This window comes from Somniosus microcephalus, chromosome 12 (genome assembly GCF_052327205.1).
Source record: "Somniosus microcephalus isolate GS21.2 chromosome 12, FLI_Smic_1.0, whole genome shotgun sequence".
Lineage (NCBI taxonomy): Eukaryota > Metazoa > Chordata > Chondrichthyes > Squaliformes > Somniosidae > Somniosus > Somniosus microcephalus.
In genome coordinates, this window is record NC_140998.1 from 115,105,953 (window position 1) to 115,394,310 (window position 288,358).

General features: G+C 45.4%; 3 protein-coding genes and 4 long non-coding RNA genes across 8 annotated transcripts; 2 read left to right on the top strand and 5 right to left on the bottom strand.

The window, feature by feature from the left end:
* Window positions 1-22,170: 22,170 nt before the first annotated feature.
* LOC147109472 (actin, alpha cardiac muscle 1) lies at window positions 22,171-26,182 on the bottom strand. The gene is made up of 7 exons (XM_086003439.1): window positions 26,075-26,182; window positions 24,935-25,076; window positions 24,261-24,585; window positions 23,691-23,852; window positions 23,407-23,598; window positions 22,829-23,010; window positions 22,171-22,512 (listed from the first exon to the last, which is right to left on the bottom strand). Exons 2-7 carry the CDS (start codon window positions 25,061-25,063, stop codon window positions 22,369-22,371), a joined length of 1,134 nt encoding a protein of 377 aa, XP_085859565.1. The 5' UTR covers window positions 25,064-25,076; window positions 26,075-26,182; the 3' UTR covers window positions 22,171-22,368.
* A 1,017-nt stretch (window positions 26,183-27,199) lies between these two features.
* LOC147109473 (uncharacterized) lies at window positions 27,200-83,562 on the top strand. Its single transcript, XR_015080285.1, has 4 exons — window positions 27,200-27,425; window positions 67,084-67,173; window positions 82,591-82,699; window positions 82,792-83,562. It is a non-coding gene; the product is annotated as an uncharacterized LOC147109473 (long non-coding RNA).
* LOC147109474 (uncharacterized) lies at window positions 57,413-61,194 on the bottom strand. Its single transcript, XR_015080286.1, has 2 exons — window positions 60,914-61,194; window positions 57,413-57,943 (listed from the first exon to the last, which is right to left on the bottom strand). It is a non-coding gene; the product is annotated as an uncharacterized LOC147109474 (long non-coding RNA).
* On the bottom strand, window positions 63,230-67,057 carry LOC147109475 (uncharacterized). The gene is made up of 2 exons (XR_015080287.1): window positions 66,757-67,057; window positions 63,230-63,620 (listed from the first exon to the last, which is right to left on the bottom strand). It is a non-coding gene; the product is annotated as an uncharacterized LOC147109475 (long non-coding RNA).
* On the bottom strand, window positions 73,811-75,468 carry LOC147109476 (uncharacterized). Its single transcript, XR_015080284.1, has 2 exons — window positions 74,903-75,468; window positions 73,811-74,428 (listed from the first exon to the last, which is right to left on the bottom strand). It is a non-coding gene; the product is annotated as an uncharacterized LOC147109476 (long non-coding RNA).
* Window positions 83,563-87,456: 3,894 nt separating the features above from the next.
* On the bottom strand, window positions 87,457-213,650 carry aqr (aquarius intron-binding spliceosomal factor). Of its 2 annotated transcripts, none has more exons than XM_086003441.1 (36): window positions 213,540-213,650; window positions 206,818-206,928; window positions 205,423-205,479; window positions 204,952-204,992; window positions 203,954-203,989; window positions 203,706-203,826; window positions 201,073-201,213; window positions 193,859-193,927; window positions 193,503-193,603; window positions 193,146-193,222; window positions 190,501-190,565; window positions 190,141-190,257; window positions 178,240-178,353; window positions 171,826-171,929; window positions 171,286-171,388; window positions 171,062-171,182; window positions 170,800-170,941; window positions 161,266-161,444; window positions 160,314-160,481; window positions 155,132-155,301; window positions 152,398-152,639; window positions 151,604-151,747; window positions 148,600-148,669; window positions 148,373-148,483; window positions 144,409-144,518; window positions 131,820-131,955; window positions 120,113-120,322; window positions 115,871-116,008; window positions 113,764-113,835; window positions 112,968-113,155; window positions 112,312-112,483; window positions 111,938-112,108; window positions 111,045-111,130; window positions 89,554-89,728; window positions 89,334-89,447; window positions 87,457-87,898 (listed from the first exon to the last, which is right to left on the bottom strand). In XM_086003441.1, the coding sequence occupies exons 2-36, from the start codon at window positions 206,890-206,892 to the stop codon at window positions 87,695-87,697; spliced, it is 4,344 nt and encodes a 1,447-aa protein (XP_085859567.1). In that variant the 5' UTR covers window positions 206,893-206,928; window positions 213,540-213,650; the 3' UTR covers window positions 87,457-87,694. The 2 variants fall into 2 exon arrangements, with proteins under 2 accessions (XP_085859567.1, XP_085859568.1); XM_086003442.1 differs by lacking the exon at window positions 213,540-213,650 and adding an exon at window positions 213,264-213,456.
* Window positions 98,117-99,220, top strand: LOC147109478 (uncharacterized). The gene has a single exon (XM_086003443.1). The coding sequence runs from the start codon at window positions 98,117-98,119 to the stop codon at window positions 99,203-99,205; it is 1,089 nt and encodes a 362-aa protein (XP_085859569.1). The 3' UTR covers window positions 99,206-99,220.
* Window positions 213,651-288,358: the final 74,708 nt, after the last annotated feature.

Sequence of the window (288,358 nt, forward strand, 5' to 3'; positions counted from 1 at the left end):
TCAAGAAACAGCTCAACGCACTGGATACAGCAAAGGCTATGGGCCCTGACAACATCCCGGCTATCATGCTGAAGACTTGTGCTCCAGAACTAGCCACGCCTCTATCTCCAACAAGCGAGAGTCTAACCACCTCCCCTTGACATTCAATGGTATTACCATCGCCGAATCCCCCACCATCAACATCCTGGGGGGTCACCATTGACCAGAAACTGGACCAGCCACATAAATACTGTGGCAACAAGAGCAGGTCAGAGGCTAGGTATTCTGCGGCGAGTGTCTCATCTCCTGACTCCCCAAAGCCTTTCCACCATCTACAAGGCACAAGTAAGGAATGTGATGGAATACTCTCCACTTGCCTGGACCAGTGCAGCTCCAACAACACTCAAGAAGCTCAACACCATCCAGGACAAAACAGCCCGCTTGATTGGTACCCCATCCACCACCTTAAACATTCTTCTTCTTCTTAGGCAGTCCCTTGGAACCGAGGATGACTTGCTTCCACATTAAAAATGAGTTCCCAGGTGACTGATGAGTCCAATGCGGGACCTACAGTCTCTGTCACAGGTGGGGCAGATGGTGGTTGAAGGGGCGGGTGGGTGGGGTGCTTGGGTTGATGTGCACTCCTTGTGCTGCCTGCGCTTGGCTTCCGCTTGCTCCCAGCGAGGAGACTCGAGGTGTTCGGCGCCTTCCCGGATGCTTCTCTTCCACTTTATGCGGTCTTGGGCCAGGGATTCCCAGGTGTCGGTGGGGATGTTACACTTTTTCAGGAGGCTTTGAGGGTGTCCTTGAAGCGTTTCCTCTGCCCACCTGGGGCTCTCTTGCCATGCCGGGGCTCCGAGTAGGTTTTGGGAGTCTCGTATCGGGCATGCGGACAATGTGACCCGCCCATCGGAGTTGATCAAGCGTGGTCAAAGCTTCAATGCTGGGGATGTTGGCCTGAGCAAGAACACTGATGTTGGTGTGCCTATCCTGCCAATGGATTTGCAGGATCTTGCGGAGGCAGCATTGGCAGTACCTCTCCAGTGCTTTGAGGTGCCTGCTGTACATAGTCCATGTCTCTGAGGCATACAGCAGGGCGGGTATCACTGCTGCTCTGTAGACCATGAGCTTAGTGCCGGGTTTGAGGTCCTGGTCTTCAAACACTCTCTTCCTCAGGCGACCGAAGGCTGCACTGGCACACTGAAGGTGGTGTTGGACTTCGTCGTCGACATCTGCCCTTGTTGACAGTAGGCTCCCGAGGTATGGAAAGAGGTCCACGTTGCCCAAGGCCTTGTCATGGATTTTGATAATCGGGGGGGCAGTACTGTGTGGCGGGGGCAGGTTGGTAGAGGACCTTTGTCTTACGGATGTTTAGTTAAAGGCCCATGCTCTCGTACGCTTCGGTGAAGGTGTTGACGCTGGTTTGGAGTTCGACCTCCGAGTGAGCGCAGATGCAAACGTCATCTGCATACTGTAATTCGACGACAGAGGATTGGACGACCTTGAAGCTCAAGAAGGACACTCAAGAAGCTCAACACCATCCAGGACAAAACAGCCCACTTGATTGGCACCCCATCCACCACCTTAAACATTCATTCCCTCCACCACTGGCATACTGTGGCTGCAGTGTGTACCATCTACAAGATGCACTGCAGCAACTCACCAAGGCTTCTTCAGCAGCACCTCCCAAACCCACAACCTCTACTACCTAGAAGGACAAGGGCAGCAGGCGCATAGGAAAACCACCACCTCCAAATTCCCCTCCAAGTCACACACCATCCTCACTTAGAAGTATATTGCCGATCCTTCATTGTCGCTGGGTCAAAATCCTGGAACTCCCTCCCTAACAGCACTGTGGGAGTACCTTCACCATGCGGACTGCAGCGGTTCACCACCACCTTCTCAAGGGCAACTAGGGGTGGGCAATAAATGCTGGTCTTGCCAGCAATGCCCACATCCCATAAACACATTTTTTTTTTAATGGCTCATCATGGCTGTGCTAGCTCCTTGAAAGAGCTATCCAATAAGTCACTCTCCTCTGCTCTTTCCCCATAGCCCTGAAAATGTTTTCTTTTCAAGTACCTATCCAATTAGGGCTCATGGGGTTGGGGGTAATATAGTAGCATGGATAGAGGATTGGTTAATGGACAGAAAACAGAGAGTAGGGATAAATGGATCTTTTTCAGGTTGGCAGGCTGTAACTAGTGGGGTGCCGCAAGGATCAGTGTTGGGGCCTCAACTATTTACAATCTATATTAATGACCTAGATGAAGGGACCGAGTGTAATGGATCCAAGTTTGCTGATGATACAAAGCTAGGTGGGACAGTAAGCTGTGAGGAGAACACAAAGAGTCTGCAAAGGGATATAGGTAGACTAAGTGAGTGGGCAATAAGGTGGCAGATGGAGTATAATGTAGGGAAATGTGAGGTTATTCACTTTGGTAGGAAGAATAGAAAAACAGAATAATTTTTAAAGCGTGAGAAACTTTCAAATGTTGGTGTTCAGAGAGATTTGGGTGTTCTCATGCAAGAAACACAGAAAGCTAACATGCAGGTACAGCAAGCAATAAGGAATGCAAATGGCATGTTGGCCTTTATTGCAAGGGGGTTGGAGTATAAGAGTAAGAAAGTGTTGCTACAATTGTACAGGGCCTTGGTGAGATCACACCTGGAGTACTGTGCAGAGTTCTGGTCTCCTTATCTAAGGAAGGATATACTTGCCTTGGAGGCAGTGCAACAAAGGTTCACGAGATTGATTCCTGGGATGAGAGGGCTGTCCTATGATGAGAGATTTTGTAGAATGGGCCTATACTCTCTGGAGTTTAGAAGAATGAGAGGTGATTTCATTGAAACATACAAGATTCTGAAGGGTAGATGCTGAGAGGTTGTTTCCCCTGTCTGGAACTAGGGGGCATAGTCTCAGGATAAGGGGTAGGCCATTTAAGACTGAGATGAGGAGGAATTTCTTCACTCAGAGGGTTGTGAATCTTTGGAATTCTCTGCCCCAGAGGGCTGTGATTGCTGAGTCTTTGAGTATATTCAAGGCTGAGATAGATAGACTTTAGACTCTAGGGGAATCAAGGGATATGGAGATTGGGCAGGAAGCAGAGATGAGGTCGACGATCAGCCATGATCTTATTGAATGGTGGAGCAGGCTTGAGGGGCCGTATGGCCTACTCCTGCTCTTACTTCTTATGTCCTTATGTTCTTATATCCAATTCCATTTTGAAAGTTATCATTGAATTTGCTTCCACCACCCTTTCAGACAGTGCATTCCAGATCCAAACAGCTCTCTGCGTTAAAAGCTCTCCTCAAGATATGAGCCATCTCTAGCAGACAGTCTCACACTAATATAGTATTATTACAGTCTGGTACAAGTGACATTGTTAAAGTGCCCAGCAAGTCCATTGGACCTTGTGAGCACTTTTTCAACTTAGCAAGAAATGTTTTTAATGCTATCGAGAAGGGATATAGATACTTCTTCCTCTCTATCATAACATTAAAATTGAGTGGATGTGGAGTTCTGAACAAATTGTTAAACATGTATGGGCAGAGCCCACTTCTCTAAGATCAGCCACTGCAAGGTGCACCTAGAATTTAACTCGGGCCTGCCCACTGCACATCACATTATACAGGATCTATTTCTACTGCTACTTCGGCTGCAATGGGAATGTTGCTGTATAAGTCCAGAATTAACCTGAATCTGACTCCAGAGAGGAGTTGTGAGATATCCTCTGGAGCAGGTCGCCTCAGGCCATTTGGATTTGACACTAGATGGAGTGTAATTACAATGAGCGATGCTCTTGAAAGAGATTGGTTCAAATATAGTTGTGCAACAGGAAAAGAAAGCTTTTGCTATTGCCTCTTGTTATACCTTCCAGACACTTTATAAATATACCTGGAGTTGAGTTAAATGTTTAGAATGAGGTACCCTAACCCCCCACCCCCCAGAGTATTTAACTTTAAGCAGCTGGGACAGGAGCTCTGTGCACTTGTGGAATCACACATAACCAGAGTTCTCCTATGCAGCAGAATTGCAATTCCAACCAGACAGTTTAAAGGGGATATTACCTTCTAAGACTGGCATCTGCAGTATAAATTCAGCAATGGATACAGTATCTGTCACAGGCTTTAAACCAATAAAACCTGATTATCTCCCTATCCCCATGAAAAAAAAGTGAAACTGGTGCTTTAAATTAAATATGCTTCTCATGTCAGGTTCATTGCTCAGCGTTCTTTAAAGTGACAGAGAAAATTACTGTACTGGACCAATATGTGACACTAATGGCTCCTAGTGTGTGTGACTACATTTCAAAAGCACTTCATTGGCTGTGAAGCATTTTGGGATGTGCTGAGATCGTGAAAGATGTTAAATAAAATTTTGTATCACTTTTACCATTGAAAGTTATCAATCAGTTTGATCCCTCTGCACCAGAAACCAAAAATAATTTCAATATTACTTAGATCCTAATAGGTTGTTATATTGCCTGTCCACTGTTAGAATTTGGGACAATGAGTGATGCTCTTGAAAGAGATTGGTTCAAATATAGTTGTGCAACAGGAAAAAAAACTTTTGTTATTGCCTCTTGACTGATTAGAAATGGTTATGGGATGAAAAATAGGCCAATCCTCCATCAGTGTTATGTCACAGAAATCACTGACTGTATTAAAATATTGACTGCGCCTTCTGTGTAATTGGATTATACCAAATATAAGAATATAGATAAACTGTTTGTCTCATCCATCAATTTAGATAGCAGCTTTAAGAGTTTGTCAAAACCCAAGCCTTTCCTTGGTGTATTATACTGTACTTTGTCTCCCTTCCATACAACCTGCACCTGTGCTATATAACATTTCACAACAATGTCAGCAGGAATATTATAATAACAATGTATGATTATATAAAGTTCTGAGTGCATTACAGATGGACCTACAATTGGTGATTCTTACAATTTTAGGGTCTGCCTTAGATATTCTCTCAGGTGCAGCGGTGCTGGTCATTCCAAAAAGTGTTCTGAGCATCTTACGTTTAAGAATGTGTCCACACTGTCCAATATATAACTATGTGCTACAGCGTAACTTAGCGGTGTAACAATAGGACCCCCTTGTAATCTGAATTGGATATTCCTGTCTTTCACGTGTCCTCACGTATGCTTCTCCAATCATTTCGATGGTAAACTGATAAACACTTCATGAAATGAGGCCAGATATGAATTATTAAGCTACTTTATTTCACAGACAAGTGAAGACACAGATTAACAGTCAAAACAAATTCCAGCAACTCAATCTCATTTCTCTCCCAAATGTTTTAAAACAAACTGCACAGCTTAACCCTTTTGTGGATTGTTTTCTTTTGGCATCACTTTTCTTTCTAGGCAACATTTACCTGCAAGAAGCATTGACGTCCTGTATTTTTGCTTCCAGTTGTGAGCCTCAGGCATACACCTTGAAGTCTCTTTTTTTTAAGCATATGAACATTTGAAACCAGTAAAAGATCAGCTGGTCCATCTAGCCTCTCCCATAATGTTGTGATGCCTTATGCATTAAGTCAAGAGACTCCTTACCTATTAGAGGAAAAAATCTGGTAAACTCTGCTCCAATCCCTTTAGGCGATTGAAACTAGTCCAGGAGACCACGTTGACCATGGCTTATATTATTTGGTACCTACCTCTTGTAGATGCAATCTCCTCCCCATCCAGCTCTTTCTTGAAGGCATACAGTGAATCTGCACTCATCGCACAACCGGCAACTTATTCCATAGATCAAAAGCTCACTGCCTTGCAATGTTCCCCATAATTTTTTTTGGGGTGCGCGACCCATTTAAGGGGCTGTGCGGCCCATTCACAGTTTTGCGCATGTGCGAACTTTAACATTGCAAAAGCCAATCCCCAGCTGTGTGGGACCGGCGGAGAGCTGCGCGGCCAGGCAAGTTAAAGGGAATGTTGCTGCCTAGTAGGGTTGCCAACTTTGGTTGGACATATTCGGGGAGATATCATCACACGACCTCCCGCCTTCAAACACCCCACGCTGTCGCCATTGGTCACCTGACACCTTCAGCTTCATGTCGCACCTCCTTCCCACATCAATTGGAAAGCGAGCAGGCTCTTTGTTACTCAATTGGATGATTCTTGACTGCCAGTCACACAGCATTTAACCCATCTTCAATCTTTTTATATTAGTAAACAAAAGGGTTCAAAGGAAATGAAAAAAACTCACATTGTTTTTTAATACCATATAATTTTTCTCCCGGGTTGCTTGTAGCAGTGTCTTGGCGATTAATCTTTAATTCATGGAGACTCTAGGACAATACTGGAGGGTTGACAACCCTACTGCCGAGATGCCCCTTTTGTCCCTCTATGTCCCCAGCCAGGTGGAAGGGCTAAGCTGGTGACTTCCACCACATAGTGATTCATCAATAAAACTAGCAGCCTCTGCCAGTCCCTTTGGGTGTGAGCTTAAAGAGGACATCACTTGCTGTTCTCAAGATGAATGGGGGCCATCCTAGCTAACAGACCTGGGATGAGACAATTTACTCCCATTTTATCAGTTGTGAATTCCACAAACCTGGTCCGTTTAGCTTCAGTTCACATATTCAATTCTCGTAGCCTGTGGTCTTTCCTTTTGAATCTGTGTAAATTGATTTTGTTTTAAAACAAAATCCTTAGACATAACTCAATCCCAAAATCCTTTCCACGAAGTAAAGAATAATCTAAAACACAACAGTTTAGTTATATGATTTGTCCTCAATGCTAACAGACTAAATGGGTTAATAACCAATTTTATTACTTAAATGCATTTACTTTGGATATAATTCCAGTCCACAACATTGAGCTTGAACTTACTTTTAGACTGTAATTTCCATGAGTTCCTGCTTTATAATCCTTCACTACTGTCTGTGTTTTCTCCAATCTATCGAGCCTGAAATTGTAATTGTGTATCCTGGTTTCAATGCTTTTACATGTAAACTTAACTCTAACATAACTGGAAGATTAAAAATAAAGAGAAAATAAAACTGAGAGAAAAGTTCATTCTGAATGCTTTGCGAAGGTGCAATGGTCACTTGGTATGGCTGAAAGTGCACTCAGTTTGAATTCCATGGCACACTTTTTGTCATCACTGAAATGTGTCCCCCCCCCCCCCTTCTAGATCCTGGTGTAGCCTGATATCTATTGTAACACTTTCCAAATGCACTTTCCTGAAAAGGCAGCTGTACATTTACTGTCTGTTTTCTGCAGCTTAAAAGACTACTAGGGAATGCAGCATATACTGGAGAGATCATTCCTGTGAAAAGCCATGTATTATCAATGAAAATCAGTAGCCCAGGATCAGGATGTATTATGTGATGAAACAAGGTTTCAGCTTCCATTTCTGCTCACCTATCTAAGAGACAGCTGCTTTTTCCACTGACCTGATGCCATACTAATGGTCAAGTAAGGCTGTGTCATCGCACCAACGCTCTTCTTGATCTTCCTTGCTGCAATGCTCCAGCTCACCCTCAGTAAGCTCCCCACTGGAGTGGAGCTAATCTACAGAACAAATGCGCTCACTTGGAGGTCAAACTCCAAACCATCACCTTCACCGAAGCGTACGAGCGCATGGGCCTTACACTAAACATCCGTAAGACAAAGGTCCTCTACCAACCTGCCCCCGCCACACAGTACTGCCCCCCGATTATCAAAATCCACAACAAGGCCTTGGACAATGTGGACCACTTTCCATACCTTGGGAGCCTACTGTCAACAAGGGCAAACATCGATGACGAAGTCCAACACCACCTTCAGTGTGCCAGTGCAGCCTTCAGTTGCCTGAGGAAGAGAGTGTTTGAGGACCAGGAGCTCAAACCCGGCACTAAGCTCATGGTCTACAGAGCAGCAGTGATACCCGCCCCTGCTGTATGCCTCAGAGACATGGACCATGTACAGCAGGCACCTCAAAGCACTGGAGAGGTACCACCAACGCTGCCTCCGCAAGATCCTGCAAATTCATTGGCAGGATAGGCGCACCAATGTCAGTGTTCTTGCTTAGGCCAACATCCCCAGCATCGAAGCTTTGACCACGCTTGATCAGCTCCGATGGACGGGTCACATCGTCTGCATGCCCGATATGAGATTCCCAAAACAAGCGCTCTACTCGGAGCTCCGGCACGGCAAGAGAGCCCCAGGTGGGCAGAGGAAACTCATCAAGGACACCCTCAAAGCCTCCTTGAAAAAGTGCAACATCCCCACCGACACCTGGGAATCCCTGGCCCAAGACCGCACAAAGTGGAGGAGAAGCATCCGAGAAGGCGCTGAACACCTCGAGTCTCTTCGCCGGGAGCAAGCGCAAGCCAAGCGCAAGCAGCGCAAGGAGCGCACATCAACCCAAGCACCCCACCCACCCGCCCCTTCAACCACCATCTGCCCCACCTGTGACAGAGACTGCAGGTCCCGCATTGGACTCATCAGTCACCTGAGAACTCATTTTTAATGTGGTAGCAAGTCATCCTCGGTTCCGAGGGACTGCCTAAGAAGAAGGAGAAGAATGGTACTGATACTGCTTTTATCTAAGGCTGTTATAAATTTAAGAAGTTGTTTCATGAATCTAAAATATATCTTGTTCAACAGGCATTAAAGAATGATTGAAATTATTGGAAAAGTTGCTAGCCCCATCACAAGTTTCACAATTTCTAAAGTTGTTCATTCTATTGTGAATCAGTGGGAAACTTATCTAAAGTCAAGTTTAACTCGCACTGAAAGACAATGGCAGCTTTAATTTTTGGCTTCCTTTTATTTGTTTGGTGATCCCATATTTACTTTGTACAGGAGATAGTTGGTGAATTTCTACTAGTTCAATTTAATTTGGCCCCAGTACTTGATTTCCAACTTATACGCAATATTGACCTCCATGTTAACCTTCAGGAGGAACAACATTTCATATTCCTTACATATATGTAATATTTCTTCAGTACTTTCTTGCTTTTGTTCAATGGCTTCAAATGATCACAATATGTATTGCGGCTCTATGCGCAATATATCACTGTCCATTTGTAAAGGATATACGTGTTGTAAGATTCGCAATTTTCAGCAAAAATCACGCAAGAAAACTGGATAAAATAAGACTGTTTATTGACCAAAGTAAGCTTGCACAGAAAAACCTTTGATAAAAGGGCATACAAAATGGCCGCCAGGCCCCGTGATCAGTTTATGAACCATTTTATTTCTGTTACTGCAAGCCAGACAGGCTTGTGGATTGAAGACAGTGAGCCCACGAAAGCCAGTCTCTGGGAACCGAAACTCAGAGCAACAGCATACATATTCAATGGATTATAAGTACAGGATGGGGCCCATCAAGATATGGGCGGACAATGTAAAAACACTTATACCCATTTATCGTACAAAGGAAAAACCGTTTAGCAGCCATCAAGGAAAATGTCCGGACCGATCAATATGCGAACCGAGCCACGGTGACAATGCAAAAGACATTGAAAGACATTATCGGCCAGGAAGGCCAGTTTAAGTTATCACCGGCTCCGTTACAAGACAAAGCGCCCCTGCAGAGATTTCTGCCCGCCAAAATTAATACAAAGACAGGACTATGATTTGGCGGGAGATAAGACTGTCCCAAAAGAGTATAACTATGGATTGAAAGTCCATCTAAGTTACTTCGGACTTCGGGTTACTTGAACAACTTCTTCTTCACTGCCACGGCTTCTTGTTGGGCGACTTCAGGCTTCCATTTCTTCAAGAACTTTCTTCTACGAGGAACGAATGAAGGGCGGACGGTGCCCGGATCGGCGCCTCTTCCACTTCGGCAGATCGATGAAAACGTTTTCGTCTTTTTAAAGACGGACGGTTTCGGTAAAAGGACAACGTGGTCGGTGTTCAGCCAAACAAGGCTCGGCCACGACGAGAAGACGACGAGGGTGGCCCGGGTACTTGGGTCGGGAGATCATCGACGACCCAGGCCGACGGAGAAGAAACCCTCTGGAGGACTGGCGATCTAGGCCACAAGATTCTCCCAAGTGCATAGCCTGCATCTGGGTCTGCTCCATGAATCCAAATCGACTTAGTGGATCTCAACCTTAACGAGCGCTCATCGAGGCTGGGTCTACCCCACCGCCTCGAGGGAGGAGAGAATATCGACTGCGCCAGAAGTTTCCAAATCCACGTGACGACGGAAAGCGGTGCCAAAAAGGCTGCGAACCCCCTTTCTCGCGATTTCGAGAGTGGTGAGCATGATCCCAAGTTCCCCAGGTCGAAACTTAGTTTAGGTATAGGGGAGGGAGTTAAGGGAAATCGTAATGTGTTTCCCCTTTTTCGATGTGCCGTGTGTTCCCCATTTCCATAGAGTCAAGTTCATAAATTTGTGCATGATTGTAGTAACTTTAATCTGTGCCTATGACATGTATTTTGTAATGCTTCAAACTGTTTAAAAATAAAAGCATCCATTTCGTGCTATTCAACCTGGTCTATTGAGTTCTTTCTCTGCACTACTGTTCTCTGCACCTAAGTCCAAGGTCTAGAACCGTAGGGGGAGTGGGTCGAACCACTCAAGGGTAATTATTGCACGAAGCCTGGCAGGAGACCAGAAAGAGCAAGAGAAACCCCCTACAGAAATGGCGACCGCGGCAGGACCTTGGCAGCAGGAAAGTAGTGTGTTAGATCAAGATCTGAATAAACGAAATGTGATGGATGAAAGAATAGCAGATTATGTTTTCGGAAAAGTCAACCTCACAAAACAATGGATATCTGATCTACTAAGGGATAGGCGCCCGCTAGACGCAGCCATCAAGTGGACAGCGGGTAGAGAGCATAAGAAATCTGTAGAAAAGGCGGTCTGGCTGATGTGCTACAAGAAGCAAGTCCAGCTTTTGGACCAGGTAGTTGCAGCGCAGACAGTCCAGATCAACGGCTTGCTTAAAGGCGTGGAGGAAAAGGTTGCGGGAGGTCAAAAACTGATTGAATCGCTTGACGCGCTGAACCAGGAACGCCGCTCTGTAATTCGCTGCCACGAAACCCGGGTAGAATATTTAAAATGTCAGGTCGTTGAGGCCAAGGCCAGTGAAGGTAGAATGAGAGAGAGGTGTTCCCGTCTAGCCAAACAAGTAGATGCCCAAGCGGAAAAGCTCCTGGGAGCCAGGGCAGCATATAAGATGGCCATGGAGGATAGATCTGAGAACACCGACCACAGCACTTGCCGCCGGGAGCTAGAGGACCTGAGAAAGGCCCTAGCGAAGGCAAACGGGTTGGTGTGTCTCATAAATCCACCAGCGAGTCAGCTGTTGCTAGCCAAGGAATCCAAAAGACCGATTCCACAAGAGGCAGTTGGGGTACCAACCCCCGAACCTTCTGCGCCTCCTGCCTATGAGGAGTCTTGGACTCCGGGACAGGAGACGGAGACGGTAGAGGAAGAGAGCCCTGAGGTAGAGCAACCCCAGACAGTAGAGTCGGGGTCGGCGCCAATGTGTCCAACGAGACACCGGAGGATCGGTCCAAATGAAGAAAATGGCGATGACGGACCCCTTGAGAGTCAGATCATAATGCCTCATAGCGCACGACAGCTAAGAGAGATGATAAGTCACATCCCAAAACTCTCCGAGTCAGGAGATCCCTCCGTGCATTTCAGGGACGTGGAGCAGACCGCAGCAGTCAATGACTGCGACGGGGTTGAACAGTCTAAAATGCTGCTGTTCTCCCTGGACAGTTCGCTCCTCCAGTGTCTCCCTGACGAGAGCAAGAGAGGGCACAGGGACTATGAGTTGCTACGGGATGAGATTCTGGAGATCATGGGAGAGGGGGACGGAACTCCGTTCCTCCATTTAGAAAAGACAGTGCAGCTAGAGGGAGAACCCCCACGGGTTTTCGCCGACAGGTTGTGGCCAGTGTATCGGCGCAGCTGCCCGGGCGGGCCGGCCCGGGCCGGGCTGGATGGCGAACAAAGGGCTCACTGGCTTCGGTGCCTGGTAGCAGGTTGCCTGCCAGTAGTGAAGGAACAGGCCAAAGCATGGTTTGACCCCACTAACGCCCGCTCCACGGAGGAAGTAGTACTAGATCAGCTCACGATCAGTTATAGAAACAACAAGGGCAAGAAAACGCCTGTTGTGAAAGGAAAGGTGCATGAGGTGAGACCCGCAGCCTCTGCTAAAAAGAAATGGCGTCAGGAGGGAAATCGCCATCCCCAAGCAAATAGCAGTTGTTACGGGTGTGGGAAGGAGGGTCATTGGCGCAAGGACTGTAGGAATCCTTGGAAGGATAAGAGGGAGAGAGCGTTCGCCGCAGCCCAAGATCAAGCCCAAGCCCGAGTCGCCAACGGCCCGAGAGTTTACCCAACACCAGCACAACCACAAGTGCAGGCCGCTGCCCCAACACCAGTCCAGAACCCAACCGTAGCCTCTGCCCCGAATAAAGGGGGTGGTGCGGTTGTGGACCCCGCTGCGATCGAGTCAGTCTTGGAGACTATGCGGTCTCTGATGACCTGGCAGGGGAAGGTAGCGGTTGCTAACAGCCCTATCGCCCCCGAGACCCCAGCCGAAACACCTAAATGACTGACGCCCGCGCAGCCCATCTACTTGTGTCCGCTCCGCTATGACGCTTGGAGAAGACCTGTGGTGGAGATGGAGGTGGAGAAACAAAGGGGTAGTTACCTGTTGGATACGGGAGCTTCGTGTACCGTGATCCACACGGACAAACCTTTTGCCTCACCTCTGTCCGCCCAGGCTCCATATTTAGTAGCGGGTTTCACAGGTAGAGCACAGGCTGGCGCGCACTCCCTCCCGCTCTCCATTCAGTTGGGAGCGCTCCACACCACATGGACGTGCATCCTATTGAAGTGGAAAGAGGGGGGGGGAAAGGCATCCTCGGGGCTGATTTCTTGGTGGAACACGGGATCCTCGTGGACCTGAGAAATCACTGTCTCTGGGGAGCCGAGGGCGGTTTAGGTAAGGTAGTCGTAATCCCGGGGAAGGAAGAAAAGGGGGCCCTGTGCACTATGAAGCCATCAGGAGGTTACGATCTCGAGCTCATGATAACAAACGTCCCAACGGACTTGCAGGCGCGTGTGTCAGAAAATCTGACCGCGTTCGCCACCCACAAGCACGACTGCGGGAGAGTCACTGGGTTCGAAGTCAGCGTAGACGGGGACCCCATGATCCGACCCCAAAAGCAGTATAATTTCCCCAAGGAGGCAGAACCCGACATGGAGACAGCAATATCTTCATTGGTACAGCAGGGCGTATTGAGGACGATAGCCACCCACGTGAACTCCCCATTATGGCCGGTAAAGAAACCGGACAATTCGTGGAGAGCCACGGTGGACTATAGAGTCCTCAATAGTAATATCCCAGCCTGCGCGCCCACGGTAGCAGCAGTTGCAGACTTAATAGGGAGTATTCCAGCATCGGCGACCACATTCACGGTGCTGGACATCTCGAACGGTTTTTGGTCCATTCCGCTGCGGCGGGAGGACCAGTACAAGTTTGCCTTTACTTTCAAAGGGCAACAGTACACCTGGAACTGCTTACCACAGGGTTTTCACAACAGCCCCAGCATTTTCCATCAGTGCATGGCGGGGAGTTTGAAAGAGTTCAGCCAGCCCAACCAGATAGTGCAGTATGTGGACGACTTACTCCTGTTCACAGATACAAGGGAGCAGCACGGCCCACTGTTAGCCGAATTGTTGGAACTGTTAGAAAGGAAGGGTTTCAAAGTAAACCCAAAGAAAGCCCAGATCGGCCAGCAGGAAGTTAAATTCCTGGGTCTGGCCATCCGCGCTGGGGAAAGAGCCATAGATAAGGCCAGACGGGAATCTATACAAGATCTGCCGATTCCCAACACAGTAACGGGTGTAAGGTCCTTTTTGGGATTGACCGGGTACTGCAGAGATTTCATCGAGGACTATGCTGCCACAGCGGCCCCGCTACTTCGACTCTTACACAAGGGAGTCGAGTGGTCTTGGGACGAGGGGTGCCAGGCAGCATTCGAGAAGTTGAAAAGAGATCTGCAGACCGCGCCAGCCCTAGGGGCCATAGATGGGGGAGAGGAGTTCTTTCTGGAGGTAGCCGCTAGTGGGGACAGCCTGAGCGCAGTGCTGCTCCAAGAGCGGCACGGCAAGCTAAGACCAGTAGTTTATTCCTCCAGGGTGCTCACGGATGTGGAGAGGAGTTTCTCCAATTGCGAACGGCATCTCCTGGCCACGCATTGGGCTGTGAACAGATCAGTGATCTTCACAGGGACCTCTCCCATTACGCTCCTCACCCATCACACCCCCACGAAGATGCTTCTGGACGGGAGGATTAAGGATGGGACCGTAAGCAGCGCTCGGATTGCGCGCTGGACCCTCCTCCTTTCCCAGATGGATCTCAAAGTTAAAGGCCTCTGCGCGCCAAAGCTCGCAGCCAATATGGCATATCCCGGGACAGCCCATCAATGTTCCGTAGAAGGGGTATGGGAAGTTAACATAGGTTTACGGGCCGGGATACATCCCACGGGCCGCGAGATCTACGTAGACGGTTCTAGCACTGTAGCTGACGGCAAGCGACTCACAGGGTGTGGAGTTTATGACCCTGCGGCAAACATTGCCCTGGCAATTAAGCTCCCCAGCACTATGAGCGCGCAGCAGGCTGAACTGTCCGCGGTGGCGTACGTGGTTACCCACCCCGAGATTTTCCCAACCCCATACACGATTTGCTCAGACAGCATGTTCACGTGCAATTCGTGTACAGAGTACCTCGCCATCTGGTCCTGACGCGGGTACACCTCCGCGGACTGGCGGCCTTTAACAGTTAAGCCCTTGCTGGAGAAGATCCTAGCAGCTGTGGGGGAGAAAGGAGAGGTGTTCATCCATAAGGTGAAGGCTCACTCCATTACAGAACCCCGCAGTCAGGGCAACCAGCAGGCGGATGCGCTAGCCAGGGAGGGTGCCCGCAACGGCATTCTCTGGGACCCATACGAACCCGGACCCGTGGCGGCGATCCAAGGCAGGGAGGGAATTCCCGGGAACACAGGGGTGACACCGCCCCCAGACCTAAAGACCGTCCAAACCCTGGATCCCGCCCTAAAAGCAGTCCTAAAAGCCATCACAGAGGGCAAACAGGTAGAAGGTCCGTACAGTACGGCAGCCCTCACAGTCAAAGAAGGTATGCTGTTCCGAAAGGAGCAGTGGGTTGTGCCGCAGCAGCACCGAAGGGAATTCCTGCAATTGGCCCACGAGGGTCCAGGAGCGGGACACCCCGGACCTGAGGTCACCTGGCAACGGGTGGAGCAGGCGGGATGGTGGCCGGGACTTCGGGACGATGTCCGCGAGTTCTGCGCAAGCTGTCTTGTGTGTGCTGCTAACAACCCAGACCCCCACAAAAGGAAGGTGCCCATGGGGCACATCAGGAGGGTAGAGGGACCATGGCAGTCGATTCAGGTCGACTACATAGGGCCCCTGCCCGCCGCCGAGGGAGGCTATAAGTACTGCCTTGTCCTGGTAGATGTGTTCACCAAATGGGTAGAAGCCTTCCCGTGCAGAACAGCTACGGCACTGGGTACTGCTAAGATCTTGATTCGGGAAGTGTTCTCACGGTGGGGACTCCCCCGTTTTGTAGAGTCCGACCAAGGGAGTCAGTTCACCGGTCAAGTAATGCAGAACGCCCTCAGGCTCTTGGGCATTGAGGGAAAGTGGCACGTAGCATACAATCCCCAGTCATCCGGGATTGTTGAGCGTATGAATCGGACCCTCAAGGAAAAGCTGAGGAAAGAGACAATGGGCTCGCCCCAGAAATGGGCGGAGGTCCTGCCTTTAGTCCTCATGGGGATCCGAGCCAGCCAGTCCAAAAGCACGGGGTATTCCCCGCACGAGTTAATGACTGGAAGGATCATGCGAACACCCACCCATGTGCTAGCCCCGGTGCTCACTGAGGGCCAGCTCCGAGAGGTGAAACGGGACAAATTCGCCCAAACCCTCTTGGAGCGCCTGAGACAGATTTATGGGCAGGCGGCTGGGAACATGGGAAGACAGCACCAGGGAAATAAACTGTTGTTGGAACCTCGGAAACAACAAGAGTGGGTAGTCGGGGACCAGGTCATGGTCCAAAACTACGCCAGGGTAGGGAGTTTTGAACCACTGTACATGGGGCCATACAGCATTGTAGACAAAGCCAGCCCCATGGTTTATGCAGTGAAGACGCCCCGACGTACCAAATGGTTTCACATCAACCAGTGTAAACTGTTTAAACCCAGTACACAAGGGCCACCAAAGGGGACCAGGTCTGAGAACAAAGATCCTCAGCCTGTAACAGAGTCACAGACCACACAGGCTGGAGCAGTAGCCTGCGTGAAGGGAGAGGCCATCCCATTGGAGTGGGAGGTCTCATCTTTTGAATGGGATTTAGGCAGGGGAGAGCCCGAACAGCTCAACCTCGCTTTAGACCCAATCACGGAGGAGGAAGAGTCAGAGGACGGCAGTCCCACCCTCGACTCAAGCTTGGGGGAGGTAGGGAGTGGGGGTGGAGACTCGTTACCTGTAGGGACAGGTGAGGTGGAGTCGGAAGCCACAGATCCCGACCCCGGGGGGGCGGAGCCTGAGGGAGGGGAGCTGGAGCCGGCAGCTGTGGAGGAACCACAGGCTGTAACGGTAACAGTCACGACCCCAGGTCCATCGGCCCCGGGAGCCCAACCCAAAGCAGCCCCTCGTAGGTCGGCTCGAGCGCCCCAGCCCAGAAAATTTTGGCCAGATTCTCCCCATCCTCCCCAACCACGGTTTAAAGCAGCCCCAGGAAGACATGATCCCCGTTCAGCAGCGACAGGCTGCGGGGGATCAAGGCCAAAGATCAATGCAGCCCCACCGCAGGGTGTGGCACACGACAGACCTCACAGGGATTCGGAAAGCCGCCCCACGGAGGGCGGCGCTGTACATAAGTTAAGATAGGTAATTATGGTCATAGTTTAAGGAATGTAAAGTATATGGTGTTAAGAGTACAATTTTGAAGTCTGCCCGGTATGTGTGTTTGTTAGGGAGCGGGGTCCAGGAACCCGCGCGTCTAATTAATTTAGGCCAGCACCTATCGGGAGCCCGGCTACATCATTTTGTTGGTTACAGAAACCTGGGATACGATGGAAAGGATTGTCGTCGCGTTCATGGCGATCGGGTGCGGGTGGGCCTACCGAGGCCGCACCAAGGACGTCATCATTTTCGGGTGCTCCGGGGACACGGCCCCCATCGCAACGGATGGGACGGGGGAGCGAGAGGTAGAGGAAACCGCCACCTACTTCCACCAAGGGAGATGGCCAGCTTGGCTGGGAACGAATTCTACGGAATATTCCAGCAATTTCGGTTTTGCCTACCAAGAGACTTCATTAACGTGCCCTCGAGTGAGGATCCTAGCGCCCAGAGTCAGCGTCACCGTGGGAAAGAGGATTTGTCTGGTGTGCAATGGGAACGTACCACCAAGGCGATGGTGGTGGCTACGAAAGCTGGGAAAGGACATGAGAAACTCTACGGTCGAGTGGGAGCGACTGGGTAATAATACCCATCGGACTATTACGGGAACTCACGGACAATTACGTGTGTGTTGGGACAAATGGTGGGAACCGGATGAGGGAATATATGTCTGTATGTGGGGTTCGAGACGCGTCTGCCCCAAGGGCGTGTCCATCTTCTTCCAGAGGCAGTGGCAGGATGAAGGGAAGGGGATGAGATGGGATGTTAGCACTCAAGCGTGCAGAGCCCCATACTCCCCTATTCCGGTGAACGCCACTGAACTCATCACCCGCCCACGCAAGCCCCTGCCCACGCTTCCGGTAGCACTAGCCCAGAAAGGAGGGTGCCCAACCACCACCAAGGGACCCGGGAACGGTTTAGTATTGGTACCCACCGGTCAGGTGCTGTACCAAGGGGTACACTACGCGGTGGCCTCAGTGATTTTAAATCTCACTGAGGTAAGATTGCCGGAGTGGTGTCCCAAAGAAACGGAACAATTATACCAGGTCCTGTTAACCAGTATGTTTAGACAATTTTACGAATTTGACTTTGCCGACATCGACAGAGACAAATTATACACCACACCGCCAGAAGTTTTGGATCGAGTCGGGAGGCAAAGAAGGGGTACTGTAAATGACATATTCACTGCTTTTAATACCGGGACATCTGTTGTCAACGCTCTAGATAACGTGGAGCTGCAGACACAGATCAACAGTTTAAAAGCCCAGTTAAGGAACATATTGACAGACGAAAACAAGGTCGTGGGTTCTGAGTTGCATGAGGACCAGGCCATGACACTACACTTTAAGGACATAATTGCTGAGCTGGAGAAACACGCGAGAACGGTAAATGCACTCATTAAGGAGGATCGGAATGCGTCCGATCAAGCTGCGCAAAACGAGGCCTGTGTGCTGTACGGGGCGTGGTTATTGGGCGAGGGCCGCAGTAATCTTGAGGATTTAAAACAGGGTTTGGTCCCGTCCTGGATCAGCAACAAGCACTTGCAAGCGCTCCACCCTTTTGAGAATGCATTAAGCCCGTGCCAGCTCAGACTAGCCGCAGAAGCATACCCAGTTCCAGTGGACTGCGGACATTCGAATCACACTATTATGGGAATAGTAGTAAGAATGCCGGTGTTGGGTCCCGCAGCAAAGCCCGCCCCGGTATACAGAGTAGAGAACATTGGAGTCATTCAGGGGGGCGCACACATTCGTTACGCAGTGGTCCCACCTTACGTCATCAGATGGGAGCGTACGATGACAGGCACCGACCTCTCGGGATGTCGGAGCCGGGGAGCACACATCATCCTGTGTCCCCAGCACTTGAATGCCTTTTTGAAACCACAGTGCGGGTTCAGAACCGCTAGCGCGAAGCCGGTGAATTGCACCATGGAGGCAATGGCAGAGGACCATGTGCCCCCACAGGTAGCATATATCGGGGGTGGGACATACTGCGTCACCACTGCAGCGCCTCAGTACCGATATGGACAACACGAGTGGTGTTCGGTCGGTGATAGCAGTTTCTGTTTCAAACCCAGGGCCGAGGTTCAAGTGGCACAACAACGAATTGTTCCCATTCCTGCGCCCTCCACCGTACACATCACTATCAAAGAGAATTTCACAGACTTACAACGATTTGTCGCGCATTTTGGTTATGTCATTCCCCCTCTTCCCGAACACCTCACCAAGATTTTAAAAGCCGTTATAATTTCGCAGAAACATTTCTACACACTGGAGCAGAAGACTTTAGAGATAGGAAAAGACATATTGGACATAACCATCCCACCATGGTGGGACTTGTTCACCAACATAGAGGTCCCCGCCTGGATTAGAATAGCATCCCATATCCTAGTAGTATGTCAGGTTTTGATTGTGATATATTTGCTCTTCGTGCATTGCAAAAGAGGCAAACGCCTCCAGAGGCACGAGAACACAGGAGAATGGAGAGAACGCTATGTGCGGATGGGGGAAGCAGATACCCCACTCTAAGCTGCTAGTATAAGATTAAGCGTCCCTCCATTTAAAATGTTTTTTTTTTGTTGATTGTTTTGGGTTATAAGGAAATAAGTATTGTTATGTTATTAGTTGTTCTTAAGTTTTTTTGGATTAATAAAAGATGCATGCAGATGGCGCAAAAGGGTATCAACCCCTGCCCATCTGACAGGTGAAGGTGTTATAGTTTAAGATTTGCTGTCTATGATTCCAAATGTGCATGAGGTAATTTTCATTTTCTCCGGAAATGGGAACTGCATGTGTTGTGAGGGGCATAGATAGTTAAGTGCCAGGAATGTTTGGATGTGGGGAATCAGGGAAAATTTGCTCATCAAGGATTATTGATACTTTAAGCAAGCTATCAGTATCACAGGGGGGCCTGTAAGATTCGCAATTTTCAGCAAAAATCACGCAAGAAAACTGGATAAAATAAGACTGTTTATTGACCAAAGTAAGCTTGCACAGAAAAACCTTTGATAAAAGGGCATACAAAATGGCCGCCAGGCCCCGTGATCAGTTTATGAACCATTTTATTTCTGTTACTGCAAGCCAGACAGGCTTGTGGATTGAAGACAGTGAGCCCACGAAAGCCAGTCTCTGGGAACCGAAACTCAGAGCAACAGCATACATATTCAATGGATTATAAGTACAGGATGGGGCCCATCAAGATATGGGCGGACAATGTAAAAACACTTATACCCATTTATCGTACAAAGGAAAAACCGTTTAGCAGCCATCAAGGAAAATGTCCGGACCGATCAATATGCGAACCGAGCCACGGTGACAATGCAAAAGACATTGAAAGACATTATCGGCCAGGAAGGCCAGTTTAAGTTATCACCGGCTCCGTTACAAGACAAAGCGCCCCTGCAGAGATTTCTGCCCGCCAAAATTAATACAAAGACAGGACTATGATTTGGCGGGAGATAAGACTGTCCCAAAAGAGTATAACTATGGATTGAAAGTCCATCTAAGTTACTTCGGACTTCGGGTTACTTGAACAACTTCTTCTTCACTGCCACGGCTTCTTGTTGGGCGACTTCAGGCTTCCATTTCTTCAAGAACTTTCTTCTACGAGGAACGAACGAAGGGCGGACGGTGCCCGGATCGGCGCCTCTTCCACTTCGGCAGATCGATGAAAACGTTTTCGTCTTTTTAAAGACGGACGGTTTCGGTAAAAGGACAACGTGGTCGGTGTTCAGCCAAACAAGGCTCGGCCACGACGAGAAGACGACGAGGGTGGCCCGGGTACTGGGGTCGGGAGATCATCGACGACCCAGGCCGACGGAGAAGAAACCCTCTGGAGGACTGGCGATCTAGGCCACAAGATTCTCCCAAGTGCATAGCCTGCATCTGGGTCTGCTCCATGAACCCAAATTGACTTAGTGGATCTCAACCTTAACGAGCGCTCATCGAGGCTGGGTCTACCCCACCGCCTCGAGGGAGGAGAGAATATCGACTGCGCCAGAAGTTTCCAAATCCACGTGACGACGGAAAGCGGTGCCAAAAAGGCTGCGAACCCCCTTTCTCGCGATTTCGAGAGTGGTGAGCATGATCCCAAGTTCCCCAGGTCGAAACTTAGTTTAGGTATAGGGGAGGGAGTTAAGGGAAATCGTAATGTGTTTCCCCTTTTTCGATGTGCCGTGTGTTCCCCATTTCCATAGAGTCAAGTTCATAAATTTGTGCATGATTGTAGTAACTTTAATCTGTGCCTATGACATGTATTTTGTAATGCTTCAAACTGTTTAAAAATAAAAGCATCCATTTCGTGCTATTCAACCTGGTCTATTGAGTTCTTTCTCTGCACTACTGTTCTCTGCACCTAAGTCCAAGGTCTAGAACCGTAGCGGGGAGTGGGTCGAACCACTCAAGGGTAATTATTGCACGAAGCCTGGCAGGAGACCAGAAAGAGCAAGAGAAACCCCCTACAGTGTTTACAAGAGTCCATTTATATTTCAGTGTTGGATTCACACCTAAGTTGTCTATTGAATTGCTCATTTAGTAGTGTTAGGCAATATTAGAGGTGCATTTCCAGCCAGGCAGAATGGGGTTTACATTGCCTGGCTGCAACTGGAACAGTTTTGTCTTGGAGGGGCCTTTATGTATGGCTGGATATATGGGTGAGCAGAACTCCCTACTACAACAGTTCAAAATCCAAATGTTTTAAAAGTAGGGGGGCGGGGGAGAATTCCTGCACTGTAAACATTTAAATTGGCCCCCTGAGCACTTTGTAAACCAGGTTTAACGTCACTAGATTTCAACCCTACCTAATGTCAAAGTAATTGGTGTAAGACTACCACCTCCTAGGCATGCCACTCCACTGAGCTGTGGAGTCTGTACAGGCCCTTACTCTGGATTTGCAGAACCGGATTAGTGTTGGTACCAAGCCAAAATTGCTTCATGTGGATTAAACCTGCAGTGCAAGGGTGGAATTATACAACTGTAGTTGTGGTGCAAAGTGGTTTTCATTCACACGGACACTACAATAATAGAGTGAATGCAGCCTGATTCAAGGCCTGACCTGTCCTTAGAGCCAGGTGGGCGAGACTCCCTGGAGTCATTTGGAGATTTCCAACCAATTTATGTGCTACTTTAAATTCAACATTTGGTGGTGACACTAAATTTGGAAGTGTAAATAGACTCCAGGAAATATTTCTCATGCTGTGGCCTCCGCGTCCATCTCACCACCCGCGCCCTCCCCACCACCCCGACACTCTGCACCCCTGCCCCCACAAACCCACCCCAATTCAGACACTATTCATAAGTTGCAAGTCCCGGTCTTGTTTTATTCATAGATCAATAAATATTATTGTCACAAATAAATTGCACATGTGTAAACAAACTGTACAATGAAAATAGTTTTGAAACTATTTTGTGTTTCCCAATGGCCTGTTGATTCAAAGTAACCAGAGGCACAATCTTGTCAACCTGAGTTCAAAGTAAGTTACAATCATGACGTTTAGAAGCATTTGCGGTGGACGATGGATGGGCCAGCTTCATCGTACTCCTGTTTGCTGATCCACATCTGCTGGAAGGTGGATAGAGAAGCCAGAATGGAGCCTCCGATCCAGACGGAGTATTTACGCTCAGGTGGGGCAATGATCTGAAGTATTAAAAAATGGTCATTAGTACTGGTATATACTAAAGCAAATCTACCTGAAATCTATCTTCATATATTACAGTGCAGGAACATTTTCAAGATCTTAAATTGTGCAGTAATATTATTTTATAAAATAATGAAACATGTTATCAAAGTCAGATGGTTAAGGAATAAAAGCTTTTAAATTAATATCTGTTGTAAGAATTCTCTTACAATTATTAATAGTACTGACATAATGTACAAGTTTTGCCTATAACATATTTTGAGTTGCTCCAAGATTTAACTCCATTTATATTTATTACAGTTTTGAATTTGTTACCTTGATCTTCATAGTGCTGGGGGCCAGGGCAGTGATTTCCTTCTGCATACGGTCAGCAATACCTGGGTACATGGTGGTACCACCAGACAGGACATTGTTGGCATACAGATCCTTACGTATGTCAATGTCACACTTCATGATGCTGTTATATGTAGTTTCATGAATACCAGCGGACTCCATTCCTGTAAGAATAGAGCGAGTCTTACAATTATTATGAATAAAAAACTTTCAAGCGGATAACATGAAAATGATGCCATACGATTTGGAGAGAAAACAACACCACACACCTGTTCAGATTTAGTACATATCAAAACAGAATGAGACATCTGTTGACAGATGGCCACCCAACCTACATATCAACAGAACAATGGTTGCCTGATCTCCAATGCATGCCTTTTTAGCACATATTCAACCAGTAGGTTGTTATTACAGCTTTACATGTATTAGCTCCAGGTTTTAATTCAATTGAGAGATTTGACTGGAATGATTCAACATTTCTGAGGCAATGAGTATAGGTCAACTTTATATTTCAAAATGTCCAACAAAGTAATTCAGTGTGGATAAATCTGAATACCTACCAATGAAAGATGGCTGGAAGAGGGTCTCGGGGCAACGGAAGCGCTCATTACCAATGGTGATGACCTGACCATCAGGCAATTCATAGCTCTTCTCTAGGGAAGATGAAGAAGCTGCAGTGGCCATTTCATTCTCAAAGTCCAGGGCAACATAGCACAGCTTCTCCTTGATGTCGCGGACAATCTCACGCTCAGCTGTAGACAGACAAGTTAATCATTGAGATGGCCCTTGTTGAATTTCAGAATGCAATTAATGCAGTGTGCTAAGTAAACTGGTAGCCACATACCGGTTGTCACAAAGGAGTAGCCACGTTCAGTAAGGATCTTCATGAGGTAGTCAGTCAGATCCCTACCAGCCAGGTCCAGACGCATGATGGCATGAGGCAGAGCATAACCCTCATAGATTGGGACATTGTGAGTGACACCATCACCAGAGTCCAGGACAATACCTAGAGTAAAAGAATGTAAATTTAAAAAGGGACTTCATGAACCACTGCTCTCTAGTCACATTTCCAAAAGTTACATTGATGACCCCACCCTCCGCACAGATTTATCATTTCTGAGGTAATAAGTATAGGTCAATTTTATATTTTGAAATGTCCAATGAAGTAACACAAAATTTAAAAATGGTACATTCAGTGTGGATAAATTACTGATAAGGCTTTTCAATGTTATTAAATAAAATTAATATACAGCAATACTTTGGATGAAATTTTAAACACAATGTGACATCAATATTCTTTAAATTCTACTGTTTCTTCGATTTTAAGTTGCAAAGTAAGTGCAGTAATTTTAGAGGATTGCCTGAAGCGTCTGCTGTGTCAGTAAGCATCATCGCCTGTGACTTTTGTGCTTACCTGTGGTACGACCAGAGGCATACAGGGATAGGACAGCCTGGATAGCGACGTACATGGCTGGGACATTGAAGGTCTCAAACATGATTTGGGTCATTTTCTCACGGTTAGCCTTGGGGTTCAGAGGAGCCTCAGTAAGAAGTGTGGGGTGCTCTTCCGGTGCCACACGGAGCTCGTTGTAGAAGGTGTGGTGCCAGATCTTCTCCATATCGTCCCAGTTGGTGATGATACCGTGCTCGATGGGATACTTCAGGGTCAAGATACCTCTTTTGCTCTGGGCCTCATCACCTACATAGGAATCCTTCTGACCCATACCCACCATGACACCCTATGATGTATAGAAGAATACATTAACAGCTTGAACATTAAAGAGTAGACTATCTTCATATTGTTCAGTCTATATTTTAAGATGATAATAAATAAATTATCGTTACAGACCAAAAACGTAAGTATTTTGTTAAGAATTTGAAGAGCAAATTTTGTAGCGTGATCAAAAAAACTCAGAGTACCGCTTCGGAGACCCTTGTAAAGGGAAAGTTTGTGTGTGCCAAGTTGGGGAAAGCTTATAAAACGTGCAAAGCAGAAATAATCCTGGCGAATTTTACACTTCACGGGGAAGACGAGACTACTCCTAATGCCATGTGGTGTAAAGTGAAAGACCATCATGTGTTGGGTACCTGGTGGCGTGGGCGGCCGACGATTGAGGGAAAGACGGCTCGGGGAGCATCATCTCCGGCGAATCCAGCCTTCACCAGACCAGAGCCATTGTCGCACACTAAGGCGGTGGTTTCCTCGTCGTCGCACATGGTGATTTGGGATCTACAAAGAGAACGTGGTGTGATGAAACAGCCATCAGAGACATTGGCAACGGACTGTATTACAACACACTTGAACCGCGTATGGACTCAAAAACAACAGTGCTACAATCAGCGAGATATAAAATAGCTTTTCATATGGATAATTTCTAATTTATTGATATTTAGCTATTCAACTGGTTTAACTGCAAAGCTATTTTCATAGCACCAGGTGCCGACTGCCGTAAAGCTATAGTTGACACTTGGATTATATAATTATATTTAAACTCCTTTCATAAAGGCTTGTTTGGGTTGCATCTGTTTGGCGTGGCATTCCTCCCTACAATACCAGATGTCATTTATCGCAGTCTGCAAAGAAAGCAATATCATGCAGAGAAAATATGAAGCTCGGGTTAAGTTGTCCTTCAAGACTTCAATTGGGTGAACTTCTTTACAGGTTAATTATGTTGTTTTAAAACTTGTAAATTCCTCTAATAAAATATTGACCCTAGGTTCAACACAGTCTAAATTCCCATTGCTCCGGTCTAGTGATTTAACCAAAGATTTTTTTAGTCCAGCAAAACTTTCTTCTGTTACTCTCGACCCGCATTTAGTTTCTTGAGAAGGCATCTATTTAAATCTTTAAAGTTCCACTGATGACACCTGATCAAACAATGGCAACGTGTGGAAAGATTGATATAAGACAACCAAGACCGAGATTTATAGAGATTTTTCCCCAAACTGTTTAAATTATATTTAGTGAGAACAATTTGAAAACTTTTACTTTCCCTTTTTTATGGAATAATAAACCTCATCTTTTGCTACAGTGAGTCCAAGAACTGTTCACTCCTTTCGATTTTTTAAGCTGCGAGGAAAGTAAACGCTCATTTCTTTAGTCTTAAATTCCACTTAAGCAAGTCTGTGTTTAAAATGACATAATTGTCTAAGTTTGAAAAGTTTCCATTGTGAGGACTCCACTCTGTCGCCCCACCCCAGTGACTTGGGTAGGTTTGGAGAACTTACCAGATCAGCACCTTCAGTCTGACAGGCTCTTCTGCAATGCTGGGTCGAGATTAAGTGAGAGGGAGACAGGATTTATATTCCCCGATGTGTTGGTGAAACAGAAAGCCCCCCTGAGGGAGAGCCCGGGACCTTGTCCATATTTGGTAGCCTTCACGCCACTGAGCCTCAGTGAAGCCATTAATGGAGACAGCGGCTGCCGAGGGAAAACGGGCAGAGTCTGTACACAGTCCTGGCAGCTCCAAGCTTAGCCCATGTAAGGAGAGTGTCTTCGGCAGCCTGCAGCGGCCTACGCAGAAACATCAAAGGGATGGCCAAATAGGGAATTGCAACTGAAAACATTCGTGACTGGCGAAAGGTGGGAATGCAAGAGTCTCGCCTGCAAAGTCAATCACTCATGGACTAGCAATCGCGCCACAGAGGATCAAATGCATATGTCTCCCGAGAGAGATTTGATTTACATTCTATTTTATAATCGGATGTTGATCTGTTGTGAATTGGTTTACAATCACAGTAGGATGTGAATGGCACAAATGCAAACATTTCTGAGGACATTGCTCGGTTCAGAATCTTTGGATTACTCGGTGATTCTAGCACCCTTCTAGCACCAATCATAATCGATAAATCGCACCAGTCACTCTAGCGCAACACACACACACATATAGAGTATAATAATATATTGTGTATATATAGTGTATATAGACACATATATAGTGTATATAAGTATATATATATGTGTGTGTATATCTATATATAATACATCACTCATTTAACTTCAAGTCATGTAGTAGTAATCCCCATTTAAACCACACTGCATTGATAAAATGCCATGTGGCGTTGAACACATATGTGCACAGTAGGATGAAACTGTTGACAATATCACAGATCAACTGTGGTCCCACCTCTGAAACAATGTTGTCTCATACATAATGGCAAGCAATGCTGTCAGATCATCGCTTCAATAAGATAGGAAATCGGCTTTTTTATGGCACTGAGCTGTATATTACCACTCGGAAGATTTGTGGCATTTCTTTCTGTTGAATGCATTCACTTATTAGCGGGTGGGGGTGGGGAAGGAGGTATATTCTGAAACGCCTTAAAGCTGCAGACGTGTTGAGTGAACTGATTTAGTTTAGTAACTAAAAATAGAAAAGTATAAGAGGAATTTCCTGGGTTACTGTGGCCCGCCACACCGAGGAAAGGCTCCGAGCGGTTCCAGAGGAAGATCCCGGCTTGGTTCTATCGACGCAACTTTGAATTTCCTTGCAGGAATTACTAGTGATCTATGGAATTATTGATATCAGCTGATTCCGGGTTTGCCTCTAACAAAGCACATTAAGTGGGAACAATTTACGTAATTATATTTACATTTATATTTAATTATTGCAGATTGAGAAATATCAAGCTATATTCTGTAACAGGGAAACTGTACGTTTCACGGATGTATTGGTGCAAGGTCTGTTTTGATTCTGGGCCGAGTTAGGCAGATTCCTTCATAGATTTTTTTCTTATTTTCGCTTAAAAATGACTCCGGGTGAACAAAGGCTAGGATTGTATATGACTATAATTGTGAATGGGATTGGTACATACAGCGGCACCCGGACATTTCAGTTGTTTGGGAGATAAATTGGTTTCCAGAGGGCACCAAAAGGCGTGGAGTGCCCGAGTCAGTCTATTAATGTGAAGTCGTAACAGCCCAAGTGCACGGTCTACCAGGACAGACACAGGACGGGAACCATTGAGGTCCTTTAAAGAGTTTTATGAATTCTGTGTCATTTTAAAAAAGAAACGAAGTTGTTATCTTTTCCAAAAAAATCATCAAAAAAAATAACAAATGTAAAAGCTTCCCGTATTTTAATGACAGACCTTCATCTAGGTTTTAATAGGCAGGATGTAACACTATCTGCTACGGACGCGAGCTATTTGGGTGGATGACAGTTCAACTGAAGCATTGAATTAGGTCCAATGTGTTGTCTCAGCTGTCGCACAGACAGCCTGTACGGCAAGGTTGCTATTTGTATGATAGTCTCTCGTTGGAATGCAGCAGATATTTGGACTCCATGCCCCGCCTCTGGAGTTTACTGAAAAAGGTTAACAAGAAACAGCGTTACACGGTGCAGTTAGGGATTTTGCTCTCGGAGCCGTTTATTACAGTTACACTTGCCCATAGACTTTCTGTGGAGTTTTGCACTGGAACTTACTGTATTTTTAAAAATTCATTCACTGGATGTGGGCATCACTGGCAAGGCCAGCATTTATTCCCCATCCCTTAACTAGCCTTGAGAAGGTGGTGGTGCACCACCTTCTTGAACCACTGCAGTCCTTGTGGTGAAGGTACTCCCACAGTGCTATTAGGGAGGGAGTTCCAGGATTTTGACCCAGCGACGACGAAGGAACGGCAATATATTTCCAAGTCAGGATGGTGTGTGACTTGGAGGGGAACTTGGAGGTGTTCCCATGCGCCTGCTGCCCTTGTCCTTCTCGGTGGTAGAGGTTGCGGGTTTGGGAGGTGCTGTCGAAGAAATATTGGCAAATTGCTTCAGTGCATCTTGTAGATGGTACACACTGCAGCCACGATGCGCCGGTGGTGGAGGGAGTGACTGTTTAAGGTGGTGGATGGGGTGCCAATCAAGCGGAGGGCTTTGTCCTGGATGGTGTCAAGCTTCTTGAGTGTTATTGGAGCTGCACTCATCCAGGCAAGTGGAGAGTATTCCATCACACTCCTGACTTGTGCCTTATAGATATTGAAAAATCTTTGGGGAGTCAGGAAGTGAATCACTCACCGCAGAATACCAAGCTTCTGATCTGCTCTTGTAGCCACAGTACTTATGTGGCTGGTCCAGTTAAGTTTCTGGTCAATGGTGACCCCCGGGATTCCCCAGGGGGATTCGATGATGGTAATGCCATTGAATGTCAATGAGAGATGGTTAGATTTTCTCTTGTTGGAGATGGTCATTGCATGGCACTTGTATGGAGTGAATGTTACTTGCCACTTATCAGCCAAGCATAATGTTGTCCAGGTCTTGCTGCATGCCAGAAGTTCAGTGCCCTCTACAGGGCACCTGGAACTGTGTGAACCGGTCTTTCTCCTTACCCAATCAGATTGAAGGATTGTTACTAAGCAGTACAGAGTTTGAACCAGGAAGTGTCAGTTAGAATAATTAATTCAATGTCAAATCAGGTACAGAAAGCAAAACAATGAGAGGGAAAGAAAGATTGGATTAAGAGTCAGAGAGATAAAAGAGATAGAAAGAAAAGGGAAAACTATTTAAATGCTTTTATTTTTTTAAATCTCAAGCCATAATTAAAATCTGAAGGAATGAGACTCCACACTTGTAAAAGTTATTTTTCAGCATCAGAGAAGTTTTTTGGCAGTAATTAAGGCTTACCATGCCGTTAAAATGGTATTTACGCTGGAATGGACAAGCCCTAACTTTTTCTGGTGAGTTTAGTTTTTATCTATGAGGTAAGTACAGCAACTTCACGCCGTTCAATTTATTTGATGGCGAGATGCCATTTTTGGGAAGCTTTTGGAGGAGGGTTGCATCTGACAGCAACTTCATGATTTCCACATTTAACTGCACATGTGCGGTCGCCAGAAGTTGCTGTCCAATTTCCACGTTAATAATAGTGAGCGCTGTTAGCCTCACCATTATTTCTACAGCAAAATCCAGCCCAACAGGATCTTAACTGGGAGTGTAAACCAGCTGTGTCAGGTACTAAAATCCTTTTCTCACAGAAAACTAAACAAAATGATTTATCGCCTCAGAACCTTAATTGGCACTGCATTGTTGAATAGATTTTACTATAGTAGGTACCCCATCCACTGGCTTAAATATTCACTTACTCCACTGCCTCCTGACTACCCAAAGCCTTTCCATCATCTACAAGGCACAAGTCAGGAGTGTGATGGAATACTCTCCACTTGCCTGGATGAGTGCAGCTCCAATAACACTCAAGAAGCTTGACACCATCCAGGACAAAGCAGTCCATCCACCACCTCAAGCATTCACTTCTGCCACCACCAGTGCACCATGGCTGCAGTGTCTACTATTGCCCACTTACCAAGGCTTCTTCCGCACCACCACACAAACTTGCCACCTTCACTACCTAAGGACAAGGGGAGCAGATGCATGGGAGTATTATCACCTCCAAGTTCCCCTCCATGTCAGACACCAACCTGACTTGGACATATATCGCCGTTCCTTCATCATCGCTGGGTCAATATCCTGGAACTCCCTCTCTAACAGCACTATGGGAGTACCTTCAATGGTTCAAGAAGGCGGCTCACCTTTTCAAGGGCAACTAGGGAGGAGCAATAATTGCTGGCCTTGCCAGCGACAGCCACATCCCCAGAATGAATTTAAAAAAGGTACCTGCAGCCTTTGCAACCGGTAAGGCCTGCAACATTCTCTATTATTAGACTTCCACACAGCAGAACAGAGTTAATTGTTTGAAGGGGTCACTATAAATATAGTCATGTTTTATTTATTTTATTCAGGATGTCATCAAATTCCCTAATATTCAAGAGAATGCCTTTAGAGACAATCTTCAAAATGATCAGATTTTTTTCAGAAATGAACATAAAGTAGCAGTTTCCAAACTTGTTAATAAAATAAAAACCCACTAAGATCACATTGCGGCCTGATCCAATCTGGGATTTTTGTGGTTCTAACAGCAGAGTTCTGCTTTATCCAGCCCTGATGTTTTCACACTGAAAATATTGATTCTCAGTTTATAGTAAAGGATCTCCCATCTATCGTAGGTGCAAAGGTTGTCAATTTCAAAAAAAATAGCTCTGATCCTCTCCAATCATGCAGTAAGATCTGGACAACATCCAGGCTTAGGCTGATAAGTGGCAAGTAACATTCACGCCACACAAGTGTCAGGCAATGATCATCTTCCTTTGACATTCAAAGTCATTATCATCCCAGGTCCTTGACCATCAACATCTGGTCACCATTGACCAGGAACTGAACTGGACCAGCCGCATTAATACTGTGGTTATTAGAACAGGTCAGAGGCTGGGAATTCTGCGGTGAGTGGCTCAACTCCTGACTCTCCAAAGCCTCTCAACCACCTACAAGACACAAATTAGAAATGTGATGGAATACTCTCCACTTGCCTGGATGGGTGCAGCTCCAACAACTCAAGAAGCTCAACTATCCAGGACAAAGCAATCTGCAAGATCTGCACCTCATCCACCACCTCAAACATTCACTCCCTCTACCACCGGCATACCGTGCCTGCAGTATATAGTATCTATAGGATGCATTGCTTCAACTTGTCAAGGTTTCTTCAGCAGCACCTCCCAAACCCACGACCTCCATCACCTAGAATGACAAGGGCAGCAGGTGCATGGGAACACCATCACCTCTAAGTTCCCCTACAAGTCACACACCATCCTGACATGAACATAGATCACCATTCCTTCATTGTCGTAGGGTCAAAATCCTGGAACTCTCTACCTAACAGCATTGTGGGAGCACCGTCACCGCATGGACTGCAGCGGTTCAAGAAGAAGGCTCACCGCCACCTTCTCATGGGCAACAGAGATGGGCAATAAATGCTGGCCTTGCCAGGGAGATCCACATCCCGAGAATGATTTTTTTTTTTAAATCACTACGATGGTATTTGTCATTTTTAAAGATGTTATTCTAGTTTAGATCACCATGTTACAAATTACTTCCAGCTAACAGTACAAATAATTGGTGATGCAAATTCAATCCTTGAAACAGCATCGTCATCATGTGAGGCCCAAATCTCTTGCCAGCCATCATCTTCCAACACACGCCAGCTGTCCTGACCACCTGTTATTGCCCAGCACAGTAGCCAGTGAGACACAGGCAATTCAGTCAGCAAAACATTTGGTGCAGTTGTTGAACAATTAATCCAAAATTTGTTGCAAGCCATATTTTTTCAGCTGGAGAAAAACCTTCATCCTAATACAGAAGTAGGACAGCTCTCATAGTGGGGATCGTGTTTGAAAATTCAAAGATATTTTTATTGCAGCGTTTCAAATCTACATTTCAGAGAATTACTTGCAACATATTGCTATCAGATTTCTAACCCTGGAATTAGCCTATCATTTAAGCAGGACCTGTACCCTCTGGGTAATCCAAGAAAAATGACGTTTTTCATTATGGGTTTTTCCACAAGAATCCATAAGTCTCTGACTGTCAACTTGAGACCTGGTGTAACCATATGCCATTCTTCAGCACAAATATAACTGTATATCTGTTCATGTTTTCATCTTTCTCCACAGTGTTGCTAAAAGTATGATTGTGACTGTGATCAATAATGTTAGAATTCCCAGCATAATGGCTTTGCCCAAAATAGCAGCTGGCTGTCATTCTTAAAATCCAAGAGCAAAATTCTATACTAGAGGTCTGTTGGCTAAATTAGCCTTTGAAAGAAAATTGAAGTGAATGACTTCATTACACTACAGAGTTACATGTTTGATTTCCTCCTGTTCAATGCCAGCTGGAATGTATTACCTTTTGCTCTTTGGCTTAACATAGTGAATAACATAATGGCCTGGATTTTGTGGTCAGCGGCGAACGAACGGCACCCACTGTTCATTATGCTTACAGCTGCCCACAGATGTTTTGTGGGCTTTTGAATGGCAACTTACGGTCATCGGATGTCTGATCAAGCACGGTGCCCTTTACAGGGGATCTGTGTGAACAGGGCAAGCAACAGCGTGCTTCTTCAACCAATCAGATTGAAGAATCCTTACAGAGACACGCAGGGCTCGAATTTCCAAGCCCCGTGGAGGTGGGTTTGGAGGCGGGAGTGGTGGGAAAATTGCAGAATCAGGGTGCAGGAACCCATCCCGCCCCCAACCCGCCTCCGTGCCAATGTCCCAGGAGGCAGGTATCCGACCTGTGCTGGGAGCCGCCTCCCCGAGGCAGGAAGGGGATTAGTGCCAATTAACTGCCTGTTAACAGGTGGTTAACAGGCAGTTTTTTGCCTAATCCCTATTTTTAGCCCTGAAGTATGTGCTTCCTGACGGCTCTGAACCACGCCAAGTTAGCGAGGCGGACCATCGGTCTGAAGGGGTTGGAGGGGTTGAGATGTCCGTTGTGCAGGTGAGTGATGGGTGCACGTGTGCAGAGGTAAGTGTGTGAGGTAAGTGTAAAGTGTTTTAATAAGTTTTATTTACCTTTACTTTCTCCTGCAGGCTTCCTTCCTTCAGTTCTCGGGCGTCCCTCAGTTCACCGGCACAGAGAGCAGAATGGCCGCTGAACTGTCAAAAGCTGCAGCCTCTGCTTTCTGGTCTGGAGAGCTCTCTAACTGAGTCTGAATAGAAGGACTCGAGTTAGAAGACAGATTGTCAGTGTTTGACCGCTTCACAGAGCTGTCAAACGCTGATTTTTCATTTGTCAAAAGCACCTGTAACCGGGTGTCCCTTAATTGGCCTGCTGAGCCCGCTGGGCAGGCTTAACAAGGTCAATCAAGGGAAAATAGCGTGGGTTGGCCACAAGTCGATGGAGGCAGGACTACAACCCAAAAAGTGGGTGTCCCGCCTCCATCACATCCCCATTGACAAAATCCAGCCCGCAGAGTCTGAACCAGGAAGTGTAAGTTAGAATACTTAGTTCAATGTAAAATAATGTACAGAAAGAAAAATAAAGAGAGGGAAAGAAAGATGGGATTAAGAGAGAGAGAAATAAAAGTAAGAAAGACAGAAAAAGTAAAAATAATTTCTTTAATTTAAATATTAAATTTTAAAAATTCTCCAACAATAATTAAAATCTGAAGGAATGAGACGCTACACTTGTAAAAGTAAATTTGCCGTGCCAGAGAGGTTGCTTGCCAGTAATTAAGACTTATCACTCCATTAAAAATTCACTTACACTTGAATGGACAAGCCCTAACAATTTCTGGTGTGTTTAGTGGGTATCTCATGGGTAAGTACTGCAACTTCATGCCATTCATGTGTTTCAGAAGCTTGTGAAGGAGCAGGGCAACTCAGACAGCAACTTCCTGATTTCAGCGCTTAACTACGTGTGGACGCTGGAAATTGCTGTCTGATTTTCTCCTGAATAACGGTGAGCGCTGATATCCGCACCGTTATTCCGACCGCAAAATATAGGCCATTATTGCCACTGGGCTGGGGCTACTTCAAGACACCAACATATTCCGAATGATTCCAGATCTGTCTGGACTACATCAAGCGCTATCAGGCCTCATTCTCCTCTGCCAAAACCGCTCAGTACACCGAGATTATCATGAAGAGCAAAGATAACCCACGGCTTCTCCTCTCCAACATCCTTAAACTCCTTTCCCCTGCCCCCTCCCCCTCAGCTCCAACAACAAGTGCGAGAAGCAGTGACAGTTGGTGGCCTTTCAGACAGGTGAGGCATATGCTATGCATGCCTAATCAAGCCAGCTTGTTCCCATGGGCCCTTTGCACATGTACCACAGTCCAGGACACAAGCTGATAATCTGCCTGCCATTTTTGGGTAATTTTCACGATGAAATGGCAAAATAAAATGCTGAATCATCAGCCGCTCCGAGCCCGAGACACTATAAATTCTGCACTGGAAGTCTCGGCATGCCTCACCTGATGAGCCGGGAGAAGTTCATGAACTTCTCTAAGATTGAGACCATCTATTCAGCAACGTTCCTGTTTAGGTGCGCGGCCACACAGCGATCTGCAGGTACCGCACAGCCGGTTCCATGACACTCTAATGTCAAAAAACGTGCTTGCACGGTAATTTGAATGGGCCACGCAGCCCCTTAAAGGGGCAGCGCACCCAGAAATAAATTACAGGAAACATTGGTGTTCAGCTGCCTTGGCTGCTTCCCCCCTTCCCCTTGTCCACCAAGTGAAACCTCCACCAAGCCTTCCCCCTGCCCTCAGCTTGAACCCATGTTGTTGTTGTTGATTATTGAAGATGATTATAAGTGGTTTTGTAGTGATGGACAGTTATATAGAAGGTGGCTTTATCTAAACATACCTAATAATGCAATTAGATTTGTTTGGAACCTTTTTATAGTCAACTCCTTTTTTACATTACATTATTTTTTTTCCACTATGACAAAAATTACTTAGCATGGGTTTGGATACAGTTTGGGCCTGATAATCATTATTGTTACCAGACTCCAGCAGTTTTCAGTATATGAGAACCAACAGATGACTTTGAGGGAAATTCTGAACAAATTAGTACTAACATTTCCATTCTGCTTTATGAAATAAATTTATTAGCAGAAGCATTAGCATTTACCCAAAACCATTAACAACACTGGAGTACTTTTTCCAAACAGCCTCACTGTAGAAATTTAAAGGACCATAAATTCCTAACACCATCTTTGGCAACAAGCACTAAGCACCAGGCATCAAAGCCCAATGGGCATTGTCCAATTAAAATATCTATACAATAAACACGCTTGTGTCATATTTGCACATGGTGTCTATCATGAATTTTATAATGGTGGAGGGTACCTGTCAATTTTCATCACTGCTCAAAGTGTTTAGGAATCTGTATTTTACTTCTTTCTCATTGATTATTTCCTACTTTTGTTATGTTTTGATTATTCACCATTTATATTATGCAACAATTTTCTCAATTTCAATGTTCTCCTCAATCCCATTTCACCAAATATTTGTACATAATCATATTCTACCAAACATTCTACATAATTGCATCTACTAAGAAAAATTGAACACAATCACATTCTCCTAAAATATTCTACGCAATCGCACTCTCCTGCAAAATTCCACACCAGTGCATTCCACTAAAATCTGGCCACAGTTGCATTCGATAAAAAAATTCTGCATAATCACATTCCACTATTAAAATTCCAAATAATCATATTCTACATTATTACATTCTACAAAATATTGGGCCAGAAATTAGGATCGGGTGCTTGCCGCGCGTGCAAGCCCCCGATGTGCACTCACCCGGCGCGCCGACATCTGTAGCCTGGGCCTGCTTGGAATTCCTGTCACTGGCCCGGTTCAGATGTCAGCGCGATGTGCTTGCCTGATCCAGCGGCGTAGTTAGTGCGATGTGCCGGCTGGGATCAGGTGAGCACTGTGCAGCCAATCAGGGGAGGGGAAACTTCATTCACGAGTTTGATAGTAAGGACTGTCAAACTCATGAAAAGTACGGGCGCCCAAAAGACTAGTTTAACTTTAAATAAAATTTAAAAAAACATCCCAATAGTTAAATAAACTATAAATAACTTTAAAAAACTATTTTAAATAATTAATAAAATTTTTGAAAAAAATAATTTTTTAAGAAATCGGGTCTAAAAATAAACTTACCTTACTGTAAAGTCCTTAAAAACAATGACGCTGTGGAAAAAATGTAATAATTTTAAATAATAGACCACTTACCTTCAAGAATTCAGTCCTTACGCCTCCTTTTTATATGTGTAAAAAGTTCAGGCCTTTGCACACGGGCAAACCTGTCAAAAAGAAGGAAGTTCAACGCGTGCGCGCAGCGTTGGACCTCTGAAACCCTTGGAGGAAATGCCGGTTTCCCGCGCATGCGCTGTGCATGCTGAAATCCGGCACTTCCAACGGGCCCACGCGTGAGCACCCCGTCCGTACTCACGCGTTGGGACCGGAATTACTGGCCCATTCTGTACAGTCCCATTGTCCCAATAAATTCTGTGCAATTCCATTCTACCCAAAAATTACACAGTGCAATTCCACCAAAAGACCTACACAATTAAATCCTAATAAAAAAATTAACATTTTCACAATGTACCAAAATAAATATACTCAGACACATTTCAGCAAGAAAAAATCTTAGATTTGACTGCCGTGTCAGTTCCTCAGCCACCTCACTAACTATATACCCCAATTGTATCATACAAAAAGCATTTTAAAAAATCACCAAAAATCTTACTCATGAACCTGGCACCAATATTCACCCCAGTCCTCTGCTTCCCACTACCAAAACCAGCAGTACATATCCCACCAGGCCTCCTGGGCCCCAGATAAAATCTTTCCTCCCAGTGCTTTGTGCATTGAGTGCTGCTGGAGTTTTGGTAAGTGGGAGAGTTCGGGCAAGTGGGAGGTGAGGGTGTGTTTTTTGCTCTGTTTTTCCCCCCACTCCCAGGCTTAGACAGCACTGCGGAGGCGGAGCAGCGAGACGAGTCAACCAAACAGGCCCCACAGACAGTATTCAAGGAGGAGGTTGGTGATCAGCTGGTTGGTTGGTTTTCTTCCTTCTCTTCTCTTTTATACCTTTAAGTTGGTAAGTCCTATTGAATAGTGGTGTGATATTATCATCTATATCTGGGCAGGGTCTTCATAACTAATAATAAGAAATGTAATTAATTATATAGAATGGAGCAGGTGATGTGTTACTGTTGCAAGATGTGGGAGCCGGTGGACCCCATTGAGGCTCACGGTGATTACATCTGCGACAAGTGTTTGCTGCTAGAGGAACTCAAGTTCCATGTTATGGAGCTTGAGACCGAGCTTCAGACACTGCGACACATCAGGGAGGGGGAGAAGTTCCTGGACTCTATGTTTCAGGAGATGGTCACACCTATGAAGTTAATTACTGCAGATGTAGTCCGTGGTCAGGGACAGGATGGTGTGACTACGAGTGAGGAAGGTACAGGGATCCAGGATGTAGTGTTGAAGGAGACGCAGCCCTTGCTCTTGTCCAGCAGGATCGAGGTTCTTACTCCCTGTGAGGGCGGGAGCGGGGACTGCAGGGAGGATGAGCAACCTGGCCACAGCACCGTGGTACAGGGGGCCATTCAAGTGGAGGGAGTAAAAAGAAATGTTGTCATGGTAGGGGATAGTATCATTAGGGGGATAGATAGGGTTCTCTGCAGTCAAGAATGGGAGTCCCAAAGGCTGTGTTGCCTGCCCGGTGCCAGGGTTAAGGACATCTCTTCTGGGCTGGAAAGAAACTTGGAGTGGGAGGGGGAGGATCCAGTTGTCATGGTCCATGTTGGTACAAACGACGTAGATAGGACAAGGAAGATGGTTCTGTTAAAGGAGTATGAGCAGCTAGGGGTCAAATTAAAAAACAGAACCTCAAGGGTAATAATCTCTGGGTTATTACCTGAGCCACGAGCGAATTTGGCTAGGATAAATAAAATTAAAGAGTTAAATGCGTGGCTCAAAGACTGGTGTGGGAGAAATGGGTTTTGCTTCTTGGGACACTGGCACCAGTACTGGGACAGGAGGGAGCTGTTCCGTTGGGACGGACTCCACTTGGCCAGTGCTGGGACTAGAGTCCTGGCGAATCATATAACTAGGGCTGTAGAGAGGGCTTTAAACTAATTAGTGGGGGGGAGGTTTCTAGAGAGCAAATAATAGAAATGACAACAGAGAAGGTCATAGACTTAGGTAGCAGTGGGGGAATTAAAAAACAGAACGTGTCAGGAAGGGACAGAAGGTATGGAGTAAAAAGTAAAGTACTAAAAAGGGAAAAAAACAGGAACTAAGTGTTACAAAACATATTTGAAAGTTCTTTATCTGAATGCACGTAGCATTCGTAACAAAATGAATGAGTTAACGGCACAAATAACGACATATGGGTATGATCTTGTGGCCATTACAGAAACATGGCTGCAGGGTGACCATGACTGGGAATTAAACATACCAGGTTATTTAACAATCAGGAAGGACAGGCAGGAAGGGAGAGGAGGTGGGGTGGCTATGTTAATAAAGGGAGGAATCACTATAATACAGAGAAATGATATTGGATCAAAGGAGCAGGATAGTGAAACAGTTTGGGTGGAGATAAGGAATAATAAGGGGAAAAAAACACTATTGGGTGTAGTCTATAGGCCTCCGAACAGTTGCAACTCTGTTGGACGGAGTATCAATCAGGAAATAGTTGAGGCTTGTAATAAGGGAACAGCTATAATTATGGGGGATTTTAATTATCATATTAACTGGACAAATCAAATTGGGCAGAGCAGCCTTGAGGATGAGTTCATTGAGTGTATTAGGGATGGGTTTCTTGAGCAGTATGTAACTGAACCGACCAGGGGGCAAGCAACCTTAGATTTGGTCCTGTGTAATGAGACAGGATTAATTAAAAATGTCCTAGTAAAGGATCCCCTTGGAATGAGTGACCATAACATGGTTGAATTCCATATTCAATTAGAGGGTGAGAAGGTTGGATCTCAAACAAGCGTGCTGAGCTTGAATAAAGGAGACTATGAAGGTATGATAGTGGAATTGATTAGAGTGGACTGGGAAAATAGATTAAAGGGTAAGATGGTACATGATCAGTGGTGTACATTTAAGGAGTTATTTTACAACTTCCAAAAAATATATATTCCACTGAGGAAAAAAGGGTGTAAAAGAAAAGATAGCCATCCGTGGCTAAGTAAAGTAATTAAGGATAGTATCCGACTAAACACAAGGGCATATAAGGTAGCCAAATCTAGTGGGAGGATGGAAGATTGGGAAGTCTTTAAAAGACAGCAAAAAATAACTAAAAGATTGATTAAGAAAGGGAAGATAGATTATGAAAGTAAATTAGCTTAAAATATAAAAACAGACAGCAAAAGTTTCTATAGTTATATAAAAAGAAAAAGGGTGGCTAAAGTAAATGTTTGTCCCTTAGAGGATGAGACCGGGAAATTAATGGTGGGAAACATGGAGATGGCAAAAACACTGAACAATTATTTTGTATCAGTCTTTACAGTAGAGGACACTAAGAATATCCCAACACTGGACAAACAGGGGGCTCTAGGGGGGGAGGAACTAAATACAATTAAAATCACTAAGGAAGTGGTACTTGGTAAAATAATGGGACTCAAGGTGAATAAATCCCCTGGACCTGATGGCTTGCATCCTAGGGTCTTGAGGGAAGTGGCGGTAGGGATTGTGGATGCATTGGTAATAATTTTCCAAAACTCACTGGACTCAGCAAAGGTCCCAGCAGATTGGAAAACTGCTAATGTAACACCCTTATTTAAAAAGGGTAGTAGGCAGAAGGCTGGAAACTATAGACCTGTTAGCCTAACATCTGTGGTTGGTAAAATGTTAGAGTCCATTATTAAAGAGACAGTAATGGGACATTTGGATAAACATAATTTAATAGGACAAACTCAGCATGGTGTCATGAAGGGGAAGTCATGTTTGACAAATTTGCTTGAGTTTTTTGAGGATGTAACATACAGGGTGGATAAAGGGGAACCAGTGGACGTAGTGTATTTAGACTTCCAAAAGGCATTTGACAAGGTGCCACACAAAAGATTATTGCTCAAGATAAAAAATCATGGGATTGGGGGTAATATTCTGGCGTGGGTGGAGGATTGGCTCTCTAACAGAAAGCAGAGAGTTGGGATAAATGGTTCGTTCTCAGATTGGCAACCAGTAACTAGTGGTGTTCCGCAGGGGTCAGTGCTGGGTCCCCAACTCTTTACAATCTATATTAACGATTTGGAGGAGGGGACCGAGTGTAACATATCAAAGTTTGCAGATGATACAAAGATGGGATGGAAAGTAGTGAGTGAGGAGGACATGAAAAACCTGCAAAGGGACATAGACAGGCTAAGTAAGTGGGCAGAGATTTGGCAGATGGAATACAATACTGGAAAGTGTGAGGTTATGCACTTTGGCAGGAAAAATCATAGAGCAAGTTATTATCTTAATGGCAAGAAACTGGAAAGTATTGTAGTACAAAGGGACCTGGGGGTCCTGGTGCACGAAACTCAAAAAGTTAGTATGCAGGTGCAGCAAGTGACCAAGAAGGCCAATGGAATGTTGGCTTTTATTGCTAGGGGGATGGAATATAAAAACAGGGAGGTATTGCTGCAGTTGTACAAGGTATTGGTGAGACCGCACCTGGAATACTGCATACAGTTTTGGCGTCCATACTTAAGAAAAGACATACTTGCTCTCGAGTCAGTACAAAAAAGGTTCACTCGGTTAATCCCGGGGATGATGGGGTGGTCATATGAGGAGAGGTTGAGTAGATTGGGACTCTACTCATTGGAGTTCAGAAGAATGAGAGGCGATCTTATTGAAACATATAAGATTGTGAAGGGACTTGATCAGGTGGATGCGGTGAGGATGTTCCCAATGAAGGGTGAAACTAGAACTAGGGGGCATAATCTTAGAATAAGGGGCTGCTCTTTCAAAACTGAGATGAGGAGAAACTTCTTCACTCAGAGGGTGGTAGGTTTGTGGAATTTGCTGCCCCAGAAAGCTGTGGAAGCTACATCATTAAATAAATTTAAAACAGAAATAGATAGTTTCCTAGAAGTAAAGGGAATTAAGGGTTATGGGGAGCGGGCAGGAAATTGGACGTGAGTCGGTTCGGAATGGTCATGGCCCTGTGGGTAGTGGAGTGGGCCCAGGGGCCGTGTAGCCTGGTTCTGCTCCTACTGTGTTCTAATTCTGTGTTAGATTTCAGGAGATGGTTTTATTCCTATTCCTGGCTGGGGTGGAGATTGCCTTTACAGAAGGTAAGTACTGTAGAAAATATAGGGACAGAGTGATCTCCTGGAAGAATTTCGATCGCCTAGATGGGTCGGAGAGGAATTTCCCAGATTTTTTTCTCCCAAATTGGCCATTGGGTCTTTATCTGGTTTTTCGCCTCTCCCGGGAGATCACATGGGTTCAGGTGGATGCAGAGTGATAGAAGATTTGAGGTTAGGATCAGATCAGCCATGATCTTATTGAATGGTGGAGCAGGCTCGAGGGGCCGATTGGCCTACTCCTGCTCCTATTTCTTATGTTCTTATTTCACGTTTCCCCACCTGGCCATCTGACTCCCCCCCCCATCCTGAAGTCCAATATAACAGCCCTGTGTAAGCAAACAGAACATGCACAGGAGTTCATCTATTATGTAAAAAGCTACAATTTGCAAGAGCCACTGTGTGGTCAGGGTTCACTAGTGTAGGAAGGTATATGCAATGTACAAAATCACACACAAATCTATTTTTCAGACTAAAGAAAAAAACATTAAAAAATCACTGTGAACTTTTGCATTCTAGCAACCAATAAGTCTCAACACCACTAAAAATAGATTAGCTGATCACTCATTTTAGTGTTGTTTATGGGATCTTACTGTGCAAAAATAGCTATTGTGTTTACTTACATAACAAGAGTGATTTCACTTAAAATATATGTGAAGCACTTTGGTACATTTCTAAGAGATGCATTTTTTAAATGTAAGTTCTTTCTTTAGCTACTGTGTCAAACATACAAGATGGCCAAAACATGTAGACAGATTCGTCAGTACAAATAAAGGCAGTGTTATGGAAAAGCCTTTTGATGTCCAGTTTGCCTGGGAAACTGTAAGATCTAAGGTTTACTCTACCTAACACCATCATTGGAGCTAGTCAGCTTCTTTGACAAAATATAACTATTCTGTTAGCTTCCTCAACAAACAGTAGCCATAACCATTCTGTTCCCTCCTAAATACTCTGGCTCTCACCAATTAACACTCATAGTTTTAGAGCTCTGTCAGGTTCTTCTCTCAGAACCAGGAAAATTAGTGCTCAGATTTAGCAAACAAATCTTCTGTTAGTTCTACGCAAACTAATAAGCTTCCACTCTTCAGTCCCTCCATTTTCTGCTGGTTTCTTCACAGACTGAGCTCTCATATCAAGGCCTTGATTTTAACCCCTCGACTTGCGAGGATGGTGCATGGGAGGGGTTAAGATTAGGCTGAGTCGACTCCATTCCCGCCCTGGCGCCATTTGATCTTTGCCGACTTTCAATTCAGCCGAGGCTCCCACTACAAGCAGGCCTGGGCCAACTTTAAATTCTAAAGTCACAGCCCGATGACATCATCAGTGCCGTGACATAATTTTAATGTTGTCGGGGGGGGGGGTGGTCCCGCACTGCGTGTAACCTAACATCCGAACCATGATGGGTGGTGCCGACTGGCCAGAAGAGGCCAAGGTAAGTTTTTAAAAATTACTTATGTGAGAACTCATTTTGGACCAGGAGCAGCAGGAGTGCTCTCCCCAGCCCCGGCCTTCCCCCGATCATGGTGCAACCCTCCGATCCACAATCATGACTGCAACACCCCTGATCCCCAATCGCGGATGCTAGACCCTCCCGAACACCTCCAGACCCCTCCCCCCACTGACCTCCAGTGACTGTTCCCACACGTTCCCGGCAGCGACCTCCTGCCGCCCAATTCCTGCTTCCGCCCACCGGCCAAGTAGAGGATGTGGCTGGGACTCTGAGAACATTTTATGCAAATGAGGCCTGGCTGTTACTATCAGCTGGGCCTCCATGTCCCCAGGCTCTCCCGGTGTGCTGCCTGCTTCAGGGCTTGCGCACACTGTGCCCCCCTCCCATTTAAAATTGGGGCCCAAATCTCTCAGCCTTTGTGGTTCTCCAATCAGGCAGATGTGGTGTGGGTATGGCCTAAAATATTTCTAAAACATCTGGGCAGATCCAGCATGGGTGTGGCTTAGGACTGGTACTGGGCGGCAGATTTGAAAGGGAATTTCTGTCCTTTGATTTTAATCTAATGGGCCTGTTCTTTTTTTAAATGTATTTCTGGGGTGTGGCTAAGACTGACAAAGCTGTATTTTACTGCGCATCCTTACTTTCCCCGAGAAGGAGGTGGCGGGCCTTCTCCTTGAATCGCTGAAGTCCTTATGGTAATATTGCTCTAGTGATTGTTATAGGTAGAGTGCATCTTTGATCTTAAAGTTTTCCTGGAAACCTGGATATCAAAGGCTTTACCTTAACACTGCCTCTATTTGTACTGAAGAATCTGGATACATGTTTTGACCATCTTTTATGCTTGACACGATAGCCAACTTTGAGCTAAGCCCTTATGCTTTTTGCTTCCTTTCAAAGTTGCCTTAACACATTTGTCAGAACCTTCAGTGATTGTTGCCATACAGTCTGCACCTCAACTGGGGCTACAATATTACAAAATCCTGCTGAATCCAGAAGTGTGCTTATTGTGTATTTGTTGTGTTTTGAGGCATCTTACGTGGTGGAGGGATTTTCAAAAGCACCAGGGCTGGAAACTCAAGGTTATTCCCAGATTGGAAGCCGTATTTGGGATGCATAAAACAGCTTGGTTCAAAGCATCCGACGTTCGGGAATCAGAGGCCAGAGTCAGGGGCGGAATTAATTAAACAATGGCTTCTTGTGCAGTGAGGGTTTTCCAAAGTAGTGGGGTTGGAGGCTTAACGATGTTTCTGAATTGGGGGCCAAAGTTAAACCAGGAAAAACCTTCTGGGGCTGGAAGTGCCAGGATGTTTGGGGATCAGAGGCCAGAGTCAAGAGATCAAATTAATTCAACTGGACCTGCTTACCTCCTTGTCCCAGTAGTCTCAGACCTTTTACCTGGAGCTGGAACTTAAATGAATTGTAGGAATAAATTAAGTATAAACTCAGAGTTCTTGGCTGGAGTGGAACATGAGGGCTGACCTACTGGAGGTGAGACAGAGAAATCCTAGCTGCTTACAAAGGTAAAATTAATTAGATAAAACGTAAATTAAAAAATGGATCATATATATATACACTTAATGGATGAAGTGCAGAGCTGGCAAAATATGAAACTATATTCAAGAAGCCTGGCAGAGTGTCAGCAGCCTATCTTTTAAAAGTAAGCTGGGGATTGGTATTAGAGCATGACTTACTGGCATCACACGGAAATGTAGCAGGTAAGGATGGACATCTGAACATGGGGTATATTAAAGTGAATAAACAATTCTTGACTTGGCTTATTTAATGCATTCCCTTGGCCTATGCCACTTTATGACTTATTTTTCATAATTTACCACCCCAGTTCATATCCACTACACAAAGCTAAGTTTTATGTGGGACTAGAACGTATGAAATTCCTGCAGAATCCGTTCACCAGTTCACATAAATAGTAACAAATTGAGCTATTTATATAAATTGAGATCTTTAAAAATAATGAAACAGTTGTAAGAAATTTATGAAGGTGGCCACTATTAATGGTATAAAGTCAATTTATTTATCTTTGTTTGGAAAGGCATACAATTTCATTAATGAATGTGGTTAAATAATCAACAGCCACCCGCAGAATTCAGAAAGATGAAGAAGTTCTGTCAGTACATTTTAAAATTCATAGATCTGCAGTAATCTTTGTGGTTCCAGCTGCTATTAATTAGTTGAAATGGTAGCAGTAGTCCTTTTAGCAGGGATTTTTACTTTCCAGCATATTTTTAGCACAGAGTTTTCCCAGGTTTGCACCTTGTAGAAGGACATCAGTTAGTTCATTGAGTCCGAGGCAGGCAGTCAGAGGAGAGAGAAAACCATAGAACCCACCTAGAAAAATACTAAGTGGCCAGGCAAGACAAAGCAGCACAAGTAACCAGAAAAAGGACCTAAGAAGATCTTTATCTTTAGCCATGTTTCTCAGTAGGTTGGAAAAGTTGATGAACTGGATCTGAGTCAATTCCAAATGCTGGAGTGAAAAAAATGGATAAAATTAAAAAGAATGCTGCAGTCATCATGAAAATCATGTGCAGATAAGATATGAATATAATTTTCACACTATAACAATTACACAGGAGTACACCATACCCAGTATTTTAGCAAGCAGCCTTGCACGTTTGCCATCCCACAATGCTTTTATGTGATCTATTTTGTACTTGTCTCTGTTTACATTGCCTTCAGACAGAGCCTCGATAAGAGACTCTCCTTCTCCATGTTCTCACATGGCTGCAGTTAGTGTTGCCCAGGGATTAGGGGAAGTTGAAAAGGTAGGTTCAATTTATTTTATTTCAGGAGCCTAACCTAGGTGGAAAAGGTTCCAGGACAGGAGGCGGCAGTGAAAATACAACACCAGAAAACAGGTAGGTGACTGGTTGGTGAGTACTTTCACAAACTTATTCTAAGTAGAATTCAATAATTAAGCTAAATCGTAGTAAATAAAAAGGTATTGTAAGGGTTAAGTCATGGAAGGGCAGCTCAGACCCGTGTCATGCTCCTCCTGTGCCATGTGGGAAATCAGGGACACTGTCCCTGACAACTATGTGTGCAGGAAGTGTGTCCAGCTGCAGCTCCTAGCGGACCGCATGGCGGCGCTGGAGCTGCGAATGGACTCACTCTGGAGCATACGCGATGCTGAGGATGTTGTGGATAGCACATTCAGTGAGTTGGTCACACCGCAGGTAAAGGCTAGCTCAGACAGTAAATGGGTGACCAAAAGGCAGGGTAAAGGCAGGAAGGTAGTGCAGGAGTCACCTGCGGTCATCTCCCTCCAAAACAGGTTTACCGTTTTGGGTACTGTTGGGGGAGATGACTTATCAGGGGAAGGCACCAGCAGCCAGGTTCAGGGCACCATGACTGGCTCTGCTGCACAGAAGGGTGGGAAAAAGAGGGATAGGGCTATAGTGATAGGGGATTCAATTGTAAGGGGGATAGATAGGAGTTTCTGTGGCCGAGACCGAGACTCCAAGATGGTATGTTGCCTCCCTGGTGCAAGGGTCAAGGATGTCTCGGAGCGGGTGCAGAGCATTCTGAAGGGGGAGGGGGATCAGCCAGTTGTCGTGGTACATGTAGGTACCAACGATGTAGGTAAAAAGAGGGAGGAGGTCCTACAAGCTGAATTTAGGGAGTTAGGAGCTAAATTGAAAAGTAGGACCTCAAAGGTAGTAATCTCTGGATTGCTACCAGTGCCACGAGCTAATAAGTTTAGAGAGAGTAAGATAGATAAGCTAAATACGTGGCTTGAGCAGTGGTGCAAGGGAGAGGGATTTAAATTCTTGAGGCATTGGAACCAGTTCTTGGGGAGGAGTGACCTGTACCAAGGGGACAGTCTACACCTGAACTGTGAGGGAGCCGATGTCCTCGGGGTAATATTTTCTAGGGCGGTTCGGGAGGATTTAAACTAATTTGGCAGGGGGATGGGAACCTAGGTAGTGGAAAAGAGGGAAGTCATATGAAGTCAGAAATAGATGGTAGAAAGGTGAGAAGCAATAAGCAAAGGAGAGAAACACAAAGGGCCAAACTAATTCATAATGAGAGTGTGAAAAAAGCAAGCCTGAAGGCTTTGTATCTTAATGCTAGAAGCATTAGGAACAAGGTGGATGAATTAGTTGTGGAAATAGAGGTAAACAAGTATGATTTGATTGGGATTACAGAAACGTGGCTGCAGGGTGGGCAAGGCTGGGAACTTAACATCCAGGGATATACAATATTTAGGAAGGATCGGCAAAAAGGTAGGGGAGGTGGGGTAGCATTGCTGGTAAAGGAGGGGATTAATGCAATGGAAAGGAAGGATATTAACTCGGATGAAACGGAATCTGTATGGGTAGAAATGAGAAATAGCAAGGGGAGGAAAACGTTAGTGGGTGTGATATATAGGCCTCCAAATAGTAATATGGAGGTGAGGGAAGGCATAAAAAGGGAAATTAGAGAAGCGTGCGATAAGAGCACAGCTGTCATCATGGGTGACTTTAATTTACATATTGATTGGACTACCCAAATTAGTAAAAATTCTGAGGAGGAGGAATTCCTGGAATGTTTTCGGGACGGTTATCTGGACCAATATGTCGAGGAGCCGACTCGAGATCAGGCCATTTTAGACTGGGTATTGTGCAATGAGAAGGGACTTATCAGCAATCTTCTTGTACGAGGCCCCTTGGGTCAGAGCGATCATAATATGATCGAGCTCTCAGTCGAGATGGAGAGTGAGGAAATTGAATCAGAGACTAAGGTCCAGAACTTAAATAAAGGGAATTACGAGGGTATGAGACGGGAATTGGGTAAGATTGATTGGGTGGTGTTTCTGGGGGGATTGACAGTGGAGAGACAATGGCAAGCATTCAAAGATAGAATGGAAGAATTCCAGAACATGTTTATACCGGTTTGGCATAAAAATAAACCTAAAAAGGTGACTCAATTGTGGATAACGAGGGAAATTAGGGACAGCATAAAATCAAAAAAAAGGGCATATCAACTGGCAAAAAAAAGCACCAGACCGGAAGATTGGGGGCAGTACAGGATACAGCAAAAGAGGACAAAGGGATTAATCAGGAAGGGGAAAATAGAATACGAAAGTAAACTTGCAGCAAACATAAAGACAGACTGCAAAAGCTTTTATCGGTATATCAGGAGGAAAAGACTGGTAAAATCCCAAGTCGGTCCCTTGCAGTCCGATTCGGGAGAATATATAATGGAGAATAAGGAAATGGCAGACCAATTAAACTCATACTTTGGTTCTGTATTCACAAAGGAGGACACAAATAACCTCCCAGGAATATCGGCAAACATAGGGACTAATGAGAGGGAGGAGCTGACAGAAATTAGTATCTCTAGGGATATGGTGTTGGGTAAGTTGAGGGGACTGAAGGCCGACAAATCCCCGGGGCCTGATAAACTACATCCTAGGGTACTTAAGGAGGTGGCCCTGGAGATAGCAGATGCTCTAAGGATCATCTTCCGGAACTCCATTGACTCGGGAACAGTACCCGTGGATTGGAGGGTAGCTAATGTTACCCCAATATTTAAAAAGGGGGGTAGAGAGAAAGCAGGGAATTATAGACCAGTAAGCCTTACATCGGTTGTGGGCAAAATGCTAGAGTCCATTATTAAGGATAAAATAGCGGAGCACTTGACAAATGGGGAAAGGATCGGACAGAGTCAACATGGATTTACAAAGGGTAAATCGTGTTTGACTAATCTGCTGGAATTTTTTGAGGAAGTAACTGGTAAAATAGATGGGGGAGAGCCAGTGGATGTGGTGTACCTTGACTTCCAGAAAGCCTTCGATAAGGTTCCACACAAAAGATTATCATGCAAAATTAAGGCTCATGGGATTGGGGGCAAAGTATTAACGTGGATAGAGAACTGGCTGGCGGATAGAAAACAGAGAGTTGGAATAAACGGCTCGTTTTCGGAGTGGCAGGCAGTGACCAGCGGGGTGCCGCAAGGATCTGTCCTGGGACCCCAGCTGTTCACAATATATATAAATGATCTGGATCAGGGAATTGGATGCAATATTTCCAAATTCGCTGACGACACTAAACTAGGAGGAGGGGTGGGCTCTGATGAGGATGTCAGGAGGCTACAGTGCGATTTGGACAGGTTGGGGGAATGGGCGGATACGTGGCAGATGCACTATAATGTGGATAAATGCGAGGTTATCCACTTTGGGGGTAAAAACAGGAGGGTAGATTATTATCTAAATGGCAATAGATTGGGAGATGGGGAAGTGCAGAGGGACCTGGGTGTTCTTGTGCACCAGTCACTGAAGGAGAGCATGCAGGTGCAACAGGCGATCAAGAAGGCAAATGGTATGTTGGCCTTCATATCAAGGGGGTTCGAGTATAGGAATAGGGATACCTTACTACAGCTGTACAAGGTGCTGGTGAGACCGCATCTGGAGTATTGTGTACAGTTTTGGTCGCCCCATCTGCGGAAGGATGTTCTTGCCATGGAAAGAGTGCAACGGCGATTCACCAGGCTGATACCTGGAATGGCGGGAATGACCTACGAAGAGAGATTAAATAGTTTGGGCTTGTACTCACTGGAGTTTAGAAGATTGAGAGGGGATCTCATCGAAACATATAAAATTATGGCAGGCCTGGACAGGCTGAATTCAGAGAGAATGTTTCCAATGGCCGGGGAGCACAGAACCAGGGGCCACAGTCTAAAAATAGCGGGCAAATCATTTAAAACAGAGATGAGGAAGAATTTCTTCACTCAAAGAGTGGTGAGCCTGTGGAATTCCCTGCCACAGAGGGCTGTGAAGGCTAATTCAATAAATATTTTCAAGAGAGAATTGGATATATTTCTGAAGGCTAAGGGGATTAAGGGTTACGGAGAAAAGGCGGGGACGGGGTACTGAACTGGTAAGATCAGCTATGATCTCAGACGAAGATCAGCCATGATCTCATTGAATGGCGGAGCAGGCTCGAAGGGCCGAATGGCCTACTCCTGTTCCTATCTCTATGTTTCTATGTTTCTATGATTGCGCAAAATCTCAGTCCAGGTCCCAGGGCAGGTTTTCAGAATAAGATGAGGTTGGATCCATGGCCTGGGCACTGGAAGCAGCCTGGTTATCAATAGTTCTCGTTTCTGGCGGCATCATGGAACCCGCTCTTGGGTAGTGAATGGCAACACAGCTGGATCTGAGTTGGAGTTGAGGCTGGTGGAAGTGGGAATTCTTGGGGCCGAGGCTAGCACTGAGAGTGCAGAGCCAATCTGGATCTTAGACTTGAGGTGGAAAATGAAGGGCAACGGCAAAACTTTACACCAGGAGGTGCAGGGGTTTGGTTATGCTCCTGAATTTATGATTTACTGTTTATGTTGAGAATACATAATAAGTAACTATTGGATGAAAAATACAGGACTGAGTAACCTCAGAAATACACTCAATCTAGTGGTTGCTGTGTGGAGTGATCACACTATTCTGCAATATTGATATCATCTTCAAAAGAAGCTAAAACATTTGATCACCGCTGAATGTTTTTTTCCCACAAAATGCAAATAAATAAAAAAGATTTTAAATTATTTAAAGATATATATATTTCACAAAACATTCAGCTCTTACACGATACAAGTGGACTGCAGAACATAACAAGAATCAACCACTGATGGCAGGGTGGCGCGAATGGATCAATTCAAGACTTTGGAGGTACCCTTCCTAGTCGCCTGTATATCAAAAAATCATGAACTGCTCAGACCTTTTCCCTTTCATGCTTCAGGTTGCTGGATTACTTGATTAAAGCAACAAATTGCCCTCTGTAAAGACAGCTTTGCTCCACTCCATCCACTACCATTTTCTAATGGGACCTTTGAATGAAATTTCAGTCTGGTCTAGTACTATTTGGTTTCTTTTAGGGAGCCAGTCACAGAGCATTGCCCTATCTTGACTCAAACTAGTGTGCTGTTTAGGGGGCCAACATCTTCCCTGTGGTAAAGCAGCTGTTCTCCGTTCTGTGCCTGCCTGGTTAGCACGGCTTAAATTAGGATCCTGCAGTGTACATGACGGTACTGATAACACTAATATGCCAGTATGCTCCTGGAAGTACCATATGACAAAACTGTACAGTAACTTTGCAAGATATATGAATGGATTCCTTTTTTCCCCAGTCAGTCAAGCTATTTGTGGTGAGAACTGATCAGTCGGTCCCAATCCTGAAAATGCTGGCATTTGATGTATAGCTTAGCAACAAACCCTAGCTTTCAATCATACCTAAAGCATGAGCTTATCAGGATGCAAAGGTTTTGTTATCTTCTTCACATGACACTCCTGTTCTTTCTCTTTTGGCTCACTAGAAATGGTGACCATCTACGGATGACCACAATGATCAGCTATCAGTGATTTTCTTTGCAATAATGGATATTCAGGTGCTTGAATTTTCTGATTAGTTCCACCCTTTTGTTAAGCACAGATTGGGTGGACCTGATTGGAAAATTGGGCAGAGTTCTGTTACACTGGTTCTCTGCTCACCGTGGCATGCGTGATACCCGATGGCAGGGAATACCAGTAGTGGAAGTTCCAGCCTCAAACAGGCAGGAGCTTAAATTAAGCATTAATTTGGGGCAAGGAGGTTCTGCACGTAATTTCCTGACTTTCTGGCATGTAGGACATGGTCTCCAAATGAGAAACAGGCATACTGGGTTGCTGAGAATCACTTGTGAATAGTTACCCTAAAGGGCATAATAGAATTGGGCAGGTTTAAAGCCATATCTTGATTGCTTTTCTTCATTATTTTTCTGCTGGCATTTAGATTTTCATGAGCCCATGAGCCAATCATCCTAATTTTCCTTTTTGTCCCCCAGCACCATTAACCCTACCAGTGAGAATCCCCCATCTGACATGTTTGGACCAGGCAGGTAAGAGGTGCTCGCTGTCCAGCCACCAGCACCTGCGGAGACATTTGGCTGATGAATTGTGCAAGCAGTGGCTCCTATTCTGAAAGGAAGTCGGGAAAGAAATCCCAAGGGCACCACTAAGATATGGGAATGTTTGACTAACTGAACAAGTCATATATCAGAATAGAAGGATAGGGAAGAATAGTATTTCCTGTCTTCTATTTAATTGTCCTGGCAATAGATCCTCCTAATACGATAGCAAAATACTGCGGATGCTGGAAATCCGAAATAACAACAGAAAACGCTGGAAAAACTCAGCAGGCCAGGCAACATCTGCGGAGAGAGAAACAGAGTTAACGTTTCAGGTCGATGACCCTTCGTCAGAACTAGAAAAAAGCAGGAAAGGGAATAGATTTTAAAGCAAGTTGGGGGCTGGGAAAAGATGAAAGAACAAAAGGGAAGATCAGTGATAGGATAGAAAACAGGAGAGATAAAGAGACATTAAGAGATATTGAACGCCAGAGGAGGTGGTGATGGGACAGGTAAAGGAACAAAGGATGGCTCAAGATGAAGTGTGAATGGCGCTGGAAGAATGATGGACAGCTGCCACGTGGGAGGGAAGAAAAAAGGCCAGACGAAAGTGAATTATATAATATATATATATGTGATAGGGGCCGAGGTTATGATCTGAAATTGTTGAACTCTATGTTGAGTCCAGAGGGTTGTAGAGTGCCTAATCGAAAGATGAGGTGCTGTTCCGCGAGCTTACGCTGAGCTTCCATGGAACAATGCAAGAAGCCGAGGACGGTGGGGTCTGAGTGGGAGTGAAGCGGAGAATTAAAGTGACAGGCCACCGGGAGCTTGGGGTCCCCCTTATGGACTGAATGGAGGTGTTCCGCAAAGCAGTCACCCAATCTGCGTTTGGTCTCCCCAATGTAGCAGAGACCACATCATGAGCAGCGAATACAGTATACTAAATTGCAGGAAGTACAAGTAAATCGCTGTTTCACCTGGAATGAGTGTTTGGGGCCCTGGACAGTGGGAAGGGGGGAGGTATAAGGGCAGGTGTTACATCTCCTGCGCTTGCACGGGAAGGTGCTGGGCGAAGGGGAAGGGGTGCTGGGGGTGGTAAAGGAGTGGACTAGGGTGACACAGAGGGAGCGGTCCCTACGGAATGCTGAAAGGGGAGGTGGGGGGAAGATGCGTTTGGTGGTGGGATCACGCTGGAGGTGGCGGAAGATGATCCGTTGAATGTGGAGGCTGGTGGGGTGAAAGGTGAGGACAAGGGGAGCTCTATCGTGGTTCCAGTAGGGAGGGGCAGGGGTGAGGGCAGAAGTGCGGGAGATAGAATGGACACAGTCGAGGGCCGTGTCAACCACAGTAGAGGGGAATCCTCGGTTGAGGAAAAAGGAAGACATGTCGGAAGCACTGGATCCTAACATTTGCGGCATTGGTAATGGCCTTTCACTAATTCATGCACTATAGCACTATAATACCCAGGTCCTTCTCTCACTCAACAACCTTGAGCATGGTGTACATTGCCTATATCCAAATGCATAAATGTACCTTTGTCTATATTAAATGACAGATACGGATCCATTCCCCCATTGCATCTAGATCTTCCTACAATCTATTTTTCTCATACAAGGTCCTGACACTCATACATATCTGAGTAACATCTGTGAACTTGCAGTCAATTCCCCTAACACCTTCATCCAGATCAATGATAAAGATGGTGAAGAGCAACTCAGACCCCTGTGAGACTTCATTAGTGACCAGTCCCATGCAGAGCCACTAACATTAATGTCTATTAGAATGTAACCAGTTCTTTATCCAACCCAAAATCCGCACACTAACCCCATAGGACTGAACCTCTAGTAGACTTTTGTGCGGCACCTTTTTAAGGACTTTTTGAAAATCAAGATGCACAATGTTGACCGGGCTTCTGACATCCACCAGCCTAGTAACTTTTTCAAAAAATTCAACCAGGTTGATGAGCCAGGACCTTCTCTTCCAAAAGCCATATTGAAACATTCTAATAACCCTATCTCTGTCAAGGTGGTCATAGAGTTTATCTCGAATGACCCCTTCTAGCAATTTCCCTATAACCGAAGTCCAGTTCATGGGCCTGTAATTTCCTGGTTCTGACATTTCCCTTTTTAAATATAGGCACCATGTAGGCCTTTCTCCAGTCCGAGGGAACAATTTCAGACTCCAGTGAGCTATTAAATATACGAGCAAGAGGCATGCTGAGCACAGCCTCCATCTCTTTGAGTAGCCTTGAGTGAGTGCCTTCAGGGCAAGCAGCCTAATCTGTTTTGAGATCCCTTATTCGCGCCAAGACTATATCTACTTTGTCGTTTTCAATTTTAGCAACAACCCTAACAATATATTATTGATAACTCAGGATTATCTTCTGTAGTGAATACTGCCACAAAATAGTCATTTAAAACCTTGTCAATATCCTGAGAGTCATCATGAATCTGCCCTGAGGAATCCTTCAATGGCTCTATACAGTCCTTAATGCCCCTCTAACTCATAACATAGCTGAAAAAGACCTTGCTTTTGCTATCACAGCTATCCACTAGGCTCTTCTCCACAGTCCTTTTGGCTAGCACTGATAGCAGCTTTAATTCTCCTGAAAGTTCTTTTCTTTAAGCCTGTAAAAATATTTCTGCTTCTGTCTAATTTGCCTTTGGCCATGACCCATTAGCCAATTCAGCTTTGTTTTACCATATGCCCTAACCCTAAGGACTTACATAGCTTTTGCATAAGGATGGTTTTGAAGAAATTCAATTTTTCTTCAGTGTCGCCATATCCCCACCGAGGACTACCCAATCAATCCAGTTCAAGTCATTACAATCTTTGAAAATGTAGCTCTCTTAAAATCTGGTATTTCCATTAAATTTTTAGCTGCCGTGATTTGGCTGATTAAGTTAAATCTAATAATATTATGGTCACTGTTGCTCAGGTATTTCCCTATATGAAGGTCTGATATCAGATCAGCATTACTGCTCAAAACTAGGTCCAGTACCTGATTTTCCCTAGATTCCTCACTAACATGTTGTGTAAGCAAACAATTATTTATATTTACAAACCTTTCAGCTATCCTGCCTCTCAATAACAAATGGATTGTGATTGCACCATTGAATACCTGGAAAATTTAAATCTCCCATTACACAAACTCTTCCCAATTCATTGTAACTTATGCCTAGAATACTGCATCAGAATGGTCTCCTTGGAAGGCTACAACAGGTGCCAATGATCAATCTTGGGCTCATAGCTCGATCCACCTTCAGCTGTACCTTGTGAAACAAAATTCTCTCTCACTGCCTTTCACAAATAAAGCCACGCTTCCTCTGTTTTGTACTACTCCTGTCCTTTCGGAATCCCTTATAATCACTTGAACTAACCCTGTCTCAGAAATACCAATGATGTCTAAGCTCTCCATAGCTGCATAACACTTTTGGACAAGTTGTAACCTCTTGGGGTAGATTTTTGACTTGCTGCTCAAGCGTAAAGCTGGTGTTGCAGATGGACTGCACATTATAGAAACTGTCCCATTTTTACTTAAATCATTGCAAATAAATTAGGAGGTTTATATAATGGGCAGCCAATCCGCAACGCCAGTTGTACACCCAGGTGGCAAGTTCAAAATCTACCCCCATATTTCTGATACTTTGGCATTTATATAAGAAAACACTATATGTAGCCCATGAGGCTCCACAGTATGTACCCATGCAACCCATTTGAAAGGCTTGAACATCCATAGTATAAAACACACTCTATGCAATTGTTTCCTAACTCTCCCTTCTGCACCGGTGTATTTTTTTCCATTATCAAAACCAGCAAATGTTATGACCTCTCTAAGTGAAAGTGCATTTCAGTCTACATTTGTGCAGTTTTATGCTGAGGATTTATAATTACTAGGAAATGGATTGAGACTGTCTAAACTCACTTCATGTAGGACCCATACATTTAACAGGCACAAGGAGACTTCTCATCCCATCCGTCTGGGTAGAGCTGGCCTGGAAGCCCATTCCAAAGGTAAAAGGGTAGTGAAAGGATTCGCAAATTTCATGTCTCCCCCGAGGATTTACTTTTGGTTTATTAAAGAAGCCCTGATTGGACTGAATTTGGAATCCAGGGCTCAACAAGATGGCTGCAGTCAGCCTCATGGCCAAAGCCTGTAAGTTTCAGTTTGGACTGACAAGCTTGTATTCTGATGATTGTGAGAAGGAACTTTCCAGAACTTGAATGCAGACAGACCTTCTGCATTTATGCATGAGAAACAAACCCAGTGGCATTCGGGCCTCTGATTAAGAGCCATCAAGGTTGTTTGCACAAACAATCACGAGCAGACAAGGCCTATTCAAAATGTAGTGGGACAAGCTCAGCTGCATTCAGGCCTTCATTTAGAGGACATCAACATTGTTTACCCAAGTGCTTCAAAACGATCAACGGGGCATTCAGACTGGACTGGCCCCATCACGAAACCAGTTGGACAAAGGGGAACACTGATGAGGCATTTAAAACCGATTACCAGCCATCCAGGTCGATGGGCCCAGATCGGTACCTTTTGCATGAGTTTCAATACGTCCAGATTAGACAAAAGAAATGAGCTGATCTGGCGGGAGATAAGGGCTCCTGGGAAGGGTATAACTAGTCCCTCGGGAGGCCATTTCTCTCTCTCTCCTGCCTCGCCTCTGGTGCCCTGCCTTACCATCAAGCCAGCAAAAAGAACCGTCGACGAAGAGCCCGTCCAGGGAAGTAGAATACCCGCAGTTACGTTTAAATTACTGGGGTATCTCTGCTTTGGGGCAGTGAAAACCTAAGACCTCGGCAGGCAACAGGGCACGGAGCAGGCGTTTCAACATCCTAGACTGGTGAGCATCAATTTTCTGGCCAATCACAAGATAACCTAGATAGGTGTAAAGGGTGGGAGTTAAGGGGAATTGCTAAAGTGTCATTCTAGTCATTTTCCCTCGATGTGTCCGTTTCTCCTCCCCCGTTAAGTGTAATTGTGCTGCATCCATAGTGATTTTCTCTGTATAGTAATTGTTCTCTATAATTAATAAACATTGGTTTTCTTTGCACCAAACCACTGGTCTCGTTTGTCTATATCGTTACTTGTAAATAAGTCTGGTGGTCAGAACCAAAGGGGAAGCGATTCGAACCGCACGGGGCTGGGGCAGCTCAGGCACACTATTGACTGACCAGACACAAACCCCAAACCAAAACCCCCTACAGTAGTGTGCTGACTTACGACATTGCATTGTTCCTTTTAATAAATATATTAAGCCACAATCTCTGCCTAAAGGAAGGAAAATGCTGATAACAACTTGTTTTTATATTTAAAATATGCCCACTTAGATAAATATAACATGTACAATAAACAGATTACGTTAGAAAGTCATGTATTACAGTAAGTAAAGTGCCCCTGATATGGTTTATTTCATGCTCTTCTTGGCAGGCATTACTCGATGGTAAATTTTCCAATAATCCACCACCTCAGTGCATAGCCGCTGCACAAAGTTGATAGTTTGAGTGTTCTGTGGACCAAGAGCGCATGAAAATTTCCCAGATTCTAATCACAGGTTCATGTAAACAGCAGTTGAGATATATGAGAGGATGGCCATTTATTGCAGCATGTTAATTACAAATAATTTAAATGTATTTGTTTTCATTCAAAAAGCTATTATTCTGCTAAAAAACGTCATAAAAGGAGTAAAACAAATCTGCAGCCACTCGTTGAGGTCAGAAGTGAAAAGTAAAGTTCTGTGACGAAGTGTTTTAAATGGACTGATCCACAGCAATCTAAGTGGCGAAGCGGACGGCTCACAGTTGTAGTAAAGTTTCTTTGTCGCTGAAAGGGTAGCAGCCATCCTTTTTTAGCAGAGAGCTTTGCTTGATCTCATATTCTCAGCACAGGTTCTGCCCAGGTTTGCACCTTGTAGAAGGACATCGGTGACCTGATCCAGTCCAATACAAGTCGTCAGAGGTGAGAAAAACCCATAGATGCCCCCAAAGAATATACTGAGTGGCCAACCCAAAAAGAACAGCATAATAAGCCAGAATAATGACCACATGAGCTCCCCGCAGCTAGGCATGTTGCTCGGAAGGTTGATACACTGGATCTAGGTGAATTCCAAATACTGGAGTGAGGGAAACAGAAATTATTTAAAGAGTACACTACAGTCACCAAGAAATGCATGTGGCATGAAACACTGACATGAATATCATTTCTTATATAATTGCTTTATAATTTACGGTGCATACTAAATGCTTATGGTGGATGGAAAACACATGCTTGAGTGACTCTACGGGCTGGATTTTGCGGGGGGTCAGCGAGCGTGATTGGTGATGGGTCGGGTGGGAAAGTGTTTTTTTTCCCCAGCGGGTTCGGACCCCGCTATGAACCTGCCGCCACGCGCCTTTCCCTGATGACGGGTCTGTCAGTGCTGAGCAGACCTGACACACAGCGGTGGGTTCACAGCAGGGGACCCAATTCAGGTCATTGGTGGCTTGTTTAGAACCACTTAAGAATGAATTTCAGCTCACCTTCTGTATTGACAACTCACCCATGGGGTCCATGAAGCTCGGGGACCACATCTTTTAAGCTGAGGCGGGAGTTCAGTGGCCATTGAATCAGTTGTTCAGTTGACAGCTTCAAATGTAAAAGCTCCCACCTTACAGAGATATCTTCCCTCAGCCACAAACTCTTCCTCACTGCATTTCCACAACAGATTCACCATGCTGCAAGTCTTTACACAAGTCTCCATCCAGTCTGACCTCATTACCTCTCTCACCATTGACAGATCGCTTCTGTCATCTCTACTTCACCTGCCATCTATTCCATCAGCATAGGTGCCCTTTATACTCTCTCACCTTGGTCCTCAGAATCCCATCATGATCAGCCCCAACACCAGCATAACCAGGCACACTAGCAGCACCAACAACCACACCAACCTTCTCCACAATCACCTGATGCTGCACAGGACATCAGCACCCAACTACAATGCTGCCCAGGATGCCAGGGATGGCCACACCATGGCCAGATTTACTTCACTTGACGCTGTACATCCTGGCTGCCACCTGATGTACCAGGTTGGCACCACCCCACACCAACACCATTAAGCATCCCTACAATGCCCAAGCCATTCCTTTCACACTCATCACCATTGCGAGGGGTACCGTTAAGTCTCACCATTCATTGCAACTCACTAAGCCACTTCCAATGGTGCACACAAATCTGTCCACAAACGCAGAGTGTTAAATGTTTCAATGTTTGACACCACATTAACAGAAACTTTGCATGAACATTGCATTAAACACCCAAGTGCCTATCCTTGTGTGTTGTTAGTTGGTATGCTTGCATTAGGATGAGGGTGAGTGTGAGGGGTGGCTAGTGAGATGGGGATGTGATAATGTACATAGAGAGGGATGGGTGGAGGTGCAAGGTAAGTTGGTGAGTGTAAGGATCTGCAGGAGTAGGGTAGGGAAGGCAGAGTGATGGGGATGTGATGAGAGGCACAGCAGGATGAGGCTGAGTGTGGCTTTGTACTATCGTTTCATGATCTACTGAGATTGTTGAAACTTTTGAGGCACTGCAGCCTAGCCTGGTCCTCCTGACCACATCCCTGCTTGTGCCCTCCTCTGCAATGTGCAACCAGGCTGTGTTGATCTCCTGGGGAGGCCTCTTCCATCCATGGGAAGGGAAGAGTACCTCCCTGCGTGCTGTGACTCCCTCCATAATCATATGGAGGGAATCATGGGAGAGCCTGTGTGCAACCCTGCACCTCTGTGCAGTGCTTGTCAGTGTTTGCAGCACATCAATGCTGTAGAACACTGACAGCACAAATGTCTAAATAAAGTTGGCCATGGCCCCTTTAAGGAAACCGGCTGATGATGCTTCATCAAATGACATCACCAGACCCGCTTCCTCTAATTGCCGAGAAACGCACTTAACAAACCCAATTTAGGGAAATTCATTTTAGAAGCTGGGATGGAGCCAGCAGTAGGGTTGGGACCCGCCACCAACATTGCCCGCCATGGACCCGCCGAGGTTAGTAAAATCGCGGCCAGAATCCCACAAACACACACTGCCAGTGTGCACTGAATGAATTCACTACTCTGCATTATGCCATCACATTGCATAACATCAAAAGAATATTTGAAGTGGTAATTCACTGATGATACCATATTTGTATATACTCCTTATGACTAGTTAGCGAAGATCTACGGGAAAATCACCTTGTCATTATCATTGGTATATTTTCAATACACCATCAGCTACTTAGTATGCATTTTATATATATATATATATGCAAATAAAAATAAAATTAAGTTTGAAAACTTCTATAAAGACAAGTTCTATGATGTCACATGACATCATAATGAAAGATAATGAAGTCACTCCTCACACAGACCACTACATGACGTCTATGTGTTCATTTTTAAAACTTGCCTTAAAATTACAATTTAAATGGAAACCATTTTTTTTTTGCTGGTCCCACGCACATGTCTCAAGTGATGCTGTGTCACACATAGTTGTGCATTTTGCTGTTTAAATGCAGCTGTGATTAAAGAGAGTTTTGTTTAAAACACAGTAAAATAAGAATATGGGGAAGGTTCTGCTAACCAGTGCTTGTTTTAAACGTGTTTTCTACTGGAGCCTTCGCTCCTGTCCAGTTACTCTGCTGAGCCCTTGCAGTTACACTAACAAAGGGGAGAATTTTTTTTTTTAATTAATGGAAAATGTTTAGAATTTTTTAAATAAATTTGTTGCTGCATCCCCTCTCCTCCAATTTTTGCTAAATTATTTTACTGCCCTATTCTCATATCAGCAATATTTAAGTCACCAATGTTGGCTCACTCACTGACATGGCATCTACTGAGCACATTGCTGTGATTTTGGACCTCTGCTACCACCCGAACCTTTTCAAACAATAAGCTATAAGCTTTAATACACAATTCAACTAAACTAAGTGTAAACTATTTTTTTAAAACCCAAATACAATATTATCCTGCATAATTGACACTGAAACGTCCACCGGTATTGACACTTCTTATTGTAAGGTTTCCAATTTAATATCGATCTATCTGTAACGTTCAAAGAATGTTACCTTTGATGGACTAAATAATGTCTTAAAGGTTCCGAAGGCTACGACACCTGCAGTGTTCCTTTGCTGAAACTTTGAGGTCACTTCCTTCCCAGTGATTTAACGGTACACAAAGCTAGACACTGTCGTGAAAAGTGATCAATTAAAAGCAGATGAGCTCCTAAACTAAATGTGCAACTTCCAATAAAAAAGCACCAAAAGAGCAGGTTAATTTACTGCTAACCCTCATGTGGCAATTTACAAGTGGCACAAGAAATACTTTCTCCACAGATGGGATGTCACAGTGACAAAGTGACATCACAAAGTGACATTGCAAAGTGACATCACAAAGCGATTTATTTTGCAATGTAGAAACATACTCAACATCTCGACAAATGAACAAGTGTTATAAATGTAGTACAATTTGTATATTAAATAATGTATGTTATTGCACCTTTTTGGCAACTTTTAAACCATTTGGATAAACGCAGAGCAATTGCTTTCAGCAAAAGGGCTCTGCAGAGGATCTCCTTTCAAAATATTCTAGCTACATCGTTTTTCTCCTGGATGGGGCTGAGTGATTGATAATATTTTAAAATCACTGTATTACAACAACAATAACTTGCATTTCTACAGAGCCTTGAACATCGAAAAGATGTCCCAAGGTGCTTCATAGAAGCATAATCAGATAAAAGTGGACACCAAACCAAAGGAGATATTAGGAGGGGTGACTAAAACCTCGATCAAAGAGGTGGTTTTTAAGGAGGGTCATAAATGGAGGAGAAGGAAGTGGAGAGGCAGCAAGGTTTAGGGAAAGAATTTCAGAGCGTAATGCATTATGTCATGCAATAAACACCTCCACTCTTAAGGCAACCACAACTCATTTGTGATTTTATCACTCGAGGCCTATCCAGTTGGTTTCGTTGGTGGGGATATTCATCACGTCACATGAGTGGCCATGGCATTGCTTCATTTAGTTTTGGGAAATGAGGAAGGACAAGTAACTGATGTGAGAGTAGGAGAGCAATTGAGAAATAGTGATTACAACACAGTTTCGTTCAATGTGAAAATAGGAAAGTAGAATAAAGAATGAAAGATAAGGGTGCAAGACTGGAAAAAGGCAAAGTTCCTTGAGGTAAGGTAGGATCTGGCCCAAATTAACTGGACAGAAGAGTTAAGAAATGAAAATGACAAATCAGCAGTGGGGAACTCTTCAAATATGAGAGGTTAAAAACAAAAGATATATTTCTATGAGACAAAAAGGATAAATTTCCAGGTATAAATAGAGATTAAAACTGAGACTTGAGAGAGGCAATCAGTAGTAATCACGACAACTATAGAATGTGTAACGTGAGGTGAAAAGGGTGGTTGGAACGGCTAAAGAGGATATGACAAGAGGCCAGCAGATAATCTAAAAAGAAATAGTAAGGGTTTTTATAAGAATATTAAAGTAAAAGAATCATTAAAGAGAGGTAGGATCTCTCAGGGATGAAGAAGGAATTCAGTTGTGGAGAATGAAGGTATGGAAGAGTTACTAAATAAATATTTTGTAACAGTTTTTACAAATAAAGGGGGAAGTGAGAATATAGGTGTATTAGAGAAGGATGTGGAAAAATTGTTAGAGGTAACTGTTGAAACGGAGTTGCTTCTGAAAAAAGTAGCAGAGCTCAAAATAGATGTCCCTGGGTCCTGATGTCATGTATTTGAGGTTGTTGAAGTCAGAGGTGAGATACCAGAGGTGCTGGCCACAACTTTTCAATCCTTCTTAGATATGCAAAGTATGCCCTGGGATTGGAGGGTAGTCAATGTAATACGTACCTCTATTCAAGAACGATAAGTCGGGTAACAATACATCAGTCAGTCTATTGTCAGTTGTAGACTAACTTTTAGAAACTACAATTCACAATCAAATTAGTTAGCATTTAGCAATGCATGGGATTGTCCAGGTCAGTCAGTTTGTATTCAATGAAGGCAAATCATTTTTGATAGTTTTAAGTTTTTTTGAAGAAGTGATCGATAAAGATACAGATAAAAGGATGTAGCATATATGAATTGTCAGAAGGCATTCCATACCTGTTGCTCACAAGATTTGTTACAAAAATTAAAGCATTTGGTATAAGAAAAAATGTAACAGAATGGATAGAAATAGAATGGATTGAGTGATGGACAGAAAACAAAGGGTCAGGGTAAATGAGTGTTGCTTGGATTGAAGAAGGGTGTGCCCCAGGCGTCTGTGCTGGGCCCACATTTGTTCACTCTGATGTAAGCCCCCAAAGTGCGGACCAAGTGATATACAAGGTCGACGTCACTGGCTTGTTGAAAGAAAGACAGACCCAATAATTGAAGTCAAAACGGTTTATTCAGGCCTGGGGAGAAAATTTCTTGTGTCCCTACACAAGACTCAAACTCCAACGAACCTCTCGAAGTCCACACAGTTATACAAAAATTAAGGCCCTGCCCCGAGGGGCGGGGATAAGCTTATCAGCATATACAGAGTTATAGCTAAATTGTAATTATAAAACCGTGACAGTTCATCTTCTTGCCGACCCCAATTCCCACATTTAGTTATCAGTTGGTCCAGTCACCTCTTGTGACCATGGGCCTCATAATTACTTTACAACCATCCATTTGCCCGTAGTCCGATGGTTTGGCTTGTTAAGTGTTTTCTTAAGATATCAGTCCTTGTTAAAGCGGGCAAACCACAGACTTTCTGTCTCGCTTTGGGTCATCTCTGCAAAGCAAATACACTTTAGTTAGCTCTACTATATTTTGAAGAATGGAACCCTGTTGTGAATTACAATAAACAGACTCTTAGGTGCATATGTGTCTCCCCACTTGACCGAACACACACATCTTCCTAAATCTTTCCATGAGTTGTTCTTGCAGTTTAATCTCTCAGCATTTGAAGTCATTTAATCATGTTTAAAACTTAGCTGGGTTCATACAATATACAGACCTCTATTGTTCCACTCAGAGCATGAATTAACCCATTCCCTCCACCGTGTATATTGGTGTTACAATTGAATTCTGGTTGTCTTGCCCTGTTATACCCAATTTTTAATATCTTACTTCAACTCTCTCTCATATGTGACTGGGACTTAGGCATAGCGAACATTGTGTCAAATTTTGCTGATGACATAAATGTAGGGGGTTTGGCAAACAGTGAGGAGGTCTGTAAAAGACTCTAGGTTAGCAGAATGGGCAGACAGATGGCAGATGTAATTTAAAGAGGAGAATTTTGAAGTAATGCAATTTAGGAGGAAAAATAAGGAATGGGAGTATAAACGCAATAAAAAATGTCGAAGAGTCTGAATGAACAACGAGACCTAGGGGTTCAACTACAAAGGAGTACATTTTAATTTTCACTGCATGGGCAATAATCTGGCAGGGCGGAGCGGATCGCCCATCCATTATAGAAATCTTCTGATGTCCATTACATTGAAATCATTGAAATGAAAATCAGGCAGATTCTACTGATTCTACAGGCTGGCGATCCACTCTGCCAGATTACTGGTCAACCAGGGAAAACAAAAAAATACTCCATAGTTCCTTGAAAGTGTGAATGCAGAATAATAAAACCATAAAAATACTAATGGCATTTTAGGCTTTATAATAAGGGCGTAGAGTACAAGGGCAAGAAGTAAGGATAAATTTGTACAAGGCATTGTTTAAGCTACAATTAGAATAGTGTGTGTAATTTTGGGCTTCTCTATTGTAGCAAGCCATATAGAGTGTACAGCTATATAGATTCATCAGGATGAGGAGAGACTAGGGATACTTGAACTATTTCCACTGGAGCAGAGAAGGCCAAAAGAAGGTTTAATTGAGGTTTTTAAAATTATAAAGGGTTTTAATGGGATGAATAGTGAAAGGTTATTACGTCTGGTTGGGAAAGCAATGATAATGGGGCATCAATTTAAAATTAATGCTTAAGAGAATGAGAGAAATGCATTAAAGCAGAGTTGTTAGAATATGGAAAGCTTGGCCACAGGGATTAGTGGAGATGCAGACCATTGCACCTTTCAAAGGAAGGAAAGAAGGGGCTCTCCCTCAGTATTGAAAAATTAATATTTGAAGTAGAGGAAAATACAGGGCTATGGGGAGAAAGCAGGGCAGCGTGATTTGTTTTGGGTTGCTCACAAAGAGTCAGGACAGACACAAAGGGCTCAATGGACTCTTTCTGTGCTGTGGCTCAATAACACAGCCTCAATTAAAGAATTAAAAGTTCGTTATCAATATTTGTGGATCTGTAACTGTTGGAATAAAACTACTTCCACTGCAATGACATCAGAATGGCAGTGACATCAGAAATGGGAGGAAATAAATTCATTGAAATCCTACAGCTCATTGCATGAGAAACGTGTGGATTAGTTAATCTGCAGAAGAAAAACAATTTAACAATTTGAAGGCAAATTAAAAACCTTATTTAACACAGAAATTCCAACATAATTATAGTTCCAACAGTATATTTGTATCTAGATGTAATGGCAAAATAAATGTTGGAAACATTGTCAGGAGCTGGAGTATTCAGGTGTACAAATAGATTGCTAGAGTATGGCCTAGGTTTTCTGTGCTCCCTTGACTGGGGAATATCTCTAGCAGGGCAGGACTTCAGCCTGCCCCAAGTTCGGCTAAAGAGGAAAGAACACAGGAAGCCTAGGCCTGTGTGTCCGAGGAGATCATATCAACAGTCCACAAAACATGTGTGAATATTGTTTGAATGGTTAAAGCAGGTCAGAAATGTTTTGTAAATTATTAAGCAATGGTGGTTTTTTAGATACCATTCTGAAACATTATGGTCCAAATGAGAATTGTACCTAGTTTTTGGTTACCATAGTTACACAAAGACATAGAGGAATTATAATAAATTCAAATGGCAAAATGGATGCAAAAGGCCTAAGCACCACCCCATGGATGAGTTCTCTTAGTCTATCTCACAGCTTGATAATTTATGGCCTAGAATCATCCTTTCTTGGCCTTTGATGTGAATTTCTTTGTGAAAATCATGTGCAAAGAAAATTGTGAATGAAATATAAGTGTACCATTTGTTATATCTGTAAACCTCAGAATGCTGTGAAATAGTTTGGGCTTATAAAATGCCAAGACACCATAATAATTTATTACAAAAAATATTAAAATACCTTTTGAAGAAAAAATCTGCCTTATAGTTCATTATCTTGAGTTGGACGAATTTCTTGCTAGCAAAGTACACCCCTTCAAGTATTCTAAACTATATTACAACACAATACCTAACATTTTTGTAATATATTTCACAAGTATTTAAAAGTTTTCCTATGTCAGATTACATATATCTAAGAAAGAGACACATTGGCTTTCTTTTCTTGTTCACCATCAATGTCCTCACTATCATTCTCCCTGCCAACATATTCAAGTATTTCTTTGTGTACCTCTTCAATATCTCTTCATTGTTACTCTCCGCAGTGAACTTTTGCATCTTACCATTTCTCACATCATTGCTTGTGAGTTGTGGTAAGTAATGGAAAGCTGGCTCCATTTTCAAAATTCAAATTGGACATGGAAAATGAATATAAAGTGTTAACACAACATCTGATTAAGATTGGAAATGCTGGAAATACTCAGCAGGTCAGGCAGCATCTGCGGAGAGAGAAACAGAGTTAACTGGGGGAATTTTCCAGGGGGTCAGCGGGCGCAATTGGTGGCGGGTCGGGTGGGAAAGTGTTTTTTTTTGACAGCGGGACAGGACCCCGCTGTTAACCCACCGCTATGTGCTTTTACTAAATACCGGGCCTGTCAGCACTGAGCAGACCCAACACACAGCGGCGGGGGAGGCAATTCAGGTCATTATGACCTTGTTAACAGAGGATTAACAACAATTATGAGCTCACCTTTAGAATTTACCAGCTCACCAATGGGGTCCACACTGCTCGAGGATCACATCTGTTAAGCTGGGCAGGAGTTGAATGGCCATGGAATAAAAGCTTCCATCTCACAGCTGTTCACTTTCCAAGCTCAGAAGCTGTTGCTTACTACATTTGGAAGACAGATTGAGCGTTATGCAGGTTGCAAGTGTTTGGAGCAAACTTTCTATCCAGTGTCACCTCATTGGAACAACTTCCCTCACCATTGACAGATCGCTTCTGTCATCTCAACTTCACCTGCCATCCATTCCATCAGCATGGGTACAGTTTATACTCTCTTACCTTGGTCCTCAGAATCTGACCACGATCAGCCACAACACCAGCATCACCAGGCACACCAGCAGCACCAACAACAACTCCAACCTTCTCTGCAACTTATTTGAAGTAAGTTTAATTTTGTAAGGGTTTTTTAAACTCTTGGGCAGTTTAAGCAGGAAGTAGAATCCGGGTATAAAAGAGGAGGGGCTAGTGCAGTGCACGGAGTGCTTTGTGCATTGAGTGCTGTTGGAGTTTTGCTAAGTGGGAGAGTTCGGATAAGTGGGAGGTGAGGGTGTGTTTTTTGCTCTGTTTTATTCCCCACTCCCAGGCTTAGACAGCACTGTGGAGGCGGAGCAGCGAGACGAGTCAACCAAACAGGCTCCACAGACAGTATTCAAGGAGGAGGTTGATGATCAGCTTGTTGGTTGGTTTTCTTCCTTCTCTTCTCTTTCATACCTTTAAGTTGGTAAGTCCTATTGAATAGTGGTGTGATATTATCATATATATCCGGGCAGGGTCTTCATAACTAATAATAAGAAATTAAATTAATTATATAGAATGGAGCAGGTGATGTGTTACTGTTGCGAGATGTGGGAGCCGGTGAACCCCATTGAGGCTAACGGTGATTACATCTGCGACAAGTGTTTGCTGCTAGAGGAACTCAAGTTCCATGTTATGGAGCTTGAGACCGAGCTTCGGACACTGTGACACATCAGGGAGGGGGAGAAGTTCCTGGACTCTATGTTTCAGGAGATGGTCACACCTATGAAGTTAATTACTGCAGATGTAGTCCGTGGTCAGGGACAGGACGGTGTGACTACGAGTGAGGAAGGTACAAGGGTCCAGGATGTAGTGTTGAAGGAGACGCAGCCCTTGTTCTTGTCCAGCAGGATCGAGGTTCTTACTCCCTGTGAGGGCGGGAGCGGGGACTGCAGGGAGGATGAGCAACCTGGCCACAGCACCGTGGTACAGGGGGCCATTCAAGTGGAGGGAGTAAAAAGAAATGTTGTAGTGGTAGGGGATAGTATCATTAGGGGGATAGATAGGGTTCTCTGCAGTCAAGAGCGGGAGTCCCGAAGGCTGTGTTGCCTGCCTGGTGCCAGGGTTAAGGACATCTCTTCTGGGCTGGAAAGAAACTTGCAGTGGGAGGGGGAGGATCCAGTTGTCGTGGTCCATGTTGGTACAAACGACGTAGATAGGACAAGGAAGACGGTTCTGTTAAAGGAGTATGAGCAGCTAGGGGTCAAATTAAAAAACAGAACCTCAAGGGTAATAATCTCTGGGTTATTACCTGAGCCACGAGCGAATTTGGCTAGGATAAATAAAATTAAAGAGTTAAATGCGTGGCTCAAAGACTGGTGTGGGAGAAATGGGTTTTGCTTCTTGGGACACTGGCACCAGTACTGGGACAGGAGGGAGCTGTTCTGTTGGGACGGACTCCACTTGGCCAGTGCTGGGACTAGAGTCCTGGCGAATCATATAACTAGGGCTGTAGAGAGGGCTTTAAACTAATTAGTGGGGGGGAGGTTTCTAGAGAACAAATAATAGAAATGACAACAGAGAAGGTCATAGACTTAGGTAGCAGTGGGGGAATTAAAAAACAGAATGTGTCAGGAAGGGACAGAAGGTATGGAGTAAAAAGTAAAGTACTAAAAAGGGAAAAAACAGGAACTAAGTGTTACAAAACATATTTGAAAGTTCTTTATCTGAATGCACGTAGCATTCGTAACAAAATGAATGAGTTAATGGCACAAATAATGACATATGGGTATGATCTTGTGGCCATTACAGAAACATGGCTGCAGGGTGACCATGACTGGGAATTAAACATACCAGGTTATTTAACAATCAGGAAGGACAGGCAGGAAGGGAGAGGAGGTGGGGTGGCTATGTTAATAAAGGAAGGAATCACTATAATACAGAGAAATGATATTGGGTCAAAGGAGCAGGATAGTGAAACAGTTTGGGTGGAGGTAAGGAATAATAAGGGGAAAAAAACACTAGTGGGTGTAGTCTATAGGCCTCCGAACAGTTGCAATCAGGAAATAGTTGAGGCTTGTAATAAGGGAACAGCTATAATTATGGGGGATTTTAATTATCATATTAACTGGACAAATCAAATTGGGCAGAGCAGCCTTGAGGAAGAGTTCATTGAGTGTATTAGGGATGGGTTTCTTGAGCAGTATGTAACTGAACCGACCAGGGGGCAAGCAACCTTAGATTTGGTCCTGTGTAATGAGACAGGATTAATTAAAAATGTCCTAGTAAAGGATCCCCTTGGAATGAGTGACCATAACATGGTTGAGTTCCATATTCAATTAGAGGGTGAGAAGGTTGGATCTCAAACAAGCGTGCTGAGCTTGAATAAAGGAGACTATGAAGGTATGAGAGCGGAATTGATTAGAGTGGACTGGGAAAATAGATTAAAGGGTAAGACGGTACATGACCAGTGGTGTACATTTAAGGAGTTATTTTACAACTTCCAAAAAAAATATATTCCACTGAGGAAAAAAGGGTGTAAAAGAAAAGATAGCCATCCATGGCTAAGTAAAGTAATTAAGGATAGTATCCGACTAAAAACAAGGGCATATAAGGTAGCCAAATCTAGTGGGAGGATGGAAGATTGGGAAGTCTTTAAAAGACAGCAAAAAATAACACAAAGATTGATTAAGAAAGGGAAGATAGATTATGAAAGTAAATTAGCAAAAAATATAAAAACAGACAGTAAAAGTTTCTATAGTTATATAAAACGAAAAAGGGTGGCTAAAGTAAATGTTGGTCCCTTAGAGGATGAGACTGGGAAATTAATGGTGGGAAACATGGAGATGGCAAAAACACTGAACAATTATTTTGTATCAGTCTTTACAGTAGAGGACACTAAGAATATCCCAACACTGGACAAACAGGGGGCTCTAGGGGGGGAGGAACTAAATACAATTAAAATCACTAAGGAAGTGGTACTTGGTAAAATAATGGGACTCAAGGCGGATAAATCCCCTGGACCTGATGGCTTGCATCCCAGGGTCTTGAGGGAAGTAGCGGTAGGGATTGTGGATGCATTGGTAATAATTTTCCAAAACTCACTGGACTCAGCAAAGGTCCCGGCAGATTGGAAAACTGCTAATGTAACACCCTTATTTAAAAAGGGTAGTAGGGAGAAGGCTGGAAACTATAGACCTGTTAGCCTAACATCTGTGGTTGGTAAAATGTTAGAGTCCATTATTAAGGAGACAGTAACGGGATATTTGGATAAACATAATTTAATAGGGCAAACTCAGCATGGTTTCATGAAGGGGAAGTCATGTTTAACAAATTTGCTTGAGTTCTTTGAGGAAGTAACATACAGGGTGGATAAAGTGGAACCAGTGGACGTAGTGTATTTAGACTTCCAAAAGGCATTTGACAAGGTGCCACACAAGATTATTGCTCAAGATAAAAAATCACGGGATTGGGGGTAATATTCTGGCGTGGGTGGAGGATTGGCTCTCTAACAGAAAGCAGAGAGTTGGGATAAATGGTTCGTTCTCAGATTGGCAACCAGTAACTAGTGGTGTTCCGCAGGGGTCAGTGCTGGGTCCCCAACTGTTTACAATCTATATTAACGATTTGGAGGAGGGGACCGAGTGTAACATATCAAAGTTTGCAGATGATACAAAGATGGGACGGAAAGTAGTGAGTGAGGAGGACATAAAAAACCTGCAAAGGGACATAGACAGGCTAAGTAAGTGGGCAGAGATTTGGCAGATGGAATACAATACTGGAAAGTGTGAGGTTATGCACTTTGGCAGGAAAAATCATAGAGCAAGTTATTATCTTAATGGCAAGAAACTGGAAAGTACTGTAGTACAAAGGGATCTGGGGGTCCTGGTGCACGAAACTCAAAAAGTTAGTATGCAGGTGCAGCAAATGATTAAGAAGGCCAATGGAATGTTGGCTTTTATTGCTAGGGGGTTGGAATATAAAAACAGGGAGGTATTGCTGCAGTTGTACAAGGTATTGGTGAGGCCGCACCTGGAATACTGCATACAGTTTTGGTGTCCATACTTAAGAAAAGACATACTTGCCCTCGAGTCAGTACAAAGAAGGTTCACTCGGTTAATCCCGGGGATGAGGGGGTGGTCATATGAGGAGAGGTTGAGTAGATTGGGACTCTACTCATTGGAGTTCAGAAGAATGAGAGGCGATCTTATTGAAACATATAAGATTGTGAAGGGGCTTGATCGGGTGGATGCGGTGAGGATGTTCCCAATGATGGGTGAAACTAGAACTAGGGGGCATAATCTTAAAATAAGGGGCTGCTCATTCAAAACTGAGATGAGGAGAAACTTCTTCACTCAGAGGGTGGTAGGTTTGTGGAATTTACTGCCCCAGAAAGCTGTGGAAGCTACATCATTAAATAAATTTAAAACAGAAATAGATAGTTTCCTAGAAGTAAAGGGAATTAAGGGTTACGGGGAGCGGGCAGGAAATTGGACATGAGTCTGGGTTCGGAATGGTCATGGCCCTGTGGGTAGTGGAGTGGGCCCAGGGGCCGTGTAGCCTTGTTCTGCTCCTACTGTGTTCTAATTCTGTTAGATTTCAGGAGATGGTTTTATTCCTGTTCCTGGCTGGGGTGGAGATCGCCTTTACAGAAGGTAAGTACTGTAGGAAATATAGGGACAGAGTGATCTCCTGGAAGAATTTCGATCGCCTAGATGGGTCGGAGAGGAATTTCCCAGATTTTTTTCTCCCAAATTGGCCATTGGGTCTTTATCTGGTTTTTCGCCTCTCCCGGGAGATCACATGGGTTCGGGTGGATGCAGAGTGATAGAAGATTTGAGGTTAGGATCAGATCAGCCATGATCTTATTGAATGGTGGAGCAGGCTCGAGGGGCCGATTGGCCTACTCCTGCTCCTATTTCTTATGTTCTTATGCAATCAACTGATGCTGCACAGGACAGAGGGCATCAGCACCCGACAACATTGCTGCCAGGGGGGACAGGGATGGCCTCACCATGGCCAGATTTACTTCACTTGAGGCTGTACACTCTGGCTGCCACATGATGTGCCAGGTTGGCACCACCAACAACATAAAGCATCCCTACAATGCCTAAACCATTCCTTTCACACTCATCACCATTGCGGAGGGTACCGTTATGTCTCACCATTCACTGCAACTCACGAAGCCACTTCCAAAGGTGCACACAAATCTGTCCAAGAATGCAAAGTATTGAAAATAAATATTTCAATGTTTCACAGCACATTAACAGAAACTTCACATGAACCTTGGCTAAAACACAAGTTCCTACCCTTGTGTGTCGTTAGTTGATGTGATTGAACTAGGATGAAGGTGAGTGTGAGGGGTGGCTAGTGAGATGGGGAAGTGATAATGTAGATAGAGAGGGATGGGTGGAGGTGCAAGGTAAGTTGGTGTGAGGATGTGCAGGAGCAGGGTAGGGAAGGCAGAGTGATGGGAATGTGATGAGAGGCACAGCAGGATGAGGTTGAGTGTGGCTTTGCAGTAAAGTTTTGTGATCTATTGAGTTAATTGAAAGGTTTGTGCCACTGTTGATACAAACATAGTTGATGGTACAAGGACTAGGGGACACAGATTTAAGGTTTTGGGCAAGAGATACAGGGGGGATGTGAGGAAAAACTTTTTTATGCAGCGCATGGTGATGACCTGGAACTCGCTGCTGACGGAAGTGGTGGAAGCGGAGACACTCAATGTTTTCAAGGGGAGACTGGATAGGCACTTGAGGGAAATAAACTTGCAGGGCTACGGGGATAGTGTGGGGGAAAGGGACTGACTGGATTGCCCTACAGAGCCGGCACGGGCTCGATAGGCCGAATAGCCTCCTTCTGTGCGTTATGACTCTGACTCTAGTAGAGCATAAAAAGTGGAAGTTCACGTCAATTCAGTGATTGCTAATTGATTTCTATCAGCAAAGACTGCAACAGCGCACCCTGTGGAGGAGCAAAGTATCACAGACAGCAACCTCTGGATTTCCGCGTTTAACTGCGCATGTGCGGATGCCACAAGTTGCTGTCAGTTTTACACAATCATGGTGGCAGTTTCACCGTTGCAACCGCAAATTCCGGGCCAACATCTCCTACTAGCCCGATAATTTAAAAAACAAACGAGTTTTGAACGTTTTGCTTCCTGTTGGTCTATTGTTTGAAAATATAATCTAGTAATTATAATCTAGTAACTGTACATCAAGATTTTCCATGACTTATACAGCGTATTACTGTGTAACGTTGGACGTTCATTCAAAGTATTACAGTTGAATAATGTTGAAGAATAAAGTTTAACACCCGGCTGCTTTGGCCCTTGCTAAAACGTAAAGATACAAACACTCTTTACCAACATGTACAGAGTGAGCTCTGCATGGATTCGATTTGCCCTCATCGGCATATTCGATATGCACATGTACTGCTGGGTAAAATATTGCTGCAAATACAGATTTCCGACTAACAATAAACAAGCCTGCTGCAGGATGACCACATTTCCTCATTGACCTGCCGATTTTTTTTCTCCAAATAACACTCCATCTTCTATTAGTAGGAATGTGTGCCGATTGCAACAAGTTGCAACTTTATCGTTAGCTGCCACTCGCTTTTTTCCGCGTCAATCAAGGAATGGATCAAATGAAAAACTATTTGCAACTGCCCATTTAGTACCTTGCAACCGTTCTAAAAAACATAAATGAATTACCCACCCATTGTCGAGCTCACTTAAATGGGCAATAACATTATAAAGTTTATTAATATTAAACAAGTCATTTATAATATGGAGTTATTTATTATCGATACAAATCACAGAAGTACAAATTTACTATTTCCAATTTTTTTTTAAAAAGACAGTTGTACAAAAGTTCGGAGATTGTAGAATCAAGTTGTCCCTGACAATAGCCCCCAAGACAATTCGGAGCAGGTTGAAGTCAAGAGAACACAGGTTTTTTGTGTGGTGAAGCGGAAATTACTTGAAGAGGAATATGCAGGGCGAGCAGGGCTGTGGGGTTAGACCAGGAATCCATGTGAAGAGAACGGCCTCTTTCTGTGTTGTAACATTGGTCGCAATACAGCGGAGTTTTCTTTAAAGTTGAATCGTTGAAAAGCCAAGCTTTTTTTTAACACAGTGATTTACTCGATTTCATGTTCTCAGCGCAGGTGCGGCCCAGGCTTGCGCCTTTCAGAAGGAATTCAGTGACCATATCGAGTCCCACACAGGTAGTCAGGGGAGAGACAAACCCGTAGAGGAACCCCAAGAACATACTGATCGGCCAGGCCAGGAAAATGAGCACCAAGAACCAGAAAATAGCCCAGAGGACATCCTTTGCACTGACCATGTCGATTTCAGTTGGAAAGTGACACGATGGCTCTGGGTCAATTCCAAGGGCTGGAGGAGTGAGGAAAGGGAAAATATTTAAAGTCGCCACCAACAAGAAGCCGTACATAAAACATCGTTGCATTTAAAGTAAGCACAATAGTCCCCATAAACAAGCCGTACATCACATGTCATACTCGGTACAGTGCTAAGGTGGTGGCCACATTTCGCAGTCAAACGGTGAAAGGAAGGATCTGATCGTAAACTTCGTGTGCTTTGTACCAGAACACCGGTACAAGTGGGAACCTGGCCCCTTCCGAGTTAAGTAGCGCCGTGGGTCGGCCACTTCCAGCCGATTGACCGAGCGGGGTCAAGAGAGAACTTCCCTTCTGTCACCACTAGAAAGTTGTTTCTCTATAAATGAAACAGGCGAGCAGCATTGACCCTGCGAAATAATTAATTTTAGTGAAACAAAGTCTCACCTGTCCTCTCTCATTCGGGCACGTCTCCCAATCCCGGAGAAGGTGGCGTTAAACCCCAACTCACCTGATTTAATTGAAGGCAACTTTACGGCAACGTGTTGTTGTCAAGACACAAAAATGATCCAGGCTAAATTAAGTAACTTTTAAATAATGCTATTTTGTTGAACTTGGTAAAGTATCAGACCGTTACAACCGTCCACAAAGCTCTATGTGAAATGTTCGTTCACCAGTTTCTGTTTGCCCCAGACTTTCTGCGAAATTTGCATATGGAAATTGAGGATGTGGCTGTAAAAAATGCACGCAAGCTGTTTCTAAAAGTATTGGTTATTAGCAGGGAGATTCACACTCAATGCCACGCACTGCCACATGAACGCTCTCGACCTCTCTCTTCGGCAGCACCAACTCACTCTATCCCAAAGCGGTCCTGGTCCGCAGTTCCATTTCATCCTTCGCCTCATCCGGTGCTTTAACAAAAAACTTTTTTCTTCTTTTCAAGTGTCAAGGATCGCAAGCTCCTACAACTCTTGGACACCAACGTCCCTCCGGAACCTTCTTTCCCTTCACTTTCCTCTAACCTCATCCCTTCTTCCAATCTCACCCCCTGCCATGTTTTCACTATCCCCTCTGACCTTCCCCTCTCTGACCCCGAACAATCAGTCCTCAGCAAAGGCCTCAGCTTTGTCCCCTTATGCCCCCACCTCAATGAATTTCGAGCTCGACACAATGCTGAGCTCTTTTTCTGTCGCCTTTGTCTCCGTGCCCACTTCTTTGGCCAGCAGTCTTGCCCCCGCACGGCGGACTCTATCTCCCGTTTTCAGAATTCTCCCTCTGGCCTCTTACACTCTCTAGATCTTTTCATTGCAAACTGCCACCGTGACATCGGCCATCTCCATTTCTCTGCTCCCCTCACTCACTCCAACCTACCTCCCTCTGAACTTGCAGCATTCCATTCTCTCAGATCCAACCCCAACATTGTTACTAAACCTGCTGACAAGGGTGGCACTTTTGTTATTTGGCGAACTGATCTCTATCTTGCAGAGGCTGAATGCCACCTCTCTGACACCTCCTCCTACCTCCCCCTGGACTAAAGTAGTGGACAGGGGAATGTCTATGGATGTTATTTATATGGACTTCCAGAAGGCATTTGATAAAGTCTCACATAAGAGACTTAATTAAGGTAGAAGCCCATGGAATTGAGGGCAAATTATTGACCTGGTTAGGAAATTGGCTGAGCGGCAGGAGACAGGCAGTAGCGATAATGGGTAGGTACTCTAATTGGCAGGTGGTGACTTGTGGTGGCAGGTATCTGTGTTGGGGCCTCAACTATTCACAATATTTATTAACAACTTAGATGATGGCATAGAAAGTCATATATCCAAATTTGCCGATGACACAAAGCTAGGCAGCATTTTAGGCAGTGTAGATTAAAGCATAATATTGACAGGTTAAATGAATAGGCAAAACTGTGGCAAATGGATTTCAATGTAGGCAAATGTGAGATCATCCACTTTGCACCTGAAAAGGATAGAACAGGGTGTTATAAATCTCATCATTCAAGAAACTACTCGTGAAATAACGCTGGACGGCCAGCTGGTGGCGCCGTCCAAGGCGTATAAATACTCGGGTGTCAGCCCCAGCTTTTCAGGGACATTTTGTAAGACAAGGAACTAGTGAAGTACAACTAGACCTCCATGTTCTGAAACAAGTTGATTAAAGCCTTGCTTTATGCTCAAACCAAGTGCGTAGTGAGTTTTATTACGTCACAGGGTACTTTCTAAATGGTGAAAGGCTAAAAACAGTGGAGGTCCAAAGAGACTTGGGGGTCCAGGCACATAGATCATTAAAATGTCATGAACAGGTACAGAAAATAATCAAAAAGGTTAATGGGATGCTGGACTTTATATCTAGAAGACTAGAATACAAGAAGGTATGCAGCAGCTATACAAAACCCTGGTTAGACCACACCTGGAGTACTGTGAGCAGTTCTGGGCACCACACCTTAGGAAGGATATGTTGGCCTTGGAGGGAGTGCAGCGTAGGTTTACCAGAATGATACCCGGCCTTCAAGGGTTAAATTACGAGGAGAGATTACACAAATTAGGGTTGCATTCCCTGGAATTTAGAAGTTTTCAAGATATTAAGGGGAACAGGTAGGGTAGAGAGAGAGAAACTATTTCCACTGGTTGGGGATTCTAGGACTAGGGGGCATAGTCTAAAAATTAGAGCCAAACCTTTCAGGAGTGAAATTAAGAAACACTTCTACACACAAAGGGTGGTAGAAGTTTGGAACTCTCTTCCACAAGTGGCAATTGATGCTGGATCAATTGTTAATTTTAAATTGGAGATTGATAGCTTTCTGTTAACCAAAGGCATTAAGGGATATGGGCCAAAGGCAGGTATATGGAGTTAGGTCACAGATCAGCCATGATCTCATTGAATGGCGGAGCAAGCTCGAGGGACTGAATGGCCTACTCCTGTTCCTATGCTCCTATAGACCATGACCCCACTACTGAACATCAAGCCACCATCTCCAAGACTGTCACTGACCTCATCTCCTCTGGAGAACATCCCTCCACGGCCGCCAACCTGATTGTCCCCCAACCCTGCACACCCCGCTTCTACCTCCATCCCCAAGAACCACAAACAGGACTGCCCTGGTAGACCCATCGTTTCAGCCTGTTCTTGCCCCACGGAGCTTATCTCTTCCTATCTCGACTCTATTTTTCTCCCCTTGTCCAGTCTCTTCCCACCTACATCCGGGACTCTTCCGACACCCTCCACCACTTTAACAGTTTCCAGTTTCTTGGCCCCAACCGTCTCTTTTTCACCATGGATGTCCAATCCCTTCTTCCTTGAACAGAGGCCCAACCAATCTCCATCCACCACCACCCTCCTCCACTTTGCTGAACTTGTTCTCACATTGAACAACTTCTCCTTTAATTTCACTCACTTCCTCAAAATAAAAGATGTTACTATGGGAACCTGCATAGGTCCTAGCCAATGCCCGCCTCTTCGTGGGATATGTGGAACACTCTTTGTTCTAGTCCTACTCAGGTCTCCTCCCTCACCTCTTTTTCCAGTACATTGATGACTGTGTCGGTGCCGGTTCCTGCTCTCGCCCTGAACTAGAAAATTTCATTCACTTTGCTTCCAATTTCCACCCTTCCCTCACCTTCACAAGGTCCATCTCCAACTCGTCCCTTCCTCGACTTCTCTGTCTCCATTTCTGGGAATAGGCTATCAACAAATATCCACTATAAGCCCACTGACTCCCACAGCTACCTGGACTACATTTCCTCCCACCCTGCTTCCTGTAAGGACTCTATCCCATTCTCCCAGTTTCTCCATCTTCGTCACATCTGTTCTGATGATGCCACCTTCTATATTAGTGCTTCCAATATGTCTTCCTTTTTCCTCAACCGAGGATTCCCCTCTACCATGATCGTTCCATTTCCCGCATTTCTGCTCTCACCCCTTCCCCTCCCTCCCTGGTAAAATAGATGGGGGAGAGCCAGTGGATGTGGTGTACCTTGACTTCCAGAAAGCCTTCGATAAGGTTCCACACAAAAGATTATCATGCAAAATTAAGGCTCATGGGATTGGGGGCAAAGTATTAACGTGGATAGAGAACTGGCTGGCGGATAGAAAACAGAGAGTTGGAATAAACGGCTCGTTTTCGGAGTGGCAGGCAGTGACCAGCGGGGTGCCGCAAGGATCTGTCCTGGGACCCCAGCTGTTCACAATATATATAAATGATCTGGATCAGGGAATTGGATGCAATATTTCCAAATTCGCTGACGACACTAAACTAGGAGGAGGGGTGGGCTCTGATGAGGATGTCAGGAGGCTACAGTGCGATTTGGACAGGTTGGGGGAATGGGCGGATACGTGGCAGATGCACTATAATGTGGATAAATGCGAGGTTATCCACTTTGGGGGTAAAAACAGGAGGGTAGATTATTATCTAAATGGCAATAGATTGGGAGATGGGGAAGTGCAGAGGGACCTGGGTGTTCTTGTGCACCAGTCACTGAAGGAGAGCATGCAGGTGCAACAGGCGATCAAGAAGGCAAATGGTATGTTGGCCTTCATATCAAGGGGGTTCGAGTATAGGAATAGGGATACCTTACTACAGCTGTACAAGGTGCTGGTGAGACCGCATCTGGAGTATTGTGTACAGTTTTGGTCGCCCCATCTGCGGAAGGATGTTCTTGCCATGGAAAGAGTGCAACGGCGATTCACCAGGCTGATACCTGGAATGGCGGGAATGACCTACGAAGAGAGATTAAATAGTTTGGGCTTGTACTCACTGGAGTTTAGAAGATTGAGAGGGGATCTCATCGAAACATATAAAATTATGGCAGGCCTGGACAGGCTGAATTCAGAGAGAATGTTTCCAATGGCCGGGGAGCACAGAACCAGGGGCCACAGTCTAAAAATAGCGGGCAAATCATTTAAAACAGAGATGAGGAAAAATTTCTTCACTCAAAGAGTGGTGAGCCTGTGGAATTCCCTGCCACAGAGGGCTGTGAAGGCTAATTCAATAAATATTTTCAAGAGAGAATTGGATATATTTCTGAAGGCTAAGGGGATTAAGGGTTACGGAGAAAAGGCGGGGACGGGGTACTGAACTGGTAAGATCAGCTATGATCTCAGACGAAGATCAGCCATGATCTCATTGAATGGCGGAGCAGGCTCGAAGGGCCGAATGGCCTACTCCTGTTCCTATCTCTATGTTTCTATGTTTCTCCCAGAACTATGATAGGGTTCCCCTTGCCTTCACCTTTCACCCCACCAACCTTCACATTCAACGGATCATCCTCCACCATTTCCGCCACCTCCAGCGTGATACCACCACCAAACGCATCTTCCCCTCCCCTCCCAGCATTTCAAAGGGACCGTTCCCTCCGTGACATCTTGGTCCACTCCTTAATAACTCCCAACACCCCCTCACCTTCCCACAGCACCTTACCGTGCAAGCGCAGGAGATACAACACCTGCCCTTTTACCTTCCATCCAGGTTCCCAAACACTCCTTCCAGGTGAAACAAAGATTTACTTGTACTTTTTGCAATTTAGTATGCTGTATTCGCTGCTCACGATGTGGTCTCCTCTACATTGGGGAGACCAAAAGCAGATTGGGTGACCGCTTTGTGGAACACCACCATTCAGTCCACAAGCGTGACCCCGAGCTTCCGGTTGCCTGTCACATTAATTCTCTGCTCCACTCCCACTCTGACCTCAGCCTCTTACACTGTTCCAACGAAGCTCAATGTAAGCTCAAGGAACAGCACCTCATCTTTCGATTAGGCACTTTACAGCCTTCTGGACTCAACATCGAGTTCAACAATTTCAGACCATAACCTCGGCCCCCATTTTTTCAGATGGCAGCTGTTGATAATTCTACTATTCACATTTTCACCTCTTCTAGACCCATCTTTTGTTTCTTTACTTGTCCCATTACCATCTCCTTTTGCCTTGCACCATCATACCTTTTGTCATTAATCTCTCCTGCTTTTTACCCTATCACAGACCTTCCCTTTTGTTCTTTCCTCTCCTCCCTCCTTTCCCTGCCCCTGCACTTGCTTGAAATCTGTTACATCTCTAACTTTTTCCAGTTCTGATGAAAGGTCATTGACCTGAAACGTTAACTCTGTTTCTCTCTCCACAGATGTTGCCTGACCTACTGAGTATTCCCAGCATTTTCTGTTTTTATATGTTTGGTGAAACTCACCTGAAATTGCTGGGAAGTTGTTCCATAATAACATCATTCGTAAAAAATCCAGCAATTTGTGGAGCATCTGAGATATGCCATGAATTCCGATCCTCTACAATTTAAGAACACAGGAACAAGAGTAAGCCATCCAGCTCCTCGAGCCTGTTCCACCATTCAATTACATCCTGGCTGATCTCTATCTTAGCTCCATTTATTGGAGTATTTGGACTGCTCCGCCAATAGGCTCACCATGGCCATTAACATTTAATTCACGTAGCTCAGGCCCCCGTTCAAAGTCAAGGGGGATTGCGGATTTGCTGGATTTATGCCATTATTCCACATTATTGGCACCACAGCAACTTATGCTTGAGATTAATGGCGTGGGTGACCTGTCAGTGATGTGATTTATGGTCCTCACATGGCTCTTAACCTGGAAGGCCAACAAAGGGACAATTACAGCCATGGAATCTCACTCGAGCAGAAATTGTTCTTGAGATTTAAAAAAAAAAAAATTCTAATCTGTTTTGGCTGTCTTTTCTGCTAGTGTTGGAAGACAGTACTTCTCAGGAGCCGTAGCTCTTTCTATATTCAGAAGAGGGCAAAGACATTGCAATGACCTATCCACTGGATATTCCACTGTTTTTGATTATAATGGAGGAGCTGGAAGAGGAGCAGAGGGAGCAGGCGCATCAAGTGAAGCAACATGGCTGGAGACTGAGCAGATCCTGCTATTACCTCCCTTCCCAGAGATAGTATAGGGAAGGAATGTCTTTTCAGGCAATGTCGGTGGTTTGCATGTGCAGACTGCGCTTCAGCAAGGAAGCAATCGGCCACCTTTAAAAAAATTTGTTCACGGGATGTGGGCATCGCTGGCAAGGTCAGCATTTATTGCTCTTCCCTTATTGCCCTTGAGACGGTGGTGGTGAGCCGCCTTCTTGAACCGCTGCAGTCCGTGTGTTGAAGGTACTCCCAGTGCTGTTAGAGAGGGAGTTCCAGGATTTTGATCCAGCGACGATGAAGGAACGGCAATATACTTCCATGTCAGGATGGCGTGTGACTTGGAGGGGAACTTGGTGGTGTTCCTATGCACTTGTTGCCCTTGTCCTTCGAGGCAGTAGAGGTCATGGGTTTGGGAAGTGCTGCCGAAGAAGCCTTGGTGAGTTGCTGCAGTGCATCTTGTAGATGGTACACACTGCAGCCACAGTGCGCTGGTAGTGGAGGGTGTGAATGTTTAAAGTGGTGGATGGGGTGCCATTCAAATGGCTGCTTTGTCCTGGATGGTGTCGAGCTTCTTGAGTGTTGTTGGAGCTGCACTCATCCAGGCAAGTGGAGAGTATTCCATCACACTCCTGACTTGTGCCTTGTCGATGGTAGAAAGGCTTTGGGGAGTCAGGAGGTGAGACACTCGCTGCAGAATTGTTGTTGATACCCTTATAACTTCAGGGCCCTGTCCTCATGCGAGGTCAGCTACTTACGGTCAGTGGGCCCACTCCCACGCATTATGTGCCAACTTGCCCTGCGCGGAGCAAAGAGAGAACACATTATGTGGGTTGCTTGGTTTGAGGCTTCTTTTCAGGCATTGGAATCTTTTCTTTAGCAGAAAAAGGCCGTCAAATTCACCAACGTCATGCTCAGGGTTTCCACCACCTCCTTCCATGCTACCTGACTTATTTTTTTTGAGGAGCTCTTGGACACTCATTCTCCGGCAGCCAATCTCGCCTCCTCTCCACTTCTTCCAAGAGGGCATGGAGGTCCTCATTTCCGAAGTGTCTTTATAGATAATACTTGGTCCATGTGATCTGTTGGACTGGTTATGATCGCCTGAGGGGGACGGAGAGAAATTTTCCAGTGTATTTTTTTCCCGTGGCTTATTTTTTCTTTTTTTTTGCCTCTCGGGAGATTACATGACTATGGGGTTGGATGGAAGGCAGGGGGGAAGAAGTGTTTAGCCATGATGGTCCAGCCATCATGGTGTGGGGCAGACTTGGTGGACCAGCTGGTCTTTTCCTGCCTGACAATTTTGTATGTTCGAATCAGGGACTTTGTGGATGGCGTGCCCAATGACTTATCTCGCAGAACAACCTCACGGCATTATAAAAAGCTGAAACTGGATGGCCGAACTCCGATTCAGGCGTGGCACTGGAGGGTGAGTGACCTGCAAGTTCTAAAAAGACCTTAAATCAACTTTAAAAAGTTACGAACATTTCAAAACAACTTTGCATATACACTTTTCCACAGAAATGTCATGGAGCTGGGGGTGGGCAGAACAGAGAACTTCGGAAATGAAGACCTCCATGCCCTCTTGGAAGAAGTGGAGAGGAGGCGACATTCCAGCAATTTGCAGCGCAAATATAGTGAGCGCCATGTTAATAGTGAGTGCAAGATTCCAATTAACAGTGCTTGCCTCCAAACCCGCCATAGCTGAAACTTCAGGCCCATTAATATACTGTAATTTTAGGATGGCTGCAAATCTATTTACAGAAATACGTATCAAAAAGAAGCAAGAACTGTTGAGTGTGTATACATTTAGCAAAACAGAATGGTGAAAGCATACACCACAAAAGTAGGATCCAGAGGACAGAAGTGAAAATGAGGGCAAACTATTTTTAGGACAAATATCAGTTAAAAATGGCTTTCCTCGTAGGAAGAAACAGGTTTGGAGTAATCTACCAAGAAGATAAAGGCAAAAACATTTTGTTTATTCAAGATTGAAATGATCAAATTGAAGTAAATGGGAGTTAAGTATCAAAGGAAACACCATGTAATACTGCATGAGAAAAAGGCTTCAGTTATTTTTGCTAGTATCTATTAAACATTTCCATTTATGTCCTCTGGGTCCTACTCTTGTGGTGTAAAAATCTGGGTTTACCTTATTTGTATCTTGTACTTTTTGTCCTATCTTTTAATGTGAAATAATGGAATATGCTGCATTTCCATTTGTTTGGAAATTTATTTCATTTTGTTTTGTTCAAAATGCAATTAGATGCTGAGATGGGAGGATGAACTTCACTGGGTCGTTTTGCTTTTTCTTATGATCTTGCTCTCACTTAAGGTTCAACTATACAAATGTGAGCTCCAGGTAGAACCTCATCCCTCTCATTCTCAACTATGGGTGTGCTCCTGGTTAATGGATGGAAAATTGTGGGGAATGCACCTGCAATTTCCTGCTATGTGCTGCCGACGGGCAAAGCTCCACCCTCCACCCCCAGTGCGCATTCATAAAATCTGCACTTGTATACCCTCACGCAGTCATTGTTCAGCAAAGGTCACAGGAGCAAGAACCCAGGCTGATTTTTCCCCTCCCTAGCTCAGGAGCACCAAGCCAATTTTAGCACCTCAGTTGCTGGCCTGGTTGATATCGGCTAACTCAGCACAGACCAGGAATCGGTTAAACTGGGGACCCTTCTCGTTTGTATGGCATTGTCCTACAGTAGGTAGTGCCTTTATCTCCTAGCCCATCAGGGAAGCTCTGGAAATTACTTTCATGTAATAATTTTCTGGCAGCACTATTTGAATTGGAATGAAGTTAGGGCATGTTTACACTGAAATTTCAACATCACGGTGAAAAGGACTTGAAAATTGCAGTACAATTCTCGACTCCAGAGGGGAACAGTGCAAGACCCCTTTCTGGGCACTTTTTAAATTCACCTGGAATGGATTTAAATGTATTGAGAGTGTGAATGCTCCTACCTATGTTCATGAGACATAAAATTTAACGTTTGGAGATACACAGGTGGTCAGTCAGCAATAAAGAGAAAAGATACGTTATTAACATCAATTTAGAATTTGGAATTGTGGAGTTGAACCCACTCCAGATTGCATGCATGTCTCTTGCATACATAGCTTTGCCAATATGATAATCCTGCAGTTTATGAAATTTGGTATGCAGGTCCGAAAAATGTAATGGCCCATAATTTCCGATAGGAGGCTTTCTGCGTGCAGATGCCTCCTATCGGAAAACAAGCTACAAACTTACCCGAGGGCTCCCAGGGTCTGGACATTTCCGTTCCTGGGCCTCTCCAAACTCAAAATGCGCAGGGCCCACGTATCCCAGCGGCGCATGCGGTTCGCAAGCGTACCTGGGATCACGTGGGCCATGGGGAGCCAACAGGAGCAGGGAATCTCCCTTCATACTTTTGACAGATAGACCTGTCAAATATATGAATGGAGATCACCCCAAAAACACAGTAAAATATTAAATAAATTTTTAAAAACCATCGCTTTTTAAAAGGAGTTAAAATTACAATAAATTAAATATTTTAAACAAAAATTTAATTTTTTGGAAAAAATAATTAAAGTTTTTTACAGGGCTAAGAGTAAACGTAACTTTTTTTGGAGGGTGAGTGACCTGCAAGTTCTAAAAAGACCTTAAATCAACTTTAAAAAGTTACGAACATTTCAAAACAACTTTGCATATACACTTTTCCACAGAAATGTCATGGAGCTGGGGGTGGGCAGAACAGAGAACTTCGGAAATGAAGACCTCCATGCCCTCTTGGAAGAAGTGGAGAGGAGGCGACATTCCAGCAATTTGCAGCGCAAATATAGTGAGCGCCATGTTAATAGTGAGTGCAAGATTCCAATTAACAGTGCTTGCCTCCAAACCCGCCATAGCTGAAACTTCAGGCCCATTAATATACTGTAATTTTAGGATGGCTGCAAATCTATTTACAGAAATACGTATCAAAAAGAAGCAAGAACTGTTGAGTGTGTATACATTTAGCAAAACAGAATGGTGAAAGCATACACCACAAAAGTAGGATCCAGAGGACAGAAGTGAAAATGAGGGCAAACTATTTTTAGGACAAATATCAGTTAAAAATGGCTTTCCTCGTAGGAAGAAACAGGTTTGGAGTAATCTACCAAGAAGATAAAGGCAAAAACATTTTGTTTATTCAAGATTGAAATGATCAAATTGAAGTAAATGGGAGTTAAGTATCAAAGGAAACACCATGTAATACTGCATGAGAAAAAGGCTTCAGTTATTTTTGCTAGTATCTATTAAACATTTCCATTTATGTCCTCTGGGTCCTACTCTTGTGGTGTAAAAATCTGGGTTTACCTTATTTGTATCTTGTACTTTTTGTCCTATCTTTTAATGTGAAATAATGGAATATGCTGCATTTCCATTTGTTTGGAAATTTATTTCATTTTGTTTTGTTCAAAATGCAATTAGATGCTGAGATGGGAGGATGAACTTCACTGGGTCGTTTTGCTTTTTCTTATGATCTTGCTCTCACTTAAGGTTCAACTATACAAATGTGAGCTCCAGGTAGAACCTCATCCCTCTCATTCTCAACTATGGGTGTGCTCCTGGTTAATGGATGGAAAATTGTGGGGAATGCACCTGCAATTTCCTGCTATGTGCTGCCGACGGGCAAAGCTCCACCCTCCACCCCCAGTGCGCACTCATAAAATCTGCACTTGTATACCCTCACGCAGTCATTGTTCAGCAAAGGTCACAGGAGCAAGAACCCAGGCTGATTTTTCCCCTCCCTAGCTCAGGAGCACCAAGCCAATTTTAGCACCTCAGTTGCTGGCCTGGTTGATATCGGCTAACTCAGCACAGACCAGGAATCGGTTAAACTGGGGACCCTTCTCGTTTGTATGGCATTGTCCTACAGTAGGTAGTGCCTTTATCTCCTAGCCCATCAGGGAAGCTCTGGAAATTACTTTCATGTAATAATTTTCTGGCAGCACTATTTGAATTGGAATGAAGTTAGGGCATGTTTACACTGAAATTTCAACATCACGGTGAAAAGGACTTGAAAATTGCAGTACAATTCTCGACTCCAGAGGGGAACAGTGCAAGACCCCTTTCTGGGCACTTTTTAAATTCACCTGGAATGGATTTAAATGTATTGAGAGTGTGAATGCTCCTACCTATGTTCATGAGACATAAAATTTAACGTTTGGAGATACACAGGTGGTCAGTCAGCAATAAAGAGAAAAGATACGTTATTAACATCAATTTAGAATTTGGAATTGTGGAGTTGAACCCACTCCAGATTGCATGCATGTCTCTTGCATACATAGCTTTGCCAATATGATAATCCTGCAGTTTATGAAATTTGGTATGCAGGTCCGAAAAATGTAATGGCCCATAATTTCCGATAGGAGGCTTTCTGCGTGCAGATGCCTCCTATCGGAAAACAAGCTACAAACTTACCCGAGGGCTCCCAGGGTCTGGACATTTCCGTTCCTGGGCCTCTCCAAACTCAAAATGCGCAGGGCCCACGTATCCCAGTGGCGCATGCGGTTCGCAAGCGTACCTGGGATCACGTGGGCCATGGGGAGCCAACAGGAGCAGGGAATCTCCCTTCATACTTTTGACAGATAGACCTGTCAAATATATGAATGGAGATCACCCCAAAAACACAGTAAAATATTAAATAAATTTTTAAAAACCATCGCTTTTTAAAAGGAGTTAAAATTACAATAAATTAAATATTTTAAACAAAAATTTAATTTTTTGGAAAAAATAATTAAAGTTTTTTTACAGGGCTAAGAGTAAACGTAACTTTTTTTAAAAAAGTATTTAAAAATTATAAATGAGAAGATTTAAAAAAAAAAACTTTTTCAACTCTTTTATGCTGGTAAAAGCAGGCCTTACATCTGCTTTTACCAGGCATAAGATTTCTAAGGGTTTTCTGCGGGCGGAGGTTCTCCAGAAAGTGGAACTCTCCGCCCGCTGAAGCCCTTCTCCAGGGCAGGCGTCTGATCTGTCAAGAGCATTCTTGACAGATCGGAAATGCCGGTTTTCAGCGCATGCGTGTCACATGCCTGAAACCGGCATTTCCAATGTCCCTACGGGTGTGTACACAGCCTGTACACACCCGTAGGCATCGGAAAATACGGGCCATTATTTTAGGTTGATAAAATATAGATACTCATAGTAAGAAACATTTTTACAAGATTTTATTCAAAAGCTTTTGAGAATACAAAATAGATTGTTCAACCCCACATAATTACAAATGAAACTATTTCCTGCAACCCACAGGACAACACTTGTGAGTACTGGTCAATGTTCTACGTAAATAATCTGGACACTTGTACAATGGGATGTCCAACTTTCATGTTCATTCACTGGTATCGGAAACTTTTCTCAGGTTACAGATGTGATTTTTGGAACAAAGAACCATTAGCTTTCTTTGTCTTCTTCAGCTCCACTGCCCTCACTATCACTGTCCCTGCCAGGATGTTCAGGCATTTGTTTATGTTCCTGCTTTGTTGTCTCTTCATCCATATTCTCAGAAATCGACTCTTCAGTTTCTTCTACATTCTCGATGTCTGGAACCGGAACTGGCTCTTTAATTGACTTGGCGACTGGTGGTGGAAGTAACTGCTGCAGAGAAAAAAATTGAAGAATGATACTTAGTGAATATCTGTACAACTGTTGATGGCTGCACTGCACTGACACAATGGATCTGTTAATATCAAAAGAAACCTAAAGCATCTGTGGAAACATAACTAGATGGAACAGATGTTGCAACAACCAGCAATCTCCAGGGTTGTAACTGTACAAATCCATATTTGGTAATGTCATAGTTATCAGCACATCCCAACTTTCACTCTGTAGTCCCATATTCACTATGGGGCCCTGTCCTGCACAAATATATTCCCAGATCAGAAAACTGCATCTTAACTGCTCCTGAAAACAGAGACAATGCGGTGAGAAAGGAAAGGAAAACGAAAGCCAGTTTGCCCACTTGAATCAATCACAAATCAGCACATATTGAGCTTCTACACTCAGTATCTGAAAAGTTAAGCTTGCATTTTCTGGAACAATTATTTTCCACCATTTCCATTTCATTGTTTGCAGTATAATTGAGGCAAGCTTGATAATCTGTCACTTGTCAAAAGCAAATATGGCGAGATCAAAATGTCATCACAGAAAGAACTCAAATATATGCAAAATTTATTGAAAAGCATTGCTGAGGCATCAGGTTTTTTCATTAAATGGAGAAATTATCATAAATATAGAAATAAAAGGATGTAATTATATTTTTCCAAGTTTAAATACAATTTCTCTTCCTTTACAGGGAGTTTGACTTCTCAACTTCATAGGACAAACATTGCAGCAAAAAACACTTAAAATAACCTCAATTGTTTGTGTTTTATAATCATTCTGCCCCACATCTGTACCATCCCATAATCTATTATAGTTGCAGCGTCCTAAACCACTGAGTCAGATGACTTAACAGCAACTTGTATTTATGTAGCGTCTTAAAACATCCCAAGGCGCTTCACAGGAGCGTTGCCAAACAAAATTTGACAGTTAATTAGGAAAACTTGGCCTCTATCCAAAATGATGCACTTGAGGCAGTTATTGTCAGACATAAGCCACACATATAAAGAGCAAAAATTAATTATTTCATAGGCACTAAACCCCTGTAGGCTTGAAAAGCCTATATAGTGTTGCCTCTGTATCAAAAACATTTTCTATGGGTCAGGGATGTGATGTAGGAACACCCATTTAAGATATAATTAATTGAATAACCAAAAAAAGGAGTACAATATATACATCTTAAAAAGTTATTAAAACTTCTAATAGCAGGATTTTAAAAATGTGTGTGTATATTGGAGAAAGGCAGATGTACAAAAAAAAATGAACAGGCAAATTATTATTATTTTTTTTTAAAATAACCTATTTCCACCCTGACCGGAAACTCCTGTCATTTAGTTGAGTCTACTGCTCACCTAAAATGCAGACTTTAACTGCAAAAACACAGAACCTCGAATTTTACACTGCAGAGACGGAAATAAAAACAGCTCTTTACCTTTTTGTATTGGTGCATACTCTGAATCATATGTATGTACATATTGTAAACAAAGTTTGCCATCTCCGGCATGTTTTTGATAACTCGCATTAAGTGGGTTGGAACATTGCCATTCTGGAAAAAAAATGATACCAACAGTTATAACAGAACAATTGCAAAATTACTGCTAGAAGCCAAGTTGCAAAGGAAAGTAGTTTGTCATTTATAAAAAAAAAGTTACCCTTCTATCGATCGGGTGATGCTCAGATGGCACAATGTGTAGCTGGAGCGGTCGAGCAGTCAGCTGATTAAAGGCTGGAGTAAGCTCAAAGCAATTCTGGAACAGCGATACTCTTGCAAAGATGTACAGCCCAAGCCTGGCTCTTGACATGGCAACAACTAATCGCCGAACATCTCTGGATAAAAAGGAAGACAATGCTTAATATCCTGGTTACTGCAACAAGGCTTACTGTTGTAGAAAAACCATCAAGCCTAAAATAAATAAATATTTGCAACTAGTAATTATGTCATTTCAGCAAGGATCATCTGAGCTCAATGCGGTCACCAGTTTTTCGTTCAATAATCCTAAAATTACAAGCTGATAGCTAATGGCCATACAGCAATGCTCATCATTCACTAGCTCAGCCACCAGTTAACTGTGACACCATTTAGGTTAGTCGCAGAAAGATGTACTGTATACATTGTAGTATATCATGTTTTACAATTTAATTTAATTTTTAAACTAGACAATATGGGTTTTCATTACAAATTGAGTTTCTATTTTAATTTATTATGCTCCTGAACTTTTTTTTTTACATTCAAACAGGATCATATTGCCGATTCAACAATGTTAAAAAAAGCAATAGAGTGCATGAGTTACTAGAACTTTCTAGTAAAGCAATAGACTGCATGAGTTACTAGAACTTTCCAGCACATAGTAATCAGCATCAAGGTTCCCATGAAGAACAGCTGATGCTAGCATTGCCAGACTGGTATCTTCAGACACATTCCCCTCATGAAGATCACTGATGCTACCATTCACAAAACTATGAAGCCTGAGGGTAAGACCACCCAGCCTAACCAAAATAAAACATGCAACTTACAATAATTACATTTCTATAGGGCTCCTCATGTGCAGAGATGTCTCAGAGCGTATAAGAATGCACCGTTCACGGTAAACTTGACTGAAGCTAAAGTGACCAAATCTGATGTACCGACAAGCTTTGGGGACAAGAGACTTCTTGGCTAAACATTTGTAAAATAAATGATGCGCTTGCAAGCTGTTTCTTTCCCTCCAAAAGATAAAATCTTGTAAAGTTCTGCCAGAACAAGGAGTCAACCCTCAGATGCAAAAACAAGGACTTTTTCCAACCTCTAAATGTCTGGCCTTGGTTAACTAAGCATTAAAACAGATAGGAAAGTGAGAGAGGGAAAACAACGCTGTTCACAGAGTTCAGGACAAGAATGCTGTGGGTGAGTTGCCAAGTTTTTGGAATATAAAAGATGCTGTAAATTGACCACTCACTGCTGCAGTCGAGGGCAACCTGGTTAGTTGCCAGTTAAAGTCAATAGTCTAGTCACTGCTGAGCTGACCTCTCACTAGTCATAATGGCACAGAAGGAGGCCATTCGGCCCATCGAGTTCATGCCGGCACTCTGTAGAGCAATCCAGTCAGTCTCATTCCCCCGCTCTATCCCCGTAGCCCTGCAAGTGCCTATCCAGTCTCCCCTTGAAAACATTGTGTGTGTCTGCTTCCACCACTTCCGTCGGCAGCGATTTCTGGGTCCTCACCACTCGCTGCGTAAAAAAGTTTTTCCTCACATCCCCCTGTATCTCTTGCCCATAATCTTAAATCTGTGTCCCCTAGTCCATGTACCAGCAACTAGTGGGAACAGCCTTTCCCTGTCTAGCCTATTCAAACCCACCATAATTTTGTACACCTCTATCAAATCACCCCTCAACCTCCTTTGCTCTAATGAAAACAAATCCAGCTTCTCCAACCTGTCCTTGTAGCCAAGGTCCCCCATCCCCGGAACCATTCTAGTAAATCTCCTCTGCACCCTCTCAAGGGCCTTCAGATCCTTCCTAAAGTGTGGTGACCAGAACTGGACACAATACTCCAGTTGTGGCCTAACCAGTGCTTTATAAAGGTTCAGCATAACTTCTCTACTTTTGTGCTCAATACCTATTGATGAAACCCAAGATCCTATATGCTTAGCTTAACCACTCTCTCAATATGTCCTGCCACCTTCAGGGGCCTATGCACATTAACTCCCAGATCCCTGTGTCCTTCACACTCTTTAAAACTGTGCCATTAAGTGTATATTGCCTCTCCCTGTTACTTCTGCCAAAATGCATCTTCTTCTTCTCTTAGGCAGTCCCTCGGAACCGAGGATGACTTGCTTCCACATTAAAAATGAGTTCGCAGGTGACTGATGAGTCCAATGCGGGACCTACAGTCTCTGTCACAGATGGGGCAGACGGTGGTTGAAGGGGCGGGTGCTTGGGTTGACGTGCGCTCCTTGCAAGCTCCAGGGCAACGATAGCAGTACGGCATTCCGGTCTGTCACTGTTGGGGTTGTGCATAAGGGTTCTGACGTTCCAGGTCCCGAACTTCATTTTAAAGGGTGGAAGATGCCTGTGCGTGAATTCTTTTAACGTGGGGTGGCCGTTGCACACCAGCTACCACACGGGCTTGACAGAGCAAGGTCTTGGTCCAATGGCAAGCGGCTCCAAGACGACTGGAGACCAGGCTCTGCAACAACGGCCTAGCGCACGCACGCACGCACACACACCTACTGTCCTCCTCCCTCCTTCCCACAGGTCCTCTTTGCCTGGGTTTCGTAGGATGCATTGTGGTCCTCCCGACCTCGCTGTTGGCCCGTGCTGCACCTTCCCTGGGCCCCGACCCCGCTGCTGGTCCACGCTGCGCCACTCCTGGGCCTTGACCTCGCTGCTGGGCTTGTCCTCGCTCCTGGGTCCCGGCCTCGGACATGAATGATGTTGTCTCTCACAGGATCAAATTAGCACTGATATTCTCGCGATCCCTGGCCCCGAACTCCACTCGCGATCCACTAGTCACTAGATCACTAAATGCATCACCTCACACTTCTCTGAATTAAATTCCATCAGCCACGTCTGCCCATTCTGATAGCCTTTCTATGTCCTGTTGCAGTCGATTGGTATCATCCTCACTGTTTGCCACACCCCCAAGTTTGGTGTCATTGGCAAATTTATAAATTCTATTTTGTATTCCAATATCCAGGTCATTTATATATATCAAAAAAAGCAGTGGCCCCAGCACTGACCCTTGGGAAACACCACTATCTACCATCCTCCAGTCTGAAAAACAGCCATTTACAACTCACTCTTTTCTGTCCTTAAGCCAATTCCTTATCCAAGCTGCCACTGACGCACCTATTCCATGAGCCTCAATTTTTTTAACCAGCCTTCTATGTGGTACTTTGTCAAATGCCTTCCTAAAATCCATGTGGACAACATCCATTGCATTCTCTTCATCAATCCTCCCTGTTACCTCATCAAAAAATTCAATTAGATTAGTCAAACATGATCTGCCCTTTACAAATCTGTGTTGGCTCTCCTTAATTAGCTTAAACCTCTCCAAGTGCCCGTTCATTTTTTCCTTGATTATTGTTTCTAAAACTTTACCCACCACTTATGTTAAACTGACCGGCCTGTAGTTACTAGGACTGTCCGTGCACCCTACAAGAGAGGGGGCGGTACTGGACCTAATTCTAGGGAATGTAGCCGGGCAAGTGATAGAAGTGTCAGTAGGAGAGCATTTTGGTGACAGTGACCATAATTCAGTGAGATTTAAGGTAGTCATGGAAAAGGACAAAGATGGACCGGAAATAAATGTTCTAAATTAGGGGAAGGCCGATTTTAATATGATAAGGCAGGATCTGGCCAAAGTGGACTGGGGTCAGCTACTTGTAGGAAAATCCACATTAGAGCCATGGGAGTCTTTCAGAAAGGAAATAGAGAACAACGCCAACATGTTCCCGTAAAGGTCAAGGGTGGGACCAACAAGCCCAGGGAACCCTGGATGTCAAGGGATATACAAGAATGGGTTAGGAAAAAAAGGGAAGCTTTTGGCAGATACAAAGGACTAAAAACAGTGGAAGCCCGAGGGGAGTATAGAAAGTGCAGGGGGTACTTAAAAAAGAAATTAGGAGAGCAAAAAGGGGGCATGAAAAAACACTGGCTGGCAAAATAAAGGAAATTCCCAAGGTGTTTTATAAGTATATTAAGGGCAAGAGGATAACCAGGGAAAGAGTAGGGCCCATTAGGGACCAAAGTGGTAATCTGTGTGTAGAACCGGAAGATGTAGGTGAGGTTTTAAATGAATATTTTGCATCTGTGTTCACTATGGAGAAGGACGTTGTAGGCATAGAAATCAGGCAGGGGGATTGTGATATACTTGAACAAATTAGTATCGAGAAGGAGGAGGTAGTAACGGTTTTAGCGGGCTTGAAAGTGGATAAATCCCCAGGCTCAGACGAGATGTATCCCAGGCTGCTATGTGAGGTAAGGGAGGAGATTGCAGGGGCTCCGACACAAATTTTCAGAACCTCTCTGGCCACAGGGGAGGTGCCAGAGGACTGGAAGACAGCTAACGTAGTACAATTATTCAAGAAGGGTAGTAGGGATAAACCAGGGAATTACAGGCCAGTGAGCCTAACATCAGTGGTAGGGAAATTATTGGAAAAAATTCTGAGGTACAGAATTAGTCTCCACTTGGGGAGGCAAGGATTAATCAAGGATAGTCAGCATGGCTTTGTCAGGGGGAGATCATGTCTGACCAATTTGATTGAATTTTGAGGGGGTGACTAGGTGTGTGGATGAGGGTAGTGCAGTTCTTGCAGTCTACATGGACTTCAGTAAGGCTTTTGACAAAGTCCCACATGGGAGACTGGTCAAGAAGGTAAGAGCCCATGGGATCCAGGGCAATTTGGCACATTGGATCCAAAATTGGCTTAGTGGCAGGAGGCAGAGGGTGATGGTCGAAGGTTGTTTTTGTGACTGGAAGCCTGTGTCCAGTGTTGTACCGCAGGGATCGGTGCTGGGTCTTTTGCTGTTTGTAGTGTACACTAATGATTTAGATATGAATGTAGGAGGTTTGATCAGTAAGTTCGCAGATGACACGAAAATTGGTGGAGTGTGTAGTGTCCGCGCATCAATAACACACGGACTGCAGGAGAACGGTAATAAGAGGTGTTTACTGAACAGAGGGTGCTGGAACTGAAAGTACAGAAGCCTGCTACTGCTTTATATACAGGTGTGGTCACTGCCGGTACTACAGTATAAAAGCAGTTCTCTCAAAGGCACATACACAACAATTCTTCCCCTTTTAGATAAACAGTACATAACATTCATTTAACAATTGAATAATAACTAATTACAATTACAATTTTCTTTGTACTATATACATCAGCTGAAAGTAATCATTTATAAATTCAGTCTTTGAGGAGGCTTCCTGATCCTGTCTGGATAGCGCCTTTCTCGAGTACCCTGTTCTTGCGGTGGAGTCGATTCTGGCTCATTGTCATTGGTTGGTTCGTCAGCTTCCAATACCACTGATTCTGAGGTAGACGCAATCTGTACTTCGGGTTCATCACCAGGTGCGCATGCTCGTGGTATGGGTTTGACTTGTTCCTGTGACTCTAGAATCTGGTCAGCATGGCGTCTCATGATGCTCTCTCCAACGTCCACTGTGTACATTAATGGTCCCTGCCGTGTGCATATCGATTCCTGGCTGCCATTTTTCCGTTCGGTAGTCGCGGGTCAAGACTGGTTGCCCTATCTTGAAGCTCCTGGTTGGCTTTTCATTGATGTGCTGGAATTGCTTATTCTCAACATCTCGTCTTATGTTTGGTTTGAGCAAGTCCAGGCGACATCTTAACCCGCGGTTAAAGAACATCATGGCTGGAGATTGGTTGGTGACTGCATGTGTCGCATTTCGGTAAGCGAACAAGAAATTATCCACCTTGTGTTGCAGTGGTATGTTGTCGTTATACATCACCTTTATTGCTTTTTTAAAGGTTTGAACAAACCTCTCAGCCAATCCATTTGTGGCTGGATGATATGGGGCGGATGTGTAATGCTTTACTCCATTATTCCTCAAAAACCTCCGGAAATCCTCGGACACAAACTGTGGTCCATTGTCGGAGCAAAACTGTTCTGACAAGCCATTCCTGGCGAAGACGGTCCGTAGGACTGCAATAGTTTTCTCTGTGGTGGTGGTGGACATTTTGATGACCTCTGGCCATTTCGAATGTGCATCCACGGCGATTAAAAACATTGAGTCCATAAATGGACCAGCAAAATCAATGTGTACCCGTTGCCATGGAGATGAGGGCCACTCCCATGGGTGTAGCGGGGCCTGTGGTGGAGCGTTTTGGACCTTCTGGCATCCTGTGCATCTCTTGGTCATTTCCTCGATTTCTTTATTGATTCCCGGCCACCACACAAACGCCCTGGCTAGGCTCTTCATTTTTACCCCTCCCAGATGACCCTCATGAAGCTCATTGAGCACTCTTTCTCTCAACTTGGGAGGAATTACCACTCGGGATCCACACATCAAGGTCCCCCGGCACACTGACAGCTGTTCTCTCCTTGACGAGAATGCTGGCAACAGTGAGTCGCCATATGCTGGCCATCCCTTCACCGTCAATTCATAGACCCGAGAGTGTGTCGGGTCATTTCGGGTTTCCTTCTCTATACTTGAGTTTGTGACAGGTAGACATTCGACTATGGTCGAATGGAATATCTCAACAGGGTCCACTGCAGGTGCTTCCTCCACCGTAGGCAGCGGCAGGCGTGACAGCCCATCAGCGTTTCCATGCTGTTTCGTACCCTTGTACTCTATGTCGTATTGATGTGCCCCAAGAAAAAGGGACCATCTTTGCAGCTGTTGCGCCATCACCGGAACGCCCTTCTTTGGGTTAAAAATGGAGACAAGAGGCTGGTGATCAGTCAGTAAGGTGAATTTCTGCCCGTGCAGATAGTGATTGAACTTCTTCACCCCCCACACCAGGCTGAGGGCCTCCCTGTCAATCTGGGCGTAGTTACGCTCGGCTGATGTTAACGAGCGTGACGCAAAGGCTATTGGCCTCTCTGAACCGTCAAGGAATTTGTGCGACAGCACCGCTCCAATGCCGTAGGGAGACGCATCACATGCCAACCGAATCGGTAGTGATGGATTGCAGTGAGCCAATACTTCTTTTGAAGTGATTAGGCATTTACATTTCTGAAAGGCACGCTTACACTCATCACTCCATTTCCATGCTACTCCAGTTTGCAGCAGGGCGTTCAGCGGGTGCAGAATTGCAGACAAATTTGGCAAGAACTTATGGTAGTAGTTCACCAACCCGAGGAACGACCTCAGTTGTGACACATTTTCCGGTGCTGGAGCCTTGACTACTGCCTCAATCTTGTCTGGGGACTTATGCAACCCCTCTCAATCACGTGGCCACAATACGAGATTTGTTTCCTGAAAAACTCGCATTTGGGGCGGTTGGCTCGTAGTCCATATTCTTGTAATCTAGTGAGCACCTGCTCCAGGTTGGCAAGGTGTTCACTGTCATTTCCGCCCGTAACCAGGATGTCGTCCAAATAGCACTGGGTCCCCGAGATCCCTTGCAGGACTTGTTCCATCGCCCTCTGCCAAATAGCCGGAGCTGACGCTACCCCGAATACCAGTCGGTTGTACTGGTAAAGACCTTTGTGAGTGTTTATCGTGAGGTATTTTCTAGATGATTCATCTACCTCCATTTGTAGATACGCTTGGGTCAGATCAATCTTCGTAAAGCGTTTCCCCCCAGATAGTGAGGCGAAAATATCTTCTATCCGCAGAAGTGGATATTGTACTGTGTGAAGGACTGGGTTCACAGTTACCTTAAAGTCCCCACAGATGCGAACCTTTTTCGGTTCCCCAGGCGTGCTGCTCAATGATTTCTTCATTACAGGAACGATGGGTGTGGCCCACTCGCTCCAGTCCACCTTGGACAGCACACCCGAACGCTCCAGACTCTCCTTCGACGGCTGGGTGGATCGCATACGGTACCGGTCTGGCCTTAAAAAATTTTGGGTTTGCGTTATCTTCAATTTTTATCGTTGCCGTTACGCCTTTTAGAGTCCCAAGTCCTTGCTGGAACACTTCTTTCGCGTCAGTTAGAATTTTTGACAGTCGTCCAGGTGTGGCGTCGTCATCTTTTTTGCCAGCCAGTTAGCGCCTGAATGGAATGCCAATCCAATTGTATTTTTCGGATCCATTCACGTCCCAATAATGGTGGTCCTCCATCTTGTAGTATATATAGATACAGTTCCTGTGTTTCCTTGCCGTTGTATTTAACGGGCACCCTTATTTTTCCTCTGGGGTAGACTTTTTGCCCCGTATATGTCTTCAAGACAATGGACGCATCCTTCAAGGGAATGTGTGAGAATAGCCGCTCGTAGTCTCATCGATTCATGACTGTTAGGGCTGATCCTGTGTCCAATTCCATCTTTACTTGGGACCCTGCTATCATGAGGGTGTGGTAAACCACTAATCGGCCTGTACAGAACATGTCTGGGCATGCCTCAGCTAGCTCCGCCCCTGGCTCCACCCCTAAGCCCAGGTATAAAGGTGATTGACCTCCAGTCCCCCTGGCTTTAAGGATCGGTCTACCAGCAGAGGCATGCTCGTATTCTTTTGTTAATAAAAGCCTACTTGTTATAAGTTTAACTCGTAGTCTTCTGGAGTTATTGATGGCGCATCAATTTTATTAACAAAAGGTTTTGAAATGGAGCAAATCCTAAAACCGGAACGCCTGGAGCTGGACCCTCAAACGGCGGATGCATCAAATAACTTCGAGCACTGGCTGAGCTGCTTCGAAGCATTCCTGCAGGCCTCCAGCACTACAGTCAAGACCGAAGCCGACAAACTGCTAGTACTGAACTCACGGATGAGCCACCAAGTATATTCGATTATCCGAGACGCTGTATCCTACACGGCCGCTATCACGATACTAAAAGAATATACTAAGCCAGTCAACGAGGTCTACGCTAGACACCTCCTGGCTACCCGCAAACAGCGACCCGGGGAATCGGGTGTCGAATACCTACGGGCACTGAGAGTCCTCGGCCGGGACTGCAAGTGCAAATCGGTGACGGCCGCGGAAAACACTGATGACCTAATCAGAGACGCCTACGTCGCCAGCATCAGGTCCAGCTACACTCGACAGAGACTGCTAGAGCAAAGTGGGCTCAACCTGCAGAAGGCTGTCGCCCTTGCTAACTCGCTGGACGTGGCCCTCCGAAACATGGATGCCTACCCCCCCGACCATACGGCCCTCCCCGCCCCGTGGATGTCGCAGGGGCCGCCATCTTGGGACACGGTAAGGCCACAGGCCTGCGCCACGCCACCACCGCCACCCTGCAGCCCAACTACAGCTGCGATGTCCAGAGGCTCAAAGTGCTATTTCTGTGGCCAGGCCAAGCACCCCAGACAACACTGCCCGGCGAAGGACGCGATCTGCTCCAAAGCGGAAAGAAGGGGCACTATGCCAAAGTGTGCAGGGCGAAACCGACCAACTCCAGCAGCGCCGCGTGTAAGCCATGCAGGTCGCCATCTTGGACACCACCAGCCGCGAGAGCCGTGCGGGCCGCAATCTTGGACATCACCAGCCGCGTGCGAGCGGTGCGGGCCGCCATCTTGGACGTCACTTTGGGACCAGGCCCCTGACTCCCCCAACTGCCTCACGCGAGTACAACAGCGACCCACCGACCTCAACGATGGCCTCCATCATCCTGGACCAATCCAGGCCTCACCAACTGGCCAGGTCCACGATAGACATCAAGGTAAACGGTCACGCAACAAACTGCCTATTTGACTGCGGGAGCACGGAGAGCTTTATCCACCCCGACACGGTGCGACGCTACTCCCTATCAGTCATGCCCACGCACCACCGGGTCTCTATGGCCTCCAAGTCCCATACGGCGGACGTCGGCGGCTACTGTGTAGCGACCCTGACAGTAATGGGCACAGAGTACAAAGACTTTAAACTCCTTGTCCTGCCACAGCTCTGCGCTGCTGTGCTACTGGGACTGGATTTCCAGTGCCACCTAGAGAGTGTCACGATGGCGTACGGCGGGCCCCTGCCCCCACTTACAGTCTGCAGCCGGCAAAATTTAAAACAACCGCCGCGCACAATATGCAGCCTATCCACCCTGAAAGTCAGCCCCCCCCGCCATTGTTTGCTAATCTTGCCCACGACTGCAAGCCCATCGCAACAAAAAGCAGGCGGTACAGTGCCGGGGATAGAAGCTTCATTAAAATAGAAGTAGAGAGACTCCTGCGGGAGGGGATTATCGAGGGCAGCACCAGCCCATGGCGAGCCCAAGTAGTGGTCGTGAAGACCGGCGAGAAACAGTGCCTGGTCATTGACTACAGTCAAACAATCAATAGGTATACCCAATTAGACGCATACCCCCTTCCCCGCATATCTGATATGGTCAATCAGATTGCACAGTACCGGGTATTCTCTACCATTGACCTGAATCGGCATACCACCAACTCCCTATCAGGCCTGAAGACCGCCAGTATACTGCCTTCGAGGCAAATGGCCGCCTCTACCACTTCCGCAGAGTCCCCTTCGGCGTCACCAACGGGGTCTCAGTCTTCCAAAGGGAGATGGACCGGATGGTTGACCAGAACGCGCTGCAGGCCACTTTTCCCTACCTGGACAATGTCACCATCTGCGGCCATGACCAGCAGGGCCATGACGCCAATCTAGAAAAATTCCTCCGAACAGCCCAGCGCTTAAATTTGACATACAACAAAGAAAAGTGTATGTTTCGCACCACCCGCCTCGCTATCCTTGGCTGTGTAGTGGAAAACAGAGTCATCGGCCCCGACCCCGACCGAATGCGCCCCCTTCTGGAACTACACCTGCCTCACTGCCTCAAAGCCCTGAAGAGATGTCTGGGGTTTTTCTCTTATTACGCCCAATGGGTGCCCAATTACGCGGACAAAGCCCGGCCCCTTATCAAGTCAACCTCCTTCCCCCTGGCGGCAGAGGCCCGTGCAGCCTTCACCCGCATAAAAGAGGACATTGCAAAGGCTACAATGCACGCCGTGGACGAGTCCATCCCTTTCCAAGTGGAGAGCGATGCGTCTGACTTCGCCCTGGCCGCAACCCTTAACCAGGCGGGGAGACCCGTGGCCTTCTTTTCACGAACCCTCCAGGGCCCCGAAATTAGACACTCCTCAGTCGAAAAGGAGGCCCAGGCTATAGTGGAGGCTGTACGGCATTGGAGGCATTACCTGGCCGGTAAACGCTTCACCCTGCTCACTGACCAACGATCAGTAGCATTTATGTTCAATATCAAGCAGAGGGGCAAAATCAAAAACGACAAGATATTGCGGTGGAGGATCGAATTATCCACCTACAATTATGATATCTTATACCGGCCCGGGAAACTTAATGAGCCCCCGGACGCCCTATCCCGTGGAACATGTGCCAACGCACAGGTCGATAGGCTACGGGCCCTCCACAACGATCTCTGCCACCCGGGGGTCACCAGGTTTTTCCACTTCATTAAGGCCCGCAACCTGCCTTACTCCATCGAGGAGGTCAGGACCATGACCAGGAACTGCCAAGTCTGTGCCGAATGCAAACCGCACTTTTATAGGCCAGACAGGGCGCACCTGATAAAAGCCACCCGCCCCTTCGAGCGCCTAAGCGTAGATTTTAAAGGGCCCCTCCCCTCCTCTGACTGCAACACGTACTTCCTCAACATCATTGACGAGTACTCCCGTTTCCTATCCCCTGCCCGGACATGACCAGCACCACAGTCATCAAATGTCTCAATGACCTCTTCGCCATACAGGTAGACTACCCTTTATCCGAACTTCCGAAAACCGAAACCCTCTAAAAACCGAAGGTTTTTTCGTTCAGCGTAAGTCGTGCGCACGACTTACGCTGAACGAAAAAACCTTCGGTTTTTAGAGGGTTTCGGTAGTTCGGCTAAAGGGTAAGTCGTGCGCACGACCCCCCGCCGACCCCGACCCCCACGACTTACGCTGAGCGTCAGCGTAAGTCGTGCGCACGACCCCCCGCTGACCCCGATCCCCATCGACTTACGCTGAGCGTCAGCGTAAGTCGTGCGCACGACCCCCCGCCGACCCCGACCCCCCGCGGACCCCGACCCCCCCGCGGACCCCCGCCGGCCCCGACCCCCGCCGACCCACCTTCCTAAATCCGAAATTCTCCAAAAACCGAAACACGGCTGGTCCCGAGGTTTTCGGATAAAGGATAGTCTACCTGTATTCGGTTTTCCCAGCTACATCCATAGTGACAGGGGCTCGCCGTTCATGAGCGACGAGCTGCGCCAGTACCTGCTCGAAAAAGGGATAGCCACGAGCAGGACCACCAGCTACAACCCCCGGGGTAACGGACAAGTAGAAAGGGAGAACGCGACAGTGTGGAAAACCGCCATGCTAGCCTTAAAGTCCAGAGGCCTCCCAACCTCCCGCTGGCAAGAAGCCCTCCCCGATGCGCTTCACTCCATACGGTCACTACACTGTACCGCCACGAATGCCACCCCTCACGAGAAAATGTTCGTCTTCCCTAGGAAATCCACCTCGGGGACATCGCTACCGCCATGGCTGACGTCTCCAGGGCCCGTCTTGCTCAGGAAGCACACGAGGAGCCATAAAACAGACCCCCTGGTCGAAAGGGTCCACCTCCTCCACGCCAACCCACAATTTGCATACGTGGCGTATCCTGACGGGCAGGAAGACACGGTCTCCATACGAGACCTCACACCCTCAGGTGCCACCGAAAACACCATTACCCACTACCCATTACCATTACCCACTACCATTACCCACGACACACCCCTAGAAGGGAATCCACATCTAACCCAAGTAGACGGCACGCCAGGGCCCTGTGACCCACCCTTATACACCCAGCGACCCCGCACCCACGAAGACGACACGCCGGTGCTCCGGCCCACGCGGGAAACGGCCGCGGGAAAAGAACCGCCGCAGCCGGCACCACGACAATCACTACGGCAGACAAGACCCCCGGAGAGACTTGCCTATACGAACTTCTGAGACACTTCACCCCGCCGGACTCATTTTAAACAAGGGGTGAATGTGGTAAACCACTAATCTGCCTGTACAGAACATGTCTGGGCATGCCTCAGCTGGCTCTGCCCCTGGCTCCACCCCTAAGCCCAGGTATAAAGGTGATTGACCTCCAGTCCCCCTGGCTTTAAGGATCGGTCTACCAGCAGAGGCATGCTCGTATTCTTTTGTTAATAAAAGCCTACTTGTTATAAGTTTAACTCGTGGTCTTCTGGAGTTATTGATGGCGCATCAGAGGGTGACCCAAATGGTCGGTGATTCTCCTTTGCGATCACGTTGTGTAGCTTTAGACAACTTAGTCCCCTGCTCCCGGAGTCATTATCACTCTTCTGGTCTTCTGAACTACTGTCCGTCATCTTTTGTACTTTCTTGTACTTTTCCTTAGTAGTTCTTTTAGTGTTGGTTTTCTTTCCCGACCTGCAGACTCGTGCTATGTGTCCCATTTTTCCACATTGCCTGCATACTTTGTCCTTAGCCCAGCAATCCTTCTGGTCATGGGTTGTTCTGCCGCAGCGATAGCACTTTTCTGCTCCATATGCCATTTCATTAGTGCTATATTCTTGCGGTTTCTGTTGTATTTCCGCAGCTCCCCGTGCTGCTGCTTCGTAGGATACTGCAACGCTGAAAGCCTTTTCTAGCATAAGGTCCTTTTCCAAATGTAGTCGTTTCTGGGTTCCTTCACTTTGGAGCCCGCAGACAAACTTATCCCTTAAGGTATCTGCCAGTCCTGCTCCGAACTGGCAGTGTGTCGATAACTTGTGTAGTTCCGTAAGATAGTCAGCATTACCTCGTCTTTGTGCTGGTTTCATTTATGGAACTTGAATCTTTCTGCTATCAGCAGCGGTGTAGGGTTTAGATGTTCCTGTAAGATATTGACAATCTCTTCAAAACTTTTCTCCATTGGTTTAGCTGGGGTAATTAAATTTCGCAATAGGCCGTACGTTCTCGTGCCCATCAAATTTAATAATACCGATGCCTTCTTTTCAGCGGCCACCTCATTTGCCCTGCAGTACACTTCAATTCTTTCCACATACGTGGTCCAGTCTTCTATTTCGTTATCGAAAACAGTGATGCTGCCACTCTTCGGCATCTTGGGTGGTTTAAAATGGCGCCTCCCGCACTTTTCCTTCTTCCCCAATGGATTAAAATGGCGCCTCCCGCGCTTTTCCTTCTTCCCCCTGCTGCCAATGCTGCTCCTCGCGTTCTAACAGGTAATGGCGGCGCCCCGCGGCTTTCTGCGCGTCTCTTTTTCAACGCTACCCGACTCTTGAGCACCGGCCCCGCCCTGTGCGCTCCACCCTCTCGCTCTCTTTTTCTTCCCGACGACGCTGCTCGGCCCCCTTACAGAGCCACTCGCTCGAGCTCTAGCCCCGCCGCAGTCCGGGAAGGGTCAGCGCACTACCTGCTACCAGCCCGATTTGCTGGGACACCTTGACTGGAGAACCAGGCCCAGCTCTCCACAGCTTCCCCTGCGATTCTCTGGACTCCGATGGATCACTGGGCGGTTGCCCACGGTCGACGCCCGTTGCTCTGGCTTCGACCTCCAAGAAGCTTCTTCCCAGGGATGGATCCTCGTGAGGTGATGCAGTATAAGGAAATCTACATATTATAAGGGGTTAATTTCAGGTGCTTGCTGGGTAAAAGTTTTCAGACTTGACACCGGTCAAGAGTCGATGTGTAACTAGAGCTATTGCACGTACTTGGATTACAGCCAAGAACAGATGTCTGCCCACCTAATGAGAATGTAGAAGTGAAACAATGGGTTCCGTTTCTGAAGTACCCAGTGACCTGACAACGTGCGACCGTAAGCAAACCTAGCCTCCCAATACATGATTAAGATTAAAGAGGACCTCCGGTTACACGATTCATGCCCTGTTATAGATTAACGGTTGACTTGTGTGTCCAGGATCCTTCTGTCAATATGTCATAAGACCTGATGATTAATCTAAAATGTATCCTGATAGAGGAACAAAGGAATGTCAATCAAACTTGTTTGTTACACTGTATAAATATGGAACGCTTACGCTGTATCATTGGAATAGTAGCCTCACCCCTTGAGTGGAGGTACTGATTCCCCTTGCAAGCGAAATAAAAGGCCTGTCCGTCTGACGAATCCAAGAGTGTATTGAGTCATTACCCAGAGCTAAGAAGTAAGGCACATCAACAATTACTGCAGGCGAGTTCGAACCTGCTCGTCGCCACTGTAGTGTCCATGCATCAATAACACACGGACTGCAGGAGTACGGTAATAAGAGGTGTTTACTGAACAGAGGGTATGCTGGAACTGAAAGTACAGAAGCCTGCTACTGCTTTATATACAGGTGTGGTCACTGCCGGTACTACAGTATAAAAGCAGTTCTCTCTTAAAGGTACATACACAACAGAGTGGTAAATAGCGAGGAGGGAAGCCTCAGGCTACAGGACGATCTAGACGGATGGACAGAACAGTGACAAATGGAATTTAACCCTGAAAAGTGTGAGGTGATGCATCTTGGGAGGACTAACAAGGCAAGGGAATACACAATGAATGGTAGGACCCTAGGAAAGACAGAGGATCAGAGGGACCTTGGTATGCATGTACATAGATCCCTGAAGACAGCAGGACAGGTAGATAAGGTGGTTAAAAAGGCATATGGGATACTTATATTCTATGCCTCGGCTAATGAAGGCAAGAGCAAGGAGGTTATGATGGAGCTGTACAAAGCGCTAGTTAGGCCACAGCTGGAATACTGTGTGCAGTTCTGGTCGCCACACTATAGGAAGGATGTGATTGCATTGGAGACGGTGCAGAGGAGATTCACCAGGATGTTACCTGGGCTGGAGCGCTTCAGCTATGAAGAGAGACTGGATAGGCTGGGGTTGTTTTCCTTAGAGCAGAGAAGGCTGAGGGGGGGACCTGATTGAGGCGTACAAAATAGTGAGGGGCATAGATAGGGTAGATAGAAAGGAATTTTCCCCTTAGTAGAGGGGTCAATAACCAGGGGTCATAGTTTCATGGTAAGGGGCAGGAAGTTTAGAGGGGATTTGAGGAGAAACTTTTTCACCCAGAGGGTGGTTGGAATCTGGAACTCACTGCCTGAAAGGGTGGTAGAGGCAGGAACCCTCACAACATTCAAGAAGCATTTAGATGAGCACATGAAATGCCATAGCATACAAGGCTACGGACCAAGTGCTGGAAAATGGGATTAGAATAGACAGGGCTTGATGGCCGGCGTGGACACGATGGGCCTCTTTCTGTGCTGTATAAATCTATGACTCTATGACCCTTTCTTTGACAATGATGCCACATTTTCCACTTTCCAATCCTCAGGCACCTCCCCCGCATCTAGGGAAGATTGGAAAATTATGGCAAGCCCTTCCGCTATCTCCTGCCCCAATTCCCTTAGCAATCTGGGATGCAAGCCAGGTGACTTATCCAATCGAAGCATACCCAGCCTTTCTAGTACATCTTGTCTATCAATTTCCCCCCCCTTCCATTGTTTCTACCTTTTCCACTGCTACCGATATTTTGTCAGCATCCACTTCCTTAGTAAACACCGATACAAAGTACTCATTGAGTATTCTAGCCTTTCCCTGCACCTTGAAGCATATAACGCCTTCTTTGTTGTTAATAGTGTTAGTACGTATGTGATTGCTTCTGATCACTTGAGTTTAAAGTAAATGATTTAGATTCGTGCATGCTTATTTGTAATAAGTAAATGATTTGAGTACAAGTTGTTTTATTATATGCAACACTAGCTGAAGTGCCCGGCGGTGCGGAGGCTTTTTCGAGGGAATGTTGTTGTTGGAAGAGAGAGAGCGACTGGGGGGGGGGGGGAAGAGAGGGCGGGCGGGGGGAAGGGAGGGCGGGCGGGGGGAGGAAAGGGATGGTGGGCGGGCAGGGGGAGGGAGGGAGGGCAGGGAGGAGGAAGGGATGGTGGGCGGGGAAGAGATGGTGGGCGAGCAGGGGGAGGGAGAGAAGGGGGGAGCGGGGGAGAGAAGGGGGGTGAGAAGGGGAGAGAAGGGGGAGCGTGGGAGAGAAGTGGGGGGGGGGGGGAGAGAGACAGAGGGAAGGAGAGAGAGAGGGCGAGTGGCCCGCGGCCGCAAATGGAGCCAAGCCCCGAGAACAGGCGTGAGCCGGCTTGAGGCTGAGAGACGGCCACGCCCGGTTGCTGGGGTAACCCTGCCGCGCTGCCCCGCCCCGCACTCCCGAGAGCCCCGCTCTCCAAGCCCCAGCCGCCCCGCACTCCCGAGCCGAGAACAGGCGTGAGCCGTCTTGAGGCTGAGAGACAGCCGGCGGGCCCGGTTGCCGGGGTAACCCTTCACGCTCAGCAAGCCCCGGCTGAGATCCGCACTCCCGAGAGCCCCGCCCCCCCGGCCGAGCCGGCTTGAAGTCCACCGATTGCGGCTGAGAGAGACGGCCGGCGGGCCCGGTTGCCGGGGTAACCCGCGCAGTCTGTGAAAGCAACAGAAATTTTTTTTAATAAACGGGTGTTAAGAAGATGGGAGGCCATCTTGAAAGTTTTTTAATGTTTTTAAAAAGCTGCCACGGAGAAGGAACGCGCATTCTTGCTGAAAACACCAAAAGTTATTTTTTTTTTTTAAACGGCTGTTAAGAACATCTTCATTGTGTTTTAACGTTTTAGACATTGTGTTTTGACGTTTTACACATTAAAAAAAAATCGCTCCTAACAAATAAACACACAGGTGAGAATAAAGATGGCGGCCACTCACCTCGGTTCAGAACGATAAGGCCCGCCCACACACGCACCGATTGGTCGACCGTCAGGTGACCAAAGCGTAGGATTGGTCAATCGTCCCGTCACTCGACCGTAGGAGGGCCCGGCCGCACGCGGCAGCAACCCGGCGTACGATTGGTCGACCGAGGTCACTCTGTCGCTAATGAGCGGTTAATGAGATGCTAATGAGCGGAATGTTGAAGGTTTTTCGGATACCGCGGGCGCGATTTTAGCCCGGCCGAAACGTGAATACGCTTAAGACCGTTTTGGAAAGGTAAGCTTTCTTTCGACGTAACGCACGCGTAGGTACGCTCTGTAACTTTCGAGCGCATACCAGACAGACGCACACGTGATGACAGACAGACAGGACAGACAGATCGACCGATTTATATATATAAGAATTTAGATTCGTGTGTGCTTGCAATAAGTAAATGATTTGAGTAGGAGTTGTTTTACTGTATGATCCGTGCGTGCTTACTTGAGATAAGTAAATGCTTTGAGTACGGGTTGTATTTTGTGTGCTTACTTGTAGCCTCTTGCTGATTTTAAGTAAAGAATAGTTTACCCTGAAATCTTTGTCTCGAGTTGTCTGTTCCACGGGTCTGAACTCTACAAACAGACAGAAGTTCAAACCAACCTGAACATCTTACAAATGCTTTACAGGAAAATGGACAAGTAGACACCAAACATGAGGGAGAAGGGAAAAGGATTAGGAGGATCTAAAATGCAGTTGAAGATAAGGGTCATTGGAAAACTTCTGAAAGTAGAGAGGGTTGTGACAAAGTGGAGATGCTGAGAGAGGAGTTCCATAGGGTAGGAATATAGTGACCGAAATATTATCTGCTGACAATGAAGCTGGAAACAAGTAATAGTCTGGCACCCGAGGAGTCGATGAACGGATATACACCTTGAAGAGATCAGGGAGGGAGAGAAGAGTGAGGTTACGGAGAGACCTGAATGTACAAACAAGGATCTTAAAGTCAGTTCTCTGGTGGCACTGGAGCCAGGCAAGGCTGAGAATATGAGGCTTGGTGAGGTTGAGAACATTCCGGATGAGTTGTAGTTTGTGGAGAATGGAACTGGGAAGATCAGCAAGGAGAACAGTGAAGAGCCTCAAGGGTGTAGATCTGAGTTTCAGTGGCGTGGGAAGAATAAGGCAGAGGCAGGCAATGGTTGGGAGGTGAAAGAAAGTGGTTTTCGTAATCGATCAGTTGTGGGGAGGAAGTGAAACTGGAGTTGAGGAGTACACCAAGAATCTGCACCTCGGGACTTATCCTGAGGTGACAGCTGGGACAGTTGATGGAGTTAAGCCCAGAGATATGTCAGTATTTGGGGGAGCTGAAGAGGGTAGCTTTGGTTTTGCCAACATCTAGCTGGAGGAATTTTAGCTCAACCAGGTCTTAATGTCAGATAGGCAATTGGAGAGTGTGGAAAAAATTAACAGAGGAGATGATAGGTAGAGCTGACTGTCACTGCTTTACATGTGGAAGCTGACCTCATGTTGTAGATGATGTCACTAAGGTGGTCAGGGAGAGAGTGGGTTGCGGCAGAAGCGGCTGTGTGAGCACAGAAGGGATAAGAAGCTGTTGGAGGTGATGTAGTGCCAACAAAGCAACAGGTAAAAGTGGAACCATACGAGAACAGTGCCAGAGGAGAATGTGGAGGAGAGATTTCGGCGAGGATGGAGTAGTCTGTGGACAGCAGGATAGAGATGGGGAATAAGGAAGCAGAGCACACTGGGGTCACAGTCACACAGGATGTCATTAGTGGCTTTGACCATTGTGGTCTCTGTTTTGTGAGCAAGATAAAATCCTGATTGGAGGGTTTCAAACATGTTTTGGTGGGAGCATAATTGTGAGATGATGAGACTTTCTAGAACTTTAGAAAGGGAAGAAATAGTGATTGTCCCCCTCAAATTTAAGGTGGCATTTCAACCATATCTGAACTCTAATACATAACTCTCAAAATATTCCTTACAAGTCATGAACAAAAGTAAGTAGCACCCAGATTTTCTAGTCAAGTAGTGGAATGATGGGTTGAGAGAAAAATAACTACATTAAAACTGCACCAATTTTTAATGCAGGGCAACATAGTAATAAGAAAGTTTGTAACATACTGCTACTACTTTGGCAGGTTCCCTAATCCCTTAATAACATGAAATATGCTGGAGGGTCCATTTAATTTTACCTGCATTTCTAGAGATGCTTGAACAATTTAAATTATATTGTTAAAATAAATTAAAAGAGACACAGTTTTCTCTTTAAATATCTCAGTCAATAGCTATAGCTTTCACAGCACAATCAACCTATAAAAAGCAGCAATAAAAACAGAAAGCGCTGGAAACACTCAGCAGGTCAGGCAGCACCTGTAGAGAGATGCTGCCTGAAGTGCCTGAGAGAAGTGTTTCTAGCATTTTCTGTTTTTATTTCAGATTTCCAGCATCCGCAGTAGTTTGCTTTTCTATAAAAAGCAGTGCTTGTTTAATTTTAATTAGCATAAAATTGTGCAGCTCCTGTTTTTCACACCAATCTTATCATTTAGCATTTCTACTGTAGTTTCATCATTTATTTAAACTAATTTTTGGCAACTTTCAATTCTTAGGAAGTCAATCAAACTTTTCTGAATTATACCTAGGGTAGTAGAGTCCCAAGTAGTTCATATGGAAATGACCCAGGGACCTTTGACAGCAACGTGTATGAAGAAATGGGTTCATATAGTTTTATACAGGAAACTCTTTTTTATCCGCATCGACGGACCGGCGTGGTGCCAGTTTAACAAAAAGTCCGGATTACAGAGAGGTATAGTAAAAGGTACGAGAGCCCCGTACACGGCAACAGATCCAGGCTGCCCTGTTGCTTGGCAACAGGTGCAGGAACCCCGGCCACAAGATCCAGGTGTCCCTATTGCTTAGCAACAGGTGCAGGAACCCCGTTACACAGCCACAGATCCAGGAACGGCCACTAATATGAAGTAAAACTTACCTGAACCTACTCCTGAATTTTGCCGGTTAAGAGATTTCCGGTTATTTAGGTGCCAGTAAATCGAGAGTTTCCTGTAACTTGTTACTGAAGTACTGTCCTACTACCATAGATAAACATCTGTTATAAACAAATTTAGTCTTCACTCATCTATATCGATTACTGGCAGACACAGATATCTTTGGCCCCATCAGTATTACCAGTAGAATTACAACTGTTGTGTGAAGGGAAGATTAACCGTTGTCAGAAAGGAAGTTTCCATTTATTTTAAACAGCACAAAACAGATTTTATATATATATATATATAATGCTAAAAATACAGAACGGGTCAGCAGCTGAAAGAAAAAGATAGGTTAACATTGCTATCATTTTCTGATTCTATTCCAGATTGCTTTTTTCTATTTTCTAAAAATGACTTGGGGGGTGGGGGGGAGAACTGAAGAGCCTAACAAGTTACAATACTTCAGTCCATTTCTACTATAGCTTCATCATTTATTTAAACTAATTTTTTCAAACCAGTGAAAAGAATATCTAATTTCTTTTGACACAACAGCAGGAATAGTGACCTGCTGATTTTAGTGAAATTGTGTCTCGCCTTCATATGAAATGCATTTTTTTGTAAATTGATATGAAAGAAATTGGTCCGACCCTGTACCACTGTTCAAGACTATGTTGGATATACACGATAAAGAAATTAAGGATTGAAATTAAATCCACTGAAAGATTTCCAAGATTCTAATGGCGTGATCACTTGAAAGATTTGATTTAAGATGCTTAAATTATTTTATTTGTAATCATTTATACAAGTCTTGTAATGGTATCATTCAGTACAGTCTCATGTTGTAAGCTCATTAGTGATCAAAAATCATGCCACAAACCATACCTGAGATGTCCAACAGCTTTAGTTCGTACTAATGAGAGGATAATATAGTCATTCTGTTGTCCCTGGAATCTGTCTACTGTGGTCACCTAGAAGAAAAAAAATTGCTCACTTCGGAATTGAAAACTTGAGGGAGGGAAAAGGATGAGGAAAAAATAATTTCATGGTCACTTAAAAGCCCTCTGTTTGGATTGCAAATAGCACCTTTAATGTATACAAGGTTTAGTATCTCGTCAGAGTAGAAAGTATATGAAATAAACTCTTATGAAAGCTGGTTATAGAAATAAGTATACGCACAGATGATGAAATACTCTTTGGAGCACGATAGCTCTAGATCACATTAGTTAGACTATGACAGAACAAAATCCACATGATTCATTGAAAGGAGCAGCCTCAATGGGACAAATGGCCTTTGCTCATTCCATGTTTACGTACTGCATAACCTGCAATATTGCACGGCTCTTAGTTACAAATAATTTGGTACTGAAATTAGTTTGGGGAGGGACAGTTATGTTTATCAGTTGCTTTAAAAAAAAAAAAAACTCCCTTCCTTTGCACAGCCCTCACCTGGTCTCTTCCAGTGCCACTCTTAGCCAGGCATCAAGAGAGATGTTTGAGTACACCCTGGTGATGAGGTGCTCCCCAGTATTCCTATTCCGCCCCCCCCACCCCCCCGAAGGGAGATACCTCACCTCCACTCAGTGCTTCTCTGTACAGTGTGGTTGAAATTGGGATAGTAGGAAAGGGAAATTGAACTTATGTGTGCTCTTTACACACTGTGCCATATAGTTTCCACCTAGTCAATTTTTAAAAAATACTTGCAAAATGTTACTATATTTCACTATTCTGCTGTAAATCAGGTGAGCTGTGTAACAAGATTTGAAGAGAAATCTTACCTTGCTTGGTCGTCCTATAAGAGGATTACCGCCACAACGCTGATTGATAACATCACGAATCAAATGCTTCTGACCATTGTAAGTTGTCAAGATGCTAATTCTCTCTGCAGGGTATCCCAGTAAGCGCATGTACATAAAAAGGGCCACTGCATATTCAGCCTCAGCAAGATTCTGTCAAATGGTTGAGTAACAGTTTGGGTTTCAGAAAAGCAGGCAGTGGATTTTACACGCACAAAACCCAGAAAATGCAAAGAAAATGGAAAAGAATGCCAAAATGATTTTAGTACAAAAATCATCAGGATGTAAATCTTCAATGTCAGCCAATTAAGTTTATAGACACTTAAAATTATAATGATATTAAGACAACTATTTACCTGGTAAAAGTATGGATTGGGCTCCGATTCACCAATTCCATTGAAATCCTCCACATTGATAAGTTGGAAGTCGTACACTAAGCCAGCATTGGCAGCACAAAACTCAGGTAGGATCTGGACATGGGGAAGGTTCCCTAGTTTCTTGTAACGCCAGTTATAGAGGTTGCACAAACTTAACAGAAGATAAAGTGGAGCAAAAGTCAGCAAAGCAATGCACCCATCTTAAATAGTTGACAATTTTAAATGACAAAATTCCTTTTCAATGCTGCTTCCTGTTTTTCCAAAAATCTTAAATAGCCTTGGCTCAGTGATAACACTTTTGCCTCTGAGACAGAAGTCATGGGTTCAAGCCCACGATAGCGATTTGACACATAATCTAGGTGGACACTTCAGTGCAATACTGAGGGAGCGCTGCAATGCCAGAGGTGCTGTCTTTTGGGTTGGACATTAAACTAAGGCACCGTCTGTCCTCTCAGGTGGATGTAAAAGATCCCGTGGCACTATTCAAAGAACAGTGGGACTGTTCTCTGTGTCCTGGACAACACCACCAAAGAGAAAGATTATCTGGTAATTTATCTCACTGTCCTGAGGTTATGAAATGCACTATATAAATGCAAGTCTTTCCTTTCTTAATTAATTAAGTTTCCTTTGTTTACCTTGCTCTTGCTCTGCCCTGGGCATCAAGATCCACTGTTGGAACGCCCAAACGAACAAATCGCGTAAACAGGGACTGCTCCATGTTGGAATACTTTTGGAAGGCCATGTTCTTAATGACGGGTGGAAGCTGATGGTGATCACCGATCATAATCCAACGCTTCAGTCTACTGAAACCATCTTCAGGGTTCTATGGAGAATGAACAATATATAAACAACTTTTGCTCATAAAAATGCTGCTAGAAAATCAAGGCAGCAGCTCACCACCACCTTCCCAAGGGCAATTAGGGATGGGCAACAAATGCTGGCCTTGCCAGCGGCGCTCGCATCCCATGAACGAATAAAAAAAAACTTCTATTTGAACTCTATTTGCCATAGTTTTGCCCACTCACTTAGTCTGGCTATGACCCTTTGTATCCCAGTTACTACTTCACAAGGTTGGACCTCAAGGGTTTGCCCCTTTTTCAGTTAATTTAATTTAAATAAGTCAGTCAGTGAGAAATTGGACGCTTAATGCCTCCCCTGAAATAAATTTATATTCATTTGTGAAGTTCACTGCAACTTCCTGATGATTGTCACCCATGAATTCGCAGTCAGGTCCACATATGAGTCCCATATCAGTAGATTCAATTTAAGGACCACAGGCAAAATTTCAGCATGAGGTACATTTCTTGCTTTGTTCTAATTTGAAAAAAGGTGACCTAAAGAATGATGGAACATATTAATTATCATAGCTACACCATTACCAGCAATCAAGCCTCTAATGTGGTTACAGTCCATTGCTAATAGAAACATTACCTGTAGTAGGAGTGGAATAAAGGTTTCAATCTCAAGAATCTGTGCAGCTTCCTCCATCAGGATGTTGTCATACTGTCAAAAGAAGAAAAAAAAATGCGAGTTTTTTTACATATGTCAAAGACCAGTCTTTCCCCCCAAAAAATGATTAACTGGAGTGTGTATACATGCTTTAGTGAATGCAAGTGCTAACAAAGCAAGAGACATCAGCCCAAAGGGATGGAACACTATGTAATTCAGGTAGCCAATGTTAATATCAAGCATGCTCAGATCAAGTATAACACAAGCAGATGTAGCTTAAAATCTTTCTCTATTTTGCCCCAATAGGTTTGTGACTTCAATGTACCAGAATTTAAAAAAAAATGCACAGCACTAGTTCTTTAAATCTGATTTTAAATGTAATTTCTGACAAAATATTATCTCACAACTAAGAAAATAAACTTCATATTTCATGCTTCCAGGAATAGAGTCATAGGCCTAGAAATTGGGTTGGGGCGCCAAAGTGGCGCAAAAGTCGCCTGAGCGCAGGATTTAGCGCAGCGATCGGAGTAATACCGATCGCCAGAAATTCAGTTTCAGTGCCGCTCGAGGGACACGGGGCGAGGCTCGAGGGGCTCCGCGTCCCTCTTAGGGCGCTGAAACTGATTATCGCAGCGCAACGTGCCGCAGCGCCACACGCTGCGGTACTGCAGGCCTTCCTCCCACTGTTAAGGGGGAGGTGCCTGCAACAGCGCGATCCCCGCTTGCGAGTGCTGGCAAATGAGCCCGGCACCAAGGAGAAGTGCCGGGCTCTCGGGAAACAGCCGGCAATGCCGCAGGGGGGGGGGGCGGGGTTAGGAGGCCGGGGACGGAGGTGCTGGCAGGCGGCCGCCGAAAAAGCGGCCGCCCCGCACCTCCACCTTAACTTGTGCCGTTGCCGGCACAGTAAGGCCCCGTGAACCGGCGCTACCAAATATCGCGAATGGGGCACGAATGGGGCGCTGCGCACACCGATGACATCATTGGTGGCAGCGAAGCGCAAATGCCTAACGCCACCATTAGCGCCCCTACTGAATATCGCGGGAGACGCAGCCAGTGGCGCTACAGCCACTGACTGCCTCTTTAGGCGCTAACAGGTGGCGCTACTCACCCAATTCCTCCCCCATAGAGTTATAACGGCACAGAAGGAAGCCATTCGGCCCATCGAATCCGTGCCGGCTCTCTGTAGAGCAATCCAGTCAGTCCCATTCCCCCGCTCTATCTCTGTAGCCCTGCAAGTTTATTTCCCTCAAGTGCCTATCCAGTCTCCCCTTAAAAACATTGAACATCACAGAATCACAGAAACCCCACAGTGCAGATGGAGGCCATTTCGGCCCATCGAGCCTGCACCGACACATAGCCCACCCGATCCCCGTAACCCCTACACCAACACATATCCCACCCTATCCCCGTAACCCCACGTATTTAATCCCCCTAACACTAAGGGTCAATTTATCATAGCCAATCAACCTAACCTGCACATCTTTGGACTGTGGGAGGAAACCGGAGCACCCGGAGTAAACCCACGCAAACACGGGGAGAATGTGCAAACTCCACACAGACAGTCGCTCGAGGCCAGATTCGAATCCGGGTCCCTGGCGCTGTGAGGCAACAGTGCTAACCACTATGCCACCGTGCTGCCACTATGCCACATCTCCGCTTCCACCACTTCCGTCGGCAGCCAGTTCCAGGTCCTCACTATTTGCTGCGTAGAAAAGTTTTTCCTCATCTCCCCCCTGTATCTCTTGCCCAAAACCATTAATCTGTGTCCCCTAGCCCTTGTACCATAAACTAGTGGGTACAGCCTTTCCCTGTCTAGCCTACCCAAACCAGTCATAATCTTGTACACCTCCATCAAATCACCCCTCAACCTCCTTTGCTCTAATGAAAACAAATCCAGCTTTATACAATCTAAACTGTACTTGGGCAAGAGTTTTCACTTTTGTTCTTTAAGTACATAAATTGTTTTGTACAAAGAAAGGACCAGGCTGCAAACATACCAAAGCTTCAATGCATCAAGAGATAAGCTGTTCTGAAATACTTGAGCTGCTTCCAAGAATTACTGTATTAAAAGGAATGAATTGCTTTTTACCTTGAACCCCAGCTCTACTAGGTCATGTCGTTTTAAGGCGGCATGAGTACATGTCATGGCAATGATTTTTGCTTCTTTCACTAATAAATATTTTGATCTGTCCAGCCCACTGCGCAGCAGCTCAAAGGCTCGAAACTCCTGCAAAAATTACCAAGAAAGCAGGTTAAAAAAAACATTCATGAATATTTGCCTTAAACCCTGCTTCTGTACCGAAGCAAAACTATGACTATATATAAAAAATACAAGATTTAGACTTTGAAGTTTATCTAGAGGACAATGAATTAAAATGGTTTATGTTCAATACACTCTGTACTTCTTGATACCATCAAACACAAACTGTACAGGAAATTGACTTCTTGCAGATATTTGAAAATAAGCTCATTCTAAAAACTTAAAAGGATTTAAATTTAAGATAAGCATGTTGAGATCACCTATGCATCATTTAGGGTCTCCTGAAAAGGGAGAGCCACTACTCAAGAGAATAAAGCAGGAAGGACGTACGTAATATCCAATTTCTGGGTATGAGGGACATTGGTGCCTTTTGGCCAGATTAAGTAAACTAAACCTTTTTCGATGCCTTGAGGCACAAAAACATTGATCTCAGAAAATCCCATATAATGGTTACAATCATAGAAATTGTAGCACAGAAGGCAGCCCTGCTGAAACCATCTATTCTAATCCCATTTCCTTGCCTTTTCCAGGTTCCCTTTTATTTTTTCCCTTTTCACATACTTATACAATTACACTTTGAATGATGTTCTAGTCTTGGCCTCAATAGCCACCTGTGATAAAAAGCATTCCATGTTACATTAACCTTCCTAGTACAGTACTGTGTTGTTTTGACAATTTATGTCCAAATATACTCTTCCATACCTTCCACAAAAGATACTCTACAGCCATATTTCTGCATTCTTCTGTAAAAACTGATGCAAAATACTTAAGCATCGCTACCATTCTCTCAGTCAAGTAAGGGATGCCCTTTCTTTCCACTCTAAGTGGTCCTACCCTGTCTAATGACTAGCCTTTTACTTCTTATGAGCTTATAACAGCCCTTGCTATCTTCCTTGATGTTAACCACCAGTTTTCTTTCATACCCCTTAATCTTCTAATCTCCCTTACATACATTTTATATTTCTCACTTTCCTTCTGTATTACACCCCTTTTCCAATATTTAAGGTTTTTAATAATCTTATTTTTCTCTAGGACTTCGGAACACTTGACACTTCAGTGCTGCACTGTTGGAGCTGCCATCTTTTGAATGAAATGTTAAACCGATGTCTGCTTGATCAGCTATTCACAATATATATTAATGATCTAGACGAGGGAACTAGATGTAATATCTCCAAGTTTGCAGACGACACAAAGCTGGGTGGGCGTGTGTGCTGTGAGGAGGATGCCGAGAAACTCCAGTATGATTTGGGCAGGTTGGGTGATTGGGCAGAAACATGGCAGATGCAACATAATGTGGATAAATGCGAGGTTATCCACTTTGGAGTCAAAAACAGGAAGGCAGATTATCTGAATGGCAATAGATTGGGAGAAGGGGAAGTGCAACGAGACCTGGGTGTCCTTGTGCACCAGGCAGTTAAGAAGGCAAATGGTATGTTGGCCTTCATAGCGACAGGATTTGAGTACAGGAACAAGGATGTCTTGCTGCAGTTGTACAGGACCTTGGTGAGACCACACCTTGAGTATTGTGTGCAGTTTTGGTCACCTTATCTGAGGAAGGATGTTCTTGCCATGGAGGGAGTGCAGCGATGATTCACCAGGTTGATACCTGGGATGGCAGGAATGATGTGAGATTGGGTCGATTGGGCTTATACTCACTGGAGTTTAGAAGAATGAGAGGGGATCTCATTGAAACTTATAAAATTCTAACAGGAGTTTACAGACTAGATGCAGGAAGGATGTTCCTGATGGTCAGGGAATCCAGAACCAAGGGTCACAGTCTAAGGATAAGCGGTAAGCCATTTAGGACAGAGATGAGGAGGAATTTCTTCACCCAGAGAGTGGTGAACCTGTGGAATTCTCTACCACAGAAGGCAGTTGAGGCCAATTCATTAAATATATTCAAGAAGGAGTTAGATATATTTCTTAAGGCTAAAGGGATCAAGGGATATGGAGAGAAGGCAGGGACAGGGTACTGAATTTGGATGATCAGCCATGATCTCATTGAATGGCGGAGCAGGCTCGAGGGGCGAATGGCCTACTCCTGCTCCTATCTTCTATGTTTCTGTTTCTAAATGTTAAAGATGGCATTGCATTACTTGAGCTCTCCTGGTATCACGCTCAACATTCTTCGCTCAAGCACAAGAGCAAAATTGACGATCTGGTCATTCATCTCAATTGGTATTTGTGGGACTTTACTGTGTGCAAATTGGTTGCTACGTTTGCCTACAGAACAGCGACTGCACTTCAAAGTAATCCATTGGCTGTGAAGTGCTTTGGGAAATCCTAAGGCACTTTACAAAAGCACATTCTTTCTTTCTAACCTCGCTTTTTATTCACAGAACCTTTCCTTTGATGTATTCCCTTCACTCCGAGCAGAAATGTATTTAATCCACACTTTACATTTAAATATCTTCCACTGGTCCGCTGTTTAATCTGCCATTTTCCCAAACAATTAATGTAGGCTCGATCTCCATTCGCCACTACAAAATTTGCTAATTCCTAGTTAAACGCCGTTTGTCTCCTCTCTTTCCTCAATGACCTGATTCTGCCTTGATCACAACTTCCCCAAGTACTGTCCCACCATCCACGACTTACTTGTCCTGCTTTGTTACTCTGAATCAGATCCAATGGTTGAGCACCCAACATATTGATTATGGAAACAATCCTGGATGCAAAGAACACCTCCCTGTTTTGACCAGGAACCACTCTTATCTCAAGCTACTTTAGATTAGTTGAAGTTCCCCAGAATTACAACTCTCTTACCTCTTTAAATTGCCTACTAATATCATTCTTGATTTCTGTCCCACTCCCTGGTAGTCAATAATGTACTCACAAAATGGTAACAGATCCCTTATTTCTTAACACATAGAAGGTCTGAGCACTACAAACAACAAAAACGTTCCTTTCTATGGCAATAATCATAATTTTAGGAGCATTCTTCCTCATTTTTTCTTTCTCTAACTCTCCTGAAAATGTTATACCTAGGAATGTTTAGTTCTGTCTTACCCCTATTGAAACCAAGATTGCATCATGGGTTAGGTACATCAACTCTCTTTCGGGTACTCCCAGTGCAACTCTGAAATGTCTACTCCGCCATTGTACAAACTGATGGTCTGTCACTAGCCACTGCAACTCTATAAATTATGTATGCACTATTTGAAGGGCTTGGATTAAAGGTGGAGAACACGATGCTGCAGTAATCAGTGAACTGGCGATTAGAGCCATTTACCCATGTGGCATAGACAAGAATATCCTATGGCAATTCATGTACGCACTTTGTTTCATTTCCAAGAATGTATGCGTAGAAATATAAAATGCCGTATTATACACTTGTGTTCTTCAAGCTGCAGTCAAAATTCCAGTCTGACACTGGGAACTGCAATATCAGTTCCAGCCAGGCAATACCCCATTTATACTGCTTGGCTGGAATTCTGATGCGCCTGCCCAGGAGTGAGTTCTACGCATGTCTTGGTACACACGTGTAGAGTTCTGATCCCACAATTTATTTAAATTTGAAAATGTATCCTTATTGATTGTGTTAAAGTAAATAAAAGGAACTTTAGCATCAAACAATCATGCTGCATGTGCCTCCTCTCTTCCCACCATCATCATTATATGATGGTGCTTCTTTATAGTAAGTTTACACATTGTAATCTGTTCAGGATTTCCAACAGTAATAAATAATTAATAAATAATCCCTCAAAAAAATATGGGAGGCTCAGCATACTAAGCATGCAACAGGTGCAGGGTCGAGATTTTATGGACTGCAAGCATGATTTTACTGGCAAATTATGGAGTGCTTAAGAAATAATCAGCATCAGCGCATAAGCACAACTAGGAATCAGACACTGAACAGAGACCAGTCACTTTTTGTGTGAGGGGAGCCCATTTCCCAAATTCCTGGTCTCAGTGCTGTAACTAATGCTAGTTTTGAAGTTACAGACAGTAAAGCAAAACATTTTTCCAATCATATTTTTAGTGATAAACCAGGCAATAAATCTTGGAGTTATATTTAGTTATCAGCTTGAAAATGGCATAAGACTTCTGGCTATTCGTACAAGTGTAGCCTACCTCCAGCTGCGTAAATATTTTATTGATGTGCCTGAAACAACCTTCAGCTATTTCCATATCTTCTTCATATGATTGACCTTTAAAAATAGGCTGGGGTGCATTGGCAAAGTATTTATGGAATGGAAAATGCTCAGACACTGTTGTAACATCACCAGACTTTCCACTTTTGGCCTTTACTTTACTGAGATATTCTTCCCAGCGTGACATCACCTGAATGGAAAAAAAAGAAAACAAATGTACAATGTTCTTCGGTATAGCTGGACACAATAAGTATTAAGAATAAACCGGAGCCTTATATGATAACAATTTTCAGATTCAAGTATAAAGAAAAATTCTTATTTTAAATATTAAATTGTAAATCTACCATTAAGATTATGGTGCAGTTGGGTGGTGTGCTGCTGAGATGCTGGTTTGTACCTATATTTAGCTCAGACATAACCATCTGAATTTAAAATGGAGGCTAGGTACATATGCAGAATAAGTGAAAGAAAAAAAAGTAGAAGAGTCATCCTGCACCGCTCCTAACTGTTAAAGTAATAGTAAAAACCCTGGAGTAAATTGTGTGTCCTAACCTCAGTTGGGAGAAGGGGGAGGTGGGGGAAGTGGAGAAAGGGGATGGGGGGAGAGCGCGGACGGAAAGGGCGAGGGGGCGGAAAGGGCGAGGGAGGGAGAGAAACGGCGAGGGAGGGAGAGAAAGAGGAGGAAGGGAGAGAGCGAGGGCAAGGGGAGAGGGGGAGGAAAGGGAGAGGGGAGGAAAGAGGGGGAGGGGGCGGGGAAAGGGAGAGAAGCAAGAGGGAAGGGATATATGTATGAACGAGCGCGTGCATCAAAGAGAAAAAGAATAGGCAGAAATTTATATACAGTTTATACCGATTTGTACACATTAGTTGTAGCGTTCATTTTGCGCGGGTCTTCTCGTTGTCTCCAGTGAGAGAAAATTTGCATCTAGTAATCTAATGGCCTCATCAGTCATGGCAGCTGACACTCCAGATAGCCTATAAAAAGGAGCTTTTGTTTGTGCTCGTTCAACTGAGCTGACTCAGACTCTGTTTCTCCACTTTGCAGGAAGGCACAAATTTTGCAAGGGACATGCACAAGGGAAATGTGAAAATATTTGCAGTCGTCTTATCCTAATTTTTGGTGCAACACATTGTGATCCAAGATGCCCATTCTCTGCTATGCTGCGCAATCTGTTTTAGTATCATGGGGTCAAAGTGATCAGTATAACAGGATTGAAATGTACTAAATAAACATAATATAAGGAGAGCTGTAAGTGATGTTGAAGACCAATAAATCAATTTATACACACAATATGTAATCACAAACATATTCAATGAACAAACCATATACAAATGAGTTCATTTTGTTTTTACCTTGGATTCATTTTCACATGCATTGAAAGAATTACCCTGCAGACATCAAATGGTTAGTAGAATTTCTAATTTATTAAAAAAAGGTTACCAACAATACATTTTTACAAAAGCTGGACCAGCATCAAAAAATGGCCCAGAAATTCGGGTCTCCACAGGCGAGTACGCACTGCGCATGCGCAGGAAACCGGAACTTCCGTTCTCTTGAAAGGGGTTCAGAGGTGGAACGCGTGCACCGGAGAGGCAGCGCGTGCACATTGAATTTACGTTTGTTTTCCAGGAGGGCAAGTCTCCAGGAGTTACACATATAAAAAGTAGGCGCAAGGCCTGCTTTTAACAAGGTTAGTGGTGAATTAATTAAAATTAAAACAGTTTTTCCACAGGTTTATTATTTTTAAATACTTTAAGAAAGGTAAGTTTATTTTTAGCCCCGTTAGAAAATGTAATTAATTTTTTCAAAAATTTAAACTGTTTAATAGTATTTTTTATATAATTTAGTTATTTTAAAAATGCGATTTAAAAAAATGTATTTGAAGTTTTAGTAATGTTTTGGGGCTTATAGTATTTATGGTTTTGACAGCTCTTCCTGTCAATTTTATGAATGAAGCATTCCCTGCTACCATTGGCTCTCCATGGCCCACGTGATCCCAGGGGACGCTTCAAACTAACTGCGCCCCTGGGATACGCAAGCACTGCGTGCCAGCAGTTGGAGGAGGCCCAGGATCAGAATCCCATGCGGGCCCACAGCACAATGGCCGGCACGCTAGGTAAGTGCAGGTCGGAGGCTTACACCGGCGGGAAGCCTCCGACCCGAATTTCTGGGCCATTAAGTTGCGGTGTCACAGCTTACTGGCATGTACAGGTTTTAACTTGCTTGCTGAATATAGTTGGAATAGAGAGCTAAAGATCCTGCACCAGCTCCATTGGATTTTTCTCAACTGTTGAGGAATCCAAATTTCTCTAAAATATTATAGCATTTTGAAAGGGACTAGCTATTTGTTTAAGGGTAGATAATGGAGACAGTACTTTGTACTTTTTGTGAATGTCTTTGAGGTCCATGGCCACGAGCCCATTTCCTGGGATTGAATGATGCTCGGTATATCTTTCTGAATTTTTCACTTAAAAGCCTCCCCCCCCCCACTACATTTTAAATTTTCCCACATGGCCACAGATTCATGCAGGTCAGGAACCACGTCTGTCAACCTGAGGCAGGAATTCCATGGCCATTGCTCCAGCTGATTACTTGACAGCATCAAATGTACAGTAAAAGCTCCCACCTGACAGATGCTCACTTTCCTCAGGCAGAAGCTGTTGCTCAGTCCATTTCCAGCACAGATTCTGCAGGCTGCAAGTCTTTCCAGCAAAGTCTCCATCCAGTCTCGCCTCTCTCACCATTGACAGAATCCTTCTGTCATCTGTACTTCACCTGTCATCTATTCCATCAACATGGATGCCCTTTATACTGTCTCACCTTGGACCTCAGAATCTGACCATGATGAGCCCCAACACTAGCATCACCAGCAGCACCAACCTTCTCCGCAATCACCTGATGCTGCACAGGACAGAGGGCATCAGCACCTGCGTACATTGCTGCCCGGGAGGCCAGGGATAGCCCCATCATAGCCAGATTTAGTTAACTTTACGCTGTACACCTATATGGCTGCCACATGATGCGCCGGTTGGCACCACCCCACATCAACACTATAAAGAATCCCTGCGATGCCCAAGCCATTCCTTTCACACTCACCACCATTGCGGGGGGGGGGGGGGGGGGGGGGAGAACTGTTAAGTCTCACCATTCATTGCAACTCACTAAGCCACTTAAAAAGGTGCACATAAAGCTTTCCAAAACCGGAAAGTGTTGAAAATAAAGAATTTTTATGTTCGACATGACATTAACAGAAACTTTACATGTCTACCCTTGTGTGTTGTTAGTTGGTATGACACTATGATGAGGGCGAGTGTGAGGGGTGGCTAGTAAGATGGGGATGTGATAATGTAGATAGAGAGAGGGATGGGTGGAAGTGCATGATAAGTTGGTGTGAGTAAAGATGTGCAGGAGTAGGGTAGTGATGGGGATGTGATGAGAGGCACAGCAGGATGCAGTTGAGTGTGGCTTTGTACTTAACGTTTCCTGATCTAATGAGATAATTAGAACGTTTGCGGCACTGTACCCAGGTCCTCCTGAACACATCCTCTGCAATCTGCAAGCAGGCTGTTTTGGTGTCTTGGGGAGATTTCTTCCACCCATCGGAAGGGAAGAGTACCTCCCTGCGTGCTCTGACTCCCTCTATAAGCATATGGAGGGAGTCATCGGAGAACCTGTGTGTAGCCCTCTGCCTCTGTGCAATCATTGTTTGCAGCACTCCAATGCTGTAGTGCACTGACAGAGCTATGTTAGAGTAAACATCAAATCTAATGTGGCCATGGTCAGAGGGTTATGCTGATACAGTTAGATGAGGAAAGATGGGAGGAGGCTCAAGTAGAATGACGTCACCAGACCTGCTCCATTTAATTGGGCCAGGTAACGCGCTGGACGGACTTAACAGGCCCTATTAAAGCAAGTTTGTTTTTAGCAGAGGGATGCAGCCAACAGCGGGGTCGCGACCCGCCACCGCTTGCACCGGACCCGCCGAGGTAGGCAAAATTCCGGCATGGACACTCTGATCTTCCAGAGAAGATTATTCTTTAAACTACATCATTTCATAAATGTTTTCCCAACCACAAATTCAAAGATATAGGGGAGAAATTCGGTATCGCCCCATTTGGGGTGCAATTATCGGCCGGGCGCAAAGTTTAGCGCCTGGCATTAATTATCGCCTCTGACTGCAAACTTGGTTTCTATCGCCCCTGGAGGTGATTTGAGAGCTAAATCAGGCACTATACACCTCTCTTAAGGCGCTAGCGCCGAGGAGCGAGGCGTTATCTCAGAGCACTGGCGAAGCTCATGTGATGTTCGTCAACAATGGAACACAGACACACTGGCGCTGGCCAGTTCACAGAAATCACAGAAATCCCACAGTGCAGATAGAGGCCATTTCGGCCCATCGAGCCTGCACCGACACATATCCCACCCGATCCCCGTAACCCCTACACCAACCCCACCCTAGCCCCGTAACCCCACGTATTTAATCCCCCTAACACTAAGGGTCAATTTTTATCATGGCCAATCAACCTAACCCGCACATCTTTGGACTGTGGGAGGAAACCGGAGCACCCGGAGGAAAACCACGCAAACATGGGGAGAATGTGCAAACTCCACACAGACAGTCGCCCGAGGCCGGATTCGAACCAGAGTCCCTGGCGCTGTGAGGCAACAGTGCTAACCACTATGCCACCGTGCTGCCCGTTCTTAAAGGGGAGGGTCGATCTTGCTCTCCATCCACACCCTGCTCATTGCAGCCTTGAATCTCGGCCTGGAGAGACCTGTACATCAATTCTGCTGGAAAGAACAATGAAGAGGCCCAGGGAAAGAGCTCAGAGTGCAGGCGGTTAAGAAGGCAAATGGTATGTTGGCCTTCGTAGCGAGAGGGTTTGAGTACAGGAACAAGGATGTCTTGCTGCAGTTGTACAGGGCCTTGGTGAGATCACATCTTGAGTATTGTGTGCAGTTTTGGTCGCCTTATCTGAGGAAGGATGTGTTGTGTCCGTGTGTTAATAGAGACACTGAAGGCAGGAGTTGGTTTCACAGGTGTTTACTGAACAAAGTCTGGAGGTGAACTAGCTGATACAACACAATATACAGGCTTATATAACCCGAGTGGCCATTACCGGCATTACAGTACACAGGGGGCTCTTAAAGGCACATACACTACAGGATGTTCTTGCCATGGAAGGAGTTCAGCGAAGATTCACCAGGCTGATACCTGGGATGGCAGGAATGACGTATGAGGAGAGATTGGGTCGATTGGGCTTGTACTCGCTGGAGTTTAGAAGAATGAGAGGGGATCTCATTGAAACTTATAAAATTCTGACAGGACTGGACAGACTAGATGCAGGAAGGATGTTCCCGATGGTCGGGGAGTCCAGAACCAGGGGTCACAGTCTAAGGATAAGGGGTAGGCCATTTGGGACAGAAATGAGGAGGAATTTCTTCACCCAGAGAGTGGTGAACCTGTGGAATTCTCTACCACAGAAGGCAATAGAGGCCAATTCATTAAATATATTCAAGAAGGAGTTGGATATATTTCTTAAGGCTAAAGGGATCAAGGGGTATGGGGAGAAAGCAGGGACCGGGTACTGAATTTGGATGATCAGCCATGATCTCATTGAATGGCGGAGCAGGCTCAAGGGGCCGAATGGCCTACTCCTGCTCCTATCTTCTATGTTTCGATGTTTCCTATAATGTGTACATGACTCCTTTCTAACTCGGTACGCAAGAAGCCCAACAAGGGAGGATTCGCTACTGGATCTAGTAATGGGGAATGAACCAGAGCAGATAAGAGAAGTAAAAGTAGGGGAATATCATAATTGAGAAGGATATAATTGAGAAGGGCATAAGCATGACAAAAACAGGCGACCTCTACCACCTAGGACAAGGGCAGCAGGCGCATGGGAACACCACCACCTCCAAGTTCTCCTCCAAGTCACACACCATCCTGACTTGGAACTATATCACCGTTCCTTCATCGTCACTGGGTCAAAATCCTGAAACTCCCTACCAAACAGCACTGTGGGAGTACCTTTACCACATGGACTGCAGTGTTTTAAGGCGGCGGCTCACCACCACCTTCGCAAGGGCAATTAGGGATGGGCAATAAATGCTGGCCTTGCCAGCGACACCCACATCCCGTGAATGTATAAAAAAAACTAGATTGAGAAAAGCTGATTTTGAGGGGTTGCAAATGGAACTTGGGAAAATAAAATGGACAACAATACTGGAAAACAATGATGTAGATGAGCAATGGGAAACATTTAAAACAGCATTCAACAGAGCCCAAGCAAAATATATTCCACTAAAAAAACAGGAACAAACTAAACACTAATGAGACACCATGGATGAATAAAGACACAAGGGAAAAATTGAGGGCAAGGAAAGAGACATACACTAAGTACATGGACAGCTGGGGAGAACATGACAAGGAAGAATACGAAGAGGCGAGGAAGGAAATGAAAGAAACAATTAGGAAGGCAAAGTGGAACTAGGAAATTAAATTATCAAGGAACATAAAACAAAATGGTAAAATATTCTACAGGCACATAAATAAAAGAAGAAATATTAAATAAACTAATCAAACTCAAAGAAGATAAAACCCCTGGTCTGGGCAGATTACAGCCATGCATTTTAAAAGATCTAGGGAAGAGATAGCAGCAGCACTATTACACATATTTAATAATTTGTTAGAAAAAGATGTAGTGCCAGAGGATTGGTGGATAGCTAACATTATATCTAGATTAAGAAGGGAGATAGAACATGTCCAGGGAACTATAGAACTGGAAGACGTTATAAATTAGAGTTCTGACGACAGGTCATCGGCCTGAAACGTTAACTCTGTTTCTCGCTCCACAGATGCTGCCTGACCTGCTGAGTATTTCCAGCATTTCTGTTTTAATTTCAAAAGGGAAAGTCTTGCTTGACCAACCTCATTGAATTCTTTAAGAGAGAGAGTAGAAAAGGGTAATGCAGTAGATGCAACATATCTAGACTTTCAAAAGGCCTTTGATAAGGTACCACATAATAGACTAATGAATAAGGTCAGAGAATTGGAGTCTGGGGACAAGTAGCAGATTGGATAGCAGACAGAAAGAGAGTAGGGGTAAAAGGTAGCTATTCAGAGGGGCAGAAGGTGGGAAGTGGAGTCCCACAAGGATCAGTGCTGGGATCATTGCTGTTCACAATGGAATCAAAAACAATTTCTACCTTTGTGGACAACACCAATTTGGGAGAGATGTTCAACACTGAGAAGGACTGCAACAAATTACAAGAAGATATAAATAAACTTGCAGAATGAGCATATAACTGGCAAATGAATTTCAGCATAGAGAAGTGTGAGGTATTACATTTTGATAAGAAAAATAAGGAGGTCACATATTACTTGGAAAAGAAAAATCTAAATGGGGTAGAGGAGCAAAGGGATGTGGGAGTACAAATACACAAATCATTCAAATTTGTGATGCAGGTTAATAAGGCCATAACGAAAGCAAACCAAGCACTAGGGTTTATTTCTAGAGGGATAGAATTGAAAAGTAGAGAAGTTTTGCTAAACTTGTATCGAATTTTGGTTAGACCACTCTTGGAGTACTGTGTACAGTTCTGGTTGCCATATTATAAAAAGGACAGAGGCACAGGAGAGGGTACAAAAAGATTTACAAAGATGATACCAGAACTGCGAGGTTATACCGATCAGGAAAGGATGAACAGCCTGAATCTCTTTTCTCTTAAAGAGAATGCCAAGAGGTGACCTAATAGAGGTCTTTAAAATTCTGAAAGGTTTTGATAGAGTAGACACAGCGAGTGTGTTTCCACTTGTGGGGAAGAGCAAAACTAGAGGCCATCAATACAAGATAGTCACCAAAAAATCAAATGGGGAATTTAGAAGAAACTTCTTTACCCAGAGAGTGGTGAGAATGTGGAACTCGCTACCACAGGGAGTAGTTGAGGCAAATAGTATAGATGCATTTAAGGGGAAGCTCGATAAACATATGAGGGAGAAGGGAACAGAGGGTTATGCTGAGTTAGATGAGGAAGAATGGGAGGAGGCTCGAGTAGAGCATAAACGCCAGCACAGACTGGTTGGGTCGAATCGCCTGTTTCTGGGTTGTAAATTCTGTGTAATTCTATGCAAGGTTACTTCGACACACCTCCAAGCAATACAACCTCCACCAATGAGAAGCACAAGAGCAGCAATGATCATGGGAAGAGTATCTCCTCCAAGTTTTCCTGCAAGTTCCTTCATTGTCGATGAGTCAGAATTAAGTAATTCCTTACCTAACACTATTGTTGGACCACCATCAGCACAAAGACTGCAGTGGTTCAAAGAGAAGGCCCATCACCACCTTCTCAGGGCAACGAGGGAAGGGAAATAAATGTAGTTTTGCCAGTAACCCCCATATCCCGAGAAGAAATTTTTAAAAATGCCAGAGGAATGAGTCAGGGCCTCGGAGGTCACCAGGTTAGTATGCAGGTTGGAAGTCAGACTCTGATTGAAGTATTGGTTAGAGCTTCCTTACTAATAACACAGCTGTCCATCCCTCCCAAAGGGTTGTTTGAAGTAACGAACTGGATGAGACTGTACGAGTAGCAAGGGATTCCCAGATCTTAACACTGACCCAGAACCAAACCCAGTTGAGGTTTGGCATAGTGCAATCCAAGGAAGACCTATAATGTTCTGCAGTCAATGCACTGTCCAACACCAGTGTGTGTGTGCTCGGATTATGAGCTGTACTGAGACTCCACATGTAAAACATGCAGGATAAAGCAATGCTATCACTTTTCACAGCCAGCCTTTTTAAAAGCTGGGAACATACAATACATATTTCAAAATTATGCAACATGAGAACATAACTGACAATTCTTTTGATGACTGGCTATTGCTGGAAAGAGTTGATGATAACATATGCAAACACTTAAATTCTGACACTGGCTCAGATGAAAGCAATCATTAGAGATGCCAGGGATTCTGCTTTGAATGCAAATGACACTGGGTAGAGCATGCTTGCCTTTAATAAAGAATTTGTTGGAAGACAAAGTATTGAAACGGATAATGCCATGAGATTTACCCTTTATGGATGAAAATCCATTACTTTGGCCGCGATTGTGCCGGCGCTCAGAGGGCGGGTTTGGAGGCGGGTCAGAGGTTAGTCGTTTTGATTGACAGCAGGTTCCGAACCCGCCATCATCCCGCCTCCACACAACCTTCCCAAGTGTCGGGTACCCGATTTGCACCTAGCGGCGGGAAACGGATTAAAGGCAATTAACTGCCTATTAACAGGTACTTGAGAGCAATTTTCAGGGTCTTTTTCGATTTTCCAGCTTCTGGGTCAGGTTTTACAACGTCCGGACAACACGCCAGGTAAGTGGGGCGTGTTCAGAGTCTGGTCTGATGTTTGTGAACAGATGACAGCTGCTGAAGTGGTGTCAAGGATCCAATGTTGCAAATGGTGAGTTTTAGAGCAAAGAAAATGTTGGTTACTGCATTTTTAAATACATATGCAGATTTCTTTGGCTTACAAGTTTTTTAATCCAACCGTATGTCCAGTGCCACTTCATTGGGAGAACCTCTCACCAGTGACAGATTGTTTCCGTCATCTCACCTGCAGCTGCCATCTATACTAGCAACATTGGAGCCAATAAAACAATCGGACCCTGGTCCTCTGAATCTTTCCACAACCATCCCCAACATCACCAACCTTCGCCACCATCACCTGGTGCTGCACTGGACGCAGGGCATCAGCCCCTGACAAAATTGCTGGCCGGGAGCTGTAAACCCTGGCTGCCACATGATGCGCCAGGTTGACACCATCCCCGTGAAGCATCCCTTTAATGTCCAAGCCATTCCATGCACACACATCACTATGGCGGGGCGGGGCGAGGGGGGGGGGGAAGGAAGAGTTATGACTGATCAATCACTGGAACTCAGTAAGACACTTCTCAATGTGCGCTCAGAGATCTGTCCAATAAGGGGCACTATTTGAAAAAGAAATGTCACTGTATGACAACATGTTACCAGGAACTTCACATGGACATTGGCTAAACCTCTCAAGTGCCCACCCTTGTGTGTTGTTAGTTGGTATGCTTGCAGTAGAATGAGGGCGAGTGTGAGGAATGGCTAGTGAGATGGGGAAGTGATAAAGTAGGTAGAGGGGGTTGGGTGGAGGTGCAAGGTAAGTTGGTGTCCTGGGGAGGTCTCTTCTGCCCTTGGAAGGGTAGAGAACCTCCCTGCTTACTGTGACTCCCTCCATAAGGATATGGAAAGAGTCATTGGAGAGCTTGGGTACAAGAGTTCACCTTTGTGCAGCGATTGTCAGTTTTCAGCATCTTAATGCAGTCAAACACTGAAAAATCAACGGTCAAAATAAAATTGTGCATGGTTCCTTTAAGGAAACCAGCAGATGACGCGTCATCAAATGACATCATCAGACCCGCTCCTGTTAATTGGCCGGTAAGGGCAGGCTTAACAAGGCCAATCAAGGGAAAATCATATCTGCAGAGCGGAGGCAGCTGGGGGGTGGGACTAGAACCCGGAAACCAGCTGACCTGTCCCCATCCTGACACCACTGAGAAAATCGCAGCCTTGGTGTCTAACGCATGAGGAAGGTCATCACATTCTGAGTAATGTCTGCTCAGATGAAAAGAATATAATTTTCTGAAATTTCAGGTTAATAAAAAATGAACTTGTGCATATTATACAAATGAAGGAAGGAACTTACCTTGCACTTCAAAATGTCTCCAAATTTTTGATAACAGTGCATTGTTTTCGTCAGAGTCTAGTGACCGTTATGTAGGGATGACGATTGTCCAAGGAAATTAATTTAAAATGTTCACGTTCTGCCCAGATGGCTCAGTTAGTAAAGCCATCAACAGAACAAAAGGTACACGGTTCAATTTATCCTCAGCTACTCAATCTCCGTAGCGATGGCAGTAGTGGAGTGACAATTGACCTCTGTTTTCCTGCTCTGGGAAGGAGAAAATTAGTTTTCCTGATTCTCATTACTATCCTATGACCCCAACTTAAAAAGGCATGTGCATAGAGATCGAGTGAGGTCAGCATCAAGCTCGAATGTGATGCTCTCCATGGGTTGTTAGCCTGATATTGCTCAATGTCTAGGCTCAAACATGACGAATGGGCAAATGGGCAAGGCATCAGCAGGCAGCGGTGGAGATATTTCCCAGAAGGAGTAAACACTCCCAAGAGATGAGAAACATACTAAAACAAAAAAGTTCACATGCCCAGAGTTTGAAACGAATCAAGATAAATTTACATGTAAACTCAAAAACCAGAATTCTTCATAAAATTCTATTTCTTTCCTTGACCATTTATTATTCACACACAAAAAGCTCCCATGTGTGAAAACAGATTGCAACACGAGGGTGGGAGAAGAGGTAGGTCATATACGTATGATATATATGCAAAAGGTACAATAGATGTTAGATATCCAAGGTGCAGTTACAGAAAAATAATCTACATGTCCAGATTCAAGAATTTTCAGTTTACGAAGATAGATTTTTCAGAAAAACCTACCGCTGCCACCACAAGTCATCAAAATAAACTTGAGGTGTATAATTGTTACTGCAATATTAAATAAACAATCGAACTGATAACAATGGTCAAATGCTCCCACGCCTATCCAACACCGAACTTGGATGCAGTTATTTTTCCACACTGCAAATGTCTTACCTGATACAGGTAAAAATGTCCAGCTGTTTCACAAGTATATGACACATCTCCAGGAACCCCCAGACTTTCTTGCAATTGTCCTACTTCACGCAACAACTCTAGCCTCCGAGCCAACACGTAATTTACTCGACCATACCTATAATGCAAATTGCAAAGAAACCAGATTGTAGTACCCAGATATTATATGGTCCACACACAAATTAAAACCCGACATACTTGCATTATAATCAAGTCCATGTGGAACTATTTCGACTGTATTACAAATTATGATTAAATGGTGAAACTGGCCACATTTTAGCATTAGAAAAAATATAGTTATTTTAATTTAAAAATTTGAGAGTGGAAAATATAAAATGTTAAACAGGTCCACAAAGTCAGAAGTTAGTTAATGCATCAGCATAAAAATCACAGCTATTATGCAAAAGCAATTCTTACTAATGCATCAGCTTGGCTCAGTTGGTTTCACTCTTGACTGTAGGTTCAAATCTCATTCTATGACATAAACACATAATCTAGGTTGACACTTCAGTGTATTACCTACTGTGAGAGCGTTGCATTGTTGCAGGCATCATCCTTCAAATGGGAAATTAAACCCGAGGCCCCACCTGCCTGCTCCAGTGGTACAAATGAACACTAAAAGATCCATGGCACTTTTCAAAGCAAAACAAGTGTTGGCTGGCATTCTTCCCTCAACTATTACCACCAGAAATACATTAGCCAGTAATTCATCTCATTATTACTTGTGGAATATTGCTATATGCAAAATGGTTGTTATGCTTGTCTTCATAAACAGTCACTTCAAAGTAATTCATTGGGCTGGATTTTCCTTAAGCTGTTGGGAAGGAGGCGGGACTACAACTTTCGGGTTTTAGTCCCGCCTCCATCGATGTCCGGCCAATCGACGCGATTTTCCCTTGATTGACCTTGTTGAGCCCGCCCAGCGGGCTCAGCAGGCCAATTGAGGGCCACCCGGCTACAGGTGATGTCACAGACTGAAATTTCATCTGTCAAGAGTTTCTGACAGATGAAATATCAGTGTTTCACAGCTGTTTGAAGCTGTCAAACACTGACAGTCTTACTTCTAACCTGAGTCCTTCTACGCAGACTCAGTTAGAATGGTCACCGGCACTGAAAGCTGAAGGCTGTCACTTTTGACAGATCACAGCCGTTCAGCTTTCAGTTCCGGCTGAGTGATGGATTCCCGAAGCCTAGAGGAAGAAAGGCTGTAAAGGTAAGTACAGGTAAGTAAAACTTCTTTACACACTTCAGACACACCAAACACACTTACCTTACTCATGCACCCATCACTCACCTGAACACCGACATCGTGACCCCTCCAAGTCCTTCAACCCGACGGCCCACCTGCTCTAACCTGGCGTGGTTTGGAGCCATCGGGAATCCCATATGACACCCTTCAAAATAGGGATTAGGCTAAAAACTGCCTGTTAACTACCTGTTAACAGGCAGTTAATTGGCACGAATCCCTTCCCGCCTCGGGTCGGCGGGTCCCAGTGCGAGGTGGGTACCCGCCTCCCTTGAAACTTACGTGGAGGCGGGTTTTGGGCAGGATGGTGTCGGGACCCCCAAATTTGGGATTTTTGCACCCCCGCACGCCTGAAAGCCCGCCTCACAGCCCAATGAAAATCTGGCCCATTGTATATGAAATGCCTTGAGGCATTTCTTGGAGATGTGATAACGTGGTACAAAAATGCGTCAGTCTGTTTTTTGTTACAATTAACAAAACATAAATAAACTGCTAAGTTTTATTTTAAATTGCTTTTTCTAGTCTATGAATTTTATGCCCAAAGTGTCAGCATCAAGTATTTCCATGTCAAGTATGTAGTGTATGTACCCGTCTACCTTTAAGAGAACTATTGTATGTAACCGTCCACCTTTAAGAGAACTATTTTAGGTGTGGCACTACTTTATCCTGGCTGCTGTATACTGTAATACCGACGGTGACCACACCGGTATATAAGTGCTGTGTCAGGAAGTATTGGGCAGATTCGGCCTGACCTTCGAATAGTAAAGTCCTGTTTTAAGTTACTCTTGGAGTCTGTGTATTAATTAACTAAACAACCCACAGACTTTACAGTGGCGACGAGTCCGATCGTACCCTGCGGCAACAATACTTCCGAAGCAGTTAACGAGCGTCGAGAAGAGGCAACCGCCCTCGTCATTCTGTTGGGAGAAAACTCGAGTCTGCAGAGCTGGAAAGGAGGAAGAATTCAGAGACAAAGACTTCCATCAGCAACAGGCACTGACTGTCCCTTCTGCCACGGTGAGGAGTGAGCCGATCAGCACGAGAAGCAAGGCGGCCACGGTGACTGTGAGTAAGGGAAAAGTAAAAAGAATAACCGGAGGATAAGGGCGGTGCACTCGACCACGGTCGAGGGGGAAAGGAGCCGGACAGAAGTCGGGCCCAGAGGCGCCGAGACTGGGGCAGCGTGGAGCAAGGAAGCCGCGGTACAGACAGGCTGGGGACGCAACGGCGTCGTGAGACAGCTAGACCGCGACCGGCGAAAAAGGCCGGGCAGCGACCGAAGCCACGAAGCGCTGCGACCGGGAGCGTAGGCGCGGGAAGATATAAAAACTCAGCCGCAGCCGGGGAGGGAAGCACCGGACTGCGAGGGCTGGGAGGCGCGATTGGGAGCCGAGCGAGCGGGAGAGGCAGAGCGAGAGCCAGTCCAGCGGCTGAAACTGTTCGCCGTCAACGGGGTGTACCCAGCGCCGGTAGAGCCGAGCGAGCGGGAGAGAGACAGAGCCCGAGCAAGGGGAACTGAGCGAGAGCCAGCCCAGCGGCTGAAACTGTTCGCCGTCAACGGGGTGTACCCAGCGCCGGTTGCCCTGCCGAGAAAAGGGAAAGCACTGAAGCCGACGCGCAGGCTGTGAACCTGAAAGCCAGCGGCCGTCGCCCGTGGGGAAAGTGTACCCCTCCCGCCAGGGGAAGAAACGCGGGAAGCCGCCATTAGGCGGAGAAGAAGACAGAAGCGGGGAACCGCCATTGAAGTGGGCGGGGAGAGAAGATAAGCGCGGGAAACCGCCATTTTCGCGGGAACCGCCATCTTGGAAAAAAAAAAATTTAAAGAAATAATTCGTGGTGTTATCAGGAAGAGAGGAAGATGCCTAAGCGTGGTAACATCAACGATTAATTCCGAGGTAGAAGACTGGGCCACGTATGTGGAACGCATTGAGATCTATTGTGAGGCCAATAAAATAGAAGATGACAAAGCTATAACCTTGCTAAACTCGATGGGCGCGAAGACATACGAGCTCTTGAAGCATCTACTAGCACCAGCTAAACCGGCGGATCAGACTTTCGATGATATTGTGACTGTTCTGAAGGATCACTTGAACCCCACACCGTTGATGTTGGCGGAACGATTCAAATTCTATGCGAGAACGCAAAGGAAAGACGAAAGCAACGCAGAATACTTGGTCGAACTGCGTAGACTAGCGAAACACTGCCAGTTTGGAGGGAATCTGACAGAGGCGTTGCGAGACAAATTCGTGTGCGGAATGTCGAAGGAAGAAACACAAAAACGACTGCTCGAAGAGAACGATCTTACACTTGAGAAGGCTGTCCTTATTGCTGCATCGAACGAAGCCGCAGCGAAAGGAACGGCGGAAATGCAGCTAAAGGCAGCGGCACTCAGGGTGCAGCAAATTACTTCGGGTACAACGAAATGCTATCGTTGTGGGAAGACAACACACGACCAGAACCAATGCTGGTTTAAAAACCAGGAATGTAGGAAATGTGGCAAGCTCGGTCACATAGCTAAGGTATGCCGGTCAGGAAAAAAGACCAACAATAATGAGTCACCACAAAAGAGGTACAGGAAGGTACATGAGGTGACTAGGAAGAGTCCGGAAGAACAGAATTCGGACTCACACTCCAACTGCAAGGAACTGGATAGTCTGAGAATTCACAATGTGAGTAATGAAGCTGACCGACAAGCTATCTGGATCACACTACAGATTGCAAAAGTCCAAGTGAAAATGGAAGTGGACACCGGATCGGCGTTGACGGTCATGAATAAGCATGATTATAAAAAGTTATTCAAGCATATTCCCCTACGGGATACGGAACTAGTATTGCAGACATACACGGGGCACAAAGTATACCCCATCGGAAAGATAGAAGTCAAGGTGAGATACAAGGACAAAGATCACCAAAGGATGGACCTGTATGTGTTGCCTGAGGGAGGTCCACCACTTCTGGGACGGGAGTGGATCAGGAAAATAAAGATAGAATGGCATTCACTAAACACCATGACGGTAGATTCCGGAAAGGAAGATGTCAAACCTGAACGGTTGTCCAGAATATTGGACGAAGCTAAAGAGGTATTCCAGCAAGGACTGGGAACACTGCGAGGAATTAAAGCAAAGGTTAAGATTGCAGAACATGCAAGCCCAAAATCTTTCAAAGCCAGATCGGTACCTTACGCGATACGACCTGCTGTGGAGGCAGAACTGGAAGAACTTGAACGATCAGGGGTACTGTCAAAAGTGGACTGGAGTGAGTGGGCCACGCCCATTGTTCCCGTCATGAAGTCTTCACCAAGTAACAAGCCAGGGGGACCGGGGAAGGTCCGCATCTGCGGAGACTTTAAGATCACAGTGAATCCGGTGCTTCACACGGTACAATACCCGCTTCCGCTGATTGAAGATATCTTTGCTTCGTTGGCTGGAGGGAAACACTTCACCAAGATAGACCTGGCACAGGCATACTTACAAATGGAAGTCGAGGAAGAGTCGCGTCAGTACCTCACCATCAACACACACAGAGGCTTGTATCGTTATAATAGACTGGTTTTTGGGGTAGCTTCGGCTCCAGCAATTTGGCAGAGGGCCATGGAGCAGGTATTACAAGGAATTCCAAGCACGCAGTGTTACTTAGACGATATCCTGATTACGGGAGAAGACGAGGAAGAACACCTCACAAATTTGAAACTGGTGCTCACTAGGTTGAAGGAATATGGCCTTCGAGTTAATCGCAAGAAATGTGAGTTCTTCCAAAAACGGATCTCGTACTGCGGTCATGTCATTGACCGAGAGGGGCTGCACAAGTCACCTGACAAGATAGAAGCTGTCGTGAAGGCCCCCGCTCCGGAAAACGTATCACAGTTAAGATCATTCTTGGGGTTGATTAATTATTATCACAAGTTTCTGCCGAATCTATCCACAGTGCTGCATCCGCTGAATGCTCTATTGCGGAAAGAAGTACCATGGAAGTGGAGTGAGGAATGTAAAAAGGCCTTTCGCAGAAGCAAGGCGTTGATTACCTCTGAAGAAGTGTTGGCTCATTTCAACCCAACGTTACCTCTTCGTCTAGCTTGTGATGCTTCCCCCTATGGAATTGGAGCAGTACTTTCACACAAGTTACCAAATGGCTCGGAAAGGCCAGTGGCATTCGCGTCCCGATCATTGACCTCCGCGGAGCGAAATTATGCTCAAATAGATAGGGAGGCCCTCAGCCTTGTGTGGGGCGTAAAGAAATTCAATCATTACCTGCAGGGCAAGAAGTTCACATTACTGACAGACCACCAGCCGTTGGTGTCCATATTCAACCCTAACAAGGCCGTTTCCACCATGACAGCGCAAAGGTTACAGAGGTGGTCCGTGTTACTTGGGGCACACCAATATGACATCGAATACAAAAGGTCCAAACAGCATGGAAATGCTGATGGGTTATCGCGCTTGCCATTGCCGATAGTAGAAGAAGCGACTACAGTGGACCCGGGAGAGATGTTCCACTCATCCATAGTGGAATGTCTACCAGTAACAAATTCGATGATCGAAAACGAAACAAGAAATGACCCGACTCTCTCACGAGTCTATGATTTAACGGTGGAGGGATGGCCAGCACAGGGCGAACCAACGCTGCCAGCATTTTCGCAGAGAAAAGAACAGCTGTCAGTGTGTCGAGGAACCCTGATGTGTGGATCTAGAGTGGTGATTCCACCCAAACTTCAACAGAAGGTGTTAAAGGAGCTGCACGAGGGACATCTGGGTGGAGTGAAAATGAAGAACCTAGCAAGAGCGTTTGTGTGGTGGCCAGGCATTGATGGGGACATCGAAGAAATCACTAAGAGCTGTCTAGGATGCCAGAAGGTCCAAAACGCGCCACCACAGGCTCCTCTGCATCCATGGGAGTGGCCCTCATCTCCTTGGCAAAGGGTACACATCGACTTTGCTGGTCCATTTATGGACTCAATGTTTCTAATAGCGGTGGATGCACACTCCAAGTGGCCGGAGGTAATAAAGATGTCCACCACCACCACGGAAAAAACCATCACAGTGTTAAGGACCATGTTTGCTAGGAATGGGCTGCCGGAACAGATCTGTTCTGATAATGGACCGCAATTTGTGTCCGAAGAATTCAAGAAATTCTTAAAGAGCAATGGGGTTAAGCACTACACGTCAGCCCCATACCATCCCGCCTCCAATGGATTGGCTGAAAGGTTTGTCCAGACCTTCAAGAAGGCCATAAAGGCCATGGGTAATGAAGCCATTAACTTACAACATAAGGTGGATAGCTTCTTGTTGGCGTACAGGAATGCAACACATGCGGTCACAAATCAAACCCCCGCCATGATGTTTTTTAACAGACGACTAAGATGCCGGCTGGATTTGCTTAAGCCAAACATCAGAAGGGACGTAGAGAACCGGCAATTCCAGGGCATGAATGAAAGGCCAACTAGATCTTTTCAGATAGGTCAACAAGTTTTGGCCCGGGACTACCGTACCGAGAAATGGCAGCCTGGAACTATCGGAAAAAGGCTAGGGCCGTTGATGTATACGGTGGACATTGGGGACAGTATAATAAGGCGCCATGTTGACCAGATCATAGGGTCAGCCACAAATGGCCAACCTACTCCACCACCTTACACGGTTAATGTTGAGACAGAGATACCCAGAACACCTACCTCCGATCTGGTAATACTGGAATCAGATGAACCTGACACTGTCCTTCAAGCCGAATCGACCTTGCCAGAAGCACCTACTACCCCGCCGGAAGTTACGACACCACAGAGGTGTCATCCGGACAGAGTCCGGAAACCTCCAGAGAGACTGAATCTGTGAACTGTCTTGCATAAAGTTGTATATATGTTATAATGTATGTTTAATGGGGAATCAGTATGTTGTAAGCTAAAAAGGGAGGATTGTAGTGTATGTACCCGTCTACCTTTAAGAGAACTATTGTATGTAACCGTCCACCTTTAAGAGAACTACTTTAGGTGTTGCACTACTTTGTTGGCTTCTGTATACTGTAATACCGACGGTGACCACACCGGTATATAAGTGCTGTGTCAGGAAGTATTGGGCAGATTCGCCCTGACCTTCGAATAGTAAAGTCCTGTTTTAAGTTACTCTTGGAGTCTGTGTATTAATTAACTAAACAACCCACAGACTTTACAAAGTACAGCACAGTTAGATGCAGAGAAAAGCTGTCCCTACTCTGCTCCACAATAGGTTTCAACTCCAACCTTGGAAGAGCACCTTACTAGCAGTGTGACATTTTCTCATTTCCCACACCACCCATCTTGTTGTCTGACAAAGAATGCAAATTTAGTGTCATATTATGGGGCCATTTTGAGAAGTGTAACTGCTAAAAAAAACTAATTTCACAAAGCACCCTTACAGCCTGCAGGCAAAGAAAACTTTCATCTCAACAATCCAGATGGGATTCAAACCCCAAGCGCAAGAAGTGACAGGCCAGAATCTAATCCAATGCATCAGCCAGTCCTCAAGAAATGGAAGTTTAAAATAATTAGGTCATACATGAAGCGATTAAGTCAATAAAGTCCTCTAGAAAACTGAACAAACAGCAAGGTGACAAGTCTAGGTGCAAGGCTGTTTTCTTGCTAAGTAAGCTCATCAACTTTGACAGATAGTTCCAGTGCACTGCTCACGAAGTTGGATGATGTGCTGTTTCACAAGGACAGGAGTATTATACCATTAATGCACAATGTATTATTCTGCTTAAGGAGAGCCATGACCATTTAAGGGCACAAAGTCTAATTGTTAAGAGTTTTTTAAATTTTTTTTATTCGCTTATGGGATCTGGGCATCGCTGGCAAGGCCAGCATTTAATGCCCATCCCTAGTTGCCCTCGAGAAGGTGGTGGTGAGACGCCTTCTTGAACCGCTGCAGTCCGTGTGGTGAAGGTACTCCCGCTGTGCTGTTAGGTAGGGAGCTCCAGGATTTTGACCCAGCGACGATGAAGGATCGGTGATATACTTCTAAGTCCGGATGCTGTGTGACTTGGAGGGGAACTTGGAGCTGGTGGTATTCCCAAGCGCCTGCTGCCCTTGTTCTATGAGGAAGAGGTCGCGGGTTTGGGAGTTGCTGCAGTGCATCTTGTAGATGGTACACACTGCAGCCACGGTACGCCGGTGGTGGAGGGAGTAAATGTTTAAGGTGGTGGATGGGGTGCCAATAAAACGGGCTGCTTTGTCCTGGATGGTGTCGAGCTTCGAGTGTTGTTGCAGCTGCACTCATCCAGGCTAGTGGCGAGTATTCCATCACACTCCTTACTTGTGCCTTGTAGATGGTGGAAAGGCTTTGGGGAGTGAAAGGGGTAAAGATGATGTATGGGGGTTGGTGTGGAGTGCTGGTGCAAAATGGGGATTTGGCTCTGTACAAAATGGTCAGGAAAGGCAGTGTATAGCATTACCTCACATAATCGCATAACTGGGCTAGCTACATGGTACAATCAAAAACATAGAAATGCAAATGTTGCAAGACAAAGGGAATGCTCAAGATTTGTAACCATCCTAACAATATTCCAAGGACATTAAGTAGATCAGGAAGCAGACACGAAGTCAACAATTCTTGGGACTAGGACAAAGGGCCAGTAAACAAATGCTGATAAGAGCTAAAGTGATGTCATAACGCAGAACATTCCAGAAGGTAGGCGGGAACAATGTATAGCACATCAAACTGTATGTGTAAATATCTACTAACTGCTGTAACACCGGTGCGAATAAAAGCTGTTTGGACCCTCGATCTCGGACTTGTGTTGAGTGATTTGAAATTACTCCACAACAGGGAGTCAGGAGATGAGACACTCGCCACAGAATACCCAGCCTCTGACCTGCTCCGTTGCCACAGTATTTGTGTGACTGGTCCAGTTAATTTTCTGGTCACTGGTGACCCCCAAGATGTTGATGGTGGGGAATTCGACGATGGTAATGCTGTTGAATGTCAAGGGGAGGTGGTTAGACTCTCGCTTGTTGGAGATAGTCATTGCCTGGCACTTCTATGGCGCGAATGTTACTTGCCATTTATCAGCCCAAGCCTGAACGTTGTCCAGGTCTTGTTGCATGCGGGCATGGACTGCTTCATTATCTGTGGAGTTGTGAATGGTGCTGAACACTGCAGTCATCAGCGAACATCCCCATTTCTGAACTTATGTTGGCGGGAAGGTCATTGATGAAGCAGCTGAAGATGGTTGGGCCTAGGACACTGCCCTGAGGAACTCCTGCAGCGATATCCTGGGGCTGTGATGATTGACCTTCAATCACCACAACCATCTTCCTTTGTGCTAGGTATGACTCCAGCCAGTGGAGCGTTTTCCCCCCCGATTCCCATTGACTTCAGTTTTACTCGGGCTCCTTGATGCCACACTCGGTCAAATGCTGCCTTGATATCAAGGACAGTCACTCTCGCCTCACCTCTGGAATTCAGCTCCTTTCTCCATGTTTGGACCAAGGCTGTAATGAGGTCAGGAGCCGAGTGGTCTTGGTGGAACCCAAACTGGGCATCAGTGAGCAGGTTATTGGTGAGTAAGTGCCACTTGATAGCACTGCTGATGACACCTTCCATCACTTTGCTGATGATTGAGAGTAGACTGATGGGGCAGTAATTGGCCGGTTTAGATTTGTCCTGGTTTTTGTGGACAGGATATACCTGGGCAGTTTTCCACATTGTCGGATAGATGCCAGTGTTGTAGCTCTACTGGAACAGCTTGGCTAGAGGCGCTGCTAGTTCTGGAGCACAAGTCTTCAGCACGATAGCCGGGATGTTGTCGGGGCCCATAGCCTTTGCTGTATCCAGTGCACTCAGCCGTTGCTTGATATTACGTGGAGTGAATCGAATTGGCTGAAGGCTGGCTTCTGTGATGGTGGGGACCTCGGGAGTAGGCCGATATGGATCATCCACTTGGCAACGCTGCAGCCTTGTCTGTTGCACTCACATGCTGGGCTCCACCATCATTGAGGATGGGTATATTCATGGAGCCTCCTCCTCCCGTTAGTTGTTTAATGGTCCATCACCATTCACGACTGGATGTGGCAGGACTGCAGAGCTTTGATCTGATCCGTTGATTGTGGGCTCACTTAGCCCCGTCTATAGCATGCTGCTTACACTTTTTAGCATGCATGTAGTCCTGTGTTGCAGCTTCCCCAGGTTAGCACCTCATTTTTAGGTACACCTGGTGCTGCTCCCGGCATGCTCTTCTACACTCATTAATTGCTGCATGGGCAGGGAAATTTGCAAACCAGAATATGCTATCAGTTTCAGATAGCAGCTGAGAAGTACCCATCATTTTAATATCAGTTTTCATCTGCAACTAAGTATGATGTCTGGAGTGTGACATCTGCAAATGCTAGACATTTAAAAAATATATTAAAAGTAGATCTCCAGTGCTATTGCAAATAGTAACACAGGACAAGTTGTTATGCTATGTAATGTACAGTATAATCAAGGCCATTGATTTACAAAGATTGAAAAGTCAAACTACACCATTACATATTACTGTCGGTGTGGTGTGTGTCTCTATTTTTTCCAGGTTAGCACAGACAACATCTACAGTGTCAGCTTCTTTGCTGCCCACAAATGTATTATTCAGCAGGGCCTATGACTTCACCACTTCTGCTCCGACGGACAGCGTCCATGTGAGAGAGCAACACAATTCTACAGAACTACTGGCTTTCCCAGAGTCCACAAATTAACTGCCTATAATCGGGTACTTGCTGGGTCCCATATGACAGAAAAAGCAGTTTTTAATCTCAATATGGACATGGTATGTAATCACCTCCACAGCATCATGCAGGCCAGCAGCTTTCCAAAGTCGTGACAATGCCTTCATTGTAAGGTTATTAATTGCATCATCCTTATTTGAATGGGAGTAAAGAGTGGAAGGATCACACCAGGGAGATTAAGGCTATCCTATCCAACCATGACGCATGACACCCATTCACCAATCATGGACAGCAGAGCGCAGATGCAACAAAGCTCATTCTACAACCAGAAGTATCAAACACACCTCTGGTATCTTGGAAGCAGTGCTTCACAAGTTAGGCCCAATTGGGGAGAACCTTACAGTAAAGTTTCAAGAATAATTACGATCTGCAGTATGCTCCATAACTTCACCCTTAAAAAAGAGGCCTAAGCAAGCAATAACCAGAAAGGCAAAGCCATAGAAGAGTAAAAGGTTGAAAATGACAATGAAGAATTAGCAATGGTACCAGCAACGCAGTAAGGATGAAGCCCAGGCAGAGAGGACCTGCGGGAAGGAGGGAGGAGGACAGTAGGAGTATGTTTGTGTGTATGTGTGTGTGTGTGCTAGGCCGATGTAGCAGAGCCTGGTCTCCAATCGTCTTGGATCCCCTTGCCATTGGACCAAGACCTTGCTCTGTCAAGCCCGTGTGGTAGCTGGCGTGCAACGGCCACCCCACGTTAAAAGAATTCACGCACAGGCATCTTCCACCCTTTAAAATGAAGTTCGGGACCTGGAACGTCAGGACCCTCACGGACAACCCCAAGTGACTGACCGGAACACCGTACTGCTCAACTACCATCTGCCCCACCTGTGACAGAGACTCTAGGTCCCACATTGGACTCATTAGTCACCTGAGAACTCATTTTTAGCGTGGAAGCAAGTCATCCTTGGTTTGGAGGGACTGCCTAAGAAGAGAAGGAACTCCTCAAGTGACAGGCACTAATTAGATGGCTTCCAATGAATGCCTCAGAAACACCATTTCTTGAAGGGGCAAGCAATATCTGCCAAATAACTATAGCCAAAAACCAGCTTGTCCCATTTGTATACTGGAACAGAATAGATTGTTCTGTTGATGGCTTGTTTTTCCCCCACAGGACATTTAATCCAGATTTAATTTACAATTCTTCACATGAATAACATGGACAGACATCATAAACAGACTTTCTTTTATAAATTTATATAAAAATTAAAATGATAACCAATGAAGATAACCGCAACAGCAAGTTATCAAGAGTTGGGTCCATAATACAAGTTGAACTCGTGAATGCACCTAAAAAGTTTTATTCTAGATTATACAACAGGGATTTCAGTAAAGTCTGCAACACAAGAATCTCTCTTCCCATTTGCACAAAGTAACATTGAAGGCCATTTTCCTAAAATTAGATACTGATTTCAAGAAAACATTTTGGATAGCCTTTATTGCATGGCTTTGCATGTATATACACCAGTGCTTTGTTTCAGATCCTTTACATTCAAACTTACTGAACACCCTAAATATGCAGTATCAATTTCGGGTCAGATTATAATTTGTCCCAGTTTTTTTCTCCATCCTATTATTACACATTCCTCCCAGTTTCTCACCTGCTAAAATCCTTCTCAGTCTCCAGCTCCTCCTCTCCATGACCCAGACGGAGAAGGTGACGCTCATCAATGTCCAGAGCCATGATCTTCTCAAACAGCTGATTCAATGCCTGCAGATTGACAGTAACAGACGACTCAGTAATTTAGAAATGAGAATAACTTTTGAGAAGACTTAAAACACTTACTGCAGTGTGTGAAAAGGAACTTATTTCGGTAGCACTTCCATCCAACATGTAATGTCAGCCTGGCTTAAGGATGATTGTCAACTTTGAATTAAACATTTCCAGCATCCGCAGTATTTTGCAATTATTTCTAGTTATTTGTTTGGAGCAAATCTGTCAAGTATTAAATGTTTTGCATCAATTCACTACTAGTTCAAAATTTGAAAAATATACATCTTGTATGATAAAAGTCTATGACAAGTAATGTTTTAACAGATGTGCAAGTTCATCTTGGAAGCTATCTACTTTCTTCTGTATTATTTAACAGTCAACAGAGAAGGTTCAAGCAATCAGAAATGCAATCTTCCTGCAGGTAGATTTCTCTTTCCAAGTAGACTTTTTCCTCCTCATTTTCTCCATTTTAAATGTTTTTTTGTTCCATTTCTGTCATGTTAAGAATTAATAAGAACCCCTTTTAAAGTGGCTCCCCCAGTCCATTGTTTACTCTTTGGGAGGTCTGTATGTTGGATTTATTTTTGCTGTTTTTCAGTTTGCCAATTTTTTTTTCCCTCCTTCATTTTGGACTAGGTTGTTTCTCGAAGAAATTCTGCCAAGTTTCATTACAGTTCAGATGATGCTAGAGATTTCAAAGAGGTATTGCTAAAAAATACCCTCCGTTATAACTTAACTGCTATTCAAACTATATTTGGATTCCTTACCTGCCTTTGATTTGGTGCTCAATTGGTGCAGTACAATTAGCTTCCACCAAACTTTATTTAAATTAGCCCTTTGTGTATGTTCACAAAGTTTTCCACACATTCCCCCTGCAGGCAATCTGAAAATCATTTTTTAAAATCCTTTTCTGTTTACAAAATCTTTCATGTACAACTGGAAGTGTAGTTAGAACATGACTACTTTTATAAAATTGTTGAATTCTTGGCAAAAAGTTGATAGGGCCCCATCACATCATGTCCAGTATTCGGTTTTTAGTTCCTCTGCCTCGGCTATCATGCTTGGTTGAGCCACGTTCACCTTGCTAAGGACTTACAAATTGCTCATAAAGCCTCCACAATCTATTTTATTTTTGTGATAAGTTTAAGAAGATTTGAGTCATATAAATGCAGAAATCCAACTGATGAATTAACCATTTAGAAACTCAATTTTTACCCATTTACAATCCTACAACATGGCTTTGTCTTTCATCTCCAACCTATTTCAGAGCTCAATAAATGAGCCCCAGGGATTGTAAGACAGTCTTTAAATGAAGTATACTTCTGTGTCAAATTAGCTACACAATGTCTGTCTTCAGCTACTTGTACAAATCAGTTCTGGTTTTAAAGTGTGCTAAAAGGGACTGGTTTTGAAAGGTTTTACTCAGTGTGTCATTTCTGGAAAGCAGGTCACAAACCATAGCAGGTGTTGTACAAAATGTGTGTGCTGAAATTAAGGCACGCAATCCTAGCATTGTTTCTTGTTCAATCATCAGCTAAAATGTAGCTATAAGTGTAGTAACTGTAGTATCTCCCTGGAATCAAAACTCTCAGTTTTACATAGCCAACGGTCACTGATTACGTCCATTCAGCACTAAAGAACTTTTCTCATTAAAAACAATTGTAAATTTCTAGAGATTTTTTTTTAATTTAAAAAAGTCACAAATGCAGAGAAACCAAGCATTGTGCTTGAGGGGAAACAATCTTGGTTTGTGCATTCATTTTAATGCTGAAATGCTACTGTAATTAACAGCTTATGATCCTTTAGTTCTCAAATGGCTTATTTGGTAAATGGTTTGTTTAGAAGGCAAGGGCTAGAAGTGTTGGTAAAATATAAAACCCTGTACGCAACAAAACTGGGAGCAGGCCATGAGCGAGAAGCTTTATGCTACAAATCAAAAGATGCATTCATTGCACTCCCCGAGGACAAAGCTGTTTTTCAATGTTAAGTGAAAATATCTGCAGTATTGTGTGAAAACAATATGACTGGAAACTAGAATTTAAAACCAACTCAAATCTTAAGAGCCACAGTGGGAGCATCTTCTTGGACTCCAATTAAAATGGTTCCATCGTGCGCTGTCTTTTCATTTTTGATCACTAATGTTTGCAGCAGTTAAGTGTTTTTCATTTCAATCTGTTTCTAAAGCATCCAGACTGTTCCAGCTATAAAAATGTGGAATGCTAACCATCAAAAAGAAAAAAGGAATCCATGAATTCTATGAATCCAAGATGCTAGTATCAACCGCATTTCACTTTCTGAATGCAAGCAGTTCTTTTTGCTCCATGAAAGGTAAATATATAATCAATGGATAATAATTAATTGCAACTAGGATCATTAATATGATTTCCTACTTACATGTAATTTACTTCTTGAAACATGGCTGCATTCTAGTATGATTTAGTATTTGTTCTGAAATATCACTGGCGATGTAAATTCATTCAAAACAATACCAGTACTTCTTGCATTCTTAAACGTCTTGGTGCCAATGATGTGGCTGCTGCACTTGTTTTACCTCACTGTAGCAACTAAAATTAGCCTCTCTGATCAATTAACATTCAGACTGCTGATGCATTTCACATGTACAACCTGGCCTACTTAATCGCGTTAATATAAAATTGTAACTTTACCAAATCATGTGGGTTTTTTTTTTAGAACTAAGAAAACTCAATGAAGAGTCAAAAACCAACAGTGTAGGACAACACCAAGACTAAAAAGAATAAGATATATTAAACAGTGGACAGGAGATGCCAAATCTTGGGTTTTTAAACACCAGCACATTATTAAAAGGATTAGGAAATAAATAAGCTTTACCATATTGGGAAAGAGTGAGTAAGTGGCTACAATGAACCTTCACTTCAATACAGGTTAATTTCTGCATCGTATTTAATCTTGACACAAAACAGAAACCGTAATTATTAACAGTGAGTTCTGCAGTGCAAAACTAAAACTGGTATAACAGAAGTATAAATGGGGTACTAATTTCAAAGAACTGTTCAGTACATGATCAGGAAAGGTGATATTGATTAAACGCAAGTATTTTTATAGCACTGAGCTGTGCTCAAAGTTTTAGATATTAACATATTCAAACTGCCTATCTAAACCATTGAGACTGCAAGAAGTCTATAAAATATAGGAAATACAGCAAACTGTGTTGAATACGGTCATGTCCTGTTTGCGATCTATTTTTGAATCCAGCCTCTTTTCATTGTTGATCATAAAGGTCGTACATAAATGCAGGCTTAATCTGCATCCTCTGGAATTTGCCCAATCCACAAAAACGGCTCGGACTTGGTACATAGTGACAACCTCACTTAAAAAAACCATAAGGATGGCTGACTTAAAATTAAAAAAAAAATCACACTGATAAGCTGGGGGTGCTCTTCTGAGATTAGGGTTAGGCATGTTATTTGGACAAAATAGCATGCATTTTACTGTGTGCCTGGTTGTGCTATTCCTGACCAAGAGGCGCTCGATACCGACATTGGATGGTCAAAAATGGAAAGAGTAGAATTATTTGCATTCATGAGGACAAACATTCAACACCCCCCCCTCAAAAAGTTAAAAACAGGGAGATTATTTTTTTATAAATCAATGCGGAGACCGTCATGTTAAACCCATGTAAACCACAAATGAAAAATTCTTTCCTTAAGGGGTGATTCACCTTCTCAGGGCATTCCATGCATAACTTGTCTTCAACAGCTACAGTTTTACTGAGGCCTGTGCTACTTATAGCATGAACATTAAAATACCTCAGCCTGGCAGAACATGATCCAAACTAGCACATAAATTCAAGTTACTTATTGCTGATGTACCTGGTTGGAATGGGTCACAATGAGTGTCCTCTGCTCTGGGAAGTTGTGATACAGGTTAGAAATGATCTGTACGGCCACATCAGTTTTTCCTGTGCCTGGCGGCCCTACCACCTATAAGATAGAAACACAGTAATAAAGAAAGGGAACAACCACAGTAACATTAAACCTAGCCCACAAACACTTGCTAAAATTAGAAGTAAAAGCTAAATGTTTCCCAGTTTTCTTACCATTGTTAGGCCTGGTTGCATGCCAGCCCGAATTGCTTCTATCTGTGTAGTTGTGAATTGAATTGTGTTTCTGCAATTAAAAACCAAGTTTGGATATACATGAGAATAAGCTTATAAGCAACATGCATATTTCAATCATGAGAAAAAAAATGTATTATTTTGATTTACTAGCTGATCGTCCAACATTCAGGGCTCACAGCTCCCTTGATTACCTCATCATCTACATTTCAAGACCTCCCACATCTCAAGATAACCTTTCATCGTAAAATATAGTCTCGCCTGCCTCCCACAGATGTTCCTTGGCTATCGAGTTACTGTTTCTTTGCTAATGCTATCACTGTTGCTGACAAAACCTATTTTTAAACCCAACTGTCTGAAATGTTTCCTTCCACCCTCTGATAGCTTAGACTTCTTAATACAGTTGACTGCTGATAAGGTGAATTCCACTTGTCCAAAGTAGTGGCTGACCTTAAACAGGGATGTGATCTTGTCCCGGGGGCTGTCATGGTATTCACTAGGAGTTTAGTGACTACCTATGCATAACCTGACGTGTGGTTGCAAGCCATCACAATTCTAGTAACAAATAATCCTTTTAGAGCCTGTTACCAGGGCTGGAGACCTATTCAAATTAATGTGGGACACAACATTTTTCTTGACAAAGTATCAAGTAACATGCTTATAAAAATGTGCCCAAGACCATACAATAGTCATAATATTCTGAAATGTTCACATCCTTTAAAAAATACAACAAAGAATTCTCCATGCTCTGTCCAAAATTTCACCCTTAACCAACACCATCATTAAAAACAGATCAACTAGCCATTTACCTTACTGCTGTTTGTAGAACCTACTTGCACACAAAATAATTGCTGAATTTACCCACATAATAGCAGCTGCACTACGTAGTTCTTTTGCTGTAAAGGGTTTTGGGACATTTTTGCGAGTTGTGATAAGACAATGTATAAATACAAGTTCTTTCTTTTCTATTACTTCCTTCGATTTTAGTCTAATCAAAGCACCCTTCTGATACCAATGTATTCTTTCCCTTGCCACAATGATTTCCTTACTAACTCCAAGCCTGTGCTGCTTCAGAGTAGGAAGTTTAAGCAGCATTAAGACACGCTGAGTGAGCATGTGCGGCTGCTTAAAAGTACTGCTCTAATGTGTCTTCCTCACTGTGGCCCAGGTTCAGATGCTGACAATTCTCCCTTAACCAACTCCTGGAAACAGGGCTGGCAGGGAGCAGAGCATCCAGTGCCTGGACAGATTCGAAATAGGGTTATAGCCAAGCTAGGGAGCCAAGGAGAAGTGGAGACCAAAGAAGGGCCAAGAGAAAAACAGAGCAATCTGATTAAAAGGAGGTGGGATATGAGTAAATGGTGTATCAGAGTGAGGTCATGATGAAAGGAAATCACACAGTAAGGACCAAAGCGAGGGAAATTTAGGAACTGCTGAAAATACAATGCATTAGTGGCTGCGGGTGAGCCAGATGCCATTTCTGTACAAATTAAAACCTGCCAAATCTTCACCCAAGCTGCCCTGCTTTTAACAGCATTGGAAATGCTATAAAGCATCACTGACATTTGAAATATCTTGATTACAATTGGCCAATGAGATTTTTTAGAAAGGTCAGGTAATTACTACTGGTCAATGAGATTGCTCAAAGACTGATAAACACCAATTTTATTGTAAACAAATCAAAGATATGGCTACTACACACCCTGTACAGGTGTATTCCAACTTCTCACCTCTATTCAAAGCACATTTATTTGTAAAAAATATGCATTATGTTCCACAATTTGGCTTGCGGTTGTCAAAAGCATTTTAAAAAAGTTAGCTCAAAAATGAAGGACATTAATTTTGGAAATATCATTCTGCAGGGAAAGAGAGCTGATAAAAGAAGTCCCTTTTGATGGCTGGAAGAACAAGTTTGCAGGTGATAATGTGTATAGCTCGGCAAATAGGAACAAAGCTGGCTCCATTCTCCTGCATTTTCAAGCCATTAGGAAATCCAATCTAGGGAAAATATAATAAGGAAGCTGAAACTTCTAATTCCCCAACCAAGGTGTGAAGTCTTAACATTCCCATTTGTTTGCTTACTTTAATACAAGGTGGTTGTAACATAAAATGTCCCATGGCATTTGATGCAGAAAAAGGTGAAGGAGTACATTATGGGAAAAAAAATAGCATACCCCAAATGGTGAGATTCGTAACAGAGTAGAGGAAGAGAGAGATTTAGGTTGGCAAATTATTAGATCCTTAAAGGAGGATGCAGATAGAAAATACCAGAAAAGGTAATTGGGATTCTGGGTTTTATACATAGGGACATTAGATATAAAAGCAAGGAAATTATGTTGAATTCGTAGAATACATTGGTTAGGCCACAGGAATATTGTGCGAAGTTCTGAGCACTCTGTTATAGGAAGGTTATTGGAGCTATGAGAAGGGTACAGTCAAGATTCACTATAATTATTTTTCCTGGTAATATTCCAAAGACAAAAAATTAAGTTTTCTCTCACTGGAACAGAGAAGGTTAGGGGTATCTAATGGAGATGTTCAAAATTCTGGCAGGTTTTGAGATGATAAATAGTGACAGATTGTTTTCACTGGTGACAAATCAGTAACAAGATGATAAATTCAGGCGCATTGCAATAAGGGGGAAAATTACTAAGAAGTGTTTCCACACTGTGGGTTATTAGAACTTGGAATCTTCTTTAAATTAAAAGGTGTTTATTGAGGAAAAGATGTAAATGAAACTGTATGGATATTTTGGGGAAGAAATTACACAGGGAAAGGTCAGGGAAATGAGGCTAGAGTTGATACCTTCAGCTCAATAGCTGGCACAGTGGGACAAATGGCACCCTTCTGCGTAAATGGCACATGCAAATTATTGAATAGAGATAGCAGGGTCCAGTAAATGTAACTGGTTAGAAACCAAAATAGCCCTGTTGAGTCAGCACATAAATAGTTAGCTAAATGAGATAGGAAGCTGCTTTGCCTTTACCTCTTGGGCTGATTGTATGGGTAAGGTCCTCTGTTTAGAATTACATGAGGTTCAACAATTAAAGTTTGAGTCTCTTCATTCCCTTCATCATCATTCGCCACTTTTCGTTTTTTTCCTTTTCCACACTGTGCTGGGAATGTGATCCTAAAGTTTAGAGGGCGGGAAAAGTGCTCATATTGGTCACGACAGATTATTTCATATTTTTCTCACTGACTAGAACATTTATTTTTGTGTCATTAACATTATTCTACTACAGGAAACTCTCTTTTTACCGGCACCTAAATAACCAGAAATCTCTTAACCGACAAAATTCAGGAGTAGGTTCAGGTAAGTTTTACTTCATATTAGTGGCCGTGTAACCGGGGTTCCTGGATCTGTGGCCATGTAACCAGGGTTCCTGCACCTGTTGCCATGCAACAGGGACGCCTAGATCTGTGGCCGTGTAACCGGGGTTCCTGCATCTGTTGTCATGCAACAGGGACGCCTGGATCTGTGGCCGTGTACGGGGCTCTTGTACCTTAGTAAGTATACCTCTCAGTAATCCGGACTTTTTGATCAACCGGCACCACGCTGGTCCCGTCGGTGCCGGATAAAAAAAAGTTTCCTGTAAAAACATTCAGCATTATGACTTTATGCTCTACAACTCTACCTACAAAGTGATACTGCAAGGAAAGCTTGATAATCTGCACCAAATAATTTATCACAGAAAGCTCAGAAGATATTAATATTTACAGGCATGAATTTTATTTTTATGTAAAGGTTGCACATGTCAATTTATATCATTGTATTGTTACCTGAAGGGAGGTTTCTGTAGAGCAGGGTTTTCCACTGTAGTTTTAATAGCACACCCAGGAAAAGTAGCTTTCAGGTGAGCAATGGAGAGGAAGGTGTCATTAAAGTCCAGTGTGACAATCTGATTTGGCATTTTAGAATAATGAGCACTTCCTGGGTCTCCATATCCAAGGATAATGTCATGAAGCCAGTCAGGCACTACACACTCTGTGTTCATTAGATTCCGAATAGTCTCTAGCACTGCCTGGGGATGAAATTAATTTGAAAAAAAGTCACTCCAAATGAAAGCTTCTGCAGTGAAGTATTGTAAAAAAAAAAAAAATTCTTACTTAAAAGTGAGTTCTATACAAAATCTTTATTGCCTCTAACCATCAATTCAACATGCAAAGGGCAACTGGGAGCTGCCGTTAAGTGTACAGATACCCGTTTAACATTTAGCAATTATGAGGCAATTCCATAGACTATGCTTACTAGAACAGGTGGACAGTTGTTTAGTTTCAAAGGTCTGGGGGTCAGTGATTGAAGAGAAGAAAGTTAGGCTGCAGTTAAACTGAAGTGGTCTGCTCTGATGACTATTTCAGAGCAGATCTTTGATATAAAGTACTTTGAACAAAATAAACAGCAGTGTCAAATTTTCCGAGGCCATTAGTTTCCAATCTGATTTAGGATAAATATTTGAAATATGAATAATATTTACATAGATTACATATGTACAGTCACTGCTAAACTTCATCAACATTAAGACTACATCATTGTTAAAGTAGACAATTTTAGGCCATTTGTGACAGTTAAATATCAACACCTAGGTTAAGAATTCTGAACAGGTACATCATAGCTTTAAATTTAAGGTCCAATGCATAAAGGTTACTGTATTTTCTTGAACATACACAACCATACTGCTAACTTACTCTGGAGACTACCAAGTGTATTCCATTGTGAAATAGAGGCTTTGAGTGTGAATCAGTGTGGGACTTGTGTGTGTGTGTGTGTGTGTGTGTGTGTGTGTGTGTGTGTGTGTGTGTTTCGTAATTGCTGATATTTTCATCTGCTTTTCTATTCTGATTAGGAAAAAAACCTCAACACCTTTTTGTTCTCTCCCCCTCCCAGAATACAATAGTTTAAATTCTATTTTTATTTGTTTTGGGGGGGGGGGGCAGCACAGTGCACTGGTGTTGAAACACACGGTGTGCCACAGAGGGATAGGTCACACGGTGTGCCACAGAGGGATAGGTCACACGGTGTGCCACAGAGGGATAGGTCACACGGTGTGCCACAGAGGGATAGGTCACACGGTGTGCCACAGAGGGATAGGTCACACGGTGTGCCACAGAGGGATAGGTCACACGGTGTGCCACAGAGGGATAGATCACACGGTGTGCCACAGAGGGATAGATCACACGGTGTGCCACAGAGGGATAGATCACACGGTGTGCCACAGAGGGATAGATCACACGGTGTGCCACAGAGGGATAGATCACACGGTGTGCCACAGAGGGATAGATCACACGGTGTGCCACAGAGGGATAGATCACACGGTGTGCCACAGAGGGATAGATCACACGGTGTGCCACAGAGGGATAGATCACACGGTGTGCCAGAGGGATAGATCACACGGTGTGCCAGAGGGATAGATCACACGGTGTGCCACCGAGGGATAGATCACACGGTGTGCCAGAGGGATAGATCACACGGTGTGCCAGAGGGATAGATCACACGGTGTGCCACCGAGGGATAGATCACACGGTGTGCCCGAGGGATAGATCACACGGTGTGCCAGAGGGATAGATCACACGGTGTGCCACAGAGGGATAGATCACACGGTGTGCCAGAGGGATAGATCACACGGTGTGCCAGAGGGATAGATCACACGGTGTGCCAGAGGGATAGATCACACGGTGTGCCAGAGGGATAGATCACACGGTGTGCCACAGAGGGATAGATCACACGGTGTGCCACCGAGGGATAGATCACACGGTGTGCCCGAGGGATAGATCACACGGTGTGCCAGAGGGATAGATCACACGGTGTGCCACCGAGGGATAGATCACACGGTGTGCCCACTGTTCTCTACATGGTAAATTCACTAGCTTAGCTGTGCTGTTATAAGGAGATGTCAAGCAGTTGCAAAGTACTTTCTTTCAGGGAGGAAGGGTAGCCAGTGACCGAGTAACCAAGATATGCTTGTGCCTTTCATGCCAGCAAGCATGAGATGCCCCAAGCTGGGATCATTTCTAATTACAGTTTCAGGTAGGAAATGGTGCAAAATATATTTTTTAAATTCATTCTTAGGATGTGGGTGCCACAGGCATCATTTATTGCCCATCTCTAGTTGCCCTGAGAAACCCTGTTCTGGTGGGCCACCTTCTTGAACTGCTAGTGGTTTGATACAACTAAGTGGCTTGCCAAACCAGTTAAGAGTCAACCAGATTGGTATGGGACTGGAGTCAATATAACCAGACCAGGTAAGGCCAGAAAGATACCTTCTCTAAAAGGACATCAGTGAACCAGTTGGGTTTTGACAACAATATGACAGATTCATGGTGACTTTTACTGACACCAGCTTTTTACTTCCACATTTTTAAAATTGAATTCAAATTCTCAAACTGCCATGGTGGGATTTGAACATACATTCTCTGGATTACTAACCCAGTGACATTCTTTCTGCTTACAATGACTATTAGTTTGTTAAATGTCTAGTGCAGAATACTGTATTTCCAAGTGTTGCATTAAGCTCACCTTAAAATTATTTTCCTTGGGTTTTCTTCTCATGATAATATTGAAGGTCTCATAGACATCTTCGGCCCCATTCTGAATGGAGAAGCTCATGTCCTGTTGATATTGGTTGGGATCCAGCCATACTCGGTAGGTTCGTGAGTCTCCCTTCAGCTTTGGTTTAGGTTCAGGACCTGCGAAAGGAAAAAAAGTAAACAGTGCGAGTTACATTAGGAACACAGTAACATACTGTCAGTGTTAAAAATATATATACTTGCTCAACAACTAATCCAACAGCTCCTTTCACATCCTCAGGACATCCCAAAGTGCTTCACAGCCAAAGAAAAACTTTTGAAGTGTAGTCAGTGTGTTTTTTTAAGGCAAACACAACAGACAATTTGCATGCAGCAAGCTCCAACAAACAGGAGAACTTCTTCTTCTTCTTAGGCGGTCCCTCGGAACCGAGGATGACTTGCTTCCACATTAAAAATGAGTTCGCAGGTGACTGATGAGTCCAATGCGGGACCTACAGTCTCTGTCACAGGTGGGGCAGACAGTGGTTGAAGGGGCAGGTGGGTGGAGTGCTTGGGTTGACATGCGCTCCTTGCGCTTGGCTTCCGCTTGCTCCTGGCGAAGAGACTCGAGGTGTTCAGCGCCTTTCCGGATGCTTCTCCTCCATTGTGTGCGGTCTTGGGCCAGGGTTTCCCAGGTGTCGGTGGTGATGTTACACTTTTTCAAGGAGGCTTTGAGGGTGTCCTTGAAGTGTTTCCTCTGCCCACCTGGGGCTCTCTTGCCATGCCGGAGCTCCGAGTAGAGCGCTTGTTTTGGGAGTCTCGTATCAGGCATGCGGACAATGTGACCCGTCCATCGGAGCTGATCCAGCGTGGTCAAAGCTTCGATGCTGGGGATGTTGGCCTGAGCAAGAACACTGACGTTGGTGCGCCTATCCTGCCAATGGATTTGCAGGATCTTGCGGAGGCAGCGTTGTTGGTACCTCTCCAGTGCTTTGAGGTGCCTGCTGTACATGGTCCATGTCTCTGAGGCATACAGCAGGGTGGGTATCACTGCTGCTCTGTAGACCATGAGTTTAGTGCCGGGTTTGAGGTCCTGGTCTTCAAACACTCTCTTCCTCAGGCGACCGAAGGCTGCACTGGCACACTGAAGGCGGTGTTGGACTTCGTCATCGACGTCTGCCCTTGTTGACAGTAGGCTCCCGAGGTATGGAAAGTGGTCCACGTTGTCAAAGGCCTTGTCGTGGATTTTGATAATTAGGGGGCAGTACTGTGTGGCGGGGGCAGGTTGGTAGAGGACCTTTGTCTTACAGATATTTAGAATAAGGCCCATGCTCTCGTACGCTTCGGTTAAGGTGTTAACGATGGTTTGGAGTTCGACCTCCGAGTGAGCGCAGACGCAAGCGTCGTCTGCATACTGTAATTCGACGACAGAGGATGTGACAACCTTGGATCTGGACTGGAGGCGACGGAGGTTGAACAGTTTCCCGTTTGTTCTGTAAATTAGCTCCACTCCAGTGGGGAGCTTACTGAGGGTGAGATGGAGCATTGCAGCAAGGTCGATCAAGAAGAGCGTTGGTGCGATGACACAGCCTTGCTTGACCCCGGTTCGTACGTGAATTGGGTCTGTGGTGGAACTGTTGGTCAGGATCACGGCTTGCATGTCGTCGTGAAGCAGGCGGAGGATGGTGACAAACTTTTGAGGGCAGCTGAATTTGAGGAGGACACTCCATAATCCCTCACGATTGACAGTGTCGAAGGCCTTTGTGAGATCAAAGAAGGCCATGCACAGCGGTTGGCGTTGTTCCCTGCATTTCTCTTGTAATTGGCGTGCGGTGAAGATCATGTCCATTGTGCCCCTTAGTGGGCGGAATCCGCATTACGACTCTGGGAGGAGCTCTTCAGCCACTGGGAGAAGGCGATTGAGGAGGATTCTTGCGATAACTTTCCCTGTGGCAAACAGCAGGGAAACTCCTCAGTAATTACCGCAATCAGACTTGTCACCTTTCTTGAAGACGGTCACAATTACAGCGTCTGAGATCCCCTGGCATGCTCTCCTCCTTCCAGATAAGAGAAATGAGTTCATGAATTTGCGCCAGTAGTGCTTCTCTGCTATGCCTCGGCGGGGATTCCATCTGCTCCCGAGGCCTTGTTGTTCTTCAGTTGTAGGATGGCCTTTTCAACCTCATGCCAGGCTGGGGTTGTGCTGAGATGGTGGTGGGTAGCATGCTGTGGGATGGAGTTGAGGACACTCGTGTCGAAGACAGAGTCGTGATTAAGGAGATCTTCGAAGTGCTCCTTCCAGCGGGCACTGACTGCCTCTCTGTCCTTGAGTATCTCTCCGTTCTTGGCCCGCAGTGGGGAAGAGCGTTGGGTGCTTGGGCTGTAGATGGTCTTGACTGCACTAAAGAATCCACGCACATCGTGGTTGTCGGCTAGCTGCTGGATCTCCTGCACTTTCTCCACCCACCATCTGTTCTTTAAGTCGCGAGTTTTTTGTTGGACTTCGGCCTTCAGACTTCTGTAGAGCTGCTTGCTTGCTTGCTCTCGAGTTCTGTTGCTGTTTCCAGATCAGGAATCCCTTGCGCTTGCGGCTTATTAGCTCCTGGATCTCCTGGTCATTCTCGTCGAACCAGTCTTGGTGTTTCCTGGTTGAGTGACCGAGCGTCTCTTCACAGGTGCCGATTATGGAGGCCTCGAGTGCAGACCAAGCGCCGTGGGCACTCTGTGTCTCTGCATCACTGGGAGTCGTCAGGTTGTTTGTGAGGCGCAGGCTGAATAGGGCTTTCTTAGCGGGGTCTTTGAGTGCTCCAGCGTTAATTTTCCTGCGGCATTGTTTCTGTTACCGCCGCTGTTTTGGGGCTACATTGATGAAGATGACAGAGCAGATTAGGCGGTGGTCTGTCCAGCAGTCATCAGCTCCGGTCATGCGGACGTCCTTGCGGTCCCTTGCTCGGACGATGACGTAGTCCAGCAGATGCCAGTGCTTGGAACGAGGGTGCTGCCATGAAGCCTTGTACTTGTCTCTCTGATGGAACAAAAAGTGTTGGTTATGACGAGGCCATGTTCTGAGCATTTCGACAGGAGGAGGGTACCGTTGGAGTTGGCTTTCCCTACCCCCTCTCTGCCGATCACACCTCTCCAGAGGTCTGTGTCCTTTCCAACTCTGGCATTGAAGTCGCCAAGGAGGATCAGCTTGTCGCCCGTTGGGACTCAGGACAGGGCTTGTTCAAGGCTGGAGTACAATTACTCTTTGGTCTCGTCTGTGGCTCCCAGTGTTGGGGCGTACGCACTGATGACCGTAGCGCACTGGTTTCGGGCTAGGGTCAGTCGAAGAGTCATGAGGCGCTCGTTTATACCACTGGGGGAGTCTCTGAGACGCCCGACCAGTTCATTTATTATGGCGAAGCCTACCCCATGGAGGCGGCGTTCTTCCTCGGGTTTGCCTTTCCAGAAGGTGGTGTAACCACCGCCTTGCTCCTTGAACTGGCCTTCCCCTGCCCGCCAGGTCTCACTTAGGGCGACGATGTCAATGTCGAAGCGTCTGAGCTCCCGGGCAATAGCAGTACCGCGTTCCGGTCTGTCGCTGTTGGGGTTGTCCATAAGGGTCCTGACGTTCCAGGTCCCAAACTTCATTTTAAAGGGTGGAAGATGCCCGTGCGTGAATTCTTTTAACGTGGGGTGGCCGTTGCACACCAGCTACCACACGGGCTTGACTGAGCAAGGTCTTGGTCCAATGGCAAGGGGATCCAAGACGACTGGAGACCAGGCTCTGCTACAACAGCCTAGCACACACACACACACACACACACACAAACATACTGCTACTGTCCTCCTCCCTCCTTCCCGCAGGTCCTCTCTGCTTGGGTTTCATAGGATGCATTGTAGTCCTCCCGACCCTGCTGTTGGCCCATGCTGCACCTTCCCTGGGCCCCGACCCCGCTGCTGGTCCACGCTGCGCCACTCTTGGGCCTTGACCTCGCTGCTGGGCTCGTCCTCATTCCTGGGTCCCGGCCTTGGACAGGAATGATGTTGTCTCTCACAGGATCAAATTAGCACTGATATTCTCACAATCCCTGGTCTCGAGCTCCACTTGCGATCCACTAGTCACTGGATCACTAGTCTAGTGGAGAAGCGTAGTCTTGACGGCAGAGAGGTCTGGGAGTTTGGGAGCTAAGTTTAAGTGAAGAGCCAGTGCTCACTGAGAACAAAGAACAGGCATGGTCGGGGGATGGGCAGTGGGCTCAGGTAACTTTAACCTTGCAGCTTGACTTGCAGTTAGGGATAAAAATGCACCCACTATTAGAGCCAGGGGAACTTAAACAGCAGAAGAGGGGAGACTGGGGAGAAAGAGAGCAATGGATGGTCAAGGATGACAAAGGAGCTCCCTAGGGAGCTGCCAGCACAGGAGCCATCTGTCTACAGGAGATAAATGATTAGGTAACCTCTTTTAGTGGTACTGGAGGGATGATTGTTGGCCAGTACACCAGGAGAAACTCCTTGCTGTTCTTTGAATAGTACCAGACAGACTGTGTTGGTTTAACATCACATCTGAAAGTCAGCACCTCCAAAAATGCAGCACTCTCTCAGAAGTGTACTGAAATATCAAGCTGGATTCTGTGCTCAAGGCCTGGAGTGGGGTTTGAGCCCAGATCCCTCTTGACTCATAGGCAAGAGTGCTACCAACTGAACTGAACTGAAACAATGTAAAACATATTATTCGTGCTCAAAATACATACATGCTCATTTAAAAAAACATATTAGCCCATGTTATTTTGCAATCAGGAATACCGGCACCTGGCTACCGACCATAGAGCACATATACCAGAAACGCTGTTTACGGAGGTCACGGACCATCATCAAAGACCCTACCCACCCCAGCCAGTCTGTTCGCCCTCCTGCCATCTGGGAGACGCTACAGATGCATTTGCACCCGAACGACCAGATTTAGGAACAGCTTCTTTCCCAGGGCTGTCATCCTACTGAACTCCACAAATAAACTCTAAAGCCTGCACATCTGCCAATGCACTTTATTATGGTTATGTTTATGTTAATGTATTACAAGCCAAATGAATGTAGAATGTTTAAATGTCTTAATCTAAATGTACACTCTCGGGAGCCGCAAGCTTACATTTCATTGCACTGCACTTGTGCACTAACAATGACAATAAAGTAGAGTTGAGTTGAGACTATACCTTCTTCAATGACCCGTCCCTTCTCATCCAGCATGCCTTGAATTTCACATCCTCGCACAAACAAGAGCCCACACTGCTCTGCAAATGGTTGCTTTCGATCAAACTTTGTGCCGTAAGCCAACACTGGTCGAACAGTTATAAGGAAGCATACATCGTGTTTGCGAAGAGCTACAGGATTGAAAATGCAACATATAAACCCAGAAAACAAAAAAAACGCATACAACCCTGCTATTTGATTTCCCTAAACAAACAACTGTGACTATTTGGAAGAGTTAGAAGATTTATTCTGTTCAACTTAAAATGTTTTAGTAGTACAAGTCTGCCCAAAAAAACAGGTTAGATATATCTACACACATTCAAGCAAGGTATATTTAGTTAAATTAAGTGCAATTAATCTTTGATGCATTCAGCACAATGAAATTCCAAGTTCCCTTCTTCTTTTAAATTTCTGTGGGTGATTCAAATCAATTTTTCAGTATCCGGAATTGCCTTCTGATTCATTGTTTCTTTGCCAAACATACAATGGAAAAGAGAAGTTACAATACAGGTAGACTATCCTTTATCCGAAAACCTCGGGACCAGCCGTGTTTCGGTTTTCGGAAAATTTTGGATTTCGGAAGGTATTTTATAAGACTGGGAAATTTGTCGGGGGTGGGTTGGCGGGGGGTCAGGGTCGGCGGGGGGGGGGGGGGTCGGCAGGGGTGTCGGCGGCGGGGGTCGGGGTCGTGCGCACGACTTACGCTGACCCTCTGCTCAGCGTAAGTCGTGCGCCACTCTGGTCATGTCATGCACACGACTTACGCTGAACGAAAAAACCTTTGGTTTTTAGAGGGTTTCGGTTTTCGGAAGTTCGGATAAAAGGTAGTCTACCTGTACTCTTATATACCCTCTGCAAAACAGGAAACAATACTCTATATACCCGCTGCAAAATAATTCAAGTGCTTGGAGTTACCTTCCCATTCCCCTCTGATTTGATATCGAACGTTTAGGTTGATGGTTACGTCTGCACGGACTCTTGCCGGCCAGTTCTCACCAATGTTGGGTTTTGCTACTTCGACGATGGAGAAAGTGACAATAGGCTGTGCCATTCGAGCCCAGCCACCAAATACAACTCCTCCATACTCCCCCTGCCTGTGAAGTTATTAAACAAATTAATGATCGAACCAACATGTAGTAAGTCAATGACCTGACATGAATCATAATGAAATAATCCCATAAAAACATTCTACAGTTTAAAATGCTTTTAATAAATTGCTTTCAATAACAATGGGTAGCAAAAGTGGTTTAAGAAACTGTTGCCACCCAAGATCTATTTTAGAATATCTGTGTAAAAATACACATTGAAGGATGATGGTAGTGAAAGATTTGAATACATTTTTAAAAATTGTGATCTATTGAGAAGAAAAAATGCTGGCATTGTAAGTTTTTCTAAACAGATAATACATGTTAGTAGAGGTGCTTTATTTAGATCTACATTAATTACTGGAATAGTTGTAGAAGGAAAGATTAAAACATTTGCTTTCATTGAACTCCAGCCACAGTAATGCTTACAACGGTAAAATATTAATTAAATGAATTTCAAAAAAATTTTGTAAACAGAGAAAATAGCAGCTTCAACTGCTCAAGAATGGTTTAAAGTGAATCTGCCATAGATTCCACTCTGGAGTGGACTAGGCAGTGTAACTTGCTCTCACTGTGGATGGACTGGGTAGTGTAACTCGCTCTCACTGTGGGTGGACTGGGCAGTGTAACGCACTCTCACTGTGGATGGACTGGGTAGTGTAACTCGCTCTCACTGTGGATGGACTGGGCAGTGTAACGCGCTCTCACTGTGGATGGACTGGGCAGTGTAACTCGCTCCGCTGTGGATGGACTGGGCAGTGTAACTCGCTCCGCTGTGGATGGACTGGGCAGTACAACTCGCTCTCACTGTGGATGGACTGGGCAGTGTAACTCGCCCTCACTGTGGAGTGGACTGGGCAGTGTAACCCGCCCTCACTCTGGAGTGGACTGGGCAGTGTAACTCGCTCTCACAGTGGATGGACTAGGCAGTGTAACTTGCTCTCACTGTGGATGGACTGGGCAGTGTAACTCCCTCCGCTGTGGATGGACTGGGCAGTGTAACTCGCTCTCACCGTGGATAGACTGGGCAGTGTAACTCGCTCTCACCGTGGATAGACTGGGCAGTGTAACTCGCTCTCACCGTGGATGGACTGGGCAGTGTAACTCGCTCTCACCGTGGATGGACTGGGCAGTGTAACTCGCCCCGCTGTGGATGGACTGGGCAGTGTAACTCGCTCTCACTGTGGATGGACTGGGCAGTGTAACTCGCCCCGCTGTGGATGGACTGGGCAGTGCAACTCGCTCTCACCGTGGATGGACTGGGCAGTGTAACTCGCTCTCAGCGTGGATGGACTGGGCAGTGTAACTCGCTCTCAGCGTGGATGGACTGGGCAGTGTAACTCGCTCTCACCGTGGATGGACGGGGCAGTGTAACTCGCTCTCACCGTGGATGGACTGGGCAGTGTAACTCGCCCCACTGTGGATGGACTGGGCAGTGTAACTCGCTCTCACTGTGGATGGACTGGGCAGTGTAACTCGCCCCGCTGTGGATGGACTGGCCAGTGTAACTCGCTCTCACTGTGGATGGACTGGGCAGTGTAACTCGCTCTCACCGTGGATGGACTGGGCAGTGTAACTTGCCTCGCTGTGGATGGACTGGGCAGTGTAACTCGCCCCGCTGTGGATGGACTGGGCAGTGTAACTCGCTCTCGCTGTGCATGGACTGGGCAGTGTAACTTGCCCTCACTGTGGACGGAGTGGGCAGTGTAATTTGCTCTCACTGTGGATGGACTGGGCAGTGTAACTCGCTCTCGCTGTGGATGGACTGGGCAGTGTAACGCGCCCTCACTGTGGATGGACTGGGCAGTGTAACTCGCCCTCGCTGTGGATGGACTGGGCAGTGTAACTCGCTCTCACTGTGGATGAACTAAGCAGTGTAACTCGCTCTCACTGTGGATGCACTGCGCAGTGTAACTCACTCTCACCGTGGATAGACTGGGCAGTGTAACTCGCTCTCACCGTGGATAGACTGGGCAGTCTAACTCGCCCCACTGTGGATGGACTGGGCAGTGGAACTCCTTCCGCTGTGGATGGACTGGGCAGTGTAGCTCGCTCTCACTGTGGATGGACTGGGCAGTGCAACTCGCTCTCATCGTGGATGGACAGGGCAGCGTAACTCGCTCTCACCGTGGATAGACTGGGCAGTCTAACTCGCCCCGCTGTGGATGGACTGGGCAGTGTAACTCCCTCCGCTGTGGATGGACTAGGCAGTGTAACTCGCTCTCACTGTGGATGGACTGGGCAGTGTAACTCGCTCTCACTTTGCATGGACTGGGCAGTGTAACTCGCTCTCACTGTGGATGGACTGGGCAGTGTAACTCGCTCTCACTGTGCATGGACTGGGCAGTGTAACTCGCTCTCACTGTGGATGGACTGGGCAGTGTAACTCGCTCTCACTATGCATGGACTGGGCAGTGTAACTCGCTGTCACTGTGGATGGACTGGGCAGTGTAACTCGCCCCGCTGTGGATAGACTGGGCAGTGTAACTCCCTCCGCTGTGGATGGACTGGGCAGTGTAACGCGCTCTCACCGTGGATGGACTGTGCAGTGTAACTCCCCCCGCTGTGGATGGACTGGGAAGTGTAACTCGCCCCGCTGTGGATAGACTGGGCAGTGTAACTCGCTCTCACCGTGGATGGACTGGGCAGTGTAACTCGCTCTCACTGTGGATGGACTGGGCAGTGTAACTAGCTCTCACTGTGGATGGACTGGGCAGTGTAAGTCGCTCTCACTGTGGATGGACTGGGCAGTGTAACTCGCCCTCACTGTGGATGGACTGGGCAGTGTAACTCCCTCCGCTGTGGATGGACTGGGCAGTGTAACTCCCTCCGCTGTGGATGGACTGGGCAGTGTAACTCGCTCTCACCGTGGATGGACTGGGCAGTGTAACTCGCTCTCACCGTGGATGGACTGGGCAGTGTAACTCGCTCTCACTGTGGACGGAGTGGGCAGTGCAACTCGCCCTCACTGTGGACGGACTGGGCAGTGTAACTCGCTCTCACTGTGCATGGACTGGGCAGTGTAACTCGCCCCGCTGTGGATGGACTGGGCAGTGTAACTCCCTCCGCTGTGGATGGACTGGGCAGTGTAACTCGCCTCGCTGTGGATGGACTGGGCAGTGTAACTCGCTCTCACCGTGGATGGACTGGGCAGTGTAACTCGCCCCGCTGTGGATGGACTGGGCAGTGTAACTCGCCTCGCTGTGGATGGACTGGGCAGTGTAACTCGCTCTCACCGTGGATGGACGGGGCAGTGTAACCCGCTCTCACCGTGGATGGACTGGGCAGTGTAACTCGCCCCGCGGTGGATGGACTGGGCAGTGTAACTCGCCTCGCTGTGGATGGACTGGCCAGTGTAACTCGCTCTCACTGTGGATGGACTGGGCAGTGTAACTCGCTCTCACCGTGGATGGACTGGGCAGTGTAACGTGCCTCGCTGTGGATGGACTGGGCAGTGTAACTCGCCCCGCTGTGGATGGACTGGGCAGTGTAACTCGCTCTCGCTGTGCATGGACTGGGCAGTGTAACTTGCCCTCACTGTGGACGGAGTGGGCAGTGTAATTCGCTCTCACTGTGGATGGACTGGGCAGTGTAACTCGCCCCGCTGTGAATGGACTGGGCAGTGTAACTCGCTCTCGCTGTGGATGGACTGGGCAGTGTAACTCGCCCTCGCTGTGGATGGACTGGGCAGTGTAACTCGCCCTCACTGTGGATGGACTGGGCAGTGTAACTCGCCCTCGCTGTGGATGGACTGGGCAGTGTAACTCGCTCTCACTGTGGATGAACTAAGCAGTGTAACTCGCTCTCACTGTGGATGCACTGCGCAGTGTAACTCACTCTCACCGTGGATAGACTGGGCAGTGTAACTCGCTCTCACCGTGGATAGACTGGGCAGTCTAACTCGCCCCGCTGTGGATGGACTGGGCAGTGTAACTCCCTCCGCTGTGGATGGACTGGGCAGTGTAGCTCGCTCTCACTGTGGATGGACTGGGCAGTGCAACTCGCTCTCATCGTGGATGGACAGGGCAGCGTAACTCGCTCTCACTTTGCATGGACTGGGCAGTGTAACTCACCCCGCTGTGGATGGACTAGGCAGTGTAACTCGCTCTCACTGTGGATGGACTGGGCAGTGTAACTCGCTCTCACTTTGCATGGACTGGGCAGTGTAACTCGCTCTCACTGTGGATGGACTTGGCAGTGTAACTCGCTCTCACTGTGCATGGACTGGGCAGTGTAACTCGCTCTCACTGTGGATGGACTGGGCAGTGTAACTCGCTCTCACTATGCATGGACTGGGCAGTGTAACTCGCTCTCACTATGCATGGACTGGGCAGTGTAACTTGCCTCGCTGTGGATGGACTGGGCAGTGTAACTCGCTGTCACTGTGGATGGACTGGGCAGTGTAACTCGCCCCGCTGTGGATAGACTGGGCAGTGTAACTCCCTCCGCTGTGGATGGACTGGGCAGTGTAACTCGCTCTCACCGTGGATGGACTGTGCAGTGTAACTCCCCCCGCTGCGGATGGACTGGGAAGTGTAACTCGCCCCGCTGTGGATGGACTGGGCAGTGTAACTCGCTCTCACCGTGGATGGACTGGGCAGTGTAACTCGCTCTCACTGTGGATGGACTGGGCAGTGTAAGTCGCTCTCACTGTGGATGGACTGGGCAGTGTAACTTGCCTCGCTGTGGATGGACTGGGCAGTGTAACTCGCTGTCACTGTGGATGGACTGGGCAGTGTAACTCGCCCCGCTGTGGATGGACTGGGCAGTGTAACTCGCCCCGCTGTGGATGGACTGGGCAGTGTAACTCCCTCCGCTGTGGATGGACTGGGCAGTGTAACTCGCCCCGCTGTGGATGGACTGGGCAGTGTAACTCGCTCTCACTGTGGATGGACTGGGCAGTGTAACTCGCCTCGCTGTGGATGGACTGGGCAGTGTAACTCGCTCTCACTGTGCATGGACTGGGCAGTGTAACTCGCTCTCTCTGTGCATGGACTGGGCAGTGTAACTCGCTCTCACTGTGGATGGACTGGGCAGTGTAACTCGCTCTCACTGTGGATGGACTGGGCCGTGTAACTCGTCTCGCTGTGGATGGACTGGGCAGTGTAACTCGCTCTCACCGTGGATGGACTGGGCAGTGTAACTCACTCTCACCGTGGATGGACTGGGCAGTGTAACTCGCCTCGCTGTGGATGGACTGGGCAGTGTAACTCGCCCCGCTGTGGATGGACTGGTCAGTGTAACTCGCTCTCACTGTGGATGGACTGGGCAGTGAAACTCGCCTCGCTGTGGATGGACTGGGCAGTGTAACTCGCTCTCACTGTGGATGGACTGGGCAGTGTAACTCGCCTCACTGTGGAGTGGACTGGGCAGTGTAACTCGCTGTCACTGTGGATGGACTGGCCAGTGTAACTCGCCCTCGCTGTGGAGTGGACTGGGCAGTGTAACTCCCTCTCACTGTGGATGGACTGGGCAGTGTAACTCACCCCGCTGTGGATGGACTGGGCAATGTAACTCGCTCGCACTGTGGATGGACTGGGCAGTGTAACTCGCCTCGCTGTGGATGGACTGGGCAGTGTAGCTCGCTCTCACCGTGGATGGACCGGGCAGTGCAACTCGCTCTCATCGTGGATGGACAGGGCAGCGTAACCCGCTCTCACCGTGGATGGACTGGGCAGTGTAACTCGCCCCGCTGTGGATGGACTGGGCAGTGTAACTCGCTCTCACTGTGGATGGAATGGGCAGTGTAACTCGTCTCGCTGTGGATGGACTGGGCAGTGTAACTCGTCTCGCTGTGGATGGACTGGGCAGTGTAACTCGCTCTCACTGTGGATGGACTGGGCAGTTTAACTCGCTCTCACTGTGCATGGACTGGGCAGTGTAACTCGTCTCGCTGTGGAGTGGACTGGGCAGTGTAACTCGCCCCGCTGTGGATGGACTGGGCAGTGTAACTCGCTCTCACTGTGGATGGACTGGGCAGTCTAACTCGCTGTCACTGTGGATGGACTGGGCAGTTTAACTCGCTCTCACTGTGGACGGCCTGGGCAGTGTAACTCGCTCTCACTGTGGGCGGACTGGGCAGTGTAACTCGCTGTCACTGTGGATGGACTGGGCAGTTTAACTCGCTCTCACTGTGCATGGACTGGGCAGTGTAACTCGTCTCGCTGTGGATGGACTGGGCAGTGTAACTCGCTCTCACTGTGGATGGACTGGGCAGTGTAACTCCCTCCGCTGTGGATAGACTGGGCAGTGTAACTCGCTCTCACCGTGGATGGACTGGGCAGTGTAACTCGCTCTCACTGTGGATGAACTAAGCAGTGTAACTCGCTCTCACTGTGGATGCACTGCGCAGTGTAACTTGCTCTCACTGTGGATGCACTGCGCAGTGTAACTCACTCTCACCGTGGATAGACTGGGCAGTGTAACTCGCTCTCACCGTGGATAGACTGGGCAGTGTAACTCGCTCTCACCGTGGATAGACTGGGCAGTGTAACTCCCTCCGCTGTGGATGGACTGGGCAGTGTAACTCGCTCTCATCGTGGATGGACAGGGCAGCGTAACTCGCTCTCACCGTGGATGGACTGGGCAGTGCAACTCGCCCCGCTGTGGATGGACTGAGCAGTGTAACTCGCCCCGCTGTGGATGGACTAGGTAGTGTAACTCGCTCTCACTGTGGATGGACTGGGCAGTGTAACTCGCTCTCACTTTGCATGGACTGGGCAGTGTAACTCGCTCTCACTGTGGATGGACTGGGCAGTGTAACTCGCTCTCACTGTGGATGGACTGGGCAGTGTAACTCGCTCTCACTATGCATGGACTGGGCAGTGTAACTCGCTCTCACTGTGGATGGACGGGGCAGTGTAACTCGCTCTCACTATGCATGGACTGGGCAGTGTAACTTGCCTCGCTGTGGATGGACTGGGCAGTGTAACTCGCCCCGCTGTGGATAGACTGGGCAGTGTAACTCCCTCCGCTGTGGATGGACTGGGCAGTGTAACTCGCTCTCACCGTGGATGGACTGTGCAGTGTAACTCCCCCCGCTGTGGATGGACTGGGAAGTGTAACGCGCCCCGCTGTGGATGGACTGGGCAGTGTAAGTCGCTCTCACTGTGGATGGACTGGGCAGTGTAACTCGCCTCGCTGTGGATGGACTGGGCAGTGTAACTCGCTCTCACCGTGGATGGACTGGGCAGTGTAACTCGCTGTCACTGTGGATGGACTGGGCAGTGTAACTCCCTCCGCTGTGGATGGACTGGGCAGTGTAACTCGCCCCGCTGTGGATGGACTGGGCAGTGTAACTCGCTCTCACTGTGGATGGACTGGGCAGTTTAACGCGCTCTCACTGTGGATGGACTGGGCAGTGTAACTCGCCTCGCTGTGGATGGACTGGGCAGTGTAACTTGCCTCGCCGTGGATGGACTGGGCAGCGTAACTCGCTCTCACCGTGGATGGACTGTGCAGTGTAACTCGCTCTCACCGTGGATGGACTGGGCAGTGTAACTCGCCCCGCTGTGGATGGACTGGGCAGTGTAACTCGCCCCGCTGTGGATGGACTGGGCAGTGTAACTCACCCCGCTGTGGATGGACTGGGCAGTGTAACTCGCTCTCACTGTGGATGGACTGGGCAGTGTAACTCGCCTCGCTGTGGATGGACTGGGCAGTGTAACTCGCTCTCACTGTGGATGGACTGGGCAGTGTAACTCGCCCTCACTGTGGATGGACTGGGCAGTGTAACTCCCTCCGCTGTGGATGGACTGGGCAGTGTAACTCCCTCCGCTGTGGATGGACTGGGCAGTGTAACTCGCTCTCACTGTGGATGGACTGGGCAGTGTAACTCGCTCTCACTGTGCATGGACTGGGCAGTGTAACTCGCCCCGCTGTGGATGGACTGGGCAGTGTAACTCCCTCCGCTGTGGATGGACTGGGCAGTGTAACTCGCCTCGCTGTGGATGGACTGGGCAGTGTAACTCGCTCTCACCGTGGATGGACTGGGCAGTGCAACTCGCCCCGCTGTGGATGGACTGGGCAGTGTAACTCGCCCCGCTGTGGATGGACTGGGCAGTGTAACTCGCTCTCACCGTGGATGGACTGGGCAGTGTAACTCGCTCTCACTGTGCATGGACTGGGCAGTGTAACTTGCCTCGCTGTGGATGGACTGGGCAGTGTAACTCGCCCCGCTGTGGATGGACTGGGCAGTGTAACTCACTCTCACTGTGCATGGACTGGGAAGTGTAACTCGCTCTCACTGTGCATGGACTGGGCAGTGCAACTCGCTGTCACTGTGCATGGACTGGGCAGTGTAACTCGCCCCGCTGTGGATGGACTGGGCAGTGTAACTCGCTCTCACTGTGCATGGACTGGGCAGTGTAACTCGCTCTCACTGTGCATGGACTGGGCAGTGTAACTCGCCCCGCTGTGGATGGACTGGGCAGTGTAACTCGCTCTCACCGTGGATGGACTGGGCAGTGTAACTCGCCCCGCCGTGGATGGACTGGGCAGTGTAACTCGCCTCGCTGTGGATGGACTGGGCAGTGTAACTCGCTCTCACTGTGCATGGACTGGGCAGTGTAACTCGCTCTCACTGTGCATGGACTGGGCAGTGTAACTCGCTCTCACTGTGCATGGACTGGGCAGTGTAACTCGCTCTCACCGTGGATGGACTGGGCAGTGTAACTCGCTCTCACCGTGGATGGACTGGGCAGTGTAACTCGCCCCGCTGTGGATGGACTGGGCAGTGTAACTTGCCTCGCTGTGGATGGACTGGGCAGTGTAACTCGCTCTCACTGTGGATGGACGCGACAGTGTAACTCGCTCTCACTGTGGATGGACGGGACAGTGTATCTCGCTCTCACTGTGGATGGACTGGGCAGTGTAACTCGCTCTCACTGTGGATGGACTGGGCAGTGTAACTAGCTCTCTGTGGATGGACTGGGCAGTGTAACTCGCTCTCACTGTGGATGGACTGGGCAGTGTAACTCGCTCTCACTGTGGATGGACTGGGCAGTGTAACTCGCTCTCACTGTGGATGGATGGGACAGTGTAACTCGCCCTCACTGTGGAGTAGACGGGACAGTGCATCATCTTTGTCATCAGTTATTATGGGGAATATCATTTCTGTATTATGGTTAGCTGTTTTTAAAATATTAAATAAGACAGGTTATGTTGGACATTTAAGTTAAAAAGCAATGCATCCTAAACAATTAAAATGGAAAATTTTAAACAAACTTTAAAATATGCTTTCATTTCCGGTATCTTAATAATTTAGAATAACCATGATATAAATCTACATTGGACGGAAATTCTGATTTCGAGAGAAAAAATGTATTTATAAACAGAATGGTGCAACATACACATTACTACCCACCATGGCTTAAGTCTGCTTATCGCATCCTCCACATCCTGTCGAATCTCATATGTAGATTCCAGACGAAAGAGATTAAAATTCCTCAGTAGGTAGTCATGAAGCGTCAAGAACTGCAAATTCAGTTTCGGTAATGCAAGGCAGCCTGGTGTAACAGAAAAATATACAAGTACAGAATCTGCCCCACAAAGCACAGGTTTTCAAACCAACCAGATTGCAGCAGTGTCTTAAAAATATTGTCCACACGCCTAAATATATATCATACCTTCTCCAGAATAATATTCTGTTGGTACAATGTTTTCATCCCAGATTATTCTTTCTGTGGGATAAAGTGGCATCTCATTTAATTGTTGAATTTGGGATGTTCGCCGTTCGTGTCGGGACACCTGTTAGAGCAAAAAAAAACAACTTTAGATGAATATCAACATCCTGCTGTAAAAAATGTTCCAATATTATGTTACCCAACACCCTTTTCACTTCAATACCTACCAACATCTCCAAGAGAAATTCTTTTTCATGAGAAGTATTCTCTACTTCAGGCAGGGTTGACAAAAGACAAAGGTATGATGCCACTTTGTGGAGTGTGTTGGAGCTGCAAATGGAAAATGAGACTAATTTAGCATTTTATTTCTACGTGCAAGACTTCACAAATTGTACTCCAAGCTTTCAGAAGAACAAAGAAATGGAAAATAGGATGAAGTTGAAAAGTTGAGACGAAATAAATCCTTTCGAGACACATTAGTTGAACTGGGCAGTGGTTAGAATGTGGAACTTTGCTACTACATGGAGTAGTTGAGGCAAATAGCAGATGTATTAAAGTGGAAGCTAAATGTGGAAGAAAGGAATAGACGGATCTGTTGATGGGATGAGATGAAGTAAGGTGGGAGGAAGCTCGTGTGGAGCATAAACACCAGCATAGACTGATTGGACCTGTTTATACTATGTAAATACTATGTAATACTGTACTGTGTGAACTCAACTTGTGCAGAAACAATACTCGACACATGGAGGAAAAAAGAAAACACTTACCCAAGTGATCCAAAGTGCTTTACTAGAGATTCTCGAGTATCAACAGCTGCAACATTAGACAAAGCAAAATCTTGCAGTTCTGGAAAGTGAGCAAACGCTGCCCTCTGCAATGAAAATCAGTAACAGTCTCTTCAGATTTATATAATCAGAATATCTATTGAATATCTAACATACCAATGATCAATTAGCAATGAGAAGCAAAGTTCTTCAAAAGTCAGAGGGTTAAGATTGTTACACACGTTAAACTGGAGACAACTGTCTTCTTTTGAAATGTCTTCCAGTGCAGACTTGAATACATTAATATTTCAAAGATGAAGAAATTTCTAATGTAAATAGTTGAAAATATGAAAAAAATCGCTGGATAGTTTCATGTATTGTTTATCTCCCGACACCGAGAAAAGTACTATGTCCCAGCCACAGCCAACCAAAGTTAATTTTAAATTCAACATTATGACATCTAAAGTCATGTCAAAAATAAATACTATAGAATTTTAACTATTTGAAGCACATTGGAGCTCTGAATCCATCACAGGAGGTTCTAAGTAAAGGTCCTGAATTTAAACATGCTTAATAATACAAAAGGTTCTGCTTAAATAAGTGCTGCAGAAATATTCAGTAAAAAGTGGAAGTATGCTTAATCTTTACTTCAGTTTTTTTTGGTTCTCCTTACCAAGCTACATCCTCAGCAGATGCAACGTTCTGCCTATTAGATATTTCTTGTGAGGAAGCTACTGAGAGGAACTATAATTTGTACTACTTCAACTTAAAACACTACTTTATACTTTTAACTATGAAGGAAATATAGAACTATCTGCAAAGCAAAATATTAAATTGGTGCTTAAAATTGAAAGAAACAGTGAAGGCCAAAACAGGGAGCAGTCATCTCATTTATGTGTTTTAGTTCATCTCTGACAGGTCAGACAAATATATATTATAATATGTGACTTTTGGTTTGCTCAAAAATACTTATTTTCCCACATGGCCTGGCCTCAATGAAAACACCAGTTACTGAATAAAAGTAGATGTCTTAATCATACCTGGTTGATTTCTGTAAATGTACAGGAGAGGGCCTTGTCTACCAAAAAATAGCTACAGTGTATCCACATGGTTTTACAGTGACAAATGAAAATACTGTCTCCTCTCATGACACATGCACAGTTTATTTATATAACGGTGGTATGAGGCGCATACCACCGTTATATAAATTATTAAATTATTTAATTAAATTATTATTTTGCTGCAATCGGTTATTTTCTATGAAAGAATGAATGGAAGGACAAAACAAAGAACAGAAGAAAGTGGCAAATCACAACTCCACAACAGATGTCAGAAACATCTACAGCTTATGGAAGACATTTTGTCAATGTGAAGAAACACTGCATCAAATTAATTACTGCGTACAGAAGAATTTATTGGCCCAGTAATTCGGGTCGGTGGCTTGCCGCGCGTGCAAGCCCCGTATATGCACTTACCCGACGTGCTGACATTTCACCTCCAGGGACGCCTGGAATTCGTGTTTGAAAAAGAAGAATCCCAGGCAGCGTCTGACGTCACGCCGCCCAGGAGTGCAGCCAGCGCGAAGCCTGGAGCGCGCTGTGCAAGTGAGACACGCCCCTTGAGGTCTCAGTTTAATAGGACACGCCCCCAATGTTTCTCACAAGCTGCTAAGCATTTTTACATGCAAAGCAGCATTTTAAAAAGGTTTTTGGTATTTTTATGAAGCTTTTGGTAACTTTTATAAACTTTTAAAAAAGTTTACATTATTTTGAAGAATCTGAAGTAGTTTTAAACAGAATTAAAGCAATTTAAAAACTTTTAAAAGCCCTAAAATAATTTTTTTTATTCCATTTATTTATTTAGCAATGTCGTCGTCATACGTGTCTTCACACTGTTCCCTTTGGGGAACTGTATGAAGTGGTGGAAGGATTTATGGCCGCGATTAACACTCATTCCGTGACCGTAACCATCTTTGAACCAGCCATTAGGGTGGTTAGTCCTATGGCGGGAGGGTTTTACGGGCTCCCACAAGCTATACAAGGAGGGGGGGCCACCCACACCCACGGACGCAAATATCCCACTGGATGTCAACCCAGAATTTAGAGCCGGAGCTCCAACTCCACTTGCCGGGACTGTCTGGAGCGGGGTTCGAAACCCTACCCCGTCTGGCCCAGCGGCGGGGATCCTACCGCTACACCAAAGGCCCAATCCGATTAGCAACGTGAAATGGCTGGAATGAGCACAATTCACGGCATTAAAAGAACTCACAATTGAACTGATGATGACCTCAGCAATCTCCTCAACGAGGTGGAGGCGCAGCGCCTGCTCATCATTGGTAATGAGAAGTCAAAGGCGCCGCAAAAAGGACAGATGATAGCTTGGTCTTTCAAGTGGCAGCATAGGGCTCCAGTCACGGGGAGGGAAAAGGCGTAGGAAACGTATGGGTGTCACCTTTTGCGCGGATTGGGCCTTTTGCGTAGCGGTAAGCATCCCCGCCGCTGGGCCAGAAGGAGTAGGGTTTCAAACCCCGCTCCAGACAGTCCCGGCAAGTGGAGTCGGAGCTCCAACTATAAATTCTGGGTGGACATCCAGCGGGATACTTGCGTCCGCGGGTGTGGGTGGCCCCCCCCCCCCCTTAGATGGGTTGTGGGAGCCCGTAAAACCCTCACGCCATAGGACTAACCACCCTAATGGCTGGTATGAAGATGGTTATGGTCACGGAAGGAGTGTTAACGTGGCCAGGAATCCTTCCACCACTTCATACAGTTCCCGAAAGGGAACAGTGTGAGGATACGTACGACGATGACCTGTTGCGCAATGCACCTCCTTGGACCCTCAGTCGCAGATGCGAGGGGGCAAATCGTGCAATTGTTAAATTTTTCATTTTATTGACATGTAAAATGTTGGCCCAGTAATTCCCTTCCAAACGCGCGAGTACGGTCGGGGTACTTACGCGTCTGTCCGGAGGAAATGCCGGTTTTCAGCATGCACAGCGCATGCGGGGAAAACCGGCATTTCCTGTCCTCTGAACGAAGGGGTTCAGAGGCAGAACGCGTGCGACTGTACAGGCAGCGCGTGCGCAGTAAAATTCGCCGCTTTCATTCATGCTTTCAGTGAGGTCAAGTCCTTACAACTTACACATGAAAAAAGCATGAGTACAGTTGCTCCAGAGGCTGCGGTTGTTTGGGAAAGGGATGAAAGTTATTTTAAGAAATGCTGAGGTAAGTTTTAAAGTTTATTTTTGTTTTTTAAAACGGGTTTTCAGTACTGTAGGTAGAAGGATCAATTGTGGCTATGTGAATTGAATTTGCTGTGTTTATTAAATGTGAAAATGACTCCAACATTTTTAAGAAAGAAACTTTTCATCAGTAATATATTCTTTTAAGTAATTATGTATGTATGTCTGTATATATTCCTTTACTTATGTGTATGAATGTATGTATTTAATTATGACTTTCAGAGAAAGTAACTTATTGGAAAATCATAATTAAAAACATATTCATACACATAAGTAAAGGAATATAAAACATACATACATATACGTAAAGGAATATATGCGAACATACATACATAATTACTTATTTCTGATGAAAAGTTTCTTTCTTAAAAGTGTTGGAAATGTTACATTACTCATTTTAGAACACTCATTCTCACATTCAATTCACACAGCCACAATTGCTCCTTCTACCTACTGTACTGAAAACACGTTTAAAAAAAAAAAATTTAAACTTTAAAACTAACCTCAGCATTTCTTAAAATAATTTTCCTCCCTTTCCCAAACAAAAATATTGCCTTTCAGAAGCTCCACGATAAAATATATCTTCCTCCGCAGCCTTGGAGCAACTTTACACATGCTTTTTTCAAGTGTAACTTGTAAGGACTTACCCTCACTGAATCCATGAATGAAATTGACGAAGTTCACTGCGCACGCGCTGTGCCTCTGAACCCCTTCGTTCAGAGGACTGGAAATGCCGGCGTTCCCCGCATGCACGGTGTTTCCTGAACGCCGGCATTTCATCCGGCCAGATGCGTGAGTACCCAGACCGTACTCACGCATTTGGACCCGAATTACTGGGCCATTAGAACTAGTTACAGAAACAGCACCCCCCCCCCCATATTTACTCGAGGCCGGGAAGAGAGCGGGTGAGATGGGGATTTTCGGATGGGAAACACGGAAGTATGGGTTTCCTGGACGTCCTGCAGAAATTAACCACAGGACGTCTTTTACATTTTTCAACAGGTTTCCCGCCCAGGCTGGCTGCCTTTTGGAATCCCAGCCTCCAGAGTTAAAAATAAAAATGCTGTTAAAGTGGAGGCACGCAGCCTCCTTAAAAAGATTTCAGTGACCGACCTGCCTCCCAAGAGCGGATTGGTCAGCCGCCCTCTGACCCACCTCCTTTAAAACTAGAAGTGAGCAGGTTAGAGGGGAATTTGAGATTTTAATTTTTTTTACGCTGCAATTATCTGCACGAACATTTTTGCAGCCTTCTGCACATGCGCGCGGTATCCTGGAGCCGTGCATGCGCATCCGATCCCCTTCTGTGCATGCGCACTGGTTATTGAGGCTGCGCATGCGCATTACTGAACAGTTGCAGCCTGCGCCGTGGGCCACACTCTCCTCAGCTCTGTGGGAGAAGGTCACTGGATCCGTGGGGGGGGGGGGGGGCGGGGGGGGGGGGAAAGGAGGGAGAGAAGAGAAGATCGAAGGGGGGGGGGGGGGAAGAAGGGGTATGGAGAGAGAGAAGAGAGGGGATTGGAGGGGGTAGGGAGAGAGAGAGAGAGAGAGAGAGAGAGAGAGAGAGAGAGAGAGAGAGAGAGAGAGAGAGAGGATCGGAGGTGGTAGAGAGAAAGAGGGGATCGGAGTGGGGGGGAGGGGCAGAGAGAGAGAGAGAGAGAGAGAAAGACTGGAAGGAATCGGAATGGGGGGGAAAGAGAGAGAGAGAGAGAAAGAGATCGATCGATCAGGAACTTGGATGGGGAGGTCAGGAACTTGTTGGGGAGGGAAAAGGTCAGAAACTTGGGGGTGTGAGGAAGGTTAATAACTTGGTGGGGGGGTGGAGGGGTGTGTGCAGGAACTTGTTTGGGGGGGTGGGACATGGTCTTAACCTGTGAGATTGAGCCCCGTCCTTTGTGAGCTCTGTTCTGTCTGGAACAAAGGCAGTCAGAAATGGCTCGAATTACACTTTGCAAACTAATTGATTACTTAGGCAGGCAGGATCTAATTACACATTTCAGGAGAAACTACTGGGTGTGTCTTGTCCTCCATGAGGGCTGATCAGAAATCAGGTGTTGTCTTTAAAGTGACCAGAGATCTGATGCTGGAAATAAACAAGATTTCTTTTTAAACCTTCCCACCAACCCTTCCATCCAAGGGGGGTTAAAATTTCCCCCTTTGTGAAAAATGTAATTTTTAATTTATTGTTATCCTCATTCCAACAGTTCAAAACAAAATTTGGATTCAATTTTATAACTCATCTGGCACAAGTCTAGTACTTTGTTATTCTATTCTGAAACAGGGATTAGGTTGTAGTGGGTGGGAATGTGAAATCACCGCGTCCCTGTGTTAACTAACTTCTGAAATGCTGAAGATGAAGCAGTGTTCTTTACACTCCTATTTTGGGTTGCGGTAGACAAGTTAAAAGCAATAATTTGTAAAATATAAGTTAACAAAAAAATAAATCCTATTAGTAATCTTACCTGCTAAAAATTGACCTCCACAGATTATTTCTTTATGTAGGGCAAAATAAGTAAGTTTGAACATCAGAAGTTACTATAGTAGAACACGCATTCACACACAATTCCTAATGTGGTGACTTTCCCGATCTTGATCATGCTTAGTGCCTCCTTACAAAGGGACATACAGAGAGCGAGCCACCCTGATCACGCTCTCATTCCTTCCCAGTCAGTGCCAAGAATGGTACAGACAAAAGATAATATAGAGGGACCCATCTCTTCCCCTGACAGGTAATGTTCAATGTCACAAAAGGCCTTATAAAAAGGTTCATGTCATTTCTGAGTGTTCCTTTTATATTATATATAAGCACCACTTCAATATTTTTGTATAAAATAACCAGAGGGGAGATGAGGAGTTGTTATGATCTGGAATGCACTGCCTAAAAGAGTGGTGGAAGCAGATTCAATAGTAACTTTCAAAAGGGAATTGGATATATACTTGAAAAGGAAACATTTGCGGGGCTATTGGGAAAGAGCAGGGGAGTTGGACTAATTGGATAGCTTTTTCAAAGGCACGATGGGCTAAATGGCCTCCTTCTATGTTATATAATTCTATATGATTCTGTATGTGGGGCAGGGGGAAGAGAACAGGAAAGAAAATTTACAAGAGAGAACCCATTCAAATTTTTTAAATGTTACTTAAGTTTCAGTTTAATGTCAAAACCAGATTTCGCTGTTCCTTACCTGGAGAGAGGTGATGTGGTCATAATGGATTGTAGTCATCTCATTCTCAGTCAGAGCATTTCCAGTCTGATCATTAATTTCAAAACCAGTGTAGAACTTCAACATATCTAACAGCTACAAATAAGCAGATAGATTCTGGATAAGTCAAAGGCCTTACAATATTATAACAAACCTAGAAGTGACTGTCACAGGGTTCAAATTCAATAAGATGCAAAGAAAAATTGTTCAGCAGCGATGTTAATTTCAATTGGATCTAATGCATGACCACAGACCTAAGAGGAAAGGCCAAAAGCAAGCCAGGCATGTGTTAACCCAAGGTGATCCGCACAAAAGCTACACATTAGAAATTTTTATGGTTGAACATATAAACTTTGTTTACCACTTTTCTTGCCCAGTCCTGCCATTTGAAGTGTGAAGTTAATGGCCCAAAAATTGCGGTCGGCGGCGTAGCTGTGGAGTACGCCATCGACCTATGAAAATAATACGAACTTACCTTGTGCAAGGCCCAGAATGGAGACTTCCGCTTCAGCGCTGCAGAGTTGTGCGCAGCGCATTACATCACGAAGGCCAGGAGCGCAGCGTACAGCCTATGCGTAAGGGAAGACACGCCCACAAAAGCTGTCAAAACTAAGCCACGCCCACAGAAACTTCTTAGTCTCTTCCATTGAAATTACATTTTAAAAACTTTTAATTAAACGGGTACTTGGACATTTTTCTATATCAACATTTTGTTTTATTTTTTTTCATCCAAACTCACAATTAGGCCCCATGTATACAACCTCCTGTTTTGATACTCAGTAAAGGTCTAACAATGTTTTATATCTCCTACAAGTAATGTTGTTGAATGTCAGAAAAAGATTCCCAGCCATATATTCAATGTTTATTTTCAGGATTAAAATAGATTATTCAGACCTCATCTGGACTGGTAATAGATAAATCTATTTTCCTTGTTGTAGATGCATTATATTAACTGCGCTGAGCTTGTCATTCTGTTAAAGGCATATTTACACTCACATGAACGTTGATTCACTCGTTTTGATGTTCGAATCGATTAAAATTGCCAGGCCAGTTAGCCACTACCTGCTAGAATGGAACTCATTCAAATCTGTGCGAGTTGACTTTTGAATAGTCTGTTGTGTGATTTTAAGTGCACAGCCCTAAATGATCAGTCATAATGCCACAGGAGGCCATTCAGCCCACCGAGTTCGTGCCGGCTCTCTGTAGTGCAATCCAGTCAGTCCCTTTCCCCCGCTCTATCCCCGTAGCCCTGCAAGTTTATTTCCCTCAAGTGCCTATCCAGTCTTCCCTTGAAAACATTGAGTGCGTCTGTTTCCACCACTTCTGTCAGCAGTGATTTCCAGGTCCTCACCACTCGCTGCGTAAAAATGTTTTTCCTCACATCCCCCCTGTATCTCTTACCCAAAACCTTAAATCTGGGTCCCCTAGTCCTTATACCATCAACTAGTGGGAACAGCCTTTCCCCATCTAGCCTAGCCAAACCCATCATAATCTTGTACACCTCTATCAAATCACCCCTCAACCTCCTTTGCTCTAATGAAAACAAATCCAGCTTCACCAACCTGTCCTTGCAGCCAAGATCCCCCATCCCAGGAACCATTCTGGTAAATCTCCTCCACACCCTCTCAAGTGCCTTCATATCCTTCCTAAAGTGTGGTGACCAGAACTGGACACAATACCAGTTGTGGCCTGACCAGCACTTTATAAAGGTTCAGCATAACTTCTCTACTTTTGTACTCAATATCTCGATTTATGAAGCCCAAGATCCCATATGCTTTGCTAACCACTCTCTCAATATGACCCACCACCTTCAGGGACCTATGCACATTAACTCCCAGGTCCCTCTGTCCATGCACACTCTTGAAAATTGTGCCATTAAGTGTATATTGCCTCTCCCCGTTACTTCTGCCAAAATGCATCACCTCAAGCTTCTCTGTATTAAATTCCATCTGCCACTTGTCTGCCCATTCTGATAGCCGTTCTATGTCCTTTTGCAGTCGATTGGTATCTTCCTCACTGTTTGCCACACCCCCAAGTTTGGTGTCATTGGCAAATTTAGAAATTCTACTCTGTATTCCAATAGCCAGGTCATTTATATATACCAAAAAAAGCAGTGGCCCCAGCACTGACTCTTGGGGAACACCACTGTCTACCATCCCCCAGTCTGAAAAGCTGTTTTCTATCCTTAAGCCAATTCCTTATCCAAGATGCCACTGACCCACCTATTCCACGAGCCTCAATTTTGTTAACCAGCCTTCTATGTGGTACTTTGTCAAACGTCTTCCTAAAATCCATGTAGACAACATCCATTGCATTCCCTTCATCAATCCTCCCTGTTACTTCATCAAAAAATTCAATTAGATTAGTCAAACGCGATCTGCCTTTCACAAATCCATGTTGGCTCTCCTTAGTTAGGTTAAACCTTTCCAAGGGCCCGTTAATTTTTTCCTTGATTATTGTTTCTAAAACTTTACCCACCACTGATGTTAAACTGACCGGCCTGTAGTTACTAGGATTGTCCTTACACCCTTTCTTGAACGATGGTGTCACATTTGCCACTTTCCAATCCTTAAGCACCTCCCCCGCATCTAGGGAAGATTGGAAAATTATAGCAAGCCCTTCCGCTATCTCCTCCCCAAATTCCCTTCGCAACCTGGGATGCAAGCCATCTGGACCAGGCGAGTTATCCACTCTAAGCATACCCAGTCTTTCTAGCACATCCTGTCTATCAATTTTCACCCCTTCCATTGCTTCTACCTTTTCCACTTCTACCGATATTTTGTCAGCATCCACCTCCTTAGTAAACACCACTACAAAGTACTCATTGAGTATTCTAGCCTTGCCCTGCGTCTCTAAGCATATATCACCTTCTTTGTCCCCAATAGGCCCCACCCCGCCTCTTACTACCCACTTACTGTTTACATGCCGGTAGAAGATTTTTGGGTTCCCTTTTATGTTAACCGCCATTCTACTCTCATATTCGCACTTCCCCTCTCATCTTATTTTCATCTTCACTTCCCCTCTCATCTTATTGTATTTGGTCTGGTTCTCCCTTGAAGAATTCACCTGACATGCATCACACACCCTCTTTTTTTGTTTCATCATCTTCTCAATCTCCCTCGTCATCCAAGGAGCCCTTGCATTGGTTCCCTTACCCTTCCCTCTTGTTGGAATGTACCTGGCCTGTACTTGGAATATCTCCTCCTTAAAGATCACCCATTGTTCCGTTACAGTTTTTGCTGTCAGTCTTTGGTTCCATTTTACCCTGGTTAGATCCTTTCACATCCCATTCCAGTTAGCCCTATTCCAGTTTAGAAGTTCCATTCTAGATTGTTCCTTGCTCCTCTCCATTGCTAATCTAAATCTTATAATACGATGATCACTCGTACCAAAGTGTTCTCCCACAGACACTTGGTCGACCTGGCCCACCTCATTCCCCAGCACCAGATCCAGCAAAGCCTCCTTTCTAGTTGGGCCAAGGACATACTGGTCAAGGAAATTCTCCTGAACACATTTCAGAAATTCCCCCCCCCCTTTTCCTTTACCAAATATCCCAATCGATATTTGGGTAATTAAAGTCCCCCAATATCACCACTCTATAGCTCTTGCATATCTCTGCGATTTCCCTGCAGATTTGCTCCTCTACCTCCCTCTCACTATTTGGAGGCCTGTAGAATACCCCCAATAGCATGATCATACCCTTGTTGCTTAACGCTAACCAAATGGATTCTGTCCTTGTCCCCTCAAGAACATCCTCCCTTTCCAACACTACGTCTTCCTTAATCAGTACTGCCACCCCAGTTTCCTTCCCTATCTTTTCTGAACACCTTGTACCCTTGAATATTAAGTGCCCAGTCCTCACCATTTTTAAGCCACATTTCCATTATTGCCACAACATCATATTGCCACGCAGCTAATTGTGCTTGTAGCTCACCAACCTTATTCACCACACTTTGTGCGTTTACGTACATGCATTCTAAACCCATTTTTGAATTTTTCGTAGTCTTTCTTAATCTGCTCCTATCTAATATGGTACTACTTCTGCCTCCAGCACTAGTTCCCCTCCAGTACCATCCAACACACTCTCTTCCATGCACCCCATTCCTCCCCTCCACTCCTGCATGCTAGTGCCCATCCCCCTGCCAAGCTAGTTTAAAATCCTTCCCAACAGCACTAGCAAATCTCCCCGCGAGAATATTGGTCCTGGTTCTGTTGAGGTCTAACCCATCCGGCTTGTACAGATCCCACCTTCCCCAGAAATGGTCCCAATGTCTCAGGAATCTAAAGCCCTCCCTCCTGCACCATCCCTCCAGCCACGCATTCATCTGTTCTATCCTCCTTACTAGCACGTGGCACCAGGAGCAATCCGGAGATTAATACCTTTGAGGTCCTGCTTTTCAATCTCTTTCCTAGCTCCCTATAGTCTGCCTGCAAGACCACATCCCTTTTTCTGCCTATGTCGTTGGTACTGATATGGACAACGAACTCTAGCTGTTCACCCTCCCCCCTCAGAGTGTCCTGCAGCCGCTCAGTGACATCCTTGACCCTGGCACCAGGGAGGCAACATACCACCCTGGAGTCACGTCTGCATCCACAGAAACGCCTATCTGTTCCCCTAACCAATGAATCCCCTATCACTATTGGTCTTCCACTCTTCTTCCCTCCCCCGATTCCCTGTGCAGCTGACCCGTGGTGCCGTGGCCTTGGCTCTGGTTGCTCTCCCCAGAGGAGCTATCACCCCCCACCAGTTTCCAGAACTGTGAACCGGTTAGCAAGCAAAATGCACGCTGGGGATTCCTGCCCAACCTGCCTGGTCCTCCTTCTCTGTCTGGTGGTCACCCATTCTCTCTCTGCCTGCACATTCTGAGGCTGCGGGGTGACCACTTCTAGAAACGTGCTTTCCAAGTATTTCTCAGCCTCGCCGATGCACTGTAGTGATTCCAGCTGCCGTTCAAGCTCAGAAACCCGGAGCTCGAGTTGCTGCAGTTGGCAGCACTTCCTGCACACGTGGTCGTCCAGACCGCAAGAAGCGTCCAGGATATCCCACATGGCACAGGATGTGCAAATCATGGGAATGAGCTGCACTGCCATGCCTCTATTTACCAGACTATGGAGGTAAAGAAATACTCAACAGCTACCCGCCAATCAGCACCTCCCTCTATTAGATAGGCTATGAACTACTTAGAAATATTGTCGAGTATGCTTATAATTAGGCTAACATTTATATGAAAAAAATCAGAAATAATTAGCTGCTTCGAATTTCTGTGATTATCTTGTTCTTCACATCTTCTGACAGTAAGCTACAGGAAACTTTCTGGTATCCGGCACAGATGGGACCGACGTGGTGCCGGTTCATCAACAATTCCAGCTAACCGAACGCTATCGTAAAAGATACGGAGCTCAAAGCTCCGTATAAAGCAACAAACCCTGTTGCTTACAGTTTCAAAACAATCGGCAGAAGTTGCAAGCGTCTCTGTAGCTTAGCAACAGCTTCAGCTACACCCTTGCACAGCAACAAATGGAGTAAAAAAAGTTACCTGAACCGACTCCTGAATTTTGCCGGTGGATAGAGCGTTCCGGTTATTTAGGGGCCGGTTAATCTAAAGTTTCCTGTATTTGGTGACAGTCAAACTTTTGAACAGACCACTGGCAGCGAATGAGAGATTATGAGAAATAACTCGAACAAAACAAAGTCTGCAATGTTGAAGCGGATCACCATGTGCGGAAGTTCTTCAGGTAAAATTATGTTAACCAGAGATTTTTGTTCCTCACTGGTAAGTCAATTATGAAGAGGCGCCTTGCTCCCTCTGTTGGTAAAACTATTTAACTGTAGTGTAATTAGTGGGATTAATTTGATTTAATTTAAATTCAATTAATTAAAGGGTAAATCATGGCAGGACAGACCAGCCCCGTGATCTGCTCCTCCTGTGATATGTGGGACCTCAGGGACACTTCCTGTGTCCCTGACAACTACGTGTGCAGGAAGTGCACCCAGCTGCAGCTACTGACAGACCACATTGTGGCGCTGGAGCTGCGATCGGATGCATACTGGAGCGTTCACGATGCTCGGGACATCGTGAATAGCACGTTTAGGGAGTTGGACACACCACAGGCAGAGGTTGGACAGGGAGAAAGGGAACGGGTGACCAACAGGCAGAGTACTAGGCGCAGGCAGGTAGTGCAGGGGTCCCCTGTGGCCATCCCCCTCTCCAACAGATACACCACTCTGAGTACTGTTGGGGGGGGGGGATGGCTTATCAGAGGAAGGCAGCAGCCAACTTCCTGGCACCAGGGGTGGCTCTGCTGCACAGAATGGGAGGAAAAGGAGTGGTAGAGCTATAGTAATAGGGGATTCAATTGTAAGGGGAATAGATAGGCGTTTCTGCGGCCGCAAACGAGACTCCAGGATGGTGTGTTGCCTCCCTGGTGCAAGGGTCAAGGATGTCTCCGAGCGGCTGCAGAACATCTTGGAAGGGGAGGGTGAACAGCCAGTTGTCGTGGTGCATATAGGCACCAACGATGTAGGTAAAAAGCGGGATGAGGTCCTAAAAGCAGAATATAGGGAGTTAGGAGGCAAATTAAAAAACAGGACCTCAAAGGTAGTAATCTCAGGATTGCTACCAGTGCCACGTGCTAGTCAGAGTAGAAATAGAAGGATACATCAGATGAATACGTGGCTAGAGGAATGGTGCCAGGGGGAGGGATTCAAGTTCCTGGGACATTGGAGCCGGTTCTGGGGGAGGTGGGACCAGTTCAAACCGGGCGGTCTGCACCTGGGCAGGGCTGGAACCGATGTCCTAGGGGATTGTTTGCTAGTGCTGTGGGGGAGGGTTTAAACTAAAATGGAAGGGGGTTGGGAACCTGAGCAGGAAGACAGAGGAAATGGAAACAAGGATAAAAGCAAAAGATAGGAAGGAGAAAAACAAAAGTGGCAGTCAGAGAAATCAACGGTTTAAATCAAACATGGCCACAGTAAATAATAATTCTAATAGGTCTAAGAGCGTTAAAAAAAAGCCTGAATGCTTTGTGTCTTAATGCGAGGAGCATTTGTAATAAGGTGGATGAATTGGCTGCGCAAATAGAGGTAAACGAATATGATTTGTTTGGGATTACGGAAACGTGGCTCAAGGATGGCCAAGACTGGGAACTCAACATCCAGGGGTATTCGATATTCAGGAAAGATAGGCAAAAAGGAAAGGGAGGTGGGGTAGCATTACTGGTTAAAGAAGGGATTAACACAATTGTAATGAAGGATATTAGCTCTGATGATGTGGAATCCGTATGGGTAGAATTGAGAAATACTAAGGGGAAAAAAACATTAGTGGGAGTGGTATATAGACCTCCAAACAGTAAGGCGGAGGTTGGGGATGGCATTAAAAGGGAAATTAAAGCAGCGTGCAATAAGGGCACAGCAGTCATCATGAGTGACTTTAATCTTCATATAGATTGGGCTAACCAAATTGATAACAATACTGTGGAGGAGGAATTCCTGGAGTGTTTACGGGATGGTTTCCTGGACCAATATGTCGAGGAACCAACCAGAGATCAGGCCATCTTAGACTGGGTATTATGTAACGAGAAAGGATTAATTAGCAATCTTGTTGTACGAGGCCCCTTGGGTCATGGCGATCATAATATGATCGAATTCTTCATTAAGATGGAGAATGAAGTAGTTGACTCAGAGACAAGGGTCCTCAATTTAAATAAAGGAAACTACGATGGTCCGAGGAGCGAGTTGGGTAGGATTGATTGGGGAATGGCACTCAATGGGTTGACGGTGCATAGGCAATGGCAAACATTCAAAGACCGAATGGATGAACTACAGAAGTTTTTCATCCCAGTTTGGCACAAAAATAAAACAAAAAAGGTGACCCAACCGTGGCTAACAAGGGAAATTAGGGATAGCATAAGATCCAAGGAAAGGACATACAAATTGGCCAGAAAAAGCAATAATCCTGAGGATTGGGAGCAGTTCAGGATTCAACAAAGGAGGACAAAGGGATTAATTAAGAAAGGGAAAATAGAATATGAGAGTAAGCTAGCAGGGAACATAAAAACTGACTGTAAAAGCTTTTATAGATATGTGAAGAGAAAAAGATTGGTGAAGTCAAGCGTAGGTCCCTTGCAGTCAGAATCAGGGGAAATTATAATGGGGAACAAAGAAATGGCAGACCAACTAAATACATATTTTGGTTCTGTCTTCACAAAGGAGGACACAAATAACCTCCCAGAAATACCGGGGAACATAGGGTCTGATGAAAGGGTGGAACTGAAAGAAATCAGTATTTGTAGGGAAATGGTGTTAGGAAAATTGATGGGACTGAAGGCCGATAAATCCCCAGGGCCTGATAATCTACATCCCAGGGTACTTAAGGAAGTGGCCCTAGAAATAGTAGATGCATTGCTGGTCATCTTCCAGAACTCGATAGACTCTGGAACAGTACCCATGGATTGGAGGGTAACTAATGTTACCCCACTATTCAAAAAAGGCGGCAGAGAAAAAGCGGGGAATTATAGACCGGTAAGCCTGACATCGGTAGTGGGGAAAATGCTAGAGTCCATTATAAAAGATGTAATAGCAGAGTACTTGGAAAGCAGTGACAGGATCGGACAAAGTCAACATGGATTTACAAAAGGTAAATCATGCTTGACTAATCTACTGGAATTTTTTGAGGATGTAACTGGTAAAATAGATCAGGGAGAACCAGTGGATGTGGTGTTTTTGGATTTTCAGAAGGCTTTCGATAAGGTCCCACATAAGAGATTAGCGTGCAAAATTAAGGCACATGGGATTGGGGGCAAGGTATTGACTTGGATAGAGAACTGGTTGGCGGACAGAAAGCAAAGAGTTGGAATAAATGGGTCGTTTTCCGAGTAGCAGGCAGTGACTAGTGGGGCACCGCAAGGATCGGTCCTAGGACCCCAGCTGTTCACAATATATATTAATGATCTGGACGAGGGAATTGGATGTAATATCTCCAAATTTGCAGATGACACAAAGCTGGGTGGGAGGGTATGCTGCGAGGAGGATGTCATGAAACTCCAGTACGATTTGGACAGGTTAGGTGATTGGGCAGAAACATGGCAAATGCACTATTAATGTGGATAAATGTGAGGTTATCCTCTTTGGTGGCAAAAGCAGGAAGGCAGATTATTATTTGAATGGCAATAGATTGGGAGAAGGGGAAGTGCAGAGAGACCTGGGTGTTCTTGTGCACCAGTCGCTGAAGGTAAGCATGCAGGTGCAGCAGGCGGTTAAGAAGGCAAATGGTATGTTGGCCTTCGTAGCAAGAGGGTTCGAGTACAGGAACAAGGATGTCTTGCTACAGTTGTACAGGGCCTTGGTGAGACCGCACCTTGAGTATTGTGTGCAGTTTTGGTCGCCTTATCTGAGGAAGGACATTCTTGCCATGGAAGGAGTGCAGCGAAGATTCACCAGGCTGATACCTGGGATGGCAGGAATGACGTATGAGGAGAGATTGTGTCGATTGGGCTTATACTCACTGGAGTTTAGAAGATTGAGAGGGGATCTCATCGAAACCTATAAAATTCTGTCAGGCCTGGACAGACTAGATACTGGAAGGATGTTCCCGATGGTCGGGGAGTCCAGAACCAGGGGTCATAGTCTAAGGATAAGGGGTAGGACATTTAGGACTGAAATGAGGAGGAATTTCTTCACCCAGAGAGTGGTGAACCTGTGGAATTCTCTGCCACAGAGGGCGGTGGAGGCCAGTTCATTAAATATATTCAAGAGTTGGATATATTTCTTAAGGCTAAAGGGATCAAGGGATATGGGGAGAAGGCAGGGACAGGGTACTGAATTTCAATGATCAGCCATGATCTCATTGAATGGCAGAGCAGGCTCGAAGGGCCGAATGGCCTACTCCTGCTTCTATCTTCTATGTTTCTATGTAAAACATTGAACTAAACTTATACAAAGGTTTGTCACATTCCAAGATTTATGTCTTATTATCTAATCTGGTTTACCTTTATTTTGGCAGGTGGGGATATTTGATTTGTTTAATATTCCCAGAGAAAAAAAAAACAGCGCGAATTATACCTTCCCGTCATCAATAAATGCTTTCACGTGCACGGTTATTTGGGAAGGTGTTTGTGTAAGCCGCTAGTTGTATTTGCATCTTGGGAGAGACAGAGAACAGCCCAGCCGGGTATGCGTGTAGTATGAAGCTGTGGAAGTGCTCAATGATCTGTAAATTAGGATCCGCAGCAGCATGTCAAGGTTATTAAAGCGAACTACATATCTCATTTGTTATGTTGTTCATTTTGAGTTGAAGTAACAGAATTGGTCTGATAGATGTTCACTTTATTTAATTTATTCAACTTCCCAAGTAATTGAAATGAAACCCGACTGACAAAATAAAGTTTCCTCCACCAAAACATGCACAACATACAAACATCGATCTTCTTTTAAGATGTAAAACAGGCTCCTGAGCCTGCTTTCACTAACTGCAAGAAAAATGTCCATAATAGCTGGGCAGTTGGTAGGCAAATAGCCAAACTCTGCTCCAACAATTGGGATTTCCAAGGCAGTGCAGATCATCTGTCAAGGCTTACCTTGGCAGATCGCAAGTTCGGGATTTAGCACATGCGCAAACTTGCGGTATATTTCAAAGGCGGTACAACAGCGTGCTCTCAGAGTCGTACCCACAGCAAAATCCAGGCTAATGAATTATCACTGAACTAAACCACAGGTAGCAGTCTACATTCATAGTATTTTGAAGCAAACTCCCAGTGTGGCTTTCTGTAATAGGTCACTAACTTGAAATACTTCTGCAAGATCGAGTTACACAGGACAATAATAGTTAAAGCACTCACTTTATATTCTGAAATTATGGGATTTTGTCCTTCAGTCTAATAAAACTAGATTTTCTAATTAGAAATTTCATTCATTCTCAGCTGGACATACTGGAAAGCTACAAGCAGACCACTTCACCTTTAGGGAATATGGAGCTGCTGGCGACCTAAACAGTGGACCTGTGGCCATTAATTGAGCACAGGATCCAGCTCAGTTGTGATGCCCCATGTGGTCTAAGAGCCTGCAAATACTAACTGCCTAAGCCAGAGGTGCCCAAGCTTTTGTCTTTGTGGGCCACATGGCTGTGCACCATCGACCTGGGGAGGGGAGGGTGCAGGTGAAGTTTAAATCCGTGTATAATTTGTATATATATTTGAAGATGCAGCTCTTGAAGTTCTGATTCAGGATTAAATACCCAATCAGGCAACAGCACTAGAAAGAACTCTTTCTAAACCTCCAGGCTCACAAAATGCAGACAGGCCAGACCAGCACAGAGAGGGCTCAGTTGCCTGGGCCGCGAGGGATGCGTGTGATCCATGGATCACAGGTTGGACAATCTTGGTCTAAGTTCATACATAAATAATGACCACTTGGACAAGGTACTAGAAGAGGCGATGTCCTGGAGGGTGCAAGTGGAACTATAGATCAGCAGTTGAAGGGTGGGAAAATATTCAACAAAAAAAGTGTGTAAATCATAGAGCTGAAAGCCCTGAAGGATCTTTTCTTTGGAAAATAGTTTACTTTTAGGTGTCACCATTCCACACATCATTCTTCAGCTAAAAGGAATAGCCAGCAATGCCTCTGCTAATGCTAATCTCTGAGGAGTGGCAAAAAGAGCCTTAATTTAACATTTCCTTTCAACAGTGCAGCTCACAGTGGGATCTCAATCTTTAGTCATCACAATGCAATCCCACAACCTGCCTTTTTGCAGCACAGCAGACTGGAGCATGAATACACTGCATCCCCATGCTGTTAGGATTTCAAAAGGCTTTATGGGAAACCATCAGCAGATATTCATCTCCTGCTGGAAGTAAAAGTGACAGTATTTGGTTGTTGCCATGTCTCACCTGGCAGAAAAGTCGTCCCTCGTTCTCCCTCTGGACCAGATTAGATAGATAGCAGTGAGTGACTAGATGAGAATCATCCAGTACAGTGCTGAACCAACGTCGAGTTGGGAGCAATGCCTTTAAGAAAATACATATGGTGGAAATTAAACAACAAATCTTGTTTCATTTCAACTAAAAAAAACATATTTTTGATAGTTTTATCAATAAAGATCCCATTTTGTAATTCCAAATTGAACCAAATACTCAATTCAATGTCAGCCTGTTAGAATATGGCAAACACAGCAGACGGTTTTTATTTGTTAACCAAGACCATTTAGAATTTATTTACACATCCGCTGTGTCAATATAGAAAGTACTTACCTCTAAATCTATCATTAGTTCAATAAATCTCTCACAATAATGAACCATATCCATGCTAACTGGTCCTACATACAAATGAAAAAACAAGTTAATGTAATAATGCAAAATGTGGATCTAGATCAATCACTTCATATATTCATACAAACAAGCATTCCTCAAAAAAAGGAGAACTGCAAGAGTAGCTACATACCTAGGATAACGGTGTGCGGATATGTTTAACTGGGGGCTTGAAGGCGACGTTGGGGGGGGGGGGGGCGAGACAGGAGTAAAAACAAAAAAAATTACAGGTATTCAAAGAAGGTATATTATGAAGGTTTTTAGAAGTGGCAGCAAAAGCTCACACAATAAAATAACATAGATCTTTAAAGGTGGGAGTGCAGATAGAAAATCATAAAAAAGGTAATTGGGATTTTGAGTTTTGAAAAGGCTGAATACAAACTGGTGTGAAGGGGCAGGGAAAAAGGAATTATAGCAGATAGCTGCAACTGATGAACTAGCATTGGCACAGATAGATGGGCCAAAGGGCTTCCATGTGTGCTATAAATTCTAAGATTTCTAACACCTTTACAGAATGTTCACCTTCAGAACTTTAATGCTGATTGCTATGAAATAATAAATTGGATTTTTAAAGTAAAACTATTAAATGATATCTCCAAATTTGTATGCAATAAACCTTTAATAAAATCTTCATTCTATACTAAGACTACAGAAATATACATTCCCTTCATCCAAAGGCCACACTATTACAGCACCCTATAGTGGCAAAAAAGTATGGCATAACCGCAAGAGTTTCAAATCATAACCACCTATTATTTTATTTGCATTTCTCTTATTAGATTAAACTAAACAATTTCAATGTAAATCAGTTCTATTTAGAATTTTACTACCCTGTATCTAAATTAAAAGTTCATGTTTTATTATAGATAGAATTAAAGCAGATAATTTAACAGAAGAGTTAATTGTCAGGAAAATGAATTGTAGTGATTGGAGATCTGTACAAAATATTTTTAAACACTCAACTGTCTGCAGTTCTAACATATAGTATTTTTAAAGTTGAATTTTGTAGCTTAAGATAAGGGCAGGCTGTAAAGTTCCAATTCAATCTACTATATACAGTAAATACATAACTCAGCAAAAGAAAACATGCAAAACTGGAATGACTCCACAGATTAACATTTTCTCAGGTTTCATTTGTGTAAAAAACACATTAACAGGCTACTGCAGCAACTTTATAAAAGAGGCACTGAATGCATGGATGTTAGCAGTTGGTTTTCAGTATGTCCATCAAATATTTGCATGGTAATGAGCAAAAATAGCAAGTGTGCCATCATCATAAAATGGAAACTGCACTGAAATTATGTTAAATATACTGGGCCTGAAATTCTGATGGCGTCATCAGAACGAAGGTGGATTGAGACTTATCCCCGCCTTCACGTAAGGTGCTGACCCCACTGTAAGGTGCGCAGGCTGTGTATATAGGCGGCATCTCTCAGGGTCTGTCGTATCTAACCAATACCATCAGGCCTTCACTCCTGCTAATCAGCAAGCACTCTGATCCAGGACCCAGCACAAGCGGTTAGAGTTCACCTTCATGATACTGTCCTCTTCCGCTCCTGCGACATGTCCAGTCAGTCCCCTCAGTTGCCTGCTCATGTAGATGTCAGGATACAGAACCAGGCTACTCATGCGCCTGCAGTAGGGTCGCAACCTGGGTTCTCCCAGGACTCAGAAGCCATGAGAAGTTCAGAATACCAGCATTCGGCCAAGCACCACTAGGGTCCCTGGCCCTTATCTATCACATCGGCACAGCATCAGGACAGATTTAAGAACAGCATGGAGGGGAACCAGGGATAGACACAGTGGTAATAAAGGAGCACGCTATATGTGCACAGTCCACTTTGAGATATGAAGTCCAGTGTCCGGAATTGTGTGTTTGAAAGGGTGTTTAGAGGTCAGTTTGCAATGGGAGACAAGAGTTCCTACTCTGCTTCCTTAAGCACATTTCTTCTGAAACATAATCAGGGGAGTCTATAGACTCTGTTGGAAAGGTACCTCTTAGCTGGTCTTCTCCTTTGGCGCAGACTTATCTTATGTGCTTCTCTCTTTCCCTCCATTTTAAGGAGACATGGGAATCCTCATAGTCAACCCTATAGTTAGAACTGCACGACAAAGATGGGAGGCAAAAGACTTTCCTGTCTGAAACTGCTGAAAGGCAGCTTGCAGAACCATTCCTTAGTTGCACAGTTACAAAAAGATTTTTCTAATTGCTTCAGTCAAAGCTGATATTTCAGACAAAGTCTGTGGACATTTGAAGTCTGTTAACTCAACCACTTCCTGATTTAACAAGTCGTAATAGTAACATACCCCTCTTTTCTGCAGGGTAAATGGTAGAATTTCAGGGACAACTGGCTTTGCTCTGATAATCCTGCCATTGACATATATGAACGACTTTGGGAGCAGGCACTTCTTTTGCCCGCAGCCAATTCTACCACAATTTATTGTGCAGCTGATTTGCGCCCCAAATTTTAGTCCCAAGAAACTACAACACTTTTTGCAACAACGAAAATCAGTATTTCGGGCGCACTGTTAACATTTTATGGGGGAGGAGCCAAGAGAGCTAATAACAAAGATGCTTGAGCAGTTACCTGAAAAAGGAATACTTTTTAATACGCCATGGAATTTGCCGATCAGACAAGAAAGGAATCGCTTTTCTTGATTTGCCCTTTAGGTTAAGAAACAAAGATAATGTTGGTATACCATTTGCAGTGCAACATAAAGTGACTTCACAAAGCAGTATTTTCTCAAAACAAACTCTGCCCACCCCCGGCCCCCCCAAAAAACTCGAAGCAAATTCCAGTGAAGAATATGTAATATCTGAGGATAGAGTAGCCATGTTTTTATCAAGCAGCATGAATAAATAGACAACCGCAAAGATTATACTGATCCAAAAATTATAGAATGGATAGTCCATAACCCGCAGCTGGAGACTACAACAGACTTACTGTTCTTCAGATTTTTCATCCATTTTCTCTTCCTTTTTTTTAATTAGATTCCAGAATTTCCTCAGCTTTGGTGTCTTTTTCAGTTCATGTTCAAGTCGTGACTGTTAAAATACAAATCTAATGTTAACAGACAGTTTAACAATCAGTAAAAGCTTAGTTAGAAATCTTGTCCTAGTCCCAAATTTTAATGAGCGAAGCCCATAATAATGCCAAATAAATTACTATATATTTGGAGCAATGGAATAATATTTGCTGAAAGATAATAAATGAAGCTCGAGGAAACTTCTCAGCAAAAATGCATGTCACTAGTCTGCATTCATTCTTTTATGTAGACTTTGAATGGTCACTGAACTTACCGAAAGCAGACACGTCCACATTGGGAGAGAGATAAGCCGCTGCACCTGTTCTCGAATTAGATCCACTTCCTGTTAAAGGATAGGAAGATATTTCACAGGTTGAAATCATGTTCACAAACAATACCATTTACACTGATGGAAACAATACTTTGAAGACAAATTTATTGGCAAATAAATGCTAGTTTTACTGCAACATTATGAGCCCCAACTCAAAAAAAAATTACATTACGAGAGATGAACGGGGAAGAAGGCCAGTCCGATTCTACCATTACAACGTCTCCTTTAAAACTCAATTATATTATACAATAAGACTTTGCCCAAGAAAAAGGGTCAATTTAATGGATATTAAAAAATGGAAATCTTCAAGAATAGTCCCTCTAAAGCTTTTTACATTACTTAACTATGGTCAAATTGGTTAACATGGTCCTCAATTCTTATCTTGCAAATATTGGGCCACCATAGAAAATATGTTTAAAGTTAATCGAACATGCTCAGCCGAGGCCCTCTTGTGGCACAGTATAGTAGCAACCACACACAAAACTTCACAGCTCTTGCAGAGTTACATCTGACATACTGAGAACTATTACAGGTTTTACAAAATTCTCTCAAAGATCAGAATTACATAAAACACAACTGAAATCAAAATTCAAGTAGGTTGGAACCATATTTTTCACTGTCACAGTAAACACAGGGCAGGATGAGGATAAGCAAACTAATCAATTTCTAATCAAATGATCCAGTCTCCCAAGTCAGGAGACCAACTGGGTCCTTTCTGCTTTTTATTTATACTATCTAGAAATAAAACTAACTAAAAACTTCGAAGCAGTGTTGGACATCCCGGAGAGTTCTATGTTGGACATCTTGGGGAGTTAAAGGGTAATAGTCGAACTTCTGTGTATCTTGGAGCAACAGGGTTTCCAATATAAACAGGATGGCTTTGAAGTGTCACGAGAGGAATGCATAGCTTGTCTTCTGATACGAAAAGTGTTTTGTGTAAAGAAACAAGTAACAGTAATGACATCAGCCATGAATGATTAAAGTGTAATTTTAGGGGCTGAATTCCAAAGGTGAGGTGAGAGTGACTGTCCTTGACATCAAGGCAGCATTTGACAGAGTGTGGCATCAAGGAGCCAGAGTAAAACAGAAGTCAATGGGAATCGGGGGGGGGGGGGGGGCAGAAACTCTCCACTAGTTGGAGTCATACCTAGCACAGAAAGAAAAGAAAGACTTGCATTTATATGGCGCCTTTCATGATCACCGGATGTCTCAAAGTGCTTTACAGCCAATTAAGTACTTTTGAAGTGGAGTCACTGTTGTAATGGGGGAAGAAGATGGTTGTGATGGTTGAAGGTCAACCATCACAGCCCCAGGACATCGCTGCAGGAGTTCCTCAGGGCAGTGTCCTAGGCCCAACTATCTTCAGCTGTTTCATCAATGACCTTCCCTCCAACACAAGATCAGAAATGGGGATGCTCACTGATGACTACACAGTGTTCAGTGCCATTCACAACTCCTCAGATAATGAAGCATTCCATGCCCACCTGCAACAAGACCTGGACGACGTTCAGGCTTGGGCTGATAAGTGGCAAGTAACATTCGCGCCACAGAAGTGCCAGGCAAGGACTATTGCCAACAAGCGAGAGTCTAACCACCGGCCCTTGACATTCAACGGCATTACCATCGCCGAATCCCCCAACATCCTGGGGGTCACCACTGACCAGAATCATAACTGGACCAGCCACATAAATACTGTGGCAACAAGAGTAGGTCAGAGGCTAGGTATTCTGCGGCAAGTGTCTCATCCCCTGACTACCCAAAGCCTTTCCACCATCTACAAGACACAAGTCAGGAGTGTGATGGAATACTCTCCACTTGCCTGGGTGAGTGCAGCTCCAACAACACTCAAGAAGTTAGACACCATCCAGGACAAAGCAGCCCACTTGATTGGCACTCCCTCCACCACCTTAAACATTCACTCCCTCCACCACCAGCGCACCGTGGCTGCAGTGTGTACCATCTACAAGATACACTGCAGCAACTCACCAAGGCTTCTTTGGCGGCACCTTCCAAACCCGCAACCTCTGCCACCTAGAGGGACAAGGGCAGCAGGCGCATGGGAACACCACCAGCTCCAAGTTCCCCTCCAAGTCACACACCATCCTGACTTAGAAGTAGATTGCCGATCCTTCATTGTGGCTGGGTCAAAATCCTGGAACTCCCTATCTAACAGCACTGTGGGAGTATCTTCACCACACGGACTGCAGCGGTTCAAGGCGGTGGCTCACCACCACATTCTCAAGGGCAATTCGGGATGGGCAATAAATGCTGGCCTTGCCAGAGACGCCCACATCCCATAAACAAATAAAAAAATAAAACAAACAAAGGTAGAAGTGTTGAGATACCGCGGCAAACATGGGAGTTGAGACCAGAGTTGATAGAACACAACTGCTTTAATTTACATCATGGCAAAACAAGTGCTTAAAAAGCCCGCACAACCACTTAAATACTCCCCAGGCAGAAAGTGCTCCCGGCAGCCTGTCCCTACGGGAAACAAGCTGCCGGAGGAAAGGGCCCACGGCTGGGGGCGGCTGCTGCCAGCAGTGCGCCTGCGTAAACTGTCCGTGCCGCCGTGAGCGGATTATGTCCAATGGTGGCATGTCGCCAGAGCTCCCCCCAGAATCCGCTTAGGAGGAGTAGACGAGTCGTGACGGTGGTCTAATGGTTCTGCCGGAGCGGCTCTGAGTGGCCGCCGGTCTAGTTGGTGGGGCCGGGCGGTTCGCCGCCGGCTGTGCTAGCTTGCTGGCGGGACGACCTCTAGTTGGAGGTCAGGCCACGGGGACCTGTTCCCCTGGTTCTGTGTGCTGGTTTGAGTCGGTCGATGGAGACCGTTTCGACCCTGTCGCCGAGTCGCAGCTTGAAGACCTTGTCCCCGGTTTGTAGTACCTCGTACGGTCTGTCGTACGGGGGTCGCAGGGGTCCGCGTCGTGTCGCACGAAGACGGAGCGTGCCTGCTGTAAGTTTGGCGGGACGTAAGGTGCGAGTTCGCCATGTCGGTTGACCGGAAGTGGGGCGAACTGTTGAGCGGAAGAGAAAGAGTTGAGCCGCTGCTGTTCGGCCGACCAAGGCGTGGTAGCCTCCGGAAGGAATTCGCCTGGTACACGCAGCGGTTGTCTGTAGACTAACTCCGCTGCTGAGGACTGGAGGTCTTCCTTGACCGCGGTACGTAGGCCTAGTAGCACCCACGGTAGGCGGTCAGTCCAGGTACTGTCCTGCAGGCTGGCGCGAAGTGAGGCCTTGAGTGACCTGTGGAAGCGTTCACACAGCCCATTGGCCTGCGGGTGGTACGCCGTGGATTGGTGGTGCATCACCCAGAGGTTGCGTGCTGTGGCCGTCCAGAGTTCAGAGGTTATGTCGGCCGGTACGCCGAACCTTGTGACCCAGGTGTTAACGAACGCCCTGGCGATGTCGGCTGTGGTGGTGGAGGTCAGCAGCACTGCCTCAGGCCAGCGTGTGTAGCGGTCGACCATCGTGAGAAGATAAGTTTGGCCTTGCGATGGCGGCAGAGGACCGACGATGTCGACGTGTACATGGTCGAAGCGGCGGCTGGGTACCTCGAAGTCTCCCAGGGGTGCTTTTGTGTGCAGCTGCATCTTAGCCCGTTGGCAGGCGAGGCAGGAGTTGGCCCAAGTCCGAACATCTTTGCTGAGGCCGCGCCAGACGAAGCGCTGGGAGAGGAGTTTAACGGATGCACGGGAACCCGGATGGGAGAACCTGTGGAGCGCTTGGAAGATGCGGCGGCGCCAGGTTGCAGGGACGACTGGCCTGGGTTGGCCGAGTGAGGCGTCGCAAGTGACTGCCGTGGCTTCGGGCCCGTGCGCGACCTTGGCTAGGCATAGCCCTGGCAGGCTGGTAGCCGCCGAGAGGAGGTCTGGGTCCATGAGCTGGGCCGCTGCTAGTTGCGCGTAGTCGACCGCTAGGTGATTCGCGCAGATGGCAGGACGGGAAAGGCAGTCGGCGACAACGTTGTCTCTACCGGAGACGTGCTGGATGTCCGTGGTAAACTCGGACACGGCCGCGAGCTGGCGTTGCTGCCTAGCGGACCAGGCTTGTGAGCGTATGTGAGCGGCTTGTGGTCCACGTACGCGGTAAAGGGGCGGCCCTCCAGGAGGAACCTGAAATGGCGGACCGACAGGTGGAGCGCGAGGAGCTCGCGGTCGAAAGTAGAGTATTTGACCTCCGGGGGGCGCAGTTGGCGGCTGTAGAAGGCAAGTGGCTGCCACGCGCCATTAACCCACTGCTCGAACACGGCTCCGACCGCATGGTCGGAGGCGTCGGTGGTGAGCGCGACCCGGGCATCAGCCCTCGGGTGCGCGAGCAGGGTGGCGTCGGCGAGCGCGTTTTTGGTGGCGTCGAAGGCGGCCGACGTATCAGCGGTCCAGGCTACGGCCATCTTGCTGGATTTACCTCGTTGGGAATCGTATAGGGGCTTCATGAGGGCTGCAGCTCTGGGGATGAACCTGTTGTAAAAGTTCACCATCCCGAGGAACTCCTGGAGGCCCTTGATGGTTTTAGGGCGGGGGAATTGCTGGACGGCCTGCACCTTGTTGGGCAGGGGGACGACCCCAACAGGAGTGATGTGGTGGCCGAGAAAATCGATCTCGGCTAGGCCGAATTGGCACTTCGCCGGGCTGAGGATAAGCCCGTGTTGGGCTAAGCGCCCGAACAGGATGCGAAGGTGTTCGAGGTGTTCCTGTTTGGAGGAGCTGGCCACGAGAATGTCGTCTAGATAGACAAATAGAAAGTTCAAGTCCCGGAGGACTGAGTCCATAAGGCGCTGAAAAGCCTGGGCTGCATTCTTGAGGCCGAAGGGCATCCTCAGGAACTCGAACAGGCCGAATGGGGTGATGACGGCCGTTTTGGGGATGTCCGCGGGGTGTACGGGGACTTGGTGGTAACCGCGCACCAGGTCGACCTTGGAGAAGACGGCTCGTCCGGCCAATCGGGCCGAGAAGTCCTGGATGTGCGGCACCGGGTATCGGTCGGGGGTGGTGGCATCGTTGAGGCGGCGGTAGTCCCCGCAGGGGCGCCAGCCTCCGCCGGGCTTGGGGGCAATGTGGGGGGGGCGATGTGGAGGGGCGAGGCCCAAGAGCTGCTGGAGCGGCGGATGATGCCGAGTTGCTCCATGGTGGTGAACTCGGCCCGCGCGATTTCCAGCTTGGCCGGGTTGAGTCTGCGGGCGTGGGCAGCGACTGGGGGGCCGGTGGTGGGGATATAGTGCTCCACACCATGTTTGGCAGCTTTGGCCGAAAAGGTCGGGTTAGCGAGGGCAGGAAACTCGGCTAGTAGTGCCGAGTAGTCGTCCGTGGCTCTGGCGAGGCAGTAGGTCGTCAGGCCGGCCAAACGGGCCGGGGTGACTGCGCCAGGGATGGGGGCCATAGTATTGATGTCGACGAGGCGGTGCCTCGGAATGTCGACAAGGAGGCCGTGGGCGCGTAGGAAGTCGGCGCCGATGAGTGGGCAGAGGACCTTGGCTGTGAGGAACTCCCAGCGGTAGCGGCGGCCTGCGAGGTCGAGCGTGACCATGCGGGTGCCGTATGTGCGGATGTCAGAGCCATTGGCTGCAGCCAGCGTAACACCCCGTGCACCGCGTTGGTTTTTGAGGGCGGAGGCAGGGGTGATGCTGTGCTGGGCTCCTATGTCGCACAGGAATCGGCGGTTGGTGCTGTCGTCGATGACGTACAGTAGGGGCCCCTTTTGCCCTGCGGCCATCGTGGGGGCCGGTGCGGGGAGGGGTTTGAAAGTGCACGGTGGCGTGCAGCGTTGGGCCCTTGTGCCAAAACGGGTGTGGTAGTAGCAGTGACCCGGAGTGGAAGGGCGGTCAGGCCTAGTGAGCCGGGGGGACCGCTTGGTCATTGCCGTGAGGTCGGGCGCAACGTCGCGGGTGGTCTGTGCGGAGAGCAGCCGGTCGGCCTTTTCAGCTATCTCGTTCAGGTCCATGGAGCCAGACTCCACAATGAGCGGGCAGATGCTGGCGGGGAGTTGCCGAATGAAAAGTGTGCGAAAGAGGGCGCCGGGTTTTTTGTCGTCCGAGAGGGACAGCATGTGGGAAAGCAGGTCTGATGGTGAAGCGTCACCAAGGCCTGGGAGGTCGAGGAGTTGGCAGTTGCGCTGGTAGGAGGACGCCTGAAATGTTTTAAGGAGCGCGGCCTTCAGATGTTCGTACTTGCCTTCCTCTGGTGGATCCTGCAGCGCTGCCCAAACCTTAGGGACTGTGGCGCAGGTGAGAGAGGCGACGAGGTAGCCGTACTTCGTGGCGTCGACTGTAATGCTTCTCAGCCGGAATCTGGACTCGGCTTGAACGAACCAGGCCTCGGCCAGGTTCTCCCAAAAGTCCGGTAGTTTAACCGTGACTGCGTTTGTATCCGCCATGCTAGCTTAGGATTCGTCCTGAGCGTCGGGGTCACCAGTGTTGAGATACCGCGGCAAACGTGGGAGTCGAGACCAGAGTTGATAGAACACAACTGCTTTAATTTACATCATGGCAAAACAAGTGCTTAAAAAGCCCGCGCAACCACTTAAAATACTCCCCAGACAGGAAGTGCTCCCGGTAGCCTGTCCCTACGGGAAACAAGCTGCCAGAGGAAAGGGCCCACGGCTGGGGGCGGCTGCTGCCGGCAGTGCGCCTGCGTAAACTGTCCGTGCCGCCGTGAGCGGATTATGTCCAATGGTGGCATGTCGCCACAGAAGTATCCATTAGCTATAGTATAGAAAGGTAATGGTTGATGAAGCCTGTTCTTCAAAGAGGTTGGGAACAGTTAGTTAGGAAGTCTTGTTTAAGGAAAGTAGCTTTTACAACTGTTTACATGAATAGACTGTCTTCAAAGGATTTGGGAATAGATACATCATAAGATCTTATCTGTGACATGCACCTTTGATGTAGGCAAAGTACATGGTGCATAAAGGAGCATGGTTTTGAATTGTTCTTCGAGAGCTTGAAAGATACAGAAACCAAAAAGCTGCTCTCTCTGTAAACAGTTAGGCCAATCACTGTGCTGTATATCGATAAAGTCTGCTCCATATAGTATACTACAAAGTGTCTCATGCTTATTTGAAACGTGTTGTTGTGAACCAGAGGAGGAAGGAGGTTGACTATTAATACAAAGAATTGTGATACGATGACCCGAAGATGTTCAATTTTGTAAGTTCATACTTACCAAGCTGTTGAAGCAGTGATCAAGAAAGACCAGGAGGACAGTCCGTTCTCGCAATGTAAGATTTTTACTTTCTTCAGCAAGAGATGCAGTCAAAATACACTTAAAAAAATAGGGAAAGTGTTCGGGTTTCTGTGTAAATGTCTAAAATAAAAAGGGCACAAGACATTTCCTTAAATCAAAGTAAAAAGGGAATAAACAATGTAAACAATATCTACTGTATACAAGTATATGTACTACAGTGTAAAACGTTGATCGGAATACTTGCAGATTATAGAAAGCTGCCAAGAGCAACTATTGTCCCAGATTTTATGATGATCGGATGCAGCTTTCAAAAAGGTGCCTTTTGTGATTTGCCAAAATTATTTTCTAAATATTTGCCATTTTGAATATGTAGGACTGAAATTTCCAGAATATTCATGAGCCATCTCTGCAGTTTTGGGATTTTTATTTTGTCTTTACTGATTGCATATGCTGCGAGAATTCCGTTCACATGTACCACCTTCACTTCTCAAAAAAAACCTTGCATTTATATAGCGCCTTTCACGACCACCGGACGTCCCAAAGCGCTTTACAGCCAATGAAGAAATTTTTGAAGTGTAGTCTATGTTGTAATGTAGGAAATGTGGCAGCCAATTTGCGCACAGCAAATTCCCACAAACAGCAATGTGATAATGACCAGATAATCTGTTTGATGATATTGATTGAGGGATAAATATTGACTAGGACACCAGGGATAACTTCCCTGCTCTTCTTCGAAATAGTGCCATAGGATCTTTTACATCCACCCGAGAGAACAGACGGGGCCTCAGTTTTGTGCCTCATCCGAAAGACGGCACCTCCGACAGTGCAACAGTCCCTCAGTCCTGCACCGTCAGCCTAGATTTTTGTGCTCAAGTCTCTGGAGTGGGATTTGAATCCACAACCTTCTGACTCAGAGGTGAGTGTGCCATCAACTGAGCCACAGCTGACATATACCAAATGTAAAGAGACTAAGTATCAGACTACCATTCACTTGTATGGATTGAGGCAGAGCAAATTGTTAAATGTCCTTACACTAAATTCTGCAATTCAGACCAGGCTCCAAACACCATACAAGAGAATCTAGTGAAAGAAAATCAAAAATGGACTATGCAAGATCACTGCAATAGTGGCAGAATACTCTCAATCTTTTGAATAGTGAGATAAGTGCTATGAGGCAGACCGTATCAATAGTCAACTTAATGTACTTTACAATACAATACACGCTGCTTGCAAGGTGCAGTTACATGGGACTACTGTGCAGCAAATTAAAGTGACCAATGGAAATGCACTGTATCACATTTCCAAGACTACTGGTTGTCAATAGCAGTTAAGTTGCTAGTTTGTTGCAGTCAGCTGAGCAGTGCAGTAATATATAGATTTTTTTTAAAGTGAGCAGCAGCAATAATGAATTCCAGGAAGGGAATTTACCTCTTTTTTTACCCTGGGTTTTAATCTTAAGATGTTTCAGCATTCATATTAAGCAAAGTCAAAATGATAAAATCAAAATTCGGGTCATAGCTTCCTGACTCTCTGCCAGTTTTGAAATAATGGACAGAGAATGCAAGTCACATATCCACTAGATAAAACCATGTTGAAGAAATATCATGCCCATTAGGTCAGAGATATGCATCATGTTGCAAACAGAAACTTTAGATTAAAAAAAAGTTCGTAAAATAAGGACAAATGCGGGTAAGTGACTTTCTGAATCCATCAAAAAATATATTTGTACTGTGCAGCATTCATGTGGTTTGTACTAGATGTAAAAAACAACATAGCTGTGATACTAAGTACTACTGTTATTGGTTACTGTGGCCATCCCATTTTAAGCACATTGTTTATGGCAGTGTGCTATCAAAGGAACTTCCTCTCTTAGTACCTAATCTTATGATGTACATGGACAAATGGGAAAACTCAATTTTCAGTTTGAATAAACAGTCACTCCTGGACAGCCTTTAGGAAGTAATTGTAGAACTCAACATGAAAAGTACTTTCCCCAAGTGTGGAACAATAAATAGTGTTGTGTTTTTGCAATTTGTTGGAAAAAATAAAAATAAAATTATTGAATCCACATTAAGTCCGTGTGTGGATTAAACTATGTAAACAGTAGCTGTTCTCAACTGTGTATAGCAATGGTTCTTACAATACAGCCCAGGAGTCATTTCCCCTTGACCAGTGTCCTTAGCATACTTGCTGCCCCATTTGGCTCTTGGCCTTCATTTACAACCTACTCAACAGTGAAATGTTGAGCGAGCTGGGATTCAGTGCAGTCCCCTCTCTTTATCTTGTTCTCAAACAAAGGCAAGGGAGTGTTCATGCAGCAAATGATAAGACTCCATTAAAATCAAACTATTTATTAAAATGATTCGTCCTATAGTTTTATATCTTTATATTCCTCTTGGGGGGGGGGGGGGGGGGGGGGTGGAGTGCCACTTTGCCACAATGAAACCAGCAGTTTGCTTCACGGGAAATCATGGGCACAGACCTGTGTACCATCACTCCTTGGTGCAGCATTCTTGGGAGAGGCCCTCAGGCTTCAATGCCAATTATACCTTTTAGTAAAAGATTAGGGAGCAACACTGATCTCTACAAGCAGATAACCGAATTCTTCTTACCTCCCAAGCAGGAACATTTTCTCGAAACTTTTCATTCACCATACAGCAAATGGACATCAGGTAGGCGTTGCTGGATACTGCTGAGGAATAGTTTGGCCAGAGATAGTTCTCCAGATACTGGCTATCAATGTTACAAAAAAATATATACAAAGTAAATTGGAGGCACAACATTCATTAAAAATATTCTTAAAAATCATGTTTCAAAAACGTTACTTCTTTAAAAAAATCCCAAACCAACAAAATTTTACCTGAATTCAAGCAGCATAATTTTTCTAATTGCAAACCTGAAAAGTAGGTACAATATTTAATTGCTGTTTGCATATATTTATGATTACCACATTAAAACAGTGTTGCTTTAGCCTCGCCATCAAAATTAGAGATGGTGTACAAAGTCTCATACTCAAATTCCCCAAGTACCCAAATGGACATTGAAACACAGTAAAAGTACTTGCAAGAAAAAGATTATTCACTTAGTTCAGCACAAACATTATTTTAAGAACGCTGTTGTAATTTTGACAATTTCAGTTCTCTTCTTTTTGGTTAAGGAAAACTCAGGAAAATGGGTGAGAATTTAACTCATTAAATCCTTAGTTTCTTTCTCCATCAAATTCAAACAACGATACCGAATTAAACCTCATTTTCAAGACTAACACTTTATACATTTTACTTGCAAATAGCATGAGGACTAAATGAAAAGTTTATAATTGGTTAGAAAACAGACTACAGATTTATATTAGGCTTTTCAATACACAAAACTGGATTCAATTAAAGAGGGAAATACAGATGTTCACTTTTATGCTTATATCCTTGATATGTATTGAAAATGAAAGGGCACAGAGCATTTTTGTTGTCTTGCCTCAAACTCTTCTGGTGAATTGCAATGCTGTTTCTCTCATCTTATGTTTACTTGGGAACATCAATTCTCCCCCACCCCGCAACCTTGTCTATTCAATAACAGTGTAAAATGCGAACATTTATTTCACATTCCCCACAGCAGATCTTTTATGGAGGGAATGTTCTTAAAAAGGTGCACTGGCACTTTGTAGCAATAAACAGAATTTGCAGTGGAAAACCTTCAGGCGCCAAAAATATTCCTCTCCTGGTAAGACCAACATAAGGGCCACATGTGACATCATGCAGAGCACTTTTAGAATTCTGGGGTTCTTTAGTACAAAGTAATATGTAAGTTGCAGAAGGAAAAGGCCCTGCCTTAAAACTTGTTCACACAGAAATGAGTGTAACTTACTTTGTCTTTACAATTTCTTTCTGATACACATCTTCAATGACCTATTGTGGCATAAAAAAAAGGAACACACAATACCAGAATGAGTCAATTTATTTCCAATGCCTCAATATAATGACTGATCATTTTTGGGTGGGGTTAGGGCAGGGAACGGATTTACTGAACGGTTCAGTTACCATGTGGTCCAGCTAGATTTGGAATACATTACATGCACAGTAATGGAAAGGGGACTGTGCTTTTGTTGGACCACTTAAGCTGCATTACAAGCTCCAGTTATACAGTAATCTTTAGCTATCTAACCCTGCAGTTGAAAAATATTTTCCCACATCATGAACGTAAACATGCGATTTCCATGTTCTATTGGTCATAAATTGATTGCAAGAACAAATCTTGTATTTTGTTGGTGCCATCACATTTCAAAAAGTTCTGTACAGTGCATGTGTTATGAACATAAGAAAACAAAACATTACTTACCTTAGAATCAAATGTCATTTTTTTCTTCACGTGAGGTGCCCAATATCTATTTGATAGCTGAAAATATGAAGATAGATATTATAAACACTTCCAAACCATTACTTCAGTGCAAAATGGTATGGTGGAATCTGTGAAAATCTATACCCACAACTTTTACTGTATTGACAGAGAGCATATTTTTATCTGCCACATCAACTGGATTAATAATAAATATACCCTTGGTTATCTGCATCATATTTAATAAGGATGGCCTCAGCTACTCACCCATCATGAAACGATTTACCCTTTAAAAAATAGTATTTTTGGACTAAATTAAACATAAACAGGGCACTTGATATTTAGGTGTTAAATATAATGGCCCGTATTTTCCGATCGCAAGCCTCCCGCAGGCAGAGGCCTGCGATCTGGAAAAATCTGCGCTCTTACCTGAGGGCTCCCGGGACGCACACACTTCCGCTCCTGGGCCTCACCAAACTTGATGTGCGCAGGGCCCACGTATCCCAGAGGCGCATGTAGTTCGCTGCATCCCTGGGATCACATGGGCCATGGGGAGCCAATCACAGAAGGGAATCTCCCTTCATACATTTGACAGGAAGACCTGTCAAATGTATGAATGGAGATCAAAGAAAAACCATAGTAAAACTTAAAATAATGTTTTTTTTAAATCACATTTTTGAAATGACTTGAAATTACAATAAATTAAGTATTTTAAACAAAAATTATTTTTTGAAAAAAATTAAAGTTTTTTTACAGGGTTAAAAATAAACTTACCTTTTTAAAAAATATTTTTAAATGATAAATCAGTGAAAAAAATTTTAAAAAACATTTTTCAACTCTTATCCTGGTAAAAGCAGGCCTTACGCCTGCTTTTACCAGGCGTGAGAATTGTAAGGGTTTTCTGCGGACGGAGGGTCTCCAAAAAGCGGAACTATCCGCCCGCAGAGGTCCTTCTCCAGGGCAGCTGGAGGATCTGTCAAGACCATTCTTGACAGATCGGAAATGCCGGTTTTCAGCGGATGCGCTGTGCTTGCCTGAAACCGGCATTTCTGATGTCCTTACGGGTGGGTACACAGCCCACCCGTAGGGATCGGAATATCTGGGCCAATGTTTATCCCACGCAACTTATATGGGCATACCATTTGTGTGATCAATCCTGTATTTAATGTTAAAAATACGAGTACTTTCTATATATGGTCTAGAAATTCTACAGGTGTCATCTGGTACACATCACACAGCCTCTTACTTGTCCAAAAAGATTACTGTCAAATAGTATAAATAAATCCATGGTGAAAAAGATCAGAATGTTTTTTTTCCAGTCATGAAATACAAAAAAAGACTACACTGAAACACTACCGTGTCATTTGCACATCACGCACACGCACACACACACCTTACCTGAGTAACATATTCGGCATTTATCTGAGATACAGTGGGTGCCACCATTTTCTTTCCTTGAGGTACAGTCTCCATTTTCTGATTAATCTGCTAGCTGTTTGAGAGTCAGAACTGGGAAAAAGATATAGGCTATAAGAATTTGTTTTACCTTCAATTTAATTAAGAATCTGTAAAATTAAGTGAATATTTAGCATACTATTGTCCTAGATAAACAATAAAAGTAATTTTCCACTTTTGTTTTTCAGAACTTAGGGAACGATCGAGTGCATCAGCATCACTTTGATATATAAAAAAAGTGTTTCAAATTCATTTTTTTTCTGGCTGGCACAATTTTACAACATATAAAAGTAACCGTTTCCAAAATTGCTGTAAACATTCGGAAATATGCTTCAACTCCCCCTTTATTAAAAAAATAATTGGGCAATACCACACAGTGCATTAGTTGAGAGAAATTAATTTTTCAGTTTAAAAAATACAGTACTGTAGGAGTCTCTGCACTCCTAACAAAGAATCTATAACTTGCTGGAAGTTAACAAACTGAATTTATTGTCTAAGAACTTTACAAAACAAGAAACTACAGGAGAAGCTCAAAACAGGTCTTTTCTCTTTCAATCCACACGAGGACTGGCTGGCCCCACCCTCTACCTCTGATGTCATCACGTTTCCCGCCGAAGGGAACGTCACGTGACCCACGTGATGACGTCATCGCGTCAGATCGCGATGTTGTCAATCTAGCTGTTTAACCAGAGCCAACTTGAAAGGTAATAACATTGATTACAGACAATTAATGCTAGAGGTAATAACATTGGTTACAGACAATTATGTAAGACAATTATGTAAGTCACTGTAAGAGTCTCTTAGTGGTTTTGCCACATACGCCCCCCCAGAATTGTCTTTAACGAAAAGAGTCAATCGCTGAGGAGGTTGCACAAGTCTGTTGGACCGACTCCGAAATTCCCGGAAGCACTGATCGCCATCGCGGCCGCAGGGGAAGTACCGGGACCGGCGTGCTTGACTCGCGGCGGTCTATTAGACGGTCTGGTAACGAAACTGCACGGCGAGCGGCAGCAGCGGGCCTTCGGGCCGAAACGGGCGTGGTAGTAGCAGAAACCGGTCGTCGGAGGCGCCTTTGTCGGAGCCGGGCTCTTCATGGCGGGGCGTTGCGCGAGGGCGCAGTATTGTTGCCGGACCGCGTAAATCTTATCCGCCTCTTCGGCGAGCGCAACGCAGTCTGCGGTTTCTGCTCGGGCGAGGGACGCCTGTACTTGCTCAGGAAGTTGAGTAAGGAACAGTTCGCGAAACAGAAAGCACTGGGGCTCGGACCCCAGGAGAGTCAGCATATGACTCATCATTTCCGAGGGTTTGGAGTCTCCTAACCCTGGTAGAGCCAGTAAACGGTGAGCGTGCTCCACTTTGGTGAGACCAAATACCTGCAGCAATCGTGTCTTGATGGCGACATACTTGTCAGCAGTCGGAGGACTCTCCAGCAGGCTGATGATTCTCGACGCCGTCGAGCTCTCGAGGGCGGAGACCACGTGGAGATATCTGGTCTGATCCTGAACGATGTTGCGGAGCTCAAATTGCGCCTCGGCTTGCACAAACCAAGAGGCTGCCTGTTGTTCCCAGAATTGGGGGAGCTTCAAAGCCACTGAATTGGCCTCCATCACTGGCCTGTGTTCGGCGTTCACCGCGAAAAACGATCGCGAGGAATCGGGGTCACCAATGTAGGAGTCTCTGCACTCCTAACAAAGAATCTATAACTTACTGGAAATTAACAAACTGAATTTATTGTCTAAGAACTTTACAAAACAAGAAACTACAGGAGAAGCTCAAAACAGGTCTTTTCTCTTTCAATCCACACAAGGACTGGCTGGCCCCGCCCTCTACCTCTGACATCATGACATCATCACGTTTCCCGCCAAAGGGGACGTCACATGACCCACGTGATGATGTCATCGCGGCAGATCGCGATGTTGTCGATCTAGCTCTGTTTAACCAGAGCCAACTTGAAAGGTAGTAACATTGGTTACAGACAATTAATGCTAGAGGTAATAACATTGGTTACAGACAATTATGTAAGTCACTGTAAGAGTCTCTTAGTGGTTTTGCCACAGTACCTCATTTCTTTATGAATTTCACATTAGAAGTTAGCAATATGACTCTTTACAGCATGCAGACCATTTCCAACCTGCTGCTGAAGATCACAATTGTCATTTTAACTAACAGAGTACCCATTCACAATAGTTTATTCCAACGAGAATATTGAAGCCAACAACATTTTAGTAAAACATAACACCAACAGTGTGCAGGCAAACAGTAGAAAGACAGACACTGCAGTATATACACAAGAGAAAGGATATTTAAAAACAGGAAATGTTAAATATCTGAAAACAATCTTTCCCAAATCATGTAGCGTGGTCATGGAAAAAAGGGCATGACTGCAAGAAATAAATAAGAATTCATTGATATAGAAACATAGAAGCAGGAGTAGGCCATTCGGCCCTTCGAGCCTGCTCCGCCATTCAGTATCACGGCTGATCCTCTATCTCATATTCCCACTCTCGCCCCATACCCCATAGAAACATAGAAAAATAGGAGCAATTATGTTTGCTCTGCCAGTGCAGTCGATGACCTGTCCTCAGACTTCTCAACCATCAACACATTAGTCCCCTCTGCCACACTGTTAACTTCTACCTACCTCTCATTACCTAGCCCTGCCCACACCCTTTGGCTGATAGTTCTGCTTCACTTGGATTGCACGACCTCAGTGCACACAACCTGCAATGCTCTCACCACTAATCACTACATCACAATCTGCATGCCCTTTGATGAGGCAAGGAAAGTTTTATTTTCCAAATTCTTCAGACAGTTTCTCTATTTGTTTTGAAAGCCCAAGCAACAGCTACCACCTCATCCGCCTATCAAAATTCTAGATGTCCATCTCCCGTACGCTCAAAATATCAACTTCCACATCTGCAATGCCGAAGCGGCCTCTGAGAACCTTGTTTCGCCAAGCTGGTTTTTTTTAAAACTCAAGAACACACAATTCCTTTATAAATAATAACTTTCCCTTATTAGCCGAGGCATAGAATACAAGAGCAGGGAGGTTAAGCTAGAACTGTATAAAACACTAGTTAGGCCACAGCTAGAGTACTGCGTACAGTTCTGGTCACCACATTACAGGAAAGATGTGACTGCACTAGAGAGGGTGCAGAGGAGATTTACAAGGATGTTGCCTGGAGACTGGAGAATTTTAGCGAGAGGAAAGATTGGATTGGCTCCAGTCTCCCAACAGAATATTGTTCTATAAATCAGCTTAATTTTATGGATGTGTTTTAGCAAACAAACCAGTACACAAGTGTCTGAGTCCATAAACATTGCATGCACCATTTTAGTTTAATGCACTATTCTGCTTTACACTCCATTTAAATGCTTACCTTTTGCCAACATTGGACTCTAGAAATTAGAGGCATTTGAGAAATAATTTTGCACCTACATAACTATAAAAGCTTAGTGAGGAGATACTAGTCAATAAAGGTGAATTTTTACATATTAGGTGTAGGTACCACAACTATTCCTTTAGCTTACAATTCAATCTCAACAGCAACGACTATCTCACAACAATGGCCTGGATTTTGCAGTCAGCGGCGGAGTGATGGCTCTTGCCGCTGACCTCGAAGAAAGCTGCCAACAAAGATTTAGCGATCTCTGTGGCATGGATTTCACCTCTCTCGACGTCAATTTAAATCTGGTGCCAAGTCTAGGCGATCTCCAGCATCCAGCAACAGTGATGTCATCAAGCTGGCTAAGCAGCCAATCACGTTGAAGAATTCTCACAGACAGCAAACCAAGAAGTAAAACGCACTGATTATCCTTCACTTTTTAAATTATTTTACAGAGAGCGAAATAAAGATTGGGACATACATATGGGATGAATGTAGAAACTGAAATATCATAAACAAACTTATTTATCATAATAATGGAAAAAACTGACATTCCACAAATATAAAATTAGTTTTTCAGGGCCAGAATGGTTGTTCAGCAGCAGTTACGAGCAATGTTCCCTGTAACTTCTTTGGGGGGGGGGGCCACACAATTTGGCATGCGCGGTTTTTCTATTTAAAAGCTGGCAAGCCAGCTGCACGGGACCCCTGGGGAACTGCGTGGCTTGTGAACATTGGTTATGTCTCAGTACGCTGTTAAAACCCAGTTACACCTCACTGAACAAGGCTCAACTTTTTCAGTGGTTTTTAACAGCGATATTAGACCGTAAAAGCTGAAGTTCTCGTCAGTTCGGTGATTTCAACTGATTGCCCGCTGCAAGGAGTTCAACAGCTCGCCCTGTGGAGGAGCAGGGAATGAGTAGGGTACTTAAGGAAGTGGCCCTAGAAATAGTAGATGCATTGCTGGTCATCTTCCAGAACTCGATAGACTCTGGAACAGTACCCATGGATTGGAGGGTAGCTAATGTTACCCCACTATTCAAAAAAGGTGGTAGAGAAAAAGCGGGGAATTATAGACCGGTAAGCCTGACATCGGTAGTGGGGAAAATGCTAGAATCTATTATAAAAGATGTAATAGCAGAGCACTTGGTAAGTAGTGACAGGATCGGACAAAGTCAACATGGATTTACAAAAGGTAAATCATGCTTGACTAATCTACTGGAATTTTTTGAGGATGTAACTGGTAAAATAGGTCAGGGAGAACCAGTGGATGTGGTGTTTTTGGACTTTCAGAAGGCTTTCGATAAGGTCCCACATAAGAGATTAGCGTGCAAAATTAAGGCACATGGGATTGGGGGCAAGGTATTGACTTGGATAGAGAACCGGTTGGCGGACAGAAAGCAAAGAGTTGGAATAAACGGGTCGTTTTCCGAGTGGCAGGCAGTGACTAGTGGGGTACCGCAAGGATCGGTCCTAGGACCCCAGCTGTTCACAATGTATATTAATGATCTGGACGAGGGAATTGGATGTAATATCTCCAAATTTGCAGATGACACAAAGCTGGGTGGGAGGCTAAGCTGTGAGGAGGATGTCGAGATACTCCAGTACGATTTGGACAGATTGGGTGATTGGGCAGAAACATGGCAAATGCACTATAATGTGGATAAATGTGAGGTTATCCACTTTGGTGGCAAAAACAGGAAGGCAGATTATTATTTGAATGGCAATAGATTGGGAGAAGGGGAAGTGCAAAGAGACCTGGGTGTTCTTGTGCACCAGTCGCTGAAGGTAAGCATGCAGGTGCAGCAGGCGGTTAAGAAGGCAAATGGTATGTTGGCCTTCGTAGCAAGAGGGTTCGAGTACAGGAACAAGGATGTCTTGCTACAGTTGTACAGGGCCTTGGTGAGACCGCACCTTGAGTATTGTGTGCAGTTTTGGTCGCCTTACCCGAGGAAGGACGTTCTTGCCATGGAAGGAGTGCAGCGAAGATTCACCAGGCTGATACCTGGGATGGCAGGAATGACGTATGAGGAGAGATTGTGTCGATTGGGCTTATACTCACTGGAGTTTAGAAGATTGAGAGGGGATCTCATCGAAACCTATAAAATTCTGTCAGGCCTGGACAGACTAGATGCAGGAAGGATGTTTATGATGGCCGGGGAGTCCAGAACCAGGGGTCATAGTCTAAGGATAAGGGGTAAGCCATTTAGGACTGAAATGAGGAGGAATTTCTTCACCCAGAGAGTGGTGAACCTGTGGCATTCTCTACCACAGAGGGCGGTGGAGGCCAGTTCATTAAATATATTCAAGAAAGAGTTGGATATATTTCTTGAGGCTAAAGGGATCAAGGGATATGGGGAGAAGGCAGGGACAGGGTACTGAATTTGGATGATCAGCCATGATCTCATTGAATGGCGGAGCAGGCTCGAAGGGCCTACTCCTGCTATGTTTCTATGTGACAGCAATTTTTGGATTTCCACGTTTAACTGTGCATGTGTGGACGCCAGAAGTTGCTGCCAGTTTCACAGAGTAATAATGACGGCGAACGCTGACAGTTTCGCCATCATTACAACCGCAAATTCCGGACCTATGTGTTTCGAAATCACAGTGGTAACAAAGTTACATCACAACTCATGGCCACACCACTTACACACGAAACTATAGTAACGATAACAATGCCTACCCCACACAAAAACTGCCCCTCAAGACTGTTATTCAGGCATCCAAGTGCACTTTTAAAACCACTTTCAGCAGTCTAAAACATTAATACAATGGGGAACCACGGCCACTACTGCAGAAACCTAAAGTTCAACCTTCCCCAATACTTGGGTGTTGATGGGGAAATCCCTGTGGTTGAAAAAACAAACAAATGTTTGTCACTCACTTTTACACGATGGCTCTATTTTTTAAAACATTTTATGTGATTTACTGAACATTTTGAAATATTTTGTGCATCTTCCAGCTGGATTAAAGTAAACCTTGTAGATTACAGGAAGCTTTCACCTTCTGCAAAACTGCAGGGCTGAGAGAAAGCGAAAACTGAACAGACACAACTGAGGAAAAATAAGCAAAGGAGCCCCCCGGCTCGGCCCGGCCAATCCGAGCGACGATGCGAGTCTCACAAACTGCTGAACGTTAACATGACCCCGGGGCCTGCTAAGCGGGCTCAGCCTCCGCACATCGGCAAGAGAGATTAAATAAAGCGCAGCTTGTGTGTCCGCCGCACCCCGGGGTGGAGTGTGCAGACCGCGGGCCCCGGCCCACAGCTCAGTCACTCACCTCCACTCCGCTCGCCTTGCCTCACTTTGCAGCTCCACAGGAACCATGCACTTCCGCTCCGGCTGCTCAGCCCGTCCCCCCACAACAACCCAGACACTCAGTTCCGACCCAAAAGAGGGCACCAACTCTCAGTGTAAACTGGACCCACGCGGTCAATAGGCGCCTGGTTGATGCATTCACAAAAATAACTGCATTTTAACTGAATTTGTCATGCAATACACGATGTCGTACTTTTTTGCATATTAAAGACCTTTATGGAACATCTTTATCCTATATGTTTCCGCCTCTGTTCTGACGAGCACACAAAATCTTGGCTGACACTCCAGTGCAGTACTGAGGGAGTGAGGCACTGTTGGACGTGCCATTAAACCGAGGCACCATCTGGGCCCTCAGGTAGATGTCAAAGATGCCATGGCACTATTTCGAAGAAGAGCAGGGAAGTTATCCTTAGTGTCCTGGCCTCAATCAACAGCACTAAAAAAATCAGATTATCGTCTCTTTTTCCAAGTGGCAGGCAGTGACGAGTGGGGTACCGCAGGGATCGGTCCTGGGACCCCAGCTATTCATAATATATATAAATGATCTAGACGAGGGAACTAGATGTAATATCTCCAAGTTTGCAGACGACACAAAGCTGGGTGGGCGTGTGTGCTGTGAGGAGGATGCCGAGAAACTCCAGTATGATTTGGACAGGTTGGGTTATTGGGCAGAAGCATGGCAGATGCTATATAATGTGGATAAATGCGAGGTTATCCACTTTGGTGGCAAAAACAGGAAGGCAGATTATTTTCTGAACGGCAATAGATTGGGAGAAGGGGAAGTGCAACGAGACCTGGGTGTCCTTGTGCATAGAAACATAGGAACATAGAAGATAGGAGCAGGAGTAGGCCATTCGGCCCCTCGAGCCTGCTCCGCCATTCAATGCGATCATGGCTGATCATCCAAATTCAGTACCCGGTCCCTGCTTTCTCCCCATACCCCTTGATCCCTTTAGCCTTAAGAAATACATCTAACTCCTTCTTGAATATATTTAATGAATTGGCCTTGTCGTGTATTGATTGCGAGTTTGACACCAGTCAATACGGTAATGTAATGTGTGAGTTTAACACCAGTTAATACGGTAATGTAATGTGCATTGCATTATGGGAATTACCCAGGCAAGCAGCAGTCAGCCATTTCTACAGAATAAAGAGAACATCGTAGTTGGAAGCCTGTCTGCCTGATTCTATGCTTTAATGCGGAATACAACATTGGCGACGAGGATAACGAAAAGAATCATTTTAAATAGGTAGTTGCCCAAGTTTTAGTTAACTAGGATGGAGAAGACTGTCATTCAAAATTTTGCATGCTTCGCCGAGCCAGCCACGTTGGGTCCAAGATGGACGAGGTGGTTAACGTCTTTTGAGCTTTATGCCGACGGCAAAGGACTCATTATCGACGATACCTCTACAGCTGCCACAAAGCAGAGGAGAAGAGCTCTACTTCTACACCTAGCAGGACCAGATGTCCAGGATATCTTTTCAACTCTACCGGACACAGGAGAGCCAGCAGACTACACGGCGGTGGTTAGTGCTTTGAATCACTACTTCGTGCCCCAGGTCAACGCAGCATTTACTAGACAGACTTTTCATAAGTTGTCCCAGAAGACAGGTGAGACTGTGCAACAATTTGCTACTCGCTTGCGGCAGGCTGCTAAAGACTGTGCTTTTGGGGGGGATGCGGATAATCAAATAAGAGACGCTATCCTGAGTAGGTGCACGTCAGCCTATGTGCGGAGGAAATTGCTAGAGGAAGGGCAAGGTCTAACGCTCGCCCGCACGTTACAAGTGGCCTCACAATGTGAAAACGTCGAGGAGCAGATGTCAGCCATGTCATGTACAGAGAAGGCGGAGACGGATACTGTTCATCGTGTTACACAGAAAAGAGGGTATTATGCGAAAAGCTCGACAGAGAAACCAAATGGAAATGGCGATAGGAACGAAAGGAACTGTTATAGATGTGGACACACAGACCACATGGGCAGAGATCCGAAATGCCCAGCACGCGGACAAACATGTCATAAGTGCAAGGGAAAGGATCATTTCTCCAAAGTATGCCGCACAAAGGGTACAAAGAAACACAGTGTGAACAATGTAGAGGAACAAAATGACTTTGCATTTGCTGTTACTAGAAATAACGTGACAGAGAGACTTGCCTTTTGTGTGGGGGGAGTAAACCTGAGAATGTTAATTGATTCGGGTGCAACTAATAATGTGATAGATGAGAATACATGGGAAGGATTAAAGTCAGAACACATTAAGTGTCAGTCACATGTCCCTAAGACAGAGAGAAAGTTATTCTCTTATGCTTCTAGCCGACCACTGTCAGTTAAAGGTGTATTCACATGTGGGATTACAATAGGTAAGAGAACTGAGCAGGCGGAGTTCATTGTGGTTAAAGGCCATGGAGAGCCGTTGCTAGGAAGGGAGACAGCCATGAAACTGGGAGTTTTAAAAATAGGCGCAGATGTCTCAGCTGTGGTAGATGTAAGACAGCTACTAGAACAGCGGTATCCAAAGGTGTTCCAGGGAGTAGGAAGGCTGAACACAAAACAGATCAGTTTGTATATCGACCCACAAGTGAAGCCTGTGGCCCAGCCACTCAGGCGTATACCATTCAACTTAAGGGGGGCAGTAGAGGCCAAAATAAAACAATTGAGGGACATGGACATTATCAAACCTGTAACTGGTCCCACCCCATGGGTAAATCCTGTGGTTATTGTACCAAAAGCGGATACGGATGTAAGGTTATGCCTAGACATGAGACGAGCAAACCAGGCAATAGTGAGGGAACGATACCCAATCCCCACCGTTGATGAGATACTCCAAGGTATGAACGGCTCGACGGTGTTTAGTAAGCTAGACCTGAAATGGGGTTATCACCAGCTAGAACTGACCCCGAGTCACGAGAAATCACAACGTTTGCAGTACATAACGGAGTATACAGGTACAAGAGGCTGATATTCGGTGTATCTTCAGCTAGTGAGCAATATCAGCACGAGATAGCTAATGCCTTAGCTGGAATAGAGGGTGTTGAAAGCATCTCAGACGACATTATCGTGCATGCACATGACCAGGAAACGCACGACAGACGCCTGCACGCTGTTATGACCAGACTAATGGAAAGTGGATTGACACTAAACTCAGAGAAGTGCCAATTCAACATGGACCGATTGATTTTCATGGGAATCCTGTTGTCTGAAAAGGGCATCGGACCAACAGCAGAGAGAGTGCGAGCGGTGGCAGAAGCTTGGGAACCAGAGAATGCTACAGAGGTGAGGAGTTTCTTGGGACTCATTGGGTACAGTAGCAGATTCATCCCACAGTTTGCAACGCTATCAGAGCCACTGCGACGCCTGACGAGAAAAGACACACCATTTAAATTTGGATCGCAACAGAGACAGTCATTCAGTGCACTCAAGGAAGAGTTGGCCAGAGCCGGCATTTTAGCATATTTTGATAAGGACGCACCAACCAAGGTGATAGCAGATGCCAGTCCTGTAGGTTTAGGCGCAGTACTTGTTCAGGACCAACAGGGACAAGAGGTGCCAATATGCTATGTAAGTCGTAGTTTAACAGACTGTGAGAGGAAATACTCTCAAACAGAGAGGCCTTAGCTCTTGTATGGGCTTGTGAGAGGCTGCATCCATATGTGTATGGCCGAAAATTTAACTTGGTAACTGACCATAAGCCATTACAAGTGATATACAGCCCACACTCTAAACCCTGTGCCCGTACCGAGAGATGGGTACTTAGATTACAGCCGTATGATTTTAAGGTGATACACATTCCAGGCAAGCAAAACATTGCAGACCCACTGTCACGATTGCTGGGGGAGACAGCAAAACAGGAGAGACATTCTCATGGCTCAGATGAATACGTGAGATTTGTAGCTGTGAGTGCGACACCAAAAGCACTCACTACTAGAGAGGTGGAGGAAGCCTCTGCTACCGACCCAGAGCTGATTGAGGTACGGAAGGCAATCACAAACGGACATTTTGAGAACTGTAAAGCTTATGCAGCACTTGCAAATGAGCTGTGTGTAGTGGGGTACCTAGTTCTTCGGGGAACACGCATCGTGCTACCCACAGTGTTACACGCACGAGCCCTGGTGTTAGCACATGAAGGACACTTGGAAATAGTTGGAACAAAGCAACATCTCAGAACCAAGGTTTGGTGGCCTGGCATGGACAAGGCAGCTGAAAAACACTGTAAAGCGTGCCACGGCTGTCAGATAGTAGCCAGACCCGACCCACCTGAACCGTTGAGACCAACACCATTACCGGAGGGCCCCTGGCAGGATGTAGCTATAGACTTACTGGGACCCTTGCCATCCAACCACTCCATTCTTGTGGTAGTTGATTATTATAGTCGCTACTATGAATACGACATCATGACCTCCACAACAACAGAGAAGGTTATTGATAGTTTAGAGTCAATCTTCAGCCGTCATGGTTTGCCAATCACCTGCAAATCTGATAATGGTCCCCAATTCAGATCTGAATTATTCAAAGAATACTGTGAAAACAACAGGATCAAACACCTGAAAACGACAGCAAAATGGGCTCAGGCTAACGGAGAAGTCGAGTGCCAGAATGCATCACTGATGAAGAGAATCAGAATTGCTCAGTCAGAAGGACTAGATTGGAAACATGAACTTAGAAAATATGTGACTGTGTACAGGAGCATTGACCATGCCACAACAGGAAAGAGTCCGGCAGAGCTGCTCTTTAAACGGAAAATGAGAGGAAAGCTGCCAGGCATCACAGAGTCGCGCGCAGACCTGGAAGTGTGTGACCAGGACGCAGAACAGAAAGGCAAGTCCAAACTGTACGCAGATGAACAGCGGAGAACACAATACTCAGAGGTGGAAGTTGGCGACACGGTGCTGGTACGGCAGGACAAAGTGGACAAGTTCACCACTCCTTTTAATGCCACACCGCACAAAGTTTTGAGTAAAACAGGGAGTCAGGTAGTAGTAGAATGTCCAGATGGAGCACGCTACTCGAGAAACACTACGTTTGTGAAGAAATACAGAACCAATGGACCAAAGGAGACACTCCATGAGCAGGAGGAAACACAACGGACTGAGGACAGTGTAGTAGACCCTGACACACATACCACTGTGACACAGGCAATACCCACTGACACCAACATGTCAGACATACCCAATACAGCCCGACCTCAAAGGGTTAAAAGAAAACCCCAAAGACTGCCTGATTATGTCACAACATAAACTGTGCGAGAACTGCATGGGTGATGTTAAATGTTTAAACCTGGGAATTATTTAGTTGTGTGGTAAGACACAAGTGTGTAAAAAGTTTATAAACCAAAAAAGTTATGCGGTGTTATTGTAAGCAACTATTTGTAAACTGCAAATTTGTTTCCAAGGAAAAGGGGATGTCGTTTATTGATTGCGAGTTTGACACCAGTCAATACGGTAATGTAATGTGCGAGTTTAACACCAGTTAATACGGTAATGTAATGTGCATTGCATTATGGGAAATTACCCAGGAAAGCAGCAGTCAGCCATTTCTACAGAATAAAGAGAACATCGTAGTTGGAAGCCTGTCTGCCTGATTCTATGCTTTAATGCGTTCATACAACAGGCCTCAACTGCCTTCTGTGGTAGAGAATTCCACAGGTTCACCACTCTCTGGGTGAAGAAATTCCTCCTCATTTCTGTCCTAAATGGCTTACCCCTTATCCTTAGACTGTGACCCCTGGTTCTGGACACCCCGGCCATCGGGAACATCCTTCCTGCATCTAGTCTGTCCAGTCCTGCCAGAATTTTATAAGTTTCAATGAGATCCCCTCTCATTCTTCTAAACTCCAGCGAGTATAAGCCCAATCGACCCAATCTCTCCTCATAGGTCATTCCTGCCATCCCAGGTATCAGCCTGGTGAATCTTCGCTGAACTCCTTCCATGGCAAGAACATCCTTCCTCAGATAAGGCGACCAAAACTGCACACAATACTCAAGGTGTGGTCTCACCAAGGCCCTGTACAACTGCAGCAAGACATCCTTGTTCCTGTACTCAAACCCTCTCGCTACGAAGGCCAACATACCATTTGCCTTCTTAACCACCTCCTGCACCTGCATGCTTACCTTCAGCGACTGGTGCACAAGGACACCCAGGTCTCGTTGCACTTCCCCTTCTCCCAATCTATTGCCATTCAGATAATAATCTGCCTTCCTGTTTTTGCCACCAAAGTGGATAACCTCACATTTATCCACGTTATAGTGCATCTGCCATGCTTCTGCCCAATCACCCAACCTGTCCAAATCATACTGGAGTTTCTCGGCATCCTCCTCACAGCACACATGCCCACCCAGCTTTGTGTCGTCTGCAAACTTGGAGATATTACATCTAGTTCCCTTGTCTAGATCATCATTAATGTAGTGTATGTGCCTTTAAGAGCCCCCTGTGTACTGTAATGCCGGTAATGGCCACTCGGGCTATATAAGCCTGTATATTGTGTTGTATCAGTTAGTTCCCCTCCAGACTTTGTTCAGTAAACACCTGTGAAACCAACTCCTGTCTTCAGTGTCTCTATTAACACACGGATACAACAGTGGCGATGAATTGGAAACGGACTTACCTGCAATTCGGCAGCACCTCAAGGACATCGATTCCTCTGGCATCCAAAGTCGAAGAAAATCAGGAAAAAGAGAAAGCTGTGGTTTCACCAGCTAGCCAAGCTGGTGGCAGGTACTGCAATAATCCTTCCTGGGCGTCGGGCTGGGGCTCCAGCGGCTGGCTCTGCAGCTAGCCCAAGCAGCGAAGGTGGAGGCAAGCAGTAACAGATGGGGAGGGAGCACTCGGGAGACGGCCGGCGCTGCAAGCAGGTCGGCGTTCAGACTTAGCAGAGAGAGTCCGGCGGGAAAGAGTCTCCACCTGTAAATAAATAAATAAAAAGAAGGGAAACCCGCGGGAAACAGCGTTGTCATCGGCAGCAGCGGCGGGGAAGCACGGGAAGCGCCATATCTTTACAGAAAAGAAAGAAAAGCGCGGGAAGCGCCATTTTTTTTTCTAGGATGCCTAAGTCTGGCAATATTGATGCTTTTGATAACGAGATAGAGGATTGGACCACATATGTGGAAAGAGTGGAGGTATATTGCACCACAAATGGAATAGAAAATGAAAAAAAAGCATCAATACTTCTAAATCTAATGGGCGCAAAGACATACGGGCTGTTACGAAACGTAATCACTCCAGCCAAACCAAAGGACAAGAATTTTAAAGAAATTGTTGATACCCTACAGGAGCACTTAAACCCAACACCACTGCTGATAGCGGAACGATTCAAATTCTTCAAGAGGAATCAACACAAGAATGAAAGTAATGCTGATTACCTCACCGAATTAAGAAAGCTATCAAAGCACTGCCAATTCGGGGCAGGACTAGCAGATTATCTTCGAGACAAATTTGTCTGCGGTCTCCTAAGTGAAGGAACACAGAAAAGGCTGCTTTCTGAAAAAGATTTAACACTGGGCAAGGCTTTCAGTATGGCTGTATCATACGAAGCAGCCGCAAGAGGAGCTGCAGAGATACAACAAAAGACACAGGACTTCGGCACCCATGAAATGACACAGGCTTTCGAGAGATGTTATCGCTGCGGCAGATCCACCCATGACCAGAGGGACTGCTGGTTCAAGGACAAAGCATGCAGGCAATGCGGAAAGATTGGACACATTGCACGGGTATGCCGATCTGGACAAAAAAAATCCACGGACAGGAACAAAAAAATCAATAAAGAAAAGTACAGAAAGGTACAAATGATGACGGACAGTAGCTCCGAAGACCAGAAGAGCGATAGCGACTCCAAAAACAAGAGACTAAACTGTCTCAAATTACATAATGTAATTGCCAAAGAAGATTACCAGACCATTTGGGTTACCCTCACGATAGCAGGGTCCCCAGTTAAAATGGAGCTAGATACAGGATCAGCTCTGACCGTCATAAATCGACGGGATTACGAGCAGCCATTTCCACATATACCTTTAAAAGACATATCCATTATCTTGAAAACATATACGGGGCAGAAAGTATACCCCAAAGGAAAAATAAGGGTGCCTGTTGTATACAATGGCAAGGAAATACAAAAGTTGTATTTATACGTTCTACAAGATGGTGGTCCACCGCTGTTGGGACGTGAATGGATCAGGAAAATATGTTTAGACTGGCACTCCATTCAGGCACCGACGGCGACCAGTAAGGAAAAAAACAATGATGACGTCATACCTGAACGATTAAAAGACATCTTGGCCAACGCCAAAGAAGTGTTTCAAGAGAAACTAGGAACCTTCAAAGGCATCACCGCCTCAATAAAAGTGGAAGATGCGGCAATTCCCAAGTTTTTTAAGGCAAGACCGGTGCCATACGCAATTCGTCCAGCAGTCGAGGCAGAGCTGGAGAATTTGGAAAAGGCAGGCGTATTATCCAAAATAGATTGGAGCAAGTGGGCAACACCCATCGTCCCAGTCATGAAGAAAGCGTTGAATAATGATAAATCTGAAGAACAGAGAAAAATTTGCATCTGTGGAGACTTCAAGGTGACTGTAAACCCGGTCCTTCACACGGTACAGTATCCTCTTCCGAGGATAGAAGATATTTTCGCCTCACTGTCCGGAGGGAAACGTTTCACCAAAATTGACTTGGCACAGGCATATCTACAGATGGAGGTTGAAGAGGCCTCTAAAAAGTATCTCACGATAAATACACATAAAGGTCTGTACCAGTACAATCGACTGGTTTTCGGAGTAGCATCCGCTCCAGCTATCTGGCAAAGAGCTATGGAGCAAGTCCTCCAAGGGATTCCGGGGACTCAATGCTACCTAGACGACATCCTTGTAACAGGAGAAAACGACAACGAGCACCTTCCCAATTTGGAGCAGGTGCTCACTAGGCTGAGAGAACGGGGCCTACGAGCAAATCGCCCCAAGTGCGAATTTTTCCAGAATCAAATATCATATTGTGGCCACATAATTAATAAGGAAGGGTTGCATAAGTCACCTGAAAAAATTGAAGCGGTCATAAAAGCCCCAGCACCTGAAAATGTTTCACAATTAAGGTCGTTCCTGGGATTAATAAATTACTATCATAAATTTTTACCGAACTTATCAACTCTTCTGCACCCTCTTAATGAACTGCTACAAACAGGAGTAATTTGGAAATGGAGCGAAGACTGTAAACGTGCCTTCCATAAATGCAAAGACTTAATCACGTCCAAAGAAGTTTTGGCTCATTACAACCCATCACTGCCAATCAGACTGGCGTGCGATGCATCCCCTTACGGCGTAGGAGCAGTATTATCGCATAAATTCCCTGATGGCTCGGAACAGCCGATAGCTTTTGCGTCACGCTCAATGAACTCAGCTGAGCATAACTATGCCCAAATCGACAGGGAAGCACTCAGCCTGGTATGGGGAGTGAAGAAATTCAACCATTACCTACACAGACAAAAATTTACCTTGTTGACTGACCATCAACCCCTCATCTCCATATTCAACCCTAAAAAGGGTGTTCCCATTATGACAGCGCAAAGACTACAGAGGTGGTCCCTTTTTCTAGGGGCACACCAATATAACATAGAATACAAAGGATCAAAACAGCATGGGAATGCTGACGGTTTATCGCGCCTACCGTTGCCAACGATAGAAGAAGCACCTACCGTAGACCCAGTGGAGATTTTCCACTCTACCATAGTGGAATGTCTACCAGTAACAAATTCTGCCATTGAAAGGGAAACTAGAAATGACCCGACTCTCTCACGAGTCTACGATTTAACAGTGAAGGGATGGCCAGCACATGGCGAACCACTGTTGCCAGCATTCTCGCAAAGAAGAGAACAGCTGTCAGTGTGCCGAGGAACCTTGGTGTGTGGATCCAGAGTGGTGATTCCACCCAAACTCCAGGATAAAGTGCTAAAGGAGCTTCATGAGAGGCATCTGAGTGGAGTGAAAATGAAGAACCTAGCCAGGGCGTTTGTATGGTGGCCAGGTATCGATGGAGACATTGAAGAAATGACCAAGAGCTGCCTAGGATGCCAGAAGGTTCAAAACGCTCCACCACAAGCCCCTCTACATCCATGGGAGTGGCCCTCATCTCCCTGGCAAAGGGTACACATCAACTTTGCTGGTCCATTTATGGACTCGATGTTCTTAATCGCGGTTGATGCACACTCCAAGTGGCCGGAGGTAATAAAGATGTCCTCCACCACCACGGAAAAAACCATCACAGTATTAAGGACCATATTTGCCAGGAATGGGCTGCCTGAACAGATCTGTTCTGATAATGGACCGCAATTTGTGTCCGAAGAATTCAGGAAGTTCTTAAAAAACAATGGGGTTAAGCACTACACGTCCGCCCCATATCATCCCGCCACCAATGGATTGGCTGAAAGGTTTGTCCAGACCTTCAAGAAGGCCATAAAGGCCATGGGTAATGAAGACATAAAACTTCAGCACAAGGTGGATAACTTCTTGTTTGCATACAGGAATGCAACGCATATGGTTACAAACCAAACTCCCGCCATGATGTTCTTCAATAGAAGCCTCAGATGCCGGCTGGATTTGATCAAGCCAAACATCAGAAGGGACGTGGAGAACCGGCAATTCCAAGGCATGAATGAAAGGCCAACTAGAACCTTCCAGATAGGTCAACAAGTTTTGGCCCGGGACTACCGTACCGAGAAATGGCAGCCTGGAACTATCTGCACACGACTGGGACTGCTGATGTATACCGTGGACAGTGGAGAAAGCATAATAAGGCGCCATGCTGACCAAATCATAGAGTCATCTGAAAAGGGACAACCTACACCACAACTCTATACACCTAATGATGAAGTAGAGATACCCATATCTACCTCCGGGCCGATGATACTGGAACCCGATGAACCCGACACTGGCATTCAAGCCGAATCAGCCTTGCCAAAAGAACCTACTACACCACCAGAAACTACTACACCACCGAGGCGTTATCCGGACCGAGTCAGGAAGCCTCCAGAGAGACTGACTTATAATTAATTAACTGCAGCAATGTGTAGATTATTTTTCTTGTAACATGTAATTAATGATGACTTAAAATATTATGTACTGGTTGGCTAAAAGGGGAGGAATTATAGTGTATGTGCCTTTAAGAGCCCCCTGTGTACTGTAATGCCGGTAATGGCCACTCGGGCTATATAAGCCTGTATATTGTGTTGTATCAGTTAGTTCCCCTCCAGCCTTTGTTCAGTAAACACCTGTGAAACCAACTCCTGTCTTCAGTGTCTCTATTAACACACGGATACAACAATTAATATATATTGTGAATAGCTGGGGTCCAAGGACCGATCCCTGCGGTACCCCACTAGTCACTGCGTGCCACTCGGAAAAAGACCCGTTTATTCCAACACTTTGCTTTCTGTCTGCCAACCAGTTCTCTATCCAAGTCAATACCTTACCCCCAATCCCATGTGCCTTAAATTTACATGCTAATCTCTTATGCGGGACCTTATCGAAAGCCTTCTGTAAGTTCAAATACACTACATCCACTGGTTCTCCCTTATCTATTTTACCAGTTACATCCTCAAAAAATTCCAGTAGATTAGTCAAGCATGATTTACCTTTTGCAAATCCATGTTGACTTTGTCCGATCCTGTCACTGTTTTCCAAGTGCTCCGCTATTACACCTTTTATAATGGACTCTAGCATTTCCCCCACTACCGATGTCAGGCTTATCGGTCTGTAATTCCCTGTTTTCTCTCTACCACCTTTTTTGAATAGTGGGGTAACATTAGCTACCCTCCAATCCATGGGTACTGTTCCAAATTCCATCGAATGTTGGAAGATGATCAGCAATGCATCTACTATTTCTAGGGCCACTTCCTTAAGTACCCTAGGATGTAGATTATCAGGCCCTGGGGATTTATCGGCCTTCAATCCCATCAATTTCCCTAACACCATTGCTCTACAAATACTGATTTCTTTCAGTTCCTACCTTTCATCAGACCCTATGTTCCCAACATCTCTGGGAGGTTATTTGTGTCCTCCTTTGTGAAGACAGAACCAAAATATGTATTTAATTGGTCGGCCATTTCTTTGTTCCCCATTATAAATTCCCCTGATTCTGACTGCAAGGGCCCTACGCTTGACTTCACCAATCTACAGAAGCTTTTACAGTCAGTTTTTATGTTCCCTGAAAGCTTACACTCATATTCTATTTTCCCCTTCTTAATTAATCCCTTTGTCCTCCTTTGTTGAATCCTAAACTGCTCCCAATCCTCAGGTTTACTGTTTTTTCTGGCCAATTTATATGTCCTCTCCTTGGATCTTATGCTATCCCTAATTTCCCTTGTTAGCCACGGTTGAGTCACCTTTTTTGTTTTATTTTTATGCCAAACTGGGATGAACAAATTCTGTAGTTCATCCATACGGTCTTTGAATGTTTGCCATTGCCTATCCACCGTCAACCCTTTGAGTGACATTCCCCAATAAATCCTACCCAACTCGCGCCTCAGACCATCGTAGTTTCCTTTATTTAAATTCAGGACCCTTGTCTCTGAGTCAACTACTTCATTCTCCATCTTAATGAAGAATTCTATCATATTATGATCGCTCCGACCCAAGGAGCCTCGTACAACAAGATTGCTAATTAATCCTTTCTCGTTACATAATACCCAGTCTAAGATGGCCTGATCTCTGGTTGGTTCCTCAACATATTGGTCCAGGAAACCATCCCATAAACTCTCCAGGAATTCCTCCTCCACAGTATTGTTACTAATTTGGTTAGCCCAATCTATATGTAGATTAAAGTCGCCCATGATGACTGCTATGCCCTAATTGCATACTTCTCTAATTTCCCTTTTAATGCCATCCCCAAACCCCGCATTACTGTTTGGAGGTCTATATACCACTCCCACTAACGTTTTCTGCCCCTTGGTATTTCTCAGTTCTACCCATACAGATTCCACATCATCAAAGTTAATATCCTTCCTTACAATTGTGTTAATCCCTTCTTTAACCAGCAATGCTACCCCACCTCCCTTTCCTTTTTGCCTATCTTTCCTGAATATTGAATACCCCTGGATGTTGAGTTCCCAGCCTTGTCCACCCTGGAGCCATGTTTCCATAATCCCAATCAAATCATATTCGTTTACCTCTATTTGCGCAGTTAACTCATCCACCTTATTACGAATGCTCCTCGCATTAAGACACAAAGCCTTCAGGATTGATTTTTTAATGCTCTTAGACTTATTAGAATTATTATTTACTGTGGCCATGTTTGATTTAAACCGTTGATTTCTCTGACTGCCACTTTTGTTTTTCTCCTTCCTATTTTTTGCTTTTACCCTTGGTTTCCCTTTCCTCTGTCTCCCTGCTCAGGTTCCCAACCCCCTGCCATTTTAGTTTAAACCCTCCCCCAGAGCACTAGCAAACACTCTCCCTAGGACATCAGTCCCGGCCCTGCCCAGGTGCAAACCATCCGGTTTGAACTGGTACCACCTCCCCCAGAACCGGTTCCAATGTCCCAGGAATTTGAATCCCTCCCCCTTGCACCATTCCTCTAGCCACGTATTCATCTGAAATATCCTTCTATTTCTACTCTGACTAGCACGTGGCACTGGTAGCAATCCTGAGATTACTACCTTTGAGGTCCTATTTTTTAATTTACCTCCTAACTCCCTATATTCAGCTTTTAGGACCTCATCCCATTTTTTACCTATATCATTGGTGCCTATATGCACCACGACAACTGGCTGTTCACCCTCCCCTTCCAAAATGTTCTGCAGCCGCTCTGAGACATCCTTGACCCTTGCACCAGGGAGGCAACACACCATCCTGGAGTTTCGTTTGCGGCCGCAGAAACGCCTATGTATTCCCCTTACAATAGAATCCCCTATTACTATAGCTCTACCCCTCTTTTTCCTCCCGTCCTGTGCAGCAGAGCCATCCCTGGTGCCAGGAAGTTGGCTGCTGCTGCCTTCCTCTGATAAGCCATCCCACCCAACAGTACTCAAAGTGGTGTATCTGTTTGAGAAGGGGATGTCCACAGGGGACCCCTGCACTACCTGCCTGTGCCTAGTACTCTGTCTGTTGGTCACCCCTTCCCTTTCTGCCTGTCCAACCTTTGCCTGTGGTGTGACCAACTGCTTAAACGTGATATCCACGATGTCCTCAGCATCGCGAATGGTCCAGTATGTATCCAATCGCAGCTCCAGCGCTGCAATGCGGTCTGCCAGTAGCTGCAGCTGGACACACTTCCTGCACACATAGTTGTCAGGGACACAGGAAGTGTCCCTGAGTTCCCACATAGTGCAGGAGGAGCATACCACGGGGCCGGGCTCTCCCGTCATGACATACCCTTTAATTAATTGAAATTAAATTAAATCAAATCAATCCCACAAATTACACTACAATTAAATGGTATATTTAAGGGCCCTGGTTTACCAACAGTCCCCGCTACACCACAGAGACCTTAAAAACTATAAACCACAGAGGTAAAGTTTAAAAAGAGAGAAATACTCACCAACCAATCACTTACCTGCTTTCTGGTGACATCACACTTCGATTACTTTTTACTTCTCTCCCTCCCTCTGGTCCTCGCCGCTCTTTTAACCTCGCCGCCGCTCAGCCGCCTCGTCTCCCGCAGGTCCGCTGTCGCCACTCTGAGGCTTACCTGGTCTCTGCCGCTCTTTTAAACTCGCCGCCGCTCAGCCGCCTCGTCTCCCGCAGGTCCGCTGTCGCCGCTCTGAGGCCTACCTGGTCTCCGCCGCTCTTTTAAACTCACCGCCGCTCAGCCACCTCGTCTCCCGCAGGTCCGCTGTCGCCGCTCTGAGGCCTACCTGGTCTCTGCCGCTCTTTTAAACTTGCCGCCGCTCAGTCACCTCGTCTCCCGCAGGTCTGCTGTCGCCGCTCCAGTCACTGAAGGTAAGCATGCAGGTGCAGCAGGCGGTTAAGAAGGCAAATGGTATGTTGGCCTTCGTAGCGAGAGGGTTTGAGTACAGGAACAAGGATGTCTTGCTGCAGTTGTACAGGGCCTTGGTGAGACCACACCTTGAGTATTGTGTGCAGTTTTGGTCGCCTTATCTGAGGAAGGATGTTCTTGCCATGGAGGGAGTGCAGCGAAGATTCGATACCTGGAATGGCAGGAATGACGTATGAGGAGAGATTGGTTCGATTGGGCTTATACTCGCTGGAGTTTAGAAGAATGAGAGGGGATCTCATTGAAACTTATAAAATTCTAACAGGACTAGACAGACTAGATGCAGGAAGGATGTTCCCGATGGCCAGGGAGTCCAGAACCAGGGGTCACAGTCTAAGGATAAGCGGTAAGCCATTTAGGACAGAGATGAGTAGGAATTTCTTCACCCAGAGAGTGGTGAGCCTGTGGAATTCTCTACCACAGAAGGCAGTTGAGGCCAATTCATTAAATATATTCAAGAAGGAGTTAGATATATTTCTTAAGGCTAAAGGGGTCAAGGGATATGGGGAGAAGGCAGGGACAGGGTACTGAATTTGGATGATCAGCCATGATCTCATTGAATGGCGGAGCAGGCTTAAGGGGCCAAATGGCCTACTCCTGCTCCTATCTTCTATGTTTCTGTGTTTCTATCTGGTCATTATCACATTGCTGTTTGTGGGAGCTTGCTGTGCGCATATTGGCTGCTGCGTTCCCTACATTATAACAGTGACTACACGTCAAAAGTACTTCATTGGCTGTGAAGCACTTTGGGATGTCCTGAGGTTGTGAAAAGTAATACATGAATGCAAGTCTTTCTTTTCTTTTACATGTAAAACTCCCTTTGGTTACAATTCCTCCTAAATGTACTGACAATTCCAGTTTTCCTTAGCTGTTTTCACAATCCCACTGAAAACATCGAGATCTAAAACATTTCAATATCTTAATTATGCATTCAAACTATCACATCATATCTTGTACATAAATTATTTTGTTTTAGTAAAATGCAATGGTAAGAGTTTCCACTTGTAATATCAGCGTAACCAGGGCAGAATTGGCTGAACCAGCACAGAAGATTGGGAAATTTTAAGCATTAGTAAGTTATGCCCAAAACCACTTACGTTCGTGTTTTCCACAATCTTTTACATTGGTTTAAGATTCAATTTGCCCAGATCAAGTGCCGTCCATAAAACCGGCCACGCCCCCCAGGTCAACATAACGCGTTTCCGCCGATTGTGCTGGTTCGGGAAGGCTCTTCAAATTGCACTCCTTTTCTTAGGCACACAGGCACTAGTAGGCATGTTTTAGAAGTATTTTTTAATCAAAAAATAGAAAACATAAAATATTTAGTTTACTAAGAAACTGACCAGTATACACCAATGAAACTATTAAATAGTTCTGTATAGTCCTGTTAAGTTATTTTCCGTGATTTTAAATCAGGTTACTCACAGGCGGAGGACTGGACACCAATGCTTCCTTTAGCTGCGCAGCCACGCAGCGCTCCAGGGGTCCCAAGCAGCCGGTTTGTCGGCTTTTAAATAGCAAAACCGCGCATGCGCGATATTTTGAATGGGCTGCACAGCCCGTTAAAGGGCCCGCGCGCCCCCCCCGAAAAAAAATTACAGGGAACATTGCTGAACACCCCTGTTAAAAATGCTTATTTTTGCTGATAAACCCATTTTTAGCTGTATTATAAAACTGCACCAAGTTACTATAAAATACATCAAGAAAACATTTTAATGAAAAGAAAAAAAATAAACAATTCCGTTCTGTTATGCTGCCCGATTGCATTACTCATGGAAGATTTTACGTTTGTGATTATGCAGTGAATTTTAACAGAAACCTGAACAGTAACCTAACCATCACAATTTCAACCACATTTTAGGCGCAATTACCCAATTGCGGCCAAAGCGGAAAGTCTACCCTCAGCACTATTACATTTTGGCATAAGGAGAGTGTGAGATGAACGGAGGGCACAAATCCCCAATTAATGGCATCTGTCGGGCATCGCGCAGTACCAGAAAATTACGGCCCCATGGTTATGGTTAATGCAGCTGCTCTGAGTCATTGCTCTGATGATAACTGAAGAAAATCAATCAAGCTACACCTGATAACTACTAGAAGCACTTTCAGCCAACCACCTATCTGAAAGATCTCAAGGTAAACACAGATATGGAAAACCATTCAGCCTATCTTACTTCATCCAGAAAGGTCCTAATTTTTCCCCATCGTAGCATCAATTATTTACTTAAACGATTCCAACATTTTTGCTGGAAGTCCAGTCCATATGATGATCCCTATTTGTGTGAAGAAGAATTTCTTGACACCAGTTCTAAATTTCCTTTTTTACTAATTTGAATCTGTGTTCCCTTGTCCAACTCTCTCAATTTACTTTGAAGTAATGTTCCGGATTTCTGATGAAAGGTCAACGACCTGAAACGTTAACTCTGTTTTTCTCTCTCCTCAGATGCCACCTGACCTGCTTAGTACTTCCACCATTTCCTGTTTTTATTCCTGATTTACCTGTTGCATTATGTTTACTTTATTATATATAGGCTCACCTCTCAGGCTCCTCTCCTCAAGCTTCAAAAGTCTAAGGGGTTGAAACTGGACTCGGTAGCGCAGTTTTTTGGGCACTATGGGGCCCCTTAAGGTTCAAAAATGGCATCTGCGGCACATGTGAACGCTTCTGATGTGAAGTGCACCGGATGCCATATTGTTAAAGGGGCTAGTGCGCGCACACCTAACGTCCGCCGGCAGCATGCAAAGCAGACAGAACATGACATCAATCAGCGAGCAACACTGATTTGATTTCAGCACTGCCATTTTGGACCTCCACGCTCCAGCCTATGCCGTCTCGTAACCTCTCGCAGCTGAACATGCATTAAGCAGCATAACGGACCCCCCACTAGAGCTATTTAAAGGGATCATCAACTGCTTGCAAGTTAGTTGCTGGTTTATTTCTTCTGATTGGTGCTGCCATTCTTCACTTTTCGGGTGCTTTCTATATTCGTTTAAAGTTTCAAAAGTCTACAGGGAGTGGCTTGGCAGGTGCTGACGTACTTTCTGCTGACTTCAAGGCTTGTGCATAAACCAATTGCTCCCAGACACAGGTGCACTAGTAGGCCTTCCTCTTGGCACTGAGCATGACTGGGGTAATGAGCCGATGCCACGCAGAGCAGGACAAACTGCTAGAAGAGGGAGGGGGAGGAGGGGGAGAAGGGCTCTCAGCAGGAGGTCATATCTGCCCAGGCTCTTTAGGGACCAATTCTCCTACCTGAATTGCAGGAAGATATCAATGGACTGGTCAGGTGGGCAGAAAAGTGGCAAATGGAATTCAATCCGGAGAAGTGTGAGGTAATGCATTTGGGGAGGGCAAACAAGGCAAGGGAATACACATGTGTAGAGAAACAAAGGGACCTTGGAGTGCAGGTCCACAGATCCCTGAAGGTAGCAGGACAGGTAGATAAGGTGGTTAAGAAGGCATATGGGAACTTTCCTTTATTAGCTGAGGCATAGACTATAAGGACACTTCAAGGACATCCTCAAAGCCTCCTTGAAAAAGTATAACATCCCCACCAACACCTGGGAATCCCTGGCCCAAGACCGCACAAAGTGGAGGAGAAGCATCCGGGAAGGCGCCGATCACCTCGAGTCTCTTCGCCGGGAGCAAGCGGAAGCCAAGCGCAGGCAGCGCAAGGAGCGCACATCAACCCAAGCACCCCACCCGCCCCTTTAACCACCGTCTGCCCCACCTGTGACAGAGACTGTAGGTCCCGCTTTGGACTCATCAGCCACCATTTTTAACGTGGAAGCAAGTCATCCTCGGTTCCAAGGGACTGCCTAAGAGAAGAAGAGAGTATAAGAGCAGGGAGGTTATGCTTGAACTGTATAAAACACTAGTTAGGCCACAGCTAGAATACTGCATGCAGTTCTGGTCAGGAAATAAGTGGTTGCACTAGAGAGGATACAGAGGAGATTTACGAGGATGTTGCCAGGACTGGAGAATTACAGCTATGAGGAAAGATTGAATAGGCTGGGGTTGTTTTCTTTGGAACAGAGGAGGCTGAGGGGAGATTTGATTGAGGTGTATAAAATTATGGGGGGCCTAGGATAGGGAGGACCTATTTCCCCCAGCAGAGAGGTCAATAACCAGGGGTCACAGATTTAAAGTAATTGGTAGAAGGATTAGAGGGGATTTGAGGAAAATGTTTTTCACCCAGAGGGTGGTGGGGGTCTGGAACTCACTGCCTGAAAGGATGGTAGAGACAGAAACCCTCATCACATTTAAAAAGTACTTGGATATGCACTTGAAGTGCTGTAACCTACAAGGCTACAGACCAAGAGCTGGAAAGTGGGATTAGGTTGGATAACTCTTTTTCTGCTGGCACAGACACAATGGCCGAATTTTCTGTACATGGGCGGGTCGGGTGCGGGCGGTCACCATGGCAGGTCGCAACGCTGCTCCTCATTCCATCACGCTCCTGAGATCGACTTTCCGTTAATGGGGCCTATTGAGCCCTGCGCGTTACCCAGCCCAATTAAATGGTGCAGGTCTAATGATGTCATAAGAACATAAGAACATAAGAAATAGGAGCAGGAGTAGGCCAATCGGCCCCTCGAGCCTGCTCCACCATTCAATAAGATCATGGCTGATCTGATCCTAACCTCAAATCTTCTATCACTCTCCATCCACCCGAGCCCATGTGATCTCCCGGGAGAGGCGAAAAACCAGATAAAAGACCCAATGGCCAATTTGGGAGAAAAAAATCTGGGAAATTCCTCTCCGACCCATCTAGGCGATCGAAACTCGTCCAGGAGATCACTCTGTCCCTATATTTTCTACAGTACTTAGCTTCTGTAAAGGCGATCTCCACCCCAGCCAGGAACAGGAATAAAACCATCTCCTGAAATCTAACACAGAATTAGAACACAGTAGGAGCAGAACCAGGCTACACGGCCCCTGGGCCCACTCCACTACCCACAGGGCCATGACCATTCCGAACCTAGACTCATGTCCAATTTCCTGCCCGCTCCCTGTAACCCTTAATTCCCTTTACTTCTAGGAAACTATCTAGTTCTGTTTTAAATTTATTTAATGATGTAGCTTCCACAGCTTTCTGGGGCAGCAAATTCCACAAACCTACCACCCTCTGAGTGAAGAAGTTTCTCCTCATCTCAGTTTTGAAAGAGCAGCCCCTTATTCTAAGATTATGTCCCCTAGTTCTAGTTTCACCCATAACTGGGAACATCCTCACTGCATCCACCCGATCAAGCCCCTTCACAATCTTATATGTTTCAATAAGATCGCCTCTCATTCTTCTGAACTCCAATGAGTTGAGTCCCAATCTACTCAACCTCTCCTCATATCACCACCCCATCATCCCCGGGATGCGCTTTCATCCGGTATATTTAAAGGAGCCATGGCCACATTGCATTTGAAGGTTCATCTAAGAGTGTGCAGGCAGCACACTGCACCATTGGACTGCTGCAAAGAGTGTTATGTTCATAAATAAATAGACGTTTTTATTTTGAACAGCTAGCTTGAGCTAGTCATTTATTCAGCCATGTGGACTAGTTTACAGGCATCCATCTTGACTACTGCCTTGTGGGTAGCCCCTTACTAAACATACAGCTCCACCTAGTATACCATTCTAGAATGACATGTTACTGATCATTACATCCCCCTTCCTTAGAGGTTAAACAAAATCAATATCAATCAATCATAATGACATAAACATCTTCACAACAGTCAACACATTTTCAAAGCTTTACTTTATGAACTCTAAGCTTTTCATTCTTTTATTATAGTTTTCTTTGTACTCAAAGATTAAGTCTATCAGGCTTTTTTACTTCACGTGTGGATCTTCTCAGCACAGGTAAGTCTGATGTGTTTTCATGAGAGCCTGTATGTGTGTTTGTGTTAGATTGTTCTGGTGGTGAGTGACAAGATTCAGTTGCGGCATTGTCATCGATTTGCTCTTGGATAGTTTCTTGTGTTTTCAGGAGGGAACAGCGGTTCCTCCTGAGAATCTGTCCTTCCTCAGTTCTAACGGTGTATGACCTTGGTCCTACTTCCTCAAGAACTGTAGCTTTCCTGTTCCATGCATTTGGATCCTCAGTCCTGACAACATCATCCCTTGTCAATGGTTTCAGAGTTTTGGATGACTTGTCATAGTGTGATTTCTGTTTCAGCTTTAACAGTTGAAGTCTCTGTCTCAGTTCCTTACTCTGCTTTTCTTTTGCACAGCAGGGTAGCGTGGTGCGCAACTTGTGACCCATTAGGAGTTCAGCAGGTGAAGAACCAGAGCCTAAAGGTGAGGCTCGGTAGCTCAGCAGAGCGAGATAAGGATCAGATTTGCTTTCTGTCGCTTTCTTCAGTAGCTGTTTGAGAACTTGAACACCTTTCTCTGCCTTACCATTTGACTGAGCATACAAAGGACTGGATGTGATGTGCTGAAAGTCATACTGTGCTGCAAACTGTTGCCACTCCTTACAGTTGAAGCACGGACCATTGTCGCTAACGGCAATCCTGGGAATTCCATGTCTGGTGAAGATGGATTTCACATGCATTATGACACTGCTTGCTGTGGTGCTTGAGAGCAGCGCCATCTCAGGATAGTTAGAATAGTAGTCAATCATTATTAGATATTCTTTACCATTCAAATGAAAAAGGTCCAGACCAACCTTTTGCCATGGTGCTGTTGGTAAGTCAGCTAATATCATTGGTTCCTTTGCTTGTTTGTTTTGGTGTTTCTGACATGTCTCACATATGCCTATCATGTTCTCAATGTCCTTATTTATGCCAGGCCAATAAACAGTGTCTCTTGCTCTCCTTTTGCATTTTTCAATTCCGAGGTGTCCCTCATGAATCCTTTTGAGCATGTCTTGGCGTAGAGCCTGTGGAATGACTATTCTGTTCTGTTTTAGTAATAGTCCACTTGCGACACTCAATTCTGACCTGATGTGAAAGTACTTTGGACAGGAACCTTTTGGCCAACCATGATGAATGTTCTCTATTACTGTTTGTAACACTGTGGCCTAGAAATTCACTAGCCTTAGCGCCGCTTTTGAGGCGCTAGAGGGACTAGCGCCAGAGTTATGGCCATTTGAAAAATTGAGTGGGGCCCTAAAGCGGCGTTGCACCGGTAGCGCTGCGCCGGCACCGATGACGTCATCGGTGTGCGCAGCGTCCCGGTTGCCGTGGTAACCCGCCCGAACTCCGAAATTGAGTTGCGGCCGCCTCGCCCGTGGCAGCCGCAAGCAACGTTCTGTAAAAGGTGCCTTGCTGAAGTTAGCGCCGGCGCATTAAGGTCGCGCGGCGGCCGGCCGCTTCCCCGGCGGCCGCCTGCCCGCACCTCCCTCCCCGGACTCCTCCAAGACCCCCCCCGCGGCACAGATGCGTGTGGGCCGCGAGCCCGGCACTTCTCCGAGGTGCCGGGCTCATTTTTATTCAGCCGTCAACGGCCAGCGGTCGGGTGCAGGCAGCTCCTCCTTAACGGAAGGAGGAGGTCTGCACTTCCCCAGCCTGCCGCACCGCATCAGGCGCCGCAGCGCCGGAACAGCGCCGCAATGGGGCAGGTAGCGCCCATTGGGAGGCGCTGAAACCCTCCAGTAGCGCCGGCAGCCGTTTGGGCGTGGCGCTACTGAATTTTTGGCGCGCGCAGGGGGACTTAGCGCCGGCACTAACTTCCGCCGCTAAAGCCCTGGCTGCGCCAAAACCCAATTTCTAGGCCTGTATCTTTTACTGTTTCTTCTGCTATTTGCTTTGATTTTGTGTCTGACATGGGCAGCGCAGCAGTGACCATACTCACATGACTCATTGTGGGTGCTCGGGATAGTGCATCTGCTAACACTATGTGTTTGCCTGCTGTGTAGATCAGTTCAAAGTCATATCTTTGCAGCTTCATCATGAGTCGTTGAATCCTTGGAGACATCTCATTCAGATTTTTTTTTATGATGGCAACCAGTGGGCAGTGGTCTGTCTCAACTGTGAAGGTGGGAAGTCCATATATGTAGCCATGAAACTTTTCTAGTCCAACTACCAAGCCTAGGCATTCCTTTTCAATCTGGGCGTATCGATACTCAGAATCAGTCATAGACCTGGAGGCATAGGCAACAGGCTTCCAATTTTCACCCTCTGCTTGTAGCTGACCACGCCTAGGCCATCTTTTGATGCATCCGTTGACACTTTGATTCTCTTTGTTGGGTCAAAGAAGGTGAGTACAGGTGTGGTTGTTAGCACTGTTTTGAGGTTCACCCACTCTTGTTCATGTCTTTCTGTCCATGCGAACTCATTTGTTTTACGTAGCAGGTCTCACAGACAGGCTGTCTTGGCTGACAAGTTAGGAATGAATTTTCCAATGAAGTTTATCATCCCCATGATGCGCAGCACTCCTTTTTTGTCAGTGGGTTGGGGCATGTTGAGTATGGCGTTTACCTTTTCCATATCTGTCTCTATTCCTTTACCAGATAGATTATCTCCTAGGAAAGTGACTTCCTGGACTCCAAACTGACACTTGGCTTTGTTGAGCTTCAGTCCATTCCGGCGTATGCTCTGTAGCACTTTAGTCAGTCTTTCATTGTGTTCTTTCAGTGTGGAGCCCCAGATGATGATGTCATCAACATAGACCCGAACTCCTTCCAGACCTTCAATTATGTGTTCCATCGCTCTATGAAAGATTTCAGATGCAGATATTATCCCGAAAGGCATTCTGAGGAAACAATACCTGCCAAATGGTGTGTTGAAGGTACAGTATTTGGTGCTCTCTTCATCCAGTTTTAGTTGCCAAAATCCTTGTGAGGCATCGAGCTTTGTGAAGTATCTGGCACTTGACATTTCACTGGTGATTTCTTCTCGCTTAGGAATCTGGTAGTGTTCACATTTTATGTTTGCATTTAAGTCCTTTGGATCCATGCATATTCTTAGATCATTGTTCTTTTTCTTTACACATACCATGGAGTTAACCCAGTCTGTTGGCTCTTCAACTTTCCTGATGACTCCTAGTGTGGTCATTCTGTCCAGTTCTTTCTTGAGCCGGTCACGCAGGGGTGCTGGAACTCTCCGTGGAGCATGTACCACTGGCTGAGCATCCTCCTTTAGCTGGATCTTGTAAGTGAATGGTAGAACTCCAAATCCTTTGAACACATCCTGGAAATTACTCACTACAGAATCCACCGAGTCATCTGCTCTGCTTATGGTACAGTTTATACGGTAGACTCTCTTGACCAGTTCTAAGTCCTCACAAGCTTTGTCACCTCGTAGTGAACCAAGTCCTTCAGCCACAACAGAAAACATGAGATGATGCGCTTTGTCTTTGACTGTCACTTTGAGTCTGCATACACCTAAGCTATCTATTTTCTGTCCATTATAGTCCTTCAGTAGTACTGACTTTTTTTGTATTTTGGGCTTTTCTTTCATATTTTTAATGTCACTCATACTGATTAAGTTTGCTTTTGCCCCAGTGTCTAGTTTCAATGTAACTAATGCTCTATTTACCTGCAGTGGCATCATCCATTTGTCCTCTTTTACTGCATTAACTTTATGTTCAGCATTGTCCATTCCTGAGGGCTGCACATTTTCTGTATCCTTTTCTATATTGTCACATGACACCATTTCTACAAAAAATGTCTCACTTAAATCAGTGTCCTCAATCACATTAACTCATTGCCCTTTCTTAGTTTTTACTTTTGTAAAGCATTGTTTGGCAAAGTGATTTTTGTGCACATTTTTCCAAACGCTGGGCATTGTCGTGACTGGTGTTTGTAACCACAGCGTTTACAATTAAAAATTCCTTCCTCCGATTGCTTTTCATTTCTGTTCTGCCCACGTTTCTTTCCTTTGTAGGACACAGCACCGACAGCAGCACTATCACTTACTACAATCGCATTATTATTATTTTCACTGAAAGTCTTCCGATTAGGCACTCTGCAGCCTTCCGGACTCAATATCGAGTTCAACAATTTCAGATCATAACCTCGGCCCCTATTTCATTTTTTCTTGTAATTTTTCCACTCCTTTCCCCCCCCCCCTTTCCTTTTGTTTCGTTCTCACACCTGGCAGCTATCCCTTGCCCTCCCAGTACACTTTACACCCAATCTCAGCCTATTACCATCTCATCTAGCTTCTAACACCTTTTATTGTCTCTTTTTTACTTCTTTTGTTTCTTTTATTCTTTTGTCCGATCGCAGCCCTGCCTCCGATCTATCTTTTCTTTCCAGTTTTGAAGAAGAGTTCGACCCGAAACGTCAACTCAAATTTCTGTCCACGGATGTTGCCTGACCTGCTGAGTTTTTCCAGCATTTTCTGTTGTTATACCGTGAGCAGTAACGCTATTTTCCTTGCGTCTGGCTTCGTACCGAATCCGATGGCAGCAATGTAGAGTTCGAATTGTTGTTTGAAAGTCCGCCAATTGCAGTCAACATTCCCCGTGAGTTTCAAACCCTCCGGTGGCTTCAAATTCTCCATGTCACGTTTCACAATATTCAGCAGATATTACCAATCCTGGTACCATGTTATGTTCATAAATAAATAGACGTTTTTATTTTGAACAGCTAGCTTGAGCTAGTCATTTATTCAGCCATGTGGACTAGTGTACAGGCATCCATCTTGACTACTGCCTTGTGGGTAGCCCCTTACTAAACATACAGCTCCACCTAGTGTACCATTCTAGAATGACATGTTACTGACCATTACAAAGAGTGCCAGACATGACTGCACAGAGACCGAGGGCTGCACCCAGGTTCTCCAATGACTCCCTCCATATGCTTGTGGAGGGAGTCAGAACACACAGGGAGGTCCTCTTCCCTTTTGATGGGTGGAAGAGATATTCCCAGCAGACCAAAGGAGCTGGCTCCAAATAGCAGAGGAGGTCAACAGCAGCAATGTGGTCAGGGGGACCTGGATGCAGTGCCAGAAATGTTTCAATGATCTCATTAGATCAGGAAAGGTGAGTACAAAGCCACATTCAACTTCATCCTGCTGTGCCTCTCATCACATCCCCATCACTCTGCCTTCCCAACCCTACTCCTGCACATCCTTACACCAATGTAGCTTGCATGTCCACCCATCCCTCTCTCTCTATCTACATTATCATATCCCCATCTGACTAACCACCCCTCACACTCACCCTCATCCTAATGCAATCATACCAACTGACAACACTCAAGGAGGCCACTTGGTAATGCCACCCCACTCCATCATAGTCACCCTTTAAAGATGTAGCCTATCCATTCCGAACACTCATTCCAGCACTCTCACTCAACTTTCTCTTCTTTCCCTCCTTGCAGGAAAAGAGAGCCCACAATAAGAGGGAGAGGCAGAGAATCGGAGGTGGCACTCCATAATTGGCCACTTTGACATCAGCCTTGGAAGTTTCTGGAGTCACTAAGCAGCTAGAGGTGGGAGACAAAGAGAGGGGAACATTTCAGCAACCTGGTGACAGAATTACATCTCATACAGCCACATGGCATACAGCAGTTGCTCATATGGGGACTGATAATCAGCAGCCAATGAATGTTCATCGTGTGCATAATGGTATCGTTACCCATTCTTCATGTGATATATCTAACTCATCTCTTTACTCTCCCACAGGTCCATCAAGAGCCCCCCCCCCTACACACACTGTCCAGGAGGAAGAGGAAGACGACTCCTCAGAGGAGCCTCCAGCCCCTGAGGGTGCACCGTCACCAGACCCAAGCACACCCAGCACCAGCGCAGATACGCACACCTTGGTGGGTCCCACGCGTGATAGAGTTGTATTGTCACCTAGTGCCTCACAAATCACAAGTGAGCAAGAGGAGATGGGGACAGCAGTGGAGACTCCTCGCCGGATGGTGCAGGACACTCCCACTTCTGCTCAGCTGCGTGCAGACGCTGAGCCTCGGGGGCCATCCAGAAAGAGAGCGATCCTGGAGGTGCAGCAAGAAGTGCAGGAGGCTCTGATAGGTTTTGTGACCGCAATGTCTGCAAATGTCCAGAGAATGGAGGAGTCCATCTCCAACATGAGCACCACCGTGTTGCATGCGTTGGCTCTTCCATGGATAGGATGGCAACCTGCATAGAGCAGCTAATGCGCCACTCACAGGAGCACATGGTCTCTATGGAGAATAGATGGCTATCTATGGAGAATAGATGACAGATGCACATAGACCTCCTCTTTAGGAGGGAAGTCAACGTAGACGTGGGTCCTCATGGTCCCACTGCTGTGCAGCAAGGTGCTCTCCAGCTCCTTGCTCGCAGGGAAGTGCGGGAACCCATGAGAGGGATAAAGGTGAGAGGGGACATGGAAGTGGGGTCTCCTCTCAAACTACTCAGACTTCTCCCCCCGTTGCCCCACTCCTCAGTCAGAGCCCCAGATGGCTTCTCGGATCGTGTTGGCCGAGTCTGCCCCTGCACAGTCGCAGGAGGAGCAAACTTTGGTGGGTCCATCACAAGCTCCAAAGCCCAGAGGAGGTCCACCAAAAGTGTACATGCAGCCGCAGCAGGGAAGTGAAAAGGCTGCTTCTACCTCTGCTGAAGCCACAGGGGTAGCACCTGGTAGAAGCATGCATAAGAGATAGATGAAACACAAGTAGATGCACAAGGGTAGCGGCAGGGCGCAGCAGACCACTGGAAAACCCTGGCTGGTGCGTACTGAAGGGCTCCTCCAGATCTTTCAAGGCATCTGAAGCACATTTTCAGCATGCCTATTGTCTACTCTATGACACATCTGGTGGAAATGTGGCTTTCATTGTATCTCTCCTCGACCTCAGTACTTGGCCTTCTCAAGGGTGTCATGAGCCACATTTTCAGTGGATAGCCCTTGTCTCCAAGCAGCCAGCCGGGAAATCCATTTGGAGGAGTGAAGAGCTGAGGGAGGGTGGATTGGCACAGGACGAAAGAGTCATGACAGCTGCCAGGGAATTTGGCGCACACATGCACATTGAGGGAGTGGAAGCCCTTGCGGCTGACAAAGACTCCTGGGTGATGATCGGGTGCCCTGATGGTCATATGTGTGCCCTGCACCTGTGGGAAGCCAGCCAGAGTGGCAAAGTCCAGCGCCCGCTCAGTAACACTGGCTTCATCAGTGGCAAAGTTGATATTATTGGCTGACTTGTCAAAAAGGGCATCGGTGACCTGTGTGATGCATCTGTGGGTGGCCGACTGCGAGATGCCGCTGTAGATCCTTGGAAGGAGCCTGAGGTGAAGAAGTTGAGGGTGCTGGTGACTTTGACAGCCACTGGTAAGGAGTGTCCACCCGCTCCTCTGGGCTGCAGGTCTTGCTCCAGCAATGTACAAATGTCTGCAGCGACCTGGCACGATAGCCTGAGCCTCCTTTGGCACTGCTGCTCCGTCATATTGAGGAAGCTTATCCTCTGCCTATATACCCTGTGATGGGGGTATCGCCTCTGGCATGGTGCAGCCCTGTGCTGATGCCCTCTCTCCTGTGCAGCATCAGGTAGTTGAGGAGAAGGTTGGTGGTGTTGTTGTTGGTGCTGCTGGTGTGCCTGGTGCTGCTGCCCAACTTTGCTGGAAACACTTGCAACCTCTAGAAAGCTAAATCTGTGCTGACAATGCACTCAACAACAGCATCTACCTGAAGAAAGTGACCAGTATTTATTGTACTTTTCATGCTGTGCATTAATACGCTGGATCAATGGCCATTCAACTTCCGCCTCAGGTTCACAGACGTTTTTCCTGAGCTGCACGATTCCTGTTCTCATCCAGGGAAATTTGAAAGGTAAGGTTAACAAGACTCTTAAGGGTCTGACAAATACCTCATAATGATCTGAATTAGCTCCCCCACCTCTGCCATTTTGGTTGCTTCCGCACCGGCAAATGCGCCTGAGGGAAAGGCGCATGGGAGCAGGATATTGGCGGGTTCCTGACCCGCTCCAAGTTATTTCAAACTTCCCATCTGACCCACCTCCAATCGTGCCCGTACAGTCCCCAGAAATTTCCGGCCGATGGGTCGAATGGTCTCTTTGCCGTAAATTTCTATGAACTTCAGCAATGACCAATGTTTGAGACATCTGCGCTTCACTGAGGAGGTTATCACTGAAATCTGCCAACTGCTGCAGCCACAACTCCAACCTCAGAGCAGAGCAAGGACCGCATTACCAGTAACTGTAAAGTTGACCGTGGCTATGAACCTTTATGCGTCTGGCTCCTTCCAGGCTGCTGCTGGAGATATTAGTAGCATCTCGCAGTTTGCAGTGCACTGCTGCATAAGGAAGGTAACTGAGGCTCTCTTTGCAAAGAGAGACAGCTTCATCTCATTCCTTCTTGCCAGGGAGAAGCAGGCGGAGTGACCACGAGGGTTTGCAAGGATTGCAGGCTTCCCCATGGTGCAGGGTGCCATTGACTGCATGCAGATTGGTTTGCATGTGCCTCATGTCAAGTCTGCCATGTAACTGAACTGAAAAAGATTCCACTCCCTCAACGTGCAGCTGGTGTGTGACCACAGGCAGTGTATCATACAGGTCAATGCCCGGTATCCTGGCAGCAGTCACGATGCATTCATTCGGTGGCAGTCCGCTGTGCCAGCTGTATTTCGACCACCACAGCAAGCCAAAGGGTATCTACTGGGCAACAAAGACTATCCACTGACAACATGGTTCATGACTCCGGTTCGCAACCCACACACACGTGTGCAGCAGGAATACAATGAGAGCCATACTGCCACAAAAAATCTGATAGCGCAGACCATTGGTGCTGTGAAGCAATGATACCACTGCCTGGACAGTTCTGGAGGAGCCCTACAGTACTCGGCTGAGAGGGTCTCAAGAGTTGTTGTGATATGCTGCATGCTGCACAACCTCGCCATCATCAGGGAACAGAACTTGCCACCACCTAACAGGCGAGAATCTGAGGAGCAGGAGCACGAGGAGGAGGCGGAGGAGGAGGCAGAGGAAGAGGAGGAGATGGAAGAGGAGCAAGAGGAAGGGAGGCTGCAACTTAGACAGCCTGTTTCTGCTGGGTTGTACGTGAACAAATAATTCAAGAGAGATCCCAGTAACTTCAAGCCCAATTCTCCATTCACCAACAGTTCCACACTCCTGACCTTTCCTCTGGCACTGACCATCACATTGTCTTCTTGGCCACAATGCAAAAATAAAAACCAACACAAAATACACATTCCAATCGAAACTTATAAATTAAATTATGCCATATTGCATAAAAAATAAAGTAATCACCCTTGTTCCCTAGCTACTGACTCCATCCCTCTCCCTAACATCTGTCTGAGGCTGAACCACACTGTTCACAACCTTGGTGTCATATTTGACCCTGAAATGAGCTTCTGGCCACATATCCACAGCAGAACAAAGACCGCCTACTTCCACCTCCATAACATCGCCCGTCTCCGCCCTTGCCTCAGCTCATCCGCTGCTGAAACCCTCACCCATGCCTTTGTTACCTCTAGACTTGACTATACCAATGCACTCCTGGCTGGCCTCCCACATTCCACCCTACGTAAACTTGAGGTCATCCAAAAGTCAGCTGCCTGTGTCCTAACTCGCACCAAGGCCCATCACCCCTGTGCTCGCTGACCTACATTCACTCCCGGTTAAGCAGCACCTTGATTTCAAAATTCTCATCCTTGTTTTCAAATCCCTCTATGGCCTCGCCCCTTCCTATCTCTGTAATCTTCTTCAGCCCCACAACCCCCCGGCTGGGAATTCAACATCCAGGGGTATTCAATATTCAGGAAGGACAGGCAAAAAGGAAATGGAGGTGGGGTAGCATTGCTGGCTAAAGAGATTAGCACAATAGTAAGGAAGGATATTAGCTCTGATGATGTGGAATCTATATGGGTAGAGCTGACAAATACCAAGGGGCAGAAAACATTAGTGGGAGTTGTATGCAGACCCCCAAACAGTAATGCTGAGGTTGGGGATGGCACTAAATGTGAAATTAGAGATGCGTGCAATAAGGGCACAGCAGTTATCATGGGTGACTTCAATCTACATATAGATTGGGCTAACCAAATAAGTAACAATACTGTGGAGGAGGAATTCCTAGAGTGTATACGGGATGGTTTCTTACAGAAGTTTCCTGGACCAATATGTCGAGGAACAAACTAGAGATCAGGCCATCTTAGACTGGGTATTATGTAATGATAACGGATTAATTAGCAATCTTGTTGTGTGAGGCCCCTTAGGGAGGAGTGATCATAATATGATAGAATTCTTCATTAAGATGGAGAGTGAAGTAGCTGACTCAGAGACTAGGGTCCTGAATTTAAATAAAGGAAACTACGATGGTATGAGGTGCGAGTTGGCTAGGATGGATTGGGGAGTGTTACTTAAAGGGTTGATGGTGGATAGGCAATGGCAAACATTTAAAGATCGCATGGATGAACTACAGAATTTGTTCATCCCAGTTTGGCATAAAAATAAAACAAAAAAGGTGACTCAACCGTGGCTAACAAGGGAAATTAGGGATAGCATAAGATCCAAGGAGTGGACATATAAATTGGCCAGAAAAAAAATCGCAAACCTGAGGATTGGGAGCAGTTTAGGATTCAGCAAAGGAGGACAAAGGGATTAATTAAGGGGGGGGGAAATAGAGTATGAGAGTAAGCTTTCAGGGAACATAAAAACTGACTGTAAAAGCTTCTATAGATATGTGAAAAGAAAAAGATTGGTGAAGTCAAGAATAGGTCCCCTGCAGTCAGAATCAGGAGAATTTATAATGGGGAACAAAGAAATGGCAGACCAATTAAATACATACTTCTTCATAAAGGAGGACACAAATAACCTCCCAGAGATGTCGGGGAACATAGGGTCTAATGAGAGGGAGGAATTGAAGGAAATCAGTATTAGTAGGGAAATGGTGTTAGGGAAATTGACGGGATTGAAGGCCGATAAATCCCCAAGGACTGATAATCTACATCCTAGGGTACTTAAGGATGTGGCCCTGGAAATAGTAGATGTGTTGCTGGTCAACTTCCAAAATTCTTTAGACTCTGGAACAGTTCCCATGGATTGGAGGGTAGCTAATGTAACCCCACTGTTTAAAAAAGGTGGTAGAGAGAAAACGGGGAATTATAGACCGGTAAGCCTGACGTCGGTAGTGGGGAAAATGCTAGAGTCCATTATAAAAGATGTAATAGCAGAGCAGTTGGAAACCAGTGACAGGATTGGACAAAGTCAACATGGATTTACAAAAGATAAATCATGCTTGACTAATCTACTGGAATTTTTTGAGGATGTAACTGGTAGAATAGATAATGGAGAACCAGTGGATGTGGTGTATTTGGACTTTCAGAAGGCTTTCAATAAGGTCCCACATAAGAATTTGGCGTGCAAAGTTAAAGCACATGGGATTGGGGGTAAGGTACTGACTTGGATAGAGAACTGGTTGCCAGACAGGAAGCAAAGAGTTGGAATAAATGTGTCTTTTTCCGAGTGGCAGGCAGTGACTAGTGGGGTACCGCAGGGGTCAGTGCTAGGACCCCAGCTATTCACAATATATATTAATGATCTAGATGAGGGAACTAGATGTAATATCTCCAAGTTTGCAGATGACACAAAGCTGGGTGGGCGTGTGTGCTGTGAGGAGGATGCCGAGAAACTCCAATATGATTTGGACAGGTTGGGTGATTGGGCAGATGCATGGCAGATGCAGTATAATGTGGATAAATGCGAGGTTATCCACTTTGGTGGCAAAAACAGGAAGGCAGATTATTATCTGAACGGCAATAGATTGGGAGAAGGGGAAGTGCAATGAAACCTGGGTGTCCTTGTGTACCAGTCGCTGAAGGTAAGCATGCAGGTGCAGCAGGCAGTTAAGAAGGCAAATGGTATGTTGGCCTTCATAGCGAGAGGATTCGAGTATAGGAGCAAGGATGTCTTGCTGCAGTTGTACAGGGCCTTGGTGAGACCACACCTTGAGTATTGTGTGCAGTTTTGGTCGCCTTATCTGAGGAAGGATGTTCTTGCCATGGAGGGATTGAAGCGAAGATTCACCAGGCTGATACCTGGGATGGCAGGAATGACGTATGAAGAGAGATTGGGTCGATTAGGCTTATATTCGCTAGAGTTTAGAAGAATGAGAGGGGATCTCATTGAAACTTATATAATTCTAACAGGATAGACAGACTAGCTGCAGGAAGGATGTTCCTGATGGCGGGGGAGTCCAGAAACAGAGGTCACAGTCTAAGGATAAGGGGTAAGCCATTTTGGACTGAGATGAGGAGGAATTTCTTCACCCAGAGAGTGGTGAACCTGTGGAATTCTCTACCACAGAAGGCAGTTGAGGCCAATTCATTAAATATATTCAAGAAGGAGTTAGATATATTTCTTGAGGCTAAAGGGATCAAGGGATATGGGGAGAAAGCAGGGACAGGGTACTGAATTCGGATGATCAGTCATGATCTCATTAAATGGCGGAGCAGGCTCGAGGGGCCAAATGGCCTACTCCTGCTCCTATCTTGTATGTTTCTATGTTTCTATGAGATACCTGCGCTCCTCTAATTCTGCCCTCTTGAGCATCCCTGATTATAATCGCTCAACCTTTGGTAGTCGTGTCTTCTGTTTCCTAATCCCTAAGCACTGGAATTCCCTGCCTAAACCTGTCCGCCTCGCTGCCTCTTTTTCCTCCTTTAAGACACTCCTTAAATCCTACCTCTTTGACCAAGCTTTTGGTCACCTGCTCTAATTTATCCTTATGTGGATCGGTGTCAAATTTTTTGTTTTAAAATACTACTGTGCAGTGCCTTGGGACGTTTTACTACGTTAAAGGCGCTATGTAAATACAAGTTGTTGTTGTGCATTTCCTTAGTGCCTTTTCCTGCCTTTGCCTGTCCTAGTGGTGCTTCCCCAGTGGCTGCAGCATGGCTGGTGGAAGGCTGCTGACTTTTAGTGGAGGAGACTGCAAATGGCCTTGGAGGGTAACCTCGACCCGCTCTGGGCCGAGAAAGCCTGGCTTCAGACTACACCGTCTCGGCTTGGGCAGCAGGCGTCTAGGCTGGCTGGCTGACAGGTAATAGCAAGGGCAGTGGCGGAGCACGATTACTGTCATCCAGCGAGCCAGCATCTGTGCTATCCTTTCTTCCTGCCCTGGCTGCAGTGCACTTGTGCCCGGTGCCTCATCACATGCAGATCCCTCCTTTACGCTATGCTCTAAATTACGCGCAGTGTCAGTATCTGAGCTGGTGGCTGCAACTGTGAAATTGAGTGATGGTGTCCCTTTGTCTTCCTGCTCTTCGACCACTGCCTGCGGAGTTTACAGTTCTTGGGTATCTGAAGTGAAAAAGGGACAAGGATTGGGTTGTGGTTAGGGGAGAAGAGAAAATAAGAAGTGCATGCTTACACCATCTGCAGCTTGTAAGTCAGAAGAGATTGAGGGATGAGGGAAATGTGGGATGTGGGAAGGAGGATTCGTTCTGAGGATACCGCCATCTTCTATGGCTTCAATCCTGCTGGTGGCCACGGCCTCAGTGATGGCCCTTCCCATAATGGCCAGCACCGTCTCCTCCATGGGGGTTAGGAGATGCAGGCATGCCTCTCCCCCTCCGGTTAGTTCCTGATGCCTCCGGTTATGTGGCAACTTCTGCAAGAGAGAGGGAAGTGTGCCAGTGAGTGGCGTGCAATCTGTTTGGGTGATGTTGCTGCCATGATTGAATAGCTGTCAGTGTGTGCAAGCTGTGAGATATGGGTGTGAGGCTTGCAGCAGTGCTACATGTTTGAGGATGAGGTGAAGCGTCTGAATGTTCGGTATGAGTCCTGATTAATTAAGATTGTTGGTAGGTGAGTGATGGAAGTGTGACCACTCATCATTAAACTTCTTCTGGCACTGCATCCAGGCCCTTGGGGCTAAATTCCTGGCATTGACCTCCGCGGCTATCTGTTCCCACTGCCTTCTCATCGTGTTTCTGGTGGGCCTCCTGCCCCTTAAGGATACAGTACACCTCTCCTCCTGTTGTGTATGTACCTTTAAGAGAATAACTGGTCTTAGACTGCAGTACCGGCAGTGACCACCCCTGTATAAAAGGCGCTAGTGAGCCTCTGTTTTTTTCAGTTTCACTATTGACTTCCATCAGTAAAGACTTGTTTGTTCAACTCCTGCTGTCCGTGTCTCAATCATTCACAGACGTAATACTGGCGACGAGCAGATACGAACCTACCTACAGTCTGCACCACCTCCTGGGATCCATTCCTACAGCGAAGTGAGCAGAGGTCGAGGCCAGAAAGAAAAGAAAGTAAGAGGCAGTAGAAACGGGCGTCGACCGTGGGCATCCGCCCCTGTGTTTGCGGAGTTGAAGATTGCTGGAGAAGCTGTCGGAAGCGGGGCCTGGTTCCTGTCGACGGTGCTTCAGCTAATCGGGCTGGTGGCAGGTAGTACACTGATCCTTCCTGGGCTGCGGCGGTCGCGAACTCGAGCGGGTGGTTTGCAACGGGGCCGAGCAGCGTTGTCGGGAAGAAGAGAGAGAGAGGGTGGAGCACACAGGGCGCGGCCGGTGCTACGAAGCCGGGCTGCGTATAGACCCGCGAAGAGGGAGGCAAGAGGCCCACAGCGTTGTTCCACGACGGGAAAATAATAAAAAAAGAAATATTAAACGCGCAAGAAACCGCGAGGAGCTGCAGGTTGCAACGGGAACCGCGGAAAGCGGCGCTAACAACAGCGGGGAAGAAGGCAAAGCGCGGGAGGCGCCATCTTAATCAGCGGGGAAGAAGGCAAAGCACGGGAGGCGCCATTTTGTTAAATCGGGGAAGAAGGCAAAGCGCGGGAGGCGCCATTTTAGATTTGCAAGATGCCGAAGACTGGCTGTATCACTGCTTTTGATAATACAATAGAGGACTGGACCACGTATGTGGAAAGAGTCGAGGTATATTTCGAGGCAAACGAAATAGCGGAGGAAAAAAAGGCATCGATATTGCTAAACTTAATGGGCGCTAGAACGTACGGCCTATTGCGGGACCTGATTACTCCAGCCAAACCGAAGGCGAAGAGTTTTAACGAAATTGTTGCTGTCCTACAGGAACACCTAAACCCTGCACCGCTGTTGATAGCAGAAAGATTTAAATTCCACAGGAGAACTCAGCATAAAGATGAGAGCAATGCTGAGTACCTTACGGAACTACGCAAGCTATCAAAGCACTGCCAGTTCGGAGCAGGACTGGCAGATACCCTACGGGACAAATTTGTCTGTGGACTCCTGAGTGAAGGAACACAGAAGAAGTTACTCTCAGAGAAAGGGCAGCACGGTGGCATAGTGGTTAGCACTGTTGCCTCACAGCACCAAAGACCCGGGTTCGAATCCGGCCTCGGGCGACTGTCTGTGTGGAGTTTGCACATTCTCCCCGTGTTTGCGTGGGTTTCCTCCGGGTGCTCCGGTTTCCTCCCACAGTCCAAAGATGTGCGGGTTAGGTTGATTGGCTATGATAAATTGACCCTTAGTGTTAGGGGGATTAAATACGTGGGGTTACAGGGATAGGGTGGGATATGTGTTGGTGTAGGGGTTACGGGGATCGGGTGGGATATGTGTCGGTGCAGGCTCGATGGGCCGAAATGGCCTCTATCTGCACTGTGGGGTTTCTGTGATTTCTGTGATTCTGTGAAAGAGCTGACACTAGATAAGGCTTTCAGCGTGGCAGTATCGTATGAAGCAGCAGCCAGGGGAGCTGCAGAAATTCAACAAAAACCACAGGAATACGGCACCCACGAAATGACACGGGGATTTGCAAAATGTTATCGCTGCGGCAGAACTAACCATGACCAGAAGGACTGCTGGTCCAAAGACAAAATATGCAGGCAATGTGGGAAGATGGGACACATTGCATGAGTTTGCAGGTCTGGGAAGAAGACCAGCGACAACAAAAAGGCTACTAAGGAACCGTACAAGAAAGTACAAAAGATGACGGACAGTAGTTCCGAAGACCAGATGAGCGATAGTGAATCCGGGAACAGGAGACTAAGCTGTCTCAAACTTCACAATGTAATCGCAAAAGAGGATCACCAAACCATTTGGGTCACCCTCACGATAGCAGGGTCCCAAGTTAAAATGGAATTGGATACAGGATCAGCGCTAACCGTCATGAATCGACGAGACTACGAGCGGCTATTTTCACACATACCCTTGAGAGAGACATCCATCGTCTTGACGACGTATACGGGGCAAAAAGTATACCCCAGAGGAAAAATAAGGGTGCCTGTCGAATACAACGGCAAGAAAATACAGAAATTGTATCTCTACATACTGCAAAATGGACGGTAAAAAAGATGAAGACGTCACTCCTGGTCGATTGTCAACAATCTTAGCTAATGCCAAAGAGGTATTTCAACAAGAACTGGGCACACTTAAAGGCGTAACCGCCTTGATAAAAATAGAAGAGAATGCAGTTCCCAAGTTTTTCAAAGCAAGACCGGTACCATATGCAATTCGCCCAGCCGTCGAGGCAGAGCTGGAGATCTGGAGAAGGCAGGTGTGTTGTCTAAGGTCGACTGGAGCGAGTGGGCAACACCCATCGTTCCTGTCATGAAGAAAACGTTAAGCAATAAGTCCGGGGAGCCAAGGAAGATTCGCATCTGTGGGGATTTCAAGGTGACGGTGAACCCAGTCCTTCACACAGTACAATATCCTCTTCCAAGGATAGAAGACATCTTCGCCTCACTGTCTGGAGGGAAGCGTTTTACAAAAATTGACCTAGCACAAGCATATTTGCAGATGGAGGTTGAAGAATCCTCTAGGAAGTATCTCACGATAAACACTCACAAAGGTCTTTACCAGTATCATCGATTGGTATTCGGAGTAGCATCGGCTCCGGCGATATGGCAAAGAGCGATGGAACAAGTCCTGCAAGGGATTCCGGGGACTCAGTGTTGCGTGGACGACATCCTTGTGACAGGTGAAGATGACAGTGAACACCTTAACAACCTAGAACAGGTGCTCACTATACTACGGGAACATGGGCTGCAAGCCAACCGCCCCAAGTGCGAATTTTTTAAGAAACAGATATCGTATTGTGGCCACGTGATTGATGAAGAGGGGTTACATAAGTCCCCTGACAAAATTGAAGCGGTTGTTAAGGCCCCAGTGCCTGAAAATGTGTCGCAACTGAGGTCATTCCTCGGATTGGTGAATTACTACCGTAAGTTTTTGCCGAATTTGTCGATAATTCTGCACCCACTGAACGCCCTGCTACGAATGGGGGTAGCATGGAAATGGAGCGATGATTGTAAGCGGGCCTTTCAGAAGAGTAAGGACTTAATCACTTCAAGGGAAGTATTGGCTCACTACAACCCAGCACTGCCGATCAGACTGGCGTGTGATGCGTCTCCCTACGGCATTGGGGCGGTACTGTCACATAAATTCCTTGATGGCTTAGAGAGGCCGATAGCTTTTGCGTCACGCTCGTTAACTTCTGCCGAGCGTAACTACGCCCAGATTGACAGAGAGGCCCTCAGCCTAGTGTGGGGGGTGAAGAAGTTCAATCACTACCTGCACGGTAAAAAATTTACTCTACTAACCGATCATCAACCTCTTGTCTCCATTTTCAACCCTCAGAAGGGCGTACCGATAATGACAGCACAACGGCTGCAGAGGTGGTCCCTTTTCCTAGGGGCACACCAATATGACATCGAGTACAAAGGAACTAAACAGCATGGAAATGCTGATGGATTGTCACGCCTACCGTTGCCGACGGTGGAAGAAGAAGACCTTGCAGTGGATCCAATGGAGTTATTCCACTCGACCATAGTCGAATGTCTCCCTGTGATGAATGCAAACATAGAAAAGGAAACACGGAATGACCCGACACTATCACGGGTCTATGATTTAACGGTGAAGGGATGGCCAGCACATGGCGAACCACTGCTGCCAGCATTCTCGCCGAGAAGAGAACAGCTGTCAGTGTGCAGAGGAACCTTGATGTGTGGATCCAGAGTAGTAATTCCACCTAAGTTGACGGATAGAGTGCTCAATGAGCTTCATGAGGGTCATCTGGGTGGGGTAAAAATGAGAACTTAGCCAGAGCGTTTGTGTGGTGGCCGGGAATCGATAAAGAAATCGAAGAGATGACCAAGAGCTGTGCAGGATGCCAGAAGGTCCAAAACGCCCCACCACAAGCTCCTCTGCATCCATGGGAGTGGCCCTCATCTCCATGGCAAAGGGTGCACATTGATTTTGCTGGTCCCTTCATGGACTCGATGTTTTTAATTGCGGTGCATGCACATTCAAAGTGGCCAGAGGTAATAAAAATGTCCTCAACCACCACGGAAAAAACTATCACAGTTTTACGAACCATATTTGCCAGGAATGGGCTGCCTGAACAGATTTGCTCTGACAATGGACCACAGTTTGTGTCTGAAGAGTTCCGGAGGTTTCTTAAAGAACAATGGCGTTAAGCATTACACATCTGCCCCATATCATCCAGCCACTAATGCATTGGCCGAGAGGTTTGTCCAAACATTCAAGAAGGCTATCAAGGCAATGTGTAATGAAGATATACCCCTACAACACAAGGTGGACAACTTCTTGTTTGCCTACTGGAATGCGACACATGCGGTTACCAACCAAACTCCAGCCATGATGTTCTTCAATCGAAGACTACGATGTCGCTTGGATTTGGTTAAGCCAAATGTCCGAAGAGATGTGGAGAACAGGCAGTTTCAGAATATGAATGAAAGGCCGAGCAGGAGTTTTAAGATAGGTCAACCAGTTTTGGCCCGGGACTACCGCACTGAGAAATGGCAGCCAGGAACGATTTGTACACGGCAAGGACCTCTCATGTATACCGTGGACGTTGGGGAGAGCATTGTAAGACACCATGCTGACCAGATTCTAGAGTCACTGGAAAACGTCAATTCCACACCACAATCTGATACACCTGGTAATGAAATCGACGTTCCAATTGCAGCTACCGCAGAACCGGTAATATTGGAAGCAGATGAACCAAACAACGACATTGATCCCGACTCAACATTGCCAGAAGAACCTGATACCCGAAAGAGGCGTTATCCAGACAGAATCAGGAAGCCTCCTCAAAGACTGAACTTATAATTGCTTAAACTTAACCAATGTATCTAGCAACCGTAATTGTGATTGTAATTAGTTATCATTTAGTTGTTAAATGAATGCTATGTACTGTTTTCTAAAAGGGGAGGAATTGTTGTGTATGTACCTTTAAGAGAATAACTAGTCTCAGACTGCAGTACCGGCAGTGACCACCCCTGTATAAAAGGCGCTAGTGAGCCTCTGTTTTTTTCAGTTTCACTATTGACTTCCATCAGTAAAGACTTGTTTGTTCAACTCCTGCTGTCCGTGTCTCAATCATTCACGGACGTAATACCTCCTTTCCAAGATCTCCAGTGTAGCACCTGAAAACCTGGGTTCCCACTCTCTCCCATGGTCAGCCATACTTCACTCTTTCCCAGGTCAGATTCACTTGTAGAATGACTCCCAGCACCTGCTCCAGCCACAATGTACCTTCCCTTTAAGAGGCGCAGGCTAGCTTTATTAGTGCAGGCTAGCTTTAAGTCATGAAATTTAGTAACAACATTGGGCCCCCTGCTGATGCATGCAGCCAATGAACAGCACGGTGAGCACTGGCTGCACACAGAAATCATTATAATGAGCAGGCAGCACAAAGTTGGCATGTGGCCTGCATTCCACTCAACGAGTGCGGGTTAATCACGCATCGCAATCCCCATGTCTTTTTTTGGGTGCTAACCAATTTAACCCCCTAGGTTTCGCTAGTCTTTTCTCATAAGGTGGACCTCTGACACTTGGCTTCTCTCTGAACTGCCTCAAGCGCTTCCATGTCTCCTTTGTGTCTTGGCAAAGTGAACTGAACACGACACACAATGTATGGTCTGACTATAACACTGAACAGCATGATTATGACTTTTATAAATCCCTTGGAGTACAGAATATTGTTCAAGCTGCCTATTACAGGTATAAAAGCCTCACTGATGCTAGCACAATGCCTGATACCATTGAGCATTATTATGAACTCTTCACTTCAGAAAGGTATAAAATTGCTTGATTCATGACTTTAAAATAAGTAAAATATGTCACGGGGGTGGGGGGTGGATAAATTTTCATCCTCACCACCTGTGCGGTAAACTGGCAGAGTGGATCACCTGGTCTTTATGAAAATTCTATAAAGAGCAGTGATCCTCTTCAACAGATAACCACCTAAGCAAAGACAAAAAACTACCCTATGGTTTTGATGGAGCTTTAATGGATCTTACATAGAAACATAGAAGATAGGAGCAGGAGTCGGCCATTCGGCCCCTCGAGCCTACTCCGCCATTCAATGAGATCATGGCTGATCATTCAAACTCAGTACCCTGTCCCTGCCTTCTCCCCATATCCCTTGATCCCTTTAGCCTTAAGAAATATATCTAACTCCTTCTTGAATATATTTAATGAATTGGCCTCCACTGCCTTCTGTGGTAGAGAATTCCACAGGTTCACCACTTTCTGGGTGAAGAAATTCCTCCTCATCTCTGTCCTAAATGGCTTACCCCTTATCCTTAAACTGTGACCCCTGGTTCTGGATTCCCCGACCATCGGGAACATCCTTCGTGCATCTAGTCTGTCTAGTCCTGTTAGAATTTTATAAGTTTCAATGAGATCCCCTCTCATTCTTCTAAACTCTAGCGAGTATAAGCCCAATTGACCCAATCTCTCCTCATACATCATTCCTGCCATCCCAGGTATCAGTCTGGTGAATCTTCGCTGCACTCTCTCCATGGCAAGAACATCCTTCCTCAGATAAGGCGACCAAAACTGCACACAATACTCAAGGTGCGGTCTCACCAAGGCCCTGTACAACTGCAGCAACACATCCTTGTTCCTGTACTCGAACCCTCTCGCTACGAAGGCCAACATACCATTTGCCTTCTTAACTGCCTGCTGCACGTGCATGCTTACCTTCAGCGACTGGTGCACAAGAACACCCAGGTCTCGTTGCACTTCCAATTCTCCCAATCTATTGCCGTTCAGATAATAATCTGTCTTCCTGTTTTTGCCACCAAAGTGGATAACCTCGCATTTATCCACATTATACTGCATCTGCCATGCATCTGCCCAATCACCCAACCTGTCCAAATCATACTGGAGTTTCTCGGCATCCTCCTCACAGCACACACGCCCACCCAGCTTTGTGTTGTCTGCAAACTTTGAGATATTACATCTAGTTCCCTTGTCTAGATCATTAATATATATTGTGAATAACTGGGGTCCTAGGACCGATCCCTGTGGTACCCCACTAGTCACTGCCTGCCACTCGGAAAAAGACCCATTTATTCCAACTCTTTACTTTCTGTTTGCCAACCAGTTCTCTATCCAAGTCAGTACCTTGCCCCCAATCCCATGTGCCTTAACTTTACACGCTAATCTCTTATGCGGGATCTTATTGAAAGCCTTCTGAAAGTCCAAATACACCACATCCACTGGTTCTCCCTTATCTATTCTGCCAGTTACATCCTCAAAAAATTCCAGTAGATTAGTCAAGCACGATTTACCTTTTGTAAATCCATGTTGACTTTGTCAGATCCTGTCACTGTTTTCCAAGTACTCTGCTATTACATCTTTTATAATGGACTCTAGCATTTTCCCCACTACTGATGTCAGGCTTACCGGTCTATAATTCCCCGTTTTCTCTCTACCACCTTTTTTGAATAGTGGGGTAACATTAGCTACCCTCCAATCCATGGGAACTGTTCCAGAGTCTATAGAATTTTGGAAGATGACCAGCAATGCATCTATTATTTCTAGGGCCACATCCTTAAGTACCCTAGGATGTAGATTATCATGCCCTGGGGATTTATCGGCTTTCAATCCCGTCAATTTCCCTAACACCATTTCCCTACAAATACTGATTTCATTCAGTTCCTCCCTCTCATTAGACCCTATGTTCCCCGACATCTCTGGGAGGTTATTTGTGTCCTCCTTTGTGAAGACAGAACCAAAGTATGTATTTAATTGGTCTGCCATTTCTTTGTTCCCCATTATAAATTCCCCTGATTCTGACTGCAAGGGACCGACGCTTGACTTCACCAATCTTTTTCTCTTCACATATCTATAGAAGCTTTTACAGTCAGTTTTTATGTTCCCTGCAAGCTTACTCTCGTACTCTATTTCCCCCCTCTTAATTAATCCCTTTGTCCTCCTTTGCTGAATCCTAAACTGCTCCCAATCCTCAGGTTTACTGCTTTTTCTAGCCAATTTATGTCCTCTCCTTGGATCTTATGCTATCCCTAATTTCCCTTGTTAGCCACGGTTGAGTCACCTTTTTTGTTTTATTTTTATGCCAAATAGGGATGAACAAATTCTGTAGTTCATCCATGCGATCTTTAAATGTTTGCCATTGCCTATCCACCATCAACCCTTTGAGTAACATTCCCCAATCAATCCTACCCAACTCACGCCTCATACCATCATAGTTTCCTTTATTTAAATTCAGTACCCTAGTCTCTGAGTCAACTACTTCACTCTCCATCTTAATGAAGAATTCTATCATATTATGATCACTCCTCCCCAAGGGGCTTCGCACAACAAGATTGCTAATTATTCCTTTCTCATTACATAATACCCAGTCTAAGATGGCCTGATCTCTCGTTGGTTCCTCAACATATTGGTCCAGGAACCCATCCCTCATACACTCCAGGAATTCCTCCTCCACAATATTGTTACTAATTTGGTTATTCCAATCTATATGTAGATTAAAGTCATCCATGATAACTGTTGTGCCCTTATTGCACGTGTCTCTAATTTCCCATTTAATGCCATCCCCAACCTTCGCATTACTGTTTGGGGGTCTGTATACAACTCCCACTAACGTTTTCTGCCCCATGGTATTTCTCTGCTCTACCCATACAGATTCCACATCATCAGAACTAATATCTTGCCTCTTTGAATTAATAAAATGAGGCAGGTAACTCTGAGCATGTTCATTTGCCCTCCATCCAAAGCAGCACTCCCCTCAGTCTTCCTCCTCCAGCAGAAGCAGAATAGCCTTCACTGCGCATCCCAGCAATAGTGACTGAAGTAAGCAGTCCTTTGGATAGAAGCAGAACAAATCTCTGTGGAGCGCCAGCTACCTTTAATGCACTGAACAGAGGTCAATTAACAATCAGTAGAGGGACCAGTGCCTTTTTTTTCAACATAAACTTGTCCCCATGTCTATTTTTGGCATAATGGTAGAGTTTAAAAGATCTTTAAAAGGTCAAAGGCAAAGGAAATGTTACAGTTGTCATGAATGTGTGTTTTGTACTGAGATTCTGCTAGAAGTTGCTATTTGACTTCTCAAAAATTTCAGTTTCTACAGCTCCTTCGAGCTGTATTAGGCCAGCAGCTCTAAGGGGCCACCCTTGCCACAGGATAAAGTGCACATGTATCCATAAATAAAAGTCTGAACACATTTAACTGCATTTCCTGACTTCTGATTGGTCATGTGGGACACTCATGGCAACTTGAGGACACCTAACTTACCGCTCCTTAGGAAGTGATGTCTGAGGTGCCTTAGCAGGGTCAGAGGCAGTAATGTGAAATGTAAACTTATTACAACTGTTGGATTGTCAGCATTAATAAAACCCCCAGTTCAGGTGCTGACCTTTCACCCTGCTTCGCTTCCTCAGACTGCAGCGCAAGACCGAAAATAAAAGTTCTTTTCAAAATGGCTTAAAATAATTTATATATTTTTAACAAAAGATAGCTTAACCAATAATAATAAATAGCAAAAGGCAAAATACTGCGGATGCTGATTTTCTCCTCACAGATGCTGCCTGACCTGCTGAGTATTTCCAGCATTTTCTGTTTATATCAATAATAAATAGCAGTTGTACACCAAGTTGTAATTGAAGACAGTACCTTTGGTCTTAGAGCTTCAGCTGAACTGTCCTCAGTTCTTACCTGCTGTACAGCTTCATATCTATTAATTTTCCTACATTACAACAGTGACTACACTTCAAAAGTATTCCATTGGCTGTAAAGCGCTTTGGGACATCCAGTGGTCGTGAAAGGCACTATATCAATGCAAGTCTTTCTTTCTACCCCACACATAACATTGTAATTCCTTAACAAAGGTCTTTCACATTCTTGGAAATTAGGTTTATCCCTTAAGTTAGAAAAAAAGGCCAACATTTACAATTGAAAGAGCTAGATACAATGTTATCTTTAATTCCCTTTGAAACTGCACAAATACATGTTAATAGGCATTCTCCAGTGCATACTATGGCTTAACTTCACATGGAAATGTAGAATAGTTTTGGGAGCCATGGATTTGAGCATACATCAGAAAATGTCACCATTGTAAATCACACAACTGATATATTTAAGAATTGACACACAATTCCTAGCATGGAGAGCAAAATATACAGTAATAATACATGATGTTAACAATCTCCTCCCCTCCCACTATGTAAGTCAGCTCCAATAAATCCAAGGTTGTTTTTATTATATGATATTTTTCCATGCAGGATGTCCATGGCAAGTATCCTGTAAATTCACAGTATGTGGCATTCAGGTTTTATATTCAATAAAGGTTAACGGTCAAGAGCTAATTTATTTCATTTTCTAAGGAGGCCGTTTGAAATACCATCTGTATTTCAAAGCTCGGCAAAATTATTCCACACATAAAAATATACTCAAAGAAGGAAATACTAACATAAAATCCCTTATTAAAAGCGCAGCTGGTATGAAATAAATATGTTGCCCTAACGTTTGTGGACAGCAGGGCCACTTTTGCAACAGGAGGTGACTGTACAGGATTTGTGGTGGAGTTGTGTATGTGGGGGTGGGGTGGGCAGTGGTATTCAAATATATGTCAGCATTTGGGGGAAAAGAGGAAGCTCCACCATATTATGAGTGTGTCCTGCTGTGGTTGTACAGTTTTCAGGATTCTTCTTCTTCAGGCTTCTCTGTTGCTATCAATGCAACTTAGTTCAGCATTTATTTTCAAAATTAAATATTTCATTCTTCCCCTTCTAAGGCTTTTCTTCGAGGCTCTGTTTACATTTTTGTTTGACTTTAAATGTTCCCTGGGTTCACCTATTTACATTGGGCCATAATTTGCCATAGGAGTGAATCTAACGGCGCCTGCCATTAGTTAGACTTGTTGTTCTCCGTTTAAGCTCGACAATATCTTATGCCACAAGTTGCTGAAAGTGAGCTGATAACAGTGCAGTGAGGAAAACCGAGCATCTGGGACCTGAGTGAACAGGGCAACTAACTGTACATCTACTTAACCAATCAGACGGAAGAATTGTGAAATTAACAGCACAAAGACTGAGAAGGAATTATAAACTAGAGTGAGTGAATTCAATGTCAAATCAGGCACAGAAAGAGATGAAGAGAGGGATTGAAAGATTGGATTAAAAGAGAGAACAAAGACAGAAAGAAAAAGTAAAACATTTTTTAAAAATCACATTTTTAATTAACAACAATTAAATCCTGAAGGAATGAGACTCCACACTTGCAATAGTTAATTTTCAGTACCAGACAGGTTAATTAGCAGTATTAACACTTAGCACATTGTTTAAAGATTCTCTGACAGCTAATCCAGGCTTAATTAAATACGTGCAAACCTTAAATGGCTCCAAAACAGGCTCCTTGCATCACTTCAGACCAGCCCTTATTTTCTGTGGCGAGTTTAGTTCGTATCTACTGCGCAAATACAGCAACTTCACAGTGTTAAATGCACTTCAAAGGTGAGCCAGTCAGCGAGATGCCGTTTTTGCAAGCCAACAGTGGAGCTGCACATCTCGGACAGCAACTTCGATTATCAGCATTTAACCGTGCATCTGCCTTTGCCTGAAGTTGTGTCAGCCACTGGCTCAGTTGGTAGCACCCTTGCCTCTGAGTCAGAAGGTTGTGGGTTCATAGTCCCACTCCTAAGACTTGAGCACCAAAATCTAGGCTGATGCTCCAGTGCAGTACTGAGGGAGTGCTGCGCTGTTGGAGGTGCTGTCTTTCAGATGAGACGTTAAACTGAGGCCTTGTCTGCTCTCTCAGGTGGATGCAAAAGATCCCATGGCACTATTTTGAGGAAGAGCAGTGGAGTTATCCCCGGTGTCCTGGCCAATATTTATCCCTCAATCAACATCACTAAAACAGGTTATCTGGTCATTACCACATTGCTGTTTGTGGGAACTTGCTGCCGCGTTTCCTACATTACAACAGTGACTACACTTCAAAAAGTACTTCATTGGCTGTAAAGCGCTTTGAGATGTCCAGTGGTCTTGAAAGGTGCTATATAAATGCAAGTCTTTCTTTTTTAACATTTGTGCATAAATAATGGTGAGTGCTACTAGTCTCACTGTTATTTTCACAGCAAATTATGAGCTATTATTTCCTCCATCTGCAGCCATACATATTGTTTTAGTTACTTTTGATAAAAATGTGCTTCTGTTGACATTTTCTTTCTCTGTATAGTTTGAGGGTTCACTGAAGGTACTGTTTGAGCTGTTATGTAATATTAGGTGGTATCTCATTGTTTCTAATTTATCACACAATGGGCGCAAACTTGCCAGCCCTGGGGAGGCGGGTTTGGAGGTGGGACTGCTGGGAAAATGGCAGAATCTGGTGGCGGGTACCTAACAGGTAGTTAACAGGCAGTTAAGAGGATTATCCCCATTTTTCCATCAGAGGCGTGGGCTTCCCAACATTGGGAAACCCCGCCAATGTCACCGAGGCAAGCAGTGGGTCTGCGGGGGTCGGAGGGGTGCAAAAGTGTGCTGTGGAGGTAAGTGATGGGTGCAAGTGTGGAGAGGTGAGTATGTGAGGTGAGTGAAAGTGATAGAAAATGTTTACTTACCTTTGTTTCTTCCTGCAGGCTTCAACAGTTGGGGATGCGGAGACTCTCGCATCTCACCGGCAGAGATGACAGATGGCTGCTTCATTCCCCAATGCAACAGCCATCTAATTTCTGCTCACAAAAGAAGTTTGATGAGTATTGAATACAAGAACTCATCAAACAACAGAGAATGTCAGTGTTTGACAGCTTCACAGAGCGGTCAAACGATGACAATTCATCTGTCAAAAACTTTTGACAGATGAAACATTATAAGCTGACGTTCTCTGAATCCGGCTTCCCCTTAATTGGCCTGCTAAGCCCACTGGGCGGCCTTAACAAGGTCAATCAAGGGAAAATAACGTGTGTTGGCCACAAGTCGATGGAGGCGGGACTAAAACCCGACAAGTGGGAGTCCCGCCTCCAAAAGCTCCCCATTGACAAAATCGAGCCCAAGATTATGTTGACAGAGCCACCTACAGGTGTAGTACCTTTGGAATTCTGAGACCACTCACCATTTTTAGTGTATTATAAATAAGATCCCCATCAACAACAACAACTTGCATTTATATAGCGCCTTTAACGTCTCCACCAAGCTGAAGAATTCAAAGTGTGTGAGCTGGCAACAACTCACGGTTTTTATGTTTTTGTCCACTGTCAATTGGCATATAGTTCAGAAATTATTAAAGGCCAACATAAGGGTATAAATCTTTCCCAAGCTGTCAAAAGGAGGTGCCAGACAAAGAGGAAATCAGAGGGCAAGATATTCTAGGCTAATTTCATGCAACTCCTGATGGTCACTTCAGAGTTTTGTGAGGTCCTGCATGCAGAAGACCTGGACAACAGCCAGGCTTGGGCTGATATGTGGCATGTAACATTCATGCCACACAAGTGGCAGGCTATGACCATCTCCAACAAGAGAGAGTCTAACCACCTCCCTGTGACATTCAATGGCATCACCATAGCCAAATCCTCCACCATCAACATTCTGGGCATTACCATTGTCCAGAAACTCAATTGGACCAGCCAGATAACTGCAGTGGCAACAATAGCAGGTCAGAGGCTGGGTATTCCATGGCGGGTGACTCAGTTCCTGACTCCCCAAAGCCTCTCCACCACCTACAAGGCACAAGTCAGAAGTTTGATGGAATACTCTCCACTTGCCTGGATGGGTGTAGCTGCAACAACACACAAGAAGCTCGACACCATCCAAAACAAAATAGTCCACTTGATCAGCAGCGTATGCACCACCTCAAACAGCCAATCTCTCCATCACTGGTGCACCATAGCTGCAGTATGTACTATCTATAGGATGCATTGCAGCAACTTGCCAATTCTTCTCCAAAATCCACAACCTCCACCACCTCGACAAACAAGGGCAGCAGGTGCATGGGAACAGCATCACCTCCAAGTTCCCCTCCAAGTCACACACCATCCAGGGTTGGGTCAAAATCCTGGAACTCCCCACCTAACGGCATTGTGTGAGCACCTTCACCACATGGACTGCAGCACTTCAAGAAGCAGGCTCATCGCCACCTTCTCAAGGATAACTCGGGATGGGAAATAAATGCTGACCTTGCTAGCGACGCCCACATTCCATGAAAGAATGAAAAAAGACACTTTAAAATGAAAAATTATTTTAATAGCACAGAAATAGGAAAAGAAGCTGATTTGAGTTACTTTTAGTTACACATGAAAGGCATCGTTGGAGCTGACTCAGAACTTTGCGAGAGTAGCGAGTTTCTCCAAAAGAGTTAGTAAACTGATTATGCCTCAAAAGGGAAATATCCATCTATAATATATTTTTAAATCTTACATCTGCATTCATATCTATCTACAAAACTTAACTTTGTGTTGTCACATTTTTGTCACAATTTAATATCAGCTTTTTTCATTATAAATGCCTATGTCCACATTTATAACGGAAACTGCCTATGTCAACTTGCCACATTGTAATTATGCCCTCTTGCCAGTGTAGCATTTCAACTTTGCATCTCCCAGCTTCTCAGCTTCTACTGCACAGAAACACCTATGCACCAACGAACTCTACTTCTCTGCTTCTCAAACTGCCAGAAGTTTTGTTATATATAATAATATAAAATCAATGTATATATAAAAATAATGACAGAATATATACCTTTAAAGTGAATTTCACCTGCATGCTCTGGTCCAATCGTGCTAACAACAGTAACAACTTGCATATATATAGCACCTTTAATGTAGTAAAATGTGCCAAGGTGATTCGCAGCAGCATTATCAAACAAAATTTGACACCGAGCCACATAAGGAGATATCAGGACAGGTGACCAAAAACTTAGTCAAAGAAGTAGGTTTTAAGGAGCGTCTTAAAGGAGGAAAGAGGTAGAGAGGCGGAGAGACATAGGGAGGGAATTTCAGAGCTTAGAGCCCAGGCAGCTGAAGGTACGGCCACCAATGATGGAGCGATTAAAATTGGGGATGTGCAAGAGGCCAGAACTGGAGGAGCGCAGAGATCTCGGAGTGTTGTATCCAATGTTCCTTTAATTATTGTTTTGGGTGCATGGCAGCCCATTCAAAAATAATGCCCATGCCTGTTTTTTCTTATTTAAAAGCTGGTGAGCTGGCTGCACGGGAGCATGAAGGGAACAATGGTTGTGGGGCTGGAGCAGGTGCAGAGATAGGGAGGGGCAAGGCCATGGAGGGATTTGAAAACAAGGATGAGAATTTAAAATTTTTAAATTGAAGCTTTGCTTGACCGGGAACCAATGTAGGTCAGCGAGCACAGGGGTGATGGGTGAACGGGACTTGGTGCGAGTTAAGATATGGGTTTTGAATGAGTTCAACTTTATTGAAGGTGGAAGATGGGAGGCTGACCAGGAGAGCATTGGATAGTCAAGTCTAGAGGTAACAAAGGCCTGGATGAGGGATCCAGCAGCAGATGAGCTGAGGCAAGGGTGGGGACGGGCAATGTTACGGAGGTGGAAGTAGGTGGTCTTGGTGATGAAGCTCATCTCAGCCTTCTAACCCCACTTCATCTGAAAACTACACTTGCTCGTGACTCCATGTGCAACGCTACAGGAGGTCAACTAGTAAGAAAAAAAGGTGACAACGTACAATTGACAACCATACATATTATTTTTAAAGTCAATGAGTGGTAGAGATACAAATGTTGCAACCACCCGCCCTGTGCTCCATTTTTAGAACTGAACTCCATGGATCTCTCTGCGTCTTACACGAGAACGAATCCTTCATCGTCGCTGGGTCAAAATCCTGGAACTCCCTACCTAACAGCACTGTGGGAGTACCTTCACCACACGGACTGCAGCGGTTCAAGCAGGCGGCTCACCACCACCTTCTCAAGGGAAATTAGGGGTGGGCAATAAATTGCCAGCGACGCCCACATCCCATAAACAAATAAAAAGAAAGTGGGCATTCAGGAACAAAATTTTGATTTAAGGCACAAACACACAGCCCTTTCTCATGCACATGCACCAATTTCTTTATGCTATTAGCCTGATTTAAAAATCACTTTTACTGTGAACCTCCTAGGGGCTGATTCAGAGAAATGCTTGATAAGACTGAAAGCAGTTAAGCAATGGTCACAGAGACAAATAGAGGTTATTTTTAGTTAGCAGACAAGATTCAAAGTCTGCAGCTGGTGTGGCATTTTCAAAAGCACAGTTACACAAGTAATGGTGGGCAAGATATGCTCAGACATCAATCATGCATTAACCTGTCAGTTGCGCTGAAATGGAATGAACATCTGTAGCTTTTTTTGGATCAGTGGAAGCACAAAAGCCTAAATAGACTTGAATGTTATACAGTAAAAGCAAAATTATGTTGCAAAAATGCTCTAGAAAACTACTTTTAGGATTATAAGAAACACATCCTTTCAAAATGATCAATAGTTAGGTCAGACCTTAGGAAAAAGCTGTTGATCCTCCCATTCACAGACAGAAGAAAGTAGGAATGCCTAAGTAAAGTGTTTTTAGTGTTATATTGTATTGTCCTAGCAAAACAAGCCAAGATCCTATTTGTTTCCTAATGGTCTTGACACACTACTTGCGGACATTCAATGATTTATCATCTAGGTCTCTCTCCTGTTCCGTAACCTTTAGTGGGTATCCCCGCAATGTATATACATGCTTGGTGTTTCCTAGACCAAAGTGCTTAACACTGTACCATCCAAATTGAAGGGCACCTCCTACACAAAGGCCCAGTTCCCTAAATTATCTAAGTCAACTTACAACCTACTTATTTGGTCTAATTCCCAACACCTGCCCATATTTTTAAGTAATCTACAAATCTTATTCCATAACACCCTCATTCAAATCATAGAATCATAGAATGGTTACAGAACAGAAGGAAGCCATTTGGCCGGTCGAGCCCGTGCTGGCTCTCTGCAAGAGCACTTCAGCTAGTCCTACACCCCCGCCCTTTCCCCGGAGCCCTGCAAATGTCTTTCCTTTATGAAAATGAGGAACAGCAATGGTCCCAATGTGAAGCCCTGAGCGATTCTTCTCATCGTCCTGTGTAGAACTATTCCCATTGATAATGACCCTCTGCCTATGAGCTAGCAACCAGATACATATCCAGCATTATACCTGCCAATCCCAAATAAATAAATCTCTACAGGAACTATGCGGCACTTCATGAAAAGTTTTATGAAAATCAAGGACATTTACTGGACTTCCATCATCAAATAATTTGGTCACTTCCTCAAAAAACTCAATCAAGTGAATGAGGTAGGACCTCCGTATTCTAAAGGCATGCTGGGATTTTGCAATAAGTATCGCACTCTTGAGAAATCACATACTTTATAGAGCCTTGCAGTATCTTCCTTACAACCAACATCAAATTAGCAGGTTTATAACTTCAAGGGTCTGATTTCTTCCCTTTCATCAATATTTCTAGATTTTTTAGTAGTTATTAAGCTTAACTATCCTTTCCAGTTATTAGAAAATAACAAATAGTCAGGACTGCTGAGCTAAACTATATCGGCCCAGAATTTGCGGTGGTAATGACCGCAAAACTGTTTGCGTTTGCCGTTGTAGTGTATGTACCTTTAAGAGGAACTATGTTTTTGAAGCCCCTGTATACTGTAGTACCAGTAGTGACCACTCGGGTATATAAGCCTGTGTAGCGTCTTGTGTAGTTTAGTTCACCTCCAGACTTTGTTCAGTAAACACCTGTTAAATCAACTCCTGCATTCCGTGTCTCCATTAAACACACGGATCTAACAGTGGCGACGAGTTAGAAACGAACTTACCTGCAATTCGGCAGCACCTCAAGGGGATCGATTCCTCAGACGAAGGTCGAAGCCAGAAGCAAGAAAAAAAAACTGTGGTTTCACCAGCTAAACGGGCTGGTGGCAGGTAGTGCACTGATCCTTCCTGGGCTGCGGCGGGCTAGAGCTCGATCGGGTGGCTCTGCAACGGGGCCGGGCAGCGAGTCGGGAAGCAGAAGCAAAGAGAGAGAGAGGGTGGAGCACTCAGGGGGCGGCCGGTGCTGCAAAGCAGGTCGGCGTTCGGACCGAGCAGAGGGAGGGGAAAGTCCCAGAGGGTCCGCTCCACGATGGGAACGGTTCTCCAAGTAACGGAGAAACTATTTAAGAGATATATATTTTTTAAAAAATAGAAATACCGCGAAAAGCTGCAGGTCGCAACGGGAACCGCGGAGAACAGCGTTGGCAGCAGCGGCAGCGGCGGGAAAGCGCGGGAGGCACCATCTTAACTCGGCGGGGAAGAAAGAAAAGCACGGGAGGCGCCATTTTGATCCATCGGGGACGGAGGAAAAGCGCGGGAAGTGCCATTTTAGATTTTCAAGATGCCGAAGACTGGCAATATTACTGCTTTCAATAGTGATATAGAAGATTGGACCACATATGTGGAAAGAGTGGAGGTATATTGCAAGGCGAATGAAGTAGCGGATGATAAAAAGGCATCGGTACTTCTAAATCTGATGGGCGCAAGGACATACGGGCTGTTACGAAACTTGATCACTCCAGCCAAACCGATGGACAAGAATTTTAAGGAGATTGTTGATACCTTACAGGAGCACTTAAACCCAACACCGCTGCTGATAGCGGAATGATTCAAATTCTTCAGGAGGAATCAGCACAAGAATGAAAGTAACGCTGATTACCTCACCGAATTACAAAAGCTGTCAAAGCACTGCCAATTCGGGGCAGGACTGGCAGATTCTCTACGAGACAAATTCGTCTGCGGTCTCCTAAGCGAAGGAACACAGAAAAGACTACTTTCTGAGAAAGATTTGACACTGGACAAGGCTTTCAGTGTGGCTGTATCATACGAAGCAGCAGCAAGAGGAGCTGCAGAGATACAGCAAAAGCTACAGGACTTCGGCACCCATGGAATGACACAGGGTTTTGAGAGATGTTATCGCTGCGGCAGATCCACCCATGACCAGAAGGACTGCTGGTTCAAGGACAAAGCATGCAGGCAATGCGGAAAGATGGGACACATTGCACGTGTATGCAGATCTGGAAAAAAATCCGCTGACAGTAAAAAGGTCAATAAGGAAAAGTACAGAAAGGTACAAATGATGACGGACAGTAGCTCCGAAGACCAGAAGAGCGATAGCGACTCCGGAAACAAGAGACTAAGCTGTCTCAAATTACATAATGTAATTGCCAAAGAAGATTACCAGACCATTTGGGTTACCCTCACGATAGCGGGGTCCCAGTCAAAATGGAGCTAGATACAGGATCAGCTCTGACCGTCATGAGTCGACGGGATTACGAGCGGCTATTTCCGCATATACCTTTGAAAGACACATCCATTATCTTGAAGACATATACGGGGCAGAAAGTATACCCCAGAGGGAAAATAAGGGTGCCTGTTGTATACAACGGCAAGGAAATACAGAAGTTGTATTTATACGTTCTGCAAGATGGTGGTCCACCGTTGTTGGGACGTGAATGGATCAGAAAGATACGTTTAGACTGGCACTCCATTCAGGCAATGACGGTGACCAGTAAGAAAAAAAATGATGATGACGTCATACCTGGACGATTAAAAGAAATCTTGGCTAACGCCAAAGAAGTGTTTCAACAGGAACTACGAACCCTGAAAGGCGCCACCGCCTCAATAAAAGTGGAAGGTGCGGCAATTCCCAAGTTTTTTAAGGCAAGGCCAGTGCCATACGCAATTCGTCCAGCCGTCGAGGCAGAGCTGGAGAATTTGGAAAAAGCAGGTGTGTTATCTGTAAAGTCTGTGTGTTCTAGTTGTAATTAATAACACACAGACTACAAGATTAAAGTTCAACAGGTCTTTACTGGTTGGAGGTCAGGACTATATGAAATACAATCTTACTACACAGTGCTTATATACCGGTGGTCACCACCAGTACTACGTATACAGGAGCCAGAGAAAGTAGTACATCTCTTAAGGTGGAACAGGCTTAAGTTCTCTTAAGGTGGAACAGGTTACATACACCACAATCCTCCCTTTTTAGCTTAATAGTCATATCCCCATTTAACATAACATCATAACATATATACATATATAACTTCAGGTATAAACAGTTCAAAGGTTCAGTCTCTCAGGAGGCCTTCTGATTCGGTCTGGATAACGCCTTTCAGTGGTCTCTGATTCTTGTTGCTGAGGTGACTCTTCTTGTTGGTTTCCTATGTATTGGACGTCATCATCAGGTACAGTCCCTGCCGAGGTAGATGCTTCAGGTTCATTAACGTCTTCCACAGTTGTCTCTGTCGCAACCATGGGTTCGACCCTTGCTCTTGATTCTACCAGTTGATCCGCATGACGCCTTATCACATTGTTACCAATATCTACTGTGTACATCAGAGGTCCTTGTCTGGCCCGAATTGTTCCGGACTGCCATTTTTCGTTTCCATAGCCCCTTGCCAACACTGGTTGTCCTGCTTCGAAACTTCGAGTGGACTTGTTATTAATATGCCGGAACTGTTTGTTTTCCACTTCCCTCCGCACATTTGGTTTTAACAAGTCCAACCTGGACCGCAACCTCCTGTCATAAAACATCATGGCAGGACTTTGGTTAGTCACTGCATGAGCGGCGTTTCGATACGCCATTAGGAAATTGTCCACCTTGTGCTGTAGCGGAATCTGGTCATCGTTCATGGCCTTTATTGCCTTTTTGAATGTTTGGACAAATCTCTCGGCCAACCCATTTGTCGCCGGATGATATGGGGCAGAGGTATAATGTTTCACCCCATTCTTCTTTAAGAATTTTTGGAATTCTTCCGACACGAACTGTGGTCCGTTGTCCGAACAGATCTGTTCTGGCAATCCGTTCCTTGTGAATATTGTTCTTAACACCGCAATTGTCTTTTCTGAAGTAGTGGTATTCATCTTGATCACTTCTGGCCATTTGGAATGTGCGTCCACCGCAATTAGGAACATGGAGTCCATGAATGGACCAGCAAAGTCAATATGTATGCGTTGTCATGGGGCTGAAGGCCATTCCCATGGGTGTAGTGGTGCGATCGGAGGTGCATTTTGCACTTTTTGGCACCCAGCGCAGCTTTTCGTCAACTCCTCTATCTGTTGGTCAATACCCGGCCACCATACATAAGCCCTAGCAAGACTTTTCATCTTAACTCCCCCCAGATGACCTTCATGCAGTTCTTTTAGAACTCTTTCCCTTAACTTGGGAGGAATAGTCACTCTTGTCCCGTACATCAAAGTACCATGGCAGACGGACAGCTGGTCTCGCCTTGCCGAGAATGCCGGTAACAGAGGATCACCACGTGTTGGCCATCCTTTCACTGTCACCTCGTAGACTCTGGACAGTGTCGGGTCATTCCTGGTTTCTCTTTCAATACTTGCATTGGTGACTGGTAAACACTCGATGATGGTCGAATGAAATAACTCAACAGGGTCAACTTTCGTCGTTTCTTCTTCTTCAGGTAGTGGCAGGCGCAACAGCCCATCAGCATTGCCATGCTGCTTCGTACCTTTGAATTCTATTTGGTATTGATGTGCCCCTAGGAAAAGGGACCATCTCTGGAGACGCTGTGCTGTCATCACTGAAACACCCTTCTTAGGGTTAAAAATGGATACCAACGGCTGATGGTCTGTCAGAAGTGTGAATTTTTGGCCCTGCAGGTAATGATTAAACTTCTTCACTCCCCATACAAGGCTGAGAGCCTCCCTATCGATCTGCGCATAGTTGCGCTCAGCGGAGGTCAATGATCTGGATGCAAACGCGACTGGCCTTTCCGTGCCATTTGGCAACTTGTGTGAGAGTACTGCCCCAATACCATATGGAGAAGCATCACAAGCCAACCGAATAGGCAGTGTCGGGTTGAAGTGAGCCAACACTTCCTCTGAGGTGATCAATTCTTTGCTTTTGCGAAATGCCTTCTTACAGTTTTCGCTCCATTCCCATGGTACCCCCTTCTGTAAAAGAGCGTTTAGCGGGTGCAGTACCGTGGATAGATTTGGTAGAAATTTATGGTAATAGTTAATCAATCCTAGAAACGACCTCAACTGAGAGACATTATCCGGAGCGGGAGCCTTTACAACTGCCTCTATCTTGTCAGGAGACTTATGAAGCCCCTTCCGGTCAATGACATGACCACAGTACGAGATCCGCTTCTGGAAGAACTCACATTTCTGCCGATTAACTCTAAGTCCATACTCTTTCAGTCTGTTGAGCACCAGTTCCAAGTTTGCGAGGTGTTCTTCATCACCATCACCTGTAATCAGAATATCGTCCAGGTAACATTGTGTGCCTGGAATTCCCTGTAATACCTGCTCCATGGCCCTCTGCCAAATTGCTGGAGCCGATGCCACTCCAAAAACCAGTCTATTGTACCGGTACAAACCTCGATGCGTGTTGATCGTGAGGTATTGGCGTGACTCTTCTTCAACCTCCATCTGCAAGTACACCTGCGCCAGGTCTATCTTGGTGAAGTGTTTCCCGCCAGACAACGAAGCAAAAATATCCTCAATCCGCGGAAGCGGATACTGCACCGTGTGAAGCACCGGATTAACGGTGATCTTGAAGTCTCTACAGATGCGAACCTTCCCTGGTTCTCCTGGCTTGTTGCTCGAAGGACGTTTCATAACGGGAACAATGGGCGTAGCCTACTCACTCCAATCTACCTTAGACAGTACACCTGAACGTTCTAGCGCTTCCAGTTCCGCTTCTACAGTAGGTCGTATTGCATAGGGTACCGGTCTGGCTTTAAAAAATTTTGGTTGTGCATGTTCATCAATCTTGATGTTTGCCGTAATTCCTCTCAGTGTTCCCAGTCCCTGCTGGAACACCTCTTTAGCATCATCCAATATTCTGGACAATCGTTTAGGTTTGACATCTGTTTCCCCGGAATCTACCGTTAGTGCCTTCAAGGAGTGCCAGTCCATATTCATTTTCCTAATCCACTCCCGTCGCAGTAGTGGTGGACCTCCTTCAGGTAGCACATATAAGTCCATTACTTGGCTTTCTTCGCCCTTGTGGACCACTTTTACCTCTATCTTTCTGACGGGGTACACTCTTTGCCCCGTGTATGTTTTCAATATAATCTCCGTATCCCGTAGGGGAATATGTTGGAATAACCTTTTGTAATCTTTCTTATTCATGACCGTCAATGCCGATCCAGTGTCCAATTCCATCTTTACTTGGACTCCTGCTATCTGAAGGGTGACCCAAATTGTCTGGAGATCTGCATCCTTACCAACGTTGTGTACTCTTAAGCTACCCAGTTCATTACTGCTAGCGTCTGAATCTGACTTCTGTTCGGTCGAACTGTTCTTTGTCACCTTGTGTACCTTTATGTATTTTCCTTGCGGTGACTTTTTGTTGCTGGTCTTCTTTCCTGACCGGCATACTTTAGCTATGTGGCCAAGCCTGCCACACATTCTGCATTCTTGTTTTTTAAACCAACACTGGTTCTGATCATGCGTTGTCTTTCCGCAACGATAACATTTTACAGTACTCAAACCCAATTTATTTGTACTGAGTTCCGGTGACCGTAGCTGCATTACTGCCGTGCCTCTCGCTGCGGCTTCGTGTGCTGCTGCCATAGTGACTGCTTTCTCAAGCGTCAGCTCATTCTCCTCGAGCAATCGCTTTTGTGTATCTTCTTTTAATAAACCACACACAAATTTATCTCGTAGCGCCTCTGTCAATCTCGTTCCGAATTGACAGTACTTTGCTAGCTTACGCAATTCCATTAAATATTCAGCATTGCTTTCATCCTTCAGCTGCCTTCTGCTGTAAAATTTAAATCGTTCCGCTAGCATCAGCGGCGTGGGGTTTAGGTGATTTTTCAGGACAGTAACAATCTCCTCGAACGTCTTATCCGCCGGTTCATCTGGTGATAAAAGGTGTTTCAATTGCCCGTATGTCTTCGCACCCATTAAGTTTAATAATGTTAGTGCTTTCTCTGCATCTGGGATTTTATTTGCTTTACAATAATTTTGTATGCGTTCTACATACATAGCCCAATCTTCGATGTCGCTATCAAAGGTATTAATGTTCCCATGTTTAGGCATCGTTGCAATTTAATTTATTTTAATTTTTATCCAAGATGGCGGCTTCCGCGCTCTTGTCTTCGTCCTCCACCTACAAAATGGCGGTTTTCCCGCGCTTGGCGGTCTTCACCCTTCCCCCGACGCTGTCTCCGCTTCACCGCGGCTCTCGCGCCTTCAGTTGCCCCCAGACGCTGCGCCTTTTTAGCCCGAATGCGGCCCGGCCCTTATCACCAGCCGCGATCAATGTCCCCGCGCTGCGCCTTTCGGCCCGAATGCGGCCCGGCCCTTATCTCCGGTCGCGATCGATCTCACCGCCCTTATTCCTCCGTCTTCCCTCCCCGTCTGTACAGCCAACGCGGCCGATTTTCTGGTTGCGTCGCTGCCCGGCTTACCCACTACCGAGGTAGAAAGAAGATAGCTGACAGCCGCTGATGGAGGCTTCGAGTTCAGGATGTCTTCTGCACTCTGGTTTCTCGATGTCTGCCGCGCGACGTGTCTTCCAGCAGGGTGATGAGGGTGGAAACCTCTCTTCGACGTCCGTTCTGTGGACGAAGCCGCCGTGGATATAACTGCCGCAGGGTAAGAATCTGACTCGTCGCCACTGTAAAGTCTGTGTGTTCTAGTTGTAATTAATAACACACAGACTACAAGATTAAAGTTCAACAGGTCTTTACTGGTTGGAGGTCAGGACTATATGAAATACAATCTTACTACACAGTGCTTATATACCGGTGGTCACCACCGGTACTACGTATACAGCAGCCAGAGAAAGTAATACATCTCTTAAGGTGGAACAGGCTTAAGTTCTCTTAAGTTGGAACAGGTTACATACACCACATTATCCAAGGTAGATTGGAGCGAGTGGGCAACACCCATCGTCCCGGTCATGAAGAAAACGTTGAATAATGATAAATCTGAAGAACAGAGAAAAATTCGCATTTGTGGGGACTTCAAGGTGACTGTAAACCCGGTTCTTCACACGGTACAGTATCCTCTTCCGAGGATAGAAGATATTTTCGCCTCACTATCCGGAGGGAAACGTTTCACCAAAATTGACTTAGCACAGGCATATCTACAGATGGAGGTTGAGGAGGCCTCTAAAAAGTATCTCACGATAAACACACACAAAGGCCTGTACCAGTACAATCGACTGGTTTTCGGAGTGGCATCAGCTCCGGCTATCTGGCAAAGAGCTATGGAGCAAGTGCTGCAAGGGATTCTGGGGACTCAATGCTACCTGGACGACATCCTTGTAACAGGAGAAAACGACAACGAGCACCTTGCCAACTTGGAGCAGGTGCTCACGAGGCTGAGAGAACGGGGCCTACGAGCAAATTGCCCCAAGTGCGAATTTTTCCAGACAAATATCATATTGTGGCCATGTCATTAACGAAGAAGGGTTGCATAAGTCACCTGAAAAAATTGAAGCGGTCGTAAAAGCCCCAGCGCCTGACAACGTCTCACAATTAAGGTCGTTCCTGGGATTAATAAATTACTATCATAAATTTTTACCGAACTTGTCAACGGTTCTGCACCCTCTTAACGCACTGCTACAAACGGGAGTAGTTTGGAAATGGAGCGAAGACAGTAAACGTGCCTTCCATAAATGCAAAGGCTTGATCACGTCCAGGGAAGTGTTGGCTCATTACAACCCATCACTGCCAATCAGACTGGCGTGCGATGCATCCCCTTACGGCGTGGGAGCGGTATTATCGCATAGATTCCCTGATGACTTGGAGCGGCCGATAGCTTTTGCGTCATGCTCATTGAACTCAGCTGAGCGTAACTATGCCCAGATCGACAGGGAGGCACTCAGCCTGGTGTGGGGGGTGAAGAAATTCAACCATTACCTACACGGACAAAAATTTACCTTGTTGACTGACCATCAGCCCCTCGTCTCCATATTCAACCCTAAAAAGGGCGTTCCCATTATGACAGCGCAAAGGCTACAGAGGTGGTCCCTTTTCCTAGGGGCACACCAATATGACATAGAATACAAAGGAACAAAACAGCATGGGAATGCTGACGGGTTATCGCGCCTACCGTTGCCAACGGTAGAAGAGGCGCCTACAGTGGACCCAGTGGAGATGTTCCACTCGACCATAGTGGAATGTCTACCGGTGACAAATTCTACCATTGAAAAGGAAACGAGAAATGACCCGACTCTCTCACGAGTCTACGATTTAACGGTGAAGGGATGGCCAGCACATGGTGAACCACTGTTGCCAGCATTCTCGCAAAGAAGAGAACAGCTGTCAGTGTGCCGAGGAACCTTGATGTGTGGATCCAGAGTGGTGATTCCACCCAAACTCAAGGATAAAGTGCTAAAGGAGCTTCACGAGGGGCATCTGGGTGGAGTGAAAATGAAGAACTTAGCCAGGGCGTTTGTGTGGTGGCCAGGCATTGATGGAGACATCAAAGAAATGACCAAGAGCTGTCTAGGATGCCAGAAGGTCCAAAATGCCCCACCACAAACCCCTCTACATCCATGGGAGTGGCCCTCATCTCCATGGCAAAGGGTACATATCGACTTTGCTGGTCCATTTATGGACTCAATGTTCTTAATCGCGGTGGATGCACACTCCAAGTGGCCGGAGGTAATAAAGATGTCCTCCACCACCACGGAAAAAACCATCACAGTATTAAGGACCATATTCGCCAGGAATGGGCTGCCTGAACAGATCTGTTCTGATAATGGACCGCAATTTGTATCCGAAGAATTCAGAAAGTTCTTAAAAAACAATGGGGTTAAGCACTACACGTCCGCCCCATACCATCCCGCCACCAATGGATTAGCTGAAAGGTTTGTCCAGACCTTCAAGAAGGCCATAAAGGCCATGGGTAATGAAGACATAAATCTACAACATAAGGTAGATAACTTCTTGTTTGCGTACAGGAATGCAACACATGTGGTTACAAACCAAACCCCCGCCATGATGTTTTTCAATAGAAGCCTAAGATGCCGGCTGGATTTGGTCAAGCCAAACATCAGAAGGGACGTAGAGAACCGGCAATTTCAAAGCATGAATGAAAGGCCAACTAGAACCTTCCAGATAGGTCAACCAGTTTTGGCCCGGGACTACCGTACCGAGAAATGGCAGCCTGGAACTATTTGCACACAAGTCGGACCGCTGATGTATACCGTGGACATTGGAGAAAGCATAATAAGGCGCCATGCTGACCAGATCATAGAGTCATCCGAAAAAGGACAACCTACACCACAACTCTATACGCCTAGTGATGAAGCAGAGATACCAATAGTATCTACCTCCAATCCGGTGATACTGGAACCAGATGAACCTGACACTGGCATTGAAGCCGAGTCGACCTTGCCAAAAGAACCTACTACACCACCAAAACCTACTACACCACCGAGGCATTATCCGGACCGAGTCAGGAAGCCTCCAGAGAGACTGAATTTGTAATTGATTAACTTCAGCAAATGTGTAGATTATTGTTCTTGTAAAAATGTTATTTAATGATTACTTAAAATGTTATGTACTATTTATCTAAAATGGGAGGAATTGTAGTGTATGTACCTTTAAGAGGAACTATGTTTTTGAAGCCCCTGTATACTGTAGTACCAGTAGTGACCACTCAGGTATATAAGCCTGTGTAGCGTCTTGTGTAGTTTAGTTCAACTCCAGACTTTGTTCAGTAAACACTTGTTAAACAACTCCTGCATTCCGTGTCTCCATTAAACACACGGATCTAACAGCCGTCATTACCCCTCTGAAACTGACCGCGACTTCAGGATTTAGCGCATGCACAGCTAAACTGGAAAATCCAGAAGTTGCTGTCAGTCATTCCCTGCTCCGCCGCAGGTTGCGCTGTGGAACTCCCCGGAGCAGGCAATCAATTCAATTCACACTGAAGGATGAAACTTCCCTTATTAGGCTGGAATATTGCTGTGGAACACCCCCCTCCCCCCACCCCTGAGAAAGTTAAGCCTTGTTGAAAGCAGTGTAAATGGGTTTTTAACAGCATATTGACTGCTGAACAACTGTTCTGGCCCTGAAAAACTAATTTTATATTTGTGGAATATCAAATTTTTCCATTAATATTATTAAGAATTCCATGGTTTTTAAATAATATATCTTTTTGAAGTTTGTTTATGATATTTCAGCTTCTACCTTAATCCTATGTGTATGTCCCAATCATTATTTCGCTCTCTGTAAAATTTCTAAAAAATAAATTCGAATTTGTGCATTTGACTTCCTGGTTTGCTGTTTGTGAGAATTCTTCAATGTGATTGGCTGCTCAGCCTGCTTGATGACATCACTGTTGCTGGACACTGGAGATTCACTTGATTTGGTACCAGATTCAAACAAAGGTTGGGAGAGCTGAAATTCGTGGCACAGGGATCACTAGGTCTTTGTGGGCAGCTTTCTTCGAGGTTACTAACAGTGGCCCTGATTATTTTTCTTCAAAGCTACACATGGACTCCAATATGATCCAGCCAGACTGAGAAATACTTACTGAAAAATGGCAGGGACTAAACAAATTTAAGTAATTGTTAAATTTTTAAAAATTAAGCTACCAATGAAATACATATTTCAACAAATCCTACAAGATTTTTGTATTTGAATTGAATGGCTTGACCTCTCCCTTGGACATTTGGCTGAGGTAAAATGACTAAAAGCTGTGATATTTGTGTCAAAATAAACTGGGGCATGTTTTACTGTGAGCAAAGATGGTTTTTAACTTCTTATGTACCGTGACAGAATTAAAGAAACCAATGTCATGCTAAATGCTTTACTTTTTGCCGCTCCTGTTTGCCTGTTCATTTTTTATAAATTGTATCTGTAAACACAATGAAAAGATCCAAGCATAATGCTCAAAGTTGTCCTGTCCTTTTCAATAGCCTCATTGTTTTCTTCCTAGTGCCAGCAGTAGTAGAGACATAATACCTTTTAATTTGCAATGTGTTGAAAGAGGGGAATTCAGGTCAGCATTTGGGGTGGGAGTGCAGTTTTTTGTAGAACGAACAAGTCAGCTGATTTTACCAGCTGGGGAGTTTTGCGTGCTGCTGCTATTGCTCTCACTGGCACTGTTCAATGTCAGAGTGCCCCAATTAAAAAAGCGACTGCTGATAGATATTTGTATGATGGCTCCAAAAGACACTAACCTTATTTAGTATTTGTCCTAGACGTACGTGCAGCTACAGGAAAAATGTAATTTTATTACATTCTTTTAAAGTTTTCTGGTATTAACATTTCCAAAGTTTCAAATGTTTTTATTCAAAAGCCTTCACTTGTCAACACAGGTCTTTCCTGAAATATTTCAAGACAACGTGCCTTAAACTTGTTAAATTGGCAATATATGAATGCCTCTAATGAAACTGCTGTAGAAGAGAAATGTCAACTTTTAAGAGATCTAAATAAACTAATAACATGTTTTTGAATATTGATCGACTTGAAGGATAACATTACTTCAAAGAAAAATAATTTGTGCAACTTGTAAAATTCATGAAAATATTGTAGTTTTAGAGGTCTGATTAAGGTGGTATTGAAAGGAAGCTCTTGGTCTGTATAGCAAGATTGCAAATATGACTGTACTTTCCTGCAATCACAGTTATTATAGACTCAAAACTTCCAGCAACTATCTGTTACTCAACTAGGCTGAACTTCACTAGTATTGGATGTGGAATTTCCAATATTTACAATTATAGCCACATTAGGTGTCTCATTTTTATCGTAAGCAATTTTGATGTCAGTTATTAACGGAAAGCCTTCCATCACATAATCATAGTTATGGGTCACACAAAATAAATAAATCAGTTTTTGCCAAAACAGCCATTAACATTTCTGAGCTATATTAAGTTGCATACCTTCGCATGAGTGCTCATGAATATTTACATTGATAAAACTGCTAAAGATTTACATTTAAGCAAGAGCACAGCTAGCTAACCTAGCAACAAAACATCAGTAGATGGATTGCAGGTTTATAATAACAGTCGCTGTTGATATCTCTGTCCCAATAATAAGGCCCAGCTCTGTCATTAGAACCTGATCCTCATTCTCAAAATGAGTCAACTTCCTCAATTAATCAAGGCATTCTCATTTTGGGAATGACATTCTTCTGGAGTCTTGGCCTCTGTTCAGATCCTGGCTTTGGAGAATTCCTTCCCTCCATTTTTCCATGACTTCCGTCAATCTAGGAGCTTGGGATGATGCAGATTTCCTCTTCAAGATAAACTGCTATAAAGCTTCTTTAAGATAATAAGGTTCATTCACTGGCCAGGACTGAATTAGATGATATCAGCTGAAGCATTGGTAGAGGCACTATAATTTGGCCTCCGCACGCCTCATATGGGGAAAGGGGAAATTGGCCATGGTTCCTGTTCCTGACACCCTGCTGGAAGTGCGTACGTGTGTGAGGACAGAATCCGACTTGGTTATTCACTGCCTAGGTTCACATGTGAAGAATTGCCATTTGGGAAAATTACAAGAAAGCAGTGGGCAGCACTGTTCCCTCTCAGGTGCACACCTGTGTGGCCGCGCACACATTCCAGAGCTCGCGCGCACTTCAAATGAAAAGCCGTGCAGAGAATTGAACAGTAGTTGGAGCGAGGGTGGGGCTCAATACACAATGGCCCCAGGGGAGGGGCTCAATACACAATGGCCCCGGGGGAGGGGCTCAATACACAATGGCCCCGGGGGAGGGGCTCAATACACAATGGCCCCGGGGGAGGGGCTCAATACACAATGGCCCCAGGGGAGGGGCTCAATACACAATGGCCCCGGGGGAGGGGCCCAATACACAATGACCCCGGGGGGAGGGGCCCAATACACAATGACCCCGGGGAGGGGCTCAATACACAATGGCCCCGGGGGAGGGGCTCAATACACAATGGCCCCGGGGGAGGGGCTCAATACACAATGGCCCCGGGGGAGGGGCCCAATACACAATGACCCCGGGGGGAGGGGCCCAATACACAATGACCCCGGGGAGGGGCTCAATACACAATGGCCCCGGTTGAGGGGCCCAATACACAATGGCCCCGGGGGAGGGGCCCAATACACAATGGTCCCCGGGGGAGGGGCCCAATACACAATGGTCCCCGGGGGAGGGGCCTAATACACAATGACCCCGGGGGAGGGGCCCAATACACAATGACTCCGGGGGAGGGGCCCAATACACAGTGACCCCGGGGGAGGGGCCCAATACACAATGACCCCGGGGGAATGGCCCAATACACAGTGACCCCGGGGAGGGGCTCAATACACAATGACCCCGGGGGAGGGGCCCAATACACAATGACCCCGGGGGAGGGGCCCAATACACAATGACTCCGGGGGAGGGGCCCAATACACAATGACCCCGGGAGAGGGGCCCAATACACAATGACCCCGGGGGAGGGGCCCAATACACAATGGCCCCGGGGGAGGGGCCTAATACACAATGACCCCAGGGGAGGGGCCCAATACACAATGACCCCGGGGGGAGGGGCCCAATACACAATGACCCCGGGAGAGGGGCCCAATACACAATGACCCCGGGGGAGGGGCCTAATACACAATGACCCCAGGGGAGGGGCCCAATACACAATGACCCCAGGGGAGGGGCCCAATACACAATGACTCCGGGGGAGGGGCCCAATACACAATGACCCCGGGAGAGGGGCCCAATACACAATGACCCCGGGGGAGGGGCCCAATACACAATGGCCCCGGGGGAGGGGCCTAATACACAATGACCCCAGGGGAGGGGCCCAATACACAATGACCCCGGGGGGAGGGGCCCAATACACAATGACCCCGGGGGAATGGCCCAATACACAGTGACCCCGGGGAAGGGGACCAATACACAATGACCCCAGGGGAGGGGCCCAATACACAATGACCCCGGGGGGAGGGGCCCAATACACAATGACCCCGGGGGAATGGCCCAATACACAGTGACCCCGGGGAAGGGGACCAATACACAATGGCCCCGGGGGGAGGGGCCTAATACACAATGACCCCAGGGGAGGGGCTCAATACACAATGGCCCCGGGGGGAGGGGCCTAATACACAATGACCCCAGGGGAGGGGCTCAATACACAGTGACCCCGGGGAAGGGGACCAATACACAATGGCCCCGGGGGAGGGGCCCAATACACAATGTCCCCGGGGGAGTGGCCCAATACACAATGGCCCCGGGGGAGGGGCCCAATACACAATGACCCCGAGGGAGGGGCTCAATACACAATGACCCCGGGGGAATGGCCCAATACACAGTGACCCCGGGGAAGGGGACCAATACACAATGGCCCCGGGGGAGGGGCCCAATACACAATGTCCCCGGGGGAGTGGCCCAATACACAATGGCCCCGGGGGAGGGGCCCAATACACAATGACCCCGAGGGAGGGGCCCAATACACACTGGCCCCGGGGGAGGGGCCCAATACACAATGTCCCCGGGGGAGGGGCCCAATACACACTGGCCCCGGGGGAGGGGCCCAATACACACTGGCCCCGGGGGAGGGGCCCAATACACAATGGCCCCGGGGGAGGGGCCCAATACACAATGGCCCAGGGGGGGGGGCCAATACACAATGACCCCGGGGGGAGGGGCTCAATACACAATGGCCCTGGGGGAGGGGCCCAATACACAATGGCCCCGGGGGGGCCCAATACACAATGGCCCCGGGGGGGGGCCCAATACACAATGACCCCGGGGGAGGGGCCCAATACACAATGACCCCGGGGGGAGGGGCTCAATACACAATGGCCCCGGGGGGAAGGGCCCAATACACAGTGACCCTGGGGGAGGGGCCCCAATACACAGTGACCCCGGGGGAGGGGCCCAATACACCGTGACCCCGGGGGAGGGGACCAATACACAATGGCCCCGGGGGAGGGGACCAATACACAATGGCCCCGGGGGAGGGGCCAATACACAATGGCCCCGGGGGAGGGGCCCAATACACACTGGCCCCGGGGGAGGGGCCCAATACACAATGGCCCCGGGGGAGGGGCCCAATACACACTGGCCCCGGGGGAGGGGCCCAAAACACAATGGCCCCGGGGGAGGGGCCCAAAACACAATGGCCCCGGGGGAGGGGCCCAATACACAATGGCCCCGGGGGGGGGGGAATACACAATGACCCCAGGGGAGGGGCTCAATACACAATGGCCCCGGGGGGAAGGGCCCAATACACAGTGACCCCGGGGGAGGGGCCCCAATACACAGTGACCCCGGGGGAGGGGCCCAATACACAGTGACCCCGGGGGAGGGGACCAATACACAATGGCCCCGGGGGGGGGGGCCCCAATACACAATGGCCCCGGGAATCCAGGCAGACTCGCTTGTGAGTCTTGCGACCTTAGAGCCGATCGCAATTGCAACTCTTGAAGTGTGTGTTCCGATGGTTGATGGGTTGCTGTGTAACACCGGGAGGGGTCTGGGTTTCTCGCTTGAACTTTGCCCTTTCAGCTGGACAGCAAGAGAATCCCCGCGCTCTGATTCTTCGCCATTCAGCCTTCAGCGCCGGCTCGCGGGATACCGGAGCCTCACATGCGCAGTACCCAGCTGGGCCACACTTTTGTCGGCTCTGTGCTGAGGTCAGGGGATCTGTTGGTGGCTGGTGGGGGTAAGATTGAGGATCGAAAGTGGAGAGAGAGGAAATTGGAGGGGGAAGAGAGGGAGAGAGACTGGGGAGAGAGAGAGACTGGGGAGAGAGAGAGCGAGAGAGACTGGGGAGAGAGAGAGCGAGACTGGGGAGAGAGAGGAAATCAGAGAGGGTAGAGAGAGGGAGAGACTGGGGAGAGAGAGAGACGGGGAGAGAGAGAGACGGGGAGAGAGAGTGAGAGACTGGAGGGAGAGAGACGGGGAGAGAGAGCGAGAGACTGGGGAGAGGGGGGAGAGTGACTGGGAGAGAGAGAGAGACTGGGGAGAGAGAGAGATGGGGAGAGAGATAGACTGGGGGAGGGAGTGAGACTGGGGAGAGAGAGAGAGGGACGGAGAGCGAGAGAGAGGGATGGAGAAAGGGACTGAGAGATAGAGGGGGACGGAGGGAGAGAGGATGACGGAGAGAGAGAGGGAGAAGGGGACAGAGGGAGAGAGAGAGAGGGAGATGGATGGAGAGAGAGAGAGAGAGAGAGAGAGGGAGACAGAGGGAGAGAGAGAGGGAGGCGGCGGGAGAGAGCAGGAGGGAGGGACAGAGAAAGTGGGGTGAGGGTCCAGACGCATGTCGTCTGTTCCTGGGGACTGAGTGGCGGCTGCACTTTGGAGCAACACAGGTGGAGGCACAACACATGTACAATGGCTGCTGAAAGAAGGCTAAAGCAAACAAGTTTTAGGCCCCTGGTGAAACAAAAATGAGAATTTAAAAAAAAATCAGAAAATTGTTTAAAGCCAGAAAAAAATACAGGAAAGTCACGTTGAATGTCTTGCAGTAAGTTTCAGTTAAATTTTGCCCAGTGTTGTCCCCTTTTTGAAAGAGTCTATTAGGGTTATTTAAATCATGTTATGAGAGAGGGGAAAAAGTTTGTGCCCCTGATTGTACCTCAGAGTCTGTGAGAAACAGAGGGAATGGCAGCAGAAAAAGAGGAAACAACTTCTCCAAAACTGATCCCAACTCATCGCCAACGCTGGGGGTAGGTAACCTCACCGCCTTCTTAGGAAGTTTAACCACTTTATTCACTTTCTTATTTGAGCTCCGTTTGGAATTAAAGTTTATTTTATTATTTTTCATGTATGTTTAATGACAGCGTTGAAGAGGGAAAGAGAAACTTGGAGTAACTTCTGTCAAAGCTGCAATGAGGTTTGAAAGAATTTAAAGATTTTTAATGAACTTTTCACAAAAAATGAGTGTTAAAAACACTTTTTTCTCCGCTAAGTTTCGAATATAATTTTGGAAGAAACAGAAACAAAAATCAATTTTCCCCTCATCTAAACAAGTTTCAACCTGGCCTTGAAGTCCAAATGCTTTTAAAGAAGTTATAAATGCTTAAAACATTTTAAAATAGAAATTTCTCAATATTTGATTTTGAATGATCGACTGAAGTGAGAAGCTTTACACAAACATGCAACCATGCTGTTGAGGAGGGGGAGGGCGGGGAGGATTTGTAGGAGTTACATATTACTTTTTACTGACTTAAAAAAATATATCATTAAGACGTTTAGGAAGAGAACCAAAAAAGGGGAAAAATACAAACCATTTTATTTTGCCTATCGTTCTATAGTCCTACAAGTCCCAGAATAATGTAAATATAGATTTCCTCTTAAATGTTAAGTGGAGTGTTAATAGAAACACGAGTTATGTAATGATGTATAAAAATTGCAGGAAGCTACTTTAGAAGAAGCTACTATTTGTTTATTGACAAAGACACAGAAAATACTTCAATTAAACTGATAATGTACAATTTTGATTTGGTATAAATGTTTGAAATAGGAGATTAAAAATTGAGAGTTCAATGAAGTTTGTTTCCCACTATTTAATTGGGAAGTACTTAAAATAATCCAACACTTTTCGTGATAAGAGCAGGGATTAATATTATGGAGAATGTTTGAGAGAAAAACATTAGAAGCAAAATTTGTAAATTAACATCTTTACGTCAACATGTTAGTAAACATTTCCAAGTCAGTCTGATTGGTTCTTCTGTCCAGGAAGAAAGGTTTATTTCTGTTAAATCATCGCTTTTCCTGCTTTTTGTTTTTAATTCGGTGACGCAAATTGTGTATGTGTTTTTCTGCACTTGTGAATAAGTGCTGCATTTCTGACATGTTACATGAGGGGTGTGCTGGTTCAAGAAGACAACGTTTATTAATAGAAGTGATTGAAGTTGGAAATATGGATACCTGTTTTTGTTCAATTCTTTTTAATACTGTGAACTAAATAATTACAGCACTTTATATGTATTGGTTGTTCGGTTGCATTGTGATTAATATTCTAATTACTTATGTGGACGTACAGCACGTCAGCGCCATAGGAAAGCCGCTGCTCCTGCTGCTTGTGCAGCCACTGCTACAGTGACATGAGGGGTGGGCTAATACGTTGAAAATTTTAAAATTTTTACAAATTGCATGAATAGATAAACCTCTTTCAGCTCACCTTGAGCTTTTGGATTGTTTGTCGATACATAACCGTGTAACTGAGTGACGTTTCTGAAGTGATAATGCATTATTATGCAGATCTTTTATATCCCAGTCATTTCTGACAAGTAATTTTTTTATTAGAGTTTGTACATGATGAACTAAAAGCTTTTAATTAATTCTACCATAAACAAACTTGCAGAATGGGCATGTGAATGACAAATGAATTTCACTATAGTGAAGTGTGAGGTGGTGCATTTTGGTAGGAGGAATAAGGAGGTGACCTACTCCTTGGAAATGGAGTAGAGGTGCAAAGAATCTAGGGGTATAGATTCACAAATCATTAAAAGTAGCAACGCAGGTTAAATAAGCCATAAAAGTGCAAATAAAGCACTGGGGCTCATTTCTAGAGGAATAGAATTCAAAAGCAGCGGAGTTAAGTTAAACTTGTATAGAACCCTGTCTGATTGTCTCGTGATTTGAGACAGTGGGGTGGCAATACAGCATTACGGTATATGTGCTTTTAAGTGGTTGGCGTTGCTGTCATTGTTGTAAAAGTTGTTGTTGTTTTAAAATTTGCTCACGGATGAAAAGGTCGCGCTCAAAGGAGTTCGTGACCCGCACAGTTCAAAAAAAAATTAGAGGGAACATTAGCCAGCAGGACCTTGGAATTGTACTCCGGCAAAGAGTTGTACGTGTTCAGGAGAGGGGGAGGGGTCAGGAGAAAATTGGCAGGAAATAAGGTCATGTTTAAAATATTTTTTGAAAGGACAGTAATGCTTGGCTGTGAGCCTCCATCCATCATTTAGTTTCTGCTTCACTGATCATTTAGAACATGCAAAGAAAGTCACATTAATTCTCCCATCACAGCATCTTATTGTATTTTGAATAACCCCAATGTTTTTGCTTCTATTACCTTGCTTGTCAGATTAATCCAAACATTTAGCACTATTTTTAATACCTGTCCAAAATTTAATTTTTAATTTCCAGGCATGTCTCTGGTTCTACGTTCTACTTTCTTGGCATACTTTGAAATGATATTTGGATTTACCTCATCTACAGCATTTAATATGTTATATACTTCAGTGATTTCACCCCCTTAACCACCTTCTTTTAAGACTGAGGAGATTAATGCCTATGCAGCAATAAAAGACCACACTCTGGCAGGGCATTCTGCCATTTTTATTTTACCTCTTTTGATTCTTTCAGCTGACATTACTCTGTGGGCAGTCTTAAAATATCATTTTGGTCAGAATTCAGTCAGTGCTGTTGTGGTTTTTCCTAGTTCAAAGTGTCCTGAAATAGGTATTGTAGCATGATGGGTACCATTCAGTTTTCAATCATGTCACAAGCCCAGGTTTTCTAGGGCACGGTGAACAATGTAAATTTTCAGGAGGACAGCTGAATTTATAAAATATAATTACAAGGCAACAAACACGAATAGAAACATAGAAACATAGAAGATAGGAGCAGGAGTAGGCCATTCGGCCCTTCAAGCCTGCTCCGCCATTCAATGAGATCATGGCTGATCATCCAAATTCAGTACCCTGTCCCTGCCTTCTCCCCATATCCCTTGATCCCTTTAGCCTTAAGAAATATATCTAACTCCTTCTTGAATATATTTAATGAACTGGCCTCCACTGCCCTCTGTGGCAGAGAATTCCACAGGTTCACCACTGGGTGAAGAAATTCCTCCTCATCTCTGTCCTAAATGGCTTACCCCTTATCCTTAGACTATGACCCCTGGTTCTGGACTCCCCGGCCATCAGAAACATCCTTCCTGCATCTAGTCTGTCCAGGCCTGACAGAATTTTATAGATTTCGATGAGATCCCCTCTCAATCTTCTAAACTCCAGTGAGTATAAGCCCAATCGACACAATCTCTCCTCATACGTCATTCCTGCCATCCCAGGTATCAGCCTGGTGAATCTTCACTGCGCTCCTTCCATGGCAAGAACGTCCTTCCTTAGATAAGGCGACCAAAACTGCACACAATACTCAAGGTGCGGTCTCACCAAGGCCCTGTACAACTGCAGCAACACATCCTTGTTCCTGTACTCGATCCCTCTTGCTACGAAGGCCAACATACCATTTGCCTTCTTAACCACCTGCTGCACCTGCATGCTTACCTTCAGCGACTGGTGCACAAGAACACCCAGGTCTCGTTGCATTACTCCTTCTCCCAATCTATTGCCATTCAAAAAATAATCTGCCTTCCTGTTTTTGCCACCAAAGTGGATAACCTCACATTTATCCACATTATAGTGCATTTGCCATGTTTCTGCCCAATCACCTAACCTGTCCAAATCGTACTGGAGTTTCATGACATCCTCCTCGCAGCATACCCTCCCACCCAGCTTTGTGTCATCTGCAAATTTGGAGATATTACATCCAATTCCCTCGTCCAGATCATTAATATATATTGTGAACAGCTGGGGTCCTAGGACCGATCCTTGCGGTACCCCACTAGTCACTGCCTGCCACTCGGAAAACGACCCGTTTATTCCAACTCTTTGCTTTCTGTCTGCCAACCAGTTCTCTATCCAGGTCAATACCTTGCCCCCAATCCCATGTACCTTAATTTTGCACGCTAATCTCTTATGCAGGACCTTATCGAAAGCCTTCTGAAAGTCCAAATACACCACATCCACTGGTTCTCCCTTATCTATTTTACCAGTTACATCCTCAAAAAATTCCAATAGATTAGTCAAGCATGATTTACCTTTTGTAAATCCATGTTGACTTTGTCCAATCCTGTCACTGCTTTCCAAGTGCTCTGCTATTACATCTTTTATAATGGACTCGAGCATTTCCCCCACTACCGATGTCAGGCTTACCGGTCTATAATTCCCCGCTTTTTCTCTGCCACCTTTTTTGAATAGTGGGGTAACATTAGCTACCCTCCAATCCATGGGTACTGTTCCAGAGTCTATCGAGTTCTGGAAGATGACCAGCAATGCATCTACTATTTCTAGGGCCACTTCCTTAAGTACCCTAGGATGTAGATTATCAAGCCCTGGGGATTTATCGGCCTTCAGTCCGATCAATTTTCCTAACACCATTTCCCTACAAATACTGATTTCTTTCAGTTCCACCCTTTCATCAGACCCTATGTTCCCCGGCATCTCTGGGAGGTTATTTGTGTCCTCCTTTGTGAAGACAGAACCAAAATATTTATTTAGTTGGTCTGCCATTTCTTTGTTCCCCATTATAAATTCCCCTGATTCTGACTGCAAGGGACCTACGCTTGACTTCACCAATCTTTTTCTCTTCACATATCTATAAAAGCTTTAACAGTCAGTTTTTATGTTCCCTGAAAGCTTACTCTCATATTCTATTTTCCCTTTCTTAATTAATCCCTTTGTCCTCCTTTGTTGAATCCTAAACTGCTCCCAATCCTCAGGATTATTGCTTTTTCTGGCCAATTTATATGTCCTCTCCTTGGATCTTATGCTATCCCTAATTTCCCTTGTTAGCCACGGTTGAGTCACCTTTTTTGTTTTATTTTTATGCCAAATTGGGATGAACAAATTCTGTCGTTCATCCATTCGGTCTTTGTATGTTTGCCATTGCCTATCCACCGTCAACCCTTTGAGTGACATTCCCCAATCAATCCTACCCAACTCGCTCCT

Bases quoted from the DNA above. Each gene is read 5' to 3' on its own strand.
- LOC147109478 (XM_086003443.1), top strand. From the start codon at position 98,117: ATGGAGCAAATCCTAAAACCGGAACGCCTGGAGCTGGACCCTCAAACG.
- LOC147109472 (XM_086003439.1), bottom strand. From the start codon at position 25,063: ATGTGCGACGACGAGGAAACCACCGCCTTAGTGTGCGACAATGGCTCT. The intron at 23,853-24,260 runs GTAAGCACAAAA...CTTTTACTCTAG, and splicing joins TGCCTCTGGTCGTACCACAG to GTATTGTCCTGGACTCTGGT. The intron at 23,011-23,406 runs GTAGGTATTCAG...CTATTCTTACAG, and splicing joins CTTCCAGCCATCTTTCATTG to GAATGGAGTCCGCTGGTATT.
- aqr (XM_086003441.1), bottom strand. From the start codon at position 206,892: ATGGAGACTGTACCTCAAGGAAAGAAAATGGTGGCACCCACTGTATCT. The intron at 204,993-205,422 runs GTAAGTAATGTT...ATGCCACAATAG, and splicing joins AAATGACATTTGATTCTAAG to GTCATTGAAGATGTGTATCA. The intron at 151,748-152,397 runs GTAACAATACAA...TCTAAACTTTAG, and splicing joins CTACAGAAACCTCCCTTCAG to GATCACATTCCCAGCACAGT.